General features: G+C 44.5%; 2 protein-coding genes across 8 annotated transcripts; both read left to right on the forward strand.

Annotated features, from left to right (window-relative positions):
* The first annotated feature begins 21,504 nt into the window (after window positions 1–21,504).
* On the forward strand, window positions 21,505–88,794 carry fyco1a (FYVE and coiled-coil domain autophagy adaptor 1a). Of its 7 annotated transcripts, none has more exons than XM_084309473.1 (19): window positions 21,505–21,549; window positions 23,685–23,751; window positions 24,927–25,044; window positions 26,158–26,264; window positions 28,924–29,049; window positions 29,777–29,883; window positions 41,909–42,052; window positions 46,897–46,990; window positions 47,157–49,652; window positions 50,246–50,338; window positions 52,066–52,184; window positions 53,364–53,531; window positions 54,968–55,120; window positions 56,681–56,913; window positions 70,942–71,095; window positions 79,466–79,552; window positions 80,048–80,258; window positions 84,578–84,687; window positions 85,851–88,794. In XM_084309473.1, the coding sequence occupies exons 3-19, from the start codon at window positions 24,984–24,986 to the stop codon at window positions 85,924–85,926; spliced, it is 4,539 nt and encodes a 1,512-aa protein (XP_084165599.1). In that variant the 5' UTR covers window positions 21,505–21,549; window positions 23,685–23,751; window positions 24,927–24,983; the 3' UTR covers window positions 85,927–88,794. The 7 variants fall into 7 exon arrangements, with proteins under 7 accessions (XP_084165599.1, XP_084165601.1, XP_084165598.1 ...); XM_084309472.1 differs by having other exon boundaries at window positions 21,522–21,549; window positions 24,924–25,044; XM_084309476.1 differs by having other exon boundaries at window positions 21,522–21,549; window positions 24,924–25,044; window positions 47,160–49,652.
* Window positions 88,795–89,810: 1,016 nt separating this feature from the next.
* Window positions 89,811–239,168, forward strand: ghrhrl (growth hormone releasing hormone receptor, like; the record flags this gene model as incomplete). The annotated part of the gene is made up of 13 exons (XM_084310116.1): window positions 89,811–89,867; window positions 172,004–172,109; window positions 176,104–176,211; window positions 176,751–176,845; window positions 177,878–177,981; window positions 198,176–198,308; window positions 198,662–198,815; window positions 204,616–204,676; window positions 206,126–206,195; window positions 208,612–208,697; window positions 225,759–225,888; window positions 229,839–229,880; window positions 239,067–239,168. The coding sequence occupies 13 exons, from the start codon at window positions 89,811–89,813 to the stop codon at window positions 239,166–239,168; spliced, it is 1,248 nt and encodes a 415-aa protein (XP_084166242.1).
* Between the last annotated feature and the right edge of the window lie 4,745 nt (window positions 239,169–243,913).

Below are 243,913 nucleotides of genomic sequence, written 5' to 3' on the forward strand. Positions count from 1 at the left end.
TGTCAGACAGTTCATTCACTGATTTGAAGCCTCCCCAAGGGGGGGGGATGAATGAATGAATGAAAACTTTATTTAACAGATTGCAGAATGGGTACAATACAGTACGGCTCAATACATACAATTGTTAAGGGGATGCAGACCTGAGAAAGACGTTTGTCTTGTTTCCATCAGGGTCCCCCATTTTCAATTCATATAGACATTTATGACATACACAACATACATGACATTTATGGCATAGGGACATATAGGTATTTAGTACTGATACATTTGTGACATAGGCGGTATTCAAATATACAGTACTGTTACCCCTAGATCCTGACAGAGTATATACATATGATGGGGAGGGGACTGTACATTAGGAGGGGGTGGGTGGGTGGGAGGGAAATATACATACGGCGGGGAGGGAATATATACATGCAGTGGGGAGGAGACTGTCTATTAGGAGGTGGTGGGGGTTTTGGGCATTTACGGTGGCCAGTTTCGAATTGCAGCCCTTAGGTAGGTGCCCTTTAAGGGCGGTTTTGAATGTGGGCAGGGATTCACATTCCTTTACAGCTTTGGGTAGGGCGTTCCACATTGTTGTGGCATAATTGCGAAACGTGTTTAGTCCCTTGTTTGAGCCGAATCTGGGTTTAACATGATTTGTTGAGCTTCCTCTGGTGTAGTGGTTGTGGTATTCACTGACCTTTGGGAAGTATTTTGACATGTACATGGGCACCCCGGTCGTATAGTGTATCTTGTAGACCAGGCCCATTGCAAGTTGCTGTACTCTGTCGTCTACTCTAAGCCATCCTAGGTTGGCAAAGTGGGCAGGGGTGAGGTGGGTTCTGGGGTTCAGGTCAAGTAGTAGTCTGACCAGTTTGTTTTGTGATGTTTGTAATTTTGTTTTAAGCGCCTTTGAGGTGCTTTGGTACCATGAGGTGCACGCATAGTCATAGTACCCTTGAATGAGTGCTCCTGCCAGAGTCTTCAGGGTATTCTTGTTTACCAGAGAGGAGATCCGGTACAAGAATCTAGTTCGTTGGTTGACTTTTTTTATTACATTGGATGCCATTTTGTCACAGGAAAGATTTGCCTCTAGGATGGAACCCAGGTAGGTAATTTCGTCTTTCCTTGTGACAATATTGTCACCCACTGTAACTGAGAATCCGTCGGTCTTGCTGAGGAACCGAAGAGAATGGACTCTGTTTTGCCCATGTGTAATGATAGTTTGTTATCAGCGAGCCATATGCAGATTTTGCCTAGTTCCGTGCTGAGGGTTTTTTCAACCTGCAATTTGTTCTTGTCAGAGACCAGCAGGGCTGAGTCGTCCGCAAACAGGAACAAGTTGCAGTCACAGGCTGACGACATGTCATTTGCATAAATTAGGAAGAGTAGCGGTCCTAGTATGCTTCCTTGTGGAACACCACAGCTCACTGTGAGGGGGGGGGATAGAGTACCGTTTACCATCTATGAGTGCACCGCCCTTCATGTGATAGTGGTCGCGTCATCCTCCTTTCCACATCAAACAAGCAGCGAGCCTTCATTCAATCATAACCGAGGTTCCAGTAGCTGGTCGCGTCCTGGGTCCAAGTTTCCTCGTTTATCTTGAAGTCCAGCTCGCCCGTCTTTGCTTGAGTTTTTCGACTATGAAGTGGCTAAATGGAAATTTATGAAGGATTAGCCACTTCATAGTCGAAAAACTCAAGCAAAGACGGGCGAGCTGGACTTCAAGATAAACGAGGAAACTTGGACCCAGGACGCGACCAGCTACTGGAACCTCCCCAGTGAGCAAAAGCCGTCTTTTCAACCAAGCGTTTTTCATAGCTCTCGTATAACCGGGCCAAATCGTGTTTTTTTGGAGACGTATTTTAAACTATGTACTAAGTATATTATTTCAATGCATTCACATCTGAAAATATTATCAATATGGACAGAGGCATCCTGCAAACGCACCTACAAATATATGAGCACGATATTTTCGAAGATTTTATGTGACGTCTATCCATCGCTCGCATTCAGCCCAGGATAATCTTGTCTAAGCTAAGACGTATTTTAAACTATGCACTAAGTATATTATTTCAATGCATTCATATCTGAAAATATTATCAATATGCACAGAATCTCCGAATCTCAGTGACCCAGATGTCCTGAGGTGCGTGAATTTAGCGAGGTGAGTGTAAATGGGGAAGCCCGTGAGTCTGCTGTGCAGATGCGGTTTGCCATTTGATCAGCAGGTGGCGCTGATAGTGCTGGGAAACCTGACTGATCACATTCCTGCCTGATTAAATAACATGTCTGTCCGTTCTTCTGACCGTGTGTGTGTGTGTGTGTGTGTGTGTGTGTGTGTGTGTGTGTGTGTGTGTGTGTGTGTGTGTGTGTGTGTGTGTGTGTGTGTGTGTGTGTGTGTGTGTGTGTGTGTGTGTGTGTGTGTGTGTGTGTGTGTGTGTGTGTGTGTGTGTGTGTGTGTGTGTGTGTGTGTGTGTGTGTGTGTGTGTGTGTGTGTGTGTGTGTGTGTGTGTGTGTGTGTGTGTGTGTGTGTGTGTGTGTGTGTGTGTGTGTGTGTGTGTGTGTGTGTGTGTGTGTGTGTGTGTGTGTGTGTGTGTGTGTGTGTGTGTGTGTGTGTGTGTGTGTGTGTGTGTGTGTGTGTGTGTGTGTGTGTGTGTGTGTGTGTGTGTGTGTGTGTGTGTGTGTGTGTGTGTGTGTGTGTGTGTGTGTGTGTGTGTGTGTGTGTGTGTGTGTGTGTGTGTGTGTGTGTGTGTGTGTGTGTGTGTGTGTGTGTGTGTGTGTGTGTGTGTGTGTGTGTGTGTGTGTGTGTGTGTGTGTGTGTGTGTGTGTGTGTGTGTGTGTGTGTGTGTGTGTGTGTGTGTGTGTGTGTGTGTGTGTGTGTGTGTGTGTGTGTGTGTGTGTGTGTGTGTGTGTGTGTGTGTGTGTGTGTGTGTGTGTGTGTGTGTGTGTGTGTGTGTGTGTGTGTGTGTGTGTGTGTGTGTGTGTGTGTGTGTGTGTGTGTGTGTGTGTGTGTGTGTGTGTGTGTGTGTGTGTGTGTGTGTGTGTGTGTGTGTGTGTGTGTGTGTGTGTGTGTGTGTGTGTGTGTGTGTGTGTGTGTGTGTGTGTGTGTGTGTGTGTGTGTGTGTGTGTGTGTGTGTGTGTGTGTGTGTGTGTGTGTGTGTGTGTGTGTGTGTGTGTGTGTGTGTGTGTGTGTGTGTGTGTGTGTGTGTGTGTGTGTGTGTGTGTGTGTGTGTGTGTGTGTGTGTGTGTGTGTGTGTGTGTGTGTGTGTGTGTGTGTGTGTGTGTGTGTGTGTGTGTGTGTGTGTGTGTGTGTGTGTGTGTGTGTGTGTGTGTGTGTGTGTGTTAGGGTGACCAGATACAAAAAGTCCAAAAGCAGGACAACAGTAAGATTTTGGTGGGACAAAGTGGGACAGATAATAATGTAATTATTATAATGTGTGTGTCTATCCATAGCTCTCATTTAGCCCAGGAGAATCTTGTCTAAGCTTAGACGTCTACCAAACTTTCACTTTTCACCCCATTTTAGACATTGTTTAAACGTCTAAGCTTAGACGTTCAAAACACGTCTAATCTTAGACGTCTACCAAACTTTCACTTTTCACCCCACTTTAGACTGATTTTAGACGTCTATGTCATGACGTTGAAACAACGTCTAAGCTTAGACGTTCAAAACACGTCTAAGCTTAGACGTCTACCAAACTTTCACTTTTCACCCCACTTTAGACTGATCTTAGACGTCTATGTCATGACGTTGAAACAACGTCTAAGCTTAGACGTTCAAAACACGTCTAAGTTTAGACGTTCGAAACACGTCTAGAATAGACGTCTACCAAACTTTCACTTTTCACCCCATTCTAGACTGATTTTAAACGTCTAAGCTTAGACGTTCAAAACACGTCTAAGCTTAGACGTTCAAAACACGTCTAAGCTTAGACCTTCAAAACACGTCTAAGCTTAGACGTTCAAAACACGTCTAGAATAGACGTCTACCAAACTTTCACTTTTCACCCCATTCTAGACCGATTTTAGCCTATAGCCTTGATTGACATTTTTTATTAACAGATTGCAGAATGGGTACAGTACAGTACAGCTCAATACACACAATTGTTAACCCTTTCACTGCCACACTACCAAACGGTTAACCCTTTCACTGCGACAATACACAGTATGTTAACCCTTTCACTGCATATATGTAGTATCCTCAAGAATATGTGCATAATCTTGTGTAATTTTTGCAATTGTACATATTTAATTTAAATTATTAGAAGCATTATGGTAAACTTTATATTACCAGCTATACGTTAATATAATTAACCAAGTTCACATTGTGAGATGGAGAGTTCAGTGTTCTGATGGCCTGGGGGAAGAAGCTGAGCCGGAGTGTCTCTGTTCTCGTAGTGTGTGTACGGCGTTTGCCTGACCGCAGCAGCTTGAACAGGCTGTTGTTGGGGTGGTGGGGGGTGTTTAATTATTCTGCAGGCTCTGGATTTGCACCTCCTGTTATATAAGACCTGCAGGGGTGGTAGTGCAATACCCGTAGTACGCTCTGCTGAGCGCACCATTCTCTGGAGTGCCTTCCTGTCCTGTGCCGTGCTGTTTCCAAACCAGGCAGTGATGTTTCCAGTCAGAATGCTCTCTACAGCCCCGGAATAGAAGGAGTGGAGTATCTTCCCAGATACTTTGAACTTCCTTAACTGTCTCAGGTGATAGAGGCGCTGTTTAGCCTTTTTCACCACATAATATATGTGTGTTGACCATGTCAGGTCCTCTGTGATGTGGACTCCCAGGTACTTGAAACTGCTCACCCTGCTCACCCTCTTCTTGGACCTAGTAAGGTTTCGTCGATAATCCAATGTACAGTTACCCCCCCCCCCCCACCTACCCCCCCCCTCCTCCAATGTACATTTTCTTCGTCAAATGTATATACCGGTACTCTCTCTTTTTTTTTTTTAACTCTTTTTGTACCACAAACAGTACTGTATTTGTAAATCTGGTATGTCATAAATCCAATCTCCCCCCAATCCCATTCAATCTATTTGGCTGCAGCTCAAATGTATTCCCTTGCCCCAGTTTGCCTTTTATGTCTCTGTCTGTGTTTTGTGTATTTGTATATTTGTTTTTGTTTTGCTGCCATTTTGGCCAGGTCTTGCTCGAAAAAGAGATCTTTGATCTCAAGTGACTACCTGGTAAAATAAAGGTAAAATAAAAAAATGTATGTCCCCCCCCCCCCCCCCCCCACCTACCCAATCCAATGTACAGTTTCTATGTCAAATGTATATACTTTTTTTTCTGGACTCTTTTTGTATCACAAACAGTACTGTATTTGCAAATCTGGTATGTCATAAATATATAGATGTAGCAGTACTGTCTATCTGTATGTCATGTATGTCATATATGTTACGATGAATTGAAAATGGGGGACCCTGATGTAAACAAGATGAAAGTCTTTCTCTGGTCTGCATCCCCTTAACAATTGTATGTATTGAGCTGTACTGTACTGTACCCATTCTGCAATCTGTTAATAAAGTTTTCAATCAATCAATCAATCAATATTATGTTATGATGAATTGAAAATGGGGGACCCTGATGTAAACAAGATGAAAGTCTTTCTCTGGTCTGCATCCCCTTCTGCAATCTGTTAATAAACTTTTCAATCAATCAATCAATCAATCAATGAGTGGTGCTGAGAGGGAGGGGGCAACGCGGAAGTCTCGCGTAATCGCACGAGTGTCGCCCGTTTGAACACGGGTTGGAAACCCCGTCGTTCACTTCCTTCCACCCTGGTTCCTTCGCTGCCTGTTGGCTGTCCACAAGCAAGGTAAATGTCTCTATTATTTTAATAAAATGTGGCCAAGCCCATTACTATTCCCTCTCGAAACGTAACCGGGTTGACTACTATATATGTAATGGCATGTGTAGTTGGTTCATACGAGTGTACGTGCTTGTATTTCTATCGTTGACTTCGTTTGCAAATTTTAACGTTCGCTATGCAGACGAGCAGGGCCGCATTAACGACGGCCGCGGCCCGTGGGCCTTTTTTTTTTTATAATAATAATAATGCAATAAAAGTCTGAAAATGAAGGGATTATGTCCATGAGTGTAATTTTTAGAAATTAAGGCCTGCTTCTTATATAAGCCTCTCTAATAAAGGCCTGGTGCTCTTTGCAGCTGAGGTAAATAGAAGACCTGTCCTATATTTGAGGATTTACGGTAAATCAAGATGTTCAATTATCTTAAGGTACAATACCTGAAATGAAAATGTGTGTGTGTTTCCAGCCAACCAGGTAACATGGCAGAAAAAAGAAAGAATACAGACATCGGAGCATTTTTCAGTACACGAAAACGCAAAGTAAGAACCCTAGTAGCCTAATAGCTCAAAGACTTAAAGGGCGGGCTCCACAAATAATGGATTGCACGGTGTTAATTGCACCCTTACTTACAATTCATTATGAATTGTAAATGGGGGACCCTGATGTAAACAAAACAAAAGTCTTTCTCTGGTCTGCAACCCCTTAACAATTGTGTGTATTGAGCCGTACTATATTGTACCCATTCTGCAATATGTTAATAACATTTTTAATCAATCAATAACAGATTGCAGAATGGGTACAGTACGGCTCAATACACACAATTGTTAAGGGGATGCAGACCAGAGAAAGACTTTCGTCTTGTTTACATCAGGGTTCCCCATTTTCAATTCATAATGAATTGTAAGTAAGGGTGCAATAGAAATGTTTCATAATGATGTTCAGTGTATTCATACGTGTATTGCTCTCCTTAATGTAGAATGATATGGTGACTGTACAGACTCAGGAAGGAGAGAAAGAGACCCAAGAGTTACAGGTAATGGAAATATCAGACAGTCAGCTTAAAGTGTAGGATAACATAACAAATTAAGACACAAATACTTGGATTATATATCCCCCCTCTCTCCCTTTCTTTACAGAGTAGCATAAAGATTGTGTATTCAAACCGGTTCAGTGTATTCATAAGTGTATTGCTCTCCTTAATGTAGAATGATATGGTGACTGTGCAGACTCAGGGAGGAGGCAGAGAAGGAGAGAAAGAGACCCAAGAGTTACAGGTAATGGAAATATCAGACAGCTTAAAGTGTAGGATAACATAACAAATTAAGACACAAAATAGGCTATATTTACAGCAGACCCTGTTATTGTTCCTTGTTGGTATTTTTTCTCTCTTTCTTATTAAAAACTTGGCCTATTTGAAAGGAGATTGATTTAAATTATGCTGTGACCTGCTGCCAATATCCTGTGTAACTAAATCGAATATACTTGTATTGAGAAGACACTTGTACGTTAGTCTAGAGGTCAAATACTTATGTTAATCCCTATTTAAAATGTAACGTTCTGTTGCATGTGTCCAGATGCCGGGCGTCAGTGAAAGATGTCAACCTACAGGAGTTTGTTCGTGCCCTGGCGGCCTTCCTGAAAAAGTGAGTTGACTTAATTAATTTCCTCCAAGGGTGTGACAGTCACACTATTAAAAGAATATAAAAAAGCATATTCCACAGTTATGATAAATTTCTTCGGTCACCAGGTCAGGAAAGCTGAAGGTGCCAGACTGGGTGGACCTGGTCAAGCTGGCTAAACACAAGGAGCTGGCCCCTAATGATGAGAACTGGTTCTACACCAGAGCTGGTAAATTGTGACATCATCCCACCATCTCTTGTTTCCACTGCTGTTGGTATTAGTTGCGTTGATTAACGCAACTAGTGTTAGCTGTAACATTTGATGGCTGACGTAGCAGCTCTAATGTTTGCAGGGCTGTACACTGCGACGAGATGATTGCAAATTGCCTATTAATTTGGCCGTTGCGAGTGAAAAATAATATCTGGGAGCAACGTTGTGAGTAGTGATTTCAACCTTCATTGGCATTTCACTCCTAAATTAATCAATACAAATTGGATAAAAAAAATTGTAAAACTTTAGCCTACAACCAAGGCTGTACAGTGCGACACAATGTCGTGGTGCTATGAAAATTGTCGTTGAGCTGAGCTCTCATCAAAATCAATGGAGGACTTTCAGGAAAGTAAAAAACACATAGCGCTTGCCGATTGGTGCTAAGAACAGCAGGGCGGGTGCAAGCGATGTGACGTAATTGGCAGACTCGACTGTCAATCAAAATGATTCTGTTGCCGGCTGAATGATTGAATGAATGAAAACGTTATTAACGATTGCAGAATGGGTACAATACAGTACAGCTCAATACAACAACAGTGGACTGGAGGATGAAGACTAGAAAAAGACTTTCGGCTTTTTTACATAAGGGTCTTCTATTTTCAATTCATCAAAACATTTAGAGACATACAAATATACAATAGTTTCATAAAAATGCTATTTATTGATTGATTGATTTAAAACTTTATTAACATATTGCAGAATGGGTACAGTACAGCTCAATACATACAATTGTTAAGGGCATGCAGACCAGAGAAAGACTTTCGTCTTGTTTACACCAGGGTCCCCCATAAACGCACCCGTGTATTGAAGCTTCTGTAGCATGTCACAGAAATATTCTGTACTTGTTTCAGATGTACCCCAGACAAGGCCCACTCCCAGGAGAGACAAATTTCCTCTGCCTGAAAAGACTAAGATTATAAATAGAATTTACCATATTATAAGTTATTGCTGGTGTAAACATTCTTACAGTTGGGTAAAAATGCCTAGACACTGGTGACCGTTGTTTCAACAACTAACAGTGATAAAATCTTAGCATGTAATTTGAGTTTATTCCTCTGTGAAGTATGGGAGAATACATTAAAACGCCCTCAGTCACAAACGGTTTGAGTTGTTTTGCACAATATTTGTGGTTATTTGAAGTACGGAATGTTTTCACTACATTTAACTAATAATTGTCATTTATATCAGGGTTCCAGAGAAAAGTGATGGAGACCCTCCTGGAAATCAAGGATGATATAAAAAAACTCCACAAAGAAATTCATCCGGATGGGAGGGTCGACATACACCCCTGCCAGACAGAGGAGGCGTTGAACCTGCTTGAGGAGGACCTTGGGAGGGCGGACATCAGGAAAAAAATGGTGACTTTTAAATCTTTTCCTAGGATAGGGATTACTGACTCATATGTTCAAAGGATTTAAATTGTATTGTACATGATGTTACATTAATATACATGTAATTTGGTTTTTTCTTATTCAGATATCCACATTGACGGGGATCGGGGGAAAGAGTGTCCGCGACTGCACTAACAAGATGATGGACAGGTATTTATATGCATGTACAAAGATGCAGGTTGAGGCAGGCAGGCATGCGTTCTCACTTTCTGTGTTTATGTTTGGAAAGACCAGATTAAGTCAGACGCGTATATTATATCGATAGTAAATGTACTGAGGATGGACAGATGATGTTGACATTTAAACAAAAAATACAATGCATAATAAATGTGTTCATGATCATCATGCAACAAAAAACAATGGGAGGAAGGGGTTTTATGAAACTGGTGATACACTTGTAGTCCTAGTACAGCTTTTCCCTTCAATTTGTATTTGTTTTGACTAGTCACTTGTTGAATTGCTTGAATTATTAATGTCATGACTTTCTCTTAGAGACTCATGACAAATGCAGTCATGTCCCGTTTTAATTTAAAAGGGTGGTCTACGAGACAAGTGGGCCTTTAAGGAGACTGCCCTCTACCGTGTATGTTGGAACGGATAACGGAATTTAAAAAATGTCTAGAGGCAGAGAGCAGAGGAGAGATAGGAGAGGTATTGTATTTCATGACTGTTGGGAACTAGGCTTAATGTAGCACCTACTTCCACGGATGAAGCTAAGCTAGGCTAACGGTCCAGGTGTTCCCTAAGCCTAATGCAATGCATGCATGTCTAACTCCAGGGAAGATGTTTAATAAGCTAATTTCCCAAAATGTTGGGAGTGTTCCTTTAAGTTGCCTTAATGTTCAAAGGCTTAACCTGTTACAGTATATTTATGTAAATATATATATAAATGTGCGAATTGGCTATAATAAGGTAATTTATACGCCTCCTATTCTATAATAATATTTCTAATGGCATTGGTCCGGATGGGAGAATTCAGTACTGTATCTACAGAACCTTCGGTTTAATCATCTTCCCTTTATTAATTTCCTTAGATTTTTTTGTACACATGATCTCAAGAAGGTACTGAACGAGATCAGTGGCAGTTTTTAATGTTTGGTCATTATTAGCATGGTGTTATTCACTGTCAAAGATGCAAAGAAAAATCTTACATATTCTCCTTTCTTCACAATTTAAGCAAGCCTAGTAATAGACACAATATTTCTGACACTGTGACTACATTCCCTGAGGTCCATAGATGTCCCTAGATACCAAGAATATGCAAATGTCCTTGTAGAAGTGGAGCAATATTTTATTTACCTAGTTGCCTTAATGTTCAAAGGCTTAACCTGTTACAGTATATTTATGTAGCTAATATATGTAAATATATATATATATATAAATGTGCGAATTGGCTATAATAAGGTAATTTATACGCCTCCTATTCTATAATATTTCTTTCTTTATTGGTCTTTTTCCCCCTCCATTTTTCCTCCGATTTTCTCCCATCCCAATGTTAGTCGTATGCCAATTCCCAGTCCCTTCCTGGTCGCTGCGCACTTACCCCCCACAGTCAGATCATCTGGGAGAGTGGAGGCTACCACGTGCTTCCTCCGACACACGTCCAGCCAATCACCGCTTCTTTTCACCTGGCAGCGCGGATTCTCATTGAGAGGGCGTAGCGTGTGGGAGGACCACACTATCCCCCTCACGTCCAATCCGCGCTTAGCAGGCGCCCCGACCGAACTGTAGGAGTCGCTGTTTACAACGACCCGGACCCACCCCGCCAGCTTCTCCCACCCTCTGATACAGCCAATTGTATCAGTGCAGACGGCCAGCCAAGCTGGTGACAACCCCGGAGCTGTGAGCTGGATTCGAACAGGCAAATCCAGCTCAGCTCCGGGGCTGGTGACGAACGCAATCTCCGCTCGGCCACCTAACCGCCTTATTCTATAATATTTCTAATGGCATTGGTCCGGATGGGAGAATTCAGTACTGTATCTACAGAACCTTCGGTTTAATCATATTCCCTTTATTAATTTCCTTAGACTTTTTTGTACACATGATCTCAAGAAGGTACTGAACGAGATCAGTGGCAGTTTTTAATGTTTGGTCATTATTAGCATGGTGTTATTCACTGTCAAAGATGCAAAGAAAAATCTTAATTCATATTCTCATTTCTTCACAATTTAAGCAAGCCTAGTAATAGACACAATATTTCCGGGGGTCATCCCTACTGCTGTAACCTACTAATGCTTACCACTTGTATCTATTGCTATGTCCGCCCATCACAATCACGTGAGTTGTATTAACGCCTGTCCCGTCTCCCTGTCAGTGGCTGTCCAGGAGTGTTGGACGTCCCGTGCTGAAGACCGGGAGGATGCGACCCCCTCTGCGCCTCTCCGGCTGTCTCGAAGTGCCGAAGACTGGGAGGATGCAACCCTCTCTGCGCCGCCCCTTAGCTCAAATAGATCCGCTATCAGCTCTATCTTTAATCTTCAAAATGTTCAGTTGCTATGTATGTGTGTTGGGCCAGCCTTTAGTATTTTAAAATAAAAAGAAATTATAAAAACTGCTAACTTTTGACTATTCCATGTTATTGATGTGTTAATGTTTAAACAATGCATTTTCAACGCTCATGCTTTAATGTAAAGTTTGGTAGACGTCTATGTCATGACGTTGAAACAACGTCTAGGCTTAGACGTTCAAAACATGTCTAAGCTTAGACGTTAAAAACACGTCTGGAATAGACGTCTACCAAACTTTCACTTTTCACCCCATTCTAGACTGATTTTAGACGTCTATGTCATGACGTTGAAACAACGTCTAAACATAGACGTTCAAAACACGTCTAAGCTTAGACGTTAAAAACACGTCTGGAATAGACGTCTACCAAACTTTCACTTTTCACCCCATTCTAGACTGATTTTAGACGTCTATGTCATGACGTTGAAACAACGTCTAAACATAGACGTTCAAAACACGTCTAAGCTTAGACGTTAAAAACACGTCTGGAATAGACGTCTACCAAACTTTCACTTTTCACCCCATTCTAGACTGATTTTAGACGTCTTATGTCATGACGTTGAAACAACGTCTAAACATAGACGTTCAAAAAACGTCTAAGCTTAGACGTTAAAAACACGTCTGGAATAGACGTCTACCAAACTTTCACTTTTCACCCCATTCTAGACTGATTTTAGACGTCTATGTCATGACGTTGAAACAACGTCTAAACATAGACGTTCAAAACACGTCTAAGCTTAGACGTTAAAAACACGTCTGGAATAGACGTCTACCAAACTTTCACTTTTCACCCCATTCTAGACTGATTTTAGACGTCTATGTCATGACGTTGAAACAACGTCTAAACATAGACGTTCAAAACACGTCTAAGCTTAGACGTTGAAAACACGTCTGGAATAGACGTCTACCAAACTTTCACTTTTCACCCCATTCTAGACCGACTTTAGCCTAGACGTCTATGGGCCATTTAGACGTCTTTTAAACGTCTATTCAACGTAAAATTGCTCAGAGGGTCGGTTATGATTGAATGAAGGCTCGCTGCTTGTTTGATGTGGAAAGGAGGATGACGCGACCACTATCACATGAAGGGCGGTCGTGAGTAGTAAACAAACCCAAACAATGGATTTATGAATGAATTTGATTGTGCTTTACTTCACGTATGGCCAGTGGTGCGTTATTGAAATCATCTGGGGTGACACGCACCACGTGCACGCGCGCGCTCCCGCGAATGCGCATTTAATGTCCCCTCGCTTGGGCACAGACTAAAGACAGTGCCTAATTGCCTCTACGAATGGAATGTAACACGTCTTCACAACAAGGTTAGGTGTGAATGTGTCTGAGAACGTATTTAACACACCTGACGACCGGAGCTATTGATATGCAAATAGCGAGTGAGGTCCCACACCGTGGGACCCCGTCCCATGAACAACGCATGCCTGCGTATGGCGAAGCCAAACACTGTTATGCAACGCATTTCACAACAGTGAATTCCATAACTGGAAGCGCATTTGCGCGCTAAAGACCACATAATTGTGGGTTTGAATGGAAACCTGTAACGGCGCATAATAAGTATTTAAGGCAAACGTCTGTGTATACAAGTGCAACGCAGTTCATAACAGCCAACGCTGAAGTCCATTGTTGGAAGCGCATATTCGCGCTATGGAACAATTATGTGTTTGAATGGAATCATGCAGAACGGCGCATAATATGTATTTAAAGCCAAAGGCAACGTCCGTGCGTCAATTACAACTCTGTTGACAACGCTGAAGTCCATTGTTGGAAGCGCATATTCGCGCTATGGAACAATTATGTGTTTGAATGGAATCATGCAAAACGGCGCATAATAAATGCAACACGTATAATAGAGGATTAAGGAGCCAATGGACAGGCTATTATTTAAAATGACGTCAAAGGCTATGATGGCAACTTGTGGATAAACAATTTGTGTATAAAAGGTGCCAAGTGTCAAAGTTAGAATCATGTCTATTAGCCCACCTGCAACCGCAGAGGAAGGAGAGGCTCTCCTAAAGACTCTGATTGCAACTCGCAAAGCCAAACTTGCAGCATGCACAAGGAGATTAAATGAAACTAAAACACTGCTTGTAGACGGTGGAAATGTGGAGTCTGTCAATATACATGTGGAAGTGTTTAACCAAGTTGTTGATGAATTTGACCAGGTACATCAGCAGGTGCAACAGCTGCTATCAGATGAAGGAAAGGTGAAAGATCAAGTGGAGTGGTATGAACCCAAAAATATGAATTTCACAAACTTTTTAAAGGAAGTTCAAGCATGGCGCATTGAACAACATCACCAAGCCAATGTTTGTCCACAGGACAGCGTCTCCTTTGTAAAAGCATCATCAACAGCCAGAACCTCCCACTCATCTAAATCTTCAAAAACCAAAACATCAAAATATTCTAAATCATCTAGAGTATCCTCTAAGGTATCTTCTGCAGCTAAACTGGCAGCCGCTGAAAAGGCATCACTGCAGGCCAGGTCTGCTGCTTTAAAGGACATACATACTTTAAAAATGGAAGAAGCAACGATCAAATCAAAGGCAGCAATGGAAGAAACAAAGATCAAATCAAAGGCAGCAATGGAAGAAACAAAGATCAAATCAAAGGCAGCAATGGAAGAAGCGACGATCAAATCAAAGGCAGCAATGGAAGAAACAATGATCAAATCAAAAATGGAAAAAATTTAGCTGGACGCACAAATTGCAGCAGCAGATGCCAGGATTAAAGTCCTTCTAAGCAATGATGAGCCTGGATGACAGATGGATGCTATGAATCAATATTATGATGATGGAACTGTGGAACCTGCACAAAAGGTGGAATCTACAATTAATACTGACACTTCATTGGAATTCATTCAACTGACTGCAATACCTAAGACCCCACTGCAGAGGGCAGTGGAACACATCAGCAGTAGTTCTCATGGAGCCACAAATGCATCGATTCCACAGCTGGAAGAGCATGATGTCAGTAATGTCTCTCATGGAGATCTCAGTGCAATGGTACAAAAACAAAATGAAATAGCTGATTTAATGATCAGACAGCAAAATCTCTCCCTACTTCCCAAAAGAGAGGTCCCAGTGTTTGACGGAAATCTGCTATTTTACCAGTCTTTCATGCTGGCTTTTAAACATGCAATTGAGGACAAGACTAGTTGTTTCCAGGATAGGCTCTACTTTCTTGAACAATTCACATCAGGTCCAGCCAGAGCCATAGTGAGCAGCTGCATGCACATGAATGGGAAAAAAGGATATCCAGAGGCTATGCGACAATTAAAGATACATTTTGGTGACGAGATGAAGATCGCAAATGCTTACCTGGATAAAGCACTGAATTGGACCGCTGTTAAAGCAGATGATGGAAAATCACTCCATTCATATGCCTTATACCTGAGGGGATGTTGCAATGCTATGCAAGACTTGGAGTACATGGATGAACTGGATGTGACATCCAATTTAAGGCTGATAGTATCCAAGCTCCCATACAAGCTCCGAGAACGATGGCGGACTAAAGCTTATGAAAAGTTTCAAAAAACAAACGTAAGAGCTCGATTCATACATCTGGTGGAATTTATGGAAGCACAGGCTAATATCTTACTGCACCCTGTGTTTGGAGACATTAAAGACCCAACTCCGATTAAAAACTTAATCTCAAAGAGCAAAACATTCGACTTGAGAGCACAGAAAAGGGGCAGTAGCTTTGTTACCACGGTAGCAGCAGCAGCTGGAGAGTGCAGTACCAAACAACAAACGGCCAAAGTACAGCAACACATAAGCACTCAGGTTGCTATTCCGGCCCTATGCAGTCTCTGCAAAGGCAAACATGCAATATTGGATTGTTTGCGGTTTAAATCGGAGCCACATGAGAAGAAAGTGGAACATCTAAAAAGGAATGGCCACTGCTTTGGATGCTTAAAGAAGGGTCACATGAGCAAAGAGTGCAAAAGGAAACTAGATTGCCAGATATGTCAGAGAACACATCCAACATTGCTGCATATTGATGGCAAAGGCTCAAAGCAGGAAACTGCACAACACCTGATTCCCACAGATTCTAATGGAACAAGAATCAACAGTGCATTAGTCTCAGCAGATCAAGGAACAGGGGCCGGCAAGGAATGCGCACTAGCAATTGTGCCGGTTCAGGTAAAAGTAGCTAAAGGCAACAAGACTATTTTAACCTATGCTTTTCTTGACCCAGGAAGCTCGGCTACATTTTGCACCGAAAACCTCATGAATCGGCTGAAGGCCAAAGGACGCAGGACCCAAATTCTTCTACGAACAATGGGACAGGAAAGACCTGTCAAGAGCTATGAGCTCAAAGGACTTGAGGTAGGCAATTTAGAGGGTGATGCATGGATTGACTTGCCTAAAGTATACACCCAAGCAAAGATTCCTGTTTCGAAGGAAAACCTACTCACCCAGTCTGATCTGAAGAGTTGGCCTTATCTCAGTGGAATCCAATTAAATGAGATCGAGGCTGACATTGAAATCCTAATAGGAATGGACGTTCCGAAAGCCATGGAACCCTGGCAAATAATAAATAGTCAAGGAAACGGACCGTATGCAGTCAAGACACAGCTAGGATGGGTGGTCAATGGCCCGCTCAACTCTTGTTCTGCTATGGAGGAATCTGGAACGAAGTCAGTGTCAGTTAATCGCACCTCAATGGAAGATCTGAAGAATATGCTGATCAAGCAGTACAACCAGGACTTCCCTGAAAAGGAGCATGAAGAAAAAAGAGAGATGTCATGTGAGGACAGGAGGTTCATGGACCTGGCAACAAATTCTGTTGTTTTTAAAAACGGTCACTACAACTTACCTTTGCCTTTTCGAGACAAGGATGTTGTCCTGCCTGACAACTATCGAATGGCAGCGCAACGCACAGTGAACCTAGCCAAAAGGTTCAAAAGAGATTCTGCTTATGCTGCAGAGTACAAGGCCTTTATGGAGAAGGTACTGGCTAAAGGGCATGCAGAAAAGGTGCCGCAAGAGCAGCTCCAAAGGCACGACGGCCATGTGTGGTATATACCTCATCACGGGGTTTACCACAAACGGAAGAAAAAACTCAGAGTTGTCTTTGACTGTTCCTCGTCGTACGAAGGCCGATCTCTCAATACAGAACTTCTCCAAGGTCCAGATTTGGCTAACCCGCTTCTAGGCGTGCTGCTTAGGTTCCGCAAGGAACAAATTGCAATAATGGCAGACATTGAATCTATGTACTACCAAGTACAAGTACATGAAGAGCACAGAGACTTCCTGAGATTCTTACGGTGGCCAGAAGGAGATGTTACTAAGCCGCTGGAAGTGTACCGCATGAGTGTTCATCTCTTTGGGGCGGTGTCATCTCCAAGTATTGCCAACTTTGCCTTGCAGCAAACCAGAAATGACAACTCAGAGAAATACAGCATGGAGGTACTTGATACAATCAAGCATGGCTTCTATGTAGATGATTGCCTCAAGTCTGTGGACTCCCCAAGACAAGCAATCAAACTGATAAAGGACCTTAGGGAAGTATGCACCCTAGGGGGCTTTACCCTAACCAAATGGGTGAGCAACAGCCAGGAAGTACTGACAACAGTTCCTGAAAGTCACAGAGCCAAGCTAGTGCAACAACTTGACTTGGATAGAGAAAAGCCACCGCTGGAAAGGGTACTAGGTATCCAATGGAACATCCACAGAGACACTTTCAACTTCATGGTTTCTGTCAAAAACAGAGCTCCTACTAGACGAACCATTCTCTCCATAGTCAGTTCCATATACGATCCTCTGGGTTTCCTTTCTCCCTTTATCCTCAAAGCCAAGCAGATTCTACAGAAGCTTTGCATTGGAAAGTGTGGATGGGATGACATCATTCCTGAGGAACTATCAAAGCCCTGGCAAAGATGGATTACAGAGCTAGATCAACTCAGCAGATTCGAGGTGGACAGATGCTTAAGGCCTGAACATTTTGGTCTTGTAAGGACTGCTGAGCTGCATCACTTCTGTGACGCGAGTGAGTCAGGAATTGGGGCAGCAAGCTACCTCAGACTCACAAATAACATGGGAGATGTCCATGTTACCTTTGTATTTGGCAAAGCCAGAGTAACTCCACTAAAACAAATCACCATTCCAAGGCTTGAGCTTGCAGCTGCAACGCTTGTTGTGAAAGCAGACAGAATGTTACAACGGGAGCTACATATGGAACTGGAGAATTCTACATTCTGGACAGACAGTACATCGGTACTGAAATACATTTTCAACCAAACAAAACGATTCCACACGTACGTTGCAAATAGGATTGCAGTGATCCACAACCTGTCTCACAAAAATCAATGGAGACATGTATGTTCCAAGGACAATCCGGCAGACGACGCCTCACGTGGATTGCACATGGAATCATTTCTGAATTCTACCAGATGGTTGTATGGCCCCGACTTCCTGTCAAAGGAGAAAGCGGAATGGCCTGAATTTCCTGAGGATCTTGGCCACATCCCCCCAAGTGACCCAGAGGTAAAAAAGGACATCACTGTAAATTGCTTGAACATGGACAACAGCGCTACTAGCAAGCTAATTGAATACTACTCTTCATGGAAGAAACTTCAAAGAGCTGTGGGCTGGTGGCTGAAACTTAAAAAACTCTTACTGCTTCAAAGTCAGAAGGCCAAGGTTCGTGTGACCCGCTCCTTCAAACTTAAAGACGAGCAACAAGGCTTATCTGTGGAGGACTTGTATGAAGCAGAGAAGTCAATCATCCGCTATGAACAAGAGCGCTACTTTGATTCAGAACTCACTCTTCTGAAAAAGGACAAACTAGTCAAAGCGGACAGCTCCATACGCAAATTGGATCCGATCATGGATGAAGGCATCCTAAGGATTGGAGGGCGGCTAAGTAAAACGGCTATGCCAGTGAGTTTGAAAAACCCAATCATACTGCCCAGAGACTCTCATGTATCCAAATTGATCTTGCAGGATATCCACCAGCAGGTTGGGCACTCTGGACGAAACCACATGCTCTCCAGGCTCGGTCAGAAATTCTGGCTACCATCTGCAAACTCTTCAGCAAGAAAGATCATAAAATCATGTGTATTTTGCAGACGCATACAAGCAAGAGTTGGAGAGCAAAAGATGGCTGACTTGCCAGAGGATCGTGTTGCTCCGGATCTCCCACCTTTCACTCACGTGGGCATCGATTATTTCGGACCCATAGAAGTTAAGAGAGGTCGAGCACATGTGAAACGATGGGGAGTAATATTTACTTGCCTCGTCAGTCGAGCAGTTCACCTGGAAGTGGCAAGCACTTTGGACACAGACTCCTGCATCAACGCCATACGGCGATTTTTATGTCGGAGAGGATCGGTACTGACCATTCGAACAGATCGTGGTACCAACTTTGTGAGTGCTCAGAAAGAACTGGAAGCTGCTTTGATTCAGCTAAATCACCAAAGAATTCAGGATGCACTCCTGACCAATCAAGTCAGGTGGTTATTCAATCCGCCTTCCGGAGCCCACTTTGGAGGAGTGTGGGAAAGACTGATCAGGCTGGTGAAAAAGGTACTCTTCTCAGTCCTAAAGCAGCAAACGATGGATGACGATGTGCTACAGACGGCTCTATGTGAGGTCGAATCCATCCTCAACGATAGACCCATCACGACTGTATCAACGGATCCAAATGATCTAGAGCCCTTAACGCCAAACCACCTGCTACAGTTAAAAACCAAACCCCTCTTGCCACCTGGGCTCTTTCGTAAAGATGAACTCTATGCCAGAAGGAGATGGAAACAGGTGCAATACCTTGCAGACCTATTCTGGAGAAGGTGGACCAAAGAATATTTATCACTCATGCAACAAAGACAAAAGTGGTTCAAGACAAGAAAGAACTTCAATGTCAATGATGTAGTCGTCATAGTAGACGAAACTGCACCAAGGAATTCATGGCCCCTAGCCCGTGTGGTCAAGACCTTGCCGGACTCTAAAGGGCATGTTAGGAGTGTGTTAGTTCGAACCAAGACAAACACACTCCAAAGGCCCATCGATAAGCTCTGCTTGCTGCTGGAAGCCGATGATTGAGCTGAAAATGTTAAATTTCCCCTGCCCCCTGCCCACTTTGCCCATGCCACTGCACACACACTACCCTCTCGCACTTCTTTACACAGATGAACTGTTCTATCCTACACCACATCTACTCCCATGGGACTTTGCCCTATCCAATGGCTGGCGTATCGTGGTTGTCATACCATCAAGAACACTTATGCCACTGGGACTTTGTGGGTGGTGGGTGGTGGTTAAGTTGGGGCATGATGAAGATGGACTGGTATGGATTTTGGGACTGGGGGGGGGATACATTTTGAACATTATGGAATTAGAAAAGATAATGACTGTATTGAACATTACTAATGTAATGAATTGCTTTCTGGTATTTCATGTTTATATTTTTACGTGTGCACTCTGGCTCCATTTAATGTTATTGATAACTATAATTGTTTTTGCTATAGCGTCTCCAATTAGGGGCCGGTATGTTGGAGCCATATTGACCCAATTTGAGTTTAATGGGAAACATGTAACATAACATATATTTTGATTTATGGATTATATTAATAATTGATATGAAATTGTATTTACCTGTATGATTTGAATTAATCTTGAAATAGATATTACCTGGACACTTATCTGTTGATGACTGTGGGGGCGCGGCATAGATCCACTCATAGATGCACCCCCCCCCCCCCCCCCCTTGGGGAGGCTTCAAATCAGTGAATGAACTGTCTGACAGCTGAGTTAGACAGCGGCGTTTGGTGTGCAATAGTTTTTCGACCGCATCAAGCCAGACCAATTATATCATTTACTTTGTCAAGATCCTGTTCGATATTATTTTATTTAGTTTAGCAAAGTCAACCGGAGTTTATGTTTAATAAATGTCAATCTACTTACATCATCTCTGAGTGCTTTATGATGAATGCGCGTCGGCCAAATCTGCAACTAACTCCAGTGGCTAAATGGAAATTTATGAAGGATTAGCCACTTCAACGACAGAGTACAGCAACTTGCAATGGGCCTGGTCTACAAGATACACTACACCACTTAGATACCCATGTACATGTCGAAATACTTCCAGAAGGTCAGTGAATTCCACGACCACAACACCAAAGGAAGTTCCACAAATCATGTTCAACCCAGATTCGGCTCAAACAAGGGACTAAACACATTTAGCAATTATGCCACAACAATGTGGAACACCCTACCCACAGCCGTAAAATAATGTGGATCCCTACCCACCTTCAAAACCGCTCTCAAAGAGCACCTACGGGAGGCTGCAATTCTAAACTGGCCCCCGTAAATGTCCAACCGCCCCACCCAACCCCCTCCTAATGTACAGTTTCCTCCCCCTCGAATGTATATAGTTTCTGTTAGGATCTCTGTTAAACAGTACTGTATATTTTGTATGTCATAAATGTAACAGTACTGTATATCTGTATGTCATGTATGTATGTCATAAATGTCATGATATATCTGTATATCTGTATGTTGTGTCATAAATGTCATTATGAATAGAAAATGGGGGTCCCTGATGTAAACAAGACAATGGTTTTTCTCTGGTCTGCATCCCCTGTATTGTATTGTACCCATTCTGTAATCTGTTCATACAATTTTCAATCAATCAATCAATCAATCAATCAATCAATCAATCAATCAATCAATCAATCAATCAATCAATCTAGGGATTGGATCCAGGCTAGTCAACAGTTCGTGTACTTTCAGATGATGTGTTCTCGTCACATGACGTTGCTGTTTACCGAGCACACGTTTTCTGTACCGCCTACTAACGTCAATACCATTGGTCCCAAAGCGAACTGTCGCCATGTCAGTGGGCGGTCATGATGTCAATCAGGAAATATCCCGTACAGCACACCTAGCAAGTTTGTATGCGCATGTAAACTATCTGGATTGTTATGGACCTACGTCTTGTCTTTGAAAGTATGTCAAAGTTGTTTTTGTTGTCTGTAAACAGCACGTTTTTGTTGAAATGAAATGCGACAGACGCATCCTAATGTTAGCGTTAATAAACGGTTCTATCTCGATTACATTGGCATTAATAACTTGTTTGTGAAATTATCATAGCTTTACTTTATCGTTACAGTTAATCAACAACATAAACGTTAGAATGCTCTCTGCTGCGGGCTAGCTATCTTAAAGCTGTAGCTATAGCTCAGGTTAACTAACATTAGAACTGTCAGTTGAGGGGTTGTCATGCTTCTACTCATAATGACGACTTTTGCTTATTAAAAATGTACTCTTATGTAACTTACTCTACTAAGGGTTTATTATTTAGCACCAAGGTTGCTGATTTGTCCACAGCCCTTTATTGGAGTACATAATGTCCACCCCACCTACCCAACCTCCTCCAATGTACAGTTTATTCGTCAAATGTATATACTCTCTTTTTCTTAAACTCTTTTTGTATCACAAACAGTACTGTATTTGTAAATCTCGTATGTCATAAATGTCTAGATGTAGCAGTACTGTCTATCTGTATGTCATGTATGTCATATATGTTATGAATTGAAAATGGGGGACCCTGATGTAAACAAGACGAAAGTCTTTCTCTGGTCTGCATCCCCTTAACAATTGTGTGTATTGAGCTGTACTGTACTGTACCCATTCTGCAATCTGTTAATAAAATGTTCAATCAATCAAACGTTAGTTCAAACTTCAAAGGTAGAATATGTAATGCAGTCAAAACAGTGACCGCTAGGCAAAAGAGCCTCGCTTGGTATTGCACTTACTGTAGTTTTCATTTCTTGTTTTGGTCTGATGTGTTGGCTGGAGAGTTTAGTAACTTATCATACTATGCCCTACACGTCGTTGTTTGACTGTAATACAAATTCTAGCTTTAGATTAAAATGGTTTATTGAAGGGATAACGCTACTTTTTTTATTTAATTTAATTTTTATTTGTTAGTGAGTAATTTCAGTCCATCCCAAAAGTACTTGCATGTTTTGGTTTTAAAGATAGTATCTGCAATGCTGTGGTCATGATATAGGCTAACAGTGACTTATTGGCAAAAGAGTCCTGTTTTGTTTATATTTTGGGGTTGCTATTGCTGACCAATGACACATATAAATATATTACAGCATAGTAGCTTACTATAATGTAAATTTCTCCACACCTCTCTTAGCAGAACCTGATGTCTGGCTACCAATAGCAACCCCTCCCCTATCCCCACTCAAAACCCACACATGGGAAAACACATCAAATGTAAAGAAAGTACAGTACCAAGAGCGGCTCTTTTGCCTGGAGGTCGCTGTATGATGGCATTACAGATTCTGTCTTTGAAAATATTGGAAGCAGAAACTGTCAGAGTTTGGTAGCAACTAGCAACGCTAGTGGAAGTCAATGGTGTACGAAGCATGCCTGAAAAAAGAATCACATGTACATTTCAATATAAATATTCATATGATTCTTGTGTTTCTGGGCCAGCTAGAATGTGTTGTCACGATACTGGAATTTCGAACTTCGATACGATACCTTGAAAAATATCGATATTCAATACCATTTTCGATACCACGGGGAAAAAGGTTCAATCTTAAAATGTAAAAACATTTTTGTTTTGTTTTTTTAATACATTTTGATTTTGTTGCTGGTTGATTCTCCTCAGCTTCTCTCTGGTACTATAAGAGAAGATAAATATAACACTTTTAAAACCCTTTGTTTATCTTTAGATCACACATTTAAAAATAACTGTTCATCTCACTTCAATCATTTCTATTGCAGAAATCTTTTCTCAAGCAGACGGATGTAAATACTGTAATCTGTGTTGCATGTACCTGCCAAACTGAACTGTTTGTATTACAGTCATATTCCGACTTAACTGAATGCACATGTGTGTGTGTGGACTACTGTACTATTACAGGTATTGAAATGAACGATGCAACTTCCTTATGCTTTTTTTTAATTTTAATTTTTTATGAATAATTAAATATTGATATTTCGGGAAATGAGTATTGAAACCGTTTTAAATATTCAGAATCGATATGTATCGATTTTTCGATATTTTTGACAACACTGATTGTGCATGCTGACCCGTCCCATGCTGTTGTCTCTCTTTCCAGGGCCTTTAGGTAGGATTGTGCATGCTGACCAGTCCCATGCGCTTGTCTCTCTTTCCGGGGCCTGGAGGTAGGCTTCATGGGCGCAGCTCAATGGTGCTGCAGATATAGATTCATAGAATCTTAAGACCGTATTTTTTGGCAATTTCTAGTCCCATTGAAAACCCATAGCATCCCACCCCGGCTAGTTTTCCTGCAATAACTCATTGGTAGTGTGGCGTGTGCAGGGGTGTAAAGTACTTGAGTAATTGTACTTCATTACAATACTTAAGTACGGGTGGGGATTTGTACTTTACTCGAGTATTATTAGGTTTGTATACTTGTACTTTTACTCAATTACATTTCAGAGAGAAAAAACATACTTTTTACTCCTTACATTTAAAATGCAGACCTACAAAGTACAAATCTCACAGGTCCAACCATTTTAATTAGTATATTTTTGTTTATCGGGCCGAACTAACGTTAACTTAGCGTTATTATTAATCCTGCGGCCGCACTTTATTTAAAAGCAGCCAATCAAATCCCCATCATGGAAAATTAACCCGCCCAGACCCATCTTTGATTAAACACCTGCTATCAGAAGAATAGACAGTCAGAAAAAAAGTTGTCGAAACTTTTAGACTTTTTCTCAAGTGTGTTTTTAGCCAGATACTCTGACTTTTACTTGAGTACGATTTTGAGACGGTACCCATACTTTCACTTAAGTATAATTTCTAGGTACTTTTTACACCCCTGGGCGTGTGTGTATTTTAGAGAGAAAAATACACAAGAGAGAGAGAGAGAGAGAGAGAGAGAGAGAGAGAGAGAGAGAGAGAGAGAGAGAGAGAGAGAGAGAGAGAGAGAGAGAGAGAGAGAGAGAGAGAGAGAGAGAGAGAGAGAGAGAGAGAGAGAGAGAGAGAGAGAGAGAGAGAGAGAGAGAGAGAGAGAGAGAGAGAGAGAGAGAGAGAGAGAGAGAGAGAGAGAGAGAGAGAGAGAGAGAGAGAGAGAGAGAGAGAGAGAGAGAGAGAGAGAGAGAGAGAGAGAGAGAGAGAGAGAGAGAGAGAGAGAGAGAGAGAGAGAGAAGAGAGAGAGAGAGAGAGAGAGAGAGAGAGAGAGGAGAGAGAAGAGAGAGAGAGAGAGAGAGAGAGAGAGAGAGAGAGAGGGAGAGAGAGAGAGAGAGGGAGAGTGAGTCTGTGTGTGAGTCTGTGTGTGACCATTCATGCCAGTCTTTTGTTCCTGACTGTTTGTGATCGTCTGATTCAGCAGGCTGGGGATGACCCCTTGACCCGGTGTTGCCAGGGGAGAGAGAGAGAGAGGTGGACCATGGCCTCTGCGGCTGCGGTCGGGGAGAGCCAGCTTCAGAGGATTATCAGAGATCTGCATGGTACGCCCAGCATTGTGTGCGCGGCTGCATGTGTGATTGCATGCGCACGACAACGTGTGCGTTCGTGTCTGTGCCTGTGTGTGTGTGTGTGTGTGTGTGTGTGAGTGAATGAATGGGGTTGGTGGCAGACATTTGCCAGCTAACATAGCGTGACTGAAGAGGGAAGGAAGGTGCTCTGTGACCTTGGCCTTATTGTCAAGCCCATCTTCTTGCCCCACACACACCACCTGAGCTCTGCTCATACCCTGCTGTCGGAAGATACCGTGGATCTAACCCTGTCCTCCGGTGGCACAGTGAGGGTGTGGTGGGAGCAGAAAGACTGTCAGCATGCAGCGAGAGAGAGAGTGTGTGCTGCTGAGGGTGCATCCATCACGGGTGTCCTTCCAGTTCTTACGGTGGATACGAGGCAAGTGGTTCACGTGTGACGAAGAGGAGATGGAAGGGGGACAGGAGACTGAGGGACACCCTCAGCATGGGCAGGGGTTACTTTAGGCGTGTGTGACTGTGTGTGTTGGTAACTAGCACTAATTCACTTTGGTATTAGATTAGATTTAGATTAGATTCAAATGTATTGTCATTATTATACAGCACAAGTACAGTACAACGAAAAGACGTTTGGCAAATGTAGCAGTAAAGTGCAACAGAAATATACAATGTACAGGTGATTAAACTGTACAAAATATACAAATTAGTAGTACGGAGTGTAGCGCTAATCAGATGTATGGACAGAGTTGATTTGAATTGAGTGATGTAGCCCTGTGATTGTCACTGGAGGGTCCCAAAATATTATCGGGGGCGAAGAATCATGCTGGCCATAGCTAGTTTATACTCTATTAGGCTAGCTTATACACTTGAATCCTTCTGAGACGTCCAGGTGGGACTGAAAACCTGTTCCCTTTGAGCTGAGAGAGGTTTGCATGTCTGGGAGAAATATACTAATGTGTTTCAGTACTGTAGGTTGAAACTCTATCTGATTCTGCCAACATAGCCTACCTCAGCTCTTTGTGCTGCAGATAGGACATTTATATGGATAATTAATTTGTATACCTATAATAGAATAATTTAGACTCCGTTCAGACATATTGGCCCTGGATCTCTCTCCCTGAATCACAGACGCCGTGGCAGAGCTGGCGAAGGAGTACAGGGAGAACGGGGAGCCAATCACAGATGACAGTTCCAACCTTCACAAGTTCTCCTACAAACTGGAATATCTGTTACAGGTGAGATTCTGTATATAAATGGTGCATTTTATATATCTTTTTTATATCCAAAGCGCTTTACAGTTTTGTTCCTCACATTCACCCGTTCACTCACACATTCCCACACCGACGGTGGAGGCGACCATGCAAGGTGCCAACCTGCTCATCGGGAGCAATTAGGGGTGAAGTGTCTTGCTCAAGGACACGCTACCGGGAGGAGTGGGACTCGAACCGGGAACCTTCCGATTACCAGATGACTGCTCTACCGCCTGAGCCACTATCCTCCATATTGTAAAAAAAAATATATGTTAACCTCTTAACTGTCACCAACCCGGCCCTCAGCCGTCTTGTTAACAATTTGCCCATCGACGCGCCACTTTGCTGACCTCTAGCGGCTCGGGTGTGCATATTTTCGAATACAATATATATATCGAATTAAAGCCCTATTTGTTGCCTGTCGATTGGCGACAAAATCCGTTCAGTGGTTCTCGAGTTACATGCCGATATGTCAGGCGTGCACCAAAGTACACGGCAGACTTAAAATATATATATATTTATTACCACACGCGACTCCCGAGGCTCTAGCTCCGTCAATCATTTGGCGATCTCGAAAATTATTGGACAGGGTTGTAACAAAAAAAAACGTGGAATGCATTGGAGTCAATGAGCTTTTTTCCCCCCTCCCAGTTTACCAAAATCGCTCCTAATCACTCATTTCTGAAATTTGGACATGTACTACATAAGACTTCAGGCTATGGACCCAGGGTGTTTTTTCAGCCATACCAATTTTCTGGGATATATACTTTTGGATATTGCAACTACTACAGAAAAACGTGAGTACACAAGTTCAAGTTCAACTCAAGTTCAGACCTATGTTACTCTATTTCATTAGCACTAAAAGTGAATTATCTTTATTGTTTCAGGAACTTCAGAATGTTATCTTTCAAAAGAGACCAGGCTCATGCATGTGCTATAAGTATAAAGCAGGGCTATTCAACTGGCGGCCCGCGGGCCAGATCCGGCCCGCGGGATGATTCTGACCGGCCCGCCAAAGATTACATGATAATTTTTTTTCTTTTTTCATGTCAACGTTCACACGCACAATTGAGCCAAAAGTCACTCAATTAATGACAGATTTCATTGATAAATTGAGGGAAAACTTTGCAAGTCGATTTGATGAATTTGACATGTCCAGAGAATTGATGCATTTTGTGAGCAACCCATTTGCCAATGTAGCTGCTATTTCCACAAAAGGAGAATAGTTCCTTGCATCACTTCACATTGATGAAGGTCTCCTGCAACTTGAAATAATTGACATGCAAGCATCATCTGCTCTGAAGCAGGCACTTGAGAATGAATCCACCACAACATTTTGGATAAAGTGTATTCATGTCAAGACATTCCCCAAAATAAAAACGCTGGCAATATCTGTGCTAACAATGTTTGGCTCAACATACACCTGTGAATCCAGTTTCTCTCACATGAATGCCATTAAAACAAGCAACCATGCCTCCTTGACAAATGAGCATTTGCATCACTGTTTGCGGGTAGCCCTCACTTCCTATGAACCCTCTTTCTCTGCCATTGCCCAGTCAAAGAAGTGCAATCGCTCTCATTAGATGTGTGTATGTAGGCTAGGCCTGTCTGCCCCCCACCCCCCTGATGTTTGAGAGTTAAGAGTCGACAATAAGTGCTAATAAGATGCTGTGATTTGCTGTTGTTGCACAGACATGAAGCACTTTTTCATAAGCTCAGCTGCACTATAAATGTGTTTTTTTGTTCAAGTGTTGATGTTAGAATGTTCAGATGCACATCATGCACTTGTTTGTTTTTTATTTTTATATTGAAATGTTGAAGAGGAGATGTTGCAGTTGTTGCACAGTCATAAATGAAGCACTTTTTGCAGGAGATGTTGCAGATGTGGATCATGTGGCACATAAATTAAGCACTTTTTTTAAAAAAGTATACTACTTTTGCAATGTAGTTAAAGGGGAACTATCTTATAAATGGCCTTTTTCAGTGTTTAGCATTGTTTCCTAGCTATGTGGACTTATATTAATATGATCTATGTCTCTAATTCTCATATTGGCGCATTCTTCCAATTCTCCTCTCACAATATTCACCCTCACTGAACTGAGTCATCTGAAAATGTGCTGATTTGTGATGTCAGAGAGACACCGCTGCATGATAATCAGCTGAGTTTCCACACAGTTCCCACTGTGGTTGGAGCCCAGGCTCAAAACGGCTTAAGATCTTGAGGTAGAAAAATGCTGTTTTTGAGTACTTGATTAGAAATACAAAACAATGAATTAAAAAAAAAAAAAATTACAGAGGTGTTCCATAAACCCACAGGAATTGTGTAAAAGTGCCCAAATAGTGAAAGAAATAGTAAAATAGTTCCCCTTTAAATAAAAGTTGTGAAAATGTGGTTGCGTGTTGTGTCAAGTGTACATATATTCATAGCACGGGGAGGCGCCGTGGCAGTCCGGCCCCTGGCCCCTTGGGTTTCTGACAATGTGGCCCCCTGAACAATTTAGTTGAATAGCCCTGGTATAAAGTATAGTATTTTGGTTTGCAAAAGAAGTATGCAGTCCTCAAGTTCAAGTTTAAAAATGGCCACTTTTCTGTGTTAAAATAATGTTCAACAGCTTCTCATGTCAGTTGTACGTCTGCCTTTCAGTTTGACCAGAAGGAGAAAAGCACATTTCTTGGCACCAGAAAGGACTACTGGGAATATTTCAGTGACTGTCTGGCCAAGATAAAAGGAGCCAACGATGGGATCCGTTTTGTCAAGTCCATCCCTGAGGTACACAGAGCACCTCTTACTGTTCTTATGACGAGACAACTACTGTACCATAGAACTATACAACTACTATTTACACACAGCTTATTCATGTTAACATGCATGTTTATTTGACCTAGGGGAAAGCTTTAAAAACAGAATCATTGTAAAGATCTGATCAATAAAAGTTCATTCATTTAATTTACATTATATTGTCAATTCATTATACCTGAATGCACTCCATGTACATTATGTGATTTATTTACTTACAGTATGTCTATTTAAATTACCATTCAGTTTGTCAATGTCTATGCTGGGTACTCCATGGACATTTTCATTTATTGTTCAAATATTTTATATTATTATATACTAATTATCAAATGATCTTCTAATTATCTTTATCTTATCTTATCTTTACTAATAATCTGCACTGAAAACAAACCATATTGGGCGAAACACATCTTATTATTAACTGATTATTCAATACTCATTCTGATCAAATTGGTATTGTAGCACCTCTTATTAGTTAGGAAGAAAATAATTTACTTCAGTTACCCGTCTTGCTGACTCACCTGTCTTTCATAAGATATAAGAAGGAAGCTTACTATTTGGATTCTAATTAGGTTGCAGATCAGCATATAAATAGTTATAACCCTTATAACATTCTATTGAATATGAACCACCTTGTTGCTGGTTCTTTTTAATGTATTCATTCAAGACAAATGTAATAGATATTACCTTTCCTCATTAGCTCAAGACATCTCTGGGGAAAGGAAGAGCTTTCATCCGCTACTCCCTTGTGCATCAGCGACTGGCTGACACGCTTCAACAGTGCCTAATGAACCAGAGGGTCACCAGGTAAAACGACTCTCATTGAAACAACACAGGGGCTTGACTTTACAACACGTTACATTGTAAACACAACACAACACCCTGAAGAAGGCCATGCCGAAACATGTCGGTTTTTTAAAAAGATTTTTCTAAATAATGTAAGCCAATAAATAAAGGCTTTTTAAATTTTTTTAGAGCTGCCTTGGATCTCAACCTTTCTTTTACATTGTAAACACAGTTGGGAACAACAATCAGTGGAGTATTTTATAGATGTACCCGCAAAAAACTAAAACAAAAGGCTGGCTGCCACAAAACAGTCACATCTAGAGACCTCAAAACCTACTCTAGCGAGGCCTTCAACCTTGAACTGGAGAGTCTGGACTGGTCAGATGAACTCAATGGTACACTGGTTGAAGAAACATGGCTTGGTTTCAAAACCAAATTCTCAACAATACTAAACGACATGGCCCCCCTAAGAACCACCAGGGTAAAAAATCGCGCTGAGCCGTGGATGCACTCCGAAATACTGGCCGCTATGAAAACCAGAGACAAAAAATGCTCTGAGTTTCGTAAAAGTCAGTCAAAGCTTACTAAAAGCACGAGCAGTGAACTCCAAGCCCACGTGACTGAACTCAAACTAGAAAGAAACAGACTAAGAAACGACGTAAACTCCATGATCAAAACTGCAAAAAATAATTTCATCAATGACAAAACTGAGGAAAACAAAAACAAACCACGTGAACTTTGGAAATTACTCAATAATCAACTAGGATGCAGTAAAAAACTTAAAACCAGATTCTCAAACATAAACATAAAAACGGACAACACGCTCATCACAGACAAGCTGGATGTAGCCAATTACTTAAACATTTTCTTCACAAACATAGCCACAACACTGGTAAACAAACTACCCTCCCACTCAGGGCTTTATGGGGTAGAACACATAGTAGCTTACTACAAAAACCTAGGGGTCCGCAAGGACGACTTCAAGCTGGAAATGGTAACAACAGATGAGGTACTCAATAAACTGAGCGCCCTCCAACCTAACAAGGCCACTGGCCATGACAACATCCCCTCCAAATTCCTCAGACTCAGCAGCCGCCATCACCCCAATCATCACACACATAATAAACCTCTCCATAAAACAGGGACACGTCCCCAAGGACTTCAAAATTGCGAGGGTGACCCCTCTGCACAAAAAGGGCAGCAAATTAGACCCAGGCAACTACCGCCCTGTTTCTATTCTCACCTCCATCTCGAAAGTCATGGAAAAAATAGTCTACGAACAGGTCGAAAAGTACCTAGCGGAAAAAATCTAATCTACGAATTCCAATCTGGCTTCAGAACATCCCACTCCACTGACACATGCCTTCTCTATTTGAATGACCACATCAAACAAGAGGTGGACGCAGGCAAATACTGCGGCATGGTCATGCTGGACCTACAAAAGGCCTTTGACACGGTCAATCACTCCATTCTGATTGACAAGCTAAAAGCAATTGGTTTTGATAGTCTATCAGTGAGCTGGATGCAATCCTACCTTGAGGGGAGGGAACAGATGGTGGAGGTAAACGGTACCCTATCCCCCCCCCTCACAGTGAGCTGTGGTGTTCCACAAGGAAGCATACTGTTCCTAATTTATGCAAATGACATGTCGTCAGCTTGTGACTGCAACTTGTTCCTGTTTGCGGACGACTCAGCCCTGCTGGTCTCTGACAAGAACAAGTTACAGGTTGAAAAAACCCTCAGCTCGGAACTAGGCAGAATCTGCATATGGCTCGCTGATAACAAACTATCATTACACATGGGCAAAACAGAGTCCATTCTCTTCGGTTCAAATAACAAACTCAGCAAGACCGACGGCTTCTCAGTTACAGTGGGTGACAATATTGTCACAAGGAAAGATGAAATTACCTACCTGGGTTCCATCCTAGAGGCTAATCTCTCCTGTGACAAAATGGCATCCAATGTAATAAAAAAAGTCAACCAACGAACTCGATTCTTGTACCGGATCTCCTCTCTGGTAAACAAGAATACCCTGAAGACTCTGGCAGGAGCACTCATTCAGGGGTACTACGACTATGCTTGCACCTCATGGTACCAAAGCACCTCAAAGGCGCTAAAAACAAAATTACAAACATCTCAAAACAAACTGGTCAGACTACTGCTTGACCTTACTCCTAGAACCCACCTCACCCCTGCCCACTTTGACAACCTAGGATGGCTTAGAGTAGACGACAGAGTACAGCAACTTGCAATGGGCCTGGTCTACAAGATACACTACACGACCAAGGTACCCATGTACATGTCAAAATACTTCCCAAAGGTCAGTGAATACCACGATCACAACACCAGAGGGAGCTCCACAAATCATGTTAAACCCAGATTCGGCTCAAATAAGGGACTAAACACGTTTCGCAATTATGCCACATCAATGTGGAACGCCCTACCCAAAGCTGTAAAGGAATGTGGATCACTACCCACTTTCAAAACCTCTCTCAAGGGACACCTACGGGAGACTGCAATTCAACACTGGCCCCTGTAAATATCCTAACCCAACCCCCTCCAATGTACAGTCATTTACCTAGTATGGTTTTGTCAATAGTCCAATGTACAATTTTGTTTGTTTGTACAGTGTCTCCTCCCCCCCCCCTCAATGTACAGTTTTGCTTGTTTATACAGTGTGCCCCCCCCCCAACCACCTCCAATGTAAATGACCCAGTATGGTTGTCAATATCCCAATGTACCCAACCCCCCCCACCCAACCTCCTCCAATGTACAGTTTCTACGTCAAATGTATATACTCCCTTTTCTTGACTCCTTCTGTATCACAAACAGTACTGTATTTGCAAATCTGGTATGTCATAAATTTATAGATGTAGCAGTACTGACTATCTGTATGTCATGTATGTCATATATGTCCTGATGAATTGAAAATGGGGGACCCTGATGTAAACAAGACGAAAGTCTTTCTCTGGTCTGCATCCCCTTAACAATTGTGTGTATTGAGCTGTACTGTATTGTACCCATTCTGCAATCTGTTAATAAAGTTTTCAAGCAATCAATCAATCAATCAATCATGTGAGTATCTGGCCTGATGGCTCCATGGCCAAGTAGCCCTGCATGCTCTGTGCTCTGTATGCACTCTCGACGTGATTGTAAATGAGGGAAACCTCAGTTGTCTTTGGAGTTTAAATAATGGTTTGAAATGAAATGAAATGCTGGGTCAAACGATAATCAGGGGTGTAAAAAGTACCCAGAAATTATACTTAAGTGAAAGTGTAACTGAGGGGTTATAAAACCCTGACCGTATTAAAGATTGTGATAGATTAAACCACTGCTAGGTATGTACTTTAATTACTGGCTAGACAGTACATCTAATATATGGCAGACACTCATAATAACACGGCACTGACAAAGAAATATCATTTGAGGGTATTTATTATTATGCAGTAAATGTTACAGATATGAGAATTAGGGTCGCGCTTGTATGGCGAAGAATAGGCATAAAGTCAGTCAGTAGCATAAGTCAATGGGAATAGAATACTTCCTACGATGGGGTACTAGGCTAACGCCGCCTGGCGTAGAATGGCAATTATAGAGGGCAACGCTGGTACCGCTTGGAGACAATGGGTTCCTCCCAGAGTTGTAAGTTCTGGAGGAGAGAGGAATGTTCGGATACTCAGTCTGATCAATTGAAGAAGAAGGGGATTCACGTACAGAAGCCAGTCCTTGTAATCCAAAGCTCAGCATCAAAAGCAATAACTGTAATCCAATTGCCCAATAGCAATGATAATAGCCATCTAGCCTGAGGCCAGCCCGAATGTAGATCCTCACGGTGTTAAATCCAAACGACAGTGGAGATTAACGATGCTCTTCTCCGGGTAGTACGTTCCACAATCAATATAATCCAACCAATACTGGTTCTGCAATCGCCGCCGTCGGTTCTCCTGTGCACATGTCCAGTAGGTTCTCCGACTAGGCCTCCTCGTGTGCTGGTACCAATGTATTTAGTCCACGCGCACTGGCTAAGGTCCACTAGCTAAATGAACGAACTGCTGGGTAATGCTACACACGAACTAACTGCTGTTGGCACGATACACAATAATTAACGACTCTTTACTTCACATTAAGCTAAGTCGAACTTGACGTTACTGCATTAAATCTGACACTTTTACTATTCACTACGCACATGGTTCTCAACGCTCTGTTAGACGCACTGCTTCTCACTTCACTGTTACCGAACTTGATGAACAGCTACTGTTCGCACCTGCCGCAGTATATATACTTAAGTGGCTATCTAGTGCCGAACCTCAGTTCTCGTCTCGAATCAATACGCTGTCTCCGGGCATGTTACGACATGCCCGGACTCGCCTTTGAACCTGACTTTGGGCGCTTGCGGTCTGGCGCCGATGGCGTTATCCAATAAGGAAAGCGAATATTACTATGATTCGAACGCAGGCTTAAAGGGATATACCGTGTATATATAAATAATATACAAGGTATATAAACAATAAATGTAGATTCTCAGCTTTAATCTGGCCCTTCACAACAGAAAGTATGGGTACCGTCTCAAAATCGTACTCAAGTAAAAGTCAGAGTATCTGGCTAAAAACACATGTGAGTAAAAGTTAAAAAGTTTCTGCTTTTAAATGTACTTAAGTACTAAAAAGTAAAAGTAAAAACTTTTTTTCTGACCGTCTATTCTTCTGATAGCAGGTGTTTAATCAAAGATCCCCGCTTTCTAGTCTTGCACAAGGACCAATCAGCATGGGTATGGGCGGGTTAACTTTCCATGATGGGGATTTGATTGGCTGTTTTTAAATAAAGTGCGTCCACAGGATTAATAACGTTAACGTTAGTTCGGCCAGAAAAACAAATATACTAATAAAAATGGTTGGACCTGCGAGATTTGTACTTTGTAGGTCTGCATTTTAAATGTAAGGAGTAAAAAGTGTGTTCCCCCCCCCCCTGAAATGTAATTGAGTAAAAGTACAAATCTACAAACCTAATAATACTCGAGTAAAGTACAAATCCCCCCAAAACATTACTTAAGTATTGTAACGAAGTACAATTACTCAAGTACTTTACACCCTTGAAGATAATGCTGCCTGAAGTTCAGTCAATCACATGCACTACTCAACAACAGGAATCCACATTCGTTGAGCATTGATGAGTAATGCAATGTGCATAATATCAAATCTGAACACATTTGAATACATTTCTACTTGGGGAATGCCACCCATTGTAACTGTGTACAGGCGACACTAAAGCTATAAGGCGGTAAGGCGCAGCCAGCGACACTGATGCAGAGGGGCCAGTTCAGGCCTTGCTCCAGCGCCCGTGGATGTAGGTTGATAATTAGTGTTATTACATGGCGTTTTCACATTCGCCGAAATGCTTGCTTGTGATTGGTCAATAGCGCGCGTCAGAGGTCCGATATTACCCGATAACGGACCTCTGTGGAACAATAATGACCGCTGTGTGCAGCTGTTCGCAATCAAGCCCACTGACATCAGTGCAATCAGACTGCACTGCTGGGGAAGCTGCCAGCGATGACAGGGCGGAGCAACGAGCGGAGCCAGAACCAGTGTTGCGAGTAAGTAAGTTAGCCATGTAATAAGCGGGATAATGTATAGCTATACTCGATCATTGTCGCAAAATAATTGACCTTCACTGACGTTTAAAACACCTCGCCGAGGCGGCTCGGTATTTTAAACTCTGTGTCGGTCAATTATTTTGCGACAATGACCTCGTAGCTATACATTATCCCTTACTTAGTTGCCAATAACATATTCACCATAATAACACAAAGTATGTTTAACATTCAAACCAGATTTTCCATTTTTCCATTGTGATGAAATAATTGTACAGTTACATGTAGCGTACATAGCTGCAACTCCAACAATGACAGCACCCTGCTAGGGCTGTCTTAAATACTTCAAAGCTTCGAAGCTTCGTTCGATGGGCATGGGATTCGAATATGAAAATAAAATTTGAATATTATTTTTCAAAATCAACTCTGCCTCTCTTTGTTAACTACAACAAGCAATGCTGTTTGTTATTTAAGGTGAGGTCGGACTCGGCACTGACAGATTTGTGTTCATTGTGCTGCTTTTATAAAGCCTCAAATGACGGCTTACAATATTTCATGAAAGCAAAGTGTTTCGTTTGTCTAAGATTTAAAAAGGTTTAAACTTTACAGCACTGACAAAGTTGAACAAAGTGCAGTACAAGTCCCACAACATAAAAAAAAGAAATTTGAAAACAAAACAAAAATATATATATAAATTTTTTTTATCTCGAAGCTTCGAATTAAAATCGAATCTCGGCCCCGAAGCTTCGAATTCCCCAAGGAAATTCGAAGGTCAGCCCTACACCCTGCTAGTGTGGTGACACCAGACTCATCCATTATATCGTAGACAGATCAAAATAGGTTTAATAGTAAAAACAATTAATACAAATTACATGTGAGTTAAATGAGCTTTGGCTGAGAGGAATTCTCTCCTGTGGCCAGCTAGGAGAGACTGAAGAAGAGACGGAATATTGATCTTAAGTAGAGAGAGAGAGGAGTGGGGGGGGGGGGGGGGGGGCTGTAGCCTTTGAGCTAGGTGTGAACTAAGCTATTGTTTGGGGCGACCAAAAGGGATTCCTCAACACTAGCTTTATTGTTTATCAGTGTTATGATATTTAAAGTGAGTTTCTGTTGAAAAGTAGAGGGATCTCGCTGTTTCTCCTCTTTTTTTGGACAGCAGAAAACATACTTTTTTCTCTGTTGTGATTCGTTAACACTTCACAGCATCATCAGAGTGTCAATTTGAAGATGTGACCTCCAGTTACGTTGTCAATATTATATTATTCCTGTTCCCCAGGACAGACACTATTTGCCACCGTGCACCGCTCTCTGCTAAAGCGACAGGGGCTCAGGAGCGGTCGTCTGGTAATTGGAAGGTGCCCGGGTTCAGGTCGGCGCCTTGCATGGTTGCCTCCGTGGTCGGTGGGCTCCAGACTAACGTTACACTGGTGCCAGTAGCACACAAATCATGAATGAGACATATGGATTTTCTCCATGGTCCTCTTTGTCAATGTGTCCGAAATAACCCTCATAAATTGGACACATGCCTTATCATTGCTATATGTTGGTTTTATTCTATTCTATTTTCGGAGTAGTATCTGTGACGCCGAGAGTGAGACCTCAGCAAAGTCGTATGTTTTATTAAACGTGGGCTTCTCACAATGTTTTAGCCTGTATGAAACCATTATTAAGTGGTCATAATTTGTTAAATAGCCTTTGCTCAATTTTGCTTTGAAACTGGAGATTTTTTAAATATGAAGTGAAGATGATACGCTCGCCAGTCTGCTCTGCTGTCTGCTCGACTCGTCATCCAAAAACGTTTACATAAATTAACAGTTTATGAGGGGAGAGAGAGAGAGAGGTTGGTAATAGTCCGCAGCAGTACATGTCGTTTCGTGTTTAACCATGTAACGTTAAACTCTTTAAGCCACCAGGGTGAAATCTCAGGGTATTATGTCTTGAGTCGCAACGGTGGCAAATGCAACCAAATTGGTCGCATTCTGGAGCCCTGGGTACTAGTTTTGTTGGGCACAGTCCTTCTGCATTATGTGAAAGAAGAAGAAAAAAACTTCAGGCACCAGAAATACTTAAATTATGGTTAAAAAGTAGGGATGTTCGATATTATCGGCCTACTGAACAACAAGACAGACATGTTGACTTTCTCCAGTTCATTCAAATGCTTTGACCTTCATTTTGTAACTTACTTGTTCAAATATGACCACTATAGTAGTTGTTTTCATACTTAAGTACATACTGTAAATAAACATGATCCACCCTTAACACATTCCCTGCCATGACTTATATCCATCAATATAGCCAGTCTGCCACCACTGTAAGCCTATGGAGATGTTCACCTTCTTTGCAGGGCTATAGCTTTTTAAATTGTATTGCTAAATTGACATTACTATGGCCCATTCAACATCGATTATCTATCGTTCAGGATGTAGGAACGTTATACTTTTTCATTCAAACATTCATACAAAAATACCTTCTAGAATATAAGTATGTTTTTATCGTTTTCTGCAGTAATTCCTAGGACGTGAGTTATAGGCCTAAACGCATATATAGATTATCGATTGCCGTTTATTCCCGATACACGCTATATTAAAAAATTCAACTGTATATGATCCTATACGTTATGCTTCATCATGCACGGAGGAAAGGGGGGGGGGGTCGTTTATAATTCCGTGATCGTCAGTAAATGCTTTATGTAGTATGGGTGATATATTGATCAGATCGGTTTGCGGTGAAATGAATAGACAATTGGGCTGAAAATGACGTTAGCGTCCTCTTACCGTTCGCCGACGAGACTGGAGGAAAAAGATCCCACTTATTTGACATCGATCTCCTAGATCCATTTCCGGTTTGTATGGCGCAATAAACGCCCAAATCATATCGATTATTGAGTTATGGCAGCGATCCATATGCACGCCAGTGTATGTCTGGAGTCCCGCAACAATATATGACTGCCGGACGGATTTCCCAGATGCACCGATTGCCACTTCCGGTTGTAACTCGCACGATCATCCACCAGGCGGCGGTATTGAGGCGTTGCAATATTGTGCAGAGTCCCACTGTATCACCAGAGGCTGGGTGACTGAATTATGAATGCCATGGCGAAAAAATGAAATATGATCTCAATATCGCTGTACAGCGTGGTTTGGCAGACAATGCATGGCGGGCAATAACGCTGTACAACGTGAACGGCGGTGGATGTGTTAATAATTGTTGCTGTTGCTTGAAGACCTTGTAACTAAAAAGTTTTGGAAATTATGTTTTACTTGATTTTAAGGTTTCTGTGGTCTTTTATGAGTTACGAGTGTTTAATTACCTTAGGGCACGTGAAAACCATTTAAAATCCGTTGTAGAATTTCAAAATACATGGACATAATTGTGAAAATCTGGTTGTTTTAATTAATTCCAGATAGCAATGAAACAGAAAACAATGTCCTTTTAACACATTGACGGCCACAGGGATTAGACGGGCCCCACTCTATACGGCCAGCATATCATAATAAGGTTTCATTGTGCGTGAGGCTGTTTGTAGAGCTAAATCTATACTTTATATTATTGCTATCTGTCCATTCTCATTGTCAATTGACACTATAAACCGTCCCTTCAATATGCCTTAAACAAATAATTTTTTCATCAATAAGTTCCCATTTTATAGCGTCTTGAATATGAACGTTATAGCAGAATTTTCTGGGGTATTTCTTGGAACGTGAGATACAGGGCGCTAAGCTAATAACGTTAAATCGAATGGCGTTTCGGTTATAGACAAGCTAGAGATAAAAATCTAAATGCATTTGATCGGTATCATGGTCCACCATGAATGCATGAAAGGGGGGGGGGGGGGGCGGGGGACGTCGTTTCTGATTATTGATTACCAATAATGGCATTAGCCTCAGTAGCCTAATTCGCTGACCGGGTGGATGGCTATCAAAGCAAGGCCCGATTGGGCTGTAATTGACGTCAAATAGCTCTTACCTATAGCTGGTTGGACTGCAAAAACGATTTCCCAGTTATCGATCGCCATCTGGTAGATCCATATGTCCATTGGCTGATGCTATAATCCTTTACTGCATACTGAATTCAGCGTCCCAAAAACTATTTCAGGCGATCGGCTACACGCATAGCTGTAGGCTAACAGAAAAATCCATTCATAAAAAGAAAAAGAAAAAACACCGGTCTCTAACAGGGAACACTGCATTATCGAGACAGCGCCCCTATGAGGATCTGGCCGGTAATGCACTTTTCCGAATTCCAAGAGTAGGGTAAATCTGCAGTGCTGCAGGGCATAGCTGTCAACATTGGGATTTGAAAAAACGGGATATTTCGCCCCGCCCCGCCCCCTCCCAATGTAGTCTCCTCCCCCTCGTATGTATAATGTATAGCTACAAGGTCATTGTCGCAAAATAATTGACCAACACGGAGTTTAAACGTCAGTGAAGGTCAATTATTTTGCGATGATGACTGAGTATAGCTATACATTATCCCGCTTATTACATGGCTAACTTACTAACAATATACCTAATTCATTTTACAAAATCGACAAGACGAGATAATGCAGACGCAATTGTTCTGTGGCTCTGTCAGCCCAAATAAAGTGATTATTATTATCGCCGGCAGCCCGGCAGGTGTGTCTAATTGCACTGAAACAGTGTGCGTCAGTGGGGCTAAGCCGCTTGATTACTCCAGCTGCGAAAAACAATAATCACTGGTGGTTATCGAAAAATAATTCACCGCTGTCGGGGGCTATTGACCAACCACAATCAAGCATTTCGGCGAATGTTAAAACGCCATGTAATAAATATATATATTGTCTGCACTGCGCAGCCGTGGAATCGCGAGGCCATAGATTTATAATAGATAGAAAGGGCACATTGTGGTGTATCATAATTAATTTGTTGAATACAATAGTATTTTTATAACGTTGACACAAATTAAAGAATATTTACACTAAGTTCTCTTTTACCTCTTATTCATTCATTCATTAATTTAATTGTAGGCACTGTTTATATTGTACATAGTCCTGTGTGTTGTATATTGTGTCCTATAGGGCTGACCCCTATTAATCGATTAGTCGACTAATCGGTCGAAAGGAGCCGTAGTCGACTGGCCAGCCTCTTAGTCGAATATAATAAAAAAATAAATAAAAAATTATAATACTTTTTTATTTTTTATTTTTTGTATCATTCTTTCAAAAAGAAAAGAGGCCTAGAAGCATGGCTAACGCCAATGGCACGCATACCAGAGGCTAACTGCCTACGAACAGAGGCACTGAAAGAGGATTTCACCCATCTAATGAACACACTAGACTAGACAAATATCAAGATGTATCCATCAGTGGACCAATTGCATGCTTTTGCAGAGGACAAGAAGCCTTCAGTCGACTCTTTCAGACATTAAGCACCCCCACAGCCCAAATGGAATGATAAAAAAAAAAAAAAAAAAAAAAAATCTAAATTTATATTTTTTTATAATTTTTTTTAAGTCGACCAATAGTCGACTAACGGCAAATTTTGGCCAATCCTAGTCGACCGTCCAAATCCTTAGTCGGGGACAGCCCTAGTGTCCTATGTTACTTTTGTGTTTATTGTCTCTTTCTATATACACCGTGGGAAGAGGGGCACATAATTGAATTTTATACTGGCACATGGGTCTAATACAGCAATGGATTATGGGTAAATGCAACGTTAAAGCAGTGTCAATGTAAGACTGACTTTACATTAAACTAATGACAATAATATAGTATAAAGTAGGGTATTATTTGGACTAAAGAATGGTGTTGTCTCACCCTACTTGCATGTTGAGGGAGAGCACCATATATTATACACTGAGAAACCACGGCCGAGAGTGAGCTCTCCGGGAACAACCCTACATTGCCGGTATCGCTTTGCTGCCTTTTCTAGGTAGGTAGTTGTAGAATCTAATACAGTTTGTGCTAAACCACTTCCTTTAGCCGGTCGCTGTTCCTCTTCTTCGGGTCGCAACCGTCTTCCGGTCTGACTTCCTGTGCTAATGTTCTAATCTACACTGCTGCCACCTGTCGTCACGGAGGGGAATTGTAGCCATTTTGTAAAAATGTAAAAAATTTAAGAAAGAAAACGGGAAATTCTTTTTCCGGGATGATGGCGGGAAGGAAGGTTGAAATACACTACAATCCCGGGAAAAACGGGATGGTTGACAGGTATGCTGCAGGGTGACATTGAGTAGGATATTACAATGGAATAAAATCCAAAACAACCTAGCCACGGACATATCCGTAGTTGGCCCTCAACCGTTGGATCCGAAACACGGACATGTCCGTGGTTGGCCCCGAATGTGTTAAACATGAATAAGTATTAAATTGCTCTCTCTCTCTCTCTCTCTCTCTCTCTCTCTCTCTCTCTCTCTCTCTCTCTCTCTCTCTCTCTCTCTCTCTCTCTCTCTCTCTCTCTCTCTCTCTCTCTCTCTCTCTCTCTCTCTCTCCTGCAGTGATTGGTATTACGCTCGCAGCCCCTTCCTGAAGCCCCACCTCAGTGTTGACATCATCAGTCACCTGTATGAGCTCAATGATGTTCAGTTTGACGTGGCGTCCAGGGGCCATGATCTCGACGCCTCCTGGCCCACATTTGCAAGGTAACCAATTGGAGGAGAATCTCTTGAAAACGTGCAGAAATCAGGAGACAAACACATCAAGGCACACGCGAAGGGCCTTCAAATTTACTCTTTTGTTTTATTCATAGTCATATACAAAGCATTGCCGCAAACGGCGCTCCTGATGCTAAACGCATTGTTCGATCTTGAATGTGTATTATTCCTGCTCTGACCGGCACCCTGAACTCACTGATTCTTTTTTATTCTTTTTATTATCCACTTTTTCACCTTATTTTCTATTTTTCTCCCATCCCAATTCGCTGTTTCCAATTCTCCCCTCCTCTGTCTTGAACGTTGCTCGCATATGCCCCCCACAGGTCGGTCCTAGGGAGGATAGAAGCCTTGCATCACGTGTCCCCTCCGATACACGAGGAGGCAGCCTGTCACATCTTTTCACCTGCCAGCGCGGCCTCTCATTGGCGAGGTGTAACGTGTGGGAGGCTCACACTACCCCCGCTATTTCCTGTCTGCTGTGCAGGCGTCCCCCAACCGACCTGTCCATAATGTCCAGATTACCACCCATCGACTTCCCACCCGCTAACTGCCAATCGAGCCAGTATGACGGCCGGCCCAAGTCGGAGGCAACGCCGACAGCCGGATTGGAACTTGGTGTATCTTGCGTTGGTGACAAGCGCAATGTCCGCTGCGCCACCCAGCCGCCCCCTGAACTGATTCTTATACATAATTAAATGGGTTCTATGCCCTGATGATGGCCTGTAGCCTATGGCCTGTCTTTATTGTTCAAATGTGAATTAGGATTTGGGCAGCGTTTTCTTAGAAGATAAAACCATTAAGACAATTATATAGGTGTAAGATCACTTGGACCTTAACACATTGGTTGCCAGCCGGATATCACGATTTATCGCTTGGATGCCACCACGTTAATCAATGGGAGGACGAGCACATTTGCGAACGCATAAACTATATCTTAATTATGGCTATGTGTCTAATACACCCGTCGCTTATCAATGACTTGCTTGCAGTCAACATGTACGAAACGGATTGTTTTTTCATCAGTACATTTTAGTTTTATACCGTTTTGAATACGAGTATAGTTTCGGAGAGTTCTAGTCATTTCAGAGAAATTCCGCGAAAATAGCCATTTACTGGAATACACAAAACACGTTGTCATTTTCCGGCTGATTTAGGAATCGTTTTCAAATAAACGCTAGATTATTGAGAGTATTTGTGATCTTATGCACGATACAAAAGCGGGCTGAAAAATTATTTATTCGTGCCGCGCTCAGCGCCTAACGCCACACACACACAAAAAACAACTCTGATTAACCCAAAACTGGTAACATAGATTCCTTACCTCAGATCAGATGTTCTGCAAAAAGATGAATCCAATTCCTGATCGCCATTCCAAATATTGATCGCGTTCATTGATCCAACGTTATAGTCCGAAACGCATAATCCAAGCTGCTTCCAGCCTCGCCAGTGAATCTGGTAACACGACACTGCTTGCCAGAGATAGGAAAACCCTGGACCGGAGTTTTTCTCTGATGCACTTTTTCACTCAATCCAATCCAATGATGTGCATTACCATCCGGGAGACGATAGGGGGCGGTATTTGCCCTTTTCGAGCTCAGAGCCATTCCCAATGATAATGTCAGGCTGGACGGATGAAAAATTTATGGATATAACGATTAAATAACGAGATCTTTCGTTGTTGGCAACCAATGTGTTAAGCCGAGAGAGTGTTAATATGAAAGAACCGCCGTATATTGTTACTTCTGACCTGATATTACGTTAACACTTTCCGTGCCAGCCATGTGGTGCCCCGGAACCCTGTTGCGTGCCACCACCCACTTCAATGATAGAGCTCTCATATTTGCGAACGCATAAACGATATCTTAAATTATGGCTATGTGTCTAATATGGCCGTCGCTTATCAATGACTTGTTTGCAGTCAACATTGTCGAAACGGATTGTTTTTTAATCGGTTCATTTCCGTTTTATACCATTTTGAAAAACTCGTTTTTTGAAAGTTTCAGGAAAATATAACGATTCTGTGATAATCGCCCTTTAGTGGAATACACTGGAATACACAAAAAACTTTGTCATTTTTCTGCCTATTTATGAATCGCTTTCAAATAAACGCTAGATTATCGATAGTATATGTGTACTTATGCACGCTATAGAAGCGGGCTGAAAAATCGATTATCCATTTCCTGATCAGCACACACACATGCACACACACACATAGGGCTCACGTTGATATATCTGTGAAAAAAGACTGGTAAAATAATTTCCTTACCTCAGATCAGATGTTCTCCAAAAAGATTATTCCAATTCCTGATTGCCATTCCAAATATCGATCGCTTTTATTGATCCAACGCTGGGTGGTCGAAACACCGATTCCATGCTGTTCTGATGGTCCACAATGAATCCGATCGGCTCGAGTTACATGCCTGAGAAGTAAAATGTGGAAGCAGGACTTTTTTTCCCCATGCGTTTCATTCAATCCAATCCAAAGGGGTGCAGTACCATCCGGAGAGACGATAGGGGGCGGTATTTTCCCAATGGAGCTCAGAGAGAGTTCCAGTGGTAACGTGAGGCTAGATTGATGAAATATGAATGGAAAAATCGCTAATAAATAAAAAAAACTATGAACTAACGAGAAAACTAACTAGAAACTAACGAGAAATCTTGTTGTTGGCACTCAAAGTGTTAAGGGTCAACATTTTAATTAGCTAGACTAGATAGGTATCCAAATGGTGTCTCGCAGGGGGAACGAATCTAGGAGAACCGAGGTTGTGTTGAACTTTAAGGCACCAGAAAGGGAGATAAGTAAAGAGAGGGTCATCATATTACTAACCTGTCTAGTAGTGTGGTAGTGAAAGGGTTGACCTTCTGTAGTGTGGTAGTGAAAGGGTTAACCCTTTCACTGCCGCACTACCAAAACGGTTAACCCTTTCACTGTGACAATTCACAGAAGGTTAACCCTTTCACTGCCACACGACAGCCGGTTAACCCTTTCACTGCCGGTTAACCTTCTGTCGTGTGGCAGTGAAAGGGTTAATGACTTTACTTCAACATCCAACAACACAACACAGAGTCCATCCTGAAGGAAGACAGCATAAGTAACATCAACCAAATCTAACACGGGTAGCCAATGGCTGCAGCTGTCCACACAGAACTAGAACAGTGTCTGTCTGTATATGTCTGTCTGTCTGTCCACAGAACTAGACAAAAATTGGAGCTGATGAGTTCATTGATGTCACAAGCTAACATTTTGGGCATGTAATCCACAAACTGGGTTGGGGTCAGCCCTAGGTTCCCACAGCCCAATGGTCCCACAGCCTTATGTCCCCACATTTCTATGATAAAAAGAAAGACATTAGGCCCTATGTTCCCACAGCCCTATGTTCCCACATTTCTAAGATTCTTCTCCAAATTAGGCCCCTTCTGTTCCCAATTTTATTTTTTTTGATCCACTTGTTCTCCTTATTTTTCTATTTTTCTCCCATCCCAATTTTGCCTCGCCAATTCTCCCTTCAATTCTCCCCTCCCTTGTTTCGAACGTTGCTAGACTATGCCTCCCACTGGTCGGCTGCAGTGAGGACCAAGCCTTGCATCATGTGTCCCCTCCGGTACACGAGGAGGCAGTTGCATCTTTTCACCTGAACAGCGCGATCTCTCAGTGGCGAGCAGTAACGCGTGGGAGGCTCACGCTGCCCCCGATACTTCCTGATTCTGCTGTACAGGCACACCAACCGACCTGTAGGAGTCGCCGTCCACAACGTCCAATCCCCACCCACCGGCTTTCCCACCCCTAACACTGGCAATTGTGTTAGTATGAACGACCGGCCAAGCCGGTAGCAACGCCGAGAGCTGGGCTCGATACCAGCATCTCCTGCGTTAGTGGCGAGCGCCTTGCCCACTGAGCCACTCAGCCGCCCCTGTTCCCACATTTCTAAGATTCTTCTCTAAATGAGGCCCTATGTTCCCACAGCCCTATGTTCCCTGACGAACCCTCTACTACCAGAGGACAATTGGATAATAGGTTGGGTGTAATTGGCTACCAAATTAAGAGAAAGGGGGATACAATCAGATACAAATTTATGAAAAAAGGAAATGTGGGAACATAGGCATGATATTAGCAAACTCAGGCACTTCGTTTGTCATTTAACATTAGCTAGTGTAGTGGCGCACCTTAATTATCGGATGATAATTAACATTACCTTTTGAATCGCTGTGAAAGGATGCTGATTTTAAGTGAGAGAAATGGTACAACAATTTATATTGCTTAGGTTCAGAAGCTTAGCTAGCATAATTAGCCCCTTCAAATCCTCTGATCATCATCTGTTTTATCTATTCACAACACTTTCCAAATGATAAAAAACTGTCAAAAATGTTGCCCCACATTATGAGACATAGATTCCAAACATTGCAAACAGAGCCTGATAAATTATTATTTATCATCATTATCTTTGCAAAAAGAAATAACTAGCCATCTGTCATTTAGGATTTGGTTAGCAAGATGGCTGATGTTTAGGCCTACTAGTTGGATGTATTTTTTTCAGCATTTTTTGTTGACTGGCTACAACGTTGTTAGACTATCGTATTGTTAAAAAAAAGTGGCCTTGGTCCATTTTTCATATAGCTTCTATCCCTTCCCCAAAGAACACCTTCCTTTGTCATGGAAACCTACAGCAGTGCTCTTCTGTGCTTTTTTACAAATATATTGAAATATCTATCAAACATTGAAATTAGCAACATGGAATGAGTCCAATTAGGGTATACTGTTTTATATTATGTTATGTTTAACATTTAACAGTTTCACAGATGTCACCATGTGTTTTTCTTTCCCTGATAAACAGGAGAACACTGGGCATGTCCAACTCACCCGGTCACAACTGGAAACCACCCAGCCGCAGCTCCAGTATTAACAGTCTGGCCAGCAACTACTCACAGGTAACTGACTCATGCCTAGCATTGTCTCATTATGCTATTGTCAAAATGAACTCATGAGATCACTGTGCAACTAATATGCAGTATGGGTTTTAAAACGTCTGTGTCATGTTCAAAACAAAACACGCCATAGCGTCTGCTTCTTTTCCCTTCCCTTCCAACCCTCCAGCAGGCACACGAGTTCCCCTCTAGCCTGGACTATGGTCAGGGCCTGCTGAGCGAGCTGGACGAGTCTCTCCCGGCCTGTAGCGGAGATGTCAGTGCGTTGGAAGATCTTCGCCTAGAGCTGGACCAGTCGGAGCTAAAACAACGAGAGTTCCTAGACAGGGCCCAGCAGCTGGGGGAGGAGGCTGCGGAGCTCAGAGGGGTGGTGGTGGAGCTCCAGAGGCAGCTGGACATGTCATTGGCTGCCCTGGAAGAACAACAGGGCATCCAGGGAGCCCTCAGAGCATTGGAGGGGCGAGAAGAGGTGCTCTCCAGAGAGCTGGAGGCACTCAGGGCCGGCGAGAGGACCAGGGAGGCTGAGCGACATGTGCTCCAGGGAAAACTGGCAGCCGCCGAGGGCAAGAATGCAGAGCTCCTGCACAAATTGGACGGGGTGTTGGATGAGAAGGGGCACCAGGCGGCCAGTCACTTTGACTCAGCACAGAAGATACACGAGCTGCTGGATAGATTGAAAGAGGCGGAGCGGGGGAAGATGGATGCTGTTGCTGAGATGGAGGAGAGGAAAAGGCGAACAGAAAGGCTAGAGGAGGAACTGAAAGTCAAGGAAGCAGCTGCAAAAGAAGGCGAGATCAAACATGGAGCACTAGTGACATCTGCCTCTGAGGAGAAGGTCAAGTTGGAGGCAAGAGTGGAGGACCAATGCAATGTCATTGACAAGCTGCAGGGGGCCCTGACCGTGATAGAGAAGGAGGCCAGCAACCTGCAAAGGCAACTTCGAGACCTACAAATAAGCCTAGAGGAGAAGGATAAACAGCTAGAGGAAGTCAGGGGGACAGCGCAGCAAGACACAGAGGGAATTCTGAGGAATATGGATGATGTAAAGGAGTCCCTGGGAGGAGAAGTTACTGCCCTGAAGGAACAGCTAAAGAGCAAAGGGACAGAGCTGACCTCCACCGGCCAGAAGCTCCAGCAGCTGCAAGCCAAGAGCCAGAGCCTGACCTCCGAGAGAGACGGCCTGACCACTAGCCTGTTTGAGCTGGAAGCTAGCATCAAGGAACAGGCCAAGAAGATGGAGGACTACAAGACCCAGTGCACCAATCTGATGGAACTAAATGGAAAGCTGCTGGCCACCGTGAAGCGGAACAAGGAGCTGAAGCAGGAGCTGACAGGAAGCAGAACAGCACTCGAGGCTGAATTGGCTTCCCTGAGGGCTTCTGCGAAACACCTGAGGGGACAGCTGGACGACGCCAAGGTGACTGTGGATGAGAAAGAGAGGAAGTTGCGGGAGGAGAACCGCACCCTGGATGAGAGTCTACAGCGAGCAGGCATGGCTGCAGAGGCTTCTGAAGCAACATTAAGGCGGCTGGAGCAGGAGAACCAAGGTCTTAGAGACGAGCAGGCGACTGTGAAAGCAGCTCTGAGCTCCATGCAGGCAGAGCTGAAGTCTATCCATGGGCAAATTGGAGAGTTGGAGAAGAGCTTGGGAGTCTCACGCAAGAGTGAGGTCAATCTTCGAGAGCTACTCCGAGCCAAGGAGGCCCAGCTGGAGGGGCTCCAGTCCAAGATGAACATTCTGGAGGCCAGAGAGAAGGAGCTAGAGATGGCAAAGGCCAAGGCAGAGGCAGCCATTGTTAGACAGACGGAACTGATTGAGAGGGTGACCGCTGAGAAGCAGGCGGTGGAGAGATCTCAACAGAAGAGGAGCACCGTCCAAGCCAAGGAGAGCAAGCAAGTGACCGCAAAACTGACGGTGGTTCAGGGCCAACTGGAGGTGAACACGAAAGAGGTGTCCAGGCTCCAGGCAGAGGTGTTGGACCTCCGTGTACAGCTCCAGAGGTCTGGGGAGGATAGGCTGAAGATCCAGGCCCTGCTGGAGGTGACCGAGGCCCAGAGAGATGAGCTCAGGACTCTGACTGAGCAGCTTAAAACCCAAACAGAGGCACTCAACCAGAGGCATGTAGCCGAACTCTTCCAGTGCAAGGCACAAGAAGAGGAGCTGATCGGAGAGCGTGACAGAGAGGCCGCGGTCCACGCTGAGTTGGAAACCTCTGGAGCCGCCACCCAAGAGAAGCTGGCCGCCCTCAAGACCCAGCACGAAAGACTGTCCCTGGAGAGTGGCGAGACACGCGACGGCCTCCATCGGGCCAACACGGAGATGGCAGAGCTGGGGATGACCATCTGCAAGCTGACTGCAGAGAAGGAGGAGGCCAGGGAGTGTTGGGCCGCGGAGGCCGCCGGGATAAAAGAGCTGGGCGAACGCACCACCAAGGAGGCGGAGCGACTGGAAGCCTGCATAGCAGCCCTGCGCCAGGAGAGTGCCAGTCTGAGAGAGGAGCTGACACAGATGGAGAACCTTCCAGGAACTGTGATGGAGCTACAAGGGAAGCTGGAGAAGTCAGAGAACCTAGTGAAAAGCCTCCAAGACTCCTGTCGAGAGGAAATGGTGGCCGTCAAGTTCCACATGAGCTCGGAGAGCATGAATCATCAGAATCAGCTGAAGGTGAGTTGAGCTGGAGTCCAACAATCAGTTATTATCTCCCCCGGGCGGTGTGTGTGTCTGTGTGTGTGTGTGTGTGTGTGTGTGTGTGTGTGTGTGTGTGTCTGTGTGTGTGTGTCTGTCCGGCGCTAATCTCGCCAACTCCAAGGCTGTGGTGGATGAAACTGGGCACAGCAGGCCAGGGACGTGACTCCTGGATGTTTTTTTCAAATCGACAGGCGCATGCAGTACTTTGCAGAATATATCTCATGCTTCTTATCACCCTTTTTATGCTGCCTATTACTGTCTAGAGTTAGCATGCTAATGCCAATAACTATAACTGGAGCGCAGTCCCTGTGTCTGTGTGTGTGTTTGTTAGCGTTAGCATGCTCATCCTAATGCTAATAACTAGCGTTCAGTCTGTCTCTGTGTCTGGTATGCCGCCTGGTGGAGATTTGCACTCTACTGAGCGCATTTTTCTAGATTTGAGATCATACATTTTTGTATCCTGATTTGTACTTTTGCTACTATATATCCTTTACTTCCTTGTGTCACTGTCTGAGTCCAGTGCAGGTAACCACGTTTCATTTGACGTGTTTATTTCTCTCTCCCTCCAGAGTGTGAATGAGCAGCTGGTTAATGTGAAAGGCCAGCTGCAGACAGAGCTGGAGAATGTGTCAAAACGGGCGGTCAAAATATCTGAGCTTGAGGTCTGTGTCATCACAGGTTATAATAACACAGTATTCATAATAACATAGACAGTGCATGATGTCACAGTGCATGGTGTCACAGTGCATGATGATATTGATCTAAGGGAAGAACAGTAGAACACATACATACACACATAAAGACAATAATATACAGGTATATAGAAAAGAAATAGAACTTTGAAGAAGATACAAAAAATTATGGCTGAGACGATATGCCATTTGGAAGAATCGATAAATCGGGACAAAATTATCAATAAATATTGCTTTTTGTATTATTATTATTATTATTATTATTATTATTATTATTATTATTATTATTATTATTATTATTATTATTATTATTATTATTATTATTATTATTATTATTATTATTATTATTATTATTATTATAAATAAAACATTTATATTAAAAAAAACTACATTGGAGGTGGTTGGGGGGGGGGGGGGGGGGGGGTTGGGTAGGTGGCGTGTGGGGGGGTAACTGCATGTGGGTTAGGACATTTACTGTACATTGGAGGGGGTTTGGTTAGGACATTTACAGGGGCCAGTTTCGAATAGCAGTCTCCCGTAGGTGCTCTTTGAGAGTGGTTTTGAAAGTGGGTAGTGATTCATATTCCTTTACAGCTGTGGGTAGGGTGTTCCACATTGATGTGGCATAATTTCGAAACGTGTTTAGTCCCTTGTTTGAGCCGAATCTGGGTTTAACATGATTTGTGGAGCTCCCTCTGGTGGTGTGGTCGTGGACTTCACTGACCTTTGGGAAGTATTTTGACATGTACATGGGTACCTTAGTCGTGTAGTGTATCTTGTAGACCAGGCCCATTGCAAGTTGCTGTACTCTGTCGTCTACTCGCCATCCTAGGTTGTCAAAGTGGGCAGGGGTGAGGTGGGTTCTAGGAGTAAGGTCAAGCAGTAGTCTGACCAGTTTGTTTTGTGATGTTTGTAATTTTGTTTTTAGCGCCTTTGAGGTGCTTTGGTACCATGAGGTGCAATGCAAGCATAGTCGTAGTACCCTTGAATGAGTGCTCCTGCCAGAGTCTTCAGGGTATTCTTGTTTACCAGAGAGGAGATCCGGTACAAGAATCTAGTTTGTTGGTTGACTTTTTTTATTACATTGGATGCCATTTTGTCACAGGAAAGATTTGCCTCTAGGATGGAGCCCAGGTAGGTAATTTCATCTTTCCTTGTGACAATATTGTCACCCACTGTAACAGAGAAGCTGTCGGTCTTGCTGAGTTTGTTATTTGAACCGAAGAGAATGGACTCTGTTTTACCCAGGTGTAATGATAGTTTATCAGCGAGCCAGGTGCAGATTCTGCCGAGTTCCGAGCTGAGGGTTTTTTCAACCTGTAACTTGTTCTTGTCAGAGACCAGCAGGGCTGAGTCGTCCGTGAACAGGAACAAGTTGCAGTCACAAGCTGACGACATGTCATTTGCATAAATTAGGAACAGTAGCTACATAGTTAGTGTGTTCATTAACAGTGAAATATCAAAGAGAGCACAGAGTAAGTTTAGTTCATTTATTTATTTATTTTAAACCTATTGATGAGATCCAGTTATGACTCAAACTCTTTCCTGTGATGACCAATGGTGGTAAGATGAGTGACAGAACAGCCTCTAACAACATAACAGTTGATGATTAAGTCTTTGCACGTTCATCTATTTCTAACGTAATTGTTAGATATTTTATTTAACCTTGTGTATGTTCAAATCATTATTTCATAAAGGCTGTGAACAAGCAATACTCTCAGCTGATTGGTGAGAAAGATGATCACATCACAACGTCAGAAGCTGCCATGCGTGAAAATGGGAGAGAAATTCAGCAACTGAGAGACTCAGTCACCAGGTGAGGTCAAAACCCTACAAAGTGTCACTTATTTATTTTATTAAGGGGAATATCACCCATTTAAAGAATTGACATATGTCATTCCTGCGTCCCAAGACAGGTCAGTCAGTATTTGTGAACAAGCACCACTCTTTCTTAAAGCTAGACACCACTCAGTCACTGGATGTAAAACCTGGGGTTGCTCCATAGACAATGCATGAGGCTCTTATAGTGCTGTGACAAACTGTCAAAAAGGGCTTTAGTTTTTGAGATACCCCTACCGGAGGTAGAACAAAACACAAGCATGTTTTTCCTCATCTCTAAGGTCTCCCATATATGAAATGGATTCTTGTATAAAAATATTTGATTTGACAATGAATGAGGCTCTTAACTTTGTGAGGCCATACAATGTTTATGTGAGCTCTTACAAATGAGGTTTTAATTCTGGTAGACCTTCAGGCAATGCTAGAATATATCTCATTTGTATCATAACGAAGCATTTTATTAGTCACATCATGACCTCGCTCACTATATATAGTCATCCCTTGCACTCATCCACGTGGGGTTTCAGCCAATGGTGGCGCATATAATTTCTTAAATGCCTGGAAAATTACGACAACGCGGAAATACACACAATCGCAGATCCTGTCATTAAGCGTATACGCACAAATGTGTTTCCCGTCATTAAAGGTATATACGCACAAATGTGTTTCCCGTCATTAAAGGTATATACGCACAAATGTGTTTCCCGTCATTAAAGGTATATACACACAAATGTGTTTCCCGTCATTAAAGGTATATACACACAAATGTGTTTCCCGTCATTAAAGGTATATACGCACAAATGTGTTTCCCGTCATTATCCTCTTCCTTGATTTCACTCCCTACACTGCCTACTTGCTCATATTCAGAGTTAATTATATTGTTTACATTTTCTACTGTACTATAATTGTATTGCCTATATTTATGTCTTCTACTATCACCCTGCCCATACCTGTACCTCCCCTCCCCCCTCCCCCATGCTGCTATGATGCCTGAATTCCCCCAAGGGGATCAATAAAGGAATATCTGATCTTATTATCTTACGTATCTCTGGTTTGGGGGCGGGACTTATTTATGCTCTGTCTGTATAATGTGAATTCTTAAAACAGTGACGTTCCCCTTTAACTTTACTTAACCTTTAACCTATCCTTCTCCCAGTGCTGAAGAGGCTCTCGCAGCTGTGCAGCAGGTGAGAGAGGAACTGGAAGAGAAACTGCACAGAGTGGAGGCCGACAAGCAGAACACTCACCTCACCATGTCCGCTGAGATCGATGACCTTTGCAGAACCAAAACCATCCTTGAAGAACGACTGATCGAGCTCATCAAGTGAGACCTGTGCCCCTCTGTCCCCTTTCATCTCAGCGTGGGGGGGAGGGGGGGGGGGGGTGAAGGAGACACAAGACAACGGGGAGAGGGAAGGTTTTAGATTGAAGGACGTAAATGGTCAATTCTTATAGAGCTTTTATCCAAAGCGGTTTAAAAAAAAGAAATTGTTCCTCACATTTGACTAGGGATGCTCGATATTGGCTTTTTTACAGATACCGATATACCGATATTGTCCAACTCTTAATTTCCGATACCGATATCAACCGATACCGATATATATGCAGGGTTTCCCCCCCCCCCAAAAAATGGAATAATTTCAGGTAATTAACATTACATATCTCTTGTTGTGGAATTAACACAACATTATCCATACTTTTGCCAATAAATACAATCAGAATTTGTTCTTACTTGCTTGCCTGGGTAAATAAAGGTTATAGAAATGTAAAAAAAATATATATAATAATAATAATTCTTTGAAAACCGATACCGATATTTTCCGATATCACATTTTAATGCCGATATCGGCCGATAATTATCGGACATCCCTACATTTTACCCATTCACTCACACACACCGATGGCGGCGACCATGCAAGGTGCCAACCTGCTCATCGGGAGCAGTTAGGGGTTAAGTGTCTTGCAGTAATGGAACCTGGGAACCGGGAACCAGACAACTGCTCTACCTCCTGAACCACTGTTGCCCCCATGGTGTAAAGGGGTGTCCATAATGTTTGTTCTTTTGCGTGGTGGGTGCTCAGGACTATGCAGGGGTGCGTTGCTCATGGGACGGGGTCTGTGAGCAGAAGCACGTACGCGCACACATGCACGGATGTGCACGCTCGTGCACACAGGGATGCGCTGCACTCGACTGATGCGCCAACTCGCCAAGTACCCACCTGGCTACTTTGCATAGCAACAGCCCAGGTCGTCAGGTGTGTTCAAATACGTCCTCAGATACATTCACACAAAACTTGTGAATGAAATGTGTTACATTCCATTCCTCGAGGCAATTAGGCATCGTCTTTAGTCCGCACGCGAGGGAACATTTATGACGCAAGCGCGTGCACGTGGCGTCATTAAAACACAGTGCAACCAATGTCCGTATTGTTTTTGTTCACAAATGAAACTATTTATATCTATATTATGCAGCAGCGGCACTGCCAATTATCCCATGTCAATGACCCCCCCTGTGTGTGTGTGTGTGTGTGTGTGTGTGTGTGTGTGTGTGTGTGTGTGTGTGTGTGTGTGTGTGTGTGTGTGTGTGTGTGTGTGTGTGTGTGTGTGTGTGTGTGTGTGTGTGTGTGTGTGTGTGTGTGTGTGTGTGTGTGTGTGTGTGTGTGTGTGTGTGTGTGTGTGTGTGTGTGTGTGTGTGTGTGTGTGTGTGTGTGTGTGTGTGTGTGCGCGTGTGTGTGTGTGTGTGTGCATGTGCGTGTGCAGGGAAAAGGATACTCTGTGGCAGAAGTCTGACGCTCTGGAGTTTGAGCAGAAGCTGCGAGCAGAGGAGCGATGGTGGCTGGTGGACAAGGAGGCCACTCACTGTCTGGGCTGCCAGGGACAATTCACCTGGTGGCTCCGCAGACACCACTGCAGGTACAGACACAGACATATATATATTTATTCTTACCATATATTATATATATCTGTTAGGGCTGTCATGATTCGTCGCCCATGTCGACGTCGTTGACTGAAATTTCGTTTAGCATATTCATGATCGACGCATCGTATTGTTAATTGTATGTGCCTTATGCGGAGGAAATGGAAGTCGTTCAAAGTCATGCGCAACGTGGCCCGGCTACGTGGTGCAGTGGGCAAGGCACTCACCACGAAAACTGGAGGCTGGGCTCAAACAGATCATCTCCCTGTTCGAGCCCAGCGCTCCACATTGCTTTCAGTTTAGCTGGTCGTCCGCACTAATACACATTGGCAGTATTAGGGGGAGGGAAACTGATGGGTGGGGATCGGGCGTTGTGGACAGCGACTCCTACAGGTCGGTTGGTGCGCCTGCGCAGTAGAATCAGGAAGCGATGGGGGCGGCGCCCCTCCAAAGCGCAGACCCCTGACACTGAAAGATCGCGCCGTGCAGGTGGAAAGATGCGACTGTTGTTACCTCGAGTATCGGAGGGGACTCGTGCTATGTATGACTTAGTCCACATTGCAGCCGGCTTGTGGGAGGCAAGAAACAGCGTTCGAGACAGGGGAGGGTAGAATTGGACGATACGAAATTGGGATGGGAGAAAAATAGAAAATGGGAGAAAAAGTGGATAAAAAAAAAAAAGTCATGCGCAACGTGTAATCTAACTAATGCACAGTGAATCACGTTCAAAATATAAATAACTTCTCTTAAACCACTATTCGTGATTCTGCCTAGAGCCAGGACTCAACAGTCACAGTGCGCTCCAGCTGGAAGGGAGGGGCTGAGCCGATAACCCCACCTTCAATTTTAGAAGCTATGACATCTAGCTCTTCAGCCCTGCGTTCTACAGCCTGTGATAACTCCTCTTGTGAGTCGCGCTGTTTCTATGTAAACTCCGCGAGTAACGGGTCCAATAAATGCGTCTAACATGCTTTACATCCTCGCCATTCCTGTATGCCTGTTGCGGTAAAAACCTTAACTAACTGTATCTGCTAACGCTAACTAGAGGAAGCTAAGCTAGCTCACAGGCACAGGAGAAATCAGTTGTGTGGAGTTCCTATAGTGAGGAGGGGGGGGGGGGCTGAGCCCGTCTCTCTCTCCCTCTCTCTTTCTATGGCGTTTTCACACCGGCAGGGCTCCGGTTCAAGCTCCGGCTCCGTTCTGGAGCCTCTGAACCTTGGTGCTCTCTGGCGAACCAGCCCTCCTTTACACCTATTTAAGCAGAACCAACGCTCCACTGTCTCCCTCATCGACGGGGGGCGTTACTCAGGCGGAGGTAAACAGCCATATGAACACGACAGTGGCAAAATCTGCCTTATATAAAACTGTATACCTGTATCACTGTACATACATCTGATTACACTATTAGTAGTACTAATTTATATATTCTATACCTAGTTCAATCACCTGTACATTGTATATTGCTGTTGCACTTTACTGTTACATTTCGCACTCTGGTTGGATGCCAAACTTCTTTCACTTCTAAACCTATACCATTATGTTTCTTCTTGTTCCAGGCTTTGCGGGCGCATCTTCTGCTACTATTGCAGTAACAACTTTGTGACGACGAGGCACAGTGGGAAGAAGGAGCGCTGCTGCAGGGAGTGTTACTGTCAACACAGTGCCGTGGTGGAGAGGTTCACAGAGGCCGAGCTGAGCCCCTCCGACACCCAGCCACCTCCCCCCGGACCTGGGCCTCAGTCTCCTCCTCCTGAACCAGCCCCTTACAAACCCACTCCCAGGGTGTCAGGTCAGATACACACCTGAATGAGAACCACATTTTACAGTACTACAAACACAATACAGACTACTGAGACATTTCGAATGCATACCGTGGCAATTCCAGGTGTAGGGGGTTGCAGAATAAAACAACAGCCAGTCGAGTTGTGGTTCCGAAAATAATAAGTTTCCTTTGTTTGATTTAAAAATAGTCTACTGTTCTCCTTCCTCTAACTCAGTGCTTCCCAATCCTCTCCTCGAAGCACCCCAGCCGTTCCATGTATTTGTTAACTTCCACCACCAGCACACCTGATTCAACTTAACAAGCCCTTTATTAGTTGAATCAGGTGTGCTGGTGGTGGAATTTAACAAATACATGGAACGGCTGGGGTGTCTCGAGGAGAGGTTTGGGAACCACTGCTCTAACTGACTTAACTTAGGCCCTGTCCACACGAGCGTTTGGATTTAATATAACCGAAGTTTGAAAAAATAAAACTCCGTCCACACGGTGAACACAGGTGAACAACCGTGTATAACTGCGTACTCACGGCAGAGCTGGGAACCCAGCAACCGATACATTTAGTACAATGTAATACAATGCCAAAGCAGTAGGCAGCGATGTTGTTCAGACATGAAGGCCATCTCAACCAATCAGAAGGGCTTAGCGTTACCGGAACTGAACTGAAGCGCCGAATACAAAACATCCCTCCTGCTCACAGCCAAAACAAACATTCTACAGCTATCAACGAACATGGCAGCAGCACAAAAATCTTTCCTGTGGACCGACAGTGAGGTCGAACTACTCCTGAGTATCACGAACAAGTACAAGGTGAATAAGATAACAGAATCCGTCGACTGGGAGTCCGTACAAAGCAAGTATGCGGACATTTTAGCGTTATTCCTCGAGCAGTATCGCTGTGAAACGGACTCCGACTTTCCACACAAGAAGGAGGACATCACCAAGGCAGTACTAATTAACAAGCTCAAACAAATAAAGTTGAAATATCGAGGAGCAGTTGACAAAGGTACCAGGAGTGGCTTTGGAAGAGTGGTCTTCTTGTATTTTGAACTTTGTGAGCAAGTGTGGGGTGGGTCGCCTGCGACCACTGCCCTTCCATCGGGAATCGAAACGGCTGATTTCATTGTACCAGAAGATAGTACTACAGAGGCTTCTGAAACAGCTGAACAGGAGATTGAAGAAGCATCAGATTCGCCAGAACCAGGGCTCAGTAACCTTGTGGTGAGACAAAGAAGGGATCTATTACAGGTAGCTATTACTATATGCTTGCTCCAATGTACAGTTTCTTCCCCCTCAAATGTATACTCTCTTTGTAAACTCTTTTGTTTTTTGTACTCAAACAGTACTGTATATCTGTAGATCTGGTATGTCATAAATGTCTAGATGTAACAGTACTGTCTATCCGTATGTCATATATGTTATGATGAATTGAAATGGGGGACCCTGATGTAAACAAGACTAAATGAAATTACCAAATGCCAATGACCTGATTTATGTGGTTTACAATTAGCCTAATTTCTTTCTATCTTTTTATCCCCAAAGGCAAGACTCCAAGGACACAGACAGGATCGCCTGAAAAGAAAGCTTTCTGCTGACACACAGGTAATCATCATTGGTGATAAAGCAGAAATGTTCTGTGTAACAGATGTGAAATGTGCACGGTGGTCTTAACTTAAATTTAAATACAATTCTGATTCGACAGCTCCAGCATGCGATCGAGGAAGACGTCAAGGCCAAGAAAAGGATCATTGACCTGCTCGAGGCGTCTGAGTTGCAGTCAAATGAAAATATGAGGAGTATGGCAAATACCCTAGATACAAATATGAAGAGTATGGCAAATACCCTAGCGACACTGACCAGGTCCATTGTAGAAGGAATTGCGTTGATGAGACAATCCAATATGCAACATGCACCTCAACTCTTCAACATGGCACCACAACATGAACATCACAATCCACAACATCATAGTGGTCACACACATTACGGAAGCCGCTATGGCACATCCCCACACAACTCCTCAGCAACACGTGGACAGGGCACATATTCTCACAACTTTTCTGCAAAACCTGGTACCTACCTACATACCCTAACTACAGCAACACCTGGTACCTACCTACATACCCTAACTACAGCAACACCTGGTACCTACCTACATACCCTAACTACAGCAATACCTGGTACATACCCACACAACAGTACCTTCAACAACTCGGGAATAGATACCCCGTTGGGAAATGGTACAGATAGTGAGTAACATGTGTAACGAAACAGGTGTTTCCCTTCTTTCTCCCCCATCCCTCTGCAAATTTTTTAAACTGTACATTTGAGTAAAAATAGGTGCCTTAACAGTTATATTATGTTTTTGATAAGTGCCCACGCTAGGTCTTAGGTCAGATTGATAACTTCATAACTCATTGGTGTGCTCATCTTGACATCAAGCAGCGTCCTGCGAAGTGGTTGACATGCAGAACCCAATGAGTCTACAAAATGTTGTTGTTACACCTGACCGACAGACCCAGCGAATGCACCGTTCCGACCCCCCCAGTCATTGACCATGGTCAAGTGATTGAAGTTGCGGAATCTTTTATTTTATTTGCACTGGGATGGACACTCTTTATTCAGATGATGTCCATTTCCCTTATCCGTCACACGTAGTATCACTGTAGCTTTACTTGATAATGTGTAGATAAAGGCCCACTCCTAGAGTTTTACATCATAAATCAGGAACATTACGGGACCGTGTTGTTGCCGACTGGTTAAAGACACACTTCTAAAGTTTTTACATCATAAATCATGAACATCACGAAGCAATGGGTAAAGTTACAATGCAAAAACATTTCAATGCTTACCCGTCTGGTCAGAAGAATGGATACAAAAAGGTGTGTTCCAAAAAGGGTGTTTATTTTTTAAAAGTACAAGATTACATTAAAGGCACAGTTCATGGTTATAAGTACACAGGTTTCTGCTTACAATATATCAGAATGCAGGGATCTCCAAAAAATCTCTCTGAGAGGAAGTGAGTTAGCCTTTATAAAGGAAAACAAGACCTCGTTGTCATTGGTTAATATACAGTGAGGAAATTTCACTAGCCAGTCAGCGTGTTAGCACGTCAGTATATATTTATCCAATCGTTTTACTTTACGTGCACAGTAAGTGTCCCTCCCTTTCTTTTACTTGCGTTACCTTCAGTTACCTAGTTTTTTTAAGTATGAGAAAGTCCCTCCACTTTTCATCTTATTCAGAACTTACAAAGGGTTAACCTGGTAACCAGGCAGTGCCGGGCGAGGCCATCTGTGAGAATTCCCATCAAGACTCCTCAGAGTTTATAGCAGAGAATCTTCAGAGATGCCCTCCTCCAGTGAACACAGTTTACACAATATATAGTATTATTCTCTACTGACAGTTCATTTTAAGCATAAAATTATGAAACATATAATTAATGCAGCAGAATATGTATACACCTCTTACACCAACATTTCTGACTAGCAAAACATTTAACATTTAATTGTTATATAGTTTTAAGATTCTCTCTAGTTTTAAGACTGTATAAGTTTATAACACAGGTGGCGCTTGTTGATTTGTGGCACACATAACGTGTGTCTTCTCTAAACTTTCACAGTTTCCGCCTTTATCTTCCTGGGGCCCCTCGCTTCTGCCACGTTATCAGTAAAAAGCAGCCGGACCAGTAAGTAACGGGTAGTAAAAAATGCAGGCAGGTTAGGCCTTCTGTGGGTAAAATCTTTTTTCCATGGCAGAGGCCTCCCCCCCCCGCCCCCGTCAAGGCCCATCTTTCAGTTACCTCCCTGCATAAACAGAACAGGCAATTCATTCTTCACACAGCCAAGCAGTATGGAAGCAATATATATATATATTCAGATATATTCAGATATATACTATTCAGAGTATATATACAGATATATACCATAAACATATGCTTAAACCTTTTACATCCCACAATTGACAGAGAGAACAGGATGTCATTATAACCAGTGTCACTATTTGGCTGTGACACTTTACAGTTTTATATTGCATGTCTTTTTTTTTACCATGCATATCTTGTCATCTTATTTTTTCAATGCCTGTATTCTATTTTATTATTGTATTTTGCACAATATAATAGACAAAGAGTTAACACTGTAAATTGTATATTGCATAGTAGTGTACATAAGAACCAGTTTCTCAGGAACCTAGCATGTCTTTTTTTTTACCATGCATATCTTGTGTCATCTATTATTTTTTCAATGCCTATTGTATTCTATATTATTGTATTTTGCAATAATAGGAACCTACCATGCATATCATGTCTTGTCTATTTTTATTTTAACAAATAAACCTCTTGATACCTCACATTGGAAAGATTTGCACCGACTTATTACTATTTTCTGCACACTCTAATGGAGAAAATATGTATAAAATGTATATCTCAATAATTTGTCAAATGACGGTCCAAATCTATACTGTACTGGCCGATATACAAAGCCCAGGTATCTGGCCTGAAAAAGTCAGACCGTATTGTGTGGCAATATATATATTGCATTTCTTTACTCGTTTGTACATGAGTAAAAATAGGTGCCTTAATATTAGACAGCAGTAATACCTACATTCTAAAAGTAGATTGTACTATAATGAGCAGTCAAGTTCAATGGCCACTTTTCAAGTAGGCAGTGTGATTCTGGCAGACACAAGATTTGAATATTCAGGTGTAGGGTACATAGTGGATGCATGTATCCTTTAGTATGATAATTTGTGTAATGTAAATTGGATGTGGGTGCTTGTTGCAGTGGGGGCAGGCACGTGGGTGTGGCCGTGGGCATGCATTGTTTTGTGGTGTAGATGTCTGCAAAGCCAGACAGTATTGTGTGGCAATATACATATTGCATTTCTTTACTCGTTTGTACATGAGTAAAAATAGGTGCCTTAATATTAGACAGCAGTAATACCTACATTCTAAAATTTCAATTCAATATGATTAGGTGACTAGGTTCAAGATTCAAGATATTTATTTGTCATGTTACACAATACAACTTTTGTAGACCTTGGAAGTCGGTCAGCACAACTGTTATGGTTTGTAACCGACCCCAATCGCACAACACAAGACAGGTATGAGGGTAAGCCAAGAAACTGGCATTTATTGAAACAGAGGAAAAACCGGCACTGTCCCTTTAAGGGAGAAACACAAAATACTGGAATAACAAGAAGGGAAAGGTACAGTGCCTTTAAGAGGCGAGCTGGCTAAGGGGAAGGCAAGGGAAGTCGGGAACAGGGAGGAACTAGGGGGAACTGGACAGGGAGGACTAGAAAGGGGAGAAGGGACAGAGGCCCGCGGAGGCGGGCTGGGGACAAACAGGGTAAGGCCTTGGAACAGGACGAGGGCAGGAGCTGCATACTGGAAAAGAGTAAACACACAGTGAGCAAATGTTCCAAAACACAATCCCAAGTGAAAAATATCTTCGTGTAAATACACAGTGAGAGTGAAGTCCAAAAAACAATCCAATGTGAATAATATCTTCGGTGTGAAACAAACACACAGTGGGAGATGTAAAGTCCAAAAATATTATCCCAGTGAAAACAAACAAAGGCACACGCTGGGTGAGTGACTGTCTGATTAAAAAGGTGGTAATCTTCAGTGTTATAGAAACACACGAAAACTGAATTTGATCAAGACAGTCAGTAAAAACTCACCCAGACGTTTGTGCGCAAAGAGCGCTGGAACAGCAGCGGGGCGAGAGCGTCGCCACCGGGGAGCCGGCTGTCCGAGCGGAGGTCAGAGTGGTGCGCCACTGCTTGGAGTGCGCGCCGGTACAGAGAGACGCATCTGGAGTGCGTCTGCGTGGAGGAGCGTGCCAAGCTCGGAGGTCTGGATGATGCGCGTCTGCTGGGAGTGCGCGCTGGTACGGAGGAGCGTGCCAAGCTCGGAGGTCTGGATGATGCGCGTCTGCTGGGAGTGCGCGCTGGTACGGAGGAGCGTGCCAAGCTCGGAGGTCTGGATGATGCGCGTCTGCTGGGAGTGCGCGCTGGTACGGAGGAGCGTGCCAAGCTCGGAGGTCTGGATGATGCGCGTCTGCTGGGAGTGCGCGCTGGTACGGAGGAGCGTGCCAAGCTCGGAGGTCTGGATGGTGTCTGGGCGTCTGCAGCGCGGAGGTCTGGATGTGCGTCAGGACGACTGCTGCGCGGAGGTCTGAAGTGGATCACTGGGATGCCTCCCGTGGAAGTCTAGGGAGCGCAGTCCAGTCTCTCCCTCAGGCAACGGCGACAGGAGGCGAAGGCTGGAGCACATCTTTACGCCGGAGATAAAAACAGCATAGACAGAACAGAGGACCTCCCGAAGGAGTCTTGATGATAGAGAATATGATACCGAAAGTTACGGCATGTTACAACACGACCCCACCAGGAACAGAGTGGAAGAGCCAGGTATTTAAAGCCCACAGGGGAACTAATTAAATCGCACCACAGGTGCGAGAGGTAATTGATAATCGAACTAAAAGTGTGAGTTCGGCACCAGACCAATCAAACACATAATGACAGGTAGTACAAGGGTGTGGCCGCTGAGAGCAAACGAGAGTAACGAACAAGAGGGTGGGGGCTAGAGAGAGTGAGTGAGAAGGAAATTCCCCAACAGTAGGCTTAAAGGAAACAGAGAGAGTAGGTGAGCAGCGGACAAAACCTCACAGTACCCCCCCCTCAACGGGAGCCACCCGGCGACCCAAAAAAATACAGACAGAGTGGCAGGGGACAAAACAAGGCAAAAAACAAAAGGTACTGGCCAGGCCAGCAGGGGAAGCCACAACAAAAGTGGGGCAAGCAACTGGGGCAGGGTAGCCGGGGGGTAAACTAGGGAGCTGAGGGGTAACCATGGTAGCTGAGGGGTAACAAGAGGAGCACCCGGAAAAGGGCTAGCAGAGGGAAGGTTAGCTGCCAGGCACTGATAGCTACAGGGCCTATGCTAGCTGTACTGCTACATCAACATAGAGGCTGCGCAAGCTGCCGGAGCTAGGCTAGCAGAGGGAAAGGGTAGCTGCCAGGGCACTGATAGCTACAGGGCCTATGCTAGCTGTACTGCTACATTAACATAGAGGCTGCGCTAGCCGCCGGAGCTAGGCTGGCAGACAGGGCTGGACCAGCATGAGAGAACAAGCTAGCTGGAAGGGGCAGACCCAGCAGTGAGAGAAAACTGACCCTGCTAGCTGAAGGGGCAGTCCTAGCAGTGGGAGCAAACTGACCATGCTAGCTGAAGGGGCAGTCCTAGCAGTGGGAGAAAACTGACCTTGCTAGCTGAAGGGCAGTCCTAGCAGTGGGGAAACTGACCTTGCTAGCTGAAGCGGCAGTCCTCGCAGTGTGAGATAAACTGACCTTGCTAGCTGAAAGGGCAGTCCTAGCAGTGGGAGATAAACTGACCTTGCTAGCTGAAAGGGCAGTCCTAGCAGTGGGATAAACTAACCTTGCTAGCTGAAAAGGCAGTCCTAGCAGTGGGATAAACTGACCTTGCTAGCTGAAGGGCAGTCCCAGCAGTGGGAGCAAACTGACCATGCTAGCTGAAGGGGCAGTCCTAGCAGTGGGAGAAAACTACACAAAAAGTGGAGGCCATGCAGAGGGACCGGGTTAGCTGCCTGGGCCCGGCTAGCTACAGGGCCTATGCTAGCTGCAAAGGCTGCATTAACATAGAGGCTGTGCTAACAGCCGGGGCCAAGCAAGCAGACTAGGGCCATGCAGAGGGACTGGATTAGCTGCCAGGGCATGGCTAGCTACAGGGCCTATGCCAGCAGCAAGGGCTGCATTATCATAGAGGCTGTGCTAGCAGCCGGGGCTAAGCTAGCAGACTGGGGCTCTGCTGAGGGACTGGGTTAGCTGCCAGGGCATGGCTAGCTACAGGGCCTATGCCAGCAGCAAGGGCTGCATTAACAATAGAGGCTGTGCTAGCAGCCGGGGCAAAGCTAGCAGACAGGGGCCATGCTGGTAGTAGAGGCCTAACAAGCTGCAGGGGAGCCAAACAGGGCTAACAGGGAAGCAAACAGGGGAGTCAACAGGCTAACAGGGGAGCTAACCGGGGAGACTAACAAGCTAACAGGGGAGCTAACAGGCTAACAAGGAAGCTAGAGGGGAGCTAGAGGGAACAAGAAAAAAAAAAGGCAAACTCAACATACACCGTCTGTGCTGGCTGGGGTCGTCGATTTGGTGGGGTCGTACTGTTATGGTTTGTAACCGACCCCAATCGCACAACACAAGACAGGTATGAGGGTAAGCCAAGAAACGGGCATTTATTGAAACAGAGGAAAAACCGGCACTGTCCCTTTAAGGGAGAAACACAAAATACTGGAATAACAAGAAGGGAAAGGTACAGTGCCTTTAAGAGGCGAGCTGGCTAAGGGGAAGGCAAGGGAAGTCAGGAACAGGGAGGAACTAGGGGGAACTGGACAGGGAGGACTAGAAAGGGGAGAAGGGACAGAGGCCCGCGGAGGCGGGCTGGGGACAAACAGGGTAAGGCCTTGGAACAGGACGAGGGCAGGAGCTGCATACTGGAAAAGAGTAAACACACAGTGAGCAAATGTTCCAAAACACAATCCCAAGTGAAAAATATCTTCGTGTAAATACACAGTGAGAGTGAAGTCCAAAAAACAATCCAATGTGAATAATATCTTCGGTGTGAAACAAACACACAGTGGGAGATGTAAAGTCCAAAAATATTATCCCAGTGAAAACAAACAAAGGCACACGCTGGGTGAGTGACTGTCTGATTAAAAAGGTGGTAATCTTCAGTGTTATAGAAACACACGAAAACGGAATTTGATCAAGACAATCAGTAAAAACTCACCCAGACGTTTGTGCGCAAAGAGCGCTGGAACAGCAGCGGGGCGAGAGCGTCGCCACCGGGGAGCCGGCTGTCCGAGCGGAGGTCAGAGTGGTGCGCCACTGCTTGGAGTGCGCGCCGGTACAGAGAGACGCATCTGGAGTGCGTCTGCGTGGAGGAGCGTGCCAAGCTCGGAGGTCTGGATGATGCGTGTCTGCTGGGAGTGCGCGCTGGTACGGAGGGGCGTGCCAAGCTCGGAGGTCTGGATGATGCGCGTCTGCTGGGAGTGCGCGCTGGTACGGAGGAGCGTGCCAAGCTCGGAGGTCTGGATGATGCGCGTCTGCTGGGAGTGCGCGCTGGTACGGAGGAGCGTGCCAAGCTCGGAGGTCTGGATGATGCGCGTCTGCTGGGAGTGCGCGCTGGTACGGAGGAGCGTGCCAAGCTCGGAGGTCTGGATGGTGTCTGGGCGTCTGCAGCGCGGAGGTCTGGATGTGCGTCAGGACGACTGCTGCGCGGAGGTCTGAAGTGGATCACTGGGATGCCTCCCGTGGAAGTCTAGGGAGCGCAGTCCAGTCTCTCCCTCAGGCAACGGCGACAGGAGGCGAAGGCTGGAGCACATCTTTACGCCGGAGATAAAAACAGCATAGACAGAACAGAGGACCTCCCGAAGGAGTCTTGATGATAGAGAATATGATACCGAAAGTTACGGCATGTTACAACACGACCCCACCAGGAACAGAGTGGAAGAGCCAGGTATTTAAAGCCCACAGGGGAACTAATTAAATCACACCACAGGTGCGAGAGGTAATTGATAATCGAACTAAAAGTGTGAGTTCGGCACCAGACCAATCAAACACATAATGACAGGTAGTACAAGGGTGTGGCCGCTGAGAGCAAACGAGAGTAACGAACAAGAGGGTGGGGGCTAGAGAGAGTGAGTGAGAAGGAAATTCCCCAACAGTAGGCTTAAAGGAAACAGAGAGAGTAGGTGAGCAGCGGACAAAACCTCACAACTGTCTTGCGGCTCCCCCTTTGCAAGGAGAACAGGAGAACTCGCAGCCTCTTTCACGGATCCATGAATTCAGTAAGGACCCTCCTGACCCTCTTTCCTTCTGCTGAGACGCAGTCTGCTCTGAAGTTGCGGTCAGCGGCAGGCTGGTTGTCCCGGTCTTGCTGAGCTGCCTCTCTGACTATGTGCTCGTCCAACGTCTCACGTTGGGCCTCACAGTAGTTATGGAGGACAAAGCAGGCATAAATAACGAAAGGGAGATCATATAAATTGATGTCCATCGGTCTTCTCAGTGCACCAAAGCGTGCTTTCAATCTTCCAAAAGCACATTCGATCACCTGTAAGTAAAAAGGCAGTCAGATGTTTGTCACTTGCATAGTTGCAACTAGTATAACATTATTGGCCATCTCTAGAGCTACTAAAATGTACTGCTTTTATCAACCTGTAAGCAGCACCTATATTGTGGCTATATTTGTCAAAATGTATAGTTTTAGACATCAATAATGTAGTAATCAATCCATCAATTACCATTCTCGCCTGACACAAGGTCAGTCCAAAGTACTTCTCCGTGAGAGTGCTGCCTCCACTTGCATACTCCTTCATCAAGTAGGGAGACAAAGGATAAGCTGGGTCTCCAAGGAGAAAGACTGGGACAGGCTCCTCGTGGTCCAGGATTTTTTTGGGACAGGAAGGGATAACCCCGTTCTTTAGATACGACGCCAGCGTTGAATTGGCCCAGATACGAGCGTCATGTAAGCTACCTGGCCACTTCACGTCCACATCAATGAAGGAGTACTTGTAGTCACAGGCAGCCTGGACATTGAGAGAATATCGTTTCTTCCTGTTCAAAATCAAAAAGGCACACACACACACAGGAAAACAATGTCAGAATTCTACAACAGCAATCCACTCCCCAGTTAACCTGTTACATGGATACTAATTTCAGAATAATACAACACAACAGGCATCTTTGCTTCCTGTCCTATACTATTGGATTAATAAGTTGATTAATCAAGCACACCTAATGGGCACACACAGCACACACCAGATTTATCAATTAATCCAATGGTATTGTACACAAAGCTGTCATACAATATAAAGTGAAAGGTTGTCTCACCTGTTCACGTAATCCATGGAGTTGGAAAGCGGCTGTCGTATGTCAATGTGTGTACAATCGACCGCACCGATGCATTGTGGCATGACATGGGCTCTTTCGAAGGCTGTGGTCAGTTCTTGGACTTCGGAAACCGTGCGAGGCAAACGAATATATTGGGGGCCCACGTGTATTGTTATTGCCCGAGATACCTGCCGGATTATTTTTGAGACCACCTGTCTCGACAAGCCAAATGCATTAGCTGTCTTTCGCAGTCTTCCCTCATCTGCTAGATAGTAGAGTGCAGGCTACTTTCTTTACCACACCGACCGGCGAACGCATGACTGTTGTTTGTCCTTGAATGTGCGGGCGAAGCATTTCACTCAGCGACAGTAGTGCTGGTCGGGACATCCTAAAGTTCTCTCGCCATTCTTCTTCCAACACTACCTCATTCTCGAAATTATCCCACCAGCTAGAGGTCCGACCTGGTCTCGTCCAGAACCTCCGCTGGCGAGCGCATCGCCGCTGTCTTCGTGTAGTTGTATTTGGGCTAGCAAACAAGAGGAGCAGTATCCTTCTACGATTCTCGACCATGCGCCTCTGTTCGCGCAACGCGGTCATCAACAGAGCATCAACATCCATGAACAGCCGACACCACCACTTCCATTTCAGTAGCTGTCTTTTTCAAAACGGTGTTCCCTCAGATGTAGCTGGCTCTGCTCCTCTCTAACTTGCTATTGTTTGCGACAGTCTGCCGTAAACATGGACAATAATTGTGTCAGCCGTAAACACTGGGAATAACCTCGGATAACCTCGGTTGCTATGCCCACACGCAACTGCAAAACCGCAAAACTTCACCCTGGCCACCGGTTTTAAAGACCGCGGTTGCAGTGTAGCAAATCCCCGGTTGTGTGTGGCCGAACAGTGCAACTGCGCACATACAATCATGGTTATATTAAATCCAGCGTTCGTGTGGACGGGGCCTAAGACAAACTCTAACCTTAACCAACTTTTAAAGAGTGCCTAAGCTTAACCGTCGAAAGAACTTGCAGTCACGCTCTAAGACAAATAGCTGCATCTCACAACAACACAACTATCTCTAGTACCAACCTAGAAAACCTAAAATTGGAACATAGAAAGTGGCGTCGGCCAATCAGAGAGCGTCTCTGCGAAATGCGGCTACGGAAATTCTTGACGCTGCTATGGATGCTTGCCTAGACCGCTTCAAATCGCGCCCGGTTTCCAACATAATACATCATATTTCAACGCACAGCGCGTTACGCACTGATTGGCTGCGACGGATACAGCAATCAAACAGTGACGCGCACTCAGAGCGCTATTGCGTCTAGCCCGGGCCGAGAAATACGGCTAGGAGAAATGCGGCAGGAGAAATGCGGCAGGAGTGAGTCACTTCCTGTTCAGGAAAACAAGTATTTTTTATTTTATATATTAACGTTATATTGTGCATTGGAAACACAAACATACTTAAAATGAGTAAATATTATAAATTTTAAACATGTTTATATTATTTATAGGGCTATAAAACAAAAAAAAAAAAAATTTCTTCTTCTCTCATTTAACAGGTGGGTCGGCACCCTAGCGCCCCCGGTGGCCAGCCGCCACTGGATACACACCTGAATGAGAACCACATTTTACAGTACTACAAACACAATACAGACTACTGAGACATTTCGAATGCGTACCGTGGCAATTCCAGGTGTAGGGGGTTGCAGAATAAAACAACAGCCAGTCGAGTTGTGGTTCCAAAAATAATAAGTTTCCTTTATTTTTAAATCAAACAAAAACAGTCTACTGTTCTCCTTCCTCTAACTGACTTAACTTAGCGTCTGTCTCCTGAGGTGAGAGAGTGAGCGTCTGTCTGTCTCCTCGCCCCTGATGTGAGAGAGTGAGCGTCTGTCTGTCTCCTCGCCCCTGATGTGAGAGAGTGAGCGTCTGTCTGTCTCCTCGCCCCTGATGTGAGAGAGTGAGCGTCTGTCTCCTCGCCCCTGATGTGAGAGAGTGAGCGTCTGTCTCCTCGCCCCTGATGTGAGAGAGTGAGCGTCTGTCTGTCTCCTCCACCACCCTGATGTGAGAGAGTGAGCGTCTGTCTCCTCCTCGCCCCTGATGTGAGAGAGTGAGCGTCTGTCTGTCTCCTCGCCCCTGATGTGAGAGAGTGAGCGTCTGTCTCCTGATGTGAGAGAGTGAGCGTCTGTCTGTCTCCTCGCCCCTGATGTGAGAGAGTGAGCGTCTGTCTGTCTCCTCGCCCCTGATGTGAGAGAGTGAGCGTCTGTCTGTCTCCTCGCCCCTGATGTGAGAGAGTGAGCGTCTGTCTGTCTCCTCGCCCCTGATGTGAGAGAGTGAGCGTCTGTCTGTCTCCTCGCCCCTGAGGTGAGAGAGTGAGCGTCTGTCTGTCTCCTCGCCCCTGATGTGAGAGAGTGAGCGTGTGCCCTTGGCCCCTATTTCCTCACTTTCCTCACTTTCCTCAACACGCACATCCTGTCGTGATTGGCTAGCTCATCTTGATGGCCTACTAGCTGCAGGTAAGCCTGGAAGCGGAAGCCCAAATATGGGCAAAGCCTAGCCATTTTGCCGTCACATAACGCCCTTCAATCACCAAGCCCAGCGGTGGCTTGGGGTTGCCACAGTACTCACACACACACACACCACGCACCACGCACCACGCACGCACGCACGCACGCACACACGCACGCACACACACACACACACACATCGCACATTCGGACAAAGCTGTTTACAGTAACTCTTAAGGGAGACTGAAAACTGTCTGTCTACAATGGCTTTCCTGTCTTCTGTCAAAGGTGTTGGATGTTCTTTTGTGTTGCCGGGGAATTCATCAGCAGAAGTGAGAACTCGAGGCATGTCACACCTAGCAGGAACAGGACTGAAGAGTCCTCTTTGGCGGCTTACTTTCATTTTAGAAAATAGAAAACCGCAAATCGTTGGTTGGCCTATTTCCCCCACGACCAGCCTCCTTTTGACAATAGTTTGTTATTGAAAGTTTTGAGCGAATGGCAAGTAACAGCTGATTGTTATCGTAAAAAACTCTTCAAATGTTTAAATCCATTGATACGCCATCATTTGTTTTCTGTAGAGGATAATCATTACATTCCTACCTCACTGTTTACCTCACAGTCACAGAACCAGGCAGCAGGTCTGAGGACGGAGCCTACGACATCATCACAGAGGAGGAGGTGAATGGCGTCTACGACAGTGACACCCAGTCCCAGACCACCGGGGGCTCGCTGGAGGGGGACCAGGACGCACGGCCCCGGGGGACCATAGACATGTGAGCGCCGTACACTACAAGCATGGCCGCTGTGAGGTCACTGTATGAGTAACACACTCATTATGAATGAATGAATCTTTATTTCGAACATGATTAAATTTTTTTTATATATAAAATGAATAAAAAAGACAAACAACGAAAAATATACATATCACTGTTAGAAAATGAGTAGGAAGAAGCCTAAGCTTATCATGCCCTACCCCTATGCATCACTTCCAAGTGGGAACATTAATTAATACTTAAATTATATAATGGAGAATATCCACATTGTCCAATAAGTCTTCATTCTTAACTCATTCAGGGCCAACAGCGCCCTCTGCTGATGGCCCTTCGGTGCCAACGCTTTATCCAATGGAGAATAGGACTTATTTGCGAGTGCTTAAAACAGGAAAATCGGGATTTATCAACCGTGCGTACACGGGTCCTACGCTCCTCCGTGTTGATAAATACCATTTGTTCTTACCGTCAATGCTCGTGCATGATTATCCATATTTGGTAATGAAACACCCCCATGGGATGTGAAATAATGGTCTAACCTGAGCGAACTCTGAGAAACTTCACTGAGAGGGAGATTGTTCACGGAGGTCTAAGCAAATAATTTAACGCGCTGTCGAACCAAGAAGACAACGCGTGTTATGGGAGAAATACGCGACAGGCTGTCGGACTTGTACACGGTGATGTCAGATATCAACGGCTCCCTAAGACCATTGCTGCAATTCTGCCTGGACAGCTCAAAATACTAATAAAGACCGTTAACCACTGTTTGGCGTTGGTGTCAAACTGTCAATGTCATTATAACCAATGCTGGAATATGAATGCCTTTATTCGTTTCGTTCGATTGGCTACCGGTTATAATATGATTTGTAGAGGCATACAATCTATTTTGTTGTCGGTATTAGGTATAGCCTATATAAATTATATATGCATAGCCTACATTATGCAACAGTAATTTGCACATAACGCAGCATGGCACAGACATGTCAGACGGAGCCCCGTGAAGCCTGCATACAGTAAACTAACTTGATCGTTAATATAACTGTTGTTCATGTATCTTTACGCTTATGAAAACATTTAATAATATTTATAGGCTATTGGCCCTCGTTTGGCCATAATAGCCTATTCTCAAATGGCTAAATCTCCTCGCTGACGGACCCATGTATAGCCTATATATCATATCATATTCCTATATGTCTCCAGGGAATCGTGGGGCTCGGGGGAAGAAAGGGAACCCCTGCTATAGCCTATCCTTTATAATGTTATGCTATTTTATTTACAGTAGTCTATTTATGATTTGTTTCCATAGCCGGTCTCAGTTATGCTGTGGTTGAGATGGGTCGGGATTAATGAAGCTGATAGGAGACTGCTTCTCGGCTATACGAATTAAAGGAAAGCCACGATTGAAAATAATGTACTTCCTTCTTGACAATAGCATATACTATAACAATAATACGAGAGTACAAGAACACTGAATCTCACTGCCATGTATATGTATAGCATGCCTATGTGATCAATAAAAACGCGACTTGAATTCCATCATATTTATCTTGTGTCTGTCCACTATGTTTGTTACTTTGTTATTTCCCCCCCTATCTATGTAAAGCGACCTTGGGTCTCTTGAAAGGCACTATATAAAACAAAGCTATTATTATTATTATTATTATTATTATTATTATTATTATTATTATTATTATTATTATTATTATTATTATTATTATTATTATTATTATTATTATTATTATTTTATTATTATTTTATTATTATTTTATTATTATTATTATTATTATTATTATTATTATTATTATTATTATTATTATTATTATTATTATTATTATCACGTTTGTGCGGGAGCTCACAAATAGACTGTCTTAGTCTCAGTGAAGTTTCAACAAATTGAAGTAGAAAGCATTTCGTTGTGACCAATCTTATTTGGAAACATGACACACAAAATAATAGTATTTTGCTTTTTATTTGAAACAATATTTAATCGCGTTTGGAGGTGGGTGTTCTGCGTCTGCCCCCCCGTGCCAAACAAGCAGGCCAACCTCTTGTACTGTCGCTATTTTACAATGAACTATAATGAATTAGGGTTCATACAGAACACGCGCCAGTGTTGAAACTAATGCACGGAAGCTTATTTCCGCGTTGAAACTAATGCATGAAACTGATGAAAGCATAATGCCGTCCGTCTGCAGTCTCCATATTCTACCGCCGGGCGCCAGGTACGCATGGTCTGAGCTGAGCGTAGATATACGCACAAAGTCAAGCACACGTTCAAATTGATAAGTCCCACATTTTGCTTAGAAATTATCGTACGCATTCGCCTGTTCGAATCCAGCTCACAGCTCCGGGGTTGTCACCAGCTTGGCTGGCCGTTCACACTAATACAATTGGCAGTATTAGAGGGTGGGAGAAGCTGGCGGGGTGGGTCCGGGTCGTTGTAAACAGCGACTCCTACAGTTCGGTCGGGGCACCTGCTAAGCGCGGATAGGATCTAAGTGTGGATAGTGTGATCCTTCCACACACTACGCCCTCTCAGTGAGAATCCGCGCTGCCAGGTGAAAAGAAGCGGTTGATTGGCTAGACGTGTGTCGGAGGAAGCACGTGATAGCCTCCACTCTCCCAGACCGACTGTGGGGGGTAAGTGCGCAGCGACCAGGAAGGGGATTGGGAATTGGCATAACGACTAACATTGGGATGGGAGAAAATCGGAGGAAAAAGGAGGGGGGAAAAATATCAATAAAAAAAAAATTATCGTACGCACGGGTTACGCACATCTGTGCGTATGCAACATTAATAAAGGGCCCAGAAGATTGATAATAGTCACCTCCCCCTTCCTCTTTTTATGGTAATTTGCAAATATCATTCCTTTATAAATAATTTGAATTATTATTGTTATCATTATTATTATTGTACTTAGACAGATTCACAACGTGGACAGTGCATGATTGCGGACAGTGTGCATTCATGGAGCTACTCAATTTGTAAGAGACATTCTCCTTTACTGATCTCCTTGAGGGAAATGTGGGCATCATTGCAACATGGGAGGGTACAGGTATGGGCATGGTAATGGTAATAATAGTAGAAAGACATACAAATTATAGTAAAGATAAAAATAAGCAGTGTAAACAATATAATTAACTAATATGAGCAAGTGAGATATATATACTGTCATGAATAAACATACAATCATTGACTTGAGCTGAAATTCAAAGACACTGTTCCGTTTCATTTATGAGAAACCGCTGCTGTTTTGTCTGCAAATTAAAGTGGAAGTGACGCGACGAGGGCCGATCCCAGCAGTGACTCTGTCGACAGTGAATTAACTGAGATGCCATTTAAGACTCCCTTCGGGACGTGCACATATAAATGTATTCATCTCCACACACTCTTATTTCACATTCAATTAAGATTCATAACCAATGTGCTCTAGGCTCCTCCAGTGTTCTCTCTAGACACTACAGGAGAGGGTCCACCTCCTTGAAGAGAATCTTGAGGAGATTATTCCTAACATCTGTCGTCTCTCGATGTGCTGCAAAGTTCATGTTCGTCTGTTTTCAAAAGAACAAATTAGAATTCTAATGCTTGTGCACTAAACTCTCTAAATATTGCTCAGGGTTTGCTGAGCTGACCCGTTCTCCCGTTAGCGCCATTGTGTTAACATGCGTATCACAAATAATTAATCATTTAATAATCAGAATCTTTAGGCCTTAAAAAAAACGTCTTTTTGATAGATGGATTAGGAAGTTGTGATATGTTGTGATTAGGGATGCACGATAATTATCGGGCCGATATCAGCAATTATGACGTCATCCCGATAAACCCGATAACATTATTGATAGCTCCGATAATATATAATACATTTTTTGGTTAAAAGAAATCCGGTGTGGGTGGATTGGGATGAAGGGCGTTTGTTTTTACTGTAGGCTCCTCCCGTTTTGCCAGTACTGTGGTACGACTGCTAGCGTGTGGTTTAGGAAGAGTTTTTCACAAATCCAGCGCTCCCTTTCTCATGCCTGGCTGTGACGTAGTCACGTAACATTCAGAAGCACCACAGATAGTAAACAAAGATGGCGTCGTCAGACTTTTTCAAAGTTTCAGAGGAAAACAGTTCGCTCTGCTATTTGTAACAAATGCAGAAGTTCCACGAGGAGGGAAAGGGGCAACAAGCTATAACACATCCAACCTAATAAGTCACCTGAAACATCACCACCGCTACGATGGTGTATTAAAATCCGACGACGACGCGCAAGCAGCTAAAGGCTAAGCTAATCCAAAGCCAGCTGCAAAGGAACCGGCGCGGCTCGTACCTATTGACGAGGCGTTTGCAAAATTAAAGATGTTTGACAGAGACGATTTGTTTGGTTTATTTCATTCTTTTTGAGGCGTGCTGTCCTATAAATGCAAAGTAATAGTTGTTTCATGGACCAAGACCACAACAGTCTCCTCTCCTATAGCGTCAAATATATATATATTATCAGTTATCGGTATCGGTATCGACCTTGAGGAGCAGAAAGTTATCGGTATCGATATCGGGGTAAAAAAAACAATATCGTGCACCCCTAGTTGTGATCACTTCTCTGTATCACGTTTAACCCTTTCACTGCCGCGCACTACCAAACGGCTAACCCTTTCACTGCGACAATACACAGAAGCTTAACCCTTTCACTGCGACAATACACAGCAGGTTAACCCTTTCACTGCCACATGACAGCAGGTTAACCCTTTCACTGCCACATTGCAGAAGGTTAACGCTTTACTATCACACTACCGACGGTGACCACTGAGTGTTCTCTCTGTGTGTCATGTGACCTCCCTGCTGTGAGGCAGTGGTGCTGAGTGTTCTCTCTCTCTGTGTGTCATGTGACCTCCCTGCTGTGAGGCAGTGGTGCTGAGTGTTCTCTCTCTCTGTGTGTCATGTGACCTCCCTGCTGTGAGGCAGTGGTGCTGAGTGTTCTCTCTCTCTGTGTGTCATGTGACCTCCCTGCTGTGAGGCAGTGGTGCTGAGTGTTCTCTCTCTCTCTGTGTCATGTGACCTCCCTGCTGTGAGGCAGTGGTGCTGAGTGTTCTCTCTCTGTGTCATGTGACCTCCCTGCTGTGAGGCAGTGGTGCTGAGTGTTCTCTCTCTGTGTCATGTGACCTCCCTGCTGTGAGGCAGTGGTGCTGAGTGTTCTCTCTCTCTGTGTGTCATGTGACCTCCCTGCTGTGAGGCAGTGGTGCTGAGTGTTCTCTCTCTGTGTCATGTGACCTCCCTGCTGTGAGGCAGTGGTGCTGAGTGTTCTCTCTCTCTCTGTGTGTCATGTGACCTCCCTGCTGTGAGGCAGTGGTGCTGAGTGTTCTCTCTCTCTCTGTGTGTCATGTGACCTCCCTGCTGTGAGGCAGTGGTGCTGAGTGTTCTCTCTCTCTCTGTGTGTCATGTGACCTCCCTGCTGTGAGGCAGTGGTGCTGAGTGTTCTCTCTCTCTGTGTGTCATGTGACCTCCCTGCTGTGAGGCAGTGGTGCTGAGTGTTCTCTCTCTCTCTGTGTGTCATGTGACCTCCCTGCTGTGAGGCAGTGGTGCTGAGTGTTCTCTCTCTCTCTGTGTGTCATGTGACCTCCCTGCTGTGAGGCAGTGGTGCTGAGTGTTCTGTCTCTCTGTGTGTCATGTGACCTCCCTGCTGTGAGGCAGTGGTGCTGAGTGTTCTCTCTCTCTCTGTGTGTCATGTGACCTCCCTGCTGTGAGGCAGTGGTGCTGAGTGTTCTCTCTCTGTGTCATGTGACCTCCCTGCTGTGAGGCAGTGGTGCTGAGTGTTCTCTCTCTCTGTGTGTCATGTGACCTCCCTGCTGTGAGGCAGTGGTGCTGAGTGTTCTCTCTCTCTCTGTGTGTCATGTGACCTCCCTGCTGTGAGGCAGTGGTGCTGAGTGTTCTGTCTCTCTGTGTGTCATGTGACCTCCCTGCTGTGAGGCAGTGGTGCTGAGTGTTCTCTCTCTGTGTCATGTGACCTCCCTGCTGTGAGGCAGTGGTGCTGAGTGTTCTCTCTCTCTGTGTGTCATGTGACCTCCCTGCTGTGAGGCAGTGGTGCTGAGTGTTCTCTCTCTGTGTCATGTGACCTCCCTGCTGTGAGGCAGTGGTGCTGAGTGTTCTCTCTCTCTGTGTGTCATGTGACCTCCCTGCTGTGAGGCAGTGGTGCTGAGTGTTCTCTCTCTCTGTGTGTCATGTGACCTCCCTGCTGTGAGGCAGTGGTGCTGAGTGTTCTCTCTCTCTCTGTGTGTCATGTGACCTCCCTGCTGTGAGGCAGTGGTGCTGAGTGTTCTCTCTCTCTCTGTGTGTCATGTGACCTCCCTGCTGTGAGGCAGTGGTGCTGAGTGTTCTGTCTCTCTGTGTGTCATGTGACCTCCCTGCTGTGAGGCAGTGGTGCTGAGTGTTCTCTCTCTGTGTCATGTGACCTCCCTGCTGTGAGGCAGTGGTGCTGAGTGTTCTCTCTCTCTCTGTGTGTCATGTGACCTCCCTGCTGTGAGGCAGTGGTGCTGAGTGTTCTCTCTCTCTCTGTGTGTCATGTGACCTCCCTGCTGTGAGGCAGTGGTGCTGAGTGTTCTCTCTCTCTCTGTGTGTCATGTGACCTCCCTGCTGTGAGGCAGTGGTGCTGAGTGTTCTCTCTCTCTGTGTGTCATGTGACCTCCCTGCTGTGAGGCAGTGGTGCTGAGTGTTCTGTGTGTCATGTGACCTCCCTGCTGTGAGGCAGTGGTGCTGAGTGTTCTCTCTCTCTCTGTGTGTCATGTGACCTCCCTGCTGTGAGGCAGTGGTGCTGAGTGTTCTCTCTCTCTCTGTGTGTCATGTGACCTCCCTGCTGTGAGGCAGTGGTGCTGAGTGTTCTCTCTCTCTCTGTGTGTCATGTGACCTCCCTGCTGTGAGGCAGTGGTGCTGAGTGTTCTCTCTCTCTGTGTGTCATGTGACCTCCCTGCTGTGAGGCAGTGGTGCTGAGTGTTCTCTCTCTCTGTGTGTCATGTGACCTCCCTGCTGTGAGGCAGTGGTGCTGAGTGTTCTCTCTCTCTCTGTGTGTCATGTGACCTCCCTGCTGTGAGGCAGTGGTGCTGAGTGTTCTCTCTCTCTCTGTGTGTCATGTGACCTCCCTGCTGTGAGGCAGTGGTGCTGAGTGTTCTCTCTGTGTCATGTGACCTCCCTGCTGTGAGGCAGTGGTGCTGAGTGTTCTGTGTGTCATGTGACCTCCCTGCTGTGAGGCAGTGGTGCTGAGTGTTCTGTGTGTCATGTGACCTCCCTGCTGTGAGGCAGTGGTGCTGAGTGTTCTCTCTCTCTCTGTGTGTCATGTGACCTCCCTGCTGTGAGGCAGTGGTGCTGAGTGTTCTCTCTCTCTCTGTGTGTCATGTGACCTCCCTGCTGTGAGGCAGTGGTGCTGAGTGTTTTGTCTTTTTTTTTATCCACTTTTTCTCCTCCTGTTTTTCTGTGTGTTTTTTCTCCCATCACAATTTAGTCGTGCAAATTCCCCCTCCCCTTCCTGGTCGTTGCTTGCATGTGCCCCCCACTGGTCGGTCTAGGGAGGGTTGATAGATACTATCACATGTCCCCTCCGATACATGCAGAGTCAGCCAGCCACTTCTTTTCACCTGCCAGCGCGGACTCTCATTGGCGAGGTGTAACGTGTGGGAGGCTCACACTATACCCTCGCCATCTCCTGTCCTTGCTGTGCAGGCGCCCTGACCGACCTGCAGGAGCCGCTGTTTACAACGACCAGATTACCACCCATCGACTCCCCTCCCGCTGACTCTGCCAATTGAGTCAGTATGACGGCCGGCCCGAGCCGGAGGCAACGCTGACAGCCGGATTCGATACCAGTGTCTCTCGCGTTGGTGACGAGCGCTTAGTCCGCTGCGCCACCCAGCCGCGATTGTTCTGTCTTGTAAGGCTGAGACGATATGCTATTTGGAAGAATCGATAAATCGGGACAAAATTATCGATAAATATTGCTATTTTTATTACTCTTTTTTAAAATTTAATTATTATTATTTAAACAACTAATTTATGTTTATTTTGCAGCAATTCGTTGTCATTGCCGCCATCTTTAGTGTTACAGATTTCCCCATTCAAAACCACCACAGTGATCCTTCTCATGTTACAGTCTGGTCTCTGGCTGTGATGGAGGAGTGCGCTGCATATTGAATGCACAGTGCAGAGTTGCAATACAACTGAATTTACATGAAATGGGGATGTTTGAACTAAAACATGCCACAAGACCTAGTATTTTAGTATAGTATAATGTATCTAAAAAAAATAAAAAATGTACACATGCAAAAGAAAACGATAAGTGATGCCACTTATGGATTTCACGCAGTTCTAGATAAATCCTTAGCCTTAGTGTCTTGTGACTCGTCTTGCAGCGGCACAGGAGACTTGGCCCCAGAGGAGCCGGACGAGGCCACTGTTCAGGACGCGGAGATCAACCTGCTCACATCAGGAGACGTCACGTGAGTTCAATCACCTCATGGCTTCACGCAAAACCGCTGTATTACTTATGTTGTAGGTGGTTTTCAACTTGACAATAATAACTAAATGATTCTAACTGACACTACAGCTCAGAGGTCACATCTTGACTGAAAATATGTATTATTATTATTATTATGATGATGATGATGATGATTATTATTATTATTATTATTATTATTATTATTATTATTATTATTATTATTATTATTATTATTATTATTATTATTATTATTATTATTATTATTATTATTATTATTATTTTTTATTACTAGGATTATTTTGGACTTGCTGATAGAGAAGATTATTTGAAATTTATTTAGCTAAACTGTAAAATAACAGTTGTTTTGATATTAGTAAACCTGACAGGATGTCGAAAGTGGTCACAGCTGTTGCCTAGCAACACACCAAACATCCCACCCAAACAGCCGCCGACAGATTGTTGAGTCACCTGTGCTTTAATGCCGCTTGTGCCACAGGCTGATGGTCCCCCTCAGCATCGATGACATCTCTCAGTTCGGCGACGGTAACCGGGAGCTCTTCGTCAAGTCCAGCTGCTACAGCGCCATAGCCATCGCCGTGGGGGACAGCGGACCTTCCATCAGCTGGATGTTCTCGTCAGAACCCAAGAGCATCTCCTTCAGCGTGGTCTACCGCCAAGCTGCAGACACCCCCGTGGAGCAGTCCAAGGTAGGGGGCCGCCCAGAGACGGGTTACCGCTGAGTATCAGAGTTAGCAAAAAATGGCGTAATTTATTAAAAACTGAAAAAACACCACATCCCCTTTACGGTCCAACGAAAAACAACCCGTAGGCGACAAAAGCAGAGTCCAGTAATGCAGTGTTCAACGTCCCCTTTAACTCTTTCTCTGCCAGCTATTATCCTCATCCTGTAGTAAATGCGCCACGCTTTAAAATAGGCATTTTCACTGTGCGTCACGGTGTTTGCAGGGCTATATCTATATTCTATATTATAGCTATGGAGACAATACTATGGCTCATTTGACAGTAAATATCCCTCGTTCAACATGTGAAAAAGAATAAATTTTTTCATGTATACGTTCGCGCGTTATCCCGTCGTAAATATTGTATAGTTCCAGAGTGATCCTGGCTAATTCCTGAAAACGGCGCTATGGAGTGATATGTGAATTTTGCTGCTCTGATCATCATCAACGGCATTCGTTTTGAATATACATACATTAATCGACTGGATCGATATGAAATCGTTGTAGGATCAAGGTGGAATTGACGTCAGATAGTCCTTACCTTTGATCGGGGGTATTCCAAAAAGAATATTCCAATTGTCTGATCGTGATTTCCAGTATTGGTGTCCATCGGGTCCCCGACATAATCCGGCACAACACATGCATCGAGGGGCCATGGACACGTTCCAATGTGATCGGGTGAACCGCTAGACTTGCCTGTACCAAAATTCGCCGCCCGGTCGAGATTAGATGTGCGATACTGCCACCTAGCAGGATCTGGCCGGTACTGCACTTGTGGGGTCTCTGTATGCCTTTTAACACATTCCTGGCCAACCACGTATATATACGTTATTGGGAGCCAGCGGTTGACGTATATATATATACGTTTTTGACTCGTTTTCTCTTTTATTCGATTTTAATACCCTATTCAATGTCAGGGAGCTGTATTTTGCCTGGAAAAGGCATATTGGGACTCCGAAGGTGCAGTACCGGCCAGATCCTGCTAGTGGCGCTGTATCGAGAATGCAGTAACCCCTGTTCCAGACCGAGTGCCACACTGAAAACGCTCCGGGCGCTCTTTTCTACTAACCTGAACCTAGGGCTTCACCCGATCCCATTGAATAGTTTTCGGGGGCCCCGATTCATTATGCTGTGGTGGGTCAAATGGACAAATGATCTACCAGATGGCTATCAAATAATTGGAATATTCTTTTTGGAATCCCACCGGCCACAGGTAAGGACAATTTAACGTCAATTTCAGCTTGATCGTGCAAGGATTTCATAGCCCATCCCCCTGATCAGCGTATGTTGTGGTAATAACGAATGCCGTTATCGGCAATCAATTCATCCGAAACGACCCCCCCCCCCCCTTTCATGCATTCATGATGAAACATAATACCTATCTTATGCATTTGATTTTTTATTGTAGCGTGTGTAGGGACAAAACGCCAATGGATTTGGTATAATACACGTTGCGGCTTATAAATAGCCTCACAGGAATTAGCCCCGCTCATTCCGAAATAACACTCATATTCACCACAGTATAAAACGGGAACATATAGATGGAAAAATTATTTCTTTTTTGCATCTTGAACGCGAGGTTCTTACTGTCAAATGACCATGATATTGTATCCATAGTTATAATATAAAATATAGATTTAGCTCTACAAACAACGTGACGCACAGTGAAAGTGTGTAATGGAAAGCTGGCCTAGCTATAGCTATCTGGGGAATTCCAATGGCTGTGAATGTGTTAACGGTAACATAGACGTCCGTGACACTGAATAGAATATTAAAATAAAATAAAGGAAAACTGACCAAATAACGTATATACGTGATTGGCGTTCAACGGTTGGTGAGCAAACACAATATATACGTGGATGGCGCAGATTGAGTTAAGAAGAGCGAAAGTAAACAATCCCATAGGCGATAAAAAAAACTGAGTCCAGCAGATAACGAAAATGTTCAGGTAGTCCAAGACTCACTAGTCCAAGACTCTGCAGACAGTGGAAAAGCGGCGTAAGAGAATACTTCATAATTCTTTCTGTATTAGTGTGTCAGTAGACTATTCTTTTAGATTTTTGGAAACTTTTAATTAAATAATTTTTGAAAGCATCTTCATGGTTTAATGCAGCCATATGTTGCAGGGACTATTACAATCATCATGTTGGCGTGACTGTATGCATCAAAGGGTTAAATCAAGCATTTTTTAAGTGCTTTAGAGGAAATGTCAAAATATCGCGATATATTGTGTATCGTGACACATAGCCAAAATATATTGCGATATAATTTAGAGGCCATGTCGCCCCAGCCCTACAGTGCACTGGACCGTTGAACTCTCCAACATAACGAGACCAGGGTTCGCACAAGGTCCTTAACACTTTGATCGCCATGCTTAAATTCATAATTTACCATCCTCCGCCAGCCCTATTTAATATGGAGAAGTTCCCCTTCTTTGCAGGGCTATAACTTTTTAAATTGTATTGCTAAATTGACATTACTATGGCCCATTCAACGTCCTATATCTATTGTTCAGGGTGTAGCAATGTTATACTTTTTCATTCACATATTCATACTAAAATACGGTCTAAAGTATAAGTATGTTTTTATCGTTTTCTGCAGCTTTCTCCAGAACGTGATTTATAGCTCCAAATGCATTATATTGATGATGAAATACAGTTTGATAGGAATCTGCGCGAGATAAAACATTTCAAATGGACGTGCTTCTAGAAGTTACTAAGTATGATCTGATGATGACCGGATGGGGGGGGGGTCGTTTATAATTCCGTGGCCAACGTTATATGATTCATCTAGTGTGGGTGATATGATCATTAGAGCAGTTAGTATCGAACACATTGAAAAATAACGTTGAAACTCACCGTAGCTTCCTCGCGCCGTTGGGCGATGAGCGTGGAACAGAAATGTTCCTATTATGGGATGTACAAATATGCGATCCATTTCCAGGTTGTATAATAGTATATACGTCCAAATCATGTTGTTTATCGAGTTATTTGCAACCGATCGATGTCCAGTGTGTCAAGATGGAGTCCCGCTAACGATAGCGAGTGCCCGGACGAAATATGGGAGAGCACCACATCCGGCGCATCACTTCCTGTTTGGGCGATCCGCCGATCGGCCACCAGATGGCGCTCTTGAACCGTTGGAGAGTTGAGAGGGGCTCAACAGTAGATCTCAGGTCTCCGGGGGAGAAATATGATTTCGATCACAGATTTTTGAAATATTGATATCAAAGACGCTGTCCAGCGTCTTTGGCAGAATAAGCATGGCGGGGAAAGACGTGTCCCAGCGTTTTTGGCGATTAAAGTGTTAATTAAAGTGCTTGATTTTGACCAAAAAAAGTCAAGGCCTGGAATTCCTTGAAAACAGCCAGTTTTTTAACAAGGTGCTTAAAAAGTCCCTGAAATTCAAATCAATCATTCGCATTGAAAGTTTTGTTCATCCATGATAAAATTGTTCTGAATCAAGAGATAATTATTTTTTATTTAAAGTGTAACTAATTGTCGGATATTGGTTTTAAGCCAGATTTTTCTTTTCTATAAAAAATGTAAATGCCCTTTTAAAATGAAAAATAGTGCTTGGGAAAGTTTGTATAACTTGAAAGTACTTGAAAGTCCTTGAATTTCATTTCGCAATGTCTGTGCGAACCCTGTCCAACATAAAGAGACTGAGAAAAGCACGGCTGCTCGACAGGGCTTCACTCCTCTGACCATAGTCAAGTCAAGTCATACATTTGGCATTTTGCTGGTATGTATTTCCTGGTAATAGATACAGTACATGTTCTTTTTTTTCCTTTTTTTCTTTTTTCTTATCTTTTCCCCCCTCCTTTTTCCGATTTTTCTCCCATCCCACTGTTAGTCGTTATGCCAATTCCCAACCCCCTTCCTGGTTGTTGCGCACCCCCCCCCCCCTATTGTTGGTCCGGGAGGCCGGAGACTGTCACATGCTTTCCTCCGACACATGTGCAGCCAGCCGGCAGCCAGCCTGGCAGCGCAGATTCTCACCGGGAGAGTGTAACGTGTGGAAGGTCACACTACCTTTCTCCAGATCCTACCCTCGCTGTGCAGGTGCCCCGACCAAACTGTAGGGGTCGCTGTCCACAACGCCCAGGACCCACCCACGGCTTCCCTCCCCCTAACTCAGCCAAACGAGTTAGTATAGCGATCAGCCCCGAGCCAAGGCAATGCTGACTCTCCGGGAGTCGAGACCGCAGCCTCTTGCATTGGTGACGAGCACAATCTCCGCTACGCCACCTGACCGCCCAGTACATGTTCTTGTTCTCTTCTCAGGTGTTGATTCCCTTAACTCGCTGTAACTCCCACAAAGAGAACATCCAGGGCCAGTTGAAAGTGAGAAACCCCGGGCTCTACACACTCATCTTCGACAACTCCTTCTCACGGTAAGGGACTCTGAACTCTTGCTCTACACACTCATCTTCGACAACTCCTTCTCACGGTAAGGGACTCTGAACTCTGGCTATACACACTCATCTTCGACAACTCCTTCTCACGGTAAGGGACTCTGAACATCCCTCTCCGAACAGAATGTAGCGAACATGGAAAAGCATTTTTTTCTTACCTTTTTTTTTTTTTTTTTTTTTTCGTTTTTCTCCCCTCCCAATGTTAGTCGTTATGCCAATTCCCAATCCTGGTCGTTGCGCACTCTACCCCCTACCGTCGGTCTGGGAGGGCGGAGACTATCACATGCTTCCTCCGACACATGTGTACCCAGCCCACCACTTCTTTTCACCTGGCAGCGTGGACTCTCACTGGGAGAGTGTAACGTGTGGAAGGTCACACTACCTCCTTCCAGATCCTTCCCTCGCTGTGCAGGCGCCCCGACCGAACTGTAGGAGTCACTGTTTTACACTGTCACTGACCCGGACCCACCCACCAGCTTCCCTCCCGCTGACTCTGCCAATTGAGCCAGTATGACGGCCGTCCAAGCCGGAGGCAACGCTGACAGCCGGACAGTGTATTTTGCCTTGGTGACGAGCACGTAGTCCGCTGCGCCACCCAGCCGCCTCCCCCGAAAATGCATTTTTAATGGCACTTCACTGTGTGTGTGTGTGTGTGTGTGTGTGTGTGTGTGTGTGTGTGTGTGTGTGTGTGTGTGTGTGTGTGTGTGTGTGTGTGTGTGTGTGTGTGTGTGTGTGTGTGTGTGTGTGTGTGTGTGTGTGTGTGTGTGTGTGTGTGTGTGTGTGTGTGTGTGTGTGTGTGTGTGTGTGTGTGTGTGTGTGTGTGTGTGTGTGTGTGTGTGTGTGCGTGCGTGCGTGCGTGCGTGCGTGCGTGCGTGCGCGCGCGTGCGCGTGCGTGCATGCGTTGTATAGCCATACTTGTGGGGACCCATCACTCTTGACAGCCCAAATTTTGGACGGTCCTCACATGGGAAAATGGCGATTTTATGTTTTTTAGGGTTAAGCAGGTTAGCTGTTAAGTTAGGAGTTGGTTAGTTACAGTTAGTGGGCTATTAGGCCTGACGCCTCTTTTGGTTAATGTTTGTGTCATGGTTTGATATCTCACGTCCATTTGCTCTCCTCTGTGCCCCCCCTTCTTCAAACAGGTTCATCTCCAAGAAGGTTTTCTACCACTTGACAATCGACAAGCCTGTAATCTACGATGGAAGTGACTTTCCCTGAGAGGTCGGGCTGTGAGCGGGAGCCGTGGAAACGGAGTACAGATCGGGGGGATAAAGGGAACTCTCAACTGTCGATTTCTTGTTCTTACTTTACTTATTTCATGTGCCCTATTGTTTCTTAACCTCCCCACCAAGTTCTCTTTGTTTTTAGTATAAATCTATTTGTTTAAATCCATGTTACTTAACCCACTACCACACTACAAAGGGTTAACCCTTTCACTACCACACCACAGAAGGGTTAACCCTTTTCACTAGCAGAACTATTACAGACGGTTAACCTTTTTTAATTTTCTTAATTTTTTTAAGTGCGTTCAGTTTTTTTTTTTTACAATTACCTAATTGTTAATGGAGATTTTAGAGGGAGAAAAGGTGGGGGGGGGTTAAGGTATATAACGTTTACAGTTACTGTTCAAATACGGACCGAGTAGGACTGGATTTTAATGCCATTTGTTCATAGGAATTTTTTTTAAGAATAATTATGAAAGTATCAGGGGAGATCGTCTCAGCCACTCAGAGCAGGAGCGACTAGTAGAGAGGAGTCTCTCTGAGCAGGAGCGACTAGTAGAGAGGAGTCTCTCTGAGCAGGAGAGACTAGTAGAGAGGAGTCTCTCAGAGCAGGAGCGACTAGTAGCGAGGAGTCTCTCTGAGCAGGAGCGACTAGTAGCGAGGAGTCTCTCTGAGCAGGAGCGACTAGTAGCGAGGAGTCTCTCTGAGCAGGAGCGACTAGTAGAGAGGAGTCTCTCTGAGCAGGAGCGACTAGTAGAGAGGAGTCTCTCTGAGCAGGAGCGACTAGTAGCGAGGAGTCTCTCTGAGCAGGAGCGACTAGTAGCGAGGAGTCTCTGAGCAGGAGCGACTAGTAGCGAGGAGTCTCTGAGCAGGAGCGACTAGTAGCGAGGAGTCTCTGAGCAGGAGCGACTAGTAGCGAGGAGTCTCTGAGCAGGAGCGACTAGTAGCGAGGAGTCTCTCTGAGCAGGAGCGACTAGTAGCGAGGAGTCTCTCTGAGCAGGAGCGACTAGTAGCGAGGAGTCTCTCTGAGCAGGAGAGACTAGTAGAGAGGAGTCTCTGAGCAGGAGCGACTAGTAGCGAGGAGTCTCTGAGCAGGAGCGACTAGTAGCGAGGAGTCTCTCTGAGCAGGAGCGACTAGTAGCGAGGAGTCTGAGCAGGAGCGACTAGTAGCGAGGAGTCTCTCTGAGCAGGAGCGACTAGTAGCGAGGAGTCTCTGAGCAGGAGCGACTAGTAGCGAGGAGTCTCTGAGCAGCTTCACATGAGACGTCACCCCATATTGCTTCTTGCCGTGATGATGCGGTTCAAGGACTCACACTTCTATCGAGACACTTTCTACCCAGATTGGACCGTAATTGCTTTGAATTTGATTTCACTCCCTGAATTTACTGTCAAAGAAAGCATCGGGGAGAATTTATAATAAATGATTAAGGCTGAGACGATATGCCATTTGGAAGAATCGATAAATCGGAACAAAATTATCAATAAATATAGATTTTCTTTGTATTATTATTTTATTTTTAAATCTTTTTTATTATTATTATTATTACGGCATCGCAAAAACTACAGTGAGTGGACGTGACACAGACACACATGAACTAACGTTAAATATTTTTTTTTCTTTTTTAAGAAAAAAAGTTTTTTAAACTTTTTATTTAATTTATTTCTTTTATTTTTTACATGTGCAAAAAAAATCAATAAGTGACGGCACTTATCGATTTCACGCAGTTATCGATAATTATAAATCGATAAGCGGTCTCAGCCTTATAAATGATAAAACAATAGCTAGTCCACCAAATGAATGCAGAACCCAGAGGATAGAACACGTGTTTCTATTCTGAGGTCTACTTCTGAAGCCGATACACTCTTGTGCAAAGCTCTTATAAGAGCGGTCCGTGAGATTATCTTTACACGAGCAGCAGCCGGCATGTCCGTATCTCCCGTTTTGTAAATGAAAGACTGACATCTCTCTTGTTTCATGAAGAGCACACAGGAAGCCTTCATCCTCCACACCCCAAACACACATTTCTGTCATCTTGCTACCCACGAACAATGCCTCACAGCGTGTATAGGCTGAATATTATGCAATAACAAACAAGCTATATCAAAGACTTGTCAGCTAATGTGATTTCTTTTCAAAGTGTCAATTATTTATCACCGATTTCAGCTTCCTTCTGCAATTGTATGTTTAGTCTGTTATGGCCAAGGAGCATGGTGCTTGCTATGGCTAATTAGGGGACTTAATATGGGAAAATGTATCATGCACAATATATACAGTATATATTTAAGACCGTTTGATGAAACCTATTTTTGCTCAGTTTGGTTTGATTTTAATCTCTGGAATCATTGTAGCCATATATTTGAGATACTTCTTGTACTCTCAAGGATCCAAATGTGTTTGAATACTGTGTGATGTTCATTTTTACCCTGGATGCAATAATGAATGAAGATCTCATTTGCTTTTGTGGAGTTGACCTATAATGATACAAGGGCTTATCTCAATGCTGCTTCTGTAGAGAATCTGTTTGCATTTTTACAAACACTTCTCTTTTGTATTCTTTTGATTGGTGTAAACGAGTGCAATTTGTATACAAAGCCTCATATTTTCATTACAGAATTGCACGTTGTTAGGGTTTTTAAAGAATTGTGTAACAAAAAGGTATTTTAAAATAAATGTGTTAGTTGTATATGGTATTTGTAAAAGAATGCAAGCAGGGACAGATTTTCTACCTGGTCTTTTTGATGAATACTTTTACATAAGGTGACCGCTCTACAAGCATATATGCAGCATTGCAGCCAGTAATGGACCTGTTACATATGGCTACTACATGTAAACATAAAAAACATGAATAAAATGTGAGAATTATGTTGCTCCAGTTTAACTTATTTGTGTGCTATTGTATTGACACGTGCAACAGCCAGCACTGCGGTATAGTCTGAAGTAGTGACACATATACTGGGAAATGTATGCAACCTATCAACCCATATATATAAATATAGGCTAAACCTACCAAACAATTTATTTTTGTTTACACTGGCCGTCATTATTAACGAACAGGTGTTTGAGGTTCAGCAGAATGGATTATCTTCTTACCACCAGTGCTCTACTCGATTAATTGATTCATTGATTGAAAATGTTATTAACAGATTGCAGAATGGGTACAATACAGTACAGCTCAATACACACAATTGTTAAGGGGATGCAGACCCAGAGAAAGACTTTCATCTTGTTTACATCAGGGTCCCCCATTTTCAATTCATCATAACATAATGACATACAGTACAGATAGACAGTACTGCTACATCTATACATTTATGACATACCAGATTTACAAATACAGTACTGTGTGATACAAAAATAGTCTAAAAAAGAGACCGGTATATACATTTGACGAAGAAACTGTACATTGGAGGAGGTGGGGGGGGGGGGGGGGGGACAGTACAGGTAACTAATCCTGATGAAGACCGCTATGGTCGAAACATGTTGATTAGATTTTAAATGACTTAGCCACCTTTAATAAAGGCCTTTTAACCATCTTCCCTCTGGATTTTACATATTTTTGAGTGCCTGGATCGACTCTCTTCTCTGAACAGTACAGGTAATAGTTCGAAAATATCGCCTATATCTTCTGATTCTTGTCAATACTTATTACAATTAAATATATAATACTCATTGACGCTGAAAGTGGCTAAACACTCATCTTGAACACATGCAGTCAATCCACACACGCGGTCATAACACCAGGAGCGCGCGTCGACCAGGACCTTGGAGAGCGCTCTCTGCTCCGCCAGTGAGGACGCGGCCAGGTGGACTGGGAGACGGTGCCAGTGAGGACGCGGCCAGGTGGACTGGGAGACGGTGCGCCAATGAACCCAAACAACATGTGCAGCACAGTCGATTTGTACAAGATTCTTTTCGCAATGGCTTTAGCACCATCCGTAAGTGATCATTTAATCTAATTAATTTTAAAGGGGGAAATAATAACACTGATGGTGGGTTAACCTGCCTCTCGCTTTGCAAAGTAAGAAACACACTAGACAGAGTTTTGTTTTATTGACAAAAAGCAACAATAGGGGCATTTTCTAGATGAGCTTTATTTACACAAGTGAAGATTTTAATTTGTGCAGATCAAGCAACACACGATCACAAATTGTGTAATTTCTTTGACACTAGTGTTGCGTCTTGTGTAGTCATTTTATTTTAGAATGAATATGAATCAATATTCTTTTATTCGAAATAATAGTCTATAGCATGGCTGTAGCCTACTTTACGTGCATACTGTATGTGCGCGACTTCACAGACTAGAAACCCATGAGATGACGTTATTTTTTTATTTATTGATCATACCTTATAATAGGGTATGTGAAGGCTACTGAGAATATAATGTATAATAGACTATAGGCCTATTCTAACAAATGTAGTTGATGCTACTGCAATTCCGAATACCCACCATATTGGTTTGTTCATGTATCATGTTTGGAGACTAGTAAGGCGTTTTTCAGTTATTCTGTATGATGTTTTAGTGAATGCATTATGACACAAACTTTAAGTATGGCTTTTGTAGCGAACTTGTTTTAATAGTCTAATTACACATACATGCAACCTGTCCCCCCTCTTCTCCCTCTCTCTCTCTCTCTCTCTCTCTCTCTCTCTCTCTCTCTCTCTCTCTCTCTCTCTCTCTCTCTCTCTCTCTCTCTCTCTCTCTCTCTCTCTCTCTCTCTCTCTCTCTCTCTCTCTCTCTCTCTCTCTCTCTCTCTCTCTCTCTCTCTCTCTCCTCTCTCACTCACATAGTACACACACACACACACACACACACACACACACACACACACACACACACACACACACACACACACGCTGTCAAGTCTTTGTGTGAGCTCAGTGAACAGTTTTATAGAGCTGTTCTGTTCGGTGTGTCACATTATTACACAGCAGCCCTGCTCACATTATTACACAGCATTACTGAAGGATGAGGACCATGCAGACGAGGAAGATAATAGATGGTGTTTGACTGAGAGCAGGGTGGGTGAGACCCCTGCTGCATCTCATTCACTGATCAGGAGCACAATTATAATCACTTATTTATGAAGAACACGATCACACACACACACACACACACGCACGCACGCACGCACGCACGCACGCACGCACGCACGCACGCACGCACGCACGCACGCACGCACGCACGCACACACACACACACACACACACACACACACACACACACACACACACACACACACACACACACACACACACACACACACACACACACACACAAACACAAAAACAAACAAATGCTAAATCAAACATGCACCAATAAGACATGGGTGGTGGAGAATGTTTTAAAACATGCACTTGATAAGCCCCCACCCCCAGAACTTCATTATGCTCTGAGTTTCTAATATTTGCAATGCTTAGTTTTGACTGTGAGTCTGTCGTTTAGCGCCTGAGGAATAAACACCTGCTGGTCTTTGGCAACAGAGAACTAGAACAACAAAGAGTTGCTGTGCTGTCTGTAGGATCAGCAGTGTTTACAATACATCTAATCAACAGCATCAAAGGTCCCATCCCTATAACATTAAGACAACACATTGGTCCTCATTCTCGAACAGACATACGTAAAATGTACCAAGGAATTCCTTCGTAACTCGATTTACATACTTATTCTGCATTCTCGAACGGCTTCGTATATTGTAAATTCTTTGTAGGATTTCCGTAGAATTTACATACTCGAAAAGGCAGTCGTAACGTCCTACAGACTGGTGTGCACCCCTGGTTTCAACAGCTTTCTCTGGGACAAGTCATTGGGGATTGCCGATACTACAGACATCCGTGGAATTAAATAATTATAATGATAATTAATACGACAATATTTCATTATGATTAATAATTACGTTTTGCATTTATAGTCCTGACTCAATGAAGCATCGTGAGCATTACACACACACACACTGCAAACTAAATAAATAAGAAGTAAACCGATCGCCGCGGATATAGCTACTGTATAGTGGAATATACTGTATTAATATGCCATATACTGTCTTCTTCTCTATGATATTACTTATGGTTGTGATAGATTTCGTCATAATCAGCCAGTATCACTTCGTCACCTGTGGTTCCGTGAAATGTCTGCGTTGTGTTTATCTCTTACTCCGAAGTCGGGCGGCTACGTGGCGTAGTGGGCAAGGCGCTCGCCACGAAATGCTGGAAACGCTGGGCTCGTCAGTTCGAGCCCAGCGCTCCACATTTGCTTTCAGTTTAGCTGGTCGTCCGTACTAATACACATTGGCCGTATTAGGGGGTGGGAAACTGATGGGTGGGGATCGGGCGTTGTGGACAGCGACTCCTACAGGTCGGTTGATGCGCCTGCGCAGTAGAATCAGGAAGTGTCGGGGGCAGTGTGAGCCTCCCACGCATTACTCCTCGCCACTGAGAGATCGAGCTGCGCAGGTGAAAAGATGCGACTGCTGTTACCTCAAGTACCGGAGGGGACTTGTGCTATGTATGACTTAGTCCACATTGCAGCCGGCTTGTGGGAGGCAAGAAACAGCGTCCGTGACAGGGGAGGGTTGAATTGGATGATACGAAATTGGGATGGGAGAAAATATAGAAAATGGGAGAAAAAGTGGACCAAAAAAAAAATCTCTTACTCCGAAGTCAACCTCCCCCGTACTGGCTGTACAACTGTTTCAACCCCGTTAATGCAATCCGACTCATGAAGAATTCGACACTGGCAACGTGATCTCTTTCCTTAGATCGTGATGTTTATTTTCATAAACATAGACTTGTACAAGATGGAAACAGTTTGAAAGTCTTTGAAGAAACTAAATTCATTATTCTAATGATCTCTCTTCTGTTACACGCTCGGTGGTTGTTGCGGCCTAGCTGTTAGCCGAGGCCTTTCCTGTTAGCCGAGGCTAGCTACTCGTGGCATTCTCCTCCCCATTCTCTTTTCCTGCTGTCTCCCTGTCAACGCATCTGCTTGTCTCAGCCTCGTGTCCTAGTCTAACTTACACCGCAGGAAACTCACAGCTCATAACGTCTTTCCCCTAGCAACGGGGGCCCTGCCCCTTTTCTCGTTACTAAGTGACGCGATACCATGGCAACGTCGCTCTCGTCACCTTTGACACACTCATCAAATGCTGTGGTTACCCTGCCCCCGTCACTTCTATGTGACGACTGCCCAGCGCTGCTGTAGATAATGATCTTGGCTCGTTGGTTATCTTTGGCTTGAGAGCTCAGCTGATAAAAGGCCCTTGTCTGCAGTCTGACTGGAGAAACACATGCCCCTTTTCCACTGCATGGTACCTACTCGACTCTACTCTACTCTACTCGGCATTTTCGGTTTTCCATTACCAAAATACCTGGAACCGGGTACTTTTTGGGTTCTTTTTTAGTCCCTGCTCTGTCGAGGTTCCAAGCGAGTAGAACTGGTACCAGAAAAGTGACGTGAAACACTGCAGACCACTGATTGGTCAGAAGAGAGAAGCGTCACACGTTGGAGCGTCTGCACAAAAACAGAAAGCCGCCATCTTTAATGCCTCGCTTAGGATTCATTATTTGTTTGCAGTAGGAACAAGTGCAATAAACAAAAAAGGATACATTCACTGTGTATTCTGCCTCATTTATTGATGAAACAAAACCGACATCAACACAATTTACCACAGAGCGGAGAGTTTACTCTCACAAAAAGATAGCTGATTTGTTAAGCTTGTTGTTAGCTTAGGTGCTAATGTGGTTGCGTTTTACCATGGCTACTAGTGTACATAGCATGATCAATATAACTCGCTATTGATTGTTTGTACTAGTAACGTTAATGCTAGTAGAATAGACACAACGTGAGGTAATCATCATCCATTTTAAACCGGTTATTACCTAATGCTAATGCTAACGTTAACGTTAGCAGATAGACACGAGAGGTAACGTTAAAGCTTGTAGAATAGACACAATGAGAGGTAATGTTAACGTTAGCAGAATAGACACGAGAGTTAACGTTAGCAGAATAGACACAACGAGAGTCTGGTTAATGTTGTTATTGATTGATTGATTGAAAACTGTGTTTTACTCTGGCTTGCTCCAAGCCCTCACGGACATAGCTATGCTGGAGCTCTCATGCTGTACGCCAGCGGCCCCGCCTCCCCACACGGAGACAAACTGAGTACTACCTGCAGTGGAAAAGGAACGAAGTACCAGGTACCTAAAGCGGGTAGAGTAGAGTAGGGTAGAGTCGAGTAGGTACTATGCAATGGAAAAGAGGCAATACATCTGTTTAACCTATATAGATCTGTCAGAGTAGATATCTGCTTCTATAGATATCTATATTAGGTACACATTGAAAAACAACCAGATCTCACAGTTGGTTTGATGTATTCCTATACTATTGCTAAACGAAATAAATGCGTTAGTGAGGCAGCCTCAGCGCACAAGCACACACACACACATAGGGCTAGATCCACAAAGAATGGATTGCACGGTGCAAGTTGCACCCTTACTTACAATTCATTATGAATTGAAAATGGGGGACCCTGATGTAAACAAGACGAAAGTCTTTCTCTGGTCTGCATCCCCTTAACAATTGTGTGTATTGAGCCGTACTGTATTGTACCCATTCTGCAATCTGTTAATACAATTTTCATTCAATCAATCAATCTGCGTGTGCGATTGGGTTATGCGGCAGGTGAGCCAGGCGGCTTAGTGAAGTATACTGTAGATACGAGCGTGCACGTGTAATGCGTAATGCTCAGATTCCTCATTGAGTCATGATGACTATAAATGCAAAACGTAATTGTCGTATTTATTATCATTATAATTATTTAATTCCGATGATGTCTGTAGAATCGACTTGAAGCAATCACCAACTATTTATCCCAAATTAAGCCTTTTATCACCTGTGCATTGTATGTTACTATTGATTCAAGATTCAAGATTGTTTATTCTCATGTGCACAGTTAAAAAGACAGTTTGCCGTACAATGAAAATGTTACTTTGCTAGTCCGCCCTTCACACAAAATCACACAATACTTAAATAAATATTTAACTAAATAAAGAACAATTTAAGTGCAATTTAATTGCACTTTACTATTACATTTGCACTCCGGTTGGATGTTGTATTGTACTTGTGCTGTATGATGACAATACATTCTAATCTAATCTAATTGTGATCAGTCGCAAATCGGTTCTGCAGAGTGTGCAGACCCTCTCACCTCCTTACTAATGAGCTGGCGGGGCGTGTCTGTATGCAAATTGGGATAAACTTGAACCTGCCTGGAGATGTGAATGAGTGACGTCAATTCATTCAGCGGAGCACAGCTGCCAAAGTTTTTTGCCCATTTATGAAGACCGCTTCACGTGTTCAGGAATCCAGAGGAGGATTTCCGTAAATCTGTTGGTACGAAATTTTTACCAAGATATTTACCAAAGCACTTACGAACACGTTCGAGAATGAGGACCATTGTTTGCAGACTGGACTACTCAATTGTGTGAGTGTGTCTGTCTGTCTAACCTCTTTCAGTCAGTCAACATCAGGGGTGTAAAAAGTACCCAGAAATTATACTTAAATGAAAGTATGGGTACCGTCTCAAAATCTTACTCAAGTAAAAGTCACAGTATCTGGCTAAAACACACTCGAGTAAAAGTAAAAAAGTTTCTACTTTTAAATATACTTAAGTACTCAAAAGTAAAAGTAAAAACTTTTTTTTATTCCGGGGCAATGAAATGTTCCGTTTCGTCCTCTTCATCACTCATACTATCGTTTGTGGCCATCTTCTGTAGCTTGTCACTCTGACTGTCTATTCTTCTGATAGCAGATGTTTAATCAAAGATCCCCGCTTTCTAGTCTTGGACAAGGACCAATCAGCATGGGTATGGGTGGGTTCATTTTGATTGGGGATTTGATTGGCTGTTTTTAAATAAAGTGCGGCCGCAGGATTAATAACGTTAACGTTAGTTCGGCCAGGGAAACAAATATACTAATTAAAATGGTTGGACCTGCGATATTTGTACCTTGTAGGTCTGCATTTTAAATGTAAGGAGTAAAAGTACAAGTATACAAACCTAATAATACTTGAGTAAAGTACAAATCCCCAAAAACAGTACTTAAGTATTGTAAGGAAGTACAATTACTCAAGTACTTTACACCCCTGTTTGCAGACTGGACTACTCAATTGTGTGCGTGTGTCTGTCTGTCTGTCTGTCTGTCTGTCTGTCTGTCTGTCTGTCTGTCTGTCTGTCTGTCTGTCTGTCTGTCTGTCTGTCTGTCTGTCTGTCTGTCTGTCTGTCTGTCTGTCTGTCTGACCTCTTTCAGTCAGTCAACATGTACCCGTGTGACATGGACTCAGAATATTGCACGTGTGACGACATGGACTCAGAATATTGCACATGTGACATGGACTCAGAATATTGCACATGTGACATGGACTCAGAATATTGCACGTGTGACATGGACTCAGAATATTGCACGTGTGACATGGACTCAGAATATTGCACGTGTGACATGGACTCAGAATATTGCAGTGTGATCTGGGCTCTGTGGTAGATTGAACATGTCAGCTTACCTCATTACCTTGGCAACAAGCACAAAAAAAGTGCAACACGCTCATGGTTGAAAATAGAACATCTGTGAAGGGAGCCCAAATTGATGGCCAGTTAGTGGTTAATGGACAGTAGCTCTTTCAGAGAACAATTTCTACTGCATCCCACAGTAACCTGGGTGTCGCTGTGACCCCTTGTCTCTCTTTCTTACTGTCTCCCATTGTCCCTCTCTGGGAAAGGACATCAGAATCAGACTCAGAAAGTAGTTTTACATGTACAAGGAATTTGATTTGGTCATTTGGCGCGACATTTAACGGACAGACAATTACGGTAGAATGAAATAAAAGGTGGAATGAGATCAAATGGAATATAAACTAAATAAAAATTGAATATAAGTACAATATAAGCTATAGATGATAATAGATGCACAAGCACACATATTGTACACATATATTTCATTGATTTGCTGACTTCCTCTCGTCGACCACACACGCACACGCACGCACGCACGCACGCACACACACACCCACCCACACACGCACGCACGCACGCACACACACACACACACGCACACACACACACACACACACACCCGCACGCACGCACGCACGCACGCACGCACGCACACCCACACACCCACACACACACACACACACACACACACACACACACACACACGTCACACACACACACACAACACACAACACACACACACACACTCACCTTATTTTCCAGGAAGCAATCCACTATGTGACTCTGATCGTTGAACATAACATTAGGATCCCATCTTAAAGCAGGATCACAGTGGGTTTAACTTCTCTTCTCTAGTGGTGGTGGTGGTGGGGGGGGGGGGGGGGGTGATTGCATGCTTACCTTGCTCCCCTGTCAGCAGGAAGAGTGTAATTACTGGGTATATTGTATAAGGATATCTCTCATAGACCATTAGCTATGCAGGAGCTCATTCAGAGGGTAGCAGCTGGGAAGCCGTTCGCTCCCGTCACTTCCAACACCTCCGTTCCTCCCGAGAGCGTCAGGCGTCAGGCCGCCTACAGAGAGCGTCAGGCTGCACCTACAGAGAGCGTCAGGCCGCCTACAGAGAGCGTCAGGCTGCACCTACAGAGAGCGTCAGGCTGCACCTACAGAGAGCGTCAGGCCGCCTACAGAGAGCGTCAGGCTGCACCTACAGAGAGCGTCAGGCTGCACCTACAGAGAGCGTCGGGCTGCACCTACAGAGAGCGTCAGGCTGCACCTACAGAGAGCGGCAGGCTGCACCTACAGAGAGCGTCAGGCTGCACCTACAGAGAGCGTCAGGCTGCACCTACAGAGAGCGTCAGGCTGCACCTACAGAGAGCGTCAGGCTGCACCTACAGAGAGCGTCAGGCTGCACCTACAGAGAGCGTCAGGCCGCCTACAGAGAGCGTCAGGCCGCCTACAGAGAGCGTCAGGCTGCACCTACAGAGAGCGTCAGGCTGCACCTACAGAGAGCGTCAGGCTGCACCTACAGAGAGCGTCAGGCTGCACCTACAGAGAGCGTCAGGCTGCACCTACAGAGAGCGTCAGGCTGCACCTACAGAGAGCGTCAGGCTGCACCTACAGAGAGCGTCAGGCCGCCTACAGAGAGCGTCAGGCTGCACCTACAGAGAGCGTCAGGCTGCACCTACAGAGAGCGTCAGGCTGCACCTACAGAGAGCGTCAGGCTGCACCTACAGAGAGCGTCAGGCCGCCTACAGAGAGCGTCAGGCTGCACCTACAGAGAGCGTCAGGCTGCACCTACAGAGAGCGTCAGGCTGCACCTACAGAGAGCGTCAGGCTGCACCTACAGAGAGCGTCAGGCTGCACCTACAGAGAGCGTCAGGCTGCACCTACAGAGAGCGTCAGGCTGCACCTACAGAGAGCGTCAGGCTGCACCTACAGAGAGCGTCAGGCTGCACCTACAGAGAGCGTCAGGCCGCCTACAGAGAGCGTCAGGCTGCACCTACAGAGACAGGAAAACACACATTAAGTTAAGCAGATAGGTTGGGTTGCTTACTGACTCAGCTCCAGTAGTAGTGTGCTGTCGGTTGCTCATTGGGTTCCGCATTGTGGCTCTCTAGCCCACGACGGCCCCTGGCTATTAGGGTTGGGTACCGTTCACATTTGAACCGACACCGGTACCGGTACCTGTGAATCGATACCAGAACCCAACGGTACCTTTTTCTGGTCTCTAAAAATGTAATCTACCTACCTCAGTTGTAAAAAAATGTGTCCAAACTTCAAATAATTTATTATCATTATTATTTATTTTGAACAATTTGTTAATATATATAATATTGCAACGAGCGTTGTCTGCATCTAACTTTGTAAAGTGTCACCAATACTTGCGACCATTTTTGGCTTGCCATTGCCCCGACTGCTTTGTGTTTGAATCAAGTCAAATCCTAGGTAAGCGTGTATTGTGCGTGCGTGTGAATGTTGACGTGAATATGTAGAAATCTTTTATTTTTTATTTATTTATTAAAAAATTTACCGAAATCTGGCACCGGTGGATCTCACGTGAATCGGTACTCGGTAGTACCGACGTGATTCGGTCAGTACCCTTAAAAGTACAGGATTCGGTACCCATCCCTACTGGCTATAGGTTGATGGTTTGTCAGATGGTTTTGATTGATAACTGTTTCTCTAGTCGCCACCGCAGATTCTCTGACATCAATAGCTTTCAGAGCAGTTTACTATTCTAAAATAAATCAAGTGGGTGTTCCTCAAATCTCATTAGTGTGTGCGTGTGTGCGTGCGTGCGTGCATGTGTGTGTGTGTGCGTGCGTGCGTGCGTGCGTGTGTGCGTGCGTGTGCGTGCATGCGTGCGTGTGTGTGTGTGTGTGTGTGTGTGTGTGTGTTATGAGAGAGATGAGATGGAGAGGAGAGGCTTGAGGTGAGTGCAGTGAACTGCTGCATACTGATATCTCTGTATTTCAATGAGAAGGACCAGTGCAGATCTGGGCTCTTAACGGGCGTGCGTTAAGTAAGGGATAATTCATGTGCCAGCCGGTCATTGTTGAGATAAAAAAAAAAACAACAGGGTGAATAGGTACCGAGGCGGAGGCGGAGCCGGACTAGTGTCAGTCTTCACTTTAAACTGAACATTTCCACTGAAGGTACAGTGAGACAAAGTAAACGTGACTTCTTTGGGAATATTGAAGTTGAAGCTTCTGTCATTCATCTCTACGTGTGGTTCTTGTCGCGGCTTTGCAGTGGACACACCTAGGAAACACAATGACTCAAATCAGGCAACTGTAATATTAGGAGGATACACTACTGCTTATCGCGTCATTTAGTTACTAGATGACAGGCTACTATGAGAGACACTCACCAGGTGTGCTGCTGTTGCCTGGATTGGAGGACAGAATCTTGCTCCACTTTTCCCTGTCTGTAGTGGTTGGAGCCCAGTAACTCCCCTCGCATTTGCATCACAAATCAAAAGTTTCATTTTCTCCAAATATGTTAAAATGAACCTTAAATAAATCGTCCATTGTTAGTTATGCGGAGAAGCATAACGTTTTTTTTGCCACAGTGTCGGACTGTCTGTGAATAATATCAGATGTAAACAAAGTTGTACCCGGCCGGGACCTCTTAATGCGGAAGTGCGATATGAACCAAGTGCTTTGAGGCTTTGATTAGACACAGGTCAGTTATAGAGGAGCAGCGTACCCATGTACATGTCAAAATACTTCCCAAAGGTCAGTGAATACCACGATCACAACACCAGAGGGAGCTCCACAAATCATGTTAAACCCAGATTCGGCTCAAACAAGGGACTAAACACGTTTCACAATTATGCAACATCAATGTGGAACGCCCTACCCAAAGCTGTAAAGCAATGTGAATCACTACCCACTTTCAAAAATACTCTCAAAGAACACCTACGGGAGACTGCAATTCGAAACTGGCCCCTGTAAATGTCCTAACCCAACCCCCTCCAATGTACAGTCATTTACCTAGTATGGTTTTGTCAATATTCCAATGTACAGTTTTGCTTGTTTGTACAGTGTCCCCCCCCCCCCCAACCCTCCCCAATGTACAGTAAATTACCTATATGGTTGTCAATATTCCAATGTACAGTTTTGCTTGTACAGTTGTACAGTGTTTCCCCCCCAACCCCTCCTACCCACCCAACCCCACCCAACCTCCTCCAATGTACAGTTTTTACGTCAAATGTATATACTCCCTTTTCTGGACTCTTTTTGTATCACAAACAGTACTGTATTTGCAAATCTGGTATGTCATAAATGTATAGATGTAGCAGTACTGTCTATCTGTATGTCATGTATGTCATTATGTCCTGATGAATTGAAAATGGGGGACCCTGATGTAAACAAGACAAAAGTCTTTCTCTGGTCTGCATCCCCTTAACAATTGTGTGTATTGAGCTGTACTGTATTGTACCCATTCTGCAATCTGCTAATAAAGTTTTCAATCAATCAATTAATCAGCGGTCATTATCAAGAAATAACAGACCGCTGAATTCAGCAATTGACGAATCAGAATCAAGCATTTAACCAAGCCGTGTAATAAAACCATTTAATGCACACGCACTGTACTTCGGCTCAAGATTATTTACCGTTCTAAACTTCATAATCCCTCACACGCTGCATCCCCGCGTTTTGCGTGAATACTTTCGGCAACCAACATACCCTTCCGCGTTGCTCTGATTGGCCGAGCGTGCGCATGAGCCGCGACGCGCTCCTCAGAGGCAGGAATACTAAGCTCCCCCCTTAACGCAATTTATACAAATGGAAGTATTGATTACGCCGTAACGAATCATTAAAAAAATATACCGTTAACTGGAATATGTTGTGCCTGGTGTAATTAGTTTGTCATGACAAACCAATAAAAAATCGCGATTTACCCGGTGGCTATACAACACACAGTACCTACATGCATCATTGTTTACAATGAACGGTGGGGCTAATCTAAAGGACTGGACACGGACGCGTTAAACAGCAATCAATTAATTTAATACAACAGTCCTGTTCTGTGTTTGTTTGTGTCTGTAGATTGTTGGTGAACAACTAACTTTAGGTTAGTTTAACGCATCCGTGTCTAGTCCTTTAGATTAGCCCCACCGTTCATTGTAAACAATGATGCATGTAGGTACTGTGTGTTGTTGTAGCCACCGGGTAAATCGCGATTTTTTATTGGTTTGTCATGACAAACCAATTACATAATCCAACATATGTGTAAAGGCACAACATATTCCAGTTAACGGTATATTTTTTTAATGATTCGTTACGGCGTAATCAATACTTCCATTTGTATAAATTGCGTTAAGGGGGAGCTTAGTATTCCTGCCTCTGAGGAGCTTGTCGCGGCTCATGCGCATGCGCGCGCTCTGCCAATCAGAGCAACGCGGAAGGGCATGTTGGGTGCCGAAAGTATTCACGCGTCCTGGCCTCACACGCTGCATCCCCTGGTGGTTACATGTTGTTATACAATGGCATGCAAATTTCTCTATTCTGATTGGCTGAAACTGTCAAGTTACACATGGGTATTTGTTATAACCAACGCTCTTGGTCCCAGGACCCGCCCACAACCGAATTACTATCACTCCGCCGTGCGAGTTTTTTGAAATGCAAGCAAGATGGCGGACAGTAAACGTTACAAATGGATATGTTGGGGGTCATAAAGACTAAATCAAAAACGATTCTGTCACGGCGAATGTGTTAGTTTCTTACACAATGTTGGATTATGTAATGAGTTATGAGTTATTGTGGAACAAAATAAAAATTGCGCGAATTGATTGATTGATTAATTGCAAAAAAAAAATTCTTTCTATAGAAGCAGCTGGGAGGTGCGCTGTTTTAAGTGAGCGTGGATTATTGAATTGATTGATTGATTGATTGCAAATTTTATTACGGTCTGCCCTGTTTTCAACTGGTTAAGCTTGGTGACTCTTTCGAAGTCACTCTCTTTCGAAGTTGGTTAAGGTTAGAGTTTGTCTTTAGAGCAGGGCGATAGACCACCAGCCCTGATTCCAAACTCTAAACTTAACCAACTTCAAAATATAGGATGAATACAGACAATTCTAGGGTATTTTATATCGATTTCAGTGAACTTGGCGTAGAAAATGTTTTCCTAAAGATGTCTCGTTGCTATGGAATTTCAAATGGAGTAGGCTATCAACCAGCTTGGCAACGCAAACTAATGACATATTAGTCTAATGCAAGCGAAAGTCGGAGAAAGTCATCAGCACCTTGGGGGATCAGCACCTTGGACAGTTCCGGGAGTTGGGCCATGCACAAGCCTTCTGAGCTAAAAATAATTACTGACGTAACACATTTATATCGAGTAGGAATAAACGTACATTGCCCAGCTATTGAAACAGTTCAATGCCCAGGCCGTCGACTTGGTGGTGTTGATTTCATTGTGGCTTTTCTCCAGCGCGTCCAGCGCGTCTTTCGTTGGATTGGCACGTCTAACAATGCTGTTTCTCTGAATACCGGTAGATGTAGGCCCGTCCTCTTTATCTATCCACTCGTTTATGGTTAACGGGTACGTTAAATCAAACGTAACGTTGTCCACAGAGTAGGTCATGTTGACACAGTTTCCGTTTGATAAATGGCAGTTGAAACTTTCTACAACATTCTAAAGCCAGCGCAGTGGTATATGGTGATTTAACCGTGAGTATATCATGAATATACTCACTGTTTAGAACGCTCTCGACCAATCACAATGCGTGGTTGGAACTCTGTTGTTAGTGCTTGTGAAGTGCCACAGAACAACAGTGGCCCTTTTGGAAATTGACATCCTGTTCTCTCTCTGTCCCTTGTATGATATAATACATTAAGCATTATAAAGGATTAAATATAAAGTATGTATTATAAACTTGATAACAGGACGAGTAGGCCGCTGATATGACGGATGTCTTTTTGCATTCTTATATAACCTGTATAAACTATAAGTTTGTACAGGTTACAAAGTCAGAATGGAAACAGAGGCAGGGGGGTGCTCCAGTCTCCGTTAGAGTTCTGGGCTGAACAAGAATGTGTAGGGAGGTGAGCATTGAGCTCACAGCACTAACCTAGACAGAGCAGCCTGCAAAATTAACCCTTGCCTGTCTTGAAGAGAGAGGAGGAAGAGAGTGCCATCATAACACTTTAAAAACCACATGTATGATGTATTATTATGATTATGATATAACTGATTATGTATATATATCTGTATATGTATATATAGGTGTGCTAGACTATTCATGCAAGAAGTGTATTCATGTATTGTACATTACACAGGGGATTCGCTTCCATCTCAATACTGACTAGACCCCAGAGGAATGTGCAGAGACCTTGGGGCCTTTGCTCCAGCTAGAAACAGATAACAGACCGAGGGTTTTTCCCAAAAAACGTGACCCGTTGCTTCCCCGGTTGCTGTAGCAACTAGAAGGGGGGGGGGGAGTTCATCCTTGCTGAATTATGTGTTGATTGGATGGTAGAAGTGACATCACTGTTTTTGGACCAATAGCAACAAGGTATTGAGTCTGTATATAAGGACCAGCTCGCTGGATCCCAGATCAGATTTTACAGAGTTTTGGAGATGTAGATTTTTGAGATGTCGAGATTTTCAGATTTGCTATGCAGTTTTTCCATTTTTTACTTCAAGACACATTTAGTGTTAGAGATGAGATGTTTTGTTTTTATAATTCTTTTTAACTGGATTGGACATTTCCAATACAGTCTCTTTTGTAACCTTCAAAATAAAAATGATTTTTTTATAATTATCCATTGAGTTCGATCACTGCTTTCTGCCAGCAATGGGCCACGATGCTGGCCGCGCCCTGATTTCCTCTTGAAGGTGACTATTTGTACTGGCAGCATGTACTACAGATTGAATCAATTGCTGGTTAATGCTTTTCAGCTAAAGTTATATATTATATATATATATATGCTATTGGCAGTAGTAAAACTTATTAGACGGTGAAGTAATATCACCAAGCTTGCAAATAATGATTACGTGTTAGTACGCTAGTATGGGTTCTTTCGTAAAATGATGATAATGATGATAACAATGATAATAATGATATTATTGTTATTATAGGCAATAAGAGTTCTCCTAGACATACATTCGGTTTATTACAAACAAGAAGAGGTTAACAACTCTTCATGCTTACATTTCATATCAACTGGATATAACTAGACCAGTGACTATGAAGTAAGCTTGACAGAAATAGTAATTGACTCGAGAACTTGGCGAGTTTAGCACCTCGCTGGGGGATATCGAGCGGCCACAGGCTTCTATCTCGAGTAGGTGATTGAGATAGATAGAGACTGCCTGTAGCTCTTAACAGTGCTGTCAATAGATTAAATTTTTTTTACTAATTAATCTCACAATTTTCTGTCATTAATCTAGATGAATCTAGATTAAAAATCGCATTTTTCTACTTAAGGCCGAAGCTTGTAACAGATATTTACTTGAGTAAAATCATGGAATTAATGTAAAATCAACACAAAGAAAGTATATTTAGATTCAAAGACTATTTTAATATCTTTCTTTGAATACAGTTTATCCTGTTAAATACAAATGTTCAACAAAACCGTCAACATTGACTCAGCTAGACCGCTTTCTTATATTATGTTGAACATTTTTCACTCCATAGATTCATCTAGATAATATTTTTTTAACGCTTTAAAGAATTTAAATTAATCTCCAGAGTTAAAGCATTAATTTTGACAGCCCTAATAATATAGGATATATCAGCGAGTCCATGACAGAACCAAGTTGTCCAAACTTTGCCTTTGACTGGAATCTCAAGAAGACCACTCCTTTTAAGAATCACCCTTCCAGTCACAGAGCCTGCATGAATGAGTATATGGGCCACTTCTCTCCCACTTATTCAAGAAATATTTGTCATTGTGCTCCTTAAATTAAATCCATTATTGACCAGATTTGACAACCCTTTATTAACCACTTTAATAATAGTGCACTAATCCTTTATATACAGTACCACTTTAATAATAGTGCACTAACACTCCCTGCAAACCTTTTTCTATTATTATAAATGTTGTATTTATTTTATCTTGTCTTAACCCTTTCAGTGCCACGGACGACATATCTCGTTTTATCAGCCCCCCCATTGAGTGCCCACGACGACAAATATCGCTTTATTTTTTTATTAGCGATCTGAATTCATATTTCATCAACCGAGTTTCCCGTTGGTACACCAGCCCCTACAGGAGCTCAGATTGTAACTGTGTAACTGCAGGTCAGTCGCTTAGACTGACCTGGGATCTGTAGATCTCTGGGGGGGAGCCAACTGGCTCCTTGTGCTGGCGAGCAGTCTGCTCAAGAGCGATCTGCTTGCGGGACGGAAATCAGCCTGGAATATATATTTACAGCAGCCAATAATCAATCAATAAGCGTGATCGATATTTGGAATGGCGATCAGGAATTGGAATAATCTTTTTGGAGAACATCTGATCTGAGGTAAGGAATCTATTTTACCAGTCTTGGGATAATCAGAGTTGTATTCGCTGAGATCTCAGCGTTTGCCCTATGTGTGATGTGGCTGTTTGGCTGTGATCGCTGATGAGGAAATAAGAGAATAGATTTTTCAGCTCGCGTCTATAGCGTGCATACGTACACATATACTATCGATAATCTAGCGTTTATTTGAAAACTATTCATAATAGGCCGAAAAATGACAACGTTTTTGTGTATTCTAGAATATTCCAGTAAATGTCTTTTATCATGGAATCTTTATATTTTCCTTGAAAACGAGGGCTTTTCAAAATGCTATAAAATGAAAATGAACTGATAAAAAACAATCCGTTTCGACAATGTTGACTGCAAACGAGTCATTGATAAGCGACGGGCAGATTAGACACATAATAATTTAAAACATAGATTAGGCGTTTTTAACGCTAACATTGAAGTGGATGGTGGCATTCAACGGGGTAAATCAATGTTAATCAAAGGCACTGAAAGTGTTTACTGTACATGTTCCTGTACATTTGAACTGTAGGTATTGCAATACTGCTATATATTTCTCCCCTCACCCCAGTATGAAATATCCACCTGTAAATTATTTTTTTGTTATTGGTTACTTTTCTTAAACTGCACTGATATACATTTGTTATTATTATTTGTTTTGTTATTTCACTCTGAAACCCCCACTAAACAGAGTTGTGGAGGGAGGGATGCAGGATAACCCTATGCTTCTTGTTGAAAGCCTCTGGGAGCAGATGGGTTCTCTGGAGGGAACGGCAGAGGAGTTCTCTGGAGGGAATGGCGGAGGGAACGGCGGAGGGAACCTGGAGAATTCACATTCTGCAGCGTCTCCTCCCACCACATCTCATTTTGTACCAAGAGGCTTTTTCTTTAGTGTGTTATTTCTCAGAGGCACCATGTGATAGATCTGAGGCAAGGACAGACGTGTGCACAGGGAATAATCACTTGATCACGGCTGTGTCTGCGCCGTCTTTGTTCCATTTCTGCCTTCTGGTTCATTTCACAATACATAGCGTGTGAACAGAACAGTGTCCCCTGCTTTCAATTGCTTTCGTCTTTTGTTTTTTCCTGCCTAGATCCATTTCTCTCGCTCTGACATGGACACACACCCACATGTGTGCACCTTGCTCTTGCTCCAATAGCATGTCTTGTACCTTGCACCTGGAAGATGATGGCGGCTTCCATCTATCTTGCCAGTCTCCGCCCTTGATCTTCCCCACTAATCCAGGTGTTGCAGAGAGAGAGTGTAATTAGCACACAGCGAGGATCCCCACTGCACTGTCTCCAAGTGCGAGAGCCTTCGGTCCATTGCCCACTCATCTCAACTCCGACCCTCGCCCCCTCCTTTCTGCCCAACCAGAATGTTGTTACCTGCGTTATACAGGTGTAAAGGCCAGAGATGTCAAATGCAATTGAGTTATTATTATTATTATTGAGTTATACTTATTCAATGAGGTTGACAGTTGAAGCCGTCACTTGTCGAGTTTCTGGTATAAAGTTAATCAGCGGTCATTGTGGAAGGTGCGTTTTAACCACATAACTTGCACCTGACCGAAATCAGGCCCTCATGCCCATACACGCAAGTCACTGCACTTTGCGAGCGTCTATCGGCTTAGGGCTGCATTTTACGCCGAACATATAATATACTGTTCGAAAGATCTATTTGTTGCCGTTCGAACGCCACCTCACTCGACCGAATCCGTGCCTCGGTTCTCAAGTTACATGACGATATGTCAGGCAAGCGTATTTTTACGCGCCGCACGTCAGATGACCACCCCGGACTCCAGACGCTCCAGACGCTCCAGAACTGCCAATCATCCACTGATGGCGAATACGTCTAGATTTTGGAAAGCTTTTTTTTTTGTCGGTTTTACTCTGACGTTTCCCAAAGACCCATTTCTTAACACATTTTTAAATATTTTTTACATGTACTACACAATACTTCAGGCTATGGAACCGCATTGTTTTACAGCTTATACATATGCTGGAATATTGGAATATGGAATCTTGCAACCACTACAGAAAAATGTGAGTACACAAGTTGAAGTTCAGACCTCTGTTACTCTATTTCATTAGCACTAAGTGATTTAACTTTTTTGCATTAGTAACTTCAGAATGTTATCTTTCAAAAGAGACTAGGCTCATGCATGTGCTATAAGTATAAAGCTAAGCTTTGCGAAAAAAGTATGCAGTCCTCAGTTAAAGTAAAAACAAATTGCCACTTTTATGGGTGCCTGTTAACACTTTGATCGCCATGGTTAAATTCATAATTTACCATCCCTCGCCATCTCTATTTGTCTATGGAGAAGTTCCCCTTCTTTGCAGGGCTATAACTTTTTAAATTGTATTGCTAAATTGACATTATTATGGCCCATTCAATGTCCTATATCTATTGTTCAGGGTGTAGCAACGTTATACTTTTTCATTCACATATTCATACTAAAATACGGTCTAAAGTATAAGTATGTTTTTATCGTTTTCTGCAGCTTTCTCCAGAACGTGATTTATAGCTCCAAATGCATTATATTGATGATGAAATACAGTTTGATAGCAATCGGCGCGAGATAAAAAATGTCAACTGGACGTGGTTCTAGAAGTTACTACGTATCATCTGATGTTGACCGGATGGGCGGGGGGTCGTTTATAATTCCGTGGGCAACGTTATATCATTCATCTAGTGTGGGTGATATGATCATCAGAGCAGTTAGTAAAGAACATGTTGGAAAATAACGCTGGATCTTACCGTATCTTCCTCGCGCTGTTGGGCGATGAGCGTGGAGCAGAGATATTCCTATTATGGGATGTCGAAATACCCGATCCATCTCCAGGTTGTATAATAGTATATACGTCCAAATCATGTTTGTCGAGTTATTTGCACCGATCGGTGTTCACTGTGTCAAGATGGAGTCCTGCTAATGATAGCGAGTGCCCGGACGAAATATGGGTGAGCACCACTTCATCCACATGACTTCCTGTTGGGCGATCTGCCGATCGGCCACCAGATGGCGCTCTTGAACCGTTAGAGAGTTGAGTGGAGCTCAGCAGTATATCTCAGGTCCCCGGAGGAGAAATATGATTTTGATCACAGATTTTTGAAATATTGATATCAAATACGTGTTACGGCGTCTTCGGCAGAATGAGCATGGCGGGCAATGACGAGTTTCTGCGTTTCCGGCGATTAAAGTGTTAAGAGGTAGTTTCTTTTTAAAAACATCCACCATCCCACTGTTCCTGATGTCCTCTGGTAGGTTATTCCAGAGTCGAGGGGCGGGATTTGAAAAGGCTTTGTCACCAAACATAGTGACAAGTGTGTGGGATAGTGACCAGGCCTGCAGTGGAAATAAAAAGTGTGCGGAATGGTGAGCAGGCCTGCAGTGGAAATAAAAACAGGTGTGAGGTACCAGAAGGTCAGCGATGTACTGTATGAAAGGGGCCAGGTTGTTCAGTGTTTTGAATGTACTCTAGGGCAGGGGTTCTCAACCTTTCTGCTGCCAAGGCACCCGTGTTCAATAAAATATTCCAGGGCATCCCTACATACGATACTTTTCCGGTCCTGTCTTTTTTGCAATGACGACAAAAGTGCTTGCTTTCAAAATAATGTTTATTTAAGAAACCGGGAAACACATGTGTGTATAGGCCTATATAATGCATTATTAACAGGTGTTTCAGGTCTAAATGGCTTAGTACTGTTGACATTACACTGCTTGTAGTAGTAAATCAAATAGCATATTTCTTTAAATAAAATTACAGAAAAGTATCTGAAGTATCTCTCTGTTCTTCATTTACCTATATCTAAGTTCATTGATCGTATAGTTTTCTATATCACCCTTCTCCTGCATTGGTTAGGTAGTTCTCAGATGTTCGGTTCAAGTAAAGAGAGACTGACGACGTGGTCAAAAACAACTGCGGTGTTTATTAATACCACAGCTTAGGAATCTACACAAGTACATTGTCTCTTTGGTTCAATCTAATCGTCTCTTTCATGTGGCTGTTGTCCATGCTCGGATCAGCTAGGGTGCTCAGAGTTTTCTTCTTCCGGTGCGGTTCTCTGGTTGTTGTCTTGGTTTCCAGGCCAACACGCGCCTTCTCTCTCGTGGTTCGCTGGTCTGGTTGTCAAGGCAACCTGGTCTCCGTGAGTATCGGTGCTCAGCAGAGAGCGCTCGTTTTTCGTCTCTCCTTTGGTGGTAGGCTTCTCCTGCTGCGAAGCGATTCGTCTGTCATCGGGTCTCAGTCCCTCTGTGTCACGGCTTGGCTCTCCCTCTGTCGGTGGAGGTTTTCAGCGCTCCAGCTGCTAGGCGATCTCTGTCATCGTCTGTGTCCATGGCTCTGTGTCTCCATGCTCTCAGGATCCTTTCTGGTGTGTGGCGTGTCTCTCCAGGTCCTTTCTGGTGTGTCTTCTTTTTTGTGTGTCGCCATCAGCCCTTTTTATCAGGGGGAGAGAGAGAGAGAGAGAGAGAGAGGGGGAGGGGGAGAGAGAGAGCGTCCCTGCCTGCCTATTCACGTCTATAATCTGCCTTTCCTTATTTGGCCATATTCCTTGTAGCTGGCTTGTCTCAACATGTTACACTTATTCTGCTGACACAACCGTTTCACCATAGAATCTTGCCGGGCTGTTTAATCATTGATTAGTTTAATGCGTGCCATCTCTTCATGGTTCTTGTGACAACAGTTTTCATAGTCTATGGGGAGACAGACTGGCTCTTGATGCATAGATAATAAAACATGAGCTATTTCCATCTACAAACTCTTTACCATTCTGTAATTGCATTTTAGAATACTAAGATAATTCTTTATTGTCTAGCCAGTGACTCACTGTCTTGTCTTCAGTTGGGTCCACTTTTTACTTTATTTGATTGAACTATTTATCTTACTGTTTGTTTTTCCTATTCTAAAGTAATCTGTAATCTAGGTTGTAGCTCTATTTTGATCACTAAGTATTTTGTTCAGTATTAACATTAATTAACAAACGATGTAACTGGTGGCATTCTACTGTGTAAGGGGAGATTTCCAAATAGTCTGTGTCACCTTTCTGACCTCTGGGTCTTCGTCAGCAGCTGCCGTGTATCTCAACTGTTATTTCCGTTTTGTTTTAGTTCCTTCCTTCAAAGATAATGATCTCCTCTCTTGTCAGTTGGAGGTGGCCTAAACCACAGCTGCTAACCAACCAGTGGAATGTGCATTAACGTCATAAACAGTCTTTTGCCCTATCTCCCTCTCAAGCCTAGGGTCACAGAAATAACTCACAAGGGGATATCTAAATGGCCCTTCTATCAATCAGCATTTTGTCTTTCTAATCATTACCTTGTACATTTCAGTTGGCTATGTTCATGTTTTCATTTAGAAATATACGACAATCCACCCTTAGGGGGTTTAATAACCTCCTATACAGCATCAATATTCTAAATTAAAACATGCTAAAATCATAATCATAATTTTTGCTAATATTTTTCAAAATTTCAAAAAAATCCAAAATTGACCCAAATCGAACTACAAAACCCCTTTCCATCTGTACAGTTACAAAATCATCATTTCACCTACCTTTTACTCCTTTCACAGTTTATACACATTATCAGTTATTATTATGACATCCAGTCTAGGTCCGTGTCTTTATACAAAAAGAATCATCGTACCATTCTCAGCTTATTTCAATTATGACTATCCATTATCCGTGTAATTAGCTTCAATGTCTATTTTGTGTAATGGACTCTGCAAGAAAAGATTTACCTCACACCAATATAAGACTAACAGTTCTAAACATTTGAGGGAAATTCAAACAAGCAACATAAATAATTTTTACTCCTTAAAAAGACCACTGAGGCCTCAATTACCTCCCTGTCAGTTATCCCTATTTCAACCTCCTGAGGCCTTTACTGCTAACTTGTTTTTGACCGTTTTCTTCTTGTTGTATTTTGTGCTAATCACCGCCTCTTCTTCGTTGTATGCAGGTCTCTGGTACTGCTCCGATTTTTCCACAGAAGGAAACGATTTTCCCTCTGTCCTTTTTGCATTTTGGATTATTATTTACAAAACACAATAGATTGGAAACATTTATTTTCGCAGATACATTCTCTACTGTTCTGCATTCTGACAATACATTTTTCTCCAAATCCTTTATCTATGTATTTCACAGCTTCTTACGTTAGCATTCAATCAAATCACCTTTGTCTCATTTCTTTTTGTGCTGTACTGTTTTACTAGATTCAATATCTCAAGATCAACACAACTACCTCCACCCTTGAAAGTGGAATATCCATTATTTCACTATCAAATACCTTGTTTCCCGACAGCTCCTCGGTCCGGACAGCCAGCTCTAGACGAGGCCAATCACCAACAGAACCTATGTGCATGGTCAACAAACCACAGTCCCTTTAAACACACATCACACACACTCCGCCAGCTTTCAACAAGCCGGTGCAGAGTCTTCCATAAGTCAATCATCAAAAAGTGCCATCTGTTGCAGCTGCACACTTGTCCATAAAAATAGCATATTTGGATAAGTGTGACCATTTCTCCTGAAAATCATGTATTTTTTTTTAAATACAGAAAAGGATCACTAAAGTGCTATCTGTTGCAGCTGCACTGTTCTCCATAAAAATAGCATATTTGGATAAGTTTGACCATTTCTCAAACAGAAAATCATGTTTTTTTTTTAAATACAGAAAAGGATCACTAAAGTGCCATCTGTTGCAGCTGCACTGTTCTCCATAAAAATAGCATATTTGGATAAGTTTGACCATTTCTCAAACAGAAAATCATGTAATTTTTTTTTAAATACAGAAAAGGATCACCAAGTTACAATTTCTCAAAAAATAATAAATACAGAAAATAAGCACTTGTTCACTCAGTGGACATTTCTAGCTCAATGCGAGGTCTGCTGCGGGCTAATACGTCAGATATGTGATGCTGAATGGCATCAACACGTTAACTGCTGCATCATTAGATACTTGGTACTCAGCACCACACTCAGAAAATTGCTCTCCAGGTGGTATCAGATGAGATTTCAATGAGTTCTTCCAAGAGTTTGGATGGAGATGTGTCAGGAAGCTTTGTCTCAATGTAGTCTATACATTTTTTTTTTTTTTTTTATCCAGAGTAACTTGGTGATCCTGTGTTTTATTAAATAATGATTTTCAGAATGATCAAACTTATCCAAATATGGCATTTATGTTATCTGGCTGCTGAATGTGTTGTAGTTTGTTGACCAGATTTGGAGGCTCCAGTGACCATGTCATTGCAATAAAGAAGAAAAGTTGAGCTTCAAATCCTTTACTACCATTTGTATGCATTGGGACTTTGATGTTGAAACTTCCATTACACATCCGGCGTTGAGAGGACTGCCCTTGGAGAGTTCCTCCCCCTTCCTTACAGGCAGAGTTTCTTCTTGAATTGACCAATATAGTTATGATAGCATTCTGGGTACCCCTTCAGATACACATTTCTCTCCTTCATTGTGAAGAACATTTTGTACAAATGTCTCAAAATTGTTCACCGACTACTGAAAAGTCTTAGCAGCATCTCTACCCTTCAAGAATGTCATGATCTATGAATATGCATATTGGCAACAAGCACTCATATTTACCATGTCAATACCAACTCAGATCTGTGAAGGCTGAAGTGAAGGTGTCATGGATACATTGAGATCCTACATCCAATTCAGTTTTCAGGACACTCCACCATGGAAGACTATGAAGGCCCTTGACACATGTCCTGTATATTCCGAGAGACCCACCAGTGCATCTCAAAAGCATATAGCACGGGTATTAGGGTCGGTTGAGTCTACTGAGGACTTCAGACAAAGCCTGAACTACCACTGGATAGATCCAAAATCCCATTATCCAAATGAAGTGTCCCATTATAGTAAACCCAGTCAAGCATTGTACCAAGCAATATCCACAATTAAGAGAACACAGACGAGGATAAGATTATCTTTTTATTCATTTGAAAACTCTGCAGCTTTTCAGGTAACACGACTGTAGCATCTTCACCTGATGGGAGAGCAAAGAGGGATCAGTATGGTTACAAGGCAAGACATGAACACTTAGTATTACATCATAATAATCAACCTACTTTGAGCCGCCTTTCAGCCGTCGCCCAGGTGGCATGTTGACGAGTCCAGGAGAAGGATAAGTTGGGTTGTCATGCATCCGCTGGGGTTCCTGGTTATATCCTGAGCTCAGAGAGGGATTGGAAGTTTGGACATCCAGATGGAATGGAGCTGCAAGAGGGTAATCGTATTGCTCATACCGCGCTTCGCTCCAGTACTTGTTACCACGGTTGTAGTCAGACTCATAGTGTGTGATGGTACCAGGAGGAAGCTTCCCCTTCAGCAAGAGAGACTTCTGGTTGCCGTAAATCTGTGGCAAAGGCTGCGGGAGCGGGCCCCAGCCGCCTGGAGTTAGCTGCAGTGCCCGAGACTCTGGTCGACTGGCGGCTTCTTCCTCAGGCTTCAGGTTAGCTGGCAGGGCTCGATTGACGGGTCCTCTATTATGAGGTGCAGCCATTTCCCCCTCAAGGTGCAGCAATTTCCCCCTCAAATAGTGTTCCTCCTTCTCGTCATGTGAATGTTCAAAGGAAGACTCTAAATTAGTCAGCTCACCTGGCTGCCACTGTGGAGGGTCTGGCCCAGGCAGTGGAGGACTTACTCTGGGCAGTAGATGTATAGGCAGTAAAGGCAATGGTCTAGGAGGCAGGAAAGGCACGGGTCTAGGAGGCAGGAAAGGCAGGGAACTTTGCTCCTCAGTTTCCCTTTCAGTACCACCATGTTCAAAACTGGCTCTGAATTTAGTCAGCTCACCTGGCAGTGGTGCAGGGGGACGAGGATACCATACATCACTGATCATAGAGGTCTCCCTTCCACCTTCAGGGCCCCAGCCAGAGGCAGCGCCACTCAGAGAGGTCACACCAGAGAAGCCTAGAGCAGAACTTTTAGACCCAGTATCAGAAGCAGCTTTGGCAGGATGATAAGCTTCCTCCCGTAGAAAGTGTCTCTCAGACTCTGCATCAGCAGGAGGAGGAGAATGAGCTGGCAAGTGTGGATGATCTGCAGATCCAGTATCAGGTTCAGCAGGATAATAATCTTCTTCCCCAGGCAAGTGTGGAGGACCGGCAGATCCAGTATCAGGTTCAGCAGGATGATCTTCTTCCCATGAAGCGTGTAGATGACCCTCAGGCCCAGTATCAGGTTCAGCAGGATAATCTTCCCATGAAGAGTGTAGATGACCCTCAGGCCCAGTATCAGGTTCAGCAGGATGATCTTCCCCTGAAGAGTGTAGATGACCCTCAGGCCCAGTATCAGGTTCAGCAGGATGATCTTCTTCCCATGAAGCGTGTAGATGACCCTCAGGCCCAGTATCAGGTTCAGCAGGATGATCTTCCCATGAAGAGTGTAGATTACCCTCAGGCCCAGTATCAGGTTGAGCAGGATGATCTTCTTCCCATGAAGAGTGTAGATGACCCTCAGGCCCAGTATCAGCAGGATGAGAAGAAGTTAAATCATCCTCTTCGTTTGGTTCATATGATTGAGCAGAAGGAGAATAGAGTTAGCTTTAAGGTGGGGAACACCACTCAATTAAAACATTCAAAGCCAGAAAAGTAAGAATAAAAACTTGTGATGTCAAAGTATAAAGTCTGGAGCTGCACCATTGACCAACTTCAGCTCAACATAGTTTACAACATTTATAATAATAGGGCCCCCTCTTATCTTACAAATTATTTTCAGTGGAACAGGGGCATGCCCATAACACCAGAGCCAGCATTGCCGACCTGCGTATTCCAAGATTCAAAACTAATATGGGCAAATGTTCTTTTAAATTCTGGGGAGCCACAAATTGGAATTTGCTACCTTCACAGCTAAAATGCATCAGTAGCCGACACAATTTTAAGAATAATAATATCATGGCTCCTCGACAATGTCAAAAACTAGATTTTAAAATGCATGAAAATGTTGCCCGATACATTGTTGCCTGTGGCTTACGTTTGTACTGCATTTAAAATGTTCATGTCTATGTAGTTTGTCAAAAGTTATTTATGGTCATGTTTTGTATTGCTCGTCTGTCTGAGACCAAGGACCACAATGGAAATAAGTCTCGACTTTTTTGTGTAGCATCCTTGACATTTCTGGAATCTTGTATTTTTTTTTAAGGCGAGACACTGCAGGTGAATAGTCAAATATACTTTTTGTTGATTTTGAGATTGTTATATTTTGCTTCCTAAACATGTCTTCTATGAAACTAGTCACAATAAAACGTCAATAACACACATTTAGTTGTTTATTTTACATCATTTTGCCTTATTGCATCCATAAATGTGCACATATTTAATGGGGAAGTGCCTCATTTGCATATATAAACATACATTTCAGAAAACTTGCAATATATTTTTTCTTAGTTTATATGTACATAACAAATTGGGAAAGTTTCATAGTGATATCTATTCAAATATTTTTTGCCTATTAGGGGGTACTACACTGTTTGTAGCCTGTGTGTAGTTCTGTTCAGTTCAATAACATAATTATTATTAGTATTCAGTTATCAGGCATGCGTTTAGGTTGTCTATTACTAATGGTTTGATTAGGTATTGTGTTTGTAAATATCTGTTTAAAAAAAAAAAAGTATGGCATTTTACAATACAGAACTTTGAAGGCGTTTCCCAAAAATGAGTTTTAATAGTTTTTCCTCATACTCTGAGCCAGAAATCTCCACTTCAGTAGCACTCACATACACCAAACCTTCCAGTTCTATTCATATCTATTTTCTGAAGGTATTTACAGAAGGGTTTGTTGATATCGCATTCATACCCTGATTTATATCACATTTTATTCCTAAAAACATGGCGAAATATGGAATTTTACCATAAAAATGCACTGGAGTATTTTCTGATTTATGGAGTGATAAGAGATATCCAAAATCCCCTCTGTAATAACCTTTGGCTCTAATATGTCAACAAAATGAAACTATAATTTTGAAAATGGCTTTATCCAATGTTCAGATTTCTGTCCTGGAATTATATGCAAATTAGTGCATATTTAAGTAAATCATGCCTCATTTGCATATTTAAACATACAATTTCAGAAAACTTGTAATACAAAAAAGTCGTGTCTTAATATAAGTAATCAACTGGGGAAGTTTCATTGTGATATCTATTAGTTAAATATTTTACCCTATTCACCTGCAGTGTCTCCCCTTAAATGAATGAGACAATTTTATATCCAAATAAGCTTTATTCTATAGTGAGACTCACCATTCCCCTGGGTCCTCCGTAAAATCATTCCCAATTGACCCAAACTCTGCCCCTTTATCTTAGAGGAAAGCAACGGTTAACTTTATACTATACGACATCACATGAGAGTTTTAGCACTCCTGAGTTTCTCATTTTCACTAGTTGTTTAGTTCCCCTTTAACTAAACATATCTGGGTCCATATTGATAAGGCATGTCAGTGTAAGGTCTATAGTCTTCCAGTTGTGCAGAATATTACCTGTCTCAGGAAGATGATAGCAGAGTGTATTCTGGCTCACCAGTACAATAAGGAGGCACCTGTTGTAAGACCAAATATTGAATCAAGCTCATGAATGTTTAAACACATTAAAATGATAGATACAACTGAGAAAACAGTCTAACATTAAATCAGTTCTCACCTGGAGAGGCTCAAAGCAGTCATCATCATCAAAATCCCCATTGTGCCAGTGAGCCATAACTGTAACAGCCTCCAGAGAGTCAATTCATATGAAACAGGAAGTAGTCTGTGACCAATCCCAGTCTGATTAGGTCATGATGGACAGCTGGCAGTGATTGATGCACAGCTGGTAGTCATTGACAGCATTAACTGGAAGAGTCAGGCCATGTCCTCACATATATGGATCTTGTGCCAAACGGATATTCTCAGGCTCTGTTTAAAATAAAATCCCTGTCCACACCACAGTGTTAAAAAAAATCCATCCAGACACAAACACATAAACGCATATGAATTGCTCCAACAAGCATGCAGGCCAGCAGGTGGCGATAAGCGATATCCCAAATACCATGGTGGTACGAGCGGTCAGGACGACAGAGAAATGATAGGAATTGTCCATTGGTTCACCCAGCCCACTTCACCATTCCTAGCATTTCCATTGGCTATATTGACATACATACAGTAGATAATAAATAGATAGATATAGCGGTGGATTAGATGCAGTCCAGAGGAAACAACCAATCTAGATATGTCACGATTTAATGCTTTACTTCACACTGGGCGACGGAGAGATACAATGTCAATGTATTCAACGGATTCTGGAACTAAATATGGCGAGTCCTTATCACAAACTATATATATACTAATTACAACAAGACATTCATTAATTGCATTGTACTGTTCACGTGCCGTCGTCGCATATATAAGTGATATTGTGATCTCAAGGTCTCAACATGACATTGTATGATATCTCTCGAGAAATAAGCGGACGAAAAAAAACGCCACTCGCCACTTAAATAAATCAAAAGCGTGTGTTTAACAACCTCAAAAAACGTTCGAAACACAGTTTATATTAACTTAATAAATAAACAGAAACAAGAAATCTACTTATGTAAACAAAAATGTCCAGTATAACTAAATAACAGATACATCCCTCCTATTACACGCAAGCAGCGTCTGATGGCCGAATCTGTCGGCACTGGAGTATACAGTAGCTGTTACATCTAGACATTCATGAATGATATACAAGATATACAAATATACAGTACTGCTTAACACTTTGAGCGCCACGCCTGGTTTTCCTTTTTACCGGCTGAATGCCACCATCGGCGCCAATGTTAACGTTAATATCGCCTAATCTATGTTTTAAATTATGGCTATGTGTCTAATCTGCCCATCGCATTATCAAAGACTATTTTCCAGTCAGTGCTGTCAAGGCAGATTGTTTTTTTATCGCGTCGTTTCCGTTTCAGAGCATTTAGAAAAGCACCCGTTTTCAGATAAAAAACAGCCCATTCTGGAGCATTCTATGAAAATCGTCTTTTACTGGAATATTCCACAACGTTGATATTCGTCGGCCTTTTTATGAATTGTTTTCAAATAAACGCTAGATGATCAATATTATACGTGCACGCAAGCACATTACGGCCACGCACGGATAATCGCCCCGTTGATTTCCTCTCTGACTTTTACAGTGAAACCGAAAGAAGACATTTCACAAAACAGCTTATAACTTCATCAAACTTACTCTGATTATCCTAACACTGATAACATAGAGTCCTTACCTGACATCAGATGGTATCCAACTGGTATATTCCAATTCCTGATCACCATTCGAAAAAATCGACAAGTGTATGGATCCAACGCGATACAGTAGTACTCCATGATCCGCGGGGCTCAGAGGATCCAGAATGAACTGTGGTAACCCCGGCTGCATCAGTGGACTGGAAAATGTGGAGTACCGGATTTTTTTCCCCATTCATTTTCATTGAGTCCATTCCAAAATCACTTATGTCATCTGGGAGACGACAGGGGGCGCTTTTTTCCACAATGATCGCCGGCGCCGCTCGGCTATACTCGGGTAGGCTCGGGTGATGCAATATGATTTCAGATCGCTAAAAAAAAAAAATAATAATAATTCCGAGAAATCTTGTGAGTGGCTTTCAACCACCTATAAATACACCCGAGTATTCTCGTGTGTGGCACGGAAAGTGTTAAGAGGCAGAGATCAATAAGAGAAAATATATACATTCGAGGGGGAAGAAACTACATGCTATTTCTGTCTGTCATTTCAGCACCAGGCACTGTCCATCTTATTGCCTCTGTGCGCTTCAAGGCTACGGGCGCCTATTGTATTGCCATGGATGGAACAACAGTCTGAGCATGCGTAGTGAGCTGTGGCGTCATCGTTTATCTAGACTATGCGTTTACAGTGGCTGCACGGATCCACTGAACAGATATTTGGGAAAATCTTCATTTTAAAATGCCTTTAAGAAAGTCTCCGTTTATGTCTCTGAAAACACCCTTTACGTGTGGATGAGAGGCCCAATCGTGGAATAAAATGTGCGTTTGGCAAAAGATCCATATACGTGGGGACATGGCCTCAGCCTGTTAACTAGACAATTTTGCGTCCGTGTTTCCGGGTTCCCATTTTGCACTCTGATTGGCCAGGTCATGTGACATGTGCACCAATCGTGGGACGGCAAGTTCTGCGCCTATTTCCGGGTCGAACAGCCTGCAAACTACCTAACGCCTAGTTTATTACTGGTTAAGCTTAGGCGACTCTTTCAAAGTTGGTTAAGGTTAGAGTTTGGAATCAGGGCAGGCGTTCTATCGCCATGCTCTAAGACAAACTCTAACCTTAACCAACTTCGAAAGAGCGCCTAAGCTTAACCAGTGTAAAAACTTGCGGTCCCACGATTGGGCGTACATGTCACATGACCTGGCCAATCAGAGACGCGGAAACACGAATGCGTTGGAGGAAGGCTTCAAGCGTCCTGGCCTCACACCCTGCATCCCCTGGTTGGTTACATGTTGTGACCTCACACCCTGCATCCCCTGGTTGGTTACATGTCGTGGCCTCACACCCTGCATCCCCTGGTTGGTTACATGTCGTGGCCTCACACCCTGCATCCCCTGGTTGGTTACATGTCCTGGCCTCACACCCTGCATCCCCTGGTTGGTTACATGTCGTGGCCTCACACCCTGCATCCCCTGGTTGGTTACATGTCCTGGCCTCACACCCTGCATCCCCTGGTTGGTTACATGTCGTGGCCTCACACCCTGCATCCCCTGGTTGGTTACATGTCGTGGCCTCACACCCTGCATCCCCTGGTTGGTTACATGTCGTGGCCTCACACCCTGCATCCCCTGGTTGGTTACATGTCGTGGCCTCACACCCTGCATCCCCTGGTTGGTTACATGTTGTGACCTCACACCCTGCATCCCCTGGTTGGTTACATGTCCTGGCCTCACACCCTGCATCCCCTGGTTGGTTACATGTCCTGGCCTCACACCCTGCATCCCCTGGTTGGTTACATGTCCTGGCCTCACACCCTGCATCCCCTGGTTGGTTACATGTCGTGGCCTCACACCCGGCATCCCCTGGTTGGTTACATGTCGTGGCCTCACACCCTGCATCCCCTGGTTGGTTACATGTTGTGACCTCACACCCTGCATCCCCTGGTTGGTTACATGTCCTGGCCTCACACCCTGCATCCCCTGGTTGGTTACATGTCCTGGCCTCACACCCTGCATCCCCTGGTTGGTTACAGGAGGGGGGGGGGGGTCGTTTATAATTCCGTGACCGACGTTAAATGATTTATGTAGTATGGGTGATATATAGATCAGAGCAGTTTGTATCGAAAATGATAAAGAAAAACGCTGAAACTCACGTTAGTCTCCTCGTACCGTTGGGCGATGAGAGTGGAGCCAACAGATCCCAGTTATGTGATGTGGTTTGTATAATACTAATATACGCCCAAATCATGTGGATTATTGAGTTATGGCAACGGATCGATATCCACGGTGTGTGTCTTGAGTCCAGGGACGATAAACGAGTGCCCGGACGGAATAGTGAGACGCACCGGGAACCCAAGAGATCGACTTCCGGTTGCAACTCGCCGATCAGCCACCAAGTGGCGGTATTGAAGCGTTGCAGAGTTGTGATGGCTCCCGCAGCATATGACAAGGCTCTGTGGGTGAAATATGAATTCCATGACGAAAATATGAAATATGAACTTGAAACACGCTGTACAGAGATATTGGCAGACAACGCATGGCGGGCAATAACGCTGAACAGCGATTTTGGCGGGGAATGGGTTGCTACTCGTTGATTATCCCTCACACATTATTGTAACTGAGTGGATTTGAACATGGGACCATATGATCCACCGGTGGCTGCACTAACCAGCTGAGTTAAAGGGTCAGACCCGTTAGCAGGTGCTGGTTTACTGGAGTTTACACTAACCATCTGAGCTAAAGGGTCAGACCCGTTAGCAGGTGCTGGTTGACTGGAGTTTACACTAACCAGCTGAGCTAAAGCGTCAGACCCGTTAGCAGGTGCTGGTTGACTGGAGTTTACACTAACCGGCTGAGCTAAAGGGTCAGACCCGTTAGCAGGTGCTGGTTGACTGGAGTTTACACTAACCGGCTGAGCTAAAGGATCAGACCCGTTAGCAGGTGCTGGTTGACTAGTTTACACTAACCAGCTGAGCTAAAGGGTCAGACCCGTTAGCAGGTGCTGGTTGACTGTAGTTTACACTAACCGGCTGAGCTAAAGGGTCAGACCCATTAGCAGGTGCTGGTTGACTGGAGTTTACACTAACCGGCTGAGCTAAAGGGTCAGACCCGTTAGCAGGTGCTGGTTGACTGTAGTTTACACTAACCAGCTGAGATAAAGGGTCAGACCCGTTAGCAGGTGCTGGTTGACTGGAGTTTACACTAACCAGCTGAGCTAAAGGGTCAGACCCATTAGCAGGTGCTGGTTGACTGGAGTTTACACTAACCAGCTGAGCTAAAGGATCAGACCTGTTAGCAGGTGCTGGTTGACTGTAGTTTACACTAACCAGCTGAGCTAAAGGATCAGACCTGTTAGCAGGTGCTGGTTGACTGTAGTTTACACTAACCGGCTGAGCTAAAAGATCAGACCCGTTAGCAGGTGCTGGTTGACTGTAGTTTACACTAACCGGCTGAGCTAAAGGGTCAGACCCGTTAGCAGGTGCTGGTTGACTGGAGTTTACACTAACCAGCTGAGCTAAAGGGTCAGACCCGTTAGCAGGTGCTGGTTGACTGCGACCGACTCATTAGTAGTTTACATTATTTAAGCAATAATACACGAGAAGCCGTGGTATGTCATGAATATTGCCACTGCTGTGATGCGCCCCCAGGCACGAGAGCGAAGCTTGAGTGGCGTAGGCATCACAGAGTGGCAATATTCATGACATACCACGGGCTTCAAGTGTATTATTGCTTTTATACAGCAGGTTGCACCTTCGGGAAAAATATAGGATGACTACAGACAATTCTAGGGTATTTTATATCGATTTCAGTGAACTTGGCGTAGAAAAATTGTTCCTAAAGATGTCTCATTGCTATGGAATTTCAAATGGAGTAAGCTATCAACCAGCTTGGCAACGCAAACTAATGACATATTAGTCTAATGCAAGCGAAAGTCGGAGAAAGTCATCAGCACCTTGGGGGATCAGCACCTTGGACAGTTCCGGGAGTTGGGCCATGCACAGGCATTCTGAGCTAAAAATAATTACTGACGTAACACATTTATATCGTACATTGCCCAGCTATTGAAACAGTTCAATGCCCAGGCCGTCGACTTGGTGGTGTTGATTTCATTGCGGCTTTATCCAGCGCGTCCAGCTCGTCTTTCGTTGGATTGGCACGTCTAATAATGCTGTTTTTCTGAATACCGGTAGATGTAGGCCCGTCCTTTTTATCTATCCACTCGTTTATGGTTAACGGGTACGTTAAATCAAATGTAACATTGTCCACAGAGTAGGTCGTGTTGACACAGTTTCCGTTTGATGAATGGCAGTTGAAACTTTCTACAACATTCTAAAGCCAGCGCAGTGGTATATGGTGATTTAACTGTGAGTATCATGAATATACTCACTGTTTAGAACGCTCTCGACCAATCACAATGCGTGGTTGGAACTACCTGTTGTTAGTGCTGTCAATAGATTTACTAATTAATCTCACAATTTTCTGTAATTAATCTAGATTAATCTAGATTAAAAATCAAAATTTTCTACTTAAGACCGAAGCTTGTAACAGATATTTACTTGAGTAAAATCATGGAATTAATGTAAAATCAACACAAAGAAAGTATATTTAGATTCAAAGACTATTTTAATAGCTTTTTTTTAATACAGTTTCTCTCCTGTGAAATACAAATGTTCAACAAAACCATCAACATTGACTCAGCTAGACCGCTTTCTTATATTATATTGAAAGATTTTCACTCCATAGATTCATCTAGATAATTTTTTTTAACGCTTTAAAGAATTTAAATTAATCTCCAGAGTTAAAGCATTAATTTTGACAGCCCTAATAATATAGGATATATCAGCCATGACAGAACCAAGTTGTCCAAACTTTGCCTTTGACTGGAATCTCAAGAAGACCACTCCTTTTAAGAATCACCCTTCCAGTCACAGAGCCTGCATGAATGAGTATATGGGCCACTTCTCTCCCACTTATTCAAGAAATATTTGTCATTGTGCTCCTTAAATTAAATCCATTATTGACCAGATTTGACAACCCTTTATTAACCACTTTAATAATAGTGCACTAACACTCCCTGCAAACCTTTTTCTATTATTATAAATGTTGTATTTATTTTATCTTGTCTTAATACTGTACATGTTCCTGTACATTTGAACTGTAGGTATTGCAATACTGCTATATATTTCTCCCCTCACCCCAGTATGAAATATCCACCTGTAATTTTTTTTTTTTTTTTTATCCACTTTTTCTCCCATTTTCTATATTTTCTCCCATCCCAATTTCGTATCATTCAATTCAATCCTCCCCTGTCACGAACGCTGTTTCTTGCCTCCCACAAGCCGGCTGCAATGTGGACTAAGTCATACATAGCACAAGTCCCCTCCGGTACTTGAGGTAACAGCAGTCGCATCTTTTCACCTGCGCAGCTCGATCTCTCAGTGGCGCGGAGTAACGCGTGGGAGGCTCACGCTGCCCCCGACACTTCCTGATTCTACTGCGCAGGCGCACCAACCGACCTGTAGGAGTCGCTGTCCACAACGCCCGATCCCCACCCTTCAGTTTCCCTCCCCGTAATACGGCCAATGTGTATTACTGTGGACGACCAGCTAAACTGAAAGCAAATGTGGAGAGCTGGGCGCCTTGCCCACTACGCCACGTAGCCGCCCTACCACCTGTAAATTGTTTTGTTGTTATTGGTTACTTTTCCTAAACTGCACTGATATACATTTGTTATTATTATTTGTTTTGTTATTTCACTCTGAAACCCCCACTAAACAGAGTTGTGGAGGGAGGGATGCAGGATAACCCTATGCTTCTTGTTGAAAGTGTGGTAAATTCCCAAACCATAGATCTCATGATTAACTAATGTGTAGAAGTACTTGGCCCTCAAAACAATAATTCATAGATTGTGTGTGTGTTTACATAGACTGATTGCCATTGTAGGCACACAGGTCGATTTACACATGAAGTGAGTGGTCAAATGATTCTATCTACGACAGGAACCCAAGGGCCATCTGCCATGGCCTGGGACAATGGGCTCTGTAAGATCGAAACAAAAGACCAAAAGGTCACATAAACATGTTATCTCGCTGGAGTTTCCTGTGACACACACACATTCAGACACACACACACACACACACACACACATAGTCACACACACACACACACATTCACAAACACACACACACACATAGACTCACACACACACACACAGACACACACACACACACACACACACACACACACACATAGTCACACACACACACATACACATTCACACACACACAGTCACACACACACATACACACACACTCACACACACACATTTTCACATACACACACACACACAGAGAAGATCACTATTGAAATCCTTAATTTGAGCTCCAAACAAGCTAACTATTTCCTGGTATATTGTACTTATAATCTTGAATTAAGTCATTGAAGTAAGTTAAAATATAATTAGGTTTGGTCATACTTAAATGTCTACAATTAGTTAATGTGTCTGTGCTGTTTCCAATTTATGTTCAATTTGATTAATTGATGGTTTTATATTCTGATCTATTCTCTTCTATCCAGTTCTAAGTTAATCTGTTATTCAGGTATATTCTATTCTAAAAGAATGATTAAAGTCAACAGACTTAGTGATAAAGAAATATATCTGTGTTTATGTGGGCAATTGTAATTCAAATATAGATATTAGGAAATGAAAATAATGCAATGTTTAAGGTAGATTGTTAAGGACAGCCTCCGTTTGCAGTTATGTGAAGGGGGTTGGGCTATTAAGCCAAACCCCTATTTTTCAAATACAAGCTTAGCAGGCTTGTGATTGGAGGAAGTAATGTGATGATGTCATCAACTCCGAGACACTGGGCCTTGGCTATAAGATGGGGTGTGATGGGGGGAAAGAAGGACTCTGGAACAACACAACCCACAAGACAAGACCTCTCCACCATCTCACCCATCTACAGCAGGCAATGAGGACAAAGGACTTTTTGGAGGGAAAACAGACTGCTTTGTTTTGTCAGCCAGACAACAAAGACCATCAACAACTTATCAACTATCATTCTTTATACTGTAATATTAGTCTGGTTGTATCACTCACGGCATAGTGTTTGTGATCACAACTATAGCATTTTCTTATTGTAATTTGTATACACTCTTAAACTTTGATTAAACAGCTGCTATATAACCTTTTTCCTCCTAATTCCTTCTGCCTGCACTGCTCAGTTTGAAGAGAAGTGATTCCCAGAGCTTTAAAGTATTGAATCACAACGCAGAGTACTAAAGCAACCCGGTTCTGGCAGAGCAGAACCGAAATAGCTTGGGAAATCCACTTCATTTTGGTGCCGTACTTCAGTGAATCAGAGCGCTCGTGTTATCACCACAACGAAAGAAATTTTTTTTTCTCTACACGCCGGTCGACGAGGAGAACAACTGATCGATCGATCGTCTTCAAGTGACTGGAAAAGTTACTAAGAGGTGAGTGTGATGATGTTTGGGTGCTCTATTCGAACCACGGAGGGGGTTGCTAAGAATTTAACCTCATGTAAGCATGAGGTAAGGGGAAATTGAATTGAATGTTCTGGCTGGGGAGGGCGGCTCTGTAAACACTGTGCGTCGTATTTTCTAAAGTAGAGATTTAGCACACCGTGCGTGGTACATTTTGAAGTAGAATTTTAGCACAATAAACGGGGCGCCGCTGCCAGTCGGAACAAGTAAGGGAACAGGAACATGTCTAGATTCGTGCTCAGAGTTAAACCAAGGTAAACAGGTGTGCGTTGTATGTCTTAAAGTAGAGGCTAAAGCACGCCGTGCGTCGTATTTTCTAAAGTAGAGATTTAGCACAAGTAGGTCTGGTTTTAGCCTTGGGCACGGCGGGCGTGTTGAATTTAGACGGCGTTAGGCTATAACAAAAAATAGTACTTACGCGCTGCTGTGCGGCGTTCAAGAGACGGTAATGTGCGTGAATGCTGATTTTGTATTTTTTATTTGTGTTAGGAAGCGTGTATGAATGTATAGTTGGCGAATGTTTATGGTTAGGAGTGATTGGTGGGACGTGTGAGAGTATAGTTGTGTTATTATGTAATTTAAGCCACCGATTGGCCGTGGGGAAATGTAAGGATAACGCCGGTTTTCCGAGGCCCGTGGAACGCAGCAGCAGTTAGCTGTTGTATTAGCCTCTGAGGCGCCGGAAGATACGGTGGACAAATAAACATAGGTTCAAATGTATAGGGTCGATCGATAGTGTCTTGAGATTACGGGGATGTGTAAGGCACTTAAAAGTTTTCATGTTCGTGGCGGATAAAATAGATGTGTAATGTTTAAGGTGATTGGGATTATCTAGACCCGACCCGGAAGTCGTTCTAAGCTCGCCGGTGGAGACGACAGAGGGGTCAAACTAGTGTTTTGCTGTTATGTTTTTATATTTCTATTTAGATCACTACACTGGCGTTTTGAGGGAAATAGGATTCTGTTGTGGGGTATGTGGTGTTATATTAACATTGCGAGGAGACGGCCCGCGCGGCGGAACGAGTCGTTGGGAAGCGTTTTTATGGGATCATGGGAGAAGCTAAGCTAATGCTACCTAGCCGCGCTAACGGCTAAAACGGTCGCCGGTTGTGACGTCATAAGGGTGCGCGGTCTGACGGCCTACGCGCGCTGGGTTGAAGCTAACGAAGCTAATATGCTAAGCTAACTGTGCTGACGTCATGGCATGACGGGGCTCTCGGGATGTCTCGCGATGGGACGGCCATCTTGGTAGGGGCGCCGAGCGTCCATTTTGGTAGGGGCGCCGAGCGTCCATTTTGGTAGGGGCGCCGAGCGTCCATCTTGGTAGGGGCACCGAGCGTCCATTTTGGTAGGGGCGCCGAGCGTCCATCTTGGTAGGGGCGGCGAGCGTCCATTGTTAAGGGGAAGGTGGAGTTTATTTAGGAATACGGTAGGGGGCAGAAGAGGACAGGATGAATATGTTTGGATTCTGCTCACAGAACGTTTTCATTGTACACTCTCTCTCCCCCTCTCTTCTCTTTCTCCCCCTCTCTTTCTCCCCCTCTCTCTCTCTCTCTCTCTTTCTCTCTTTCTCTCTCTCTCTCTTCCTCTCTCTCTCTCACTCTCTCTCTTTCTCCCACACGCACCTTTTTCTCTCTCTCTCTCTCTCTCTTCCTCTCTCTCTCTCACTCTCTCTCTTTCTCCCACACGCACCATTCTCTCTCTCTCTCTGTTTCTCTTTCTCTCTCTCTCTCCCTCTCATCTTCCCCCCCCCCCCCCTCCCTCTCTCTCTCTTTCTCTTTCACCCCCCCCCTCTCTTTCTTTCCTTCTCTCGCCCTCCTCTCTCCCTCTCCCTCTCTTTCACCCCCCCCCTCTCTTTCTTTCCTTCTCTCGCCCTCCTCTCTCCCTCTCCCTCTCTTTCACCCCCCCTCTCTTTCTTTCCTTCTCTCACCCTCCTCCCTCCCCCTCCCTCGCCTCCCCCCTCTCTCCCTCTCCCTCTCACCTCCCCCCCTCTTTCCCTCTCCCTCCCTCTCTTTCTCTCTCTCTTACCCCCCCCCTCTCGCCCCTCTCCCTCTCACCTCCTCTCCCTCTCTCTCTCTTTCTCTTTCACCCCCCCCTCTCTTTCTTTCCTTCTCTCGCCCTCCTCTCTCCCTCTCCCTCTCACCTCCCTCCCTCTTTCCCTCTCCCTCCCTCTCTCTCTCTCTTTCTCTCTCTCTCTCTTTCTCTTTCTCTCTCTCTCTCTCCCTCTCACCTCCCCTCCCTCTCTCTCTCTTTCTCTTTCTCTTTCACCCCCCCCTCTCTTTCTTTCCCTCTCACCTCTCCTCCCTCCCTCTCCCTTTCCGCCTCTCTCCCTCTCCCTCTCGCCTCCCCTCTCCCTCTCTCTCTTTCTCTTTCACCCCCCCCTCTCTTTCTTTCCTTCTCTCACCCTCCTCCCTCCCTCTCCCTTTCACCTCTCTCCCTCTCCCTCTCACCTCCCCCCCTCTTTCCCTCTCCCTCCCTCTCTCTCTCTCTCTCTTGCCCCCCCCCTCTCACTCACTCCCCTCGTTCCCACACCGCCTCTCTTCCATATATTTCGGCCCCCCCGAAACGCTTTCTCTTTCTCTCCTAGTTTAGGGCCTGTATATAGAGTTTTTTTTTATGGGTTTCAAACGCGGTGTGGTGCTAGGTATATTGTTTATTGCTGTTTACTGTAGGGTTTCAAAGGCGATAGGTTGAGTTTGGGACTTATTATGCGTATGTTGTTGTTCCATATTCAGTTTTATTGTTATTTTTAGGGAATTTCTAGTGCTGGCAGTGGTATTGGCTGGCGTTGGCGCTACGCTTTGTTCGACAAGGCGCTCGTACTTCTTTCCTTACATTTGGACGGGGGCTCCGTGTCAGTTCATGTTGGTGGGCCGTAAGTCGGAGCATAATTACTCTACTCGGCTGCGCCTGCGATGGGGGTGTGGGTAGACAGTTCGTCGTGGCTCACTGTCTGTCTCCACGCTTTGTGCGACTCGTCGGTGCTCGCTGTCACACTGCGCACATTTTTCATTTTACCAGGGGTACGGGGACTGCTAAACGTCGTGGCGGGGGTGGGCTCGCTGTCTGCCACCGCGCATTAACGGGGGTGCGCTATGCGTGCACTCGTCAAAGGCTCGCTGCCACACTACGCGCGTCGAAGTATATTGTGTGTGGGTATTTGGGTGACTGGTTACGGTGGGATCAGGGGTGCTGTATGTGTGTGGCAGTGGTTGTGAGTGGAATGATCTTTGAATATCCTTGAGTAGGGGGCCCGGGGTTTCGCGTTCCAGGTTCGAAACTGGGGGTGATGCCATGGGCCACAGGACGGGTTGGCCAGTGGAATGTCATTGGTCGGCAGGATTTTCAATGTGGGGATGGTGTCGCCGCCTGTGGTTATGAACGGGTTGTGTGACACTGTTCTAAATGCACGGGGACTTCAGTGACATAAGGCACTGAAAATTGATTTCTGTTCCCGTGAGAAGCGCGTTATAGGTGTTACGGGGGAAATATAGTAACTGTGTGAAAGGTTATGAATGGAAGATATGTGTGTTACTGATATGTATAATGTAATATGAGCGAAATACATACTAGGCTTTCGCGGACAGAAATAAATATAGTTACACATACACATAGTCATTTGCAAATAACGATTAGAGTAAAAGTGAGATTATTCACCTAAATTACCATGTCCGATACAGATGTTTAGAAATGATAGGCTGTAAATAACAAATTTCTGGTTGACCAACAGAAGGAAACGGCTGATGCGAAATAAGTTCCCCGGAGTTGTGTTAAGGAGGATCACGACAACAGGATTGAGGGTCTGGGTTTCCAATGGAGACAACTGGAAAAAGATTAAGGCTGTGTCATTGATAAATCAAAAACGAAAATTGCACAAATGCTCTCATGTGATCTTAGTATAGGAGATGCCCGACATTCCATGCTTAAAGACAAATGATGGATTGTGAATGGCAAATGTCACTGATAATTAAGTGTAATTTTTGCTTCTCTCTTCACAGCTGCTCCAGGACGGATGGCCAGCGCTGACAATTCCGAACCCCAACAGGGAAATCAAAGAGACTGTTGACAGTCAGGGGGTATAGTATCACAAGACCGAGATTATCAATTCCTGTTTACACCAATATAGAAGTGTGAGTGAAATTAACTCAAGTTTGGTAAAAATAGTTTGAATACAGAGAAACTTGCTTTCCAAACGGTGACGTTACGAGTGTTTGGAGAAAGGTGAGAATGGAAAATACACAGATAGGAGCAACCGGAGGGTTAGATGCACTGACCATAGAAAGGGTAGACAATCTGTCTATTTCAACGACTGGAGATGTCACAATAAAAGTGACGAAAAGATGGCCAAAGATATTCAGGCCATTACAGAACCTTGTAGTTAAAGGAGGCCGGTATAGAATGCGTACCCAAATCAAGATAATGCCGATAACCTCTGCAGACATTACATTGACCGAATTGGACGTTGACTTGATTGGCTGGAATGTGATCGACTCCCCTCTAGTGTCCAGTGAGACGGAGGGACTGGAAATAATGTCTTTTACTCCGCCACAGGGAGTCGTTGCAGCAAGCGACCCAGGGACAGCTGTATTACCCGAGTCAATCCACGCTGAAGTGTCCGTCGCAGATGACTGCCAGTTAAAGACGTGCCTCCCTCTCGAACAACAGCTAGCCGAGGCTAGACGGGTAGTGGACTATCTCCAAGGCCTAATCCAGTCCACACAGCCCGGAGGGGAGACAGGTTCCAATCGCCTCTCTCCCTCTCCCTCTGGAGAACCAGATGGCCAGAGATGGGCCCAGTTGGGGCCACAAGGGGGTCCCGTGCCGGAACAACAACAAACCCCAATAAGACCACCCACGAGGTGGCAACCACGAGGTAAAGGTGGAGGCAGAGGCAGGAATCCGAATGGCTACCGTGTGCGGCAGGTGCAGTGTTGGACGTGTGGGACCCTCGGACACATTTCTCAGGACTGTGTAGAGCGGGACCATCTATCCACAACAGGGCGTGTTTGTACAGAAACAGGTGGCGGGCCCCTCCCAACCACGGGCCCCTCTCAAGGAACTGTGACTGGACCAAATAGGTACGTGGCTTTCTCCTCCGAACAGGCTCCAGGGAACCATGGCGATGATGGCATACCACCAGGACATGTTCTGGGCCCGATGACCCCAGGGTCATCCGGTCACAGGTGGCTGACCCACCGGGTCCCACAACCCGGGGGAGACCGCCAGTGTTGTTGGATCTGTGGAGTGAACGGTCATTTTCAAAGGTCATGTCTGCAGAGGCCACCGGCAGAATAAAAATATATGCAACTGACTAGGGTAGAGGTGGGATATATTGAATGATAAAATATGCTCCTAATTAGATTAGAATAAAAATAAAAAATAAAAATAGATGGAGGTGTTAGGTGATTAGATTATGAATGAAAGTTACTAAAAACGGATGTATGGGTGACTGACAAATGCATGAACTAATCAGACTAACAAGAGGATCAAATTATGTTAAACAGTTAATCAATATTAGACAGTGTGATGATGTGACACTGCGGCAGCTAGTGATCAGTAAATTATCCATGCTTGGTCAACATTCAGATTGATCAAGGGGTGGGCTGCATGATTAAGAAATTAAAAAGACTCATAGTTGTTTCTAGTATTTTATAGTATTGATAGAAGCGTATTAACAGTTATGAGCAATAGGATAGGTGTTTATTTACTTTTATTTTTACTTCTCTTTTCTAAGTGTGTTACGAGCAATTCCTGGCTTAGGCCGGGAGCGTACATTTTGTTTATTCATTTGATTTCCCTTTTTGTTTCTTAGTTAAAAATGAGCTCAGAAGAAAAAAGAAAAAGCTCACAAGTTTGGTTTATTTTTTCATTTATTGGTTTGGCAGCGTTTTCTTTGTGTGTTTGGTTTTCTGTTTTCTTTCTTTCTGTATGTTTTTTCTTAGGGTACCTGGCAAGCTGGAAGTGATCTCGACACATCAGGACGGGGTAGTATATGTCTGTAAAATGGACTGGGAACAAAGTGAAGAAACATGAGCTAGTTATGGATTTTTGTTCTCCGCCCATTGAATACCCAGTTTTAGGGGCTGGGGGTGTGTCGTGGTTGGTGAAAGTGTTGGGAAGCATGATTCTCTGTACATTAATGAAGCTCAATAGGTTTGGTCGCTATTGGCCAAATTAGTCTTGTGTAGGGTGTGAACGTGTGCAATTGATAATTGGCTTGTGGAAGATGTGTGTTTAAGGCGGACTGTGATTTGTTGCCATACACACAGGTTACTGGGAGAGTGGATGTGTCAGTGCTGACCGTCCGGTCCGGGGTGCAGCTGTCTAAAAGCAGAAGAGGACGGTAACGATGTTTGAATGTGTATTCCACATCGAGAGGTGGAGGAGTATACTGTTTTGACAGCATAATATAATGAGAGCCATGTGAATTTTTCAGAATTTTGAAAATTAATGATCTAAAAACCATGAAATATATAGATAAATGATTTGGAAAAGAAAGTTGTCAAAGCTCAGACCAGTAAAGAGAGTCTGAGGGAGGAAAATTATGGAAATTATGGATTCTCAATCAATTGTTGTGGTAGAAGTGACCTGCACTGTCCCCCGAAGCGATATATATTCACTGCAGGATACGGATGGGAGATTGGGGGATCCGCAGTCATCAGAGAGTGGTACAAGGAAGACCGAGGACTCCATCGGTACCGTTGATCCAGGACACTAGTGTCCACCCAGCGGCTCCATGGGGAGCCACAACACTGCGGAGAACCAGGAGACGCCTACCTCTCGGGCCGGGAGAGTCTTGGCCAACGCAGTGACCGAGTCTTGAGGCTTCAGAGGGAAACGACAGACAACCAACGAGGAGACAGGCGGCTAGACCTCAGCAACAACTCCGGCTGTCAACAGAAGCAAGGCCTCAACCATTGACCAGGGGGTCAACCAGCGAAAGGGTCGAGCAGCCAGCGACGACCTCCCCACCGCTGTGACAGCAATAGAAGATACAGCAGGGGGCTCTACCCCCTAATAGAGGTCAACACGATGACAGCAATAGAAGATACAGCAGGGGGCTCTACCCCCTAATAGAGGTCAACACGATGACAGCAATAGAAGATACAGCAGGGGGTCCTACCCCCTAATAGAGGTCAACACGAGTCAAGATGTTCTTGACAGAAGATGGGGTGTAATAGAAAGGCAATTTGCTTTCTAAATTCCACCTCCCAGAGTGGGGCTGCGTTGCACCCAGCAGTCGTGATACTGCATCAGCTCTGAGCAACAAAGAGGAGGCCGGGTCAAATCTAGAAAACATAGACCCCTCCTCCTCAATGCTCCAAGTCAGAATTTGACAACTCACAGTTGAGACCAATGGAAATTGATCTTGGTACGAGAACAAGTTGTTAAAGACTGTGCACATGATCACAAAAACTGAAATGGCTATGATTTAAAATGTTTTAAGTATTTAGTAGTGTGTAGAAATTGATATCTATGTTTGTACATATTAAGGATAGGTAAACTATCCAAGTGGGGAACTGTGGTAAATTCCCAAACCATAGATCTCATGATTAACTAATGTGTAGAAGTACTTGGCCCTCAAAACAATAATTCATAGATTGTGTGTGTGTTTACATAGACTGATTGCCATTGTAGGCACACAGGTCGATTTACACATGAAGTGAGTGGTCAAATGATTCTATCTACGACAGGAACCCAAGGGCCATCTGCCATGGCCTGGGACAATGGGCTCTGTAAGATCGAAACAAAAGACCAAAAGGTCACATAAACATGTTATCTCGCTGGAGTTTCCTGTGACACACACACATTCAGACACACACACACACACACACACACATAGTCACACACACACACACACATTCACAAACACACACACACACATAGACTCACACACACACACACAGACACACACACACACACACACACACACACATAGTCACACACACACACATACACATTCACACACACACAGTCACACACACACACATACACACACACTCACACACACACATTTTCACATACACACACACACACAGAGAAGATCACTATTGAAATCCTTAATTTGAGCTCCAAACAAGCTAACTATTTCCTGGTATATTGTACTTATAATCTTGAATTAAGTCATTGAAGTAAGTTAAAATATAATTAGGTTTGGTCATACTTAAATGTCTACAATTAGTTAATGTGTCTGTGCTGTTTCCAATTTATGTTCAATTTGATTAATTGATGGTTTTATATTCTGATCTATTCTCTTCTATCCAGTTCTAAGTTAATCTGTTATTCAGGTATATTCTATTCTAAAAGAATGATTAAAGTCAACAGACTTAGTGATAAAGAAATATATCTGTGTTTATGTGGGCAATTGTAATTCAAATATAGATATTAGGAAATGAAAATAATGCAATGTTTAAGGTAGATTGTTAAGGACAGCCTCCGTTTGCAGTTATGTGAAGGGGGTTGGGCTATTAAGCCAAACCCCTATTTTTCAAATACAAGCTTAGCAGGCTTGTGATTGGAGGAAGTAATGTGATGATGTCATCAACTCCGAGACACTGGGCCTTGGCTATAAGATGGGGTGTGATGGGGGGAAAGAAGGACTCTGGAACAACACAACCCACAAGACAAGACCTCTCCACCATCTCACCCATCTACAGCAGGCAATGAGGACAAAGGACTTTTTGGAGGGAAAACAGACTGCTTTGTTTTGTCAGCCAGACAACAAAGACCATCAACAACTTATCAACTATCATTCTTTATACTGTAATATTAGTCTGGTTGTATCACTCACGGCATAGTGTTTGTGATCACAACTATAGCATTTTCTTATTGTAATTTGTATACACTCTTAAACTTTGATTAAACAGCTGCTATATAACCTTTTTCCTCCTAATTCCTTCTGCCTGCACTGCTCAGTTTGAAGAGAAGTGATTCCCAGAGCTTTAAAGTATTGAATCACAACGCAGAGTACTAAAGCAACCCGGTTCTGGCAGAGCAGAACCGAAATAGCTTGGGAAATCCACTTCAAAAGCCTTTGGGAGCAGATGGGTTCTCTGGAGGGAACGGCGGAGGGAATGGCGGTGAGACCCTGGAGAATTCACATTCTGCAGCGTCTCCTCCCACCACATCTCATTTTGTACCAAGAGGCTTTTTCTTTAGTGTGTTATTTCTCAGAGGCACCATGTGATAGATCTGAGGCAAGGACAGACGTGTGCACAGGGAATAATCACTTGATCACGGCTGTGTCTGAGGTCTTTGTTCCATTTCTGCCTTCTGGTTCATTTCACAATACATAGCGTGTGAACAGAACAGTGTCCCCTGCTTTCAATTGCTTTCGTCTTTTGTTTTTTCCTGCCTAGATCCATTTCTCTCACTCAAACGTGGACACACACCCACATGTGTGCACCTTGCTCTTGCTCCAATAGCATGTCTTGTACCTTGCACCTGGAAGATGATGGCGGCTTCCATCTATCTTGCCAGTCTCCGCCCTTGATCTTCCCCACTAATCCAGGTGTTGCAGAGAGAGAGTGTAATTAGCACACAGCGAGGATCCCCACTGCACTGTCTCCAAGTGCGAGAGCCTTCGGTCCATTGCCCACTCATCTCAACTCCGACCCTCGCCCCCTCCTTTCTGCCCAACCAGAATGTTGTTACCTGCGTTATACAGGTGTAAAGGCCAGAGATGTCAAATGCAAATTGAGTTATTATTATTGAGTTATACTTATTCAATGAGGTTGACAGTTGAAGCCGTCACTTGTCGAGTTTCTGGTATAAAGTTAATCAGCGGTCATTGTGGAAGGTGTGTTTTAACCACATAACTTGCACCGGACCGAAATCAGGCCCTCATGCCCATACACGCAAGTCACTGCACTTTGCGAGCGTCTATCGGCTTACGGCTGCATTTTTCGCTGGACATATAATATGCTGTTCGAAAGATCTATTTGTTGCTGTTCGAACGCCACCTCACTCGACCAAAGCCGTGCCTCGGTTCTCAAGTTACATGACGATATGTCAGGCAAGCGTATTTTTACGCGCCGCACGTCAGATGACCACCCCGGACTCCAGACGCTCCAGACGCTCCAGAACTGCCAATCATCCGCTGATGGCGAATACGTCTAGATTTTGGAAAGCTTTTTTTTTTGTCGGTTTTAATCTGACGTTTCCCAAAGACCCATTTCTGAACACATTTTTAAATATTTTTTACATGTACTACACAATACTTCAGGCTATGGAACCGCATTGTTTTCCAGCTTATACCTCTATGCTGGAATATTGGAATATGGAATCTTGCAACCACTACAGAAAAATGTGAGTACACAAGTTGAAGTTCAGACCTCTGTTACTCTATTTCATTAGCACTAAGTGATTTTACTTTTTTGCATTAGTAACTTCAGAATGTTATCTTTCAAAAGAGACTAGGCTCATGCATGTGCTATAAGTATAAAGCTAAGCTTTGCGAAAAAAGTATGCAGTCCTCAGTTCAAGTAAAAACAAATTGCCACTTTTATGGGTGCCTGTTAACACTTTGATCGCCATGGTTAAATTCATAATTTACCATCCCTCGCCATCTCTATTTGTCTATGGAGAAGTTCCCCTTCTTTGCAGGGCTATAACTTTTTAAATTGTATTGCTAAATTGACATTATTATGGCCCATTCAATGTCCTATATCTATTGTTCAGGGTGTAGCAACGTTATACTTTTTCATTCACATATTCATACTAAAATACGGTCTAAAGTATAAGTCTAAAGTTTTTATCGTTTTCTGCAGCTTTCTCCAGAACGTGATTTATAGCTCCAAATGCATTATATTGATGATGAAATACAGTTTGATAGCAATCGGCGCGAGATAAAAAATGTCAACTGGACGTGGTTCTAGAAGTTACTACGTATCATCTGATGTTGACCGGATGGGTGGGGGGTCGTTTATAATTCCGTGGGCAACATTATATCATTCATCTAGTGTGGGTGATATGATCCTCAGAGCAGTTAGTAAAGAACACGTTGGAAAATAACGCTGGATCTTACCGTATCTTCCTCGCGCCGTTGGGCGATGAGCGTGGAGCAGAGATATTCCTATTATGGGATGTCGAAATACCCGATCCATCTCCAGGTTGTATAATAGTATATACGTCCAAATCATGTTGTTTGTCGAGTTATTTGCACCGATCGGTGTTCACTGTGTCAAGATGGAGTCCTGCTAATGATAGCGAGTGCCCGGACGAAATATGGGTGAGCACCACTTCATCCACATGACTTCCTGTTGGGCGATCTGCCGATCGGCCACCAGATGGCGCTCTTGAACCGTTAGAGAGTTGAGTGGAGCTCAGCAGTATATCTCAGGTCCCCGGAGGAGAAATATGATTTCGATCACAGATTTTTGAAATATTGATATCAAAGACGTGTTACGGCATCTTCGGCAGAATGAGCATGGCGGGCAATGACGAGTTTCGGCGTTTCCGGCGATTAAAGTGTTAAGAGGTAGTTTCTTTTAAAAAACATCCACCATCCCACAGTTCCTGATGTCCTCTGGTAGGTTATTCCAGAGTCGAGGGGCGGGATTTGAAAAGGCTTTGTCACCAAACATAGTGACAAGTGTGTGGGATAGTGACCAGGCCTGCAGTGGAAATAAAAAGTGTGCGGAATGGTGAGCAGGCCTGCAGTGGAAATAAAAACAGGTGTGAGGTACCAGAAGGTCAGCGATGTACTGTATGAAAGGGGCCAGGTTGTTCAGTGTTTTGAATGTACTCTAGGGCAGGGGTTCTCAACCTTTCTGCTGCCAAGGCACCCGTGTTCAATAAAATATTCCAGGGCACCCCTACATACGATAAAGACTTTTCCGGTCCTGTCTTTTTTGCAATGATGACAAAAGTGCTTGCTTTCAAAATAATGTTTATTTAAGAAACCGGGAAACATGTGTGTATAGGCCTATATAATGCATTATTAACAGGTGTTTCAGGTCTAAAATGGCTTAGTACTGTTGACATTACACTGCTTGTAGTAGTAAATCAAATAGCATATTTCTTTAAATAAAATTACAGAAAATTATCACTAAAGTGTCATCTGTTGCAGCTGCACACTTTTCCATAAAAATAGCATATTTGGATAAGTGTGACCATTTCTCAAACAGATTTTTTTTTTTTTTTTTAATACAGAAAAGGATCACAAAGTTACCATTTCTCAAAAAATAATACAGAAAAGCACTTGTTCACTCAGTGGACATTTCTAGCTCAATGCGAGGTCTGCTGCGGGCTAATACGGTCAATACGTCAGATATGTGATGCTGAATGGCATCAACACGTTAACTGCTGCATCATTAGATACTTGGTACTCAGCACCACACTCAGAAACTAGCTCTCCAGGTGGTATCAGATGAGATTTCAATGAGTTCTTCCAAGAGTTTGGATGGAGATGTCAGGAAGCTTTGTCTCAATGTTGTCTATAACGTTTTTTCTTTTATCCAGAGTAACTTGGTGATCCTGTGTTTTATTAAATAATGATTTTCAGAATGATCAAACTTATCCAAATATGGCATTTATGTTATCTGGCTGCTGAATGTGTTGTAGTTTGTTGACCAGATTTGGAGGCTCCAGTGACCATGTCATTGCAATAAAGAAGAAAAGTTGAGCTTCAAATCCTTTACTACCATTTGTATGCATTGGGACTTTGATGTTGAAACTTCCATTACACATCCGGCGTTGAGAGGACTGCCCTTGGAGAGTTCCTCCCCCTTCCTTACAGGCAGAGTTTCTTCTTGAATTGACCAATATAGTTATGATAGCATTCTGGGTACCCCTTCAGATACACATTTCTCTCCTTCATTGTGAAGAACATTTTGTACAAATGTCTCAAATTGTTCACAGACTACTGAAAAGTCTTAGCAGCATCTCTACCCTTCAAGAATGTCATGATCTATGAATATGCATATTGGCAACAAGCACTCATATTTACCATGTCAATACCAACTCAGATCTGTGAAGGCTGAAGTGAAGGTGTCATGGATACAGAGATCCTACATCCAATTCAGTTTTAAGGACACTCCACCATGGAAGACTATGAAGGCCCTTGACACATGTCCTGTATATTCCGAGAGACCCACCAGTGAATCTCAAAAAGCATATAGCACGGGTATTAAGGTCGGTTGCGTCTACTGAGGACTTCAGACAAAGCCTGAACTACCACTGGATAGATCCAAAATCCCATTATCCAAATGAAGTGTCCCATTATAGTAAACCCAGTCAAGCATTGTACCAAGCAATATCCACAATTAAGAGAACACAGACGAGGATAAGATTTATCTTTTTATTCATTTGAAAACTCTGCAGCTTTTCAGGTAACACGACTGTAGCATCTTCACCTGATGGGAGAGCAAAGAGGGATCAGTATGGTTACAAGGCAAGACAGTACATGAACACTTAGTATTACATCATAATAATCAACCTACTTTGAGCTGCCTTTCAGCCGTCGCCCAGGTGGCATGTTGACGAGTCCAGGAGAAGGATAAGTTGGGTTGTCATGCTTCCGCTGGGGTTCCTGGTTATATCCTGAGCTCCGAGAGGGATTGGAAGTTTGGACATCCAGATGGGATGGAGCTGCAAGAGGGTAATTGTTCTGAAGGATCAGATTAAACCGAATATATATATTTATTTATATATATATATTTAATTGTATTTGTATATCCCCTGATATCCCCTGATATCCCCTGTATATTCCTTGTACAATATGCATTGAATATCCCTTCTAGTCTACTGAACATCCCATAATAGTCTCCATTCTACCATTGGACGAGACCTTGGTGCCAGGTCGCCATACCCCTCAGACCAGGTTCAATCGTACCGCTCAACATGTATGGACAAGTCCTAGTTCCGCGTAGGAATATGTCTACCGCACCACTAATGGTACTATTTGTTCATAGTGCGTATATATACTGCGCTATTAAAGTAGAGCTTCCTCTTAGTCCAGTTCCTTACCCTCCAACAGAGTGACAGACGCAAAAGCCTCCCCGCGAACCACGTGTGGGCAGTAAGGCCAATTCGGCCCAGTATCGGCATTGAGACATCGTGTATATTAATATTTGAATAGTCATATTTGGCACTATATCGTCGAGTTGGACGTATTCTATTAAGCTAATAATAGTCTATTCATATGTAGTGCCTCGTGCGGTAAGAGTTCTATAGTAATCAGCACCCCCATCGTTTCGGGCATCAGCTGGACGCTTATCCAGGGTGGTTGACCCCACGTGAAGCTGCACCCGAGGAGCTCCAGGCCAAAGAGCGAGTGGACCTGTATATTGGATTATTCTACCGACGACGGCTAGCCTTCCCCGGCTTGGATTATGCTTTGAGTACTTTGATTATTCTATGGATAAAGGCCAACACTGCGGTGTGTTGGAAATACCCCCCCCGGAGAGGACGACAGGTGAGAAGACGCTCTACACGACGAGGTCGCCTCACGTCTCTCCATCGTGGACCGGAGGACGCCGGCCACAGAGAGTCCAACTGCTTTCATCTGTGGATCGAGGATCGCTGGGCACCAGGTCGCACGACTGTGGGCTCTCCCAGGATACCCTCGGCCAGACGGGATACAGCCAGACTCTAACCCCCCCCTCCAGCTGTCCTACAAGCAGTCGGAACCTTCCCCTAGTGTATCCAGCTATATAATCATTCAAGTATCATTGCTATTGTTCCCTAAATATTCCAGGTTGTATATTTGCTTCCTGCGCAATCAGAGATTGGACATTCGATATTGATCTACCTACGAATACTCATTTGACATAAAAGTGCATACTATTTCAAATCATAAATGTAATTAATGATCGTTGTACATACCTTTTGCTATGTATTATTATTAAACGCAGACTTTCGACTTGGTACATTTGTGTTGGATCCGTTTCATCAGGTGGGAGTGTTTATCATAATTATTTATACCTAGTACTGGGTGGCCAGAGTCTAAAGTACAAGAGGTAGTGGTAGTAAGTATCATATCTAACAATACAGTCAGGGAATTGTACCCCTCAGTTACAATTGGTCCTTCGAGCCGGATGGTAATCAGTGTAATATTAATATAGTGTTATTAATATTAAAATGGCCTATGATGAACACTCCACGAAACGATCCTCCTAACCAACAACGCCCGCGGCGCAAACGACAGCTCCCTCAGTACCTAGAGGCTTACGCTGTCAGTCAACAACCTAGTCTTCTACCAACAGTAAACGCGGTAAAACTAGAAAGTAAAATTATGTCTAACCCTAATGACCAGGCTACCCCGACCATAGAGGCCCCTATGGGTTCTAACGTAACTGATCCAGCTCACGGTGGGGACCAGGGGGAACCAGACATGACTTTACACCCCGCCAATACCGAAGAAGTAGTCCCCGACGAGTCCCGGGAGGAAGACAACACTACTGAGAGAGAACTCGGCACGGAAGAAGATGAGGAGAGCACCGTGGAGATAGAGCTCCAAGACTCCGCACGGAGTACCCCAAGGGACGGCTCCCCTATACAACCGTCTTCTCCCAGCGAGGCAGAGAGGACACTACAGCAGGCATTCCTCGTCAGCCTGAAAGCCTCTACTGAACGCGATAGACTCCAGGGTGAACGCGATCGATTGCAGATACAGCAACGGAGCGAAGAAGAGCACATACGCCTGGAAATAAGACGCATTCAGATGGAAGAGAATATGGCAAGAGACCGGGCCGACGCCCAGCGCGCCGCCACCGGTGCCCAGAGAGAATCGGATCTCACCAAGCGCGAAGCCGAGCGCGACAGAGCACAAGCGCAACTAATAGAACAGCTGATCAGAAGGACAACACCCCCTCCCTCCACCAGAGGCTCCAGGAACTCGTCTAGACATCACTCCAGGGCGGCATCCCCTAGCCGAGTAAGCGACCCTGAACTTGACCAACAGACGAGGTTTATACCCCCCGCAGACCCCCTTCCCCAACCGGTCCAAGCGAGACCCAGCCACCGGGAAGGAGCAGCATACACTGCGGAGAGGCTAAATCAGAGACTACAAGCCCTGGATGACCTAACGGAAGACGAAGAGGAAGAGGAGGAGAACCACGCCCGACGACAGCACAGTACTCTACCGGACCAGGAGGTCCAGTACAGCCCAGGCTATACCCCCGCGGAGCTGCGCTACAGACCCCCGACGCTATTCACGGGTGAGCACGACGCACGACCCGCACCGAGGAACAGCACCTGGACCAGCGGGCCATGGTACACAGCCGGTACCAGCCCACGCCAAGGAGCAGGAGGAGACTCGCCTAGGAGGCCTCTCCCCCAACGCTCGCCGATGTATCAACAATCCGCGTCATACATTGGCACACCTATGGTACCAGACTTCACCCAGGAGAACCGGGCCCAGTATACGGAGCTCCGCATGTGTCTGGAGACAATGTTGGTGGATGTCATTGATGAACGCCATAAATACGCGATACTACTGAAGCATTTAAAGGTACCCCGCGCGCACAACATAGCGCTCGCCTACGCCACTTCCACGACCCCATACACCGCAGCGCTGGTAGCGTTGGACCAGAGATATGGACGTATATGGGATTACGTGATCCAGGAGATCAGGCACATCGACCGCCTACCCCCAGCAACAGACAATCGAGCACTGGACGACCTGTCAGAGTGCAGTCCCTAGTAGGGATGCTGGGAGCGCAGAGGGAAAAGGGTAGGCATGAACTATACGCCAACTCAAATGTAGAGAGGATCTTGGAGAAGCTACCGCCCGCCCGACAGGAGCGCTTTAGGCGGCAGAGAGACCACCGAGACCCTAATGGCCCCGAACCGAACCTCCTCGATCTAGCCGACTTCCTGGCGAGAGAAGTCAGCAGCTTACGGCTAGATACATTCGGACGGAGCACCCCTGGCTCCAGAGAAGGAACCAGGAGACTAAATGATGGAAGAAGATCGGTGACTGTCATGCACCAATCGGAGTCAGTGCCAAGCAGTAGGAGCCACAGTACCCCCTCAAGAAAGGAGAAGTGGAAGATAGTGTGCCCCTACTGTGAGAAAGAACACTGGCTGTCACAATGTGACTCATTCCCCAAGATGAATGCGGAGGAAGCGAGTCAATGGATAAAGTCCAACAGACGCTGTTTTCGCTGTGCGCGATCACACATGGCAGCCGAATGCCGCTTAAAGAAAAAGTGCAGTCGGTGCGATGGAGCCCATCTGGACATACTCCACGACAGTAACAGACGGCGGCCTCCACCCGCACCATCAAGCAGCAAAGCAAGCGTCATGTACATCGACCCCGCCAGCAGCAGCGGAGCCAGAGTGCTCTTAAAGGTAGTCCGTGTGACATTGAGCTACCAGAATAAAGTCATGGACACTTACGCTGTCCTTGATGACGGGTCAGAGAAGACCCTTCTGCTCGCGTCCGCTGCGGCCCAGCTAGGGCTGCGGGGGAGCGAAAACCAAATGACAATTCGGACAATAAGAAGAGATTTGAAAACGATAAAGGGCGAGAATGTCTCATTCTCTATCGCAGCAAGCGGCCAGCCCGAGCGACGGTACAGGATTACAGACGCTTTCACCAGCCAAGAAATAGGACTCTCGCGGTACACATACCCCGTAGCCAAGCTGATGGAGAAATATGTACATCTACGCAAGCTACCGATCCCACTCATAGACGGTGCTACCCCGACACTGTTGATAGGCTCCGACCATGCAGACCTCATTGTCCCGATAGACCGGGTTCATACCGGACCCAGAGGCTGTCCTGCAGCAGTCGAGACCCGCCTAGGATGGACTCTCCAAGGCCCACTCGCCAAATCTCTCAACCGAACCACAGCCACTAGCTGTCTCCACTCCCGAGTCACAGAGGGAGACACCGCACTCCTGCAGCATGTAGAGAGGCTATGGACCTTAGAACAAATGCCCTTTAAGAACGAAAAGAAAGACATTCGCTCTAAAGACGACATCTACGCCATTAACCTCCTCGAGACGGGAACAAAGAGAGTCCCAGTCAGCGGCGTGTTGAGATACGCCACGCCACTCCTGCGGCGGGAAGGGATGCCTACCTTTCACGCAAAGAAAGACGCCACAGAGCGGTACCTACTAAACACAGAGCGGCGCTTAGCCAAGGACCCCGCCCAAGAAAGTGTATACCGCGCTGAGATTGAGAAGCTCATCACAGCGGGACATGTCACAAAGATTGACATTAAAGAGGCCGACCAGACGACTGAATCGTGGTACGTGCCCCACCACAAGGTTCATCACAACGGCAAAGACCGCATCGTGTTTAACTGCAGCTACCAGATCGGATCCCAAAATCTGAATAAAGAGCTATTGCCCGGTCCTACACTCGGCCCCTCCCTACTAGGCGTACTACTCCGCTTCCGCCAGGACAAGGTGGCTATCAGCGGGGATATCAAAGGGATGTTCCTGCAGGTGAGATTAGTAGAGGAGGACAAGCCCCTGTTGCGGTTCCTATGGAGAGAGAGGCCAGGAGATGAGCACCCAGCCATCTACCAATGGGAAGTCCTCCCTTTCGGAACTACATGCAGCCCATGCTGTGCTACATTTGCACTACAGAGACATGTCGCAGAGGACCCAGCAGCGGACGAAGAGGTCCGACACAGTGTGAAGAACAGCTTCTACGTAGATAACTGTCTACAAAGCGTTTCGACCCAGGAAGAAGCCGAGGCTCTCCTACATAAACTCCGCGCCTCTCTGATCAAAGGCGGCTTTGATCTCAGGCAGTGGGCCAGCAGCGATCCGCACGTACTGCACAGCCTCTCCTCTGCGGACAAGGCAGCGAGACCTGGATGGCCACAATCCCAGGAGAAGCCCAAGAGATGACACTAGGACTAGTGTGGCGCTTCAAAACAGATTCGCTCCACTATAGACACAAACCCCTGACCACGGAGCAGGGAAGGTCGACGGCAATACCGACTACCAGACGGAGTGTGTACAGAACACTCGCCCGACAATATGACCCGTTAGGATGTATACTACCGTACACCACCAGGGCAAAGATGATTGTACGAGCATTGTGGGACAAGGACCAGGGCTGGGACGACCCCATTCCCGCACACCTTGCATCCACCTGGAGAAAGTGGGAGATGGAACTCCACTCACTCCCAGGCGTTAATATACGCCGAAGCTACTTCCCACCCACGGTGAGGCCAGAGACATGTAAAATGGATTTACACGTCCTCAGTGACGCCTCCGAGGTCGCCTACGGATCAGTAGCCTACTTGCGGGCCCAAGAAGAGGGGGGAGAGATCTACACAGCATTCATCCTCGCCCGCTCGAGAATAGCCCCACGCAAGCAACAGTCTATCCCACGTCTAGAGCTCTGCGCAGCCCTCGCAGGAGCGCATCTAGCCACGCTCATCCAACGTGAGCTCACCATTCCGGTGCATAGAACAATCCTGTGGTCAGATTCCACGACAGTACTCGCCTGGATCAAATCGGATTCATGCAAATACAAAGTCTTCGTGGGAGTCAGAGTCACTGAGATTCAAGAGTTAACCGGAGAGTTAACCGGAGAAGCAAACTGGCGCTATGTTGATACAAAACACAACCCAGCTGACGTCATCACCCGGGGAATGTCCCTAGATGACTTAACCCGTCATAACATCTACAGTGACGGACCAGCATTCCTCAAGCTCCCGGAAGGAGATTGGCCCACGCCCACCCCGAGGGAAGCAAGTGACGAGGAGGCTGAGAATAAGAAACCCATGTTCTGTGGATTGAGCACTGTTGTCTCCGCAGACCCCAACATAGACGATTGCATTACCATAGAGAGTGCGCAGCAACGGACATTCCTGCGGCACCACCCAGAGATTCAGTCCCCCGCTGATATGTCAGCAGCTGACTACGAGGAAGCAGAACTGCTTCTACTGCAACGAGCCCAGAGAGACTCGTTCCCCGATGAACTAGACTGTCTACAGGGAGGAAAGCCCGTCCCATCAGACAGCAGATTGATTCATCTGGCCCCCGAGAGTGACACACATACCCTCATCAGAGTGGGTGGTCGCCCGCGGAGAGCCCCCAATTTACCGGATGACATTAAGTACCCGATCGTATTGAACAGCCGACACAAGGTCACAGAGCTGATTATAAAGAAATACGACGAGGATGTACACCACGCAGGAGCAGAGAGAGTCTTCGCGGAAATCAGACGTCGTTACTGGATACTTCAAGGAAGAGAGGCGGTGCGACGCTTCCAGCGAACCTGTCTAGACTGCCGAAAGTGGCGCGCGCAGCCCAGCATACCACGGATGGCTGACCTACCTCCATGTCGCCTCCGACTCGGCGACAAGCCATTCCACTCAACAGGCATGGACTGTTTTGGCCCGCTGCACATAAAGAAAGGAAGAGGCACCGAGAAGCGGTGGGGTATTGTATTCAAATGCATGACCACCAGAGCGATACATATCGAGCTCCTTCCGACCATGAGCGCAGACTCATTCCTTATGGCCTTCCGAAGATTCACATCACGGAAAGGAAAACTGTCTACATTATTGTCCGATCACGGGACAAACTTCAAAGGCGGAGAAAGAGAGCTGAGGGAGAGCTTCCAAGCTATGGGCCCAGAACTTAAGACCCACCTCGCTCCAGCCCAGATTGACTTCCAATTCAACCCCCCAAACGCACCCCACTTCGGTGGAACTTGGGAACGAGAAGTACGTTCTATAAAGACAGCCCTGTACGCAGTACTTGGGGCCCAGACTGTGGCGGAAGAAGTCCTAATGACAGTCCTCACGGAGATTGAGGGAGTATTGAACTCAAAGCCCCTCGGTTACGTCTCCAGTGATGTAGCAGATGTCGACCCAGTCACCCCCAACACCCTCCTGATGGGGCGGCTAGATCCCGCGTTACCCCAGACAATGTACCGGCCTGAAGAAGCGAACGGCCGACGAATGTGGAGGTACAGCCAAGTATTAGCCGACAAGTTTTGGAGCAGTTTCCTACTGCACTACCTACCGTCTCTACAGACCCGCCAGAAGTGGGTAAAAGAGAGAGACAATTTGACGGAAGGAACAGTCGTCATGATTATTGACCAGTCACTACCCAGAGCTATGTGGCCGGCTGGCCGCGTAAGCAAAGTGATCACCGGTGCCGATGGCAAGGTCCGAGCAGCTGAAGTACTCGTCCAGGGGCGCATTTACACCCGTCCTGTGGCGAGGCTCATAGAACTGCCCCGACTCCCAGACACAATCGATGATGACCATGACCCTATGACTTTGTGAGTTGACTGACCCTTACAGCGAACCCTTGAGTGGTGGACAGTGCGGTTAATCTGTCTCTGCTTAACTAATTGGGTTGGGACCAATTAGGGGGCGGCTGTTCTGAAGGATCAGATTAAACCGAATATATATATATATTTATTTATATATATATATTTAATTGTATTTGTATATCCCCTGATATCCCCTGATATCCCCTGTATATTCCTTGTACAATATGCATTGAATATCCCTTCTAGTCTACTGAACATCCCATAATAGTCTCCATTCTACCATTGGACGAGACCTTGGTGCCAGGTCGCCATACCCCTCAGACCAGGTTCAATCGTACCGCTCAACATGTATGGACAAGTCCTAGTTCCGCGTAGGAATATGTCTACCGCACCACTAATGGTACTATTTGTTCATAGTGCGTATATATACTGCGCTATTAAAGTAGAGCTTCCTCTTAGTCCAGTTCCTTACCCTCCAACAGAGTGACAGACGCAAAAGCCTCCCCGCGAACCACGTGTGGGCAGTAAGGCCAATTCGGCCCAGTATCGGCATTGAGACATCGTGTATATTAATATTTGAATAGTCATATTTGGCACTATATCGTCGAGTTGGACGTATTCTATTAAGCTAATAATAGTCTATTCATATGTAGTGCCTCGTGCGGTAAGAGTTCTATAGTAATCAGCACCCCCATCGTTTCGGGCATCAGCTGGACGCTTATCCAGGGTGGTTGACCCCACGTGAAGCTGCACCCGAGGAGCTCCAGGCCAAAGAGCGAGTGGACCTGTATATTGGATTATTCTACCGACGACGGCTAGCCTTCCCCGGCTTGGATTATGCTTTGAGTACTTTGATTATTCTATGGATAAAGGCCAACACTGCGGTGTGTTGGAAATACCCCCCCCGGAGAGGACGACAGGTGAGAAGACGCTCTACACGACGAGGTCGCCTCACGTCTCTCCATCGTGGACCGGAGGACGCCGGCCGCAGAGAGTCCAACTGCTTTCATCTGTGGATCGAGGATCGCTGGGCACCGGGTCGCACGACTGTGGGCTCTCCCAGGATACCCTCGGCCAGACGGGATACAGCCAGACTCTACCCCCCCCCTCCAGCTGTCCTACAAGCAGTCGGAACCTTCCCCTAGTGTATCCAGCTATATAATCATTCAAGTATCATTGCTATTGTTCCCTAAATATTCCAGGTTGTATATTTGCTTCCTGCGAAATCAGAGATTGGACATTCGATATTGATCTACCTACGAATACTCATTTGACATAAAAGTGCATACTATTTCAAATCATAAATGTAATTAAGTGATCGTTGTACATACCTTTTGCTATGTATTATTATTAAACGCAGACTTTCGACTTGGTACATTTGTGTTGGATCCGTTTCATCAGGTGGGAGTGTTTATCATAATTATTTATACCTAGTACTGGGTGGCCAGAGTCTAAAGTACAAGAGGTAGTGGTAGTAAGTATCATATCTAACAATACAGTCAGGGAATTGTACCCCTCAGTTACAGTAATCGTATTGCTCATACCGCGCTTCGCTCCAGTACTTGTTACCACGGTTGTAGTCAGACTCATAGTGTGTGATGGTACCAGGAGGAAGCTTCCCCTTCAGCAAGAGAGACTTCTGGTTGCCGTAAATCTGTGGCAAAGGCTGCGGGAGCGGGCCCCAGCCGCCTGGAGTTGGCTGCAGTACCTGAGACTCTGGTCGACTGGCGGCTTCTTCCTCAGGCTTCAGGTTAGCCGGCAGGGCTCGATTGACGGGTCCTCTTTTATGAGGTGCAGCCATTTCCCCCTCAAGGTGCAGCAATTTCCCGCTCAAATAGTGTTCCTCCTTCTCGTCATGTGAATGTTCAAAGGAAGACTCTAAATTAGTCAGCTCACCTGGCTGCCACTGTGGAGGGTCTGGCCCAGGCAGTGGAGGACTTACTCTGGGCAGTAGATGTATAGGCAGTAAAGGCAAGGGTCTAGGAGGCAGGAAAGGCAAGGGTCTAGGAGGCAGGAAAGGCAGGGAACTTTGCTCCTCAGTTTCCCTTTCAGTACCACCATGTTCAAAACTGGCTCTGAATTTAGTCAGCTCACCTGGCAGTGGTGCAGGGGGACGAGGATACCATACATCACTGATCATAGAGGTCTCCCTTCCACCTTCAGGAGCCCAGCCAGAGGCAGCGCCACTCAGAGAGGTCACACCAGAGAAGCCTAGAGCAGAACTTTTAGACCCAGTATCAGAAGCAGCTTCGGCAGGATGATAAGCTTCCTCCCGTAGAAAGTGTGGATAACTCTCAGACTCTGCATCAGCAGGAGGAGAATGAGCTGGCAAGTGTGGATGATCTGCAGATCCAGTATCAGGTTCAGCAGGATAATAATCTTCTTCCCCAGGCAAGTGTGGAGGACCGGCAGATCCAGTATCAGGTTCAGCAGGATGATCTTCCCATGAAGCGTGTAGATGACCCTCAGGCCCAGTATCAGCAGGATGAGAAGAAGTTAAATCATCCTCTTCGTTTGGTTCATATGATTAAGCAGAAGGAGAATAGAGTTAGCTTTAAGGTGGGGAACACCACTCAATTAAAACATTCAAAGCCAGAAACCAGAGAAGTAAGAATAAAAACTTGTGATGTCAAAGTATAAAGTCTGGAGCTGCACCATTGACCCAACTTCAGCTCAACATAGTTCACAACATTTATAATAGGGCCCCCTCTTATCTTACAAATTATTTTCAGTGGAACAGGGGCATGCCCATAACACCAGAGCCAGCATTGCCGACCTGCATATTCCAAGGTTCAAAACTAATATGGGAAAATGTTCTTTTAAATTCTGGGGAGCCACAAATTGGAATTTGCTACCTTCACAGCTAAAATGAATCAGTAGCAAGACACAATTTTAATAATAATAATATCATGGCTCCTCGACAATGTCAAAAACTAGATTTTAAAATGCATGAAAATGTTGTCCGATACTTGTTGCCTGTGGCTTACGTTTGTACTGCATTTAAAATGTAGTTTGTCAAAGTTATTTATGGTCATGTTTTGTATTGCTCGTCTGTCTGAGACCAAGGACCACAATGGAAATAAGTCTTGACCTTTTGTGTAGCATCCTTGATGTTTTTGTAGAATCTTGTATAATGAATGAGACAATTTTATATCCAAATAAGCGTTATTCTATAGTGCGACTCACCATTCCCCTGGGTCCTCCATAAAATCATTCCCAATTGACCCAACCCAAACTCTGCCCTTTTATCTTAGAGGAAAGCAACGGTTAACTTTATACTCTATGACATCACATGCGAGTTTTAGCACTCCTGCGTTTCTCATTTTCACTAGTTGTTTAGTTCCCCTTTAACTAAACATATCTGGGTCCATATTGATAAGGCATGTCAGTGTAAGGTCTATAGTCTTCCAGTTGTGCAGAATATTACCTGTCTCAGGAAGATGATAGCAGAGTGTATTCTGGCTCACCAGTACAATAAGGAGGCACCTGTTGTAAGACCAAATATTGAATCAAGCTCATGAATGTTTAAACACATTAAAATGATAGATAAAACTAAGAAAACAGTCTAACATTAAATCAGTTCTCACCTGGAGAGGCTCAAAGCAGTCATCATCATCATCCCCATTGTGCCAGTGAGCCATAACTGTAACAGCCTCCAGAGAGTCAATTCATATGAAACAGGAAGTAGTCTGTGACCAATCCCAGTCTGATTAGGTCATGATGGACAGCTGGCAGTGATTGATGCACAGCTGGTAGTCATTGACAGCATTAATTGTAAGAGTCATTCAGCCTGTTAACTAGACAATTTTGGATGATGAGTTATTCATATAATATTGCTCAACAAATAGTCTGTAGGCCTACTTGGTGAAATTAAGAGTTTAAGGCCATGTCCACACGTATCTGGATATTTTGCAAAACGGATATTTTCAGGCTCCGTTTAAAATAAAATCCTCGTCCACACGACAGTGTTAAAAAAAAAAACTCGATCCAGACACAAACACATAAACACATATAAATTGCTCCAACAAGCATGCCGGGCCAGTAGGTGGCGATACGCGATATCTCAAATACCATAGCGGTACCGAGCAGACAGGACGATTGACAGATACAATGTCAATGTTGAGATCACAATCTCCCGATTCTGAAACAAAATATGGCGAGTCCTTATCACAAACTGTTCCAAAGATATTTAATGTTTTGCTAAACATGTCTAGTGTTGCGCCCGGCTTTAGACCAAATAGCTAATTCTAAATTGTGTTAATCAGTGGTGCGTTATTGAAATCATCTGGGCTTGCACGCACCACGTGCACGCGCGCTCCTGGCGTGTGCGCGCGCTCCCGCGAATGCGCATTTAATGTCCCCTCGCTTGAGCACAGACTAAAGACAGTGCCTAATTGCCTCTACGAATGGAATGTAACACATGTCTTCACAACAAGTTAGGTGTGAATGTATCTGAGAACGTATTTAGCACACCTGACGACCGGCGCTATTGATATGCAAATAGCGAGTACTTATCTGGGGTTGCACCGTCCCATGAAGAACGCATGCCTGGTGTTAATAGAGCCAGACAGAAGAGCGTCTGCACCTGATGCGCTCTGGTGTTGTCGTGGATAGTTGAGGATGTTGGCATTACATTATTAGTTGAATGGTTACTGTTACTGTATACAGGAATTACAGGAATCATTTGAATATATGCGAGTTAGGTGAATACGTGAATATAGCTTGCCCGTGGACACAAACCTTCATACGCATTAACAGCTCCGTCTTTTATACACACTTATATCATACAGTAACGTCAAATAAGATATTGAAAGATAAAGGATGAAGTTACAAAGGGAAAAAGGGAAAACGCAATTACTCTTTGACAATGCTACAGTGCACAATAAAAAGAAAAGATCCAGGCGGAATTAAATATGCCTAGGAGTATAAAGGGTTTTAAACTGACGTCAAATCGGAGCAAAACAAGCTGAATCCGCTTCAAGCATGACATTGGGTATATATACTAATTACAACAAGACATTCATTAATTGCATTGTTACTGTTCACATGTGTGGTGCCGTCTTCGCCCGTCACAGTCATAAGTAAGGATACAGTTTGAATGACATTTCAGCACCAAGGCGCTGTCCACCGAAGTTATTATACCTAATGAAGTGAGTCTTCTTGAAGCGGATTCAGCTTTTTTTGCTCCGATTTGACATCAGTTTAAAACCCATTGTGCGCTGTAGAATTGTCAAAGTGTAAGTGCATTTGCCCCTTTTCATTTGTAACTTCATCCTTCATCTTTCAATATCTTATTTGACGTTACTGTATTATATAAGTGTCAAGTGTGTATGTTGTATATTCACAACATGAATATCCATTAATTACAGCACAGTAGTGAGGTTGCTAACTAGAGGAAGGGAAAGATCACAGTGTGATAGAAACAATGGTCCTCATCTGGGCTCCCAAATTTAGCCAGTAGAGAATAAGTGTGTACAGCCAGACAACCAACAGCTATGGTCCAATATTCATTTAATTGCAGCGTGGGCCGAGTGGAATAATGCATTGGTTACATACAGGACACTTCAAACATAATACATGATTTGTACAAAAGGATTTGATGCAGGTAAATCACAATAGCCCTCACAAGTTGGCTTTTCACATCAAAGACAGTATTGTACATAAATATTAGTCATGTTATGTTAATGAAATAAGACCATAGTACTCTGTCACCACATGATAAAACCTGGGCCTAAGATAGGCATCTTACTCTAGTTATCACATTATTCCATATACAGTTTCTACTCACATAGGGACAAAGTAGACCATGGTCGTGGTGGTGGTGGTGGAGGACGCAGACTCAGACCCCCTGGGTAACGGTGTGTGGCGGGTGTCCTGAGCTGGCCTGCCTCTCTATTCTTACTGTTCCATACTTATAGATTTCATGACCTCACTTTTCTTAACCTAGTTCCACCAATCACCAGTATCTAAACACAGGCAGTCCTCATTTGGTGTCTCCTGGTCGTATGTGTCTGTAACAGCCATGGGTAGCCCCCTCCTTTTTGGCCAGAGGGGGGGGGTTGGACTGTGGCCTCCTTTGAATGAATCACTCATGTTAACATTCCTTCTATTTGGTTCTTCTGTAAGTTACTTTTCTAATAGGTTACTATACTCTTGTTTTATTATTCCAACATTGTTTTTTATTTCTAAACTAATATAATGCAGTTATGTTTCCTGTGACCTCTAATCTTGGTTAGACAACTGTCTTTACTGCTGTAGTCACCGTTTTTCTGTGGTGTGTGACTGAGTAAACAATGTCGTCATGAGAGGTGTCGCCTGGTGATTTTCAACATGATGAGGTCTGGTGTCTTCTGCCTTAATAGTGTTTGTGTTGATATAATATTAACCCAGTATAGTCAGTGCGTCTTAGGTTAATACTATTCAATTCACAAGAGCCATCCCAAAAACCCCATCTACCAAACTGGCACTTTGTATTTTCTGAATCTATTATTGCAACCACATTCTTACAGAGGCATTTCCGCTGTTTGGTCCATTCTTGCTGTGCTCAACTGTCACATGTCTAGGTGTTCGGTTTCCTGGGGGGGTTTGGAATGGCTGCTTGTTCCATCACTCTGAGAGTCTATGTGTGATGAACTATTTACCATCACTACAGATACTTTCAGTTTTCTGGGTTAATCTAACATTTTTGATTATGAAATCATGAAATTATGAAGTCAAGGTTACCACAGCTCCTCCCTTTGACTTTACAATTATCTTGACTTAATTTCTATACATACTAGCCATCCAATTTAACATAATAACAAAAATCATAAAAATTTGAATTTTTCTCAATTTTTTCTTCTCAATTTTTTCCATTCTTCTTTGGTCCATCTTCAATTTTTGCCTTCTTGTCTTCTTCTTTTCTTAGTTCCCGCATTTCCCCTGACTATGGCCCCTCCCGGGAGTCCTGGTGACCCATTCATCCAGATCCCTATTTAACCTATTCTGCCTTAAATGAAACAGTGTTTACCACTGTCTCATCAGGTCTCGTTCTTCTGGGCACGTTGAATATGCTAAAAACAATTAAAACAATTTAATCTAAACATTTATACATTTAAAGTCTAATCAATCACAATTTTTTTTTTTAATTACAGTATCCGTTTTCCTGATCTGGGGAGACAAGATCCATTAGTATCATAATTTTCCATTTTACATTCATTCTCTGAAATAATCCCTTCTTCCTGCTAATTTTTTCTTTAAGATAGTACAATCACGTCTGCACATTTAATTAATTGCTTCCCACCTATCCTCCCCCCTTTTATGACACACAACGGTCATAAACTTGTCACTTCTTGTTCCCTCAGCTCAGTTTTGGCAGAGGAAAGCAGAATTTCAACGAAAATTTTCTTTTACCCATTCTCCTCACCCTGGCCATATCCTTACTTATGTGAATGCATCTATATCTGACCCTGCGTTGTGTAATTTATCCGCCCTTTGCCTGCGCATTTTACCAAATCAATGTGCACAAGACAAAGCCCATCAGTATCTATCCAGTCTCGTCCCCGTCCCCGCAGTCCAACCACAACTCCCCAGAGAACCTTGTTTACACACTGTCAGCTCAGTCTTCAGACTGGCCCCGCCCCCCCCAGGCCAGGTCATCCCAGGTCCAGCCATTGATTACCTCATGACAACCCGTCGTCAGATGATTATAGCATGGAAGTTCCTCCAAACCACATCTGTTCAGTTTTTACAACCTGGCCCCACCCGCATGGGGTTTGTACAGGCAGGGGTCTCTGTGTTACAAGAATTCTCTCACCCTCATTGGACTGCAGAGTAACAGGGAAAAATGAAATCCTACGTCACTGCTTCTAATGAAATGTATTCATGTGTCCCCCATCGTCGATCTGCCTTCCCCCTCCCTTTTTCTGAGCTGTGGAAGACACAAGCACAGAGCAAACTTTTCACACAATATGTCAACATACTCAATAAGGGAAGCCATTAATTCCATATGCAAATCGTGGTGGCACTACTTAACTGTCATTGATTTGATCCAATGCATCTCCTCTTCCAACAGTCCTCTCCCCAGATCATTAACAAAAAAACATTTGGGAAGAAAAAGAGAAAAAAAGAAATCAAACAATTAACCAAATATTCAAATATAACACATCCTCCGACCACATGCCTTGCAATTTCTACATGTGAGACTATCAACCACATGCCTTGCAATTTTTACATAAAAAAAATCACCATTCATACCTAAAACAGCAAATCAATGAAATAAAATAACAACCAGGTCTTCCAAAACCATCCATTCAACCTCTATCATCAATTCTCACACACACCCTCAATTGGAACAGCATCCTGTCCCTGAGACTCGACACCTCTTAAGTCAGCACAATCACCCCTACTGGTTCCTATTCAAACACCTTTCAGTCCACACAACTACAGATCAAAACACTTAGAAAATAAATTTAAAAATGTACATTCACGCTCACTCATACATACAAAAATCAAATTTAAATTAATATGACATAAAATAAACACTTTCATCCAATTCCTCATTGTCACAACCCATTCAATCCTGAACATCAGAGTTCTTAGAAAAGAAATAAAATCCAAAGCCAATCAAACCTCACAATTCAACATCATCCACACATCCTGAGCACACCACAGTGGCTGTTACTTCTAAACAAAACAAACTCTTTCATTCAAATGATATGAACTGAAATAAAAAATGACATCGCTCACTCCTCCACTCCTGCACCAAAATCCCTTTTATACATACTCAATAATCTCTCAACCACACAAAATAACCAACATCTTCTCTCATTCTCAGCCACACAGATCATTTCAACCTCATCCTTCATACTATAAACATATACTTTCACCACACTCGTTAATCATTTCACATTCTTGACAAACTAAGGTTAGTTTGCTTCTCCCTCTTCTTCTCTTCCATCAGGCTACACTCATTATCAGGCTAATACCATCTCTTCTCTATCCCTGCACTCAAAAAGGTCTAGCAGAACCTCTTTTTCAACCTGTAGACACCCCAGCCTGCTAGAACTGGGTGATATCTCCAGGTTATTCCTTCAATCAAACAGGCCGCCCTAATCAAATGTAAATAACCTCATCTGATTTGGCTCCCATTCAACAGCCTCCTACCCTCTTTTCTTAAATTAGCCGCTTCCTGTCTCAACCTCTCCCCCGTTGTATAAATAACTGTCATCACTTTACAACTGTCTTCTGCATCTTCACCTCTAACCTCTACTTCCCCTGCTCCTAACTACCTAGCTCCATTCCGTCTCCCTGTTTGCAGCTGTACAACTGCACACTCCTATCTTCACCTCTGTGACCTCTCTCCTGTTGCGTCCAGTCTCACTCCCTGCTTGGCCCCCCTCGGGCCGTTTACTGCTTAGTAAAGATAGCCCGGGTCACTCTTTATGAGTTCCCGTGACCTAAAATAAATCTCTTTACCCCATGACCCCCCTGAAATTCAACAAAAGGTTAGTCATTACACACACAAATCATAATCATTTATAATAACTGCTAAAACACAATCTTACATCAAAACAGCTACTAAACAAACCCCCTGTCACTATTATCCCACTGTGACCCAAGGATTCTGCAATCAATATAGATATACCATTCTAACAGCATTTCAACATAGTTTCATTTTATCAAGCTATATTTTAAACTCCAGTCAAACACAACATCATTATCCTAAGCTCACAATTGTACATGTCACACAGATTAAAACAATTACTTTTTTAACACAACATCATCTAAGTAATAAAATTACAACCTATCTACCCCCCTCGGTAAGGGCACACCCTTGTGTAAAACAACCTTGCTTCCCCCACAGACTTAAAGTATATATTTTGTTCCCACCGTTAAATGATACATTTACCCAGAGTAGTTAAATTGTGTGTCTAACTTGGTCACAGGCAAACGAAACCATTCCCTTAATATAGACTCACTGCAATGTTTTGCAGTATAAACCCCAAATTGATTTCCTCCCCAATGACTATCTCCCATAATCTACAACATCACACATGTACACACTTGTTTTGTGCAGTGCACACAGTATTTCCCTTCTCAATAAATAGCCACTGATAAGGTTAGTTTTGTGAAATTTTAACCTATTACCGGCAACGTCCATCAACTCATTATTATTACTCCCAAACTGTGTATCATGTATGCAATAAAAGTTATGATGTATTTAAAACGGGTGAACAATTCCATGTTTTCCACTGTACTATTTTTAATCTATTACTCTCATTCCCCCCTGGTTAAAAATATACCCCTATGTATCAAAGACAACAACACAACCTACTACACTCCGACAACGTCCGCAGCCTATTCTCAACTTTCTCCCTCAAACCAACCACTGATAAGTCACCTATCTCTACCCCTGCGTACACATAGCAATAACAACCACAAACAGAACCACTCCCATGTCATTTATATAACATAAAGCAAAAATATCCACACTTACCACGTCCCCCGAGCGAAAATAAACGAAACAGCGATCCGCACATGCGCAGTAGCGTCACCATAACGTTGCAACGACAACTAAAATCTGCCACGACATTCATAAAAATGGCACGACATCCTACCGCGTCCAATACTACTCCCAAAACACCATTCCTCATACTCTAATCATCCCATATGTCGCCCGCAAACTCACAAAACCGCCGCATGCAAGCTAATAGCCTAGCCAGCTCCACGCGAGGTTCCATGCGATCCCGGAAGCCCCAAGTTATGCCACGTTCAAGATCCGTACATCCATTCACTCCGCCCAGTACCAATCTAACAATAAACAATTTACACATGTCTAAATACCCACTTTAAAAGAACAAACTATTGTAAAAGAATTTAAAAACATTCTCATATACCAACGCCGTTACACAGATCAACATTAATCATTTCTCCTTATTCTAGTATGCTCTCCCGCTTGGCCCCGCCTGACCGAAATACACAGTATCAAACGCACCCCAAGCTCCGACGCTCCCGGTGACGTCGTCAGCTCCAAAATCCCCGTTTTCTTTGATCTTTACTACATTACTTTTAGACCCCCACAGCCCCGATTTGAAAAATTTCAACGAACATTACACATCTCCTAGGTTCCATCACACATGTCATTCATTCAATTCACTCGACAACGCAACACAGCGACCACACGCTAGTCGCGTCGCGCCCAGCTAATGCTGGCAGGACAGGGGTGTGGTTTCTCCGTTGCAGCCCTGGCCACCTGGTTCATAATAATACAAAAAATACCTTGGCATCCACTCAGAGCTCCTAACATTCATCCATTCAAACACATATACTAAGCAAAACAATGTCCCATTCATAAACACCATTCATTAGCCCACATTTATCCTAAACGCATTTGCTGCCCATTTCACACAATATCCTCCTATTTTCTAATCCCCTGTGCAGTTACCCCACGCATTTCTCCCACAAGTGCATTATCTCCAAAGGTTACTTTCCCCCCCCCCAACATTCCTCTTCTCAACCTCTCAATCTTCATATTCAGCGCCGTTTTGGGGAGCTTTTACCTGTCTCACCCCCAATCGACCAAATACCTCCTTAAAAATCCGTACCAAAGGCGAATTTTTCAAGCAGATTCCGTCGGGTCACAATACAACAGATCTGTATGAAAACGTCTTTCTAAACTCGTCTGTTATACGTGCCGATTCTAAGAGTGAAGTCCGCGAATGATGGCGCGGCAAAAAAAGCAACCAATTATCTCCCTGTTCTCTGTTTCTCTTCGCGGAACCAGGCCACCCCCGTACTTCACCACGGTTTTCCTATTCCACTCCTTAAAATCTGACTACTCCTCTTTACCCTTCTTATGAACCACTACGTCACGCACAGTCCCACTTCCCGCTATCTGTAACTAATCTCCGTTCTACTGCTCCTACGCCGGTCCCCTCAAATATTTTACTTAAACTAAACCCTTGCTTCGTACACTGTCCCTCACTTAGGCCGCTCCCGCACGTCGCCTCCTAACTAGAGATTCCTCATCACTTTTTTCCAAAATGCGCCCCTAACCATCAGCCCTAGCCTGTCCCTAAAATGTGACTAATAACTCTTCGTCGGCTGCCGCTCTTATATAATCAAAAAAAATTCGCAAGTTTCATCCTCCTGCTCACAATGACATTGCACAAACACGCTGCTCGCATTCACTGTAATACAACTCAAAATAAGCAGGTTCAGTTTTGGACATCCTAATCTAACATCACCACCAGTCCTGTAAGCAAACAATACACATATCCACCCTGGGCCCTACTGTGGCTATACACGACCATCAATATTCCTATTCACCCCATGTCTCTCTCATCCTCCAGACAGCCTCCCTCTGTACCGCAAATTTCCAACTTCCCGGTTCTTTTTCTGCATGCTCATTATGTGAACAAATCAGAACGGGTCTTAAAAATGGCACTAACTGTTGTATATTCACAACATGAATATCCATTAATTACAGCACAGTAGTGAGGTTGCTAACTAGAGGAAGGGAAAGATCACAGTGTGATAGAAACAATGGTCCTCATCTGGGCTCCCAAATTTAGCCAGTAGAGAATAAGTGTGTACAGCCAGACAACCAACAGCTATGGTCCAATATTCATTTAATTGCAGCGTGGGCCGAGTGGAATAATGCATTGGTTACATACAGGACACTTCAAACATAATACATGATTTGTACAAAAGGATTTGATGCAGGTAAATCACAATAGCCCTCACAAGTTGGCTTTTCACATCAAAGACAGTATTGTACATAAATATTAGTCATGTTATGTTAATGAAATAAGACCATAGTACTCTGTCACCACATGATAAAACCTGGGCCTAAGATAGGCATCTTACTCTAGTTATCACATTATTCCATATACAGTTTCTACTCACATAGGGACAAAGTAGACCATGGTCGTGGTGGTGGTGGTGGAGGACGCAGACTCAGACCCCCTGGGTAACGGTGTGTGGCGGGTGTCCTGAGCTGGCCTGCCTCTCTATTCTTACTGTTCCATACTTATAGATTTCATGACCTCACTTTTCTTAACCTAGTTCCACCAATCACCAGTATCTAAACACAGGCAGTCCTCATTTGGTGTCTCCTGGTCGTATGTGTCTGTAACAGCCATGGGTAGCCCCCTCCTTTTTGGCCAGAGGGGGGGTTGGACTGTGGCCTCCTTTGAATGAATCACTCATGTTAACATTCCTTCTATTTGGTTCTTCTGTAAGTTACTTTTCTAATAGGTTACTATACTCTTGTTTTATTATTCCAACATTGTTTTTTATTTCTAAACTAATATAATGCAGTTATGTTTCCTGTGACCTCTAATCTTGGTTAGACAACTGTCTTTACTGCTGTAGTCACCGTTTTTCTGTGGTGTGTGACTGAGTAAACAATGTCGTCATGAGAGGTGTCGCCTGGTGATTTTCAACATGATGAGGTCTGGTGTCTTCTGCCTTAATAGTGTTTGTGTTGATATAATATTAACCCAGTATAGTCAGTGCGTCTTAGGTTAATACTATTCAATTCACAAGAGCCATCCCAAAAACCCCATCTACCAAACTGGCACTTTGTATTTTCTGAATCTATTATTGCAACCACATTCTTACAGAGGCATTTCCGCTGTTTGGTCCATTCTTGCTGTGCTCAACTGTCACATGTCTAGGTGTTCGGTTTCCTGGGGGGGTTTGGAATGGCTGCTTGTTCCATCACTCTGAGAGTCTATGTGTGATGAACTATTTACCATCACTACAGATACTTTCAGTTTTCTGGGTTAATCTAACATTTTTGATTATGAAATCATGAAATTATGAAGTCAAGGTTACCACATGTATTAAAAGACGAAGCTGTTAATGCGTATTTGAATGTCTGTGTCCACGGGCAAGCTATATTCACGTAACTCACATATTCAAATGATTCCTGTAATTCCTGTACAGTAACTATTCAACTAATAATGTTAAGTTATTAGGTCATCCTGGGACGCGTAATGCCAACATCCTCAACTATCCGCACCGCAACATCAGAGTGCATCAGGTGCAGACGCTCTTCTGTCTGGCATCTATTAACTAAATTTAGAATGCAATTTGGCTTTTAAGCTGGGCGCAACACTAGACATGTTTAGCAAAACATTAAATATCTTTGGAACAGTTTGTGATAAGGGCTCGCCTTATTTTGTTTCGGAATCTGGATATTGTGATCTCAACATTGCATATATCTCTCCAGTGAGAAATAAGCGGACAACGAATAAAACGTCACTCGCCACTTAAATAAATCAAAAGCGTGTATTTACTGTAACAACCTCAAAAACGTTCGAAACACGGTTTATATTAACTTAATAAATAAACAAAAACGAAAAGTCTACTTATGTCAACGAAAATTTCCAGTAGGCCTAACTAAATAACAGATACATCTACATTACGCAAGCAACGTCTGATGGCCGAATCTGTCAGGGCACTGGAGTAGATATATACAGTACTGTTACATCCAGACATTTATGATACAAAATATACAAATATACAGTATTGCTTAAGAGGCAGAGATCAATAAAAGAAAATATATACATTCGAGGGGGAAGAAACTGTATACTTCTGTCTGCCATTTCAGCACCAGGCGCTGTCCATTGTTTGTTTTTTATAAAATGTTTTATTATTAATCACATGAAACAAGACAACACATTAACCACAATCACAATACACAGAACTTCACAGGAAAATAACAAAAACAATAATAATACAGAATAACAATTTATAAATTATAAAGACAAAAAGAAAAGAAAATAGAGTTCAACCTTATTAAATTTTAAATTACAAAATTTCAAGGTTTCAAGGGGGGCTATCTAATAAATGACCAAATAGTGAAGAAATAGCTAAATAGCTGCCCCCCAATAAATCCCCAGTTAAATTCAGGACATAACAAAAGACAAGACAGACAAGACATTTCCTCCTCCCCCTCCCATGAGACCGCCGGACTCCCCCGAACACGCACCCCAACCCCGCTCAGCCACACACGGCGGTCCTGACCTTCTCAGCTGCTGCGAACCACAGGTCAATCCCAGCCTGCCCTACCCCAATCACCTGCGCCGTGGATATCTCCAGATAAATCACATCCAACAGTGTTAGGGACCAGTTAATCACTGTGAGCTTCTCCGGCTCCTTCCATCTCATTGCTATTAGCTTCTTCGCTGCTGTGATGCCCGCTAGGACAACCCTTTTCAGTTGTACGGACGCGGGTAGTGTTGTTATATCGTTCAGGAGTAGCGTAACAGCTGTGAATGGGATAGTTAAGCCACACAGATCAGAACGTTTGTCCGCTATTGACCTCCAGAAGCGGGCCACTGGTGGGCAATCCCAATACATATGCATATAAGTGCCAGTGGCCTTTTGAGAGCACAAAGTGCACCGAGAGTCGGTTATCAGTCCCATAGCAAATAGCTTCCTAGGTGTAAGATAGGTCCTATGAATATAATTAAAATTAATTTGCTGGTGATTGGGGTTGCGGGAAGACAATGCCACATTTGCCCAAACATCATCCCAGTCAAACTCGGGGTCCAACTCCGGGATATCCACAAGCCAGATTGTATCCAATGATACATTTTTATACGTGGATTGAATTAAGAGCGTATAAAAGTCTGAGACAAACCCTCTGGAGGTTGTCCTGTCCACTATGAGCCTGAGGAAGGGGTGTGGGTGCAAAGCTTGAGCCCACGGCACGCCATGCGCCCTCAGCGCTGACCTTAGTTGAAGGTAAAGAAAGAAGGACTCGCCGGGAAGATCATAAAATTCTCTTAAGTCCTGAAACGCACGGAGGCCGTTCTTATCATAAATATCCTCCAGAGTATGAACTCCCCTCCTTTGCCATTGAGGAATATTAACCGGCTTGTGCCCAACAAGTAATTGCTGGTTATTAAAAATTGGAGAGTCCAGGTGCCATGGGCATTTAACCCCACACGGTTTTACTCTGACGTTTCCCAAAGACCCATTTCTTAACACATTTTTAAATATTTTTTACATGTACTACACAATACTGCTATGGAACCGCATTGTTTTACAGCTTATACCTCTATGCTGGAATATTGGAATATGGAATCTTGCAACCACTACAGAAAAACTGTGAGTACACAAGTTGAAGTTCAGACCTCTGTTACTCTATTTCATTAGCACTAAGTGATTTTACTTTTTTGCATTAGTAACTTCAGAATGTTATCTTTCAAAAGAGACTAGGCTCATGCATGTGCTATAAGTATAAAGCTAAGCTTTGCGAAAAAAGTATGCAGTCCTCAGTTCAAGTAAAAACAAATTGCCACTTTTATGGGTGCCTGTTAACACTTTGATCGCCATGGTTAAATTCATAATTTACCATCCCTCGCCATCTCTATTTGTCTATGGAGAAGTTCCCCTTCTTTGCAGGGCTATAACTTTTTAAATTGTATTGCTAAATTGACATTATTATGGCCCATTCAATGTCCTATATCTATTGTTCAGGGTGTAGCAACGTTATACTTTTTCATTCACATATTCATACTAAAATACGGTCTAAAGTATAAGTATGTTTTTATCGTTTTCTGCAGCTTTCTCCAGAACGTGATTTATAGCTCCAAATGCATTATATTGATGATGAAATACAGTTTGATAGCAATCGGCGCGAGATAAAAAATTTCAACTGGACGTGGTTCTAGAAGTTACTACGTATCATCTGATGTTGACCGGATGGGTGGGGGGTCGTTTATAATTCCGTGGGCAACATTATATCATTCATCTAGTGTGGGTGATATGATCATCAGAGCAGTTAGTAAAGAACACGTTGGAAAATAACGCTGGATCTTACCGTATCTTCCTCGCGCCGTTGGGCAATGAGCGTGGAGCAGAGATATTCCTATTATGGGATGTCGAAATACCCGATCCATCTCCAGGTTGTATAATAGTATATACGTCCAAATCATGTTGTTTGTCGAGTTATTTGCACCGATCGGTGTTCACTGTGTCAAGATGGAGTCCTGCTAATGATAGCGAGTGCCCAGACGAAATATGGGTGAGCACCACTTCATCCACATGACTTCCTGTTGGGCGATCTGCCGATCGGCCACCAGATGGCGCTCTTGAACCGTTAGAGAGTTGAGTGGAGCTCAGCAGTATATCTCAGGTCCCCGGAGGAGAAATATGATTTCGATCACAGATTTTTGAAATATTGATATCAAAGACGTGTTACGGCATCTTCGGCAGAATGAGCATGGCGGGCAATGACGAGTTTCGGCGTTTCCGGCGATTAAAGTGTTAATAGGTAGTTTCTTTTTAAAAACATCCACCATCCCACAGTTCCTGATGTCCTCTGGTAGGTTATTCCAGAGTCGAGGGGCGGGATTTGAAAAGGCTTTGTCACCAAACATAGTGACAAGTGTGTGGGATAGTGACCAGGCCTGCAGTGGAAATAAAAAGTGTGCGGAATGGTGAGCAGGCCTGCAGTGGAAATAAAAACAGGTGTGAGGTACCAGAAGGTCAGCGATGTACTGTATGAAAGGGGCCAGGTTGTTCAGTGTTTTGAATGTACTCTAGGGCAGGGGTTCTCAACCTTTCTGCTGCCAAGGCACCCGTGTTCAATAAAATATTCCAGGGCACCCCTACATACGATAAAGACTTTTCCGGTCCTGTCTTTTTTGCAATGATGACAAAAGTGCTTGCTTTCAAAATAATGTTTATTTAAGAAACCGGGAAACACATGTGTGTATAGGCCTATATAATGCATTATTAACAGGTGTTTCAGGTCTAAATGGCTTAGTACTGTTGACATTACACTGCTTGTAGTAGTAAATCAAATAGCATATTTCTTTAAATAAAATTACAGACAATTATCACTAAAGTGCCATCTGTTGCAGCTGCACACTTTTCCATAAAAATAGCATATTTGGATAAGTGTGACCATTTCTCAAACAGAAAATCATGTATTTTTTTTTTAAATACAGAAAAGGATCACCAAGTTACCATTTCTCAAAAAATAATACAGAAAATAAGCACTTGTTCACTCAGTGGACATTTCTAGCTCAATGCTAGCTCAATGCGAGGTCTGCTGCGGGCTAATACGGTCAATACATCAGATATGTGATGCTGAAATGGCATCAACACGTTAACTGCTGCATCATTAGATACTTGGTACTCAGCACCACACTCTGAAACTAGCTCTCCAGGTGGTATCAGATGAGATTTCAATGAGTTCTTCCAAGAGTTTGGATGGAGATGTGTCAGGAAGCTTTGTCTCAATGTTGTCTATAACGTTTATTTTTTTTTTTTTTTTTTTAAATCCAGAGTAACTTGGTGATACTGTGTTTTATTAAATAATGATTTTCAGAATGATCAAACTTATCCAAATATGGCATTTATGTTATCTGGCTGCTGAAGTGTAGTTTGTTGACCAGATTTGGAGGCTCCAGTGACCATGTCATTGCAATCAAGAAGAAAAGTTGAGCTTCAAATCCTTTACTACCATTTGTATGCATTGGGACTTTGATGTTGAAACTTCCATTACACATCCGGCGTTGAGAGGACTGCCCTTGGAGAGTTCCTCCCCTTTCCTTACAGGCAGAGTTTCTTCTTGAATTGACCAATATAGTTATGATGACATTCTGGGTACCCCTTCAGATACACATTTCTCTCCTTCATTGTGAAGAACATTTTGTACAAATGTCTCAAATTGTTCACCGACTACTGAAAAGTCTTAGCAGCATCTCTACCCTTCAAGAATGTCATGATCTATGAATATGCATATTGGCAACAAGCACTCATATTTACCATGTCAATACCAACTCAGATCTGTGAAGGCTGAAGTGAAGGTGTCATGGATACATTGAGATCCTACATCCAATTCAGTTCTCAGGACACTCCACCATGGAAGACTATGAAGGCCCTTGACACATGTCCTGTATATTCCGAGAGACCCACCAGTGCATCTCAAAAAGCATATAGCACGGGTATTAAGGTCGGTTGCGTCTACAGAGGACTTCAGACAAAGCCTGAACTACCACTGGATAGATCCAAAATCCCATTATCCAAATGAAGTGTCCCATTATAGTAAACCCAGTCAAGCATTGTACCAAGCAATATCCACAATTAAGAGAACACGGACTAGGATAAGATATCTTTTTATTCATTTGAAAACTGCAGCTTTTCAGGTAACACGACTGTAGCATCTTCACCTGATGGGAGAGCAAAGAGGGATCAGTATGGTTACAAGGCAAGACAGTACATGCACACTTAGTATTACATCATAATAATCAACCTACTTTGAGCTGCCTTTCAGCCGTCGCCCAGGTGGCATGTTGACGAGTCCAGGAGAAGGATAAGTTGGGTTGTCATGCTTCCGCTGGGGTTCCTGGTTATATCCCGAGCTCAGAGAGGGATTGGAAGTTTGGACATCCAGATGGGATGGAGCTGCAAGAGGGTAATCGTATTGCTCATACCGCGCTTCGCTCCAGTACTTGTTACCACGGTCGTAGTCAGACTCATAGTGTGTGATGGTACCAGGAGGAAGCTTCCCCTTCAGCAAGAGAGACTTCTGGTTGCCGTAAATCTGTGGCAAAGGCTGCGGGAGCGGGCCCCAGCCGCCTGGAGTTAGCTGCAGTGCCCAAGACTCTGGTCGACTGGCGGCTTCTTCCTCAGGCTTCAGGTTAGCTGGCAGGGCTCGATTGACGGGTCCTCTTTTATCAGGTGCAGCCATTTCCCCCTCAAGGTGCAGCAATTTCCCCCTCAAATAGTGTTCCTCCTTCTCGTCATGTGAATGTTCAAAGGAAGACTCTAAATTAGTCAGCTCACCTGGCTGCCACTGTGGAGGGTCTGGCCCAGGCAGTGGAGGACTTACTCTGGGCAGTAGATGTATAGGCAGTAAAGGCAAGGGTCTAGGAGGCAGGAAAGGCAAGGGTCTAGGCAGTAAAGGCAGGGAACTTTGCTCCTCAGTTTCCCTTTCAGTACCACCATGTTCAAAACTGGCTCCAAATTTAGTCAGCTCACCTGGCAGTGGTGCAGGGGGACGAGGATACCATACATCACTGATCATAGAGGTCTCCCTTCCACCTTCAGGACCCCAGCCAGAGGCAGCGCCACTCAGAGAGGTCACACCAGAGAAGCCTAGAGCAGAACTTTTAGACCCAGTATCAGAAGCAGCTTTAGCAGGATGATAAGCTTCCTCCCGTAGAAAGTATGGATAACTCTCAGACTCTGCATCAGCAGGAGGAGAATGAGCTGGCAAGTGTGGATGATCTGCAGATCCAGTATCAGGTTCAGCAGGATAATAATCTTCTTCCCCAGGCAAGTGTGGAGGACCGGCAGATCCAGTATCAGGTTCAGCAGGATGATCTTCTTCCCATGAAGCGTGTAGATGACCCTCAGGCCCAGTATCAGGTTCAGCAGGATGATCTTCTTCCCATGAAGTGTAGATGACCCTCAGGCCCAGTATCAGCAGGATGAGAAGAAGTTAAATCATCCTCTTCGTTTGGTTCATATGATTGAGCAGAAGGAGAATAGAGTTAGCTTTAAGGTGGGGAACACCACTCAATTAAAACATTTAAAGCCAGAAAAGTAAGAATAAAAACTTGTGATGTCAAAGTATAAAGTCTGGAGCTGCACCATTGACCAACTTCAGCTCAACATAGTTCACAACATTGATAATAGGGCCCCCCCTTATCTTACAAATTATTTTCAGTGGAACAGGGGCATGCCCATAACACCAGAGCCAGCATTGCTGACCTGCGTATTCCAAGGTTCAAAACTAATATGGGCAAATTTTCTTTTAAATTCTGGGGAGCCACAAATTGGAATTTGCTACCTTCACAGCTAAAATGCATCAGTAGCCGACACAATTTTAAGAATAATAATATCATGGCTCCTCGACAATGTCAAAAACTAGATTTTAAAATGCATGAAAATGTTGCCAGATACATTGTTGCCTGTGGCTTACGTTTGTACTGCATTTAAAATAGTCATGTCTATGTAGTTTGTCAAAATTGTTATTTATGGTCATGTTTTGTATTGCTTGTCTGTCTGAGACCAAGGACCACAATGGAAATAAGTCTTGACTTGTGTAGCATTCTTGACGTTTCTGGAATCTTGTAATGAATGAGACAAATTTTATATCCAAATAAGCTTTATTCTATAGTGAGACACCATTCCCCTGGGTCCTCCGTAAAATAATTCCCAATTGACCCAACCCAAACTCTGCCCTTTTATCTTAGAGGAAAGCAACGGTTAACTTTATACTCTATGACATCACATGAGAGTTTTAGCACTCCTGCGTTTCTCATTTTCACTAGTTGTTTAGTTCCCCCTTAACTAAACACATCTGGGTCCATATTGATAAGGCATGTCAGTATAAGGTCTATAGTCTTCCAGTTGTGCAGAATATTAACCGTCTCAGGAAGATGATAGCAGAGTGTATTCTGGCTCACCAGTACAATAAGGAGGCACCTGTTGTAAGACCAAATATTGAATCAAGCTCATGAATGTTTAAACACATTAAAATGATAGATAAAACTAAGAAAACAGTCTAACATTAAATCAGTTCTCACCTGGAGAGGCTCAAAGCAGTCATCATCATCATCATCATCCCCATTGTGCCAGTGAGCCATAACTGTAACAGCCTCCAGAGAGTCAATTCATATGAAACAGGAAGTAGTCTGTGACCAATCCCAGTCTGATTAGGTCATGATGGACAGCTGGCAGTGATTGATGCACAGCTGGTAGTCATTGACAGCATTAACTGGAAGAGTCATTGCCTGTTAACTAGACAATTTTGGACGATGAGTTATTCATATAATATTGCTCAACAAATAGTCTGTAGGCCTACTTGGTGAAATTAAGAGTTTTAAACATGTGTATTTAAGTGGGTGAAAAGGATCTGTTTCCAAAACACATTTGAATTTGTGAAAGGTTTCCTTCTGCAATCAAATTATGTCAGGAGAAATGCTGGCACACCAAAATAAATAAATGTACAGGCTAACATTTGGACGTTGGAAACGAATGCATTGCAAACAGAGGAAGTTAATTTATGCATTTGTAAAGGACATTTTATTGTTCCATGCCAGCAGTTGATCCCATTTTCTCATAGCACAATAGAGTTATTGCTCTAGTTTTAAAATAAACATATTATGTATCTTTTCAGCAAGGTTATATGACTTCCTTAAATCTGGAACATCTCAAATCTAAATGTAATCATTTTATTTCCAGCACCTCTTTCTTCCTGTATATTTAACATGTTCTTTTTGGTTGGTGTAGCACACACCACATTTTAAATTGATTATTTCCATCCTCGGCTGGCTACCCCACCCCCAAAAGTAAAACACGTTTACAAACTGGGCAGTGCATTGGGTGAGCAGTGTTCCTGGCTCCAAAAAGCACAGCTAATTCATTGCCTTTGTACCCCTTTAGAGACATCACCAAGGGCAGACAATAATTCTGAACAGCTTAATCAGGTTTAATCTGAAGACTTCAACCCCTGGCCAAACGGCAGGGACGGCATGTCAGTTATCCCCAGTGCCTAAATAACAGGGGGAAAATCCAGACTGGAAAATCCATACACACTAGGCAAACTCCATACACTCTAGGCAAAGACCATACACACAAGGCAAAGTCCATACACTCGAGGCAAAGACCATACACACAAGGCAAAGTCCATACACTCTAGGCAAAGACCATACACACAAGGCAAAGTCCATACACTCTATAGGCAAAGACCATACACACAAGGCAAAGTCCATACACACTAGGCAAAGTCCATACACACTAAGCAAAATCCATACACAGTAGGCAAATACCATACACACTAGGCAAAGTCCATACACACTAGTCATAATCCATACACACTAGGCAAATACCCTATACACTAGGCAAAAGCCATACACACTAGGCAAAGTCCATACACACTATATAAGCAAAAGCCATACACACTAGGCAAAGTCCATACACACTAAGCAAAATCAATACACACTAGGCAAAGTCCATACACACTAATCAAACGTAACGTTGTCCGCAGAGTAGGTCATGTTGACACAGTTTCCGTTTGATAAATGGCAGTTGAAACTTTCTACAACATTCTAAAGCCAGTGCAGTGGTATATTCATGGTGATTTACTAACCGTGAGTATATCATGAATATACTCACTGGTTAGAACGCTCTCGACCAATCACAATGCGTGGTTGGTTGGAACTACCTGTTGTATAATATAGGATATATCAGCCATGAATGACAGAACCAAGTTGTCCGAACTGCCGTTTCTCAGCTGTATCCAATCGCTTGCCTATAGCAAGTAGCGTATATGCATATAACATTGTTTAGAAACCTATTTTGCGAACGTTAGAATGTGTTTTTTGTCCATTTTCGTCGAGATGTACTCCGTGGATGACATGCCAACGTCATGTTACTGTTTACACAAATTTATTGTGGTCTGTAACTTGGCAACAAAGAGAGCTGCTATCGGTCGAGCACAAGATACGTGACAGAACACGCACCAATACGTAAAATAAAACTATGCGGTGACTTGATTGATTGAAAACTTTATTAACAGATTGCAGAATGGGTACAATACAGTACGGCTCAATACACACAATTGTTAAGGGGATGCAGACCAGAGAAAGACTTTTGTCTTGTTTACATCAGGGTCCCCCATTTATTTACTATGACGAAGTATCTGTTCGCGAGGAAAGATCTAGTCCTGACTTAAAAATTATGATTGCGCAAAACCGGGTAGATTCTAAATAGAAAACTTTTTATTCCTAAATCTACACCAATATATCTTTCACCCAGAGTGAAAATTGCGTAGTCCGCAGAGGTGGGAACGGGATGAAACGATACAGCCTTCACCTTACGGCCTACTTCAACTTGATTGACAAAGGTTGGTTAAATGTAGATTTACTCTCTTCCCCTCGACTTGGGGGACCTTAATGACCAGCCAGTGGGTAGAACGGGTTCCACAGGTTGCAAAATAAATACATAAATAAAAAAAGATTAACTACTTAGGTATTGAATGACAGCATTCTCTGATGCTCGATAATATTGAAGCAATTCAAATGACACCACAAAAGGAGGACAGTCTCATGTTTCCGCTTTTTTTATTTTTTTTTTAATGCTTTCAGGATTCAGGCAGTGTTCTCCCTCCCTCTCACTCTCTCACTGTCTCTCGCTCTCTCTCTCCCAGCAGGCGTTGTCGAGCCTACACCCAGAGTGTGAGTACATATTTCAGTTGGAAAGAGAGAGACGCCACTGTCTTCAGTACATCGCAGAGCACGACAACAACAGTGAACAAGGTATCCCCTGTGTGTCTTCAAATCAGCCACTCCATGCAGCTCATTCAAACTCAAGTCAAGTGCACATAGGGTGACCAGATGCAAAAAGTCCAAAAGTGGGACAACAGTAAGATTTTGGTGGGACAAAGTGGGACAACAGTAAGATTTTGGTGGGACAAAGTGGGACAGATAGATAATGTAAATTTTTTTATTAGAATAACTGAGTCTGAGGCGGTTAGGTGGTCGAGCGGAGATTGCGTTCGTCACCAGCCCCGGAGCTGAGTTGGATTTGCCTGTTCGAATCCAGCTCACAGCTCCGGGGTTGTCACCAGCTTGGCTGGCCGTCTGCACTGATACGATTGGCTGTATCAGAGGGTGGGAGAAGCTGGCGGGGTGGGTCCGGGTCGTTGTAAACAGCGACTCCTACAGTTCGGTCGGGGTGCCTGCTAAGCGCGGATTGGACGTGAGGGGGATAGTGTGGTCCTCCCACACGCTACGCCCTCTCAGTGAGAATCCGCGCTGCCAGGTGAAAAGAAGCGGTGATTGGCTGGACGTGTGTCGGAGGAAGCACGTGGTAGCCTCCACTCTCCCATATGATCTGACTGTAGGGGGTAAAGCGCAGCGACCAGGAAGGGACTGGGAATTGGCATACGACTAACATTGGGATGGGGAGAAAATCGGAGGAAAATGGAGGGGGAAAAAGACAAATAAAAAAAAAAAAAAAAATAACTGAGTCTGGCAAAATGACAGGAGCTAGTTTCATACCACAGTCGGCTGACCTGTATGAATGGGAGTGTTGTACTGTGTGATAGACACTTGTTATCTCAGCTGCAGTGACCTTGTCCGTCTGGCTATCATTGTTTGGTTTAAAAAGAAACGTATCCATAGATCTGGATGTTTCTTTTTGGTGAACCACTTTCAAGTGAGACTCACGTCCACTGTGGCGCTTCAAGTCGTATTCTCCTCCATGCGCAATTGAAAACGAACTATGACACAAAACACAGAAAGCCTGCTGCGGATTGCCTGCCATCTGCCTCACCCAGTCATGTGTCGTTTGCCAGTCTTGGTTGTAACTGCAGGTCCGTTTCTTTTTACTGCTTTCCACCTTGAACTAGTTCGCTTGTAATGTTGTTGTGTTTTTATTGACCAATCAGATTTGCGATATGAGGTAGCGTCACAAGTTCAACTCTCACGAGCAGAGCAGTGCGCTAAATTACTATAACCAATCAGATCTGCGATATGAGGTAGCGTCACGAGTCACGACTCAGTCACGTCACAAGCAGGCAAGCAGCGCGCTAAAGTACTATAACCAATCAGAGCAATGTGTGTGGACAAGAGGCGGGTTGCTACGTTTACTGTCTGTAGGGAGGGGCTTTTAGACGCATGTTTTTTTTTGGCTTCGAAAAGAGGGACATCCTCTCAATATGAGGGACGCGGGACATTTGGTCAAATGGTGGGACAGTACAACCAAAAGGGGGACACCTGGTCACCCTAAGTGCACATCCAGTCGGAACACATAATGACAAACAAACATAATAGGGCGGCTAGGTGGTGTAGTGGACAAGGCACTCGCCACCAGTGTGGAGACGCTAGGATTCGCGTGTTCGAATCCAGCTCTCCACATTGTTTTTCAGTTTGGCTGGTCGTCCGCAGTAATACACATTGGCCGTATTACGGGGAGGGAAAACTGAAGGGTGGGGATCGAACGTTGTGAACAAGCGACTCCTACAAGTCGGTTGGTGCGCCTGCGCAGTAGAATCAGGAAGTGTCGGGGGCAGCGTGAGCCTCCCACGCGTTACTCCTCGACACTGAGAGATCGAGCTGCGCAGGTGAAAAGATGCGACTGCTGTTACCTCAAGTACCGGAGGGGACTTGTGCTATGTATGACTTAGTCCACATTGCAGCCGGCTTGTGGGAGGCAAGAAACAGCGTTCGTGACAGGGGAGGGTTGAATTGGATGATACGAAATTGGGATGGGAGAAAATATGGAAAAATGGGAGAAAAAGTGGATAAAAAAAAAAAAAATGACAAACAAACATAATGTTCCCGTCGACCTGTGGGATGGAATAAATCCTTAATAGAGAATCATTAGCCGTGAAGGCTGGTTCTTTGCTAAGAGCTCATGTGCAGTGAGTGCTTTTATTGGGATGCATTAGTAGAGAAATGGCCTAAATGTATGTCATTGATTACTGTAAGGTTGGAAACCTGCTTCCTCATTTGAAGAGGAAATATTTATTTGTAGCACCCACATCGCCATGCAGCGTACACACACAGGCGATAGGACACACACACAAGAATTTTTTTTGGTGGCCGTTGAAATGATTTAAGTATGGGTACGGGTGCTTGATTAGTGTGTGGTTTCACACACAGCTTTTTCACGTTCCTCTGATCTACCCAGAGCCGCCCCTAGACCTCTAGTGGCCCTAGAGGCCAAAATCACTTGCAAGGCCCCTTTGTTCTACCCAGTGGTGCAGTCGTAATATGGGAACTGGTAACACGCCACGCACGCGCACGTGCGTACTTAGCGCACAACGAATGGATAGAGCGCATCTTTGTGCGCGCGTACTGATCATCTAGTAACACGGCGTGTAACCGCGTGTGACCACGACTGCACCACTGGTTCTACCTTAAATCACTCGCAGGGCCCCTCTGTTCCACCTTAAATCAGATCTCCTCTGTTCTACCTTAAATCAGATCTCCGTCACCAGAGGGGCTTAGCCACTTGGACATTTTGTCGTTCAGTTGAAAATATGTTTGCCATGATGATTGGTGTTTCCCGGAGCCCTCTGATTGGTCTGTTGAAATGATGTTGGACATGATATGAGGGGGGCCCTCTGATTGGCTGACTGATTGCAACCAATTAAATAACTGAGAGGGCCTTGATTAAATAATTCCACTACTAAGTCAACTTAAAAAGATATTAATATAATAATACAATTCTGATTAGTTGGGAGTCCACCTTAACTCATTGGACGCCACTGCTTAAGTCCGCCAGAGGGCAGTAGAACGCCATCGCTTTAATCAATGGGAGGAGTGGGAGATTTGCGAGTGCTTAAAATATATCTTAAATTATGGCTATATGGGTCTAATACACTTGTCGATTATCAGTGAGTTGCTTGCAGTCAACATGTACAGTACAAAACGGATTGTTTTTTCATCTGTACATTTCCGTTCTACACCGTTTTGAATACGAGTATAGTTTTGGTGATTTCTAGTCATTCCAGAGAAAGACGCGATAATAGCCCTTTAGTGGAATACACAAAACACGTTGTCATTTTTCGGCTGATTATCGAATCTTCCTGAAATCAACGCTAGATCATCATTATTGTCCTTCATCATGCACGCATGCAATGTTGTTTAGACCGGTGCGCCGCCCCCCCCCCTCCTACCCAACGGAAAACAGCCACACATACACACACAGATACAGCGTTGATCGTGTAGAAATACATATCAGATCAACGATCAAATTTATAATATAATGTTCTTACCTTGTATCTGATGTAATGCAAAAGAAATAATCCAATTCCTGATCGCCATTCCAAATATTGATCACGTTTATTGATCCAACGTTATATATCCAAAACACATAATCCACGCTGCTCAGAGTGTCCCCAGTCAATGTGTTATAGCGATACTGCATGCCCGAGAAGGAAAACCTGGACGGACTTTTTTTTTTATGCACAGCCCCAGCCAGAGGGATTCCAATGATCCCGGATGCAATACCATCCGGGAGACGATAGGCGGCGGTATTTGCCCTTTTGCGAGCTCAGACCCATTCCCAACGATGACATCAGGTTGGATGGATGAAAATGAATGGATATCGCTAATAAAATAAATAACGATTAAAACCTGACTATACTCGGGTCTGGCGCTCAAGCGATGGCAAGTTAACCCGACTATCAGCGGGTCTGGCGTCCAATGAGTTAAGGAAGGTGGTGGCCTCAGTGCCTTGCCTCTACCTGTCTGTCTGTCTCTCTCTTTCTATGTCTTCCTCTCCTCCCATCTCCACTGAAAGGGTGTCTGCCATTCTGGGATGCAGTGGTCTGCTGGCTTAACACTGAGGTGGGACATACGGTCCTCAAGGCCTGTCCTGCGGTCTTCTCTCTCTTTGGGAATAACACAGGTGATCATACTAGGAAGGTTGTGGAGAATGTTTCAGGCTTGGTACAATCACTCGAGTCACCAAGTTCAAACTTATCATCCTTATCTTAAACCTTGAATCAAGGAGCTACACACTGCAACTGAAACCAGCTAAACTGATACTCTACTGTATGACGATACAATGAGGATATCCAGAAATATGAAGTTGTATGAAGCAAATATACCCTGATTACTGGGGATGCGACAATTCTCAATCAAAATCAAAAATGGAAAATAATGAGCATTCGGTATTAGTGAATCAAATGATGACCCTAAAATCAAAAGTCTAATCAAATTGTGGATTTGGAGAATGGCCACGCCTCTAGTACAGAGCGTAGTATCGCATGGCTGCACTGTAGTTTGAAGGTGTGTTGTGTAGGCCCCCCCCCCCCCCGAGGGCCTGAGTGCCGTGTCTCAATCTGGACCACGTGTTATCCTGAATGGACGTCCTAAGACTACAGTGTGTTTCTCATCAGGGGTGAGTCGGTGACATCGTGCGTGACCTTTGCCCTTTCACCTCAGGGTCAGTGAGTCGAAACTGCACCGGCGACGGTTGGTCCGGCCTCTCCCCTCCGTATCACGTCGCCTGCAGCGTGGTGGACGACGACATTCCTGAGGTGAGAGCCGCCGCTCGGCGTGGGAGACGGTCAGAGGGTTTACGAGTGGAGAGGAGAGGAGTCATAGGATCAAGAGGATCAGGACTCACTGTGACTAATAGTAACAGACCTGACCTGCTCGGTCCTGCGGCCTCAGAGGAATTAGCGGTAATATAACCGCGGCTCCAGATGACCACAGCACAGCCGCTTGTGAGGTTCTTGTTGTGGCAACGGAGAACATTTTACAAGCTACGGTGTGCATGTTGTTATTGTCTCAGAGGAGGACATTGCATTGTTGTCGCTTGCACTACACAGCAATTAATAAAATTGTACACAGAACATGAAACATATGACACAAAAATACAAAGAAAGTAAAATACAATGGAATAAATCTAATAATAATAATAATAATAATAATAATAATAATAATAATAATAATAATAATAATAATAATAATAATAATAATAATAATAATAAGGAATACAAATTAATGAAAAGATATGTCCTTTTAAAATGTGTTGTCTTAATCTGGTATCTAAGTGATCTCACATTATGATTATGATCAAGTGAAATTGTAGCCAATATGCTTGTTTGTTTACGGTGTTTATTCATCCTTTGTAGAACCATCCTCACAGGCTACTATCTAGCACCCACCTGAGAACCAAATGGTTCTCCGTTCTTATCTACTGATTAGATAGAATTTTCCATATTCACACAGCGGCCATTTTTGCTCTTATATCGTGCTCAGGTTGCGGTGGAAAGGAACCAACCTGAGTGTGTCATAACAAAATACCATGGAGAATCATCACGGTTCCAAATAATGGATATTATTTTACTCAACCTCAAGATTCCAAGAGAGGTCGTTCCTGCTGACCTTTACAGTCCCCCCCCCCCCCCTTATGTTATATGTTATATTATGGCTTATGTAAATATTCCTACCATATGATGTGCAATTTGGACTCATTTTACACATTACATTCGTCTTGGCGACTAATTGTTTTGATCTTTTGAGTGTAATGTTACTTTAACAAGATCTTCTCCTCTTGCCTTAAGACCGAGCAGTCGTACTTTGCGACGGTGAAGCTGATTTACTCCGTGGGGTACGGTTCCTCCTTGGCCTTCCTCTCCGTCGCTGTGTTGACCCTGCTGCTCTTCAGGTACCATGAGATTAGAATGAGTTACTGTCACACTTCACCTACAGTACAGTATAGTACAGTATAAGGCACCACAGACGACACGGGAAGAAGGCAGATAAACACACACATGTACATTTCTCGCCGTCGACGGAACACACACTTCTTCAATCAATATCTGAAATTATGATGATAATAAACTTCGTATTGTCTTTTACTATCATGCACTTTGCCACTAAATAATCTTCCTTGCCTATATTACTACCTACTACTTACTATACTATGTCTTCGCTGTTATGCACTCAAGACTGTAGTCAGGCACGTGCACACATAGAGCCCAAGGGGTGCTTGAGCACCTGCCCTTTTGAGCCTCATAAAAAAGTGCCCTTTAAAAAGAAAAAAGAAAAAAATATATATAATTTTTTTTTTGTCAGGCCATTGTTTCTAGTTGTGGCGGCGGCGCGGCGCGATAGTTAGATAACCTAGATGGGTGGGGAACAACCAGGATTTCACTGTCTGCGACAGAGTTTCACTATCTGACTCTCTCTCTCACACACACAATGGAGCCGTGCTGCCACTTGTGATTGGTGGAGGCGGGACCAGGCGATACAACTGATTGACAGCGGAGGCGGCGAATGGAATGGCAGATGGCACTCAGATGCAGAATAACAGCCAGGCAATGAGCCAGGTAGTGAGGGACTCGGGAGAGATACAGTAGAGCGAAAGTCAATTAACGTTGATGTCAAGATGGACAGTGGAAGAAAGAGAAAGGGTGGAGGAGAGAGGGATAAAACAAAGAAAAAGAAAGGCCCTTACAGGAGAGAGTGGTTAACTGTATTATAATAGTAAATAGAAAAATATGTTGTGCTCTTGCTTTTTTCTTTTTGAAGGTGGAGAGAGTAGCATTGCTAGTGCCACAACAGTTTTATTTGAGGTCCATAACAGTACATTGTACTAAGCAATTGTTGGCTCATTAGTTTGTGATTCACATGCACTAAAATTCACCAGAATGCAGGAAATTAAGTCTTTGTAACTAAACATTTCCTGGTGGGGGACCCCCAGACCCCCCGCTTAAAAAGTGGCCTGACTGGGGCTATATTTCGCGCTATATCTCCCGGTATGAATTATTTCCCCAGTCCGGCCCTGCTCTCCGCGGACCTATATATTTTATGCATAGCGTGGGTGGTGGTGATGATGATGATGATAGAAACCGCTGTGGCGCATACAGTAGAATGCTGGTATTACACTCACTGAGGGACACGAAGAAGTCAAGTCCGATGGGATTTGGGAATCTCAAATACAAATCGGGATCGGAATAAAAAATGCATTTATATTAAACAATACAGAATATACAGCACTTCTTGGGGTCTGTAGGGAAAGCACGTATTCCCTCCCCCCTGAACATTTATGGAGATGTATGGGCCTTTTAAGTCAGTGATAAAAGTGTCTTTCAAGGATAAATGAGCTCCTGCACTGATTATTATAGTTCAATATTCAATATTTGATCACCAAAACCCCCCAAAAAGCATAAAAAGGGCCCCCCCCCCCCTCCCCCGACCGAAAAGGGCCCTTAAAAATCTGGTACAGTGCCTGTAACTGAGGGGTTACAAAACCCTGACTGTATTAAAGATTGTGATAGATTAAACCACTGCTAGTTATGTACTTTAATTACTGGCCAGACAGTACATCAAATATAGATGGTGAACACCCACAAGAACACGGCATTGACAAGGAAATAGTATTTGAGGGTATTTTATTATTATGCAACATTAGGTTACAGAATGAGAATTAGGGTCGCGCTTGTATGGCGAAGAATATGCGTAAAGTCAGTCAATAGCATGAGTCACTAAGAATAGCAGGAATCCTACGATGGGTCTAAGTTGACGTATAATAGCAACTATATAAGGCAACGCTGGTACCGCCTGGAGACAATGGGTTCCCTCCGGGGTGTAAGGCCTGGAGGGTAGAGGAATGTTCGGATACTCAGTCTGATTCAATGAAGGATAAAGAGACTCCAGGTACAGGAGTCGGTCCTTGTAAATCCCTCGATCAGCAGCAAAGCAATAATTGTAATCCAAATGCTCGATAGCATTGATGACAGCTAGCCAGCCTCCGTCCACGAGGCCAGCCCGAGTTGTAATCCTCACGAGGTTGAATCCCAAACGATAGTGGAAATCAATGATGCTCTTCTCCGGGTAACACGTTCCAAATCAATATAATCCAACCAGTAATGGTTCTGTAATCGCCGACGCCGGTTCTCCTGTGCACATGTCCAACGGTTCTCCGACTAGGACTCCTCGGGTGTGGGCGACGTATTTAGGCCACACACCCTTGCTAAGTACACTAGCTAAAACACGACGAACCGCTGGGTAATGCTACACCCGAACGAACTGTGGCCGCACGATATACAATAAATGAACGACTATTTACTTCACATTAGATTAGGTCGAACTTGACGTTACTACATTAAACTCTGATACTTTACTATTCTATTCGCACATGTTCTCAACGCACGAGTTGCTCACTTCACCACGATGAACTACGTTGGCTTGTTTAGATGGACAAGCAGGTGCTCGGGGTAAGGTGGGGTAAGGTACTGAACTACTGCTGTGCGCACCTTGCGCTGTATTTATACTTAAGTGACTATCTAGTCCCAAACCGCAGTCTTTGTCTGGTATCAATACGCTGTCTCCGGGCATGTTCTGACATGCCTGAGCTTGTCTTTGAACCTGACGTTGGGGGCCTGCGAGCTGGCGCCTAGGGGCGCTGTCCAATAAGGAGAGCGAATATTACTCTGGTTTGAACGCAGGTAAAGGGATATTCCGTGTATATATATAAATAATATACAAAGTATATCAAACAATAAAGGTAGATTCTCAGTTTAATCTGGCCCTTCACAACAGCCGCCTCCTAATTAGTCCGCACCTAATTAGTTAAGGGAGACAGATTAATAGTCCAGTCAACTGCTCAATGTCCGTTGTGGGGAGTAGGGCAATCTACAAAGTCAGTGGGTCATGATCGTCATCAGGGGAGTCAGGGAGCCTCGGCAACTCTATCAGCCTCGCCACGGGTCGGGTGCGACAGGGAGGCAGGTCGGCCATCATGGGTATACTGGGCTGTGCTCGCCACTTGCGACAGTCTAGACAGGTCCGCTGGAAGCGTCGTACTGCTTCTCTTCCTTGCAGTATCCAATAGCGACGTCGGATCTCAGCGAAGACTCTCTCTGTGCCAGCGTGGTGCACATCCTCGTCGTATTTCTTTATGATGAGCTCAGTGACCTTGTGTCGGCTGTTGAGGACTATAGGAAACTTGACGTCATCCGTTAAGTCCGGGGCCCGTCTCAGACGACCACCCACCCTGATGAGGCCATGGGTGTCGCGCTCAGGGGCCAAGTGGAGCAGTCTGCTGTCTGAAGGGATTGGCTTTGTTCCCTGCAGGCAGTCTAGCTCGTCGGGGAACGAGTCTCTTTGGGCTCGCTGTAGCAGAAGGAGTTCTGCCTCTGCGTAGTTCGATGCGTCAATGTCTGTAGTGGGGGGAACCTCAGGGTGGTGCCACAGGAATGTTTTTAGCTGCGCACTCTCAAAGGTGAGGCAGTCGTCTATGTTAGGGTCAGTGGGGACTGGGATGTGCGTCAACCCACAGAACATAGATTTCTTGATCTCTGCCTCCTCTTGACTAGCCTCCCGTGGGGTGGGGGTAGGCCACTCCTCCTCCGGGAGCTTGAGGAACTCAGGACCGTCACTATAGATGTTGGGACGTGTGAGGTCATCTAGGTACATCCCCCGTGTGATGACATCGGCTGGGTTCTGTTTCGTGTCCACGTACCTCCAGCACGCTGATCCTACCAGGTCTTGAATCTCTGTGATTCTGACTCCCACGAAGACCTTGTATCTACAAGAATCGGACTGGATCCATGTGAGTACGGTCATGGAGTCTGACCACAATATTGTTCTTTGCACCGGGATGGTGAGTTCACGTTGGATTAACGTGGCGAGTTGCGCGCCTACCAGAGCTGCGCAGAGCTCTAGACGCGGGATCGATTGTTGCTTGCGGGGGGCTATCCTTGAGCGAGCCAGGATGAAGGCTGTGTGTATTTCTCCTCCCTCCTCTCGGGCCCGCAAGTAGGCCACCGAACCGTAGGCCACTTCCGAGGCGTCACTGAAGACGTGCAGGTCCATCTGGCACGTCTTCAGCCGCACTGTGGGTGGGAAGTAGCTCCGGCGTATGTTCACATTTTGGAGCGAGCTGAGTTCTCTCTCCCACTCTCTCCAGGTGGAAGCTAGGTGGTCGGGTATGGGGTCGTCCCAGCCCTGTTCCTTGTCCCACAGCTCTCGTACAATCATTTTCGCCCGACTGGTGTAAGGTAGGATACACCCCAGCGGGTCGTATTGACTTGCGAGTGTTCTGTATACGCTCCGTCTGGTGGTCGGTAGAGTGGTCGACCTTCCCTGCTCCGGGGTCAGGGGTGTGTATTTGTAATGGAGCGAGTCTGTTTTGAAGCGCCAAACTAGGCCCAATGTAATTTCCTGTGCTTCACCTGGGGTGGTCGCCATCCAGGTCTCGCTGCTTGCTGCCTTTGTCTCTGGGGAGAGGCTGCGAAGTACTTGAGGGTCACTGCTGGCCCACTGCCGGAGATCAAAGCCGCCTTTGATCAGTGAGGCGCGGAGCTTGAGCAGGAGGGCTTCGGCTTCTTCTGGCATCGAGACGCTTTGCAGACAGTTGTCCACGTAGAAACTCCTCTCTACACTTTGTCTGACCTCCTCGTCAGCTTCAGGGTCTTCTGTCACATGTTTTTGAAGTGCGAACGTAGCACAGCATGGGCTGCATGTGGTGCCGAAGGGGAGGACCTCCCATTAGTAGATGGATGGTTGCTCATCGTTGATCCTCTCTCTCCATAGGAACCGCAGCAAGGGCTTGTCCTCCTCCACTAGTTGCACCTGCAGGAACATCCCTTTGATGTCGCCGCTGATGGCCACCTTGTCTTGGTGGAAACGTAGTAGTACGCCGAGGAGAGAGGGCCGAGCTGCGGCGGATGCGAGGAGGAGAGTCTTTTCTGACCCATCGTCTAGGACGGCGTAAGTGTCCATGACCTTGTCCTCGTAGCTTAAGAGCACTCGGACCACCTTCAAGAGCACTTGGGAGCTCCCGCTCTTCGCAGGGTCTATGTACATGACGTTCACTCTCGAGCTGCTTGGGGGTACGGGTTTCTTCTTGTTGCTGTCGTGTAGGACCTCCAAGTGGGCGGCGTCGCACTTGCTGCATCTTTTCTTTAGGCGGCACTCAGCTGCCATATGGCTGCGCGCGCAGCGGAAGCAGCAGCGGTTGGCTTTGATCCACTGACTCACCTCGTCAGCGGTCAGCTTCTTGAAGGTGTCACATTGAGACAGCCAATGTTCATTTTCACAGTACTGGCATACAATCTTCCACTTCCCCTTCGCGTGGGGGGTGCTGTGGTTCTTGTGCTGCGGCACTGACTCGGCCTGGTGCATAACTGTCACTGACCGGCGGTTATCGTTGGACCTCCGAGGTCCATCTCTTGGGCTAGAGCCACTCCACACGAATGTGTCCAGTCGTAGGCTGCTAACTTCCCTTGCGAGGAAAGCAGCCAGGTCTAGGAGGGATGGCTCTGGGCCGTTGGGGTCATGGTGGTCTCTCTGCCGCCGAAAACGCTCTTGGCGGGCTGGAGGGAGCTTCTCCAGTATCAGTATTAGAATTTGCATACAGTTCATATCTCCCCTTCTCCTTTTGGGACCCCAGCATCCCCACGAGGGATTGTACCTTGATAGAGAGGTCATCCAGTGCTCTATTGTCTTTGGCTGGGGGGAGGCGGTCGATATCCCGTATTTCTTGGATCACGTAATCCCATATGCGTCCATAGCGCTGGTCGAGGGCCACCAGAGCCGCGGAGTTCGGGGTGCTTGAGTTGGAATATGCCAGCGCTATGTTATGCGCTCTGGGCACCTTGAGATGCTTGAGGAGGATGGCATATTTGTACGACTCGTCGTGGACATCGGACATCATAGTCTCCAAACACATGCGTAATTCCGTGTACTGTGCTCTGTCCTCGCGCGTAAAGTCTGGGAACGTCGGTGTGCCAAGGTAAGATGCCATAGATGGCTGGTACATTGGTGAGCGTAGGGGAAGAGGCCTCCTGGGCGAGTCTCCCCGTACGTGTGGTCGTGGGTTAGTACTTGGTGGGTACCAGAGGCCGGGTCCCCAGGTGCTGTTCCTCGGTGCTGACTGTACGTCAAACTCACCCTTGAGTTGGGTCGGGGGTTTGTAGTGCAGTGACTCGGGGCTGAAGTCGGGGCTGTATTGGGCCCCCTATTCCTCCTCTTCCTCTTCTAGGTCCTGGAGTCTTCTAGTTAGTCTCTCTGCGACGTAGGCCGGTTCTTCCCGTTGGCTGGGTCTCGTATGGACCGGTCGGGGAGGGGGCTCGGAGACGTAGACAGGTTCCTCCTTGCCGTGATGATCTCCGGGAGCTCCGTGCGGAGAGAGGGGGTGTCACCCTGGCGATCAATTGTTCTATCATCTGCGCCTGCAGCCGGTCGCGCTCTGCTTCGCGCTGCGCATTGGCGGCGTCGCGCTCTGCTTCGCGCTGTGCATTGGCGGCGGCGCGCTGTGCATTGGCGCGGTCTCGTTCGATGTTCTCTTCCGTCTGAAGGCGCCTCTCCTCCAGTCTGATGCGGCCGTTCTCACTCCTTTGTTGCGCCTGGAGGCGCTCTCGTTCAGTTGCAGAGTGTTCGCGCTCACTAAGGGCTTGCGCTTGGAGTTGCGCATGAAGGCGATCTCGTTCCGCTGCAGAGTGTTCGCGCTCGCTTAATTGTTGCGCCTGGAGGCGCTCTCGTTGTTCGCGCTCGCTCATTTGTTGAGCCTGGAGGCGCTCTCGTTCCACGGCAGAGTGTTCGCGCTCACTTAATTGTTGCGCCCGGAGGCGCTCTCGTTCCGCTGCAGAGTGTTCGCGCTCACTAAGGGCTTGCGCTTGGAGTTGCGCGTGAAGGCGCTCTCGCTCCGTGGCAGAGTGTTCGCGCTCACTAAGCGTCTTTGCTTGAAGCCGGTCGCGCTCACCCTGGAGTCGGTCTCTTTCGGTTGAGGCTGTCAGCGTGGCGATCAAGGCTTGCGCCAGTCTCTGGTCCGCCTCGCTGGGGGATGACACTGATGGAGGTGATCGGGTGCTGACAGGGCTTGTTGGAGATCTGTTCTCCTGGCGCGCTCCGAGGTCTATCTCCTGAGCGCGGTACTCTTCTCTTGGTTGTGTGTCGGGTTCTATCCCTGGAGCGCTTTCTTTATCCTGGAGCGCTCCGGGGTCTATCCCGGTGATGCTGTCTGGAGGTATAGTCACGTCATGTCCCACTTGGTCCCCCCCGTGAGCTAAGTCAGTTTCGTTTGAACCCACTGGGGTCTCTACTGGCAGGGTCGCCAAGTCGATAGGATTGGACATGCTTAAACTATCCGATTTATCCGTATTTAACGTCTGTTTAGATAAGCTAGGGGGTAGAACGAAAGCGAAGTCCTCCAGATATGGAGGTAGCTGACGTTTGCGCTGCGGGCGTTCTAGCTTAGGGGAGCCGCTTGGATAGTGTTCACCGCTGGCCATGTCAATATTAATATTATATTAAATATTACACTGATACCCTCCGGCTCGAAGGACCAATTGTAACTGAGGGGTTACAAAACCCTGACTGTATTAAAGATTGTGATAGATTAAACCACTGCTAGTTATGTTGTTGTGAAGGGCCAGATTAAACTGAGAATCTACCTTTATTGTTTGATATACTTTGTATATTATTTATATATACACGGAATATCCCTTTACCTGCGTTCAAACCAGAGTAATATTCGCTCTCCTTATTGGACAGCGCCCCTAGGCGCCAGCTCGCAGGCCCCCAACGTCAGGTTCAAAGACAAGCTCAGGCATGTCAGAACATGCCCGGAGACAGCGTATTGATACCAGACAAAGACTGCGGTTTGGGACTAGACAGTCACTTAAGTATAAATACAGCGCAAGGTGCGCACAGCAGTAGTTCAGTACCTTACCCCACCTTACCCCGAGCACCTGCTTGTCCATCTAAACAAGCCAACGTAGTTCATCGTGGTGAAGTGAGCAACTCGTGCGTTGAGAACATGTGCGAATAGAATAGTAAAGTATCAGAGTTTAATGTAGTAACATCAAGTTCGACCTAATCTAATGTGAAGTAAATAGTCGTTCATTTATTGTATATCGTGCGGCCACAGTTCGTTCGGGTGTAGCATTACCCAGCGGTTCGTCGTGTTTTAGCTAGTGTACTTAGCAAGGGTGTGTGGCCTAAATACGTCGCCCACACCCGAAGAGTCCTAGTCGGAGAACCGTTGGACATGTGCACAGGAGAACCGGCGTCGGCGATTGCAGAACCATTACTGGTTGGATTATATTGATTTGGAACGTGTTACCCGGAGAAGAGCATCATTGATTTCCACTATCGTTTGGGATTCAACCTCGTGAGGATTACAACTCGGGCTGGCCTCGTGGACGGAGGCTGGCTAGCTGTCATCAATGCTATCGAGCATTTGGATTACAATTATTGCTTTGCTGCTGATCGAGGGATTTACAAGGACTGACTCCTGTACCTGGAGTCTCTTTATTCTTCATTGAATGAGACTGAGTATCCGAACATTCCTCTACCCTCCAGGCCTTACACCCCGGAGGGAACCCATTGTCTCCAGGCGGTACCAGCGTTGCCTTATATAGTTGCTATTATACGACAGGTGGTGTCAACTTAGACCCATCGTAGGATTCCTGCTATTCTTAGTGACTCATGCTATTGACTGACTTTACGCATATTCTTCGCCATACAAGCGCGACCCTAATTCTCATTCTGTAACCTAATGTTGCATAATAATAAAATACCATCAAATACTATTTCCTTGTCAATGCCGTGTTCTTGTGGGTGTTCACCATCTATATTTGATGTACTGTCTGGCCAGTAATTAAAGTACATAACTAGCAGTGGTTTAATCTATCACAATCTTTAATACAGTCAGGGTTTTGTAACCCCTCAGTTACAATTGGTCCTTCGAGCCAGAGGGTATCAGTGTAATATTTAATATAATATTAATATTGACATGGCCAGCGGTGAACACTCTCCAAGCGGCTCCCCTAAGCTAGAACGCCCGCAGCGCAAACGTCAGCTACCTCCATATCTGGAGGACTTCGCTTTCGTTCTACCCCCTAGCTTATCTAAACAGACGTTAAATACGGATAAATCGGATAGTTTAAGCATGTCCAATCCTATTGACTTGGCGACCCTGCCAGTAGAGACCCCAGTGGGTTCAAACGAAACTGACTTAGCTCACGGGGGGGACCAAGTGGGACATGACGTGACTATACCTCCAGACAGCGTCACCGGGATAGACCCCGGAGCGCTCCAGGATAAAGAAAGCGCTCCAGGGATAGAACCCGACACACAACCAAGAGAAGAGTACCGCACCCAGGAGATAGACCTCAGAGCGCGCTAGGAGAACAGATCTCCAACAAGCCCTGTCAGCACCCGATCACCTCCGTCAGTGTCATCCCCCAGCGAGGCGGACCAGAGACTGGCGCAAGCCTTGATCGCCACGCTGACAGCCTCAACCGAAAGAGACCGACTCCAGGGTGAGCGCGACCGGCTTCAAGCAAAGACGCTTAGTGAGCGCGAACACTCTGCCACGGAAAGAGAGCGCCTCCACGCGCAACTCCAAGCGCAAGCCCTTAGTGAGCGCGAACACTCTGCCGCGGAACGAGAGCGCCTTCGGGCGCAACAATTAAGTGAGCGCGAACAACGAGAGCGCCTCCAGGCGCAACAATTAAGCGAGCGCGAACACTCTGCAGCGGAACGAGAGCGCCTTCACGCGCAACTCCAAGCGCAAGCCCTTAGTGAGCGCGAACACTCTGCAACTGAACGAGAGCGCCTCCAGGCGCAACAAAGGAGTGAGGACGACCGCATCAGACTGGAGGAGAGGCGGAAGAGAACATCGAACGAGACCGCGCCAATGCACAGCGCAACGCCGCCAATGCGCAGCGCGAAGCAGAGCGCGACCGGCTGCAGGCGCAGATGATAGAACAATTGATCGCCAGGGCGACACCCCCTCTCTCCGCACGGAGCTCCCGGAGATCATCACGACAAGGGTCTAGGGCACCTTCCCCTACCTAGTCTCCGAGCCCCCTCGTCGACCGGTCCATACGAGACCCAGCCAACGGGAAGAACCGGCCTACGTCGCCGAGAGACTAACTAGAAGACTCCAGGACCTAGAAGAGGAAGAGGAGGAATATCAAGCCCACCAGCACGAACATACTTTGGACCAGGAGGCCCAGTACAGCCCCGACTTCAGCCCCGAGTCACTGCACTACAAACCCCCGACCCCACTCAAGGGTGAGTTTGACGTACGTCAGCACCGAGGAACAGCACCTGGGGACCCGGCCTCTGGTACCCACCAAGTACTAACCCACGACCACACGTACGGGGAGACTCGCCCAGGAGGCCTCTTCCCCTACGCTCACCAATGTACCAGCCATCCATGGCATCTTACCTTGGCACACCGACGTTCCCAGACTTTACGCGCGAGGACAGAGCACAGTACACGGAATTACGCATGTGTTTGGAGACTATGATGTCCGATGTCCACGACGAGTCGTACAAATATGCCATCCTCCTCAAGCATCTCAAGGTGCCCAGAGCGCATAACATAGCGCTGGCATATTCCAACTCAAGCACCCCATACTCCGCGGCTCTGGTGGCCCTCGACCAGCGCTATGGACGCATATGGGATTACGTGATCCAAGAAATACGGGATATCGACCGCCTTCCCCCAGCCAAAGACAATAGAGCACTGGATGACCTCTCTATCAAGGTACAATCCCTCGTGGGGATGCTGGGGTCCCAAAAGGAGAAGGGGAGATATGAACTGTATGCAAATTCTAATGTGGAGCGGATACTGGAGAAGCTCCCTCCAGCCCGCCAAGAGCGTTTTCGGCGGCAGAGAGACCACCGTGACCCCAACGGCCCAGAGCCATCCCTCCTAGACCTGGCTGCTTTCCTCGCAAGGGAAGTTAGCAGCCTACGACTGGACACATTCGTGTGGAGTGGCTCTAGCCCAAGAGATGGACCTCGGAGGTCCAACGATAACCGCCGGTCAGTGACAGTTATGCACCAGGCCGAGTCAGTGCCGCAGCACAAGAACCACAGCACCCCCCAGACCAAGGGGAAGTGGAAGATTGTATGCCAGTACTGTGAAAATGAACATTGGCTGTCTCAATGTGACACCTTCAAGAAGCTGACCGCTGACGAGGTGAGTCAGTGGATCAAAGCCAACCGCCGCTGCTTCCGCTGCGCGCGCAGCCATATGGCAGCTGAGTGCCGCCTAAAGAAAAGATGCAGCAAGTGCGACGGCGCCCACTTGGAGGTCCTACACGACAGCAACAAGAAGAAACCCGTACCCCCAAGCAGCTCGAGAGTGAACGTCATGTACATAGACCCTGCGAAGAGCGGGAGCTCCCGAGTGCTCTTGAAGGTGGTCCGAGTGCTCTTAAGCTACGAGGACAAGGTCATGGACACTTACGCCGTCCTAGACGATGGGTCAGAAAAGACTCTCCTCCTCGCATCTGCCGCAGCCCGGCTGGGTCTGCGGGGGAGCGAAGAAACAATGACAATCCGTACCATTAGAAGAGACCTGAAGACCATAAAGGGTGAAAATGTCTCCTTCACGATAGCAGCGGTCGGGCAGCCCGAGAAGCAGTATAGCATCACTAACGCCTTCACCAGCCACGACATAGGCCTGTCACAGTACACCTACCCCATCCCAAAGCTGATGGAGAAATACGTGCACCTACGTCAACTACCTATACCGCTCATCGACGACGCCACCCCGACCCTGCTCATAGGATCCGACCACGCACACCTCATCGTCCCAACGGACCGGGTCCACATCGGGCCCAGAGGCTGTCCAGCAGCGGTCGAGACCCGCCTGGGTTGGACACTACAAGGCCTCCTCTCCGGGTCTTCCAACCGACCGACAGCCACTCGCTGCCTGTACACGAGGATAAACGAAGAAGACACCACCCTCTTGCAGCACGTCGAGAGGCTATGGACATTAGACGCGATGCCCTTTAAGAATGAAAAGAAACTCGTTCGCTCAAAGGAAGACACTTATGCCATAGCCCTCCTCGAGCAGAAGACAAAGAGAGTCGAGGTCAACGGAGTGATGAGATACGCAACTCCACTCTTGAGGCGAGAGGGTATGCCCACCCTCCACGCCTCAAGAGAAGCGACAGAGCGATATCTACTGAACACCGAGCGGCGTCTAGCCAAAGACCCCACTCAAGCCACTGTGTACCGCGCTGAGATTGACAAGCTGATCACAGCGGGACACATAAAGAAAATTGACATTCAAGAGGCCGACCAGACGACTGAATCCTGGTACGTGCCCCACCACAAGGTCCACCACAACGGCAAGGATCGCATTGTATTCAACTGCAGCTACCAGATCGGACTACAGAATCTGAATAAAGAACTCTTGCCCGGCCCGACACTCGGCCCCTCTCTCCTCGGCGTACTACTACGTTTCCGCCAAGACAAGGTGGCCATCAGCGGCGACATCAAAGGGATGTTCCTGCAGGTGCAACTAGTGGAGGAGGACAAGCCCTTGCTGCGGTTCCTATGGAGAGAGAGGATCAATGATGAGCAACCATCCATCTACCAATGAGAGGTCCTCCCCTTCGGCACCACATGCAGCCCATGCTGTGCTACGTTCGCACTTCAAAAACATGTGACAGAAGACCCTGAAGCTGACGAGGAGGTCAGACAAAGTGTAGAGAGGAGTTTCTACGTGGACAACTGTCTGCAAAGCGTCTCGACGCCAGAAGAAGCCGAAGCCCTCCTGCTCAAGCTCCGCGCCTCACTGATCAAAGGCGGCTTTGAACTCCGGCAGTGGGCCAGCAGTGACCCTCAAGTACTTCGCAGCCTCTCCCCAGAGACAAAGGCAGCAAGCAGCGAGACCTGGATGGCGACCACCCCAGGTGAAGCACAGGAAATGACATTGGGCCTAGTCTGGCGCTTCAAAACAGACTCGCTCCATTACAAATACACACCCCTGACCCCGGAGCAGGGAAGGTCGACCCCTCTACCGACCACCAGACGGAGCATATACAGAACACTCGCAAGTCAATACGACCCGCTGGGGTGTATCCTACCTTACACCACTCGGGCGAAAATGATTGTACGAGAGCTGTGGGACAAGGAACAGGGCTGGGACGACCCCATACCCGACCACCTAGCTTCCACCTGGAGAGAGTGGGAGAGAGAACTCAGCTCGCTCCAAAATGTGAACATACGCCGGAGCTACTTCCCACCCACAGTGCGGCTGGAGACGTGCCAGATGGACCTGCACGTCTTCAGTGACGCCTCGGAAGTGGCCTACGGTTCGGTGGCCTACTTGCGGGCCCGAGAGGAGGGAGGAGAAATACACACAGCCTTCATCCTGGCTCGCTCAAGGATAGCCCCCCGCAAGCAACAATCGATCCCGCGTCTAGAGCTCTGCGCAGCTCTGGTAGGCGCGCAACTCGCCACGTTAATCCAACGTGAACTCACCATCCCGGTGCAAAGAACAATCTTGTGGTCAGACTCCATGACCGTACTCACATGGATCCAGTCCGATTCTTGTAGATACAAGGTCTTCGTGGGAGTCAGAATCACAGAGATTCAAGACCTGGTAGGATCAGCGTGCTGGAGGTACGTGGACACGAAACAGAACCCAGCCGATGTCATCACACGGAGGATGTCCCTAGATGACCTCACACGTCCCAATATCTATAGTGACGGTCCTGAGTTCCTCAAGCTCCCGGAGGAGGAGTGGCCTACCCCCACCCCACGGGAGGCTAGTCAAGAGGAGGCAGAGATCAAGAAATCTATGTTCTGTGGGTTGACGCACATCCCAGTCCCCACTGACCCTAACATAGACGACTGCCTCACCTTTGAGAGTGCGCAGCTAAAAACATTCCTGTGGCACCACCCTGAGGTTCCCCCCACTACAGACATTGACGCATCGAACTACGCAGAGACAGAACTCCTTCTGCTACAGCGAGCCCAAAGAGACTCGTTCCCCGACGAGCTAGACTGCCTGCAGGGAACAAAGCCAATCCCTTCAGACAGCAGACTGCTCCACTTGGCCCCTGAGCGTGACACCCATGGCCTCATCAGGGTGGGTGGTCGTCTGAGACGGGCCCCGGACTTAACGGATGACGTCAAGTTTCCTATAGTCCTCAACAGCCAAGACAAGGTCACTGAGCTCATCATAAAGAAATACGACGAGGATGTGCACCACGCTGGCGCAGAGAGAGTCTTCGCTGAGATCCGACGTCGTTATTGGATACTGCAAGGAAGAGAAGCAGTACGACGCTTCCAGCGGACCTGTCTAGACTGTCGCAAGTGGCGAGCACAGCCCAGTATACCCATGATGGCCGACCTGCCTCCCTGTCACACCCGACCCGTGGCGAGGCTGATAGAGTTGCCGAGGCTCCCTGACTCCCCTGATGACGATCATGACCCACTGACTTTGTAGATTGCCCTACTCCCCACAACAGACATTGAGCAGTTGACTGGACTATTAATCTGTCTCCCTTAACTAATTAGGTGCGGACTAATTAGGAGGCGGCTGTTGTGAAGGGCCAGATTAAACTGAGAATCTACCTTTATTGTTTGATATACTTTGTATATTATTTATATATACACGGAATATCCCTTTACCTGCATTCAAACCAGAGTAATATTCGCTCTCCTTATTGGACAGAGCCCCTAGGCGCCAGCTCGCAGGCACCCAACGTCAGGTTCAAAGACAAGCTCAGGCATGTCAGAACATGCCCGGAGACAGCGTATTGATACCAGACAAAGACTGCGGTTTGGGACTAGATAGTCACTTAAGTATAAATACAGCGCAAGGTGCGCACAGCAGTAGTTCAGTACCTTACCCCACCTTACCCCGAGCACCTGCTTGTCCATCTAAACAAGCCAACGTAGTTCATCGTGTTGAAGTGAGCAACTCGTGCGTTGAGAACATGTGCGAATAGAATAGTAAAGTATCAGAGTTTAATGTAGTAACGTCAAGTTCGACCTAATCTAATGTGAAGTAAATAGTCGTTCATTTATTGTATATCGTGCGGCCACAGTTCGTTCGTGTGTAGCATTACCCAGCGGTTCGTCGTGTTTTAGCTAGTGTACTTAGCCAGGGTGTGTGGCCTAAATACGTCGCCCACACCCGAGGAGTCCTAGTCGGAGAACCGTTGGACATGTGCACAGGAGAACCGGCGTCGGCGATTGCAGAACCATTACTGGTTGGATTATATTGATTTGGAACGTGTTACCCGGAGAAGAGCATCATTGATTTCCACTATCGTTTGGGATTCAACCTCGTGAGGATTACAACTCGGGCTGGCCTCGTGGACGGAGGCTGGCTAGCTGTCATCAATGCTATCGAGCATTTGGATTACAATTATTGCTTTGCTGCTGATCGAGGGATTTACAAGGACCGACTCCTATACCTGGAGTCTCTTTATTCTTCATTGAATCAGACTATAATCAGAGTATCCGAACATTCCTCTACCCTCCAGGCCTTACACCCCGGAGGGAACCCATTGTCTCCAGGCGGTACCAGCGTTGCCTTATATAGTTGCTATTATACGACAGGTGGTGTCAACTTAGACCCATCGTAGGATTCCTGCTATTCTTAGTGACTCATGCTATTGACTGACTTTACGCATATTCTTCGCCATACAAGCGCGACCCTAATTCTCATTCTGTAACCTAATGTTGCATAATAATAAAATACCCTCAAATACTATTTCCTTGTCAATGCCATGTTCTTGTGGGTGTTCACCATCTATATTTGATGTACTGTCTGGTCAGTAATTAAAGTACATAACTAGCAGTGGTTTAATCTATCACAATCTTTAATACAGTCAGGGTTTTGTAACCCCTCAGTTACAATGTACTTTAATTACTGGCCAGACAGTACATCAAATATAGATGGTGAACACCCACAAGAACACGGCATTGACAAGGAAATAGTATTTGAGGGTATTTTATTATTATGCAACATTAGGTTACAGAATGAGAATTATGGTCGCGCTTGTATGGCGAAGAATATGCGTAAAGTCAGTCAATAGCATGAGTCACTAAGAATAGCAGGAATCCTACGATGGGTCTAAGTTGACACCACCTGTCGTATAATAGCAACTATATAAGGCAACGCTGGTACCGCCTGGAGACAATGGGTTCCCTCCGGGGTGTAAGGCCTGGAGGGTAGAGGAATGTTCGGATACTCAGTCTGATTCAATGAAGAATAAAGAGACTCCAGGTACAGGAGTCGGTCCTTGTAAATCCCTCGATCAGCAGCAAAGCAATAATTGTAATCCAAATGCTCGATAGCATTGATGACAGCTAGCCAGCCTCCGTCCACGAGGCCAGCCCGAGTTGTAATCCTCACGAGGTTGAATCCCAAACGATAGTGGAAATCAATGATGCTCTTCTCCGGGTAACACGTTCCAAATCAATATAATCCAACCAGTAATGGTTCTGCAATCGCCGACGCCGGTTCTCCTGTGCACATGTCCAACGGTTCTCTGACTAGGACTCCTCGGGTGTGGGCGACGTATTTAGGCCACACACCCTGGCTAAGTACACTAGCTAAAACATGACGAACCGCTGGGTAATGCTACACCCGAACGAACTGTGGCCGCACGATATACAATAAATGAACGACTATTTACTTCACATTAGATTAGGTAGAACTTGACGTTACTACATTAAACTCTGATACTTTACTATTCTATTCGCACATGTTCTCAACGCACGAGTTGCTCACTTCACCACGATGAACTACGTTGGCTTGTTTAGATGGACAAGCAGGTGCTCGGGGTAAGGTGGGGTAAGGTACTGAACTACTGCTGTGCGCACCTTGCGCTGTATTTATACTTAAGTGACTATCTAGTCCCAAACCGCAGTCTTTGTCTGGTATCAATACGCTGTCTCCGGGCATGTTCTGACATGCCTGAGCTTGTCTTTGAACCTGACGTTGGGGGCCTGCGAGCTGGCGCCTAGGGGCGCTGTCCAATAAGGAGAGCGAATATTACTCTGGTTTGAACGCAGGTAAAGGGATATTCCGTGTATATATATAAATAATATACAAAGTATATCAAACAATAAAGGTAGATTCTCAGTTTAATCTGGCCCTTCACAACAGTGCCCTTTTCAGCCTTTGAGCACCTGCCCCTCTAAAGTCCTGTGCACGTCCCTGACTGTAGTACCCAAGTTGCAATACTGTTTGACGGACATTGTTACTGAAAGAGTTGTACCCTTCCTGCTGACCTGCTGTACAGAAGTAGCTTTGGATAAAAGTGTCAGCTAAATGACTAAATGTAAATGTACAAATATGCATTAATCCATATAACATCAGGCACAACCACAGACAAGCCAGCTCACATTCAACAAAAGCCAACATGCATGAAGGTCTTCACAGAGGATCCACTTCACTCCTTATGTTTGGCAAGTAGATGTTTTTTTTTATTTTATTTTTTTACCTTTGAACAACAAGCCCATACTAGCCAAGTAAGATGTAGATTTCAAGTCTATCTCTTTGTAACCAGGGCAGGGAAATACTTTGATAGATATTTCTCAGACTAGACTCGTTCCAGGCTATACCTTCTGCCTTTTTCATTAGAGGCCAAGTCATCTGGTGAACCGAGGAATCCATTCATCTTTCAGAGTCTATACTGGGGCTCCATCTCTCCCACTAAACCTATTGTTGAGTCAGATACCTTACCACCACGATACCTCACACCTGGTTCCAGATGAGGGTTGAGGGTCTGTCTGGCGTTCTCTCCCCCTCCTGAATCGCCGCTGCTGCCTTTCAGCTTCCTCTTGGTCTCTTCCCCAGTCACCATTTCTAAATAACAGCAGTTTAATTAAAGCTTTCTCTTTTTCCACCTAAAGGGTTCACTAAATGTGTTTCTGACTTACACAATATTGTTATCACTAAGACATTTTCTTTTTTTTTGTATCCACTTTTTCTCCTCTTTTTCTATTTTTCTCCCATCCCAATTCCACTGTGCCAATTCTTCCCTCCCCTGTCTTGAACGTTGCTCGCATATGCCCCCCACTGGCCGGTTGAAGGGAGGATAGAAGCCTTGCATCACGTGTCCCCTCCGATACACGAGGAGGCAGCCAGTCGCATCTTTTCACCTGCCAGCACGGACTCTCATTGGCGAGGTGTAACGTGTGGGAGGCTCACACTTTCCTGTCTCTGCTGTGCAGGCGTCGCCAACCGACCTGTAGGAGTCGCTGTCCACAACGTCCAGATTACCACCCATCGATTTCCACCCGCTAACTCTGCCAATTGCGTTAGCATGACCGGTGGCCCAAGCCGGAGGCAACGGCGACAACCGGAGTCGAACCCGGTGTCTCTTGCGTCGGTGACGAGCGCAATGTCCGCTGCGCCACCCAGCCGCTACGCACTTTATGTTCATTACTGAGGACGTGCACACGCTCTAAAGGAACGCAGGATATGCAGCTCTGCCCTTTTGCACACGTGTATGTAAAAGCAAGTACACCGTGGCCCATAGGGGCCTGCGCAGACATGGGCGGAAGACGACATTTACATCACTCTGACCACCAAAGTGGAACCTCGCTGATGCGGAAAGTATGAATTTCACTTAAGTGTGTGGTATATTCTTACTCAATATCTAAGGTTATTTTACAGTACAATGAGGTTGTTATCTGGAAGGAGGAAAGAAGGTCATCAATGATTCAAATAAGCTTGTGCAGCCAGACAAAAGAGGAACTATGGTTCAAACTCATTTATTGGCCTTGGGGCTCAGAGTGAAGCCAGAGTGAAAAGGTTGCTTTTTCACATACAAGGATTATTCAGAGTACATTAACATGTTTGTATAAAGGATTACATACAAACAGTCACGTTAACATCAATGAAATTAGAGAATCTACTGTAAGCATTTTACACATGAGTAAGCCTGGTTTTTAAGATAAGTACCTTTACATGTTATTCTAACCAACCATGGGGCCATCCAGCTTACTCACATGAAAAATCAGCAGACAGCATTCTCTGGATGGAAGCGGGAGCAGCAGACCTGGGGTGTCTGGGCTCCTGAATTAACACTGTGTTTGCTCTTAAATACTATCATTTTCCACCAATCCTAGCACATTAATAATACGTTTGGTCCAATCCGGTTGGTCTTCTGGGAGGCGATACCCAATCGATCTCCTGTGTGGGTGTCGGCCTGTTCCTGCAGCAGAGGGGGGGCCCATGGCCCCCGTCGGCTGTGGCTTCTTGATGAGCACAGAGGCATGTTCCAATAAACATTTTACAAGATGTATCTCCCGTGTATATGAATTTACACACTTCTAATATTATCACAGTTTTACTCTTGGCTTACATTTTGATACTAAACAGTTGAGTAATAGATAACTTGTTTGTGAATTAGTTTCCATGAACTCTTAGCAAAAGCAAGTTTGGTCTGTGTTTCTCTGCCTGTATTCTGTTAGACGCTGGGTGTGACTTATATTTACATACAGACTTTGTTTTCCACTGATTACATCTGTTAGAGTGGGATGTTTGGAATGTCTGTCTCTTGTAACCCCAATAATATCACCTTTGGCTGAGCCCTGCTTTTACATTATGATTCTCTAATTATTCACACATATTAGTTATGAAATACAGTCAATGTTACCACAAGTGCAAAGTGATAAGGGATGTATCTACGTCTGATTTTAAAGCTTTCTAAAGATGTCATGTGGTAAAGCAGGACTTTGATGTCAGCCATCTGGCTACCCTGTATTGTATTCAACCTATCTACTTTCAACCTGTATAGGTTTGACTTCATCATGTTTATTTACATTTTTTATGTTTTTGGTAGATTTTTTTATTTGTTTGTTCTACCGGGCAGTCCGGTAGAGAGAGAGAGAGAGAGAGAGAGAGAGAGAGAGAGAGAGAGAGAGAGAGAGAGAGAGAGAGAGAGAGAGAGAGAGGAAGAACGGGAGACAGAGCGGGGGAACGACATTCGGCAAAGGACGCCGGGTCCGGGAATCTAACCCGGGTCGGCCGCTTCGCGAAGCAGCGCGTTACATGGGTCGCCACTTGGGTGCCCGACTTCTTCAGTTGTGATTGTATCATGACGTGTTGTTTCTTCCTCTCCTGTTAGGAAGCTGCGTTGTGCCAGGAACTACATTCACATCCAACTCTTCACCACATTCATCTTGAAGTCTGTGGCGGTGTTCATTAAGGATGCCACTCTATTCTCAAGTGATGATACCGACCACTGCAACCTCTCCTCTGTAAGATAATGAGAATAGGGACAAGAGGTTCTTGCTTCGCACTCAAGAGTTGTCCTGCTATTACCCATGCAGTTTGCTCCATGCTTCTATGCTATGTCTCTTCCTCATTATAATCCCTTTATTTTACTCATACTATCTGTCCCCTCCTTCCTTCCTGTCTTTCTTCCCCTCTTTGTTTTTCTCTCTCTCTCTCTCTCTTTCTCTCTCTCTCTCTCTCTCTCTCTCTCTCTCTCTCTCTCTCTCTCTCTCTCTCTCTCTCTCTCTCTCTCTCTCTCTCTCTCTCTCTCTCTCTCTCTTTCTCTCTCTCTCTCTCCCCCTCTCTCTCTCTCTCTCTCCCCCGTCCCTTGTTCCAGTTTGCCTGTAAGGCCTCTGTGGTTCTCTGCCACTACTGTGTGATGACTAACTTCCTGTGGCTCCTGGTGGAAGCTCTCTACCTCAACTCCCTGCTGCTGTCCTCCTTCCACCACAGCCGGTGCTGTCTCTGGGGCTTCTGCCTCCTGGGCTGGGGTGAGAACTGCTCTGTTTAGTCCTGGGGCTGGGGTGAGAACTGCTCTGTTTAGTCCTGGGCTGGGGTGAGAACTGCTCTGTTTAGTCCTGGGCTGGGGTGAGAAGAACTGCTCTGTTTAGTCCTGGGCTGGGGTGAGAACTGCTCTGTTTAGTCCTGGGCTGGGGTGAGAACTAGTCTGTTTAGTCCTGGGCTGGGGTGAGAACTGCTCTGTTTAGTCCTGGGCTGGGGTGAGAACTGGTCTGTTTAGTCCTGTGCTGGGGTGAGAAGAACTGCTGGATGCGGTTTCCTGGCAACATACTAGTCTAGTGGTTGGACTTATTGGCAGGGGTGTAAAAAGTACCCAGACATTATTGTAAAGGCCATATGAGTGTTTTGGTTATTAATATTATTATTATTTTGTTTAGAATAGTGTCTTATTTATGTTTGAACACTAGAGGGCTCACCGCCTCCATTATAGCCCCTCTTCTATAAATAGCTTAGCTAATTACCGTAATCCCATGCACCTGTGATGAGGATACATTTTTCCTACCCGTCTCACCGTTTGGAACTGACAATGGAGCAATTGACAACTGTTCTGATTTAACCCTTCATTCACCATCATTCACCTTTGGACAACAATAAAACCCTGTAAACCGCAGCAACTTGGGACATTCCATATTTACATCACAAACTTTGGGACTGAGTAGATAATTAATTGCGGGTGCATCGTGGACGCCTGTCAGCACATGGAGGAATGACAGTCGGCCACTACAATTATACTTAAGTGAAAGTATGGGTACCGTCTCAAAATCGTACTCAAGTAAAAGTCAGAGTATCTGGCTAAAAACACACTTGAGTAAAAGAAAAAAAGTGTCTACTTGTACTTGAGTACTAAAAAGTAAAAGTAAAAAACCTTTTTTCTGACTGTCTATTCTGACTGTCTTCTGATAGCAGGTGTTTAATCAAAGATCCCCGCTTTCTAGTCTTGCACAAGGACCAATCAGCATGGGTATGGGCGGGTTAATTTTCCATTGATTGATTGGCTGTTTTTAAAAGTGACTTGTCCTTTCGGACAAGTTATGTAACATTGGAAAGCTTTCCATTTTTGCACAAAATGAGTTCCCTTCTATCGCTAACATTATTGTGCATTTTTGGTTGAAATAAAATTCGGCGATTTTCTTTTACGATTAATTGCGAATATTTTCATGTTGAGCTATAGATTGTGGATGAATACACACAGAAAGGTACACCATGCCAATGTTCATGCTTTATTTGTTTTAAACGAGACGATTTAGAAATGGGCAATGGGGAAATACGTTGCGATTTTGCGAGGTGGACCGGCCGGAAACAGCAATGACGTAACCACTACACCTCCCTATGGAGTTAAAGTTTATATGGTATGGGGGGGGTGGGGGGGGGCTGTCATCGTGGCACAGAGGCGTCTATACTTTCCGTAGCCGCATTTCTGGCAAGACGCTCTCTGATTGGCCGACGCCTGTTTCTACACTGGTTAAGCTTAGGCACTCTTTCGAAGTTGGTTAAGGTTAGAGTTTGTCTTAGAGCATGGCGATAGAACGCCAGGTAGTTTGCAGGCTGTTCGACGCGGAAATGGGCAAAGACACAGCTCGTCACGCGATTGGGCAACAGTGGCCAATCAGAGAGCGTCTGCCAGAAATGCGGCTACGGAAAGAGTTCAGGGAGATGACAGCTGAGGGAAGGAAGCTGTTCCTGAGTCTGCTTGACTTGGAGGTTCCTGTAGCGCCTCCCAGAGGGGAGGAGGGCAAACAGTCCATGATTGGGATGAGAGGTGTCCTTGACAATGCTGCGTGGCTTCCTCAGACACCGTTTGTGATGGATAGACTAAATTATAGTGGCTACACTCACTACACTCTGTGGTAACGATGACATCAAATATTAAATCCTATAGGTAAGGCAGGGGAAATGTGGATAATGAGGCACTCATGACATCTTATCTTTCCATGCAAATGTAACAACACTTAACAAGAAGTGCTACGATCAGCAGATAGAGGAAGAGAATACATGCGTGACATCAACCTGTACAGATAAAAACAGAGTCTGCTGAATGAGAAATTTAAGGGGAAATTAAGTTAAGCAAGAGTTAAGCAGGTGTTATATATTGGGATCTCCAGCTCCTGCCTCTGCATTGTGTTCGTTTTTCCAAGAGACCTTGTCTGCCGGTGTGGAATTCCGAATTCCACCCTAAGTTTGGACAACCCGATATATTCCCGGCGCAAAATGAAGAAAGCATACACGGTCCAATTCAATGTATATAACAAACAGAAGTTTATTTAACTAACACAGGATTTTAACAATGAAAATTTTTATAGAAAGTCTTCAAAGGTTTAGGAAAATGAAACAAAATATTAGCAAAGCATAAAGTCCCTTCTCACGCTCTGTTCCCTCTCTCTCTCTCTCCGCTATGGCATAGAACTGGTAAAGATGGAGCGATAACACACTTCTTTTCTGTGGATTTGTTATCTTAAGGAATGCAGGTCTTCCTTGGATGTGCAGACATTCCCTGTAAATATGTCTAGCCCCCCCCCTATTAATGTTGAGACGCTGTAAATCCTTGGTTGCCTGGCAACCTGACCCCTGCCCCACAAAAAAGGCCCCAGCCTATAGCGTAGGAGGCAGAGAGATCAGAGCTTCAAACCAGACACCACCAGGTGTCTTGACATAATTAATTATCCTGTTATAATCACAACGAAAATAACCACAATTCTTCACAGGTGATAAAAAAAACACTCAGAGGTGTGCAGTCTTCATATACATTTGACCTCATTCCTTTGGACCAGTGACCTGCACCCTTTGGGGCGCATGCTCTTCCACATTCCTACCTGCCCAGAAAGCTGACCCTGCATGCAGTCATGTACCTTTTTTAATAATAAACTTCCTGCGTCTAATCTGTCATTTTCTATTTTTTCTTTGTGTTATTTTTAAACATTTCAAAGTAGGCTACCAGTACCATGTACTGAATTGTTAGAGTGTTTTTGTGTGATGGGTAGCGCCTGATGAGGTCTTAACCTCTTAAGCCCTAGCCATATTTTCAGAAAATTCCCCTAAAAGTACATACCCACGTAAATGGAAGATTGATCCACTTCTACAAGGTCCATTTGCAGGTTCTCGGTATCTAGGGACATCTGTGAACCTCAGGGAATATATTCCCATTGTCAGAAATATTGTGTCTGTTACTATGCTTGAGTAAAATGCATAGTAAGTTAAATGTGTGCATTGTGCCTTTTCTGCAGTTCAGTTTGATCTGCAATCTCTAGTCTGACAGTTTGATCTGAGTTTGATCAGTACAGGCTTGTGCATCACTGCTGGATGGTGCACGAGCAGCTCCCTCACTACAGGCACAGAAACAGCATGTTGAGAACAGGCTGCTAGAATGAGAACAGGACTGAAACAGAGCTATAGAGGCTGCTAGAATGAGAACAGGACTGAAACAGAGGTATAGAGGCTGATAGAATGAGAACAGGACTGAAACAGAGAGGTATAGAGGCTGCTAGAATGAGAACAGGACTGAAACAGAGGGGTATAGAGGCTGATAGAATGAGAACAGGACTGAAACAGAGGTATAGAGGCTGCTAGAATGAGAACAGGACTGAAACAGAGAGGTATAGAGGCTGATAGAATGAGAACAGGACTGAAACAGAGGTATAGAGGCTGATAGAATGAGAACAGGACTGAAACAGAGAGGTATAGAGGCTGCTAGAATGAGAACAGGACTGAAACAGAGGTATAGAGGCTGATAGAATGAGAACAGGACTGAAACAGAGAGGTATAGAGGCTTGTAGAATGAGAACAGGGCTGAAACAGAGGGGTATAGAGGCTGATAGAATGAGAACAGGACTGAAACAGAGAGGTATAGAGGCTGATAGAATGAGAACAGGACTGAAACAGAGGGGTATAGAGGCTGATAGAATGAGAACAGGACTGAAACAGAGAGGTATAGAGGCTGATAGAATGAGAACAGGACTGAAACAGAGAGGTATAGAGGCTGCTAGAATGAGAACAGGACTGAAACAGAGAGGTATAGAGGCTGATAGAATGAGAACAGGACTGAAACAGAGGTATAGAGGCTGATAGAATGAGAACAGGACTGAAACAGAGAGGTATAGAGGCTGATAGAATGAGAACAGGACTGAAACAGAGCTATAGAGGCTGATAAAATGAGAACAGGACTGAAACAGAGAGGTATAGAGGCTGATAGAATGAGAACAGGACTGAAACAGAAAGGTATAGAGGCTGATAGAATGCATCATCTGAGTCGGAGGGTTTGTTCAGCAAAAAACTTCAAAGACCTACATTAACTTGTTGAAAATGAGAACAAGTTAAAACTAAAATATGTCCCCTTTAAAGCCTGGGTGCACTGTGTCTCTGAGATAAGGATTACAAATGAGAAATAAATTATTTATAAGTCCTCAAAGACAACAAAACAATCCTGTGTAATGAATCCTTCCATCTGAGGTTAAATAATTAATTTCATTGCAGGCTTCAGAGAACGCTGTGAGGCACAGGCGAACAACAAACAGGCATCTGCCAACATTTCCAGTTCATACTGTAGTTTTAATTTGGCACAACAAGTTGCCTGGAGTAAAGTATAATTGCTGAACAGATTGAGTTAAACTTTAAGCCCCATGCCAACTGCCTCTACTCTCGTGAACATTATTATAATTTGAGAGTTTCATTAAAAACAATTCTACCGTAGTTGGTTTTCCATTACATCAGGTGCGTTTTTAAATTGTGTGTCTGTGTGTATGTGTGTGTGTATTTATGCGTGTGTGTGTGTGTATTTATGTGTCTGTGTATTTATGTGTGTGTGTAAATATGTGTGTGTGTGTGTGTGTGTGTGTATTTATGTGTGTGTATTTATGTGTGTGTGTGTGTGTGCGTGTGTGTGTGTGCGCATGTATTTATGTCTGTGTGTGTAATTATGTGTGTGTGTGTGTGTGTGTGTGTGTGTGTGTGTGTGTGTGTGTGTGTGTGTGTGTGTGTGTGTGTGTGCAGGCACGTGCACACATAGAGGCCAAGGGGTGCCTGAGCACCTGCCTTTTTGAGCCTCATCAAAAAAGTGCCCTTTTTGAATTTTTCTTTTTTTTCTTTTTTTTTTTACCGTTACGCATATAGACTGCCCTTCCAACTGAAAAATGTCAGGATAGAATCAAAATATTAGGTAAAGAGAGAGATGCCCCATATTCCATTGCAGTTTGCACGGCCTCCTCAGCGTGCCTCTCCGCGGACCTATATATTTTATGCATAGCGTGGGTGGTGATGATGATGATGATAGAAACCACTGTGGCGCATACAGTTGAATGCTGGTATTACACTCATTGAGGGACATGAAGAAGTCAAGTCCGATGGGATTTGGGAATCTCAAATACAAATCGGGATTGGAATAAAAAATGCATTTATATTAAACAATACAGAATATACAGCACTTCTTGGGGTCTGTAGGGTAAGCACTTATTCCCTCCCCCCTGAACATTTATGGAGATGTATGGGCCTTTTAAGTCAGTGATAAAAGTGTCTTTCAAGGATAAGTTAATATATACACACAAGTGTAGTGCCCTTTTCAGCCTTTGAGCACGTGCCCCTCTAAAGTCCTGTGCACGTCCCTGTGTGTGTGTGTGTGTGTGTATGTTTGTGTGTGTTGGTGATTTGCCCAGCAGGAACCCAGTCGTAGAAATGATTGACAGTGAAGTCGCTTCACATCTTTCTAATCATCTGAATTACCCTTCATGGAGCTCGTCATGTATTCGGTGTTGATGTTGGTCTGGTTCTGTGCCCCGTCTGCAGGTGTCCCTGTTGTGTTCATGGTCCTGTGGATTGGATCCAGGGTTTACTTCGAGGACACAGAGTTAGTATTCGTCGTCTTGCTTTCTTCCATGCTTTGACCTTCTGTAGTGTGGTTGTGAAAGGGTTAACCGTTTGTCGTGTGGCAGTGAAAGGGTTAACCTTCTGTCGTGTGGTTGTGAAAGGGTTAACCGTTTGTCGTGTGGCAGTGAAAGGGTTAACCTTCTGTAGTGTGGTTGTGAAAGGGTTAACCGTTTGTCGTGTGGCAGTGAAAGGGTTAACCTTCTGTAGTGTGGTTGTGAAAGGGTTAACCCTTTCATATTGAATGAATAATATGAATGCACGTGTCAGCGCAGCCTTGTTCATTCACAGCTATAGCCGCATTTTCTCTCAAACTCATTTGGTCATGGATGTCCGGATTTGGTACAGATTTAGTCTCTCTTGGACAGAGCTGTTAAAACTCTTCATCCTACTTCACTGTTCATACTTTTTGCACATTACTGCTCAATTGCACAGCCCTGTTTGTTACAGTAAATATCCCATCCCACTGTATTGTAATTTGTATTCTAATTAGTGTATACTCGACCATATCGTGCACAATTGTACAGCCCTGGCCTATTCTATTTTATAATTCTATTCTATTCTATTGTGATTTTATTTCATTATATTCCATTTTATTTTATTCTACCTTATATATTTTTATTCCACCGTAATTGTCTGTCTGTTACTGTCGCACCAAAATCGGGCAAATCAAATTCCTCGTATGTGTAAAACTACTTGGCAATAAAGACCTTTCTGATTCTGATTCTGATTCTGATTCTGATTCTGATTCTGATTAGCAGGCTGTGAACTACAGGGGTAAAGGCAGCGCTGCGTCGCAGTGTGGGCTCTGGTGCCATCATCACCTGTAGAGGCCTTCTCGGTACATTTACTTCATTCATAATGTCATCAGTCATGGTCATTTGAGCTGTAGTCACCCTCTGACTATGTGCCCCCACAGCTGCAAACATCACGCTAAAATGGCATTTTGAGTGGCGAAAATGAGAGGACGTGCCCATTGGTGCACCATACATGACGCATCATATCTTTTTGCTCACTGATGGGGTCCCATGTTGCGCAGTAGGTGCCCTTTTTTTTTTTTTTTTGCCCCTGCCCTTCAAACAGCCTGAGTCCGCCACTGGTCCAATGTACAGTTTCTACGTCAAATCTATATACTCTCTTTTCTGGACTCTTTTCGTATCACAAACAGTACTGTATTTGCAAATCTGGTATGTCATAAATGTATAGATGTAGCAGTACTGTCTATCTGTATGTCATGTATGTCATATATGTTATGATGAATTGAAAATGGGGGACACTGATGTAAACAAGACGAAAGTCTTTCTCTGGTCTGCATCCCCTTAACAATTGTATGTATTGAGCTGTACTGTACTGTTCCCATTCTGCAATCTGTTAATAAAGTTTTCAATCAATCAATCAATCAATCAATCAATCAATCAATCTCCCCATACAGATGCTGGGACATCAACGAGGACTCTCCTTACTGGTGGATCATCAAAGGACCAATCGTGGTCTCCATAGGGGTAACTGGAAATGCTTTGTGACGCAGCCAATTATGTTTAATAATGATAGAATGACTGGGGGCGGCTGAGTGGCGCAGTGGGCAAGGTGCTCGCCACTAACGCAGGAGATGCTGGTATCGAGCCCAGCTCTCTGCGTTGCTACCGGCTTGGCCGGCCGTCATACTAACACAATTGGCAGTGTTTAGAGGGTGGGAAAGCCGGTGGGTGGGGATTGGACGTTGTGGACAGCGACTCCTACAGGTCGGTTGGGTGGCGCCGGTACGGCGGAAACAGGAAGTATCGGGGGCAGCGTGAGCCTCCCACGCGTTACTCCTCGCCACTGAGAGTTTGAGCTGTTGCGGTGAAAAGATGCGACAGGCTGCCTCCTCGTGTACCGGAGGGGACACGTGATGCAAGGCTTCTATCCTCACTACAGCCGACCAGTGGGAGGCATAGTCTAGCAACGTTCAAGACAGGGGAGGGAAGAATTGGAAATACGAAATTGGGATGGGAGAAAAATAGAAAATAAGGAGAAAAAGTGGATCAAAAAAATTTAAATAATGATAGAATGACAACAATTGATTAATTATGTACCTGCTGTAAACATGGTTATGACGGTGGGTGATTGAGAGATGATATATATAACAATAATTATAATAATAATAATAATAATAATAATAATAATAATAATAATAATAATAATAATAATAATAATAATAATAATAATAGTAATAATAACCTTCATTTTGTAAAGCGCAAAGAATATAGGCATATGAATGTATATACTATTACTTACCAGTATAATAATATTTTTTTAAAGTAAAAATAAATTCAATCATCAAAACAGACAGCAGAGATCAGCTGAAGATCAACAGGGCATGAATATAATAGCTTATGGTGTGTATGAGATGGTGTGTGTACTGTATGTGCATGAGTGTGTGTGTGTGTGTGTGTGTGTGTGTGTGTGTGTGTGTGTGTGTGTGTGTGTGTGTGTGTGTGTGTGTGTGTGTGTGTGTGTGTGTGTGTGTGTGTGTGTGTGTGTGTGTGTGTGTGTGTGTGTGTGTGTGTGTGTGTGTGTGTGTGTGTGTGTGTGTGTGTGTACAAAGCTAGTGGTCGTTGTGGAAGGTGTGCTTCTTTTTAAAAACATCCACATCCCACTGTTCCTGATGTCCTCTGGTAGGTTATTCCAGAGCCGGGGGGGGGGGGGGGGGGATTTGAAAAGGCTTTGTCACCAAACATACAGTGACAAGTGTGTGGGATGGTGAGCAGGCCTGCAGTGGAAATACAAACAGGTGTGTGAGGTACCAGAAGGTCAGCGATGTACTGTATGAAAGGGGCCAGGTTGTTAACAGTGTCTTAAATTGTATTCTGTAGGGAACTGGAAGCCGATGTAATTCTGGTCATGTCTCCTTGTCAGTGTTAGAAATCTGGCTGCTGAATGTGTTGTAGTCATTGCAATAATCAAGAAGAAAAGTTTAGAGCTTCAAATACTTTACTTCCATTTGTATGCATTGGGACTCTTTTTTTTCTCCACTTTTTCTCCTTATTTTTCTATTTTTCTCCCATCCCAGTTTCGTATTTCCAATTCTCCCCTCCCCTGTCTTGAACGTTGCTCGACTATGTCTCCCACTGGTCGGTCGTAGGGAGGATAGAAGCCTTGCATCACGTGTCCCCTCCGGTACACGAGGAGGCAGCCTGTCGCATCTTTTCACCAGACAGCGCGGACTCTCAGTGGCGAGGAGTAACGCATGGGAGGCTCACACTACCCCTGCTACTTCCTGTCTCTGCTGTGCAGGCGTCCCCCAACCGACCTGTAGGAGTCGCTGTCCACAATGTCCAATCCCCACCCATCGACTTTCCACCCGCTACCTCTGCCAATTGAGATAGTATGACGACTGGCCCAAGCCGGAGGCAATGCTGACACCCGGATTCGAGACTGGAGTCTCTTGCATTGGTGACGAGCGCAATCTCCGCTGCGCCACCCAGCCGCCCCTGCATTGGGACTTTGATGTTGAAACTTCCATTACAAATCAATTACACACATGGCTACCTGTACTGTTGGCAGGGCATTGAGCCTGGCAATGAAATTACATGTATTATACAGTATGTGTAACGGATTGTACCGCAAAGCGCAGTCACGAATCACGATGGACTTCAGATGTTGTGAAGTGACTGGGGCGAGTAGCGGTAATATGGGTTAAACTCACTCTCATCCTTAAAAGACACAAAGCAGTGAGTTCACTTCTTGGTATAGCGGTCTGTGCTGTCGACCCGTGGTGCCCGAAACTCCCTCGGGGCATAGAAGTTTAAGGTGATGATGTCACAACCGTTACATATGTTAGCAACATTTGGCACTGGTCAAAACTGTCAAAGCATATCCATATTTATTTTTAACGTGCATTCCTCCTTATACATGCCCCTGCTTTTCTATCAACAGGTGAATTTTATGCTCTTCATAAACATCATTCGAATATTGATACAGAAGCTCAACCTCCGACTGATCAATAACTCATCTCAATACAGGTAATGCTTTAGCCACAGATACAATTACAGATATGACTGTAGCCAATGCCATCTTGCTTTCTCTACTGGGCTTTAGGGGAAAGTCCATACAGCATACTGTAGTATTGTGATTTATAGAATAGAATAGAACAGAATAGAAGTACTTTTACATGGCAATTATGTATCGATACACAGACTTCAAGTATCGATCTTTAAAAAAAGAAAAAAAAAGATAAAATACTAAGTAGAACAGACTGAAGACTTTATCTTCAGATTATATATATATTAAGGCTGTCAAAGCTAACGTGTTAACGCACAATTCTTTTAACGCCACTATTTTTTTAAACGCACAATTAACGTTTATTTGATATTTTTTAATAACTTCAAATTCTTTTTTTTTACTTTCTTTTTTTTTTCTAGACTTCGCTCAGGTGTATTATTGATACTCACATTGATACTATGTTTGTTTCTGACTCAAAGTGTGTGTGTGAGAGAGAAAGAGAGAGAGAGGGGGAGATAAGGAAGGAGCAAGAGAGAAGAGAGCTGGGAGAGTGTGTGTGTGTAAGAGAGAGAGGGGGGCGGGGGTGAGTCCTCAGCCCTTGTGTGGGTGAATGTAACAAGTTCCTAACGTTTTCTTTCCCCTATTATTTAATGCACACTTTATTCATTGTTTTAAATTATTATTTTCTTTTAAGTTATTTTGTGCATCACTCTGTTTTGAATTTGATGCACATTTGCAATGCATGAGGGTCATCCTTTTGTGTCAAATGGCTGCATAAAGAAAGCATTTGTTGACCCTCATGTTGATAAGAGTATTAAAACTTGAAAAAGATCAGTTTAAGGTGGATTTAGAACAGATACAAAATATGCAATTAATTTGCGATTAATCGTGAGTTAACTATGGACAATCATGCGATTAATCAGATTAAATATTTTAATCGATTGACAGCCTTAATATATATATTTTTTTATTGTAGATTCTTGTAGAGGTTTCCATTGGGGACATAATGTGCAGTTGAAGAAAGGTAATATCTTAAAATCTCAATGCTATGGTATCGTGATGAAATCATATTGTGGAGCCTCTGGTGATTCCGATCCCTACTGCGCGTCTGGACAGAATACCAAATACTAACATAGGATCTGAAGTGTAACCCCATGCAGGTACCATCATACTTCACTTAAATAGACTCATCTCAGGATATTAAAACACCTATAAACAGATTCACCTCAGGATATTAAAACACCTATAAACAGATTCACCTCAGGATATTAAAACACCTATACAGATTCACCTCAGGATATTAAAACACCTTTAACAGATTCATCTCAGGATATTATAATACATTTAAACAGAACATGTGTGTAAAAAAACTTGTCAACATTTGTGCAAGACATGATGGAGATCACATGATTTCTTTGTCCACATATATATATTAAGGCTGTCAATCGATTAAAATATTTAACTCGATTAATCGCATGATTGTCCATAGTTAACTCACGATTAATCGCAAATTAATCGCATTTTTTTTCTACCATAAACAGATCTTTTTCAAGTTCCAAGTTGTAATACTCTTATCAACATGCAAGTCAACAAATGCTTGCTTATGCAGCCATTTAACACAAAAGGATGACCCTCATGCATTGCAAATTTGCATCAAATTCAAAACAGTGATGCACAAAATAACTTAAAAGAAAATTATAATTTAAAACAATGAATAAAGTGTGCATGAAATAATAGGGGAAAGAAAACGTTAGGAACTTGTTACATTCACCCACACAAGGGCTGAGTAATCACACACCCCCCCTCTCTCTCTCACACACACACTCTCCCAACTCTCTTTCTCTCCTGCCCCTTCCTCATCTCTCTCACCCCCCTCTCTCTCTTTATATCTCACACACACACACACACACACACTTCAGAAACAAACATAGTATCAATGAGAGCATCAATAATACACCTGAGTGAAGTCTAGTAAAAAAAATATAAATAATTTTTTTTTAGTTAATCGTGAGTTAAAAGAAATAGTGGCGTTAATAGAATCGGGCGATAACGCGTTAATACCGCGTTAACTTTGACAGCCTTAATATATATATAATATATAAGTGTTTAATTAAGTTGTATAGTGACATGAATGAAACCGGGCTTTGTATGGGGGATATATGTTGCCAGATTAGATTGAGAAACCATTGTATCCCCTTCATACACTACGCTTAATTCTTCCTGCACATCCTGGCAACCCAAATCAAATAGTTTTTTTTTATAACCATAACACCAGAAAGGCTGACAATGGTGATATTATGCGAGCCAAACCAAACCATCCACAAAGAAAAAACTAAATGTTGTTCAAAAAGAGACTGAAGATGCACTTATTAAGGCGTACATCTATAACTTGTCATGAGGGTATTCACAATTTATTACGTGACAAGAGTGATTATCATCTGTCATCACATGTCACATATGTCACACATATCACACATATCACATGTAATAACATCTCAAGACTCCGGCCCTCACTTACAGACTCTGTGGCTGAAACCCTCATCCATGCCTTCATCACCTCCCGCTTGGACTATACTGTAATGGAGTTCTACCCGGGGTGACCCACAAAGCCCTGGATAGGCTCCAGTACGTTCAGAACTCTGCCACCAGGGTTCTCACCCGCACCAAACCCTGGCAGCACATCACCCCCACCCTCATTCACCTCCACTGGCTTCCTGTAAAATCTTGTGTCACCATCAAAATCCTCCTGCTGACATATAAATCCCTACACACCACCGCCCTATGCAACCTTCTCCACACCTACTGTACACACCCCCTCCCGGATTCTCCACTCCTCTGACACAGGCTTACTTACCATCCCACAAGCGAGGTTGCAGACTTTCGGGGACAGGGCTTTTAGTGTGGCTGCCCCCACCCTTTGGAACTCCCTCCCCATCGACATCCGCAATGCAAATTCTCTTCTCTTGATTGATTGAACATTTTAATTAACAGATTGCAGAATGGGTACAGTACAGTACAGCTCAATACACACAATTGTTAAGGGGATGCAGACCAGAGAAAGACTTTCGTCTTGTTTACATCAGGGTCCCCCATTTTCAATTCATAATGACATTTATGACATACACAACATACAGATATAAAAATCGAATCTAATCATCTAATCTAATCTAATCATGACATTTATGACATACAGATATACAGTACTGTTACATTTGTGACATACAAGATATGCAAATATACAGTACTGTTAAACAGAGATCCTAACAGTAAATATATAAATACGAGGGGGAGGGAAATGTACATTAGGAGGGGGTGGGAGGGTGTTCGGACATTTACGGGGGCCAGTTTCGAATTGCAGCCTCACGTAGGTGCTCTTTGAGAGAGGTTTTGAAGGTGGGTAGGGATTCACCTTTTTTTACGGCTGTGGGTAGGGCGTTCCACATTGTTGTGGCATAATTGCGAAACGTGTTAAGTCCCTTGTTTGAGCCGAATCTGGGTTGCACATGATTTGTGGAGCTCCCTCTGGTGTTGTGGTTGTGGTATTCACTGACCTTTGGAAAGTACCTCGACATGTACATGGGTACCTTAGTGGTGTAGTGTATCTTGTAGACTCTCAAAACTCTCACTCTCAAAAAACACCTACGGGAGACTGCAATTTGAAACTGGCCACTACAAATGTCCTAACCCAGTTGTACAGTAAATGACCAAGTATGGCTTTGTCAGTATTCCAATGTACAGTGCCCCCCCCCCCTACCCAACATCCCCCCCCCCCCCCCCACCTCCAATGTACAGCCACCCACCCACCCACCCAACCCCACCCCACCTACCCAACCTCCTCCAATGTACAGTTTCTACGTCAAATGTATATACACTCTTTTTCTGGACACTTTTTGTATCACAAACAGTACTGTATTTGCAAATCTGTGTCGTATATTTCTAAATGAAAACATGAACATAAGCAACTATAAATGTACCGAATGATAAAACAGAGAAGTTGATTTGAAAGACAGGGTGATTTGAACACCATGTGAAGTTATTTCTGGGACCCTAGGCTAAAGAGGTTGAGAGACAATGGCCCCTCACCCGGCCAGATGGCAGGAAGCGAGGTTGTTTAAAGTAAGTGGTTAGGGAGGGGATTAGGCACCCCGAACCTCTAGCCACTAGCAGGCGGCAGTGGGCTCGCAAGAGTCTGGGCGCACGTTAAACACAAACTATAGTGCTGAGGAGTTACTGAAGGCCTCCGTGCGTAACGAGGTATGAATTAACATACCACTGTGGAACCGCCTAGTCGGCCCAGGAAACGTCGCACGTAAGTTGGTGTGGGCACTGGGTGGTACGTGGACGACAGTCCACACCTAGGAGCAGGGCGGTGCACCGGAGGGGGCACAGCTCCTGCCGTGAACAGGCAAGGCTGGCGAAAACGGTCAATATTTCCATACCCAGAGCAAGCGGGGTGGGGACAAGACCGTCGGTTTCTAAACTGAGTGGCTGATAGGTACTACGGACAGTCAGCCGCTTGGGGTCCTGACTTGATGACGGACTATGAGGTCGCTATCGACTGGGTCGCCAGCCGGTTGGGAGAGCGTTATGGCAGAGACCATAAATGCACCTGGCTCAATGTACAGTCAGGCCACAGTAACCTTACTAGCCGATACAGGGTTAGTAGGCGAGTTGTGCTTCTGTGATCAGTGTTTTTGAAAAGAAAATGCTGGGAAGCAGAGGGATGAGGGGTGTCAATTCAGAGGAATCTGGATTGTCTCTCCTAAGATTGGAAAGGGACCCAGCCTTAAACTGCACCTGAAGGTAAAATAAGGGGACTTCTTCCGTTCATGAGAGGAGACCTTACCGCCGGAAGTGGAGACCTGCATCTCTGTGGGGGGAGAGGGGCCGGTGTCGGACAAGGCAGCCCTAAGAAAGGAGCTGGTTGTACCGTCGTAGCGGACTGCCTAAACCTTATGGGGAGAGGTGCATCTAAGTAGGGGAAGGAGTGCATCCGAACGGGAGGAGGGTACTCTTAACTGGAAGGAGGTTAAAAGGGTCAAAGCGATGAGACAAGGAAAGAATTTCAGGTTACAACACGGCAGCTGCTGACTAACCCAGAGGTCAGAAAGGTGACACAGGCTATTTGGAAATCGCCCCTTACACAGTAGAATGCCACTCTAATAGGTAGACTAGATGGTTTTTAGACCTTAAGGATATAAAGAAAACTAATGGCTTTGTCAGAGAGATTAGTTAGATGGCTTTAGAAAACATTGCAAAACATATGTAAAGAAAGGAAAGACATTGTTTGTAAATTAATGTTAAATACTGAACAAAATAATAAGTGATCAAAATAGAGCTAAAACCTAGATTACAGCGTACTTAGAATAGGAAAAACAAACAGTAAGCAATCAAATAAAGTAAAAAGTGGATCCAACTGAAAACAAGACAGTGAGTCACTGGCTAGAAAATAAAGAATTATCTTAGTATTCTAAAATGCAATTACAGAATGGTAAAGAGTTTGTAGATGGAAATAGCTCATGTTTTATTATTTATGCATCAAAAGCCAGTCTGTCTCCCCATAGACTGTGAAAACCGTTGTCACCAGAACCAACTGGTTGTGTCAGCAGAAGAAATTGTGTAACATGTGGACACAGGACACCAACAGACAGGTTTCTGTTGGAATGTGGACCAAAATAAGAAAAGCGTATGGACGTGAACAGGCAGGCAGGGTCTCCCCCCTCCCTCTCGCTCTCTGTCTCCCCCTCCCTCTCTCTCTCTCTCTCCCCGCTGATAAAAAGGGCGAATGGCGACTCACTACACACAGGACTCACACCAAAAGGGGACCTGGAGAGACAGACAGACCTGGAGCGACACACACACCCGGTGACACTCAGAGGAGACGGAGAAGGATCCCTGCAGAGCCAAGCAGTGACACAGAGGGACTGAGACCCGATGACAGACGAAATCGCTTCGCATCAGGAGAAGCGCTGACACACCAGAACGGACCTGAAGACCCAGAGACATGGGGACAGACGATGACAGAGATCGTATCGCAACTGAAGCGCTGAAAACCTCCACCGACACAGGGAGACTCGCCACTCAGGCTACTGAAGAGCCGATGACTCAGAGAGCCATTGAGACCAGATGACCGAGCCGAGGTTCATAGCGGACTCCGCCGATACGAAATCAAGCACTCCCTGCCGGATCGGCGAGGAGACCAGGTTGTCTTGACAACCAGACCAGCGAACCACAAGAGAGGACTCGGTGTTGGCCATGGACAACCTAAGACAGCGAACAGCACCGAGAGACGACAACAGCCAAATGAAAGAGACGATGTACTGTTTTAATTCCTAAAGCTGTTTTATTAATAAACACCGCCGCCCGTTGATTTTGACCATATCGTCAGTCTCCTCTTACTTGAAACCGAACATCTGAAAATACCTAAAACCATGCAGAGGAAAGGGTGAAATAGAACACTATACGATCAATGAACTTAGATAGAGATACATAAATGAAGAAAAGACACTTCAAATGGTGCCATGACCCGTCCTGCATTCGACCAGAACTGGTTGAACCACAGAGAGGTTCTCTCCCCATCATCGAAGCCCTCTGCGACTGAATGATCGTCCACTTCAGCCACGGCCAGCGGGACTAGGTAAGTAGTGATGATGGTGTTTAAGATTAGTAATGGTCGAAGCAGGCTCGCATTTTGGGGTTGCTATTGCATTAGGTAGAAATGAGTTGTAAATGGACCAGGATAATGTTGGTGTTGGGGGGGTACCGGGGTCCAGGTTTCACAACCTGGCTCTGGTCTCAGCCACACACCGGCGCTGCACTTATGTTCAGTTAGGATGCCTATAATTGGTACAGGGCCAAGTGAGGAGAGGAAATAGATGTCTGTATTTAGTTATATCAGTTTAGGGGATAGGCTAGGGATTAGGTGAAATATTTGAGGGGACCGGCGTAGGAGCAGTAGGACGGAGATTAGTCACAGATAGCGGGAAGTGGGACTGTGCGTGACGGAGTGGTTCAGTAGAGGGTAAGGTGAAGAGTTTAATGAGAAAACCGTGGTAGTACAGGGCAGCCTGGTTCCACGAAGAGATAAACCGTGGTAGTACAGGGCAGCCTGGTTCCACGAAGAGATAAACCGTGGTGTAGCACAGGGCAGCCTGGTTCCACGAAGAGAACAGAGAACGGAGTGGAGTATAGGGTAGTATAAGATAGCCGTGGTGAAGTTCAGGGATAGCCTGGTTCCGCGAAGAGAAATAGAGAACAGGGAGATAATTGGTTGCTTTTTTTTTCCGCGCCATCATTCGCGGACTTCACTCTTAGAATCGGCACGTATAACAGACGAGTTTAGAAAGACGTTTTCATACAGATCTGTTGTAGTGTGACCCGACGGAATCTGCTTAAAAAATTCGCCTTTGGTACGGATTTTTGAGAAGGTATTTGGTCGATTTGGGGGTGAGACAGGTAAAAGCTCCCCAAACGGCGCTGAATATGAAGATTGAGAGGCTGAGAAGAGGAATGAGGGGGGGGGGGAGAGTAACCTTTGGAGATAATGCACTTGTGGGGGAAATGCGTGGGGTAACTGCACATGAGATTAGAACATAGGAGGATGTTGTGTGAAAAAAGCAAGGAAATGCGTTTGGAATGAATGTGTGCATAAATGAATAGTATGCTTATGAATGAGACATTGTTTTGCTAAGTATATGTGTTTAAATGGATGAATGATAGGAGCTCTGAGTAAATGTCGAGGTATTTTTTGTATTATTATGAACCAGCTGGTGGCCAAGGCTGCAACGGAGAAACCACACCCCTGTCCTGCCAGCATTAGCTGAGCGCGACGCGACTAACGTGTGGACGCTGTGTTGCGTTTTCGAGTGAATTGAATGAATGACATGTGAGATGGAACCTAGGAGATGTGTAATGTTCGTTGAAATTTTTCAAATCGGGGCTGTAGGAGTCTAAAAGTAATGTAGTAAAGATCAAAGAGAACGGGGATTTTGGAGCTAATGACGTCACTGGAAGCGTCGGAGCTTGGGGTGCGTTAGATTTGAAATACGGGGCTAGATCGGGAGCGTTAGATTTAAAATACGGAGCCGGCCGGGGCCAAGCGGGCGAGCGTACTGGAATAAGGATAATAATATAGGTTCTGTGAACGGGGGCTTAATAGGATTAAAGTTATGTTACGGGGTGTAGCTGGGGTTGTGTAAACGTCGCGATGTGTTGTGCCGCTCGAGTCAACAGGACTGGGCCGTTTAGGAGGAGTGATGTTGGACGCTGAGCTAAGCTGGTGCGAGCGGCACTGAGCTAACGAAGCTAAGATGCTAAGCTACCTGTGCTAACAATATAGCATGATTGAACTCTCGGGGAATCTCGCGTGTTGCTACTGTTGCTGGCAGCGGGATCTTAGAGAGGCGGTGGACAGGGGCTTCCGGTGTAGAGGGTTCTGGGAATTGTAGTTTTGTGGTTGAGGTAGAACGTCGAGTTGACGTCTTGGGGTGGTTTACGTAATGACGCACTTGCGGGGGAGGCGTGGCGCCTCCTACAGGAAGTGGTGAGTGTTGTGGTGCGTTGGTGATGGACAGGACGTTCCAGCGGAGGGCGCTGTTGCCTCTTTTATAGTTTCACCTTTACAGGTGGAACGGGGTGCAGTTGGCAGTGGAGAAGGGTTTGTAATTATTATAAGTTTTGAGTAGCGACCATTTGTGGGGATTTATAAATTCTTTATGTTCGGTTTTTTCTGTTGTTGATGATGGGGGTGTTTACTGGTTTGATTATAGGTCTGTATTTGTTATGGGCCAGGTGTAATGGCGCTGGTGGGATTGGCGTGAACCCCCCCCCCCCCCCCCTTTCCTCCCCTTAGTCCCTGGATCCCTGTATCCCTCCCTCCTTTTTTCTTTTCCCTTCCCTGTCTCTCCTTGTATTTCGCCATCCCTAGATTGCGGCGTGTTGTGGGCATTTGGTTGTAGGTTTATTTGTACTGCGTTGTTATTGTATATGTGAAGTAGGTACCGGATGGGCGCTGGCCTGTCTAGGTGCAGGTGGTGGTAGGATGATTTGTGATATTCTTGGTGTGGTAGAAGCTTGGGGTGATTCCGTTCAGGTTCGAAACTGAAGGGAGGACGCTTTGGGCTGTGAGTTGACGGTTCTTTGTGTATTCGGAGAACTGGGAGGATATTGCGGTGGCATAGTGCGGGTGTCCATGAAATTATTAACGTGGCCAGCTGTACTATGTGTCGGTCAGGGTTTTAGTGATCTAAGTTGCTAAAAGTTTATTGTTTTCCCTGATTAGGTGGTTGGTAGCAGTAGCAACACTGATAAATTTTTATTAAGTGTTGTGGGGGGTAATGGTTGTGTGTAAGGATGAATGAAATAGATGTAGTATGAGAAGTGAAGCGAAAGCGAATAATACATTTAGTCGATACGCTAATCGGAATAATACATTTAGTCGATACGCTAATCGGGCATTTAAAAGTAAGAAATAAGGTTAGGATGAACAGATTCATCAAGCAAAGAGAGATTAGAATCAGATGAAGGACCAGGTTTACAAAGGATTATTAGACAATGGATAGGAAGGGGATTAATGATTATATTTCCCAGGAAATCAGGAGGAGAGAGCACACAGGGGATTGGAAAACTCCAGTGTTCCTGTTGAAGGAACGGACAAAAAACAAGATAAGCTGTATCGTTATTTTTTCAAGCAAATCACACTGTGTCTCTTTAAATATATTAGTATAGTGTTGCCCGACATTTCCAATGCATAACGAAGAGTGGAAATAATAAGGGAAATGCCACTGTATTAAGTTTGGATATTTCTGCTTTCTTTCTATACAGATGCTCGGCCGGACAGGTGCTCTAACGACTTCCACAACCATCTAGGGAAAACGGCTTTAATGCGCCTTGGTATAAGTATGAATGATAAGCCAGTTATCAATCCTTGTCTGCACAGTAAAAATTTGACAGTGTGAGTGTTTTAACTCAAGTAAGTAGAAGTAGTGGAAGACAGAGAAACTTGTTTTTTCAAACGGTGATTACAAGAGTGTGTTGAAAGTGGAATGAATGACAGTAACATAGGAAGTTCACTTTAGTGGGACATTTGATAGGAACAACTGAAGCGTTAAATGCAGTAACAATAGGATAACAACAACAACGATATGGAGGAGGGCCTTAGTGATCGGGCCATTGGGGGGAGTAGGCCGAGGGCCTCTGCAGACATTTCCCAGATAGACTATACCAGTGATGATCTGATTGATTTGAATATGGACTTCTCTCATGTGACCAGTACGACAGAAGGACTTGGAATGATGACTTTGATTCCAACACAGGGGAGTGAACCAGTGACAACGGTGTTACTCCAACCAGAACCGATTCAAGCTGGAGTGTCCATTGCAGGCGACTGCGGTTTAACCAAGGGGCAGAAAAAGAGACTGAGGTTACAGCCGTCCCACGAAGTCCACTCTGGCCGGAGGGCTGGAACTGAGACCGACAGCAGGTATGGAATACACGAACAGTTTCTACAGCCCACCCGTTTCCCACATCCATCCTGCCCTCAGCACCAAAGCCAAGATGGGAGGCGGAGCCCAACGATGGGACGTCAAACCGCCCGTGCTGAGATGGGGGAAGAGGCGGCATACTATAGACAACAGAGAGCGTTTGTGACGGCGTTCGAACAACACGAGGCAGTTCATCGAGATCTGATGAAGACACAGCTGGAGATCGGTCAAGCCGCACACGAGACTCAGAGACTGGGACGAGAACTGGCGAGAAAGACTGTGCTACTAGAAGCGACAGCTGTTGAGATCATGCTTCGGGCGTCTGACCTAGGCCGCTGTGATCAAAGAGTGCCCTGTGCTCCGTTGCCCGGACAGGGAACTGGGCCGCAACAGGGTGAACAGAACCGCAGGAGGGGTGAGTTTCCAGGCCCCTCCCAACAAGAGAAGGCCCGAGGAGAGGCAGCAGAAAAGGACAGGTATGCCCCTCTCTCCTCCAGGCAACAGGACATGCGACCAGAGGACAGGAGAGGGGTGGACCTGGAGAGGACGGTGGGAGGCCAGCCGAGAGACTGTGGGAGTCGTGGTAAACTGGGTGAACTGGAACCCCTGGGATGGCCGGCGTCGGCTGTGTGCTGGGGTTGTGGGGAGGTTGGCCATTTCGCTCGGTCATGTGACAAAGGGTGGAGGCCTCAGCGAACGTCCAGAAAGAAGCAAGAGTCCAAACAGGGTTGCTGGGAATGTGGAGAGTTGGGACATTGTCAGAGGGGGTGTCTGCATAGGTCATAGGTTAATTAAGAACGAGGCAGGAATGCACAAGCGGAGCTAATAGTGCTCGGGAAAATAGAGTTATTAATAAGTTAAAATGGGAAGAAGGACTGATTGGAACAAAAAATAGAAAAAAAAAAATATATATAGAAGCGTTGGTACATTAGATTATGAGTGGAAGCGACTAAGATGGATGTGCAACTAACAGGGAGAGATGAAATGACTGATAGATGCATGAGCCAATCGTACTAACAGTAGATTAATAGACAAATCATGGGTTTTCCTTTTTGCTACAGTGTGTCTGATCAACTCTTGCTGTGGCAGTGAGGAAAACGTAAGGGAGAATGGTATGGTGGACGATTTTTGGTATCTCCCACCTGTGCAGCCTGGCCCGGCTGCACAGATTGGAGAGAGAGAGAAAAATGGTCACCGCAATGGCTCTTGTGGTCATGTGAACTCTGAACCAGACGGTGTCAGAGAAGGGTTAAACAGTTGGGTTTTAGACAGGAACAATGGAACATATAATATTAGACAGAGTTAGAAACAAAGGACTATTTATAGTAGTGATTACAATACTTGATCAAAGGGTGGTCAAGGTTGAATTAAGGAATAAAAAAAAAAAAAAAAAAAAAAAAAAAAAAAGAACAACAACAATAATATTATTTCATTACTTATTTTATTCTTTTTGGATTTCTAATTTTGCTGTCTTAGTTTTGCGGGGGTATTTATGCCTCTGGATGATAGTTTAATTCTGTTGGATGGGTGTGTAGCATGTAGGCACTCACAGTTTTTTTTGTTTATTTTTAATTTTCTTTGTTTTTGGTTGACTATATTTTTTTTTAGGAACTGGCTGGCTGGGGGGGTTCTCTCGCCGGTCAGGGGTAGCAGGTGGTGGTGACACAGCGAGACTGGTAGGAGGTCTGATATAATGTGCTGGAAACTGAGAATGGACGGGAGCTGGTTCATGGTTTGTTTTCCGCTCATTAAGGCTCCAGATGTAGAATCTGGAGGGTTGTGTCACTTTTTGGGTTATGGTAAGTGTTGGGGAAACATATTTCTCTGTCTATAAGAAAGCTCTGTAGGTTGTTGGTCGCAATTTGGCCAGTTAGTGTTCATGTAGGGTGCAGACATGTGAATTTGATGATTGACTTATGGAAGACTCTGCACCGGCTTGTTGAAAGCTGGCGGAGTGTGTGTGATGTGTGTTTAAAGGGACTGTGGTTTGTTGACCATGCACATAGGTTCTGTTGGTGATTGGCCTCGTCTAGAGCTGACTGTCCGGACCGAGGAGCTGTCGGGAAACGAGGTATTTGGAAGTGAAATAATGGTTATTCCACTGTCAAGGGTGGAGGTAGTTGTGTTGATCTTGAGATATTGAATCTAGTAAAACAGTACAGCACAAAAAGAAATGAGACAAAGATGATTTGATTGAATGCTAACGTAAGAAGCTGTGAAATACATAGATAATGAATTGGAGAAAAATGTATTGTCAAAATGCAGAACAGTAAAGATGTATCTGTGAAAATAACTGTTTCCAATCTATTGTGTGTTTTGTAAATAATAATCCAAAATGCAAAAAGGACAGAGGGAAAATCTTTTCCTTCTGTGGAAAATCGGAGCAGTACCAGAGACCTGCATACAACGAAGAAGGGGCGGTGATTAGCACAAGATACAACAAGAAGAAAACGGTCAAAAACGAGTTAGCAGTAAAGGCCTTAGGAGGTTTAAACAGGGATAACTGACAGGGATGAAAGCAAAGGATAATTGAGGCCTCAGTGGTCTTTTTAAGGAGTAAAAATGATTTATGTTGCTTGTTTGAATTTCCCTCAAATGTTTAGAGAGTTAATCTTTTAGTGGTGTGATGTATTAATCTTTTCTTGCAGAGTCCATTACACAAAATAGACATTTAAGCTAAGTACATGGATCAATATAGTCTTAAACGAAAAGAAGTTGAGAATGGTACGATCATCTCTTTGCATAGAGAGACGGACCTAGACTGGATGTCATAATAATAACTGATAAATGTGTATAACTGTGAAAGGAGGAAAAGGTAGGTGAAATGATGATTTTGTAACTGTACAGATGGAAAGGGGTTTTGTAGTTTGATTTGGGTCAATTTTGGATTTTTTTGAAATTTTGAAAAATATTAGCAAAAATTATGGATATGATTTTTAACATGTTTTAATTTAGAATATTGATGTTGTATAGGAGGTTATTAAACCCCCTAAGGGTGGATTGTCGTATATTTCTAAATGAAAACATGAACATAAGCAACTATAAATGTACCGAATGATAAAACAGAGAAGTTGATTTGAAAGACAGGGTGATTTGAACACCATGTGAAGTTATTTCTGGGACCCTAGGCTAAAGAGGTTGAGAGACAATGGCCCCTCACCCGGCCAGATGGCAGGAAGCGAGGTTGTTTAAAGTAAGTGGTTAGGGAGGGGATTAGGCACCCCGAACCTCTAGCCACTAGCAGGCGGCAGTGGGCTCGCAAGAGTCTGGGCGCACGTTAAACACAAACTATAGTGCTGAGGAGTTACTGAAGGCCTCCGTGCGTAACGAGGTATGAATTAACATACCACTGTGGAACCGCCTAGTCGGCCCAGGAAACGTCGCACGTAAGTTGGTGTGGGCACTGGGTGGTACGTGGACGACAGTCCACACCTAGGAGCAGGGCGGTGCACCGGAGGGGGCACAGCTCCTGCCGTGAACAGGCAAGGCTGGCGAAAACGGTCAATATTTCCATACCCAGAGCAAGCGGGGTGGGGACAAGACCGTCGGTTTCTAAACTGAGTGGCTGATAGGTACTACGGACAGTCAGCCGCTTGGGGTCCTGACTTGATGACGGACTATGAGGTCGCTATCGACTGGGTCGCCAGCCGGTTGGGAGAGCGTTATGGCAGAGACCATAAATGCACCTGGCTCAATGTACAGTCAGGCCACAGTAACCTTACTAGCCGATACAGGGTTAGTAGGCGAGTTGTGCTTCTGTGATCAGTGTTTTTGAAAAGAAAATGCTGGGAAGCAGAGGGATGAGGGGTGTCAATTCAGAGGAATCTGGATTGTCTCTCCTAAGATTGGAAAGGGACCCAGCCTTAAACTGCACCTGAAGGTAAAATAAGGGGACTTCTTCCGTTCATGAGAGGAGACCTTACCGCCGGAAGTGGAGACCTGCATCTCTGTGGGGGGAGAGGGGCCGGTGTCGGACAAGGCAGCCCTAAGAAAGGAGCTGGTTGTACCGTCGTAGCGGACTGCCTAAACCTTATGGGGAGAGGTGCATCTAAGTAGGGGAAGGAGTGCATCCGAACGGGAGGAGGGTACTCTTAACTGGAAGGAGGTTAAAAGGGTCAAAGCGATGAGACAAGGAAAGAATTTCAGGTTACAACACGGCAGCTGCTGACTAACCCAGAGGTCAGAAAGGTGACACAGGCTATTTGGAAATCGCCCCTTACACAGTAGAATGCCACTCTAATAGGTAGACTAGATGGTTTTTAGACCTTAAGGATATAAAGAAAACTAATGGCTTTGTCAGAGAGATTAGTTAGATGGCTTTAGAAAACATTGCAAAACATATGTAAAGAAAGGAAAGACATTGTTTGTAAATTAATGTTAAATACTGAACAAAATAATAAGTGATCAAAATAGAGCTAAAACCTAGATTACAGCGTACTTAGAATAGGAAAAACAAACAGTAAGCAATCAAATAAAGTAAAAAGTGGATCCAACTGAAAACAAGACAGTGAGTCACTGGCTAGAAAATAAAGAATTATCTTAGTATTCTAAAATGCAATTACAGAATGGTAAAGAGTTTGTAGATGGAAATAGCTCATGTTTTATTATTTATGCATCAAAAGCCAGTCTGTCTCCCCATAGACTGTGAAAACCGTTGTCACCAGAACCAACTGGTTGTGTCAGCAGAAGAAATTGTGTAACATGTGGACACAGGACACCAACAGACAGGTTTCTGTTGGAATGTGGACCAAAATAAGAAAAGCGTATGGACGTGAACAGGCAGGCAGGGTCTCCCCCCTCCCTCTCGCTCTCTGTCTCCCCCTCCCTCTCTCTCTCTCTCTCCCCGCTGATAAAAAGGGCGAATGGCGACTCACTACACACAGGACTCACACCAAAAGGGGACCTGGAGAGACAGACAGACCTGGAGCGACACACACACCCGGTGACACTCAGAGGAGACGGAGAAGGATCCCTGCAGAGCCAAGCAGTGACACAGAGGGACTGAGACCCGATGACAGACGAAATCGCTTCGCATCAGGAGAAGCGCTGACACACCAGAACGGACCTGAAGACCCAGAGACATGGGGACAGACGATGACAGAGATCGTATCGCAACTGAAGCGCTGAAAACCTCCACCGACACAGGGAGACTCGCCACTCAGGCTACTGAAGAGCCGATGACTCAGAGAGCCATTGAGACCAGATGACCGAGCCGAGGTTCATAGCGGACTCCGCCGATACGAAATCAAGCACTCCCTGCCGGATCGGCGAGGAGACCAGGTTGTCTTGACAACCAGACCAGCGAACCACAAGAGAGGACTCGGTGTTGGCCATGGACAACCTAAGACAGCGAACAGCACCGAGAGACGACAACAGCCAAATGAAAGAGACGATGTACTGTTTTAATTCCTAAAGCTGTTTTATTAATAAACACCGCCGCCCGTTGATTTTGACCATATCGTCAGTCTCCTCTTACTTGAAACCGAACATCTGAAAATACCTAAAACCATGCAGAGGAAAGGGTGAAATAGAACACTATACGATCAATGAACTTAGATAGAGATACATAAATGAAGAAAAGACACTTCATCTGGTATGTCATAAATGTATAGATGTAGCAGTACTGTCTATCTGTATGTTGTGTATGTCTGTTATGTTATGATGAATTGAAAATGGGGGACCCTGATGTAAACAAGACGGAAGTCTTTCTCTGGTCTGCATCCCCTTAACAATTGTATGTATTGAGCTGTACTGTACTGTACCCATTCTGCAATCTGTTAATACACTTTTCAATCAATCAATCAATCAATCAATACACCAGGCCCATTGCAAGTTGTTGTACTCTGTCGTCTTGACTCGTCTACTCTAAGCCATCCTAGGTAGTCAAAGTGGGCAGGGGTGAGGTGGGTTTTAGGAGTACGGTCAAGCAGTAGTCTGACCAGTTTGTTTTGTGATGTTTGTAGTCTTGTTTTTAGTGCCTTTGATGTGATTTGGTACCAAGAGGTGCAAGCATAGTCGTAGAACCCTTGAATGATAGTTCTTCTTCTATCTCTGTCTTCACCCAGGCCTATGGTATCAGATGCTCCTGAGTATCCCATTCATTCTGGTTTGTTCTATTTAGTTTTGTCCTGTTTTTCTTCTGTTCTGTTTTGTTCTGTTCTGTTTTGTATTTTGTTTCTTAGTTTAGGTCATCGTTATCCTGTCCCCTCCCCCTTCTATTGTAAAGCGCCTTGGGTATGTGAAAGGCGCTATATAAATTCATGTCTCTACTACTGTATGCACTCAACACTGCAGCACTCAAGTTTCAACACTTTGATGAACATTGTTACTCAGCTGATAAGAGTTGTACCCTTCCTGCTGACTTGTCGTACAGAACTTGTAAGTCGCTTTGGATAAAAGTGTCAAATGACAAAATGTTAAATGTAAATGGCATACAATCAGTAATTGACTCAAAGCTCCAGGAACCTCATGCATATGCAGATCTTGTTAAGTAAAGTGGACGCTTCAATTCATCTCAACTCCTAGATTAATATGCACCCTTGCACACAGCAACTGTGTGGTGAAAACAATCCTTACTCCCTCCCTCTGTCCGTCCAACAGACGCCTGACTAAGTCCACCCTCCTTCTCATCCCTCTGTTCGGAACCCACTACATGTTCTTCAACTTCCTGCCCGACTACATCAATGTCAACCTCCGTTTCTGTATTGAGCTCTGCATGGGATCTTTTCAGGTAACACCACACACACAAACTCACACATGCACATTTATTTATAATTCAGCAAACACGCATGTAAGATGGCCAACACACGCACGCACGCACACACACACACACACACACACACACACACACACACACACACACACACACACACACACACGCACACACACACACACACACACACACACACGCATTGGGTCGCCGATGAAATGCCTCTCTGCGCTTGATCCATCCCGTCGTCCTTCCCCCCAAGGGCACCCGGGAGTCAAGTCAAGAGTTTTATTCGTCACGGCATACAAGTATACAATGAAATGCGGGTGGTCTTGCCCGCAACGATGTGCAATAGTGGTACAACATATAATAGAATCCAATAAAAAACATTGTGCAATAACAGGTAACAGGTAACATGGTGTGACATCTCGATATCTGTACATAGTTATTTACAGAGCATATAGGACATGCTAGGTAGCTTTGGTAGTGCAATACACTGTTACTGAGCAGACATGGTGTGGGCCGCGCCCGAGGGCCAATCCAAGTGGTGCTCCTGTCCGTCTCTGTCAGGGACGTGACGGCGTTAGCGATCTGTTCTGGATGTTCTTCCATTGGGTTTATCGCTTTCTGGGGGGGAAACCGTTGTGAGCACGGGGAGAACATGCAAACTCAAATCCGCAACCCGGCAGCCTGGTCCCCAAGCGGGAATCGAACCCAGGACCTTATTGCTGTGACGCGACAGTGTTAACCACTACACCAACGTGCCGCAACGCTATGACCATGTTGTGCGTTTACCGTCATGACCTTTGCACCCTGATTAAGGTTCCCTTGAGCTGAATTGTGTTGGTCACTACATCGTCTTTATCTTTGCCAGCCATGGAAAAATGAAGGCTTTAGTTTTAATGTTTTCAAAGGGAACAGTGTACAGTGCCTTAAGATCACGGTATACTTGCTTAACCACATGTACGGGTAGCGTGAATATTAAAGGCAACCAACTTGTGTTTGGCTTTTCTCTGATTGGCCCCGCCCCCACACACAGGCAAGCGCAGTCGTCCCACGTCCCAAATGAAATCCAAGGAGCGCAAGCGAGCGGCAGCGCGGGCAACCAACTTGTGTCAACCAACTTGTGTTCAGCTGCGGTAGCAGTGGAGTGCTATGAAATGCGCTGAACTAGAAAGCGTAACGTTATTATGTTTCGCGTCACTGTACACCAGATTCACTCGTGTATAAACAAAGCCCATACAGTTATGAAATGCGCTGAACTAGAAAGCGTAACGTTATTATGTTTCGCGTCACTGTACATCACTTCAGCTCCAGCAGCAGCAGCAGCACCGTTGTACTACCAGATTCACTAGTGTATAAACAAAGCCCATACAGTTATGAAATGCGCTGAACTAGAAAGCGTAACATTATTATGTTTCGCGTCACTGTACATCACTTCAGCTCCAGCAGCAGCAGCAGCAGCAGCACCGTTGTACTACCAGATTCACTAGTGTATAAACAAAGCCCATACAGTTATGAAATGCGCTGAACTAGAAAGCGTAACATTATTATGTTTCGCGTCACTGTACATCACTTCAGCTCCAGCAGCAGCAGCACCGTTGTACTACCAGATTCACTCGTGTATAAACAAAGCCCATACAGTTATGCTCATATTTTGCGAATGCATAAACTATATCTTAAATTATGGCTATGTGTCTAATATGGCTGTCGCTTATCAATGACTTCGCGACAGCCATATTAGACACATCGCCATAATTTAAGATATAGTTTATGCATTCGCAAATATGAGAGCTCTGTCATTGAAGTGGGTGGTGGCACTAACAGTAGCGATTTTTATTGTTTTGTCATGACCAAACATAATCCCAACATAGATAGGAGGTGTACTGTATGTCAAATGTCGGTCATGTGGGCATGGTGGAAGAGTTTAGTACAGTCACACAACAGAACACCAGTGGCATTAACCAACAAGGGCGCTCCTCTCAATAGTACCTGGGGGAGCCTCATGCGCATGCGCGTCTGCCGCGTCTCGCCGCGTCTCTCGAGTCTCTCTTGCCGCGAAGGGCGTGTGCTAGTGGATTGATTGATTGGCCGTGTGGCCAATCAGAGAAACGCTGAACGAAAAGCTGAACACAAGTTGGTTGCCTTTAATATTCACGCGTACGGGTAGCCAAGCGCCTGCGTTGTTCACGTACGTCTATCCACTAGGGGGCAGATGAGGGCCAAATCCACAGAATTATATAGAAGAATATCTTCCTTCTAAACTATCCACGATCCAGATTTGCAACGTAAAACATAAAACATGGCGACACTCGAGGAGATTATATTGAGATCACGGCGGAAAAAGGTCTCAGACCTGTTTTTTTTTTTTTTTTTTTGCAGCTTTGAGTTTTAAACAGTTTAGGGTTTTTGGACGTGTGTGAGATTATGTGCAAAATTAATGAGCATTGTTTCTTTGGTGAAGTGTCCCTTTAACCCTTTAACTTCCACACTACAGAAGGTTAACCTTTCACTACCACACTACAGACGGTTAACCTTCTGTAGTGTGGTAGTGAAAGCGTTAACCCTTTGTAGTGTGGTAGTGAAAGCGTTAACCCTTTTTAGTGTGGTAGTGAAAGGGTTAACCTTCTGTAGTGTGGTAGTGAAAGGGTTAACCTTCTGTAGTGTGGTAGTGAAAGCGATAACTCTTTGTAGTGTGGTAGTGAAAGCGATAACTCTTTGTAGTGTGGTAGTGAAAGCGGTAACCCTTTTTAGTGTGGTAGTGAAAGCGGTAACTCTTTGTAGTGTGGTAGTGAAAGCGGTAACTCTTTGTAGTGTGGTAGTGAAAGCGTTAACCCTTTTTAGTGTGGTAGTGAAAGCGGTAACTCTTTGTAGTGTGGTAGTGAAAGCGTTAACCCTTTTTAGTGTGGTAGTGAAAGCATTAACCCTTTTTAGTGTGGTAGTGAAAGCGTTAACCCTTTTTAGTGTGGTAGTGAAAGAGTTAACCATTTTTAGTGTGGTAGTGAAAGAGTTAACCATTTTTAGTGTGGTAGTGAAAGCGTTAACCCTTTGTAGTGTGGTAGTGAAAGCGTATGATCAGGAAGCACAGGACCTAATCCAGTGAAGGAGATGACAAGCAACGTCATAACATAACAACTATAATCCTATTTGAATGGAATACTGTAACTATAGACTTGGATTGCATGCTTAATCATACCGTCTGAAATGAGATGCCTGATGAAGGGGGATTGGCGTGTGGCTGGAGTCCTCTGGTGCACTATACATTCATAATGAGGTCACTAGCAGTCATTGGCAGCCTTGTGCGCTGATCAATGAGCACTTACAGTAGTTACATGATTGCCACCCAGGAGCTTTTCAGAAAGAGAGGATGGATATGTATTCAGTGTTGGCTGGAACCTGGGGGGGAGAGTAGCCACTGGAGCTTGACACGGACGCCTGCGTCTGGCAAAGACAGACGAGAGCTCATCCTAAATGCTTCTTTCTGCTGAAGTGCACACGTAGCAAGCCGCTTCGCTGTCCTGCATGTGAAATATGCTTTTGTTCAGCCTTCTCCCCTTTGTATGACTTCATATCAAACAACCATCACTATAAAACCCACTGGCTGCAGAATATTGGCATAGGTTAGCTGTAATGTAGGCTGTGATCATGGCACGCAGTGTAAAATAGCTTATATCACTTTAATTCCATCTTTCGTGTCGAATGGATGAATGGAAAGACCACGGCTAACGGAAAACTCATTATGAAGCTACAAATGTATTCAGAATCGAACCGTCGTTTGATGGTTTCATCTGAGTGATGCATAGTCGATTTTCATTCCTTTTTTGAGTCTCCGGCTTCATTTATTGAATTGTAATTGACGTGAATTGACATACAGTCTTCTTTTACATGGGTGCCCTTTTCCAGATGTTGAATAGGCCTGCTAGTCTGTTACTTTCAGAATGTTAATAGTTTAATCTCTCTCTCTATTGCAGGGGCTTATTGTAGCCATTCTCTACTGCTTTCTCAACCAGGAGGTCAGTCTAAGCCACGTTGGAATGCACACAAAACACACCGCTGTCAAGCAATTACTCTGATATGAAGTAAAACACATAATTCATTGTGACAATGATTTCTCTTAAAGGCACAATCCATGATTACAGTATGGTTAACCCCGCCCTCCGGCTTTGTTTCCACAGTAATTTATTTGGAGTTTATTTCTTTCAGTGTGAAATTTATTATCTGAGCCTTTCTATGAGGAGACCAAATCGCCACCCTTAGGATTATCATCGAACAGTCTATTGAATGGAACTCTTCTGTCTATGTGAATTTCATAGATTTTGAGAAAGCCTTTGACAGCGTGGATAGGGAAATGCTGTGGAAACTGATGGCCCACTAGGGGATCCCAGCAAAGATCATCAACATCGTAAGGAACACCTACCAAGGGATGAGATGTCAAGTCCTCCATGAAGGATGTATATCAGAAGCTTTCAAGGTCCTGACTGGTGTGAGGCAGGGGTGCCTGCTCTCACCCTTTCTTTTCCTCCTCTGCATAGACTGGGTGATGAAAGAAACAACCAGCAACAGAAAAACCGGCATACAATGGAGCTTGACGGAGCAGCTGGACGATCTGGATTTCGCTGATGACCTGGCACTACTGGCTCACACACATGATCAACAGATGCAGGAAAAATTGGGAAAACTGGAAGAAACTGCTGCTCTGCTCGGGCTCAAAATAAACTCATCCAAAACCAAAGTAATGCGTATCAACAGCAAGAACAACACACTCATAACCATGGAACAAAACCCATTAGAGGATGTAAACAGCTTCACTTACCTTGGAAGCATAATTTCTGTGGAAGGGGGTACGGAAGACGATGTCCAAGCCAGGATTGGAAAGGCAAGGACAACATTCAACATGCTAAACATTATCTGGAAGGCAAAAAACCTGTCACTCAAGACCAAGCTAGAAATCTTCAACTCAAACGTAAAGACCACTCTACTATATGGCTCAGAATCCTGGAAAACCACCACCACTATACTCAACAAGCTACAGACCTTCACCAACCGGTGCCTCAGATGCCTCCTGGGAATATACTGGCCCAACACCATCTCTTAACGCCAACCTGTGGGAACTCACCAAACAGGACACAATCGAAATTCAAATCCGGAGGAGGAAGTGGAAGTGGATAGATCACACACTCAGAAGAAAGAAATCAATCACAAAGCGGGCACTGACATGGAACCCACAGGGCAGGAGGAAGAGAGGCAGACCGAATACCACAGAACAGGAGATGAAGAAAGAAGGGCTGTCCTGGCAAGATCTGGAGCGGAGGGCACAAGACCGGAGAGGATGGAGGAGCTTCGTCGACGGCCTATGTTCCTTTGGGAATTTAAAGGCCTAAGTCCAAATCCAAGTCCTTTCTATGAGGACATGCTAAACATGGGTTTTACATGATTTTAGGTTAGGCATGTTGTAAAATATGTATTTACATTTGTAAAATGTGTAAACATGGGAGTTATTTTGAGTTCTAAGTTATTTTGTAGTTGGACTATTTTCCAACTATAAGCCAAACTCTTCAAGGACATATATTTCATTTCAGTCCTTTATTTAAACTCGAAAGGCAACTGAGGTTTCCCTCATTTACACGTCACGTTGAGTAAAAAACATGAATATAGGAATATACAAATCTGGATTGTACCTTTAATTAATAACTGTAAATCAGTGAATCCACACCAAAGAGGGGTTCTATACATTGACATACATTATGACTTTCCTCATGTGACAAATAAACCTCTTGAAAGTAGGTTAAGGCTTCAAGGATGGAGTGGTTAGATGCTTATCTCTCTCATCTCGAGGGAAGTAGTTACATTCTGATGACAACTCCAGACCCTCTTAGAGTAGAAAAAAGAAAGTAGTTGTAGAGTAAATGAAAATCCAATGCTCCTACGCAGAGAGTTGGACGACGTTCCACTGTCAAAAATCTCTGCCCAGACAGGAAGTAAACTAACCGGTGCTACTTATACTTATATTATATTTCCATATTGAATAAATAATATTATATTATTGTTCTCCCCATATCTTTTAGTCTCTTTTATAAATTAGAGATTTGTTGAAAAAAGTTAAATAATTAAATGTCACACGTCTGTACAGCCTTGTTTATGCACTGTGTCCATGGAAACAATGATGAACTCAGCCATAAAGGTCTGGTTTCCTTATGCAGAAAAGACATAGAACTACAGTATAGTCTGTTTACCTTTCTGATAACTACATCACTGCATGAATGTTCAGACAAGCAAAAGAAAAAAATGGCTAACAAAAGTATCAAGAAAAGAGGGCGGGGCTTGAGTTTTGTTTTTGTACTGATAACATTTTTATTTCAAATCAAATGTTGACTTTTGAGGTAAAAGTTGAGAGGGCCTGGTTCTGTTTCATGTGGCTTTTTGTAAGCTAATTAAACTATAGACTGTAGACGCTGTTCTACATTACTATAATAATAAAATGTATGTGTGTCACATCAATATTACAGATTATATCAGGTTCAGGGGGACGCGTTGTACCCACACAACAGGTACACTGTTTCCCCATCAACAAACCCTGGAGTAGGGTGTAGTCTGACATCACTTTAGTTTCCCGCGCGGTCCACCCGTATAGGGATTTATCATTGGGAACATGTATTATCGGCTATTGTAATAATTCTGCCTCATAAACATTGGCAAGCTTTCCATTTTTGCACAAAATGAGTTCCCTTCTATCACTAACATTATTGTTTAAGCATTGTTTTGGTTTAAATACAATTATACGTAATTATTTTACGATTAATTGCGAATTGTTTCATGTTGAGCTATAGATTGTGGATGAATATACACAGAAAGGTACACCTTGCCAATGTTCATGCTTTATTTGTTTTAAACGAGACGATTTAGAAATGTGTCCGTTGGAAATGCATTGCAATTTCAAGCGAGGTGGACCGGCCGGAAACAACAATGACGTAAACCACTACACCTCCCTATAACAAGGTCATAAACAACCGAACAGGGGGGGGGGGGGGGGGGGGGGGGCAGGGCTGTCTCAGGAAGGCCCTCCGAGGACAGACTGGGGGGGGGGGAGGGGGGGTCATGAAAATATCAGGCGTGGGGGTGGAGGGCCCTGGAACTATGTAATTGGCTGCTGCAGTCGTTTTACCAACATTATTTGTATTACAGCACCTTTCATACAAGAATTGCAGCTCAAAGTGTTTCACAGCAGAAAAAAAAAAGTGCAGACATAAAATAAGTATAAAATAGATAGCAGTAAAATAGACAGTTGAGTTAATCAAGAGGATCAAGAAAAGAGGGCAGGGCTTAGGTTAATTCAATGAAAAAAATATTTGGACAGTAATGTAAATTTGGTTGTTTTTGTACTGATCACATTTTAATTTCAAATTAAATTAAAGTTGAGAGGGCCTGGTTCTCTTTCATGTGGATTTTTTGTAACATAATTAAACTCCCCACTATAAAATGCCTTGGACTCTCCCAGTTCTTGTCAGTGAACCCACCTGCGGGAGAAACACAAACACAAACAAGTGCAGGAGAGCACAGGGACTAAATTGGTCAATAACAACAGTTAATTACAATAAACAACCTTTCAATTCCCAATGTGTGTTTGTGTCATGTTAGTATGCATACTGTGAAAATACACAATGAAATAAATGGCTTAAGTTTCAGCTTGGCTAGCTTCAGCCTCAACACATGTGAAGACAGCTACAAGTAACAATAATTCTAATTCTAATAATTCGACATGCCGGCAAGATGTATTATACATAGAACTGTGTTACAGCGGGCGGTTAGGTTGCCGAGCGGAGATTGCGTTCGTCACCAGCCCCGGAGCTGTGAGCTGGATTCGCCTGTTCGAATCCAGCTCACAGCTCCGGGGTTGTCACCAGCTTGGCTGGCCATCTGCACTAATACAATTGGCTGTATTAGAGGGTGGGAGAAGCTGGCGGGGTGGGTCCGGGTCGTTGTAAACAGCGACTCCTACAGTTCGGTCGGGGCGCCTGCTAAGCGCGGATAGGACTTGAGGGGGATAGTGTGGTCCTCCCACACGCTACGCCCTCTCGATGAGAATCCGCGCTGCCAGGTGAAAAGAAGCGGTGATTGGCTGGACGTGTGTCGGAGGAAGCACGTGGTAGCCTCCACTCTCCCAGATGATCTGACTGTGGGGGGTAAGTGCGCAGCGACCAGGAAGGGACTGGGAATTGGCATACGACTAACATTGGGATGGGAGAAAATCGGAGGAAAATGAAGGGAAAAAAAAAATAAATAAAAAAACTGTGTTACTGCAGGTGAGTGGGTCTAACTCTACAGGGCAGAGAGCAGCACGGTGACAGGATTATTATTATTAGGATTAATAAACCAACACAGAGCAGCACTGTGACAGGATTAATAAACCAACACAGAGCAGCACTGTGACAGGATTAATAAACCAACAGGGAGCAGCACTGTGACAGGATTAATAAACCAACAGGGAGCAGCACTGTGACAGGATTAATAAACCAACAGGGAGCAGCACTGTGACAGGATTAATAAACCAACAGGGAGCAGCACTGTGACAGGGTTAATAAACCAACAGGGAGCAGCACTGTGACAGGGTTAATAAACCAACAGGGAGCAGCACTGTGACAGGATTAATAAACCAACAGGGAGCAGCACTGTGACAGGGTTAATAAACCAACAGGGAGCAGCACTGTGACAGGGTTAATAAACCAACAGGGAGCAGCACTGTGACAGGATTAATAAACCAACAGGGAAGGAAGGGGTGACTGAAGAAAGAGAGGATGATGAGGAGTGCGCAGTGGATAGAGAGGGGGATGAAGAGGAGCGTGTGGAGGACATGAGGGGAAAAGGAGGGGGAGTGAAGTAGGCCCGTGCTGTGATTATGACACAGGATTAATAAACCAACAGGGAGCAGCACTGTGACAGGATTAATAAACCAACAGGGAGCAGCACTGTGACAGGGTTAATAAACCAACAGGGAGCAGCACTGTGACAGGATTAATAAACCAACACAGAGCAGCACTGTGACAGGATTAATAAACCAACAGGGAGCAGCACTTTGACAGGATTAATAAACCAACACAGAGCAGCACCGTGACAGGATTAATAAACCAACACAGAGCAGCACTGTGACAGGATGTGAGAACTGGAGTCTGGAGCACAGCCCAATTGCTGAATACACGAGAAGAGAAAGGAGTGGTTTCAAGGGTGTTTAATGGAAATTGAGCAACACAGGAATTGGGGGGAAATAGAACGGGGTTAATGTTCTGTCCTGTGGCTGCCACGGCGGCAGTGAGCGAGCAAGCGGTCCTGATGCTTGTCGGGGGAGCTGCTGGGTGGCAGCGGGTGGATAGGTGTTCCTCTTCGGGAACAGGTGACGTCCAGACAGGGACGCTGGAGCTGCTGGGTGGCAGCGGGAGAATAGGCGTTCCTCTTCGGGAACAGGTGACGTCCAGACAGGGACGCTGGAGCTGCTGGGTGGCAGCGGGAGAATAGGCGTTCCTCTTCGGGAACAGGTGACGTCCAGACAGGGACGGCGGTCCTTTGGGGCACAGGAGAGAAACGGGTTAGAGTAAGCCAATACACGGAGGGTATCTAGCAGTAGAGCTTGTGGCAGAGACGTCGTACCTGGACAGTGGTAATTAATACCACGACAGCTTCTGGTCAGCGTCGAGGTGCAGATATAGTCCCCTCATCAGGGGAGGATAGGGTGCAGCTGGGGAGAGTGGGGTGTTTGCCCGTGTGTGAATTAGGGGGATGGAATACAGCTGGGTGAATGAGGGTGAAGGAAGGGGTGACTGAAGAAAGAGAGGATGATGAGGAGTGCGCAGTGGATAGAGAGGGGGATGAAGAGGAGCGTGTGGAGGACATGAGGGGAAAAGGAGGGGGAGTGAAGTAGGCCCGTGCTGTGATTATGACACAGGATTAATAAACCAACAGGGAGCAGCACTGTGACAGGATTAATAAACCAACAGGGAGCAGCACTGTGACAGGGTTAATAAACCAACAGGGAGCAGCACTGTGACAGGATTAATAAACCAACACAGAGCAGCACTGTGACAGGATTAATAAACCAACAGGGAGCAGCACTGTGACAGGATTAATAAACCAACACAGAGCAGCACTGTGACAGGATTAATAAACCAACACAGAGCAGCACTGTGACAGGATTAATAAACCAACAGGGAGCAGCACCGTGACAGGATTAATAAACCAACACAGAGCAGCACTGTGACAGGATTAATAAACCAACAGGGAGCAGCACTGTGACAGGATTAATAAACCAACACAGAGCAGCACCGTGACAGGGTTAATAAACCAACACAGAGCAGCACTGTGACAGGATTAATAAACCAACACAGAGCAGCACTGTGACAGGATTAATAAACCAACACAGAGCAGCACTGTGACAGGATTAATAAACCAACACAGAGCAGCACTGTGACAGGATTAATAAACCAACAGGGAGCAGCACTGTGACAGGATTAATAAACCAACACAGAGCAGCACCGTGACAGGATTAATAAACCAACACAGAGCAGCACTGTGGAGGGGAGGATGTTCTTCCTCCGGCAGTTGAATAAATACAAACTGCCGAGGACCATGATGGCCCAATTTTACACGGCCATCATTGAGTCCATCCTCACCCACTCCATCATCTCCTGGTTCCCCGCTGCAGCGGCAAAAGATCTCGCCAAGCTGCAGCGGGTGATTTTCTCTCCGCGGAGAGGGTGATCGGCTGTCTCCTGCCCTCCCTCAGGTCCCTGCACGACTCCAGGGCGCTGAAGAGGGCGAGGAAGATCATGGCCGACCCCTCCCACCCCTCCCACAGCCTCTTCACCCTGCTCCCCTCTGGGAGAAGGCTGAGGATCCCAAAGGCCGTGAAAGCTCGTCACAGACTGAGCTTCTTCCCCTCAGCCGCCAGGCTGATCAATGCCTCAGGTCCCCCCCTCTCTGCCCCCAAGTGACACTGGCACAATGACACTGACTGCACTAGTCTTTACTGGAACTCTGCACTTTACACTCTATATATATATGTATTTAAATTATTAATCCTCCACTGCACTGTTTTTGTCCTGTGTCTGTGTTGGTGTTGTTGTTACTGTGAAAAAAGAAATGAAAAAATGCATACACTGTAATGCTGCAACAATTACCAATGTGTTTTTACACAAATGGCTTAATAAAGGAATCTGAATCTGAATCTGAACGGTGAACAGTATTCTCAGAGACCAGATCACCTCAGTGCATCGTAATGAGACTTAATGGGATTTTAAGTTTTAAGTTTAAGTTTATTTGTAAAAGGGACAGTGCATATTAATAACAATAAAATGTAAATGCCAGATTTAGCCAGAAGACGAGATTTCATCTGTAGTCCCTGGGCAAGATGTTAAAAAGGGCATCAACCTAAAGTGATAAAAAAGGTTATCAATCATACATAACATACATCAAATAGGCCTACATAAAATACAATACATCATCACAATATACACATTTTTTACAGAAATACACATATAAAACAGAATAAAGGTGAATTGCATACACACACAGTCAATGGCTTTAGCTGTGGGTGCAGCTCTGGTGTTCTTTGAGACAGATTTTAACAGTTTTCTTTTTAATTGTTCAAGCGTGTAACAGGTCCGGATGTGTGTCGGCATAGTGTTCCAGTACTGTGTGGCTCTAACAGAGAATGCAGATTTGTCCAAAAGCACTCTTCCTGAACGGAACCACGCAGTCCCCTTTGGCTGAGGACCTTGTGTGTCTTCTATTGTCCTTTCTGGCTACATACAGACTCAGTGGTGGGGGAGCCAGTCCGTGAAATGTTTGGTGTACAATGGATTCTGAACTTTTACATGCATCATTTGATTTGGAAAAACTACTTGAAACCACTGTCCCAATACTGTTGCATCAAACTATTGCATTGTCTGCTTGCACTGTTTGTGAGTCATGCATGTACAGTATGTACTGTATGTCCTTGCCTCGCACCATAATGTCAGCAGTCTGATACTGTTTTATTTTATGCTGCTGGAGTATGGGGTTTTGATGATGCACCTGAATGTAATGCGATCCAGAACCGGGCCATAAGATACTTTTTAGGAGTCCATAAATACACACCAAAAGGGGCTATAGAAGGGGACATGGGGTGGGACTCTTGCTTGGTCAAGCAAAAAGGTGAAATGGTGAGGTTATGGAACCGCCTGGTCCAGCTGCCAAATGGCAGGGTGACAAAAAAGATTTTTAATTGGGACAGAGCACACGGTCATCCCTGGTCAAGAGAGATGTCCATGATTTTTTCTTCTACTGACTTGAGTATGATTTTTATGAACAATCTGCAGTGTAAGGTTCACATAATTAAAACAAAATTATCAACAATCCATCAGGATAAGTGGAAGGTGGAGATTTGGAAAAAACCTAAACATAGAAAATATGTTGCAATTAAAAATTAATATTTTACTGAACCTTATGTAATGTTAAACTTAAAGAGAAGACGGAGGTCTCTGTGTGCCCAGTTGAGGTCTGGCACCCTGCCTTTGGCTGTGGAAGTGGGTAGATTCCAGGGTAAACCTGAGGAGGAGCGGTTGTGTGTTCTGTGTGATCTGGGAGTGGTGGAGGATGAATATCATTTTGTTTTTTATTGCCCTTTGTACACCACTTTGAGGAGGGCTTTATTTGAGAAAATTCAAATCGTAAATCCAGATTTTTTTTGTCAGTCTGAGAGTTGTATGCTGAGTTGTTTTTTTGTGGAGGACATCTTCGGTTTTGCAGCATTTTTGGAGAAGGCATGGCACTTGAGACAAAACACACTGTATCCTATATAATTGTATTTGAATTCATCTTGTTTTTCTGTTTATTTACATTGAGTACAGCTTGTGTTATATTACGTTTTATTGTATTTTCTTGTATTTTCTTATGGCCATCTTGGTCTATATGTCATTTGTTAAGTAATCGGTAAAGTATATTATTATATACTTATTGTTATGTGTCTTGTAAGCCCATATGGGCTGGGCATACATCTGTATGTAAGACACGAAAATAAAAAATATCAAATCAAAATCAAATCAAATCAGATACATGGTGTGTCAGCAGTCCTGTGTCAAGCTAGTCCAGTGGTGGTGTGAAGACAAAACCCTTATATACAAGTCATGCTAAACAATAACGTTTATTTTCGGATTCTGATGTTGCTCTCACAGGTCCAGAAAGAGGTCCACATGTGGTGGCTGAGATGGCAGGAGAACAGCTATGGAGCGGTGCCGCCCGGTCCCAAGGGCAGTCAGATGGACACACCGTTCTAGGCCTATATCCTGTCACGTTGTGACCTCCAGATCCAGTCTCCCCATCTCCCTAGTCTCTCCCCTAGTCTCTCCTTGTGTTTCTACCCAGGTCATGTCCCAGTCAGTCAGTGCTTGTTTGTTCATTTTTAAGCCTATAGCCTGAAACAGTCCATTTGGGTATAATGTAGTTGTTATTGCTGTGTAATTGTCAGAGAATGTGCTGTGAGTAAGTGCTTTTCACCCTTTTTCCCCCCCAGAACTTCTTCAGCTTACAATGTCTGTTATTGTTTGAACTTACTGTATGTTTTGAGTGTGTATCAAACTGTTATTAGACAAGGAAAACCAAAATCGGAATGGGATTTTTACAGGTTTTTAGTGAAGTAGACACTGCAATAGCCCATTCATTTAGCTTATCATATGTAAATGTTGAACATGGAACTATTATGCCACTGCAATAAACATTTTGAACCCTGGCCTTTTAGATTATGCTTTTTATGCTCATTTTAATTCACTTTTTTTGACCTTGAAGCATGTAGAATTATACTTGTGGTTACTTCCTCAATAACTCCCACAGTTTTTGGATTACCTTGGCTTTCAGACGGCGCTGAGCTTTTTTCAATAGCGCAGGCGCTGAGCTTTTTTCAATAGCGCAAATACTCCAAGAGTTACGGTACAGAAAAGCAGCAGCGGTATTTGGGCCCCAGGAGGGGCCTGTAGGTTTAAAAGGGTTTTAAATGAATGAATGAATGAATGAATGAATGAATGAATGAATGAATGAATGAATGAAAACTTTATTTAACAGATTGCAGAATGGGTACAATACAGTACGGCTCAATACATACAATTGTTAAGGGGATGCAGATCTGAGAAAGACGTTTGTCTTGTTTCCATCAGGGTCCCCCATTTTCAATTCATATAGACATTTATGACATACACAACATACATGACATTTATGGCATAGGGACATATAGGTATTTAGTACTGATACATTTGTGACATAAGCGGTATTCAAATATACAGTACTGTTACCCCTAGATCCTGACAGAGTATATACATATGATGGGGAGGGGACTGTACATTAGGAGGGGGTGGGTGGGTGGGAGGGAAATATACATACGGCGGGGAGGGAATATATACATGCGGTGGGGAGGAGACTGTCTATTAGGAGGTGGTGGGGTTTTTGGGCATTTACGGTGGCCAGTTTTGAATTGCAGCCTCCCGTAGGTGCTCTTTAAGAGCGGTTTTGAATGTGGGCAGGGATTCACATTCCTTTACAGCTTTGGGTAGGGCGTTCCACATTGTTGTGGCATAATTGCGAAACGTGTTTAGTCCCTTGTTTGAGCCGAATCTGGGTTTAACATGATTTGTTGAGCTTCCTCTGGTGTAGTGGTTGTGGTATTCACTGACCTTTGGGAAGTATTTTGACATGTACATGGGCACCCCGGTCGTATAGTGTATCTTGTAGACCAGGCCCATTGCAAGTTGCTGTACTCTGTCGTCTACTCTAAGCCATCCTAGGTTGTCAAAGTGGGCAGGGGTGAGGTGGGTTCTGGGGTTCAGGTCAAGTAGTAGTCTGACCAGTTTGTTTTGTGATGTTTGTAATTTTGTTTTAAGCGCCTTTGAGGTGCTTTGGTACCATGAGGTGCACGCATAGTCATAGTACCCTTGAATGAGTGCTCCTGCCAGAGTCTTCAGGGTATTCTTGTTTACCAGAGAGGAGATCCGGTACAAGAATCTAGTTCGTTGGTTGACTTTTTTTATTACATTGGATGCCATTTTGTCACAGGAAAGATTTGCCTCTAGGATGGAACCCAGGTAGGTAATTTCATCTTTCCTTGTGTGTGTGTGTGTGTGTGTGTGTGTGTGTGTGTGTGTGTGTGTGTGTGTGTGTGTGTGTGTGTGTGTGTGTGTGTGTGTGTGTGTGTGTGTGTGTGTGTGTGTGTGTGTGTGTGTGTGTGTGTGTGTGTGTGTGTGTGTGTGTGTGTGTGTGTGTGTGTGTGTGTGTGTGTGTGTGTGTGTGTGTGTGTGTGTGTGTGTGTGTGTGTGTGTGTGTGTGTGTGTGTGTGTGTGTGTGTGTGTGTGTGTGTGTGTGTGTGTGTGTGTGTGTGTGTGTGTGTGTGTGTGTGTGTGTGTGTGTGTGTGTGTGTGTGTGTGTGTGTGTGTGTGTGTGTGTGTGTGTGTGTGTGTGTGTGTGTGTGTGTGTGTGTGTGTGTGTGTGTGTGTGTGTGTGTGTGTGTGTGTGTGTGTGTGTGTGTGTGTGTGTGTGTGTGTGTGTGTGTGTGTGTGTGTGTGTGTGTGTGTGTGTGTGTGTGTGTGTGTGTGTGTGTGTGTGTGTGTGTGTGTGTGTGTGTGTGTGTGTGTGTGTGTGTGTGTGTGTGTGTGTGTGTGTGTGTGTGTGTGTGTGTGTGTGTGTGTGTGTGTGTGTGTGTGTGTGTGTGTGTGTGTGTGTGTGTGTGTGTGTGTGTGTGTGTGTGTGTGTGTGTGTGTGTGTGTGTGTGTGTGTGTGTGTGTGTGTGTGTGTGTGTGTGTGTGTGTGTGTGTGTGTTGTGTGTCAGTGGGGGTTGTTCTTAGTCCAGAGTCTGTGGGGGCAGAGTAAGAGGGGTTGTTGGGAGGGAGTTCAGCTTCCTGACAGCCTGATGGATTTCAGCCTGCATGTTTCATCCATAATTTGTGTTTTTGTGCTTTTATTGGTTGTCAAGCCCCTGGCATTTAATTTCACAAGTTAAATAAAGTTAATGTGATGGGGATGGTAAGTTAAATTGAGTCCAAATTTGAATACATATATCTTTTGTAAACAGAAACACACATGTACACACATAAAATTATAAACATTTATATTTTAGATGTAAATGTCATGTTGTGAAAAGGACCATTGTCACTGGGTGACAATATATTGTCACAAGGAAAGATGAAATTACCTACCTGGGTTCCATCCTAGAGGCTAATCTTTCCTGTGACAAAATGGCATCCAATGTAATAAAAAAAGTCAACCAACGAACTCGATTCTTGTACCGGATCTCCTCTCTGGTAAACAAGAATACCCTGAAGACTCTGGCAGGAGCACTCATTCAAGGGTACTACGACTATGCTTGCACCTCATGGTACCAAAGCACCTCAAAGGCACTAAAAACAATATTACAAACATCTCAAAACAAACTGGTCAGACTACTGCTTGACCTGACTTCTAGAACCCACCTCACCCCTGCCCACTTTATAGGATGGCTTAGAGTAGACGACAGAGTACAGCAACTTGCAATGGGCCTGGTCTACAAGATACACTACACGACCAAGGTACCCATGTACATGTCAAAATACTTCCCAAAGGTCAGTGAATACCACGATCACAACACCAGAGGGAGCTCCACAAATCATGTTAAACCCAGATTCGGCTCAAACAAGGGACTAAACACGTTTCGCAATTATTGCATTGCCACATCAATGTGGAACGCCCTACCCACAGCTGTAAAGGAATGTGAATCACTACCCACCCCAAAAACACTTAGAACACCTACGGGAGACTGCAATTCGAAACTGGCCCCTGCAAATGTCCTAACCCAACCCCCTCCAATGTACAGTAAATGACCAAGTATGGCTTTGTCAATATTCCAATGTACAGTGTGTCCCCCTCCCCCCCACCCACCCAACCCTCCAATGTACAGTCCCCCCCCCCCCCCCCCCCCACCCACCCAACCGCACCCCACCTACCCAACCTCCTCCAATGTACAGTTTCGATGTCAAAATATATACTCTCTTTTCTGGACTCTTTCTGTATCACAAACAGTACTGTATTTGCAAATCTGGTATGTCATAAATGTATAGATGTAGCAGTACTGTCTATCTGTATGTCGTGTGTGTCATATGTTATGATGAATTGAAAATGGGGGACCCTGATGTAAACAAGACGAAAGTCTTTCTCTGGTCTGCATCCCCTTAACGATTGTATGTATTAATAATAACTTTAATAATAATAACTTTATTTGTATAGCACTTTTCATACAGAGGTTGCAGTTCAAAGTGCTTCACAACAGTAAAAAATACAGGCATAAAAAGATAGACAGGTAGAATCACAGTGTTTCACATTAGGATCTAGCATCCCAATAGGCTCTCCGCTTACAGTTTTCAGTAACACAAATAGTAAAAATAGTTTAGCGAGCATAGTAAGATATGGCACAACAGTAAAAAATACAGGCATAAGCGAGCATAAAAAGATAGACAGGTAGAATCACAGTGTTTCACATTAGGATCTAGCATCCCAATAGGCTCTCCGCTTACAGTTTTCAGTAACACAAATAGTAAAAATAGTTTAAAATGATTCAGTTTAAAAATAGTAAAATAAAAATAAAATAAAATAAAAATTATAAAATAGAACGGACATAAAAAATACAGGCATGAGCGAGCATAGTAAGATATGGCTACTACAGCCAGGACACAGTTAACCTGGTTCTACAATGCTACAGCCAGGACACAGTTAACCTGGTTCTACAATGCTACAGCCAGGACACAGTTAACCTGGTTCTACAGCCAGGACACAGTTAACCTGGTTCTACTACAGCCAGGACACAGTTAACCTGGTTCTACTACAGCCAGGACACAGTTAACCTGGTTCTACAATGCTACAGCCAGGACACAGTTAACCTGGTTCTACAGCCAGGACACAGTTAACCTGGTTCTACTACAGCCAGGACACAGTTAACCTGGTTCTACTACAGCCAGGACACAGTTAACCTGGTTCTACAATGCTACAATGCTACAGCCAGGACACAGTT

The sequence above is a fragment of the Notolepis coatsorum genome (assembly GCF_963971535.1).
Source record: "Notolepis coatsorum genome assembly, chromosome: 3".
In the NCBI taxonomy this organism is placed as follows: Eukaryota; Metazoa; Chordata; class Actinopteri; order Aulopiformes; family Paralepididae; genus Notolepis; species Notolepis coatsorum.

Bases quoted from the DNA above. Each gene is read 5' to 3' on its own strand.
- fyco1a (XM_084309473.1), top strand. From the start codon at position 24,984: ATGGCCTCTGCGGCTGCGGTCGGGGAGAGCCAGCTTCAGAGGATTATC. The intron at 29,884-41,908 runs GTAAAACGACTC...TCTCTCCTGCAG, and splicing joins ATGAACCAGAGGGTCACCAG to TGATTGGTATTACGCTCGCA. The intron at 56,914-70,941 runs GTCAGATACACA...TTTACCTCACAG, and splicing joins ACCCACTCCCAGGGTGTCAG to TCACAGAACCAGGCAGCAGG.